Here is a 288,358-nt window from a genome sequence, read left to right on the forward strand (position 1 = left end):
AGGCGCCTTCTCACTGTAAGTCCTGGAATCTGGGCAGAAAAAGTTATATTTCTGACCCTTTTCTGGTCCATTTTTGAGAACTTCCTACTCCATTTTGAGGGAGATGGTCACAGAAGGGGATATTTGTAAAATTATGAATGAAAAACTTAACCAAAAGGCAGCAGGTACCAGGTCATGAGAGCTCACTGCTGCCTGGGCTCTGTCTCTCTGGCTGACTGCAAGCAGATCTCTTGCCCCCACGAAGTTTCCTTTTCCATGTCACCAAAAGGAGGCACTGATCTTTTGGCTCTGTCACTCTGAGGTTCTGAAAGGAAGGAGAGGAGAAGAGAAAATGTAAGAGTTCCACGGGGATATCTATCAAGAACGATAGCAAACATCTGCTGAGTACCTGACCCAGCTTAGATGGTTTGTTTCAATTCTTTTTTCTCCATGAACTGGGAGGAGCAGGACCAGCCATCTGGACACAGGATGGAAGGAACTGTCCTCTGCTAAGGACTGGCCAGCTTCCTGCTGAAGGTGCAGCTTCAACACACATACCTCACCCCGTGAGAACCTTCATGAGCTCTAGATCCTTGTTTTCGTTTGTTTCTGCTTCCCCAAGGACAAGGAAAGTACCATTCTCTAGAACTGCACAATCCAATAGGCAGCCACTAGCCACACACAGCTGTTTAAATGTAAGTGAATTTAAGTTACATTAAATTTTCAGCTCATCAATTGCACTAACCCCATTTCAAGTGTTCAATAGCCACATGTAACTTGTGGCTACTATATTGGATAGCATAGATGTAGAACATTCTGTCATTGCAGAAAAGGCTACAACATAGGGCTGCTCTAATGAGAGCTCTGGGATCAGAAAGCCTGAACTCCAGGGCATCCTTAAGGGGCAGAAGTAAAAGGCCTTCCTCAACCATCATGCCCCACTGTGGTCTCCTCTGCCTCCAAGTGGCCTCTTCTTCCTCATCCCCAATGGAAAGACACCCCACCTGCTGTTCACCATGCACCCATTCCTCTCCCATACCCAGAGCAAAAGCATTTGGTTACCCTGTGACATTACATGCACTTTGGGCATTTCTCTGTAAAATGGAAGCCCCTCCCGCAACAGACACCACAAATCCTGGGGTTCTGAACAGACTTCTTTGGGATACATGTATTTGCACACATGAGAGCATTGGTCCAAATACATATGTGCAGGCACAGGCACACAAATAATGAATATATTAAATAAAAATATATGAATATATTAAAAGCCTGATTCCACAAATGTCTGTAATTAAGCCACAAAGCAAAACCTGATGAAGTTGCTCCCTTCAACATGGACATTCATTCTGCCATGCTCTGGCAGCAGGGCAACAAAAAATGAAAGATTTGCTTGACTCTGCAGACAGAGGTAAATGAAGAGGCCACACAGCAATTCACTAACCAACTCAAGCAGAAGCCAGATGTCCTTCCTGCCAGCCCACAGCTCTGTTCTGTCCATTCATTTGGTATTGTGTTTATTCATTCATTCAACAAACGTATGTGAGAACCTACTGTGTGTATGCTCTGTGCTGGGCCACATGGAGATTACACAGTCAATGTGACATGAATCCAGCCTCCTATGGTCTAGGAGGTAGGACATGTCAGTTGGCAACTATAGACACAGGGAGATCATAGTCATACAGCCGGGGCAGGCTCAGAGAAAACCTGGAGAGGTTGCTTCAGGTCTGAGTCCCATGCCAAGCACTGGGTTGCTCTGCACTTCACCCAGCTCTACTTTTCCGACCCTTCATTCCTTTTCTATCTTCAAGCTGGCAAAGAATAAGCTATTCTTTGTTTATTCTGGGCAGCCAATTAATATTAATACCAGAGTTAACAGATCTATTTCTCCCATACACCATCCTGTCTGCTGTCTGCTTCTCCACCTAAAATTGCTCTAAGTCCTTAAAAATCCTTCTTCTCATGGGCAGGTCACAGTGCTACTGTATCCCACTGAAGAGAGACAAACCACCAGAGTTGGTCATATTCATAGCTGAATCGTAACTCCCTGCAGTGAGACTGTAGGGGTGTTGAGAAGGCCCCCAGGGAAGATTCTGGAGCCTTGACTTTTGTGCACCCAGAATGCTTTCCTGTCCCCTTCGTCTAGGAATACTATCTCTGTTCTTTTAGATAACTTCATCCATCTCCGTGTGGTCTAGTGGACCTGCCAATCACAGGGTCCCTCCTGTCTCAATTATGAAAACATTCAATTGTAATGAACAGAAAACCCATTGAAGGGTAGCTTTAAGGAATAGAAATCAAGGTTTATTTCATTACCATAACCAGCACTCTGGAGCAGGTGGTCCAGGGCTAGCCTAGTCAGTGATGCCATCAGTAAAGCTGGCTCCTCCTTCCCGCTCTTCCATCTTTTCCATGTTGGCTTGCCACCCCAGGTGCCAGATGGTAACTACCCCTCCAAGGCTCACTTCCATGTTACTAGTAGCAAGAAGCAGCAGGGAGAAGGTCAAAAATGTTCTCTCCCAACAGGACTTTTCCTAGGCCTCCCTAGGACTTTCTGCTGCAACTCATTGACCAGAAGAGAGTCACATGATTGTCACCACCTATAAGGCAGATAGAGAGACAGTGTTGTGCTTTCAGTCCTCTGTATAAGAGGACAGCAAGGGTGAGAGGACTGGGATGGGCGTGAAGTGAGAATGCCTACAGTTCCTGCTGCCTCCTCGCCAAGGCTGGATTAATCACGGTTCCACATTCTCAGCGATACAGCCATTGACCTAAAGGAGGGTGCATGCCTCAGGTCGGGGGTAGGGAAAAGTCTCCTGGCCTTACACAAATTGGAGATGGTGGAGTAGCCCTTTCTTGTCTTGGTTTATAAATTAGGCGTGGGGGCATGACTCAGGGTCAAGTTAATGCAATAGATGGATTTAAGCAGAAAAAGACGTATCATTGGCGATCAACTCCAACCTGACCACCTAGCTCGCTGACACTGACAACCTGACTGGGTGACAGAATCCTGACTCCAGCACGTCATGCCACAGTCCTCAGGCAGGGTCTTATGTGCTAAGAAGAGACACCTGGACACCACAATCCTGCGCCAGGTACCATCTGCCCACAGCAGGCCACCTCCAGCCAGCTACGGCTGATACAACTGACGTGTTGGCAGCCAGCCGACATTACTCAAAGATTGTGCTTTCCTGCTCTGGGCCAGAGAATTCGCAATCTGTTAGTTTTTAAAAGACCTACCCTATTTCTCCTCCCCCACCTCATCCTGAACAGCCTTCCAAGACCCTGTCCTGAATCAGGTTTCTTGTTTGGCAATAAAACTTTTTCACTCAGTTCTCAATGTTCAGGCTCTAATGGGCTTTATTTTCTCTTTAGCTTGTATTGTTAAATGCACCCCTCGCCCCTCCACCCAGGAAGCCTGGAAAAACTCTAGGTTGAGCTCTGGGATTCAATCTCAGGAGAGACACACCCACAGAACCAGGTCACTGAGGGGGTTGCTATCTCTCTGATCAAGAAATAGCCTTTTTCAGATGCCACCACATGAAGAAATCACTCCAGGAAAAGTAGAACCCCTCACCTGCCAGCAAAAAAAAAAAAAAAAAAAAAAAAAAAAAAAAAAAAAAAGCAGCAAAAGCATGGCCTCCTCCTCCAATCTGCCTTTTAAAATCTTGCTAAACTGCATCTAAGGTGTAGAATCTAAATCTCATCCAGACTGATAGCTGCAAGAGAGGCTGGAAAATATTGTTTCCAGTCTTTTCGCCTCAACAGTACAGGATAGCCCTCTAGAAGGAGGATAGAAGAGATGCTGAGTGCCTGTCTATCATATCCTCCCTGCTGGGGCTGCCAATCAGCTGCTGTCCTCTGCCACAGGGAGCATCTGCCTACTTGAAAGGAGAAGGAGACTGCTGTGCCCAGGGAAGCAGAGGCAGGGCAGGCTCCTGGACCCGAGCCCCAGCTGTGTTCCCTGCAGCCAGGCATCTGCAGTTCTTCCTCCAAGTATAGGACCTTCCTCAGCTTTCTTCCCACCAGTTCAAACCAGCAATTTCCCTCTGTGCCTACTGGCTGAGTTAGGTTTCCTTGCAACTGAAAAAAATTTGGGCTAACTGCCCCTTTACCCAAAATGATCTCCTTTCTCAATCCCTGGGGGCTGAACTGCCTTTCACAGAGACAGCAATTTTCACAGAAAAGTTCAGTCTTGGAATGCAGACACCTCCAGGGAGAGCATACAATAACATATTCACACCAAAGTGTAAATGATGTACAGGGAGCCTTGCCTAAGACTGGCTTCTGCTGTAGCAGAGGGAGGGGAAAGTCTTGGCTCCTGGGAGTTGGAGAAGGGAGATGAAGGTCCCAGAAAGGGCAATGCCATGGATTGACCTTGCTAACTTTTGCCTTCAGAGGATAGAGCCTGAAAATAAGCCCTAACTTAAAAACTTTCAAGCTTTCCCTTAAAAAACAAGTTTTCTGCCATTCCCGCTTACATTTCTAACAAATGCTCAGTCTCCAATGTTGACTTAAACATGTTTATGTGACAGGGTCTCTGCCAGCCCAACTTCTAATATTATTCACTAAACACCCCAACATTCACAGCAGTCCCTCAATCTGTCTCCCTCTTCTGGGTTCCAACTCCCTTGATTCTCTTCTAAGCGCCCAGAGCTTGGGGCAATCTCTTGGGAGGGAGGCTTCTACCGGCTAGAGAGCCTGAGAGAGTCGCTGTTTCAGAAACTTGGAATGCTTGCTTCTCCCCACCCCACCTATTCTCATCCTCACCCTCCCTAATAAGGGATTTTCCTTCCCATTGGCTAAAAAATCAAAACAATAAAAAGGAAAAAAAATCTTATTCTGACAACGTTTTAATCCTACACGAGTTAACAGAAAGGAAGCAAAAGCACGGAGGCTGGCTGGGCAGAGGCTCATGCCTATACCCCAGCACTTCAGGAGGCTGCAGTGGGAGGATCGCTTGGGCCCAGGAGTTCAAGACCAGCCTGGGCAACATAGCCAGACCTCACCTCTATAAACAACTTTAAAATTAGCCAGGGATGGTAGTACATGCCTGTGGGCCCAGGTACTTGGGAGGCTGAGGCAGGAGAATTGCTTAAACCTGGGAGGTGGAGGCTGCAGTGAGCCATGATCATCACACCACTACACTCCAGCCTGAGGGACAGGGCAAGACCTGGTATCCTTTTTTTTTTTTTTTTTTTTTGGAAGGGCGGGGTCAGAGTCAGGTTCTGTTACCCAGGTTGGTGTGCAATGGTGCAATCTTGGCTCACTGCAACCTCCACCTCCCAGGTTTAAGTGATTCTCCTGCCTCAGCATCCTGAGTAGCTGGGACTACAAGCATCTGCCACTACGCCTGGCTAATTTTTATGTTTTTAGTAGAGACAGGTTTCACAATGTTGTCCAGGCTGGTCTTGAACTCCTAGCTTCATATGATCCACCCACCTCAGCCTCCCAAAGTGTACTGTGCCCAGCTACAAGACCCAGTCTTTAAAAAAAAAAAAAGAAAAGAAAAGAAATAAAAAAGCACTAGAGGTAGAATTAAGCTTCTGGTCCCAAGAATTCTAGGGTCTAGTTGTCTCCTGGGCGTTCTTTGACACCTTTCCTTGAAGGCATTAAGGCCATCTCCCCACTCCCCACCCCTACCTCTCTCCTCCTGAAGTCTGCAGGCAGTGAGCTTTCCCTGCTCCTCTCTGTACCGTGCCTATGGGTGCAGCAGGCCTGGCTGTTCCTGCACTGAAGTGCTCTAGGTGCTTCTGCTGGAAAACTCCAGAGACCTTTGCCTCTGCCCCCCAAAGGCAGTGGTAAAACAAGCCAGCTGGTCACAGAAGGTGCAAACCAGCTCCATCGGCATCTCCTCCCCACTCTAGTTCACTCACTGCACACAAGGGAGGCTTTTTCTATGGGAAAAGCCTGGATTAGAAGCAGATTTGCTGGGACCACAGCAAAAAGTCAGACTGCTTGACTTTTTCCATCACACCAAGTCATAGCCATGGAAAGCATTGCCTTGACCCCTAACCCCAAAAGGGCGCTGTACTCCCACTGCTTGTGAGTTCCTTCTCTTCTAACATTTCCTCTCCATTACCCATTTGAAGGCCCAACACCAGCCTACCTGGAGAGTCCCACAGACAGTTGCCTAGGGAGTCATCCCGATCCACACTATATTTGTATAAAGAAGAAATAAACCTCCTTAATGTTCACCCACTGAGATCTGGGGATTGTTTATTACTGCAGCTGAGCCTTGCCTATCCTGACTGATACACACCTGTTCACCTGCTGCTCTATAGCTGTTCTCATCATGGCTCCTGAAGGCGTATGGTTTCCCCTGGGAGCACAAAACCTCCTGAGGAACAAGGGCCACCGTGTCTTCCCTTGGACAAATCATCACCTTGTTGAGGATTGCTTTTCTCACTATAAATGGAGCTTAAAATGTCAGCACATATTTCATAAAGGTTTTGTGAGACTCTAAAGAGACAGATCATGGAAACAGCTCAATTTCTTAAAGTTTTAAATCCCTTTACTCCCCACTTCATCATCAACCTCTACCCCTGTGCTTTCCAGTGTCCATGTTAGGGCTAGGCCACAAGCAGCTGAGAATAAAGTGACCAGGACATCACCTATCTCAAAGACTTGTATCCAGGGGGTATTTGAGGAAAAACCCTCAGGTGAATCAAAGGCTGACTGTAACATGAGATTTCAAGGCATCTTACCCCCACTTCATCTCCCTCCCCAATTTCACTTTTAAACAAACCCACTCCCCACCAGCTTCTTGATGCTGAAAGTTGGTAAGACAGCGTGCTGTAGGACCTTTGAAACAAGAGGTTCAGGTCCAGATATCTTTCGTTGGGGGTCCCCAAGACCACCTGGGATTCAATGATTCCCTAGAAAGACTCACAGAACTCAGAAAAGCTATTCTGCTCACAGTTGTAGATTATTACAATGAAACAATACAGATTAAAATTAACAAGGGAAAAAGGTGCACAGAGCAGAATCCAGGAGAAGCCAGGTGCAAGCTTCCAGTTATCCTCTTCCAGTGGATTCACATGGACAGTGCTTAATTCTCCCAGTAATCATATAACACATGTCAACAAAGTACAGATCTTCCTCCACTTATGATGGGTTATGTCCCAGTAAACGCATTGTAAAGTGTAAACCATTGTAAGTTAGGACTGGCTGTATTGCCTCTTGAGCCTCGATGTTCAGGGTTTTTATTCATGGTTGGTCACATAGGCCTGGAGCACCTGCATGACTGCAGCACCTGCTGACTAATCTAAGCTTCTCATTCTCTGTTGCTCTAGGGGTCAAACTGATACAGTTTGGCCCAGGGCCCTGAGGAACAAAGACAAGCATTCATCACAAATCCCATTGTAAGCATACATTTTCTAGAGTGGTTCTAAGTTCAGCATTCAAAGATACTCTTTGAATACAAAGCAGGGTATTCCAAGGGCTTAGAGATTATTTCTGAGGCTCAGGCTAAGGGCCAGTCTTTTCTTCAGAATGTGCAGGGTGTGAGTTCCTCAAGTCGGCTGAGCTAACCCTTTACTGCATACACTTGTACTCCACCCAGTTCCTCATCTGTGGGTAGCCTCTGCCTCCCTAGTTCATGCCAACAGAGGCCAGGAACCAAAGTGGACAAGAACAGTGGAAGCCACAGCTGGTTTTGACTCCCTGCCCCTCCCAGCAGAACAAGCACCAAAGATCCCAGACCCGAAGACCCAACCTCCTTTCTCTTTGGGGTACTTAAGAGGCTGATGTGCTCTCCAGGCGGCTTGCTGTACCCATGAAAACCTCATTGTGCCCCATCCCTTCTGCTTCATGAGTCTCCCTAGTGAGTGGGCGTGGCCCCGACATACACCTCTATAACCACACTGTTGATGACATTCCACTTTCACCCTCTCCATGTATGTGGCAGTTGGGGCAATTCTCTCCCCACCAATGCTACAGCCCCTAATAGTGTTCCAAAGAGTGGGCCTGGCTTTCTTTCTTTCCTGTAGCCCTCGTGCTCAAGAATCCAGGGCCAAACTGGGTCCAATGGCACTCAGGTGGCACTATACAGTATCATACCCAAGACTTGCAAGCTCACAGGAAGTTTCTTCTCCACCTTGTCAACTCCCTGGTGTATGGGAAGGGGCGATCTCAGCCCTCCGTGTTAGGTATGAGTTCCAGGACCCAAGCACCCACTCCAAGGACCCTCCAAGGGTTCTTGCACAACCATACACCAGACTGCCTGGGCCTTCCAGAGCCTGTCAAGAAGTAAGCGATCCTCCCACAGGGAAGCAAGTGAAGCAGGGTTATACGAATCCATCCTCAGAAGATGACATATGTGAAAAAATCATGTCAACGATTGAAAGCCATACAAATAGAAATGAGGAGGATTCCTGAGATTTTTGCTGACAGAAATTTTCTCTCCACAATATGACTTGAAGTATAAATAACTGGGGAGGAAGGCGATTCTGTGGTTTCCACTTATACTACAATGCAAATGACTGGTAACAGAATTCTTGCAGAGGGCTGCTTATGGCCAGGCTGAGGCAGAAATAGGCCTCACTGGTACCTTGAGGCCCTGGGGAGGAGGGCTCCTGGTGAGAGGCGGGCAGATAGTGCACAAAGGATCACTCTCATTGTGGCTTGTCAGAAGCCCCACCTCGGAGAGGACAGAGTGGTTAGAGTGGCTTGTTCCATCAGGAAGGGGATGACCAACAGGGTCCTCACCTCCCAAGTCACTTAGATAAGCCTTTTGTGAGAGAAAGGCCTGCAGCCCAGAGCTGACTGGCTTTGGGAACCAGGATGCTGCCAGCAAAGCCGACCACAATCGTGCTGGGAATTCGGCTTCCAAAACGGAATCACAGTGTGGGCTTCTGAACTCCTGGGCCCGCTTACTCCCCAGACCCATCTCCTCTGATAGTGGCCTCAGCTTGAAGCCAAGCCTGGTAAATGTGGCTCCTGGGAGCCCCGAGCTCCCACAGTGAGGCCTCTTCTCTTCCCTCCTCTAAAGCCTGCCCACCTCTCAACCCCCAGGTAGCTCTTGCTCTCAGCTCTTGCACTCTAGAATAAGCATTGAGAAGGGTGTCATCTGCAGCCTGTGGGAGAGGCAAGGCTGGAAGACATGGGAGGGAAGAAGGCCACAACAGACAGGGCCAGATGGCCTTGGCCTAGGCCCTACCTGCACCAACACACGGCGTTTTGGAAGAGTTTTTCTGGGGGTTCAACCACAACTGTCCTCAAACTCCTCTCCAATTAAGGAGGGGAACGGGCTTTGGTGGCTGACAGTTGAGTCACCCAGGGCTTGGGGAGGCCAGCTCTTTCCTCGGCTCCTCCTGCAGATGCTCAGTCATGGTCGGGCCTGTCCCACTTTAATCCTGCATACACATGCTTTCTGACTCAATGTTTCTGGGAAACAACAGCACAAAAATCAATGCTTTAGTGTCTACTTGGTGCTAGGCTGACTTCAAGCGTCTGGTAGGTCTTTCCATTCAGACTGATCTAGATGAGAGTCCCATTAATCAAATTCCTTAACTTCTCTGAGAATCAGTTTCAATAACTTGAAATGGGAAAACAAGCAATCTACCTTATTGTACTGTTGTGAGGATTGACTAATGTGGTTATGAAGTGCCAGACATAGTGTCTAGCACAGATATTCAGTGAATTTCACTTCCTCTTTTTGCCTCCGCTCCCACAAGTTCAACTTTTCTTGTGCGAACTTGACTACCAGGGCCCGTCCATCTATTCACCCACTCATCCATCCAACCATCCGTCCATCCATCCACCCATTTATCCATCCACCCATCCATCCATCAGTCCACACATCCATCCATCCATTTATCCATCCTTCCATCCATCTATCCATCCATTTATCAATCCATCCATCCACTCTTCCACCCATCCACTCATCTGCCCATCTATCTGTCCATCCACTCATTCATCCATTCACTCACCTATCCATCCATTCAGCAATTCATTCATGTATTTATATCATTTATAATATAGCCATTAAGAGCAGCTGACCTTGAGGTCAAAGAATATATACAGAAAATAAAATGACAATTCCCTGAAAGGAAAAGGGACAATATACTATCAGTCTATAAAAAATTTAAAGATCACAGATACCATCAATCACTTCTATGATAGGGAATACACACTACGCACAAACTGCTGAAGTTGTCTGCAGAAGTAGATATGGAAATATATAATCTAGAAGCAAAAATTAACTATCAAAGCTATGATATAAATAACTTGATAAAAAGTGAAAAGTGTCAAAAAGAGGTACAGGAAAAATGTCAGGAGATTAAACACCCTGGGCCACTCTTCAAGTCTCAATTGAAGCCAACTGCCAGGATTACTCTTTATTTGAAAAAACATTTCTCTCTCCCTGATAAAGACCACCAGGACGTTTGTTACCTTTTATACAGGAAGGTGACTCAAATTCTAATTATCCTAACCCAGGCAATGACTTTGTCTTGCCTTTCATTTTACTGTGTTCAGCTCTTAGTTGCTCCACTGAGGACAATCTACAGAGCCCAGGTTTCTTCCAAGATTTTAATTGGACCTTCCATGAGGGATTCTGAAACCCACAAAATGAGCTAAATGAAGAGATAATAGATACATTACAGGAAGACTCCTTGGGCCAGACATTCCCTACACAGCCATGTGCAGGTGAGTCAATCGGCTCAGGGCTCTGCAGTGTCTGCAGCCCATCTCCACCCCTTCAAAGATCTCTCTCTCTCCACCTCCTGGATCCTGCCCACATTTCAAGTCACCCTAGGAAGAATCAGGGGGAAAAGATCTCCCAATGAAAGTTTCTGACCAACAGTGTAGTTTGTAGGTGAGGAAAGACAAAAATCTCACATCTTTCGTTCCCACAGTGAAAAACAAGGATCCATCCCTATGTTGAAACAGTCCACTCACAGAACTCTCTGCAGGCTGCCACTCATCGCTGCAGGAGGATCTGACCATGAGTTTCCTGCAAAGACATTGCTGAGAAAACACTGCCAGCTGAGTTGTTTGGTGTGGTGAATTTAGAGACAGAAGACCCAACTCTGCCACTTACCAGCTGTGTGAGTTTGAGTGAGGCCCTTTAGCTCTCTAAATCTCTGTGTAGGCAGGGCACAGTGGCCCACACCTATACTCCCAGCAATTTGGGAGGCCAATGTAGGAAGATTGCTTGAGCCCAGGAGTTCAAGACCAGCCTGGCCAACATGGCAAAACCCCACCTCTACTAAAAATACAAAAATTAGCCAGGCATGTTGGCACATGCCTGCAGTCCCAGCTATTCAAGAGGCTGAGGCAGGAGAATTGCACGAACCCAGGAGGCAGATGTGGCAGTGAGCCGAGATCGTGCCATTGCACTCCAACCTGGGTGACACAGCAAGACTCCATCTAAAAAAAAAAAAAAAAAAAAAAACAGAAAAATAGATCAGGCATGGTGGCTCACGCCTGTAATCCCAGCACTTTGGTAGGCCAAGGTGGGCAGATTGCTTGAGGTCAGGAATCTGAGACCAGTCTGGCTAACATGATAAAACCCCATCTCTACTAAAAATACAAAAATTAGCCAGGCGTGGAGGTGCACGCCTGTAGTCCCAGCTACTTGGGAGGCTGAGGCAGGAGAATTGCTTGAACCCAGGAGGTAGAGGTTGCAGTGAGCCAAGATCACGCCATTGCACCCCAGCCTGGGCAAGAAAGCAAGGCTGTCTCCAAAAAAAAAATTAAAAATTGAAAAATAAAAAATTAGTTGGATGTGGTGGTGCATGCCTTTAGTCCAAGCTACTTGAGGGGCTGATGTGGGAGGATCACTTGAGCCTGAGAGGTTGAGGCTGCAGTGAGCCATGATCGCACCACTGCATTCCAGCCTGGGTGACAGAGGAGACTCTGTCTCAAAATAAATAAATACATGCATACATCTCTGTGTATTATCTTACTTGGCTGTAAGTGGGGACTTCACATACCTTGCCTACACAACCAGCTTGTCTGAGTGCCAGAGTGACAATGATCGTGACTGTTCTCTCTGTGAGCCACTCTCAGAAGGTGAGGAGGCACAGTGGAAGCCAATCCTCCTTCCTTCCATCCACTCAGTGTGCTTGAGTGAATAACTTTCCTTTGCTGAGCCTCCTTGTTCTTATCTGTGAGCATTACAGGTTGTGTACAGATGAAATTAGATCATCTATGCAGAGTGTGGAGCACAAACCAAGTGTACAATAGATTTTAGTTCCCTTCCGAGAGAGCTTGCTGTCCCCACTCAGCAGAGCCTCCCTCAGCCAAGTTCAGGAGGCGAAGGATTTGCCTGGATCCCCAAGCTCGAACCAACAGAATATTGTTAGGGGCCCACCTCCTCTGTTGCCTGGGGCTGATTCTGTTACTGAAGCACCTGTGGTTCCGTCCTGCTGCTCACCACACAGAAAGTGGATCTCTGAGACAAGGAACACGGCCGGGGAAGAAGTGTTCCTTGGGTGCTGCAGCTGAGGAGATGGGAGATCAGTCTCAAATCCATCTCCTGGACCAGCTGAATTTAGTTTATATAGCAGGGAAGAATTGTAACTACATGTGGGAAAACAGGAATTAGGGAGAGGTAAGGAAAAAGATTTGGTCAAACAACAGATGGTTGCTTAGGCAATTATGATGCATGAGGGATCTGGCGTCTCATTGTCCAGATGTGGTGATCTGGTAAGTTTCAGTTCCTAATACCATCTGCCAGGCCTGAGGGTCAGTTTCCTGAGGAAGAAACTCAAATAAGACAAATGTAAATTTCAACCTTTCAGAGCAGGAGGGTCCATTTCTGTGTTTATCCAAAAAACACAGTAAACATCAGTTCTACAGGATAATTGGGCCAGTTTCAGTTTTCACTTAGAAAGCAATCCAGGCTCAGCAACTTCTGGATCCTCGGAAATGATTTTCAAACCCCTTCTCATTTCACTACACCACCAGCTGCAAATTGTGCTCCAATTCAGCAGTCTGTTACAAGACATTAAAATCATTCCCCCACCTCTCACCTCTGGTAAGCAAAGAGGCCTTAGCTCTTCATACCTCAGTACAAGGAGATCCTCTTTTCCCCGAGACCGTTGAGAGCTCCTGCAGTGCCTTAGCATAAAGTAGAATAAGGCTCCCCTCTGAGCAGACAAACCATATACACCCCGGCATGCAGTAGCTTTCAGGCTGGAGTGCAACTGGGCATTACGCTGGCTGCCCTCACCAAAGCACAGGGCACACTACATGCTGGCTCCCCGTCCCACTTCCCCTCCTCATCACCACTGCTGTCATCAATGTGGCAGCAGCTGACATTGATTGAGGATTTGCTGGGAGTCAGACACTGTGCTCTGCTTTCCTCGTGCCTTCTCTCCTGGAATCCTCACAAGTCTCCTATAAAGAAATGTGCAGCTGACTGCACGCAAACAACTGCACTGCTCACACCTGTAATTCTAGCACTATAGGAGGCCGAGGCGGGCAGATCACTTGAGGTCAGGAGTTCGAGACCAGCCTGGCCAACATGGTGAAACCCTGTCTCTACTAAAGATACAAAAATTATCCAGGCATGGTGGCATGTGCCAGTAGTCCCAGCTACTCAGGAGGCTGAGGCAAGGGAATCACTTGAACCAGGAGGTGGACGTTACAGTGAGCTGAGATCACGCCACTACACTTCAGCCTGGGCAACAGAGTGAGACTCCACTTAAAAAAAAAAAAAAAAATGCGCTGACATGAGCTGTTTTCCTTAGACTGGCAACCCTTCACTTTATTGGAGAGGGATATTTTATTTTATTGTTTTTGTTTATTTGTTTTGAGACAGGGTCTCACTCTGTCACCCAGGCTGGAATGCAGTGGCATGATCACAGCTCATTGCAGTCTGAAACTTCTGACTGCAAGTGATCCTCCTACCTCAGCCTCCTGAGTAGCTAGGACTACAGGTACACGCCACCATACCCCATTAATTTTTGCATTTTTTTGTAGAGGGTCTCACTATGTTGCCCAGGCTGATCTTCCTGCCTCAGTCTCCCAAAGTGCTGGTATTACAGGTGTGAGCCACTGTGCCCAGCCTGGAGGGGGGTATTGTTAAAGAAAAAATTATTCATGATATTTGTTATGGATAGTAAGGCAAACTACACAAGGAGGACCATGGCCAGAGGAACGAGGAGCACTGCAGTGGGGTCTTGCAGTTGTGGGGAGAGATTGCACTCAGTTCTGACTATAGCATAGGCAAGTGGGGATTTACAGCCACAGAGCAGGGATACTCAGGATGACAGAGGGAGTGAGGGAGGATGAGGCCACGTGTCCCCCTCTAGTTTCAGAACCCAGCCGGGCCTGGAATCAGGACCACTAACCCCAGATAGTTCTTAGGGCATAAGGTGGTATGGGTTGAATTTCTTTCACCTGAAAGCAAAAGAGTTCTGATTATTAGGAGATAGATAGGTAAATTACATAGATTTGATGGTTACCCTCCTTCTACAAATCGATGAGGGGTTAAGGGTCTGAAGTCGATTGTTACCCTTTTTCTAAAGAAAATGACGTTAAGGGTCCGCGGTGCAGAGGCAGAGCGGGGACCCTTGTGTTAATTTATTTCGTTCTGCTTGAGCACCCATGCTGGACACTCTGTACACATAAAACAGCATAGAAGTGGTTATTCTCTTTGAAGCAACAACCTATGAAAGAGGCATAGTCACCTGCTACTGATAGAACCTCACTTGAGGCAGTCCCAAGATGGCCGTTTAGCAGCAGCTCAGGATTGCAGCTCGCAGTGAAGGCGCAGGGAGTGAGTGGACACCAGACTTCCAGACGAATTTTTGTTGCCCACGGACTAGGAGATTCCCAGCGGAGGAGCCCCACGGGTGGCCAGCGGGACTCTTCTGGCCGGCGCGGCTGTTTTGGCTGGCGTCCCGGCATGGCGGTTCTCAGTGCGGAGTATACGGGACTGGGTGCCCTTTGGTTGGCGTTTAGAGCTCCGGAAAGGCAGAGTCACCCATTCAGCTGGTTGAAGAGGGGACTGAAGCAGGGAGCCAGACTGGGAGATACCCGGGCAGAAAAACGCCTCATGTATCAGTGCTGCTGTTTCAGCCGGCGGCATGGTGGCCTCCTGGGAAATTGCATAGATCCTGGCGCCTTATTGGCGGGCGACTGGGGCACCTGGGAGAGAATCCACTGTTCAATTGGGAAAAGAGAAAAGGGCACTCCAAGGCGGGGAGCCAGGTGATCGGGCTCGGCTGGTCCCACCCCCACAAAAAAAACAGCAATTGGAAGTGCTGACGGTTAAGAGTTTCACAGCAAGCACAGCTGATCCCAGGAAGGTCTAGCTGTGTGGGAGAGGAGCATCCACCGAAGGAAAACAAACAGAATAACATCACCAACAAGGTGGACGTCCACTCAGAGACCCAATCTGAAAGTCAGCAATTACAAAGACGACAGGTGGATAAATCCACAAAGATGGGAAGAAACCAGCACCAAAAGGCTGAAAACATCCGAAATCAGAATGCCTCTCCTCCTTCAGGAGATCGCAGCTCCTCATCAGCCAGGGAACAAAGCCTGATGGAGAATGAATGTGATGAATTTTCAGAATCAGGCTTCAGAAGATGGATAATAAGAAACTTCTGTGAGCTAAAAGAACATGTTCTAACCCAATGCAAAGAAACTAAGAACCTTGAAAAAAGGTTTGACAAAATGCTAACGAGAATAGACAATTTAGACAGGAATATAAGTGAATTAATGGAGCTGAAAAACACCATACAAGAACTTCGCGAAATGTACAAGTTTTAACAGCCGAATTGACCAAGCAGAAGAAAGGATATCAGAGGTTGAAGACCAACTCAATGAAATAAAACGAGAAGACAAGATTAGAGAAAAAAGGGTAAAAAGGAATGAGCAAAATCTCCAAGAAATATGGGACTATGTGAAAAGACCTAATCTACGTTTGATAGGTGTACCTGAATGTGACAAAGAGAATGAATCCAAGCTGGAAAATATTCTTCAGAATATTTTCAGGAAAACTTTCCCAACTTAGCAAGGCAGGACAATATTCAACTCTAGGAAATACAGAGAACACCACAAAGATATTCCTCAAGAAGAGCAACTCCAAGGCACATAATCATCAGATTCACCATGGTTGAAATGAAGGAGAAAATGCTAAGGGCAGCCAGAGAGAAAGGTCAGGTTACCCACAAAGGGAAGCCCATCAGACTCACAGCAGATCTCTCAGCAGAAACCCTACAAGCCAGAAGAGAGTTGGGGGCCAATATTCAACATCCTTAAAGAAAAGAACTTTCAACCCAGAATTTCATATCCAGCCAAACAAAGCTTCATAAGTGAAGGAAAAATAAAATCTTTTGTGAACAAGCAAGTACTCAGATTTCATCACCACCAGGCCTGCTTTACAAGAGCTTCTGAAAGAACTATTACACGTAGAAAGGAACAACTAGTATCAGCCATTCCAAAAATATACCAAAACGTAAAGAGCATCAACATAATGAAGAATCTACATCAACTAAAGGGCAAAACAGACACCTAGCATTAAATGGCAGTATTAAATTCACATATATTAATATTAATCCTAAATTTAAATCACCTAAATGCCCCAATCAAAAGACACAGACAGGCAAATTGGATAAAAAGCCAAAACCCATCCCTATACTGCATCTAGACCCATCTCACATGCAAGGATACACAAAGACTCAACGCAAAGGGATGGAGGAAGATTTACCAACCAAATGCATCACATTGTCAAATTAGACAGATCAATGAGACAAAAAATTAACAAGGATATCCAGGATTTGAACTCAGACCTGGAACAAGTAAACCTAATAAATATTTACAGAACTCTCCACCCCACAGCCACAAAACATACATTCTTCTCAGTACCACATCACACCTACTCTAAAAGTGACTACATAATTGGAAGTAAATCACTCTTCAGTAATTGCATAGCATTTCACAGGTTTAAATGAAATATTGGTTGGCTGCTTGTTATTTTCCTCCCTTACTCCTTCCTGTCTCCATTGTTAAGCACAATTATCGGCATAAAAGGAGGTTTTTAATACCCATCTTTAGACTGCATTCTAGCCTGGGCAATAAAGCAAGACTCCCGTTCTCTCTCTTTCTTTCTCTTTAATTCTTTTTTTTTTCTTTCTTTCTCTCCCCCCCCCCAAAAAAAAGAAGAAAAGAAAGAAAGAAAGAAAAGACAAAAAGAACCTCACTTCAATCAAATCCACGTGTGCAAATCTACATTTATGGTCTGCATGAGGCCACTAAACAATTAGAGTTGTCTTCAACAGTGGCAGCTTTGATGCATTTAGATTCTAAGTAGTTCACAGAACATCAGGCCCATTAGGAGTTTTTTATCATGGGTTTTTATTCTGGCCCAGTCAGTGCCTGAACCATCCAGGGACCCTTTGGTCACAAGCAACAGAAACTGCACTCAGAATACTTCTAACATAATACAAAATTTATTTGGTGTTTGTCTCCATTTCCTAGCACAGAGCTCCTAAAACCCTGAGAATTTCCTGAATGATGGAAGTGTTTTTTGTTATTTATAAAGAGCCCCTTTCAACTGTACTTGAGTTTATGCTAATGAGGTGACCCTAGACAGCATCAAGACAAGGCTTGGTAGCCAAAGGAACCAACCCTGTGTGTAGAGCAGGCGTCCCCAAACTTTTTACACAGGGGGCCAGTTCACTGTCCCTCAGACCGTTGGAGGGCCGCCACATACTGTGCTCCTCTCACTGAGCACCAATGAAAGAGGTGCCCCTTCCTGAAGTGCGGCGGGGGGCGGGGGGGGGCAGATAAATGGCCTCAGGGGGCTGCATGCGGCCTGTGGGCCATAGTTTGGGGACACCTGGTGCAGAGGGTTGGAACTGTCAGCCCCACCCCCAATCTCAAGAGCGAGAAGAGAAGCTGGAGTGTTTTTTTGTTTTGTTTTTGTTTTTGAGACAGGGTCTCACTCTGTCACCCAGGCTGGAGTGCAGTGGCACAGTCAGAGCTCACTGCAGCCTCAACCTCCTGGGCTCCTCCCACCTCAGCCTCCCAGGTAGCTGAGACCACAGGTATGCATCACCATGCCTGGTTAATTTTTTTTTCTTTTTTGTCAAGATTGGGTCTTGTTATTTTGGCTAGGCTGATCTCAAACAATCCTCCTGACAGCCTCCCAAAGTTCTGGGATTACACGCATGAGCCACCACACCTAGCCTGGGGACTGAGTTCAATCACCAATGGCCAGTGATTTCCTCAATCATGCCTGCTTAATGGAATTGTCACACACACACACACACACACACACACACACACACAAATCCTAAACGAAGGGATTCAAGGGGTTCAGGGAGCCTACAGGTTGCTGAGTATGTTAAGGTGCTGGGAGGGTGATGTATCCTAAGAAGGCTTGGTAGCTCTGAGCCACCCCTACTCCCACTCCCATACCTTGCCCTATGCAACTCTTCCATTTGGCTGTTTCTGAGTTTTAGCCTTTATAATAAACTCATAATACTAAGTAAAGTGCTTTCCTGAGCTTTCTAGCAAATTATCAAACATGAGGAGGGTGGGTGGGAACCCTCAAATTTATAGTCAATTGGGCAGAAATGTAGGCAGCCTAGGTACCTTCTTTGCAGCTGATGTCTGAAGTGTGGACAGGCTTGCGGGACCAAGCGCTTAACCTCTGCAGTCCGGACTGTTATTGTCAGTATTGGGTTGCACTGTTGGATAACCAGTTGGTCTAGGTCTATAGGAGAATAAGAGAACAGCTTAAGCCAAAAGGGAATTGATTGCCTTGGTGACCTAGAGACTACCTGACCTAGCCCAGGGACTCCAATAATGTGCTCAGCTCACTTGTGCTCTGCACTGTATCTTTCCCCATCAACATGGAGTAGTTCTTCTATGTCGATCTCATTCTTTCCCACTGCTGATAGGTTCCTCGGATGGCTAGGTGGAGTACAGGAGATGACAAGAGGTGGAGGTGGGGTATGCTCACAAACGGCCACAGCAGCATACAAGCTCATTAATCATGGGGGAAGGAGAGCATCTCGTTCCCAGAATCCAAAGCTTGGCCCACTTCTGTGGCCAGGACAATGGGTCATGTGACTGGTAGTAGCAGCAACAAGCAAAGACAGTGAGAGGATGGTTTAAAAACAGGCATCTGGTATCTCCTCACTGTCAAAGCAGATCTGAGTTTGTGGAAGGCTAAGTGGTGGTCATCCAGTCCAGCTGCCACAGACACTCAGGGATGGGGCACACAATTGCTCGCCCCTCCTCTCCTGGCAATGGCCACCTCACCCCACCTGTGTGGCCTTGGGTTGGTGGTTTCCTCACATTTAAATCAAGGGTTTGAACTTGATACAGTTGTTTGAAGCCCCTTCCAGCCCGGATCATCCAAGCACTGTCACAGCTACATGAGATGAAGACAGCTCAGGAAAGGGCCCTGCCACAGCTTGAGCCTCAACCTGTGCAGGAGCTGGTGCTCTGGCTGTTGAAGCCGGGCTGGCCAGCGGCAGGCAGGGGGAAAGGCTGAAGCCAGGACAAGAGGAGAGCAGGACAAACAGAGCTACCGGTCAGGATGCAGCTGGGCAGGGGTATAACTGGAAGATCAAATTGCTGTGGTGAGTGGCCCCAGCCAGAAAGAACTGATGTCAGCATATTGCAAGTAGTGAGGGTGCTGTCACAGAACTCGGACCTCGGGCTGCCTGGATCACTGTGGGGAATATGGGAATAGGGCGGCTGAGATCTGGAAGTCGCCAGGGAGAGGAAGACCTGCATGTGGAATGGAAGCAACTCAGCTTCAGACCAGGAGAGGCTGTGCCTCTCTTCACTTAGCTACTGGGCTTCCAGGACCCAGGTAGGATATACAAGAGAATTATTATTATTTTTTTTTTGAGGCAGAGTTTCACTCTCCACCAGGCTGGAGAGCAATGGTGTGATCTCAGCTCACTGCAACCTCTGCCTCCTGGATTCAAGTGATTCTCCTGCCTCAGCCTCCCGAGTAGCTGGGATTACAGGCATATGCCACCACACCTGGCTAATTTGGTAGAGATGGAGTGTCTCCATGTTGGTCAGGCTGGTCTCAAACTCCCGACCTCAGGTGATCTGCCCGCCTCGACCTCCCAAAGTGCTGGGATTATAGGGGTGAGCCACTGCACCCAGCCCAAGAGAATGTCTTAAAGCCAATGAATGGCCAAGTCCCCAAGGCTCCCAGGAAATGGTGCCCTCTCTGAACAATCACCTGAAACCTCTGGTGACCACAGAATCTGGGCAGGAGTCACCATGGGACTAGCTGCAGAGGAGATTGTGATGCTGGGCAGACCAAGAAACCATGCAGGTAGAGTTGCTCATGAACCCTGGAGAGACTTCAAGGAAGGGCTGCGTTTGAACCCCGGGAGAGGCCAGTTGAGGACAAACAAGGGTCTCCTTCACAAAAGGAGGAACCCAGAGACAGATGTGGATGGAGTCCAAGCAGGTCAGAGAGAGAATGTCATTAAAAGACCCACAGATGTCTACTCTACTGAGGCAAGTCAGAATAAAGAGGTACTGGCCTCAGAAAGCCCCATGAGATGACCCTGGGACCTCTGTCAACAAGATTCTTGGAAGGAAGGAGTTTGGCCAGTGACTGTCCATGGAAGCCCTGAGCCGGCCATTCTTTCCCTGGCGTTGCTCTCAGTGAGGGGTCCTTGAACCACAATTTCTTCTCTGAAGGGAGCAGAGTACTTACAGCCTTGCCCTTTAGAAATATGACATAACTCCTAGAAAAAAAGAAAGGGCTCTCTCCTCCAGCTCATTTATGTTCTGGCTTGTCTGTTCTCATGCCAAGGGAGAAACTGGTGGGAGTGCAGGAGAGAAAACGATTCTCTTAGTAGGTATTACAGTCTTCCTGAAGTCTTTAAACAAGGTACCAACTCAGTAATTACCACTTAGAGCTGGTGCTCAAAAAAATCAGTTCAGGTTCATTACTTCCGGCTAAGTTAATCAACCCCAAGAGGAGGGGAGGAGAGAAACAATTTCTGCATACATAAAAATTTATTATCCATTCCTATTTTACTTAATAACATTGTGTGATGAGGCTCTGCCTGGAAATCAGTGTTTGACTGGGAAGCTCCGGGTGAGAGGAGATGCCTGAGGGTCAGGAGGCCGGGCTCCAGGCCAGCTCTGCCTCCAGCCAGCTGGGAGACTGCCCTGCACTCTGACTCTACCCCTCTGTCCTTGGGAGGAGCGTTTTGTTCCAGCCATGCCAACATTCGAGCACTCCACTACCATTCATTACACAGAGGAGGAAAGCATGCACATTTGGCTGCTCAAGGGTGTTCATAATCTCCATCCCCCAAGGAGCCCACACTTGGCATGAGTGTTTCCTGAGAGCCTAGCAGTGTGCCTAGCACTGTGAATGAGACAGACAAGATACTGAGTGTTTAGTTGGATTCAGTGGAAACAGTGATTACAGAATAGAGTGGAGTCCAAAAAAAGTATGAGAGAAAGAGAAGGAAGAACCAAATGATGCTTTGAGCAGAAATAAATATGAAAGGCTAGGTGAGGCTGTGAAGATGATGGGCAGAAGAAACATCATCATCCCAAAGCATTTACCAAGCACCAAACTGGAAACTCCTTGCCATTTGCAAAATGTGAATGCTTTTCAGAATGAGTTTTGGAAGTGAAGACTCCATTTCCTAGGCTCCAACAGTGTAGACATGTGACTCACTTCTCCCATGGAAGATGCAAGTGGAAACACTGAATTTGTGTTTCTTTACAGGTGGGACAAGCATCCTTGCACTCTCATCCTTCCTCCTGCTTAAAATGTGGATGCATTGGTTGGAGCCCTGGCAGTCATCTTGGGCCATGAAGTGACCTTGAAAGAAGCCATGCGCAGTGGAGAAACCAACTCAAATGTTCCAGGGTCTCTGCTGTATAATCGTGGAGCCACCTTACCAGCCCTAGACAGCCTACCTCCAGACTTCTTTTACATGAAAGAAAGTTAATTTCTTTTTTTTTTTTTTTTTAATGTTTTTATTGAGACGGAGTGTCGCTCTTGTTACCCAGGCTGGAGTGCAATGGCGCGATCTCGGCTCACCGCAACCTCCGCCTCCTGGGTTCAGGCAATTCTCCTGCCTCAGCCTCCTGAGTAGCTGGGATTACAGGCACGCGCCACTACGCCCAGCTAGTTTTTTGTATTTTTAGTAGAGACGGGGTTTCACCATGTTGACCAGGATGGTCTCGATCTCTCGACCTCGTGATCCACCCGCCTCGGCCTCCCAAAGTGCTGGGATTACAGGCTTGAGCCACCGAGCCCGGCTGAAAGTTAATTTCTAATCTATTCATGTCTGATTGTCTTAAGAAAGTCGCTTAGCTCCTCTGTACTCTGGTTTCTTGTATAAAATGGGATAATAGTATCCACCTTAGAGACTGTTGAATGTTGGCTATTATTACATTTTGTTTAGGCTATTATTTTTTAAACAGCTTTACTGGGATATAATTTGTATGCCACAATAGTTTGCTCACTTAAATGTGCAATTCAGTGGTTTCTAACATATTTATAGTTTTGTAATTATCACAACTTAATTTTAGAACATTTTTATCATCCCTCAAAGAAACCTTAATAGTTACTCTCCATTTTCCCTCTGCTGTTCCCCAGACCTAGGCATAGATCTATTTCTTTTTTTTTTTTTTTTTTTTTTGAGATGGAGTTTCTCTCTTGTTACCCAGGCTGGAGTGCAATGGTGCGATCTCGGCTCACCACAACCTCCGCCTCCTGGGTTCAGGCAATTCTCCTGCCTCAGCCTCCTGAGTAGCTGGGATTACAGGCACACGCCACCATGCCAGCTAATTTTTTGTATTTTTAGTAGAGACGGGGTTTCACCATGTTGACCAGGATGGTCTCGATCTCTCGACCTCGTGATCCGCCCGCCTCGGCCTCCCAAAGTGCTGGGATTACAAGCTTGAGCCACCGCGCCCAGCCAGATCTATTTCTTAAACGTTAAATTATTATTATTATTTTTTTTTTTTTGAGACGGAGTTTCGCTTTTGTTACCCAGGCTGGAGTGCAATGGCGCGGTCTCGGCTCACCGCAACCTCCACCTCCTGGGTTCAGGCAATTCTCCTGCCTCGGCCTCCTGAGTGGCTGAGATTACAGGCACGCACCACCATGCCCAGCTAAATTTTTGTATTTTTAGTAGAGACGGGGTTTTACCATGTTGACCAGGATGGTCTCGATCTCTTAACCTCGTGATCCACCCGCCTCGGCCTCCCAAAGTGCTGGGGTTACAGGCATGAGCCACCTCGCCGGGCCTAAATTATCTTTAATCACAATTTAAAGGGTGCCTGAAGGTACTTTGTGATCATAAGTACTCCTTAAGACAGGTTTTTCCTGTCAGTTTAGATGCTTCCCAAGAGAATCACCTTACATTACAATGCAATTTATTTGGGGTAAGAGTATGACATTGCGTTGGATTTTTCTTAAGATGTCAATGTGCAAAGTGAATGTCACTGTTTAAATATACTTTTAGACAGTTTTTTCTACTGTATTCACTTTCAGTATTGATTTTTATGAACACAAATCTTTAAAAAAATCAAATAAGATCATCACGAGGCTTGTGATGAAAAATGGCAGCTCCCTCCTCATTGCTGCCCTGTTCAGTGTCCCAGAGGTAGCTACTTTTGGAATCCTCTATCACTTACCTCTATATTTTTAAATAACACACTTATACCACAATTTATTTTCCAATTTTAGACATCATCTTACAGAAAGAGCAACAGATTTATACCCTTCCCTTATTCCAATATAATTTTTATTTTTTAGAGACAGGGTCTTGCTGTCACCCAGGCTGGAGTGCAGTCATCATAGCTCACTGTAGCCTTAACCCTTGGGCTCAAGCGAGCCTCCCTACCTGAGCCTCCCAAGTAGCTGCAACTACAGGTGTGCATCACCATGCCCAATTTTTTTATTATTTTTTTTTTTTTTAGAGATGGGGGGGCATGGTCTTGCTATGTTGCCTAGGCTGGTCTCGAACTCCTGGTCTCAGCAATCCTCTCACCTCAGCCTCCTGAATAGCTGGGATTACAGGCATGAGCCACCACACCTGGGTACAGTTATTTTATTATTTTTCTTAAATCACTTGTTGGTGTTTAATATGAGTAAATGAGTAAAATTTACAATTGGCCAGGTGCAGTGGCTCACACCTGTAATCCCAGCACTTTGGGAGGCTGAGGTGGGCGGATCATGAAGTGAGGAGTTCAAGATCAGCATGGCTAACATAGTGAATCCCCTTCTCTACTAAAAATACAAAAAATTAGCCAGGTGTGGTGGCAGGTGCCTATCTATAATCCCAGCTACTCAGGCAGCTGAGGAAGGAGCATTGCTTGAACCCAGAAGGTGGAGGTTGCAGTGAGCTAGGATCATGCCATTGTACTCCAGCCTGGGTAACAGTGTGAAACTCCATCTTAAATAAAATAAAATAAAATTTACAATTGAGATGGGCGGTATACTACCACGACATTTACTCTTTTAAAAAAAAAAAAAAGTTGATATTACTAGACCTAATAGTCCCCCCACCCTTTCTTCCCAATTGCTATGTAGATGTTTTATAGTTATTATTAATTCAACCCCAAACTCCTCTCAGTACCCTCAAACACAGCAGTCCATTCATTTCAGTTTTTTCCTTGCATACCTCCTTCCTGGTGGTCCTGTCGTCCAGCTGGCTGGTCTCTAGACTTGCTTCAAGCTACTATTATTCAATCTTGAAAGTTACTTGGGGCCAGGCACAGTGGCTCTCACGCCTGTAATCCCAGCACTTTGGGAGGCCAATATGGGCGGATCACTTGAGGTCTGGAGTTCCAGACCAGCCTGGCCAACATGGTAAAACTCCGTCTGAAACTACAAAAATTAGCCGGGTGTGGTGGTAGGCGCCTGTAATCCCAGCTACATTGGGAGGCTGAGGCAGGATAATTGCTTGAACCTGGGAGATGGAGGTTGCAGTGAGTTGAGATCACACCACTGCACTCCAACCTGGGCAACAGGGCAAGACTCTGTCTCAAAAAAAAAAAAAAAAAAAAAAAAATTACTCTGAAAGATGCAGCCTACTTTGTTTACTCTAAGATAGACTCTCCCCAAAACCTAGACTTACATTCATTAAGCTGGAAGTGTTGCTTTCATCCAGCTGCCTTGCCTTTTCTTTCTCAGGCAACCACATGTTGCTCAATGGCTCCTCCCCAACTCTGTCGGCTTGGTATTCACAGGTTCTTTTTCTTCAATTCTGATCCTAGTTTAGCGGTCACAAAACGAGCTTCAGGGAAAAACATCATTGATGAATATTTCTAAGACTTAGCATACTTGGGCTGCTAAGATCACAGCTAACGATAAAAAGTAAAGTAGCAAAGTGCTTCACTGCTGATTAGAGAATTATGAGCTACATTATTAACATGGGACTTAAAGAGGGAGGGAAGAGGTGGAGACCAACATGGGGTAGCTATTTGGATGCGGACAGACTGATTGCAGCAGAGGTGTGAGCTCCTTTATAGATGTATGGAAAAATTTCTTATCATCATGAAAATATTAGAGAGCACCCCAAAGGGCACAAACTTGTGACCCTTGGCCAAATTCAGATTTAAAGACATATTTGTTTGGTCTGTGATGTTTTTAAATTTGTCAATGATTTTACATTGAGGTGTTCACCTTAATCTACTATTCTCTGCATCCTGCACCTGCCTGGCCTTGAAGGTATGGCATTTGAGAACTCTAATAATCTAACCCCCTTAAGTTACAGAAGGGAGGCAGGAGGAAGAATAGTGACATTTAAAGCCACACAGCTAGGTGGGGAAGCAAAGATTAGAACCCGAGCCAAGCAGTCTTCCCAATACACCACGTTGCTGCTCACTTGAACTCAATTGCACATTCAGGCCTATAAGCCTTAGTCATCCGAAGTTTATTCCATCAACACATATTTAAGATCACGGTAACAAAGAGACTCTCCAGGGTTATTCCCCAGAGCTTTGATAAAACATTCCTGGCCCCTGATGGAACATATACATCCTCCAAGTGACTGGATTTCAGGGCACCAGCCCTTAGCAACCTGCTTCAAACACTGCTGACGTTTTATTCTAACTCCTCATTTGCTACACTTCTGGCTGATCATCTCTCTTTTCATTTGAACACAATCTTTCATCCAAACAGGGTACAATGCAATCACTTGGTTGGATGCCAGCATTTGGTGACTAGTCAACTTCCAAAAAGATGCAGCTTTCTAGCTGCTCACTCTTCTTTGTGTGAACAAGCCCCGAGAGAGCAGCCTTGGCAGCAGTCAACCAGGTGGGCGGCAGGGCCCCAGGTGGATGCCTCTGGCTGTGTCTATGGCAAGCCTTCCATGGGAGTGCCAGTGTCCACAACAGAGTTAGAAATATTTTACATCTGTACCACACTCTGTTTTTCTTAACTCCTGGTGTATTGCCCACAACACTTGCTTTGACACTTAAAAATTTATTGAGAGAGATTAAATTTATCACATGTACACCCAGATTCATTGGAGATAGGGTACTGGGGTTCAAATCCCAGCTCTGCAACTTACTGGCTGTGTGACATGGGCAAGTTACTAAATCTCTGTACCTAGGTTTCCCCAATGTAGATAATAAAACACCTGCCTTTCAGGATTAAGAGAAGGAGCCTTCGGGGAGTCAAGCACAGTATTCTGCACTTTTCAGATAATGACAAATTATTTAATGTTGTCAAATTGTTAATCCACATTGTGATGTTAAAGATTCAACATGGATCATTTTCATGATTGATTTGACTAAGCCTGATGTTTAGTGATGAAACACATTAGAATTGAAAATAAATATTAAGTCTTAAGCATTCTGTGAAAAAATGAACAAAACATATTTTGCTGGATGGACAAGGCATATTAAAATTGCAGGTCAGGCCGGGCACGGTGGCTCACGCCTGTAATCCCAGCACTTTGGAAGGCTGAGGCAGGTGGATCACTTGAAGTCAGGAGTTCAAGACCAGCCTGGCCAACATGGTGAAACCCTGTCTCTACTAAAACTACAAAAATTAGCCAGGTGTGGTGGCATGCACCTGTAGTCTCAGCTACTAGGGAAGCTGAGGCGGGAGAATCACTTAAACCAGGGAGGTGGAGGTTGCAGTGAGCCGAGATCCTGCCACTGCACTCCAGCTTGGGCAACAGAGTGACTCTATTTCCAAAATAAATAAATAAATAAAATTGCAGGTCAGTGGGTGAACCTAAAACAGTTGCATTGTCTTAGATTTAATTATACTTAATTTGGCTTTAACATAGCTCTATTTATAAAATTTATTATTCATAACATTTATCGGACTAATTATAACTTTGTCAGCAAAATTCCAGAAAATAAACAATCATGATAGTGATAGGTCAATTGCTAAGGTTGTTTACTGGTTGATTCTGAACATGAAGGATTTCACTGCTGTTTTTTTGTTAGATGTTAATAAGTTGCCCACTCACAGAACTGTTTCTAAATTTAACCATTTAAGTTTCTAATTTTTCTTTCCCTCTTTGAGGTGAACCCAGGTCAGCAAGCAACAGTGTGATCTTCTCACCATGTCCAGAAATAAGACCAGGGCAGTCCAGTCAGGGCTGCCCATCACCTGCCATCTCCATATGGTTCACCTCACTTCTGAATTCCCCACATGGCTGGACCAGAGACCTGGCACTTTGGTTTGGACAACCACAAACCAAAGCAAATGCACACTGACACACATTGAATTTGAGCATGTTCTGAATGCCACCTGACACCATGAAATACTGTTCTTCCAAGGAGGTTGAGGAAACGGCTGTGGTAAATGGAAGGCAAGGGTTTCCCGTCATCTTTCTCAGAGAAAACAAGAGGCACTAATGACTCCTAGCAACAAGACACTGTCTACAAGGAATTATTTCCTCTGTGATATCCTAGCACTGCACCAGAGAGGTAAGTGCTGAAGCAGAATAAGAGGAAGCTGTAGCTCTATCAATCAAGGTAAGTGGTGTGGGTGTGAAGAGAGGGCAGCATCAGGCAGAAAACTATTAAACTGGGCTTGCACTTTTGGTATAAAAATACGTGTAACATTCTGGACATTTTCATCATTTTCTCCAGCAGCACCACATCTCCTTAACCCAAACACATCGAGTCCAGAAAGACAATAATAGAGATTTCCTTTGCGTATGAAAATTCTTTTTACTCATTTGTTCTTCCCCATAAGCTAATTAACATTGTTTATTTCAGACCAGGGACTGGTTTTTCCTGACTATTCTGCACACCATTTTAATCAGCAGAATGTAACCAACAAGCTTAAAGAGCCACTCAATACTGAATCAGCAGCTCATACCATATGCTGAGGGTAAAAACATACTTCCCAAAAAAGCTAAATGCAGAAAGACCAAGGATAGAAGATGTATTTAATACTCAAGAAGTCTAACAGGATGTGGAATATTGAGATTTTAAGGGGGAAAAGTTATTCTTTAAATACATCTACCCTAGTCACCGGGCTAGCTTAGTCAATAGAGTATGAGACAAGACTTAAATATATCTACCCTAAAACATCTTCCTTATACCAGTTTTTTTTTTTTACAACTTTTAACTCCAAAACAGTATTTTAAGAAAAAAAAAATCCTATTACAAGAACAACTACCTCTTAGCTTCTTAGTGCTAATTTTTTTAAAGATGAAAAAAATCGTATATTTTCTCAGAAACATGGTTGTGTGGTCAACAGATTTCTTAACAGTAGAGTTCTAAATCTTGGATAATAGTTGTATATTCAGCTTTATTCTGGTATTACCCAAATTCATGTTTGAGTGGGAAAGAAAAAACAAACCACATTATAAATTAAAATTTTAAGGAAAACCTTTGACAGGTCAGAAATGATATATATATTTTTAAAGACGGGGTTTCACCATGTTGATCAGGCTGTTCTTGAACTCCCGACCTCAGGTGATCCACCCGCCTTGGCCTCCAAAGTGCTTGTATTACAGGCATGAGTCACCATGCCCAGCCCAGAAATTATATTTTCTTTACATACACCATTCTAAAAGGAAGGAAACGCTAATTGAAGGTCTGGTTTTTCATTAGCATATTCGTGTAATAAGCACAGATTAAGTCTTAAACTTCTTAGGCAGATCTATTTTGTATTTTCTCATTTTCAAAAACATCTTAGAACACTGTCCCTTTTAGAGAAATGAAAGCAGCCTGATAGACTACATATTTTCTTGGAATCAACAGTCTCCCCCAATTTCTTGTAACCCTTACAACTAAAATCATGAGCTGATTTCCATGTTAAACATGCTTCTGTGCAGCAATCTAAAAGCACGCTTTCACAACTAACCATGGGATGAAATATTTCATTGGAATTTAAATTTTGCTTTTTGAATTATATGAAAGCTTTTCACGTATAAGTGATTAAACGACTTGTAAACCAATATATTTCCACATTTAAAATCTTGCTCTGTAAGTCTGCCTTTTTCCTAAGCTTTTGGTAGCCAGAAAAGAAAAACGGATGTAACCCACTCTAAATTAACAATGAGGAAAAAGAACTTGGCAAACTGAGTATGTGAAAGGACTCACTGGCCATACATTTGTTCTCATATCAAACTTTAACTGCATTAAAAAAAAAAAAAAAATCGCAGCTAACTATAAAGCAAGCAGCTACAAAACCACTACTCAGGTCAAAAACCCAGAATTGTGGCCCTCCAGAAGCCCTAATGTGCCCCGTCCCCATCAGCACCCCCTTTCCCCAAAGACAATCACTCTCCTGATTGAGACAATCACTTTCTTTTCTTTACAGTTGCCATCCCCATGACTGCATCCCTAAACCATATCACCTATTCTTAAACTTCACATAAATGGAAAAAAACTCATATTTTTTGTATCAAATAATCCATGTTATTTTGTGTAGCTGTAGTTGATTTTCACTGCAGAGTTGTTTCCAATGTGAGGGTATTAGAAACATTCTCGTATACATCTCGCAGCACAATGTGCGAAAGCATCTCTAGAGTATGCACCCAAGAGCAGAATTGCTGGGTTGTACATGTATTTTCAATTTCACCAGATAATCTTAACACCCCCAGCAGTGTTATTCCACATCCTCACCAACAGCTGGAACTGCCACACTTGAAATACTTGTCACTGTGGTGTTGGGAGGTGGAGAGGTTGGGGGTGGCCTGTTACGGTTTTCATTTTCATTTTTTTGACTGGTGATTCAATATCTTTTCATGTTTATGGACCACTTAGATTTCCTTTTGGGTGAAGTGTTTGAATTTTTAAAAATAGCTGTATTAAAATATAATCCCCATACAATTCATCCATTTAATGTGTACAGTTCAATGGCTTTTAGTATATTCAGACATGTATAAACATCACCAATTTTGTAACTTCCATCTCCCAAAGAACCACCGTATCCTTTAGCTTTCATCCCACCCACCCCCACTCCCTGGCACCAACCCTAAACAACTGCTACTTTCTGTCTACTGCTTTCTCTATTCTGAACTTTCACATGAATGAAATCTTATGTGGATTCTTGTAACCAGCTTCTTTCATTTAGCACAGTGTTTTCAAGGTTCATCTAAGCTGCACCATGTACCAGTACTTCATTCCTTTCATGGCTGAATAATATATTCCATTGTATGGATAGTCCACATTTTGTTTATGCAGTTATCTGCTGATGGACATTCGGGCTGTTTCCACCTTTTGGTTATTATGAATTAATCCTGCTATAAACATTTGTGTCCAAGTTTTGTGGGGACATATGTTTTGACTCCACTTGGATATACACGTTGGAGTAGAATTGTTTCTCTCAGGAACTGCCAGCTTGTTTTCCAAAGCAGCTGCACCATTTTACATTCCCACCAGCAGTGCATGAGAGTTCCAATTTCTCCACTTCCTTGCCAGTACTTACCATCTGACTTTTTGATTTTAAATGTCATAGTCAGTGTGAAGTTGCAGTTCATTGTGGTTTGGACTTGCATTTCCCTGATCTGCAACTTTTGATGTGCTTACTGTCCATTTGCATATCTTCCTTGGAAAAACATTCTTTTTGTTATTCAGACTCTTAAGTGACCCCTTTTCTTAGTCATTTTATATAGGAGTTATTTATTCCAGGTATTAAAAAGAAGAAATGCCATCTCGCTATATTGCCCAGGCTGGACTTGAACTGCTGAGCTCAAGTGATCCTCCTGCCTCAGCCTCCTGCGTAGCTGGGACTACAAGCATGAGCCACTGTGCCCAGCTCTTTGATATTTTATATGGTACCAGTATGTCCTTCCATTGTAAATTATGTCTTTTCACTTTGTGGTCCCTTTTAATAGAAGTTAATTTCAATTAGCTAAGTAAGTCAAACATTATGGATGTTGTTTTACTGTGACTTAAATTCTTCTCAAAGTCAAGGATATAAAAATATTTTCCTGTTATCTTCTACAGAACTATAAAACATTAAAAACTTGATAGTGTTACCTTGTAAATTTGGTCTTAAAAAAAAATCAGCAGATTGGGAGGCCGAGGCGGGTGGATCACGAGGTCGAGAGATCAAGACCATCCTGGTCAACATGGTGAAACCCCATCTCTACTAAAAATACAAAAAATTAGCTGGGCATGGTGGCGCGTGCCTGTAATCCCAGCTACTCAGGAGGCTGAGGCAGGAGAATTGCCTGAACCCAGGAGGCGGAGGTTGCGGTGAGCCAAGACCGCACCATTGCACTCGAGCCTGGGTAACAAGAGCGAAACTCCATTTCAAAAAAAAAAAAAAAAAAAAAGCAGAGGTGATTTTTTGTTTTGAAGAGTCTCACTGTATTGCCCAGGATGGAGTGTAGCGGCATCATCACAGCTCATTGCAACCTCAACCTCTCCTGGCTCAGGTGATCCTCCCACCTCAGCCTCCTGAGTAGCTGGGACTACAGGCACGCACCACTATGCCCGGCTAATTTTTATATTTTTTTGTAGAGACGGGGTTTCATTATGTTGTCCAGGTTGGTCTTGAACTCCTGAGCTCAAGTGACTGGCTACCTCCACTCCCAAAGTGGAGGTGATTTTTATATATAACATGGAGTAGGGGTCCAATTTCATTTTTTCCTATACAGATACCCCAGCAGCCCACTGCATTTTTTAAAAAGACTGTCCTTTTTTCCTCACATTGTGTAGGATTAGCTGCTAATTCTTAAACCCTTCATCTCTTTACTGTAAAACAGAAGTAGACTAAATCAGGGTTCCCAACCTGAAAGGTTTTATTTAAACCCAGATTTCTATGTTTCATCACAGACCAGGGATGGGAGAATGGCAGACGGGACGGAGGCTCATGGTAGGACTCAGGATGTATAATAAGCTCCTTGGCTAATGCATATGCAGCCAACCTGGCTTTTGCCAACAGATGGACACTCTGGGGAGTCACTGGCAATCATCTCCATGGAGCCCTCCAGTATAAGATCTTTTACAAGGAATCTGGGCTACCTGTTTCTTGCAAAATATCTGGGAACAAATGTGTATAGACGTCACACTACAAAGAACGACAATGCATCTTAAATTCCACAAACTACATGATTTTATTTATAAAATGCAGCACATCACTTATTATTGCCTATGCCGATTTAAACAGTCTTCAGTTACAGCTCTCATTTTTCAAAATAAAGATCTTTGAAAATGTCCTCAGAGCAAAATATTACTAAATATCTTATGAAGTTGATAACCCATAGGCACTGACAGTTAACACTATGGAAAAAGGGTTAATACAAAACAATATAAAAGTATTACAGACAACAGCTTATCAATATTACCTTCATTCCAATACTGGGATTTTTTACGCAGTAACTTTTATTCGTGAAATGATTTCATTTACAAAGCTATTATTCTTTGCTATTACCTCGGCTTTTAGCTGTTTTAACTTTATTGTGATGTTTTCTTCTGACATTTCAGTAAAGGGCATTTGTTTCACCTTGGACAGGAACTCCTGAATAATTTTTTCACCTTGCTGAAAAACATTTGAATGTCCCATTAGTAATTAAAATGTCTTTTCTAAAAGTCATGTTAGAAAGCGACAAATTGTTTCATTTTCATCTAAACACATCAACCTTTTTTTTTCCAATTTTTTTTTTTTTTTTTTTAAGAGACGAGGGTCTCACTATGTTGCTCAGGCTGGGCTTGAACTCCTCCCACGTTAGCCCATCCAATATTTGAAGAACATATTTATGATTTATGTGTGCACTGTCTAGTTCCTAAATTCCTCCACTTTTATAATTGATACATAAACTTAATCCTCTGTGAAAAAAAGAATTCAAGGTCTACAAAGAATACTGGAAGGCATAAACAGTCACTGAAAAGTTAACACATACAGAAGATGCTTCATTTTTGTTTTATTGCCAAGTTATTGATGTTTCAGAGAGCATGATTATTACTTGCTATGTGACTCTTGGGCAAATTCCTTAACACACTTTCCTCATTCATAAAGTGGAAATAATGTTACCAGCCTCACAGGGCTCAAAATACACTATAATTAATGTTATTTAAAGTACATGACTTCTATTCTATTTGGAAACAAGGGATTACATAAAAGAGTCTGCCTAATAATCCTGGATCACTGAAAGCTATGATTTTTGACACATTAAAGTGCTAATACAAAAGACCACTTTATATTTGGGATGGCAGCCTGCCATACCTATTATTAACAAGTTATATTTCTCCTGCTTGTATAGGTACAACAGATAAAACTATATTTTTTAGGCTCAAAAGCCATACACATTTTCTATTATTATTGTAGCAACTATCTATCCTTCAAATAAGAGCAATGATAAGAAATTCACAGGTAAAAGATAAAAACATGATGACTAAAAAGTCGTCACAATGGGCCAGGCGAGGTGGCTCATGCCTGTAATCCCAACACTTTGGGAGGACAAGGCAGGTCAGGAGATCAAGACCTTCCCGGCTAACATGGTGAAACCCCGTCTCTACTAAAAATACAAAAAATTAGCCAGGCATGGTAGCATGCGCCTGTAGTCCCAGCTACTCAGGAGGCTGAGGCAGGAGAATTGTTTGAGGAGGCAGAGGTTACAGTAAGCAGAGGTTGTACCACTGCACTCCAGCCTGGGCAACAGAATGAGACTCCATCTCAAACAAACAAACAAACAAAAAGTTGTCACAATGCATACTGCAGTAAATGTTGCCAGGACCAGGCAGTGAAATAAGACTTTCTTTTTTATTATTGAAGAGAACTAGTAAGCCACTAATTTAAAAAAAAAAAAAAAAAAAAAAAAGGCATGTACTTGGGTCTTTCTATGTGAACATCCAAATATGACCTACTACTCAAAGAAAAGCCAGCATAAAATCCACTTCTCCCATGAGAACTGAAACAACCTGTCCACAAATGGCTTTCTTAAATAAATATGGTCATGTGCCATTCTCTGTGTCACATTCATTATTCTTATCTCCCCAACTAAATTCTAAACAGAGAGGACAGAAATTATGAATGATGCTTTTTTATTTATTTGTCCTTTTCTTACCTAATATGTAATGTAATAGCTGAACTTGATATATTGATTTATGAACAAAGATGTACCTAGACATCTATAGTCCATAATAACTAATTTTAGTGAAATGACTAATTTTAAACCTAGGTTAGCTAATATTTCTTTACTCCTACTTTTGTACTTGAAATCATATCTTGATCATGCAGATGTATGTACTGCAGAAATCAAAATGACACAGAGATGGATTCTTTGCCATCAAATAAATTATTTAAAAAATAAACATTAGAACACAAAAAGAAAAAAAAACCCTCATCTTAGTGTCCTGGTTTATGTAATAATACAGAAGCTAAGGTAAACTATGAAAACAAACTGACAAACCTCTCTTTCCAGATAGCACCTCTTTGTTGCTGGTTCCATGTTATCATATCCTTGCGATTCTCCAATATATTGAAACTCCTCAAGTTCCAAGGCTTTCTGTTTAGCACACTCTATTACATGCTTAGGGAAATTAGCAAGCTCTGCAACATGAATCCCAAAACTTTGATCGCAGACACCTATAAAAAATTTGGGGAAGCGTGAGGGGACAGCATGAGAAGAGACAACAATTTATATAAATGGAATTTATCCTTCTCACCTTGTCATTAGAAAACTTAATTTTGGATTACTTCAAATACATTAGCCAAATGAATCAGAGTAACAAATAAAGGAATTTTAATTAAGTCTCAAATGAAAAGTAATTATGACTTGGCACACAGTGCTGTATTTTATCCTTGACAAACATAGTAGGAAAAATAAAAATAGCAGGCAAAAAAGCTTAGTAGATAATCCTCAAAGGCTTAGACAAATACATCTTAATCTGAAGAAAAATTAATCAAGTCAGTATCTCTGAGGTTTTCTCATTTCATGAGGGAGAAACTAAAGAGGGAGAGAAGGAGGGAGGGAGGGAGGAAGGAAGGGAAGGAGGGAGGGAGGGAGGAAGGGAAGAAGGGAAGAAGGGGAGGGGTGGAGGGAGGAAGGGAAGGGAGGCGGGGAGCTAAGAGAGGGAGGTGTGTCACTAATTTCAAGTAGCATTTAATTAAAAATACTGATTTATGGCCGGGCGCAGTGGCTCAAGCCTGTAATCCCAGCACTCTGGGAGGCTGAGGAGGGTGGATCACGAGGTCAAGAGATCAAGACCATCCTGGTCAACATGGTGAAACCCCGTCTCTACTAAAAATACAAAAAATTAGCTGGGCATGGTGGTGCGTGCCTGTAATCCCAGCTACTCAGGAGGCTGAGGCAGGAGAATTGCCTGAACCCAGGAGGCGGAGGTTGCAGTGAGCTGAGATCACGCCACTGCACTCCAGCCTGGGTAACAAGACCAAAAACTCCATCTCAAAAAAAAAAACAAAAACAAAAAACAAAAAAAAACTATTTATTATTTGCAGGAAGTAGTTAAAACTGAGTTAAGACTTTTTAAATCATTTAATCAAATGATGCTTGCAAAGTCATAGAGATGTTTTGCCACAATTATTTATCAACTGTAAAAAATTTTTTGGCTTCATCATATATCCCATACATTCTAGAACTGGATACTTCGCACAACTAAAGGAAGCAAACAAAGATAAAGTAGAAGCAAATGTTTGTTAAACATCCACAGTAAAGGATGAATTTTTTTCTATCTTCACTTCATCTGACCTTTTAAAAAATATTCTGGGCCGGGCGCGGTGGCTCAAGCCTGTAATCCCAGCACTTTGGGAGGCCGAGGTGGGTGGATCACAAGGTCGAGAGATCGAGACCATCCTGGTCAACATGGTGAAACCCCGTCTCTACTAAAAATACAAAAAGTTAGCTGGGCGTGGTGGTGCATGCCTGTAATCCCAGCTACTCAGGAGGCTGAGGCAGGAGAATTGCCTGAACCCAGGAGGCGGAGGTTGCGGTGAGCCGAGATTGTGCCATTGCACTCCAGGCTGGGTAACAAGAGCGAAACTCCGTCTCAAAAAAAAAAAAAAAAAAAAAAAAAAAAATATTCTGAACCCATTTCTATAGCATACAAAACACATGATTTAAAAGCAAAATTTCTTTCATTCTGAATTGTGGTTCCCATAATCTCCACGTGTTGTGGGAGGGACCTGGTGGGAGGTAATTTAATCATGGGGGCAGTTACCCCCATGCTGGTCTCATGATAGTGAGTTCTCATGAGATTTGATGGTTTTATAAGGGTTTTTGTCCCCTTTGTTCGGCATTTCTCCTTCCTGCTGCCATGTGAAGAAGGCCATGTTTGCATCCCCTTCTGCCATGATTGTAAATTTCTTGAAGCTTCCCCAGCCCAGCAAAACTATGAGTAAATTAAACCACTTTTCTTTAGAACTTAAAATAAATAAATGAAATAAAATAAATAAAAGCAAAATTTCATGCTAACTGCCAGATCTAAAAGTTCCTGAATTCTACAGCAATAATAATAATGATGCAAACACAGTAATAACTCAAAAGGATTCCCAATGAAGTATAAGTAACAAAAGATAAAGAACCAAGATTATTTCATTCATGTGCAACCAACTGATGCAGAAAAACGTGTTAGTGGAAAATCAGAGAGCCATCTGAAAAAGTTATTCTGGTGACTAATAAAATCAATCCTTATAGTATGATTTTTAAAACCTTTGAAAGCCTTATGTTAATCTCATCAACACACGGATCTGACTAGATGCCAACCCCATGAATGACAAACTTTCCTGCAAGGACGAAATGACAATGGATAAGTCATTCTGCATGTGGTAACTTATTTCAAGGTTTCTAGAACCCTCAGCTTTAAATGGACCTGTTTCTATAACACACTCTTAAACATAAAATAAGCCAATTACAATGAAGGTTTTATTAAACAGTAACAGCTAGAACTCTAGAACTTGAAAGTATATTGTTTGTTATCATAATCCAACAAGAAAACATACTGCCATGAGAGGTAGCAGAAAATCCCTCAGTGAGATGTTCAAGAGTACAGATTATTTGGACAGGCATGGTGGCTCACGCCTGTAATCCAAGCACTTTGGAGGCCAAGGCGGGTGGATCACCTCAGGTCAGGAGTTCAAGACCAGCCTGATCAACATGGTGAAACCCCGTCTTAAAAAATAATAATAAAAAAATAAAAGAGTACAGATTATTCTTTCTATGAATGCTTTAGAATGAGTGGTCCTAGTATGATATAGAAATACAATATACCAGGCCGGGTGCGGTGGCTCAAGCCTGTAATCCCAGCACTCTGGGAGGCCGAGGCGGGTGGATCACGAGGTCGAGAGATCGAGACCATCCTAGTCAACATGGTGAAACCCCATCTCTACTAAAAATACAAAAAATTAGCTGGGCATGGTGGCTCGTGCCTGTAATCCCAGCTACTCAGGAGGCTGAGGCAGAAGAATTGCCTGAACCCAGGAGGCAGAGGTTGCGGTGAGCCGAGATCGTGCCATTGCACTCCAGCCTGGGTAACAAGAGCGAAACTCCATCTAAAAAAAAAAAAAAAAAAAATACAATATACCATGTTCCTGGCCCCAGACTGTGCATTAAGGGTTAAATGGGTTCTATTAAAACATCAACAATTTACACTAACTTAGAATAAAGCAATTATTAATGATTTCAAGGGTACTGTTTCCCATTATCACATTCTGAATTTACAGTACACTAACAGTACATACCTTTCTTCACTTGATAAAGCATAGTTAAGGTCTCTTCAGTGGTGAGTGCTGTGACATGTAGATTATTAACAGTTGGTATCTGATTGGCCAAGGCAGTAAGTTCATGAAAATGGGTTGCAAACATGCAAAAAGCACCGATCTTCGTTGCAATATATTCTGATATAGCCCATGCTAACCCAAATCCATCATAGGTAGAAGTTCCTCTTCCCAATTCATCTATTATTATTAATGAATCTTTGGTTGCAGACCTGAAAGCACATAATTACATGAAATTTGCCATGATGTAAAATGTGGTAACATACACATATGAAAACAAAACTAAGGCAATACACTGGGAAGGATATGCCATAACATAACAGATTAATTATCTTAATATATAAACAACATCAATAAAAAGCATTAAAACTTCAATAGAAAAATAGGCATGGGGCAGGCATGGTAGCTCATGTCTGTTATCCCAGTCCTTTGAAACACCAAGGTGAGAGGATCACTTGAGCCCAGGAGTTCAAGACCAGTCTGAGCAACATAGTGAGACCTTGCCTCTTAAAAAAAAACAAAAACAAAATTTAAAAACTAGCCAAACCAGCCAGGTATGGTAGCACACACCTGAATTTTCAGCTACTCAGGAGACTGGGGCAGGAGGGTTGCTTGACCCCTGGAGGTTGAAGCTGCAGTGAGCCAGTGAGCTGTGATCCTGCCACTGCACTCCAGCCTAGGTGATAAAGCAAGATCTTATCTCAAAAAAAAAAAAAAAAAAAAAAAAAAAAAGAAAGAAAGAAAAGGAAGGGGGAAAAAGGCATGAACGTGATGGAAGGGAAAACAGATTCTGAATAAATATTGTTTTACATTATCAAGCACACTAGTAGTAATCAAATAAATTCTAAATAAGGCAGCTATCATTCATTTCATGCCAATCTAATCAGCCAAAATCTAAAAAAAATTAAATAAAACCGAATGAAGATGAGACCAGGGTGTGGTGACATGGATACTTGCATACACTTTTGGTGGTCATGTAAATTGTGTGCCTGCCCTAGTACTACCAATACCAGCTATTACCATTCTTTTCTCAAAAATTTTTTAACCAAATGAATGTAAAGGGGTGAAACTTACCTTTGCCAATTTCTTATGTGGTCGTGTGTTCACTGGTAATTTAATTCTTTTTCTGTGAATTGCCAGCTAGCATGTTTTGCTTATTTCTTTAATCTTTTAAGTCATGAGTAGTAACCTGTTGCTTAATTATTATATGAACATTTGTATTGCTTTTATAATTCTTCACAAACAACAGAACCTCACAGAAGTTAACACATAATTTACTAAGCACCTACTATATTCAATGTACTGTAGAAGATACTAAAGAGGATCGCAGTGGTTCATGCCTGTAATCCTAGCACTTTGGGAAGCCATGGCAGGAAGACCGCCTGCGCCCAGGAGTTTGAGACCAGCGTTGGCAACACAGTGAGACTCTGTGTCTCTATAAAAAACTTAGAAAAAAGAAAGAAAGAAAAAGAAGATACCAAGAAACAGAAGGTATAGTTCCTACCTTCAAGGAAGCTCCTAAAAAGTGAAAAAAAAAAGACAAAACATTTCAATAATGTCTAAAATAAAAATGTAGTAAGTTACAGGCATGTCAAAGAGTAGTTCAGAGATAAACACCCATGACCTTAGGTCATGTGACCAAAAAAGTCACTACAGAAGTAGAATTGCCATCCTTCAGGACTTAAAGATTAAGGGAGTTGGATAAAGGGCAAGAAGGACGATTCCAGGAAGTGTGAACATTGCAATGAAAAACATGGTAGTCAAGATTTATAAGGTGAGCTACTACCAGATACCTTAAAGAGACAATTTTAAAAATCAAAGTTTTCCATAGTTACCATCAATCACTCTTTTAAGGTAATACAAAGTACATAAAGTGTGCAGGAAAACAACTATTAAACTAAGACAAATATTCTCAGATGATTTTACATGAGAATCTACAAATATACTTCTCCTTCTCACAAGACAGAGACATACATTTCTATCTTCAAGGGACTACGAGACGCACTTACCTGAGGATAGAAGCAGTTTCCAACATTTCAGCCATGAATGTAGAGACTCCTTTCAATTGACTGTCACCAGCCCCTACTCGGGCCAAGATGCAGTCCACAATGGACACTTCCGCTGACTCACATGGCACAAAGCACCCAATTTGGGCCATAAGTACTATCACCCCAGTTTGTCGAATATATGTTGATTTACCTCCCATATTGGGGCCTACGAAACAAATTGTATCAGAAAGCAAGATTTGAAATTTCTACCAATAAATGGATTGTTAGTCCTAAACTGTAGACTGATGATTAATCATGTAGGTTACACTGACATGGCATACTAAAAGCAGAACCACAGGATGTCCAAAGATGTGGACAGAGTTACTGCTCATTTTACCCCCAAAAGCAATGCTATTACTTCTTCAGACAAACCCATACTGGGCCTTTCATCAAAAGAAGCCATGAAAAATACATCTGTAATTTGACTGTGGCCTAGAAAGACCATATACACATTTTCCCATGACTCACAGAGTTGCCCGTGGGATAATTTATTAACTTCCAGAAAGGTAGTGCAGACCTAACTGATTAACTCAGAACTGTTGCTTAATAGTAAATTAGGTTACTAGTGAAGGTATCAGTATGGTCAAATCTTTCGAATCCCTTAAAGCCCACACAAAAACCTAAAGACATAATCCTTCTTTTGAAAAACAGCCAATTTAATTTTTGGGGTTAGATTATATGAACAACTTGAAAATCCATTTGGGAAAAGAAAATACAATCAACTGTTTCCCAAACATATTTGCCCCAAAACTCCTACTTTTTTGTTTTCTAGAATCTAGTTAAGCTCTCACAAACATCTCAGCTGAGATATGATACATGAGTCTACATGAAAGGCTAGTTTTTTTGAGTTTCACATGAATATAGTGCCATGTTTTAAAATAATTCCTACCCTAACCTGAGGTCCTCCCACAGCCAATTCTGCTTGACTTTCAAAGACCTCACTATTGGAGTACTGGCTTAAAGGTAAGCTTTGAGTGTGAAGGGATGTTCCTTTCTAAATGCTGTGAACCTGCGGAACAAAAGTTTCACATGAATACACTATTCTCTCATAAGCTTTTATCTCACCTTCTAAATTTTCCCTCTAACCCAAATGTGAATATACGATTAACTGGCAAGAATAGTATGTTCTCTTTCTAATGTTAAGAACTGGAAATTTTCTCCATGAATTTTAAATATATTTCTACTTCAAATGTAAGAAAAAAAAAGTTATCCCCACAAAAGCCCATAAACCTGTTTTTTTGTTTTGTTTTGTTTTGTTTTTTTACCAGTAATGATGTGGAACATCTGTTTATTTTTTTCAAAGTATACATCATTAGGAATAAATGCAACTTCATCCTGAACTTCAACACAAGCATGCCTGGATGCTTTCAAAATGATTCTTCCTTGTCCTTTCTCCAAAATGACTGGTCGTACATATGGAACAGGTGCTCCATTTGACACATGAGCAAAACTGACAACGGCATCTAGCTGAGCTAACACATCATTGAGTGTTTGCATTGGTTCTACATAGCCTGTATAAAAATAAAAGCAGAAAATGTACACATGAATACTGAATAATAAACAGATGTAAACTACAAGAATACATTTAATCCCCGTTAGGGAATTCAAAATCCATTTCCTAATTTATACATCTTTTTAAAAACTAACAAAAGTTAACCTTAACAAAATTTGAAAGGAACCCAACACAGGGTTGAAATGTGTTGCTACATCCTTCCCCATTGTGAACAACTATCAAAAATAGAGTAGCTTAATTATGGCTCACCTCCGCCTTGATCTCCTGGGTTCACAAGTGATTCTCTCACCTCTGCCTCCTGCATGCACCACCATACCCAGCTAATTTTTTAAAACTTTTTTTTGTAGAGATGGGGCCCCCCATGTTGGCTAGGCTGGTCTCAAACTATCCTACTGCCACGGCCTCCCAAACTGCCGGGATTACAGGTGTGAAACACCATGTCCAACCTCCATTACATTTCTAATTAAAATTGTTTATAATACATAATATCAGACCAAGAAGTTTCATTTAAATTCAAGTTGACTTCTAATATAAAACCTTCAATTTAAATGTTAAAATCTAGAAACTTTACCCTGCTAGGTGCCTAATAAACATTATTTTTAAAGGAAGATCCACAGTTCAAATAAATAGAATTTACAGGGTTCTTTAAAATGCAATCTAGCCTAAGAAACATAATTCAGCTACGAGATTATTATGCCACAGTTATACCACCAACCAAGCAAACATGTAATCTTTACGAATCAATTCCATCCATTTCAATAATACATAAAGTACATTAAAATAAAAACTTTTGAGTTTTATGTTTCCTTCTGATTTACTATAATTCACAATAGCAACAATTTACAGAATTATTCATGTATATAACCTGTTTAAAAATAAAATACCCTTAAATAATTTAGCATGCATATCCTGAGAACAAGGACATTTTCCTACTTATTTAACACTGCTATTTCACATAAGAAATCTGACACTATACCATAATGTCTCCTATTAAACTTTCTCAATTTGTCCCAATAGTGTCCTCTATAGCTATTCCCTAACTCGAACCTCTAAATTGGGATCTAATCAACAACTGTCTACTGCATTTGTTTGCCCTGTCTCTTTAAGACCTGTTTTCCCGGGCGAGGTGGCTCACGCCTGTAATCCCAGCACTTTGGGAGGGTGAGGCAGGTGGATCACGAGGTCAAGAGATTGAGACCATCCTGGTCAACATGGTGAAACCCCATCTCTACTAAAAATACAAAAAATTAGCTGGGCGCGGTGGCTCAAGCCTGTAATCCCAGCACTATGGGAGGCCGAGGCGGGTGGATCACGAGGTCAAGAGATCGAGACCATCCTGGTCAACATGGTGAAACCCCGTCTCTACTAAAAATACTAAAAATTAGCTGGGCATGGCGGCGCGTGCCTGTAATCCCAGCTACTCAGGAGGCTGAGGCAGGAGAATTGCTTGAATCCAGGAGGCGGAGGCTGCGGTGAGCCGAGGTCGCGCCATTGCACTCCAGCCTGGGTAACAAGAGCGAAACTCCGCCTCAAAAAAAAAAAAAAAAAATTAGCTGGGCATGGTGGCACGTGCCTGTAATCCCAGCTACTCAGGAGGCTGAGGCAGGAGAATTGCTTGAACCCAGGAGGTGGAGGTTGCGGTGAGCCGAGATCGTGCCATTGCACTCCAGCCTGGGTAAAAAGAGCAAAACTCAGCCTAAAAAATAAAAAAAATTAAAAAAAAAAAGACCTGTTTTTATTTTATTTTTTGCTGCTGTGACATGGACATTTATTAATGTTCAGGCCTTGAATGCACCACAATCTAAATTTATTGGAATTTTTTTTTCTTGTTTAAAATCAGGTTAAATATTCTTGTCAAGACTACTATATAGGTGATACTCTCCCCTTCCTTCTATATCACACCAGCAAGTATGCATCATTTTTCCCACAATTGGTAATGTTTAATTATTTGGTTAAGGTAGCTCTTAAGTATATTTTTTAAAGGTACAATAAATGTTCCAGTCAACATACACACGATGATCAGCAAAGCCTTCCAACTTAATGTATCACCAACTACCTTGTGGTAAACATACATTCATTCCAGTCTAAGGCAATAACATAGTGGAAGATTGCTCTGTTCCTTTAATTACAAGAAAATGATCTCAAATGGTACCACTATAATTAACTCAAAATCTACAAAATGACACCTAGAACTCAAAAAGGCTTGCCTTGTGATTAATATTTGATTTTCAGTGGTATTTATTTCCATAACCCAGAGCATGAGTCCATAGATGACCCAAGATACCAGTATGTTGCAGGCCCTAGCGTTCCCTTTCCTTGTTACAACTATAGTAAGTTTTGTGATTCTCTGCCATTTTTTTTCTCTACGTACAAGAGTAATTTCCAGTTACGTTTCCTACTATAACATATCATGCCTTATCTTATATAGGAAACCTAATGTATTAAATAGTCAACTATAATGGCTTTAAAAAATACACAAAACACACTTCAAATGTGATTTTTTTTCTATTACCAAAAGCCAGGTGACATTCAGAACATTGTTAGTTCCATTAAATTTACCTGAAGAAATATTGACAATTTCTTTAACAATGGCATCCTGGGCTTCTTCATATTCTGTTTTATTTTTGGTATATTCTTCATTTAAAGAAGTCAATTTGCTGCAAATCAAGATAGCAGTTTTATTAAAAATATTAAAATGTGTACTAGAAGCAATGTGCACTACATGAAACATATCCAAAGTATCTATCCTATGAAATATCAAAACAACAATTAAAATAGAAATACAAGTGGAAAATGGACAACTCCTTAGGGACAAATGTGGTTAGAATTCAATTTATTAATGTTCTTTTATGCTGTTTGAAATACTGCACGGGCACAATTTCTGCAACAACAATTATATTCCCTTGAGTAAAACTGTGGTCTGTGCCCTTTAACAAAATATTTAAATGGAATCCTTATGTAAGATTGAAGTCATTACCCCTTTTAAAACACAACACAGGCCGGGCGCGGTGGCTCATGCCTGTAATCTCAGAACTTTGGGAGGTTGAGGTGGGCAGATCACCTGAGATAGGGAGTTCGAGAACAGCCTGACCAACATGGAGAAACCCTGTCTCTACTAAAAATACAAAATTAGCCGGGCGTGGTGGTGCATGCCTGTAATCTCAGCTACTCAGGAGACTGAGGCAGAAGAATCACTAGAATCCAGGAGGCAGAGGTTGCAGTGAGCCAAGGTGACGCCACTGCATTCTAGTCTGGGCAACAGGAGTGAAACTTTGTCTCAACAAACAAACCAAAAACACAAACACACACATGATATTTCTAAATACTATAACATAAATATCTTTTAATACTAGAAGTTTTCAAAGTAAGAAAAATGAGGCTGGGCACACTGACTCAAGCCCAGCACTTTGGGAGGTCAAGGTGGGTGGATCATGAGGTCAGCAGTTTGAGACCAGCCTGACCAGACTGGTGAAACCCTCCATATTTACTAAAAATACGGAGGGGGCGGTGGGGGGGAAGAAAAGAAAAGAAAAAAACTTTAGCTGGGCATGGTGGTGCACACCTATAAACCCAGCCACTCAGGAGGCTGACGCAAGAGAATTCATTGAACCTGGGAAGCTGAGGTTGCAGTGAGCTGACATGGCACCAGTGCACCCCAGCCTGGGTGACAGAGCCGTTGGACAGGACAGGACAAGACAAGACAGAAAAATTGTTTCATTTGTTTGTTTTTTTGAGAGAGTCTCACTCGGTTGCTCAGGATGGAGTGAAGTGGCGTAATCTTGGCTCACTGCAACCTCCGCTTCCATGGTTCAAGTGATTTTGGTGCCTCAGTCTCCACAGTAGCTAAGATTACAGGCACGCACCAACATGCCCAACTAATTTTTGTATTTTTAGTAGAGACAGGATTTTGCCACGTTGGCTGGGCTGGTCTCAAACTCTTGACCTCAAGTAATCCACCCACCTCCGCCTCCCAAAATGCTGGGATTATAGGCATAAGCTCCATGCCTGGCCAGGAAAATGTTTGAAAACTAAATCTTATCAAGCAATTTGAAGAGAAAATTAAAATTAGAGGTTAGGCCAGGCATAGCATCACACCTGCAATCCCAGCACTTCGGGAGGCCAAGGCAGGTAGGCTGTTTGAGCCCAAGAGTTCAAGACCAGCCTGGGCAACATAGGGAAACCCCATCTCTACTAAAAATACAAAGTACTGGGGCACACCTGTAGTCCCAGCTACTTGGGAGGCTGAGGTGGGAAGATGGCTTGAGCCCAGGAGGTGGAGGCTGCAGTAAGCCGAAACTGGTCCACTGCATTCCAGCCTGGGCAACAGAGCCAAACCATGTCTCCAAAAAAAGAAGTTAAAATAAAAAATACTAAGATGAGAATAAGAAAAAATATTCACTGGCATCAAGGAAGGGATTGAAATTAAGAACAAAAAGAGGTGATGTAAAGGAGAAAAAAAAGAGAGAAGTAATTATCAGTAGTGGGAGAAAATCAGTTCATCAAGATGATAACTGTGGCCTTAATGGAATCACTCAATGGCACAGCAGACATGTATAGCTCAAAAAGAGTACACAGACAAGCAGCAGCACAAACAGACTACTATGAAACAGGCAAAAAGAATTAAAGAAATGCAAAAGGCAAAGACATTATAAAAGTGAGACCACTTTTATAAAAGACCACTTTTATAAAAAAGCTGAGACAGGCCGGAACCAGAGTCTGCAGGTCATAATCAGTGAACGACTTTTTCACTTTTGGCATCATGTGGCCATTCAGTCCAATTTCTTTTATATATGTTATAACTAACCCACGAAAAACTTGAAGATGATTAGAACACCCTGAAATTTCTATCTTATCCAAGCTGAAATATATCCATTTCTTGAACCAGGAGGATTCTAGTGTGCTGGAAAAACAACCCATCTAGATTTGGCAACAGAAGATCTAAGTTTAGGCACCCTAGCAGTCTACTTCTTCACCTATGAAATGAGAAATATACATACCCTCTTTACTGAGAGTTGTTATAAGGAACAAACCTATTATTAGGGTGTCTGAACACCTAGAATGTCTGCATATAATAAAAGTACTTGTTAAATAAACAGATGATAGGGGATCATATATATAAAAGCTACCTGTGAAGTTCTGCAAAAACTCAGGAGGGGAGGCAGTAGGGCAGGACATAGGTTTCAGAATGATACAGAAGGAGAAAGGCTTTAGCCTCCCCCTACCGTAAGTCACAGAAGATTTTAACTTAAAAAATTTAAAATAAATTTTAAAGTAATTCCTTTACTTATCAATAATTTGTTTCAGGGACTTCCTGAGATTAGCCAGAAAAATGGAAGGAAAAAACTGTTAAGATTTGTTTCAACATGAAACATGATTTTTTTTTTTTTTTTTTTTTTTTTTTTGAGACGGAGTTTCGCTCTTGTTACCCAGGCTGGAGTGCAATGGCGCGATCTCGGCTCACCGCAACCTCCGCCTCCTGGGTTCAGGCAATTCTCCTGCCTCAGCCTCCTGAGTAGCTGGGATTACAGGCACGCGCCACCATGCCCAGCTAATTTTTGGTATTTTTAGTAGAGACGGGGTTTCACCCTGTTGACCAGGTTGGTCTCGATCTCTCGACCTCGTGATCCACCCGCCTCGGCCTCCCAAAGTGCTGGGATTACAGGCTTGAGCCACCGCGCCCGGCCTTGAAACATGATTTTTAAAAAGCTGTAATCTAGTAAATGACCTCATATTTCCCTAAACTAATTTAAACATCCAACTGAAATGCCAGAACAATTTTTTAACTTGATAAATGATAGTAAAGTTTTTTTAGAAAAATAAAACATGTCAGGCACGGTAGCTCACACCTTTAATCTCAGCACTTTGGGAGGCTGAGGCAGGTGGATCACTTGAGGCCAGCAGTTCAAGACCAGCCTGTCCAACATGGTGAAAACCTATCTCTACTGAAAATACAAAAATGAGCCAGACATGGTGGTACATGCCTATAATTCCAGCTACTCAGGAGGCTGAAGCATGAGAGTCCCTTGAATCCAGGAGGTGGAGGTTGCAGTGAGCCAAGACTGCACCACTGCACTCCAGCCTGGGCGATACGGCAGGACTCTGTCTCAGGAAAAAAAAAAAACAAAAAAAAAAGAAGAAAGAAAGAAAAGATAAAATATGTGAAAATAACTAAAGCAGAGACATGAGGGGGACCTAGCTCTAATAGATATGGTTACATAGAAAAAGCGATACAACATACTTTGTGCAGACAAAAAAAAAAGGGTCTTTAAAATAGACCCAAAGTACCACTTCAATCAATGGGGAACAGAAGATTATTTAACAAATGATGTTGGGACAGCTGACTACTACTTGGAAGAAAAGAAAGCTTAACTCTTACCTGATGACTTCATTAGCAAAACTTCCTTACCATAGAACATTCACATCATGTTAGAGCATTCACGGAATTAAAATAAAGGGTTAAATATGTAATAACGACTTGCAAACCTGTTGGTAAATTTAACACCATTCTTCTGGATATCTACAGTAGTAAAGTTTTTATTGTTACGAAGGACTTTTTCTTCCTTACAGGTTACACGAAAGTAATATCCGAACTGTGCACTGGAATCCAGTTTAATCTGTTTGCCAGGGTCCAAGCCTTGATGATCAAGAAGAAAAGAAAAAGTATTCTATAAACACCTAAAGACATTTTTCAAAGTAACTCTAAAATTACTAAAATAGTGAAAAGCATATTGTTATTATATGAGAACATACTTGCAATTATTATTATCTAACCATAAAAGACTCAACTACTACTTACTTGAAAACTACATCAATTACAGATATTTATCTATAAAATCTTCAACTCCCTTATGAATGTTTCTGATTTGAAAGCTGCTTTCTGGGTAAACCCATCCAAGGCTGCAGAGCACCAGCACTGGCCAACACATTGCCCCAGTTGTTGTGAACACATGAGGATGGATTCAGGTGTAACCCCACCCCGAGGATTTATGCATGAGAATTATTTTCTTAGCCAAAGTTATTTCTTTGAAACTTTATAGAGTATAATTAACGTGACTAAATACAATTTCCAAACAAAATCTTGAGACTCTGACAATGACACTCTAGGAAAACTAGTGCACATATTTTCTGTTAAGTGTAGGAAACTTCACAAAGCAAACGATCTGACTGATCACATGAACAGAAAATAAATCTTGGGACCCCAAAATCAGTAAGTTGAGGGAAAAGTCAAGCTGGGAACTATGCCAGACAACCCCCTGCCTCTCATCTTATTCCTAAGTAAGAGAGCTACTAAGATAAAAAAGCTACATACCTTCCTCACAATTTGCCCATAAGGAAATTCCTTGTGGGGCTCCAGATGTTCACTCTCAAACAATTCTGCTGAATTTCACCCTGGCAATATAAACTAATAGCTTATCTTCACAGGTGTGGGACAGAAAGTCATCCCTCTGCTCACCAAATGCATTTCTGATTGCTTTCTCTGTCCTATTGTTTATGTAAAAGTGCAGATTCACTGAGCCAGACTAAGTTGTTTATTCAGTGAAAGGCTGATCAAGGACTCAAAAGAATGTAACCTTTTGTCTCTCTTGTACTTACTACCTGAAAGCCCCTTGCTTCAAGTTGTCCTGCCCTTCCGGACAGAATCAATGTACATGTTACACGTTGATTGATATCTCATGACTCCCTAAAATGTATACAGGCAGTGCTTGACTAATGACCACAGTCGGGACCGCAGAACAGTCGTAACACGATTTGGTCCTGAGTACAGTATTCGTACAGTTGAAATGGTGCACGCGGAGATGGTAGTGCTGCCAGAAGCTGGTCCGCACTGTCGTACGCCTAGCTGGGCAACATTTGCGCTGCCAGACGCGGAGCAGTCGTGGCTAGTGATTGTGGTCCTAAAGTCGAATGGTCGTAGTTGCATAGGTTGTAAGTCGATCAATACCTGTAAAAGCAAGCTGTGCCCAGACCACCTTGGGCACCTGTAGTCAGGACCTCCTGAGGCTGTGTCATGGATGCGTCCTTAATCTTGGCAAAATAAACTTTTTAAATTAGTTGAGACCTGTCTCGGATATTTTGGGTTCACAATCAGCTAGACTTTCTACACCAAGAATTTTGAGTTTTTATAAATACGTACTCTCTTAATAATTTCATTCATCTATACGATCTCTAGACCACAAACTAAGAGAAAGAGTATCTACAAATTTATTTGATGAAGCGTGGCTAACAAATGTTAGTAGCAGCAAACAACTAAAGATGGATCTCACTTGACTATCAAGGAAAGGGAAAGTAGAGACCCATCCAGAAATAAAATCAGACTGAACAAAGGAAGCTCTCAAAACATTCAAAGGGAAAGAGTAGTTCCACAATGAAGACTGTAATCAATCAGTGATTAACGTTTTCAAAACAAAAAACCATGTTCATGAGTGTGTAATGTAGTTTGGTGCTTATATATGCAATTCACTGCAGAGTTAACAGCAACATCACTAAACATGAAAGACAATGGTATTCATAGAATACTGTTTATTTAACACATGCAAACCTAGGCTGCCATGAGGATCACAATTTATTTTAAATGGGGCTCATATCCTCAACAGTATTTCTGATGACATGGAGGTCTAAGAATCAAAGCAATGAATCCAACATGTTAATGCTACAGAAGAATGTGCTGAAAACCAGGGAAATTGAATGATTTTGTAAAGAGCTTCAGGAAAAAGTTTCCACATTGAAACTAGAACTCATGTTTCCCAATTCCCATCCTAATGCTTCTTATACTACCATTACAGTGTTTCTGTCTGAATTTGAGTGCTATTTATGTTGCGTTCAACATACTTTTTAATAAAACAAACTTACTTGACTCTAAAATGAAATTAAACTTACACTGTAAAAAATGGGGTTGCCATTAACTTTCTCATTAGCACTCAACAAAATATATCAACAGGCAATAATTTAATGTATACTATGATTTATTTTTTTTTTTTAATTTAAAAGACAAGGTGTCACTCTCACTCTGTCCCCCAGGCTGGATGGAGTGCAGTGGTGCTATCATGGCTCACTGCAGCCTCAACTTCCCAAGGTAAAACAATCCTTTCACCTCAGCCTCCCAAGTAGTTGGGACCATAGGTATGCATCACCACACCTGGCAAATTTTTTTTCTTTTAATTTTTCGTAGAAATGTGGTCTATGTTGCATAAGCTAGTCTTGAACTCCTGAGCACAAGTGATCCTCCTAAAGTGTTGAGATTATAGGCATGAGCCACTGTGCCTGGCCAATGATGCATTCTTTTTTCTTATTTTGAAACAGAATTTCACTCTGTCATCCAGGCTGGCATGCAGTGGTACAATTATGGCTCATTGCATCCTCAACTTCTCTGGCTCAAGTAATCCTCCCACCTCAGCCTCCTGAGTAGCTGGAACTACAGGTGAGTGTCACCATGCCTGGCTAATTTTTGTATTTTTTGTACAGGCAGGGTTTCATCGTGTTGCCCAGGCTGGTCTCAAACTCCTAGACTCAAGCAGTTTGCCCACCTTGGCTGCTCAAAGTGCTAGGATTACTACAGGTGTGAGCCACCATGCCTAGCCCAATGATGCAGTCTTAACAGGATTCTTCCTTCACAAAACCCATTATCAGCAGAAAAATTTCCAGCCAACCAAGTTAACATATGGTGAAACACAGAAAACTGTAGGTACTTTAACTTTCTAGTAAGTCAAAAATTATTAAGAAAACACATAATTGGGGCCGGGCGCGGTGGCTCAAGCCTGTAATCCCAGCACTATGGGAGGCCGAGGCGGGTGGATCACGAGGTCAAGAGATCGAGACCATCCTGATCAACATGGTGAAACCCCGTCTCTACTAAAAGTACAAAAAATTAGCTGGGCATGGCGGCGCGTGCCTGTAATCCCAGCTACTCAGGAGGCTGAGGCAGAAGAATTGCCTGAACCCAGGAGGAGGAGGTTGCAGTGAGCTGAGATCGCGCCATTGCACTCCAGCCTAAGTAACAAGAGCGAAGCTCCATCTCTAAAAAAAAAAGAAAAGAAAAAAAAACACATAATAACTTTTAACTCCAGACACATAAACTCTCTGAGCCTCAGTCTCCTTAGCTATGAAATGAGGAAGGTGGACTTTAATGCTAAGGTTCTTATAATCAGGGATCTAGCCCATGTTTGGACTCTCTACAGAAACTATTTGCAATTTTAAAATATATGTAGGTATGGGTCTATTTCTGGGGAAGAGGATCCATAACTTTCATCAGGAAGTTTAATTATTACTGCTTAAATACACTGTTTTGTTCTGGATTTCTTTTTTTTTTTTTTTGAGACAAAGTCTTGCTCTGTCATCCAGGCTGGAGTGCAGTGGGGCAATCTCAGCTCCCAGGTTCAAGCAATTTCTCCTGCCTCCACCTCCCAGGTTCAAGCAATTCTCCTGCCTCAGCCTCCCAGGTAGCTGGGAATACAAGCACACGCCGCCACGCCTTGCTAATTTTTTGTACTTTAGTAGAGATGGGGTTTCACTGTGTCGCCCAGGCTGATCTTGAACTCCTGAGCTCAGGCAATCTGCCTGCCTCAGCCTCCCAAAGTGCTGGGATTACAGGGGTGAGCCACTGCGCCTGGCCCTCATTCTGGATTTCTAAACTTCTTTGTACTGAGCACTTTACACATGTTTGTTGAAAATCCAGGGGGGAAAAAAAGTGTGAACCCATAGGGAATTAATAAGCTGGTATGGAAGATAGTCTTTTTCAAAAAATTGACATAAATGAAGTGCTTGAAAACCCCAAAGCCAAATTAATGCAGACTCCTAGGATTATCGGGTTTGGTGATTCTCCTAGGAATATCCTGTTATTAGTGGAGGTGACATTTAAATAGGGCTTGTTTAAATGACACCATACAAGGACTTGTTGGGTGGTTTCTGCCTGACAGGAATGTGGAATCATCACCTTGGGGACAGGGAGCTTATAAAATAATTCTGGCACCAGTACAGACAGACACTGCATAGACAAAAGAATTATTCCAACCTCCAGTGACCCATTCTTACCAAGATCTCTGGCTGCACTTATTAATGTTGACTGCATCTTCTTTTCCAAGTCATTCATTATTTCTCTTAATTCACTGAGATTAGGATCAAATGAAGGTTTTACAAGGAATTCATGGTTTTCCACCTGGAAAACAGAACAAAGTAACAAAATTCTATAAATAATGGGTAAAGATAGAAATCATAAAGCAAATATTTCCTACCGTTTAAATTTTATTATTTTCAGTTAAATAATTTGCTATCCATAAGTTATTCAGTCACAACTATTAACGAGTTTCTAGTTACTGAGATGTAAAATTCTGTTCATTAGGACTTTAGAGTTCTATATGTACTCTATATAGTGCTGATGATATATATGTCCCTAACAATATTCTATATTTTATTTATATTTTTCCTAAACATTTAAAATGTTCTCCCTAAACATTACTAAATAATGTTCAATGTGCAAAACCTGTGATAGTTGTATGATGTTGCCTAAACCAAGGACCCACCTTAGGAATCTCAAAAAGTTAGTTCTAAGAAACTAAAAAATTGTATTTCTTAAAACTAAAAGTTCATCAAAATCTCATAATTTAAAAACATCCTCTTAAGTACTTTGTTTCACTAAATTCTTACCAGTAACAAACAGCAAGAAATCATAATGAAAAACAGATCTCATTTACATTAGCAAAAACATACACAAAATATTTAGAAATGAAGTCTTGATTACATAGGACCTTTATAAAGGTAATTGCCTACTGGAACACTTAAGAATTTGAAAGTTAAATTCAGCCGATTAAAAAACTACAAGAATTGGGTCACTGTGGTGGCTCATGCCTGTAATCCCAGAATTTTGGGAGGCAGAGGTAGGTGGATCACTTGAGGTTAGGAATTCTAGACCAGCCTGGCCAACATGGTGAAACTCCATCTCTACCAAAAATACAAAATTAGCCAGGCGTAGTAGAGTGTGCCGGTAGTCCCAGCTACTTGGAAGGCTGAACCAGGAAAATTGCTTGGACCCGGGAGGCAGAGGTTGCAGTGAGCCAAGATCCTGTCACTGCACTCCAGCCTGGGTAACAGAGCAAGACTCAGTCTCATAAATCAATCAATCAATCAAACAAACAAACAAACAAACAAGGAGTAAACTATGAAAAGAGAAAACTAGATCTAATATCAATAGCAATTTATTCCTCAAGACTGTTCAATAGGAATTCTTTTATAAAACAAAACAACTAAAATTTAAATGAAATTGTGAAAGAACATCTAAAAAAAAGAATGAAGTGTATCCTTACTAGGCATTACAAATAATTAAGCAGACAATTATACACAGAAGTTTAATATAACAGAATGAGTTCATTCTTTTGATTTAAAGCATTCAATGAGGTTGAGATAAACTGTATCCACTGAGAGAGCACACTTTCACATACCAAAAGCAAACTATGCAAGGAATAAGGAATTAAAATCAAATTGCAGAAAGTTAGCAAAAAGAAGAATATTTATAAAATAACTTTCTCAATTTAAACCAACCAAAAGAAATTCAATATATTAAACTTTAAAATTTTGAATAAACCTCATTTTTAAAAGATGAAACATCTGTTTAAGAAAAGCTTCACAAAATGTAAAAAGATAAAGGTTAATATTTTCTTTTATAAAAGTATTTGCTTCCATGTATAAGAAAACATCAAGGTCATCAAGTGGGCATGTGTAAGCACCTACAACTCACAGATGAAAACAAAGTAGTGAACTAATCCCTAGGAAATGCTATAAGAATAAAAGATATTTTGTAAGAATAAAATAATACGTAAGCAACTTTAAGATTATCCTACAGCTTTTTTTCTTAAGAAAAAGAAACTAGCATCAACTACTACTGAAGCTACAGTAAAATTAGTACACTCATTCAATTCTAGAGAGACTCTAAGTTGATATAACCTTAAAAATGGAAAAAAAAAGCAATATGAAACAAGGCTCAGAGATATTTGTTACACTCTTTAACGTAGCAATTGCACTCCTAGAAATTCAATCTAAGAAATAATGCAACAGAAGCAAAATAATACAGTTGAAAAAAAATCTCTGCAGATTTATGTTATAGAAAAACTAAAAAACAATAAAAGATCATCATTGCACAATAGTATATCACTAACATAGAATACTGTGCAGTAATTAAAACAGATAATGAAGATTATCTGGAAGTAAGGACTAAGACTTATAATAATTCAGGAAAAAAAAATACTATAATGGTGGGCTGAAACTATGCTACTGAACTTGCCTGTTGCTATGAATCTGAGAGGTGAGCCAGGCCAAGTTCCTACCCTCACTCTCCATCTTCGAGAAACCTATTTGGTAAGTCAACAAAACTCTTGCAAACTTTTAAAAATAATCCCAGATCTGGAGAGAAGAAAACTTAATGGGTGTCCTTACATTTTCCTTTCTCGGATGAGGGAATACTGTTTTGAAAGGGTTGCTGAGGAGTCCCGAGTTAAACAAGAGAAAAGTGAACGCATAAGCCTCTAACTTACTAAAATAAATACTCTAAGAGCCACACATGAAACTGGGCATTTTTCAGTAATCCATCACATCCCCCAAACAATCTGGGATAATAAAATATATCACCCAATTAGGTATTCTTATCTAGAACTGGGATATTCTAAAAACATGGTATCTGACTTTTACCATCTACTAGCTGAACAGTATCATCCTACCTACAGTATAACCTACCAAGGCATCAGAACCACACACAGTCATTGCATCAGGCTACACAAAAGGAGACTGGAAGGAAAGAAAAAAAAAACTCAAAAATGGGATGATGAAACAAAGAAACAAGATGAAAAGAATGAGGAAGGAAAGTTAGGCCTTTGCCGGGTATGGTGGCTCATGCCTGCCTCCCAGCACTTAGGGAGGCCGAGGCAGGTGGATCACCTGAGGTCAGGAGTTTGAGACCAGCTTGGCCAACATGGTAAAACCCTGTCTCTACTAAAAATACAAAAAATTAGCTGGGTGTGGTGGTGGGCACCCATAATCCCAGTTACTCGGAAGGCTGAGGCAGGAGAATCACTTGAACCCAGGAGGCAGAGGCTACAGTGAGCCAAGATCCCACCATTGCACTATAGCCTGGGCAACAAGAGCAAAACTCTGTCTCAAACAAACAAACTGTATACCTAGAAAAATTATCATTCAAGAACAAGGGTGAAATACAGACATTTTCAAACAACCTAACAGACCTCTAAATTAAAAAACTTTTTAAAAATACACAGGAAGGAATGAATAGCAAAGAAACTAGTGTGGATATGGACAAATCTAAACACTGACCCACAGAATGGAAATCTGAGAGGTAAAAATGATACAACTATATAATACTAGACAATAGTAAAGAAATGTGCCGGGCGCGGTGGCTCAAGCCTGTAATCCCAGCACTTTGGGAGGCTGAGGCAGGTGGATCACGAGGTCAAGAGATCGAGACCATCCTGGTCAACATGGTGAAACCCTGTCTCTACTAAAGATACAAAAAAATTAGCTGGGCATGGTGGCACGTGCCTGTAATCCCAGCTACTCAGGAGGCTGAGGCAGGAGAATTGCTTGAACCCAGGAGGCAGAGGTTGCAGTGAGCCAAGATCGCGCCATTGCACTCCAGCCTGGGTAACAAGAGCGAAACTCCATCTCAAAAAAAAAGAAAAGAAAAGAAATGTAACCTGATTTTAGGTGTCTTTAGGTCCTAGTATTTTATGGGATAACTGAGAAGATACTGATAGGCTTTTGACTTTGATGTGACAAGTAAACACATTTTTAAAAAAAAGTGGCTAACTTCCATACTACTGTGTGTGATGAGATAGGATTGGGGGTGGGGGGGAGGCAAAAGGAGAAGATAAAATGGAATTTTAGAATCCCAAGCAACATAAAAGTAAAACAGAACGGGCAAGGTGGGGCCAGGCATGGTGGCTCACACCTGCAATCCCAGCACTTTGGGAGGACATGGCAGGAGAATAACTTGAGCCCAGGTGTTTCAGACCAGTCTGAACAACATGGTGAGACACCATCTCTATTCTAAGGTTTTTTTTAATGTGTAAGTGAAACCAGGAAGAGGAATCAGCAAATAATTAGGCAGAAATAAATCCAAAGATACTAGTAACTGTGCTCGCTTTGACAGCACATACACTAAAATTGGAACAATACAGAGAAGGTTAGCATGGCCCCTGCACAAGGATGACACACAAATTTGTGAAGCATTCTGTATTTTTTTTAAAGTTAAAAATTAAAAAAAAATAAAGATACTAGTAACTACAACAAACATAACAGACTAAAACTGCTACTAAAATAAATTGAATTAAATTTAAAAGTAAATGAAATCCAATTATAAGCTTTTTTGCTTACATTTATGGTTAAAAAACCTCACAAAAATAAAAAAACATATACCATATTAAAAAGTTTTTTTTTTAAAAAGCACTCTGGGGCCGGGCGTGATGGCTCAAGCCTGTAATCCCAGTACTTTGGGAGGCCGAGGCGGGTAGATCACAAGGTCAAGAGATCGAGACCATCCTGGTCAACATGGTGAAACCCCGTCTCTACTAAAAATACTAAAAATTAGCTGGGCATGGTGGTGTGTGCTTGTAATCCCAGCTACTCAGGAGGCTGAGACAGGAGAATTGCCTGAACCCAGGAGGCGGAGGTTGTGGTGAGCCGAGATCGCACCATTGCACTCCAGCCTGGGCAACAAGAGTGAAACTCCATCTCGAAAAAAAAAAAAAAAAAGTACTCTGACATAGCTCTCTTACGAGACAAAATATAATGCAAAAAGCATTATTATTATTATTTCATGTATTTTTTTTTTCGAGACAGAGTCTCGCTCCGTCGCCAGGTGCCAGGCTGGAGTGCAGTGGCGCGATCTCAGCTCATTGCAACCTCCGCCTCCCAGGTTCAAGCAATTCTCCTGCCTCAGCCTCCTGAGTAGCTGGGACTACAGGCACGCACCACCATTTTTGTACTTTTAGTAGAGACGGGGTTTCACCATGTTGGCCAGGATGCTCTCGATCTCTTGACCTCGTGATCCACCCACCTCGGTCTCCCAAAGTGCTGGGACTACAGGCGTGAGCCCCCATGCCCAGCCACAAAAAAGCATTATTAAGTATAATTATAAAGATTGATGAAGATTCAATTCACCACAAAGAAACAACAGCTCTGTGCCTAACATATTAACCAAAAATAGAATTAGACGGAGAAACCCACATTTTTCTCAGTAACCCAGCGGATCAAAACTTAGCAAGCATATATAGACAGACAGTGAAAAAACAACTCCAAAATTAGGGTACACGTCCAATTTTCAAACACATGTGTGTGAAACTGACACACACCAAGCTTGGAAATTTTAAAATATACTTCTAAATAATTAACAAACCAAAGAACAAATGATAATAGAAATAAAATACTTAGAGTCGAGTAAGAAATCATATGTCTCTAAACTCACACTTGTAATCCTACAACTTTGGAAGGCCAAGGCAGTAGGACTGCTTGAGCCCAGGAGTTCAAGGCCAGTCTGGGCAACATAGCAAAAACCCTGTCTCTGCTAAAAAACAACAAAAAAAATTAACCAGGTGTGGTGGCACACACCTATAATCCCAGCTACTCAGGAGGCTGAGGTGGGAAGATCACTGGAGCCCAGGAATTCAAGGCCTACAGTGAGCTATGATGGCACCACTGCACTCCAGCCTGGGCAAGAGAAGGATCCTGTCAATCAGTCAATAAACCAATAATTAATGTGGTATATCCATGTAAGGGAATACTATTCAGCTACACAAAGTGATATGCTCTGGATATGTGTCCCCACTCAAATGTCATGTTGAATTGGAATTGGAATCTTCAGTGTTGGAGGTGGAGCCTGGTAAGAGGTGACTGGATCATGAGGGTGTTTTCCCCTGGGTGCTGTTCTCATGATAGTGACTGACTTGTCCTGAGATCTAGTTGTTTAAAAGTGTGTAGCACCTCCCCCTTCTCTCTCTCTTGCTCCTGCTCCACCATGTAAGACGCCTCACTTCCTGTTCTGCCACAATTTTAAATTTCCTGAAGCCACCCAGATGCTGAGCAAGTACCATCATCATGCTTCCTGTACAGGCTGCAGAACTATGAGCCAATTAAATCTCTTTTCTTGGCTGGGCACACAGTGGCTTATGCCTGTAATCCCAGCACTTTGGGAGGACAAGGCGGGTGGATCATGAGAACAGGAGTTCGAGATCAGCCTGGCCAACATAGTGAAACCTCATCCCTACTAAAAATACAAAAATTTGCTGAGCACAGTCGGGGGTGCCTATAATCCCAGGTACTTGGGAGGCTGAGACAGAAGAACTGCTTGAACCCAGGAGGCAGAGGTTGCAGTGAGCCGAGATCATGCCACTGCACTCTAGCCTGGGCAACAGAGCAAGACTCCATCTCAAAAACAAAAACAACTTCTTTTCTTTATAAATTACCCAGTCTCAACAGTTATTTCTTTACAGCAGTGCAAGAATGGACCAATACACAAGGAAATGAAGTACTGACACATGCTACAATGTGGATGACCCTCTAAGTGAAAGAGGCAAATCATAAAGGTCATATGATTCCATTTATATAAAATGTCCAGAACTGACAAGTCCACAGAGACAAAAAGTATATTAATGGTTGCAGTGTCTGGGAAAACAGGAGAGACTGCTAAGAGATACGAGGTTTTCTTCTGGTGGTGATGAAATGTTTTCAAACTAGATAGTGGTGGTCATTTTACAACACTATGAATATACTAAATGCTAGTGAATATACACTTTAAAATTGTGGCTTTTTGGGTGGAGGGATTAACCATGCAGTCAACTACACATGCCTAATCTCTACCCAGTAAAAGGTAGCCATAGAAATTTTCAAGACCTGTCGTCAAAACCCTCAATAATGCCTAGACTTGAGAACAGACTTAATGTTAACAGTGGTTATTTCTGAGTAGTAGATGCAGGAGATATTTTTAACTTTCTTCTTATAATATATGAAGGGTCTTCAAAAAGTTCATGGAAAATGTGTTGTGAAAAAACTATGCATGGATTCAAAATTTCTGGCACCACAATAAACTTGTACTAATTTGCTATACCACGTCTGAACAGGATCTAGTCAGAGGCACTACGAAGGATAAGACATCAGTTTAAAAAAAGCCCCTATCAGAGCAACATGAGTTCTGCTAAAATTGAAGACAAAACATCAAATTTATAATGAAGCCCAGGATAGAAGAATAATGAAATAACTGATGCTTTATGAAAACTTTATGGGGTCAATGTTCCTAGGAAATCAGCAGTTTACAAATGGATAACTTGTTCTAACAAGGGATGAGATCATGCAGAAGATGAAGCCTATAGCAGCAGACCATCCACATCAATTTTTCAGGAAAAATTAATCTTTCTTTCCCTAATTGAAGAGAACTAATGATTAACAGCAGAAACAATAGTCAACACCACAGGCATCTCAACAATTGGTCCAGTTTACACAATTCTAACTGTAAATTAAAGTCAAATTAACTTTTCACTTGATGGGTGACAAAACTGTTGCACCCTTATTAGCTGCAGACAAGAGTACAGCTATCAGTAGAAATTTAAATGAGGGATCAACTAAAGCATTTCCTTCAAAGAACTGTAATGGGAGCCCAAACATGGCTTTATCAATATCATCCTGAAGATAAAGCACTATCAAAGCAATGGTTACCAAAAGCAAAAGTGGACCAGTCAAGAGCAAAGGTCATGGTAACAGTTTTCTGGGCTGTTCTAGGCATTTTGCTTGCTGATGTTTTGTAGGGGCTAAACAATACAAGTTCTGCTTATTATTTGAGGAAGTTATCCCAAGTTTTTGCAGAAAAATGCCAGGGAAAGCATTATCAAAGTCATTTCCTACCATGGTTTCTGTTCACTCCTCATCAAACAAGGCCAATTTTGTAAGGTTCTATGGGAAGTCATTAGGTATCCACTATACAGTCCTCATTTGGCTTCTTCTGACTTCTGTTTTCTAATCGTAAAAGATCTTTAAAAAGCACCTATTTTTCTTTAGTTAATAATGTAAAAGAGACTGAATTGACATGGCAAAATTTCTAGTACCCTCAGTTCTTTAGGGATGAACTAAACAGCAGAGATCATCATTTATAAAAGTGTCTTGAACCTGATGAGGAGCTTATGTTGGGAAATAAATTTAAAATGTATTCTTAAATTTTATCTTTAAATTCCATTTTTTCACAAACTTTTTGAAATCCTCATGTACGTTTACCTGTTTTACAACAGTGCTCTGCTGCTTTTACAAAGGATTACTATAAACAAAGATGTCAACATGCTGAGAGGGGTAATTCTAAGTGGAGAGAATATGAATACTCCTCTTTGTTATATTTTTCATTTCTAAAAATAAAAATTGCAAAGCATTTACATATACTATTTTTATACCTCATGTATATTCAAATAATAATAATATAGTTGTATCAGGATTGTGCAATTCTGGCTTCTTTTTTTTTTTTTTTTGAGACGGAGTTTCGCTCTTGTTACCCAGGCTGGAGTGCAATGGCGCGATCTCGGCTCACCGCAACCTCCGCCTCCTGGGCTCAGGCAATTCTCCTGCCTCAGCCTCCTGAGTAGCTGGGATTACAGGCACACGCCACCATGCCCAGCTAATTTTTTGCACCTTTAGTAGAGACGGGGTTTCACCATGTTGACCAGGATGGTCTCGATCTCTCGACCTCGTGATCCACCCGCCTCGGCCTCCCAAAGTGCTGGGATTACAGGCTTGAGCCACCGCGCCCGGCCTCTGGCTTCTTTTTTTTAAGAGACGGAGTTTCGCTCTTATCGCCCAGGCTGGAGTGCAATGGTATGAGCTCGGCTCACTGCAACCTCCGCCCCCCAGGTTCAAGTGATTCTCTGCCTCAGCCTCCTGAGTAGCTGGGATTATAGACATGTGCCACCACGTCCAACTAATTTTGTATTTTCTTAGTAGAGATGGTGTTTCTCTGTCTTGGTCAGACTGGTCTCAAACTCCTGACCTCAGGTGATCCACCCGCCTCGGCCTCCCAAAGTGCTAGGATTACAGGCATGAGCCACTATACTTGGCCAGTTGTGGCTTCTTTAAAACTATTTCATTTTTTTCTGTTAGCATTTTCAACAAAAATTTATTTAAAGTTACTATTTTGACAAAGATAAATGAAATAACAATGTACATCTGAAAACTAGCATCAAAAAATAGCCAAAATGCAGTGTAGAAATGTTTACAATTAATAGGTTATCAGTGAAAGCCCCAATCTAAATTATTTACTTTTTTGTGAAAAATTGTATTTTATTGAATCCTCTTGGGGTGGTTTTAATCCACGTTTACTTCAAGGATATATTTCTAGATGATTTGCCTAAAGCAGCCACAAAAACACTGTAAGCATGATACGCAGTGCTAAGCCTAGGAGGGAAAAAAATTAACCAAACCACTCATGGAAATACTGTTCCCTTCATCACATGAATTAAGTGCACACCTGGAAAACAGTGAAGCTTTCAGAAATTATAAATGAAACAACTGATATTCCCTGGAGATTTCCTCAAAGTGGTTCTGAATCGTGTAATTTAAATCCCTAAATATATGACAAATATCTACATTGACAGTGAACAACTGAATTCACCTTATAACCTCAGACAAGTTTAAAAGTTTGTAACTGAGGAAAAAGAAGATACTATACGAGGTCAACCCCATAGAAAATCTAGAACAGGTCTTTAACTGGGAATCTGATTCATTTAAAAGACACTATTATACTATAAAACATAGACACTTATGGTTACAGATGGTATCTTAGAAGACACTGCTAATGATTTACACAACAGTTATTCCGCTCCTTCCCTGTTCCCAGGAGTGCTCGGACTTTGTGTATCTCTTCCTACAGGGAAGCTGACTCCATACCCAACCCTGGTTACCTTAGGCCAATCATCCTACTCTGTCCTTTGCCACAATAACTGTTTAAATGGTCCCATCACTGCAAACTGCGGGACTCTTGCTTGGAATGTAGCCCCAACTGATGACTGGTCTTAAGGCCAAAAAGGGAACCAACCTTGGTTGAAATTAAAATTACAAAAGGTAGAATAGATTAAGAAATTAGGTTCCCTGATCTACAGGATCAAGCAACTCTAAATAAAGCCTACTCTCTCTCCATACTTTCAACTACATAACCTAGATTATGTTGAGTTTTCAGTTACTTGCACAACAAGTCCTGATATAAATAACTTCAAATAGTCTACTCGGAGAAAAAGAAAGAAATGCACAACTTACATCTTGCTGGCATAATACTTAACTGTGGCTTAAGAGAGTGAGTGTGTTTGTGTGCATGTGTCGAAATCATTTGAGAATAGGCTTTTTTTGTGAACTCCCTTAATCTGTTTAAAAGAAGAGCCTCTCAAAAGGACCCAATTGTCATAAATCTCCCAGAAGTTTCTAGCAATTAGAAGACTGACTCTCATCACAGGAAGAGAAGTAACCACCTAAACAGACACTGTCATAAAACCTTCATATTTCTCATCTATTAAGTGTTCATTTATCTTTTCTGAAAGTCATTTGATTTCTCTTAAGTGCCCTTCATCCCCCTTTACCTCCCCTATTATGATGGTAAATAAAGTCCAAATTCTTACAGCCTTTCTCTCACTTATCTATCTTTTATTAATTTAATTTGCCCCAACCACTAAACATAAGGTAGAGAAAAAGTTTTCTTCCCTGACGTCATGACCTGCTACATGTTCTACTTTAAGAAACAAGCACGTGGCCGGGCGCGGTGGCTCAAGCCTATAATCCCAGCACTTTGGGAGTCCGAGGCAGGTGGATCATGAGGTCAAGAGATCAAGACCATCCTGGTCAACATGGTGAAACCCCGTCTCTACTAAAAATACAAAAAAGTAGCTGGGCATGGTGGCGCATGTCTATAATCCCAGCTACTCAGGAGGCTGAGGCAGGAGAATTGCCTGAACCCAGGAGGCGGAGGTTGCGGTGAGCCGAGATCACGCCATTGCACTCCAGCCTGGGTAACAAAAGTGAAACTCCGTCTCAAAAAAAAAAAAATAAATAAAATAAAAAGAGATTGAGACCATCCCGGCCAACACGGTGAAATTCTGTCTCTACTAAAAAAAATACAAAAATTAGCTAGGCATGGTGGCACAAGCCTGTAGTCCCAGCTACTTGGGAGGCTGAGGCAGTAGAATTGCTTGAACCCAGGAGGTAGAGGTTGCAGTGAGCCAAGAAGATTGTGCCACTGCACTCCAGCCTGGTGCCTGGCAACAGAGCAAGACTCTGTCTCAAAAAAAAAAAAAAGAAGCATGTCATAGGAACAGCAATGAAATGAGAACAAATGACTTCTTCTAGTCTAAATCCACCTACCTGCACTGCTTACCTTCCTCAAATGCAGATTCTTCCCAGACATTTATATTAAAATCCTTTAATCCCGTAGCACCATTAAAGATTTAACACTGACCAGGATTTTACAGTCAGAATACATCTAGTATAACAGGTATGTTTCAGATATTTCTGATCAAAGTGAAAATCTTTAACCCACAATATAGAGTTAGTATAATGGAATTGGGGGAAGCATACCAGGATGTTAACATTGTTTACCTGGAGAGAAGGAAGGAAAAATATCAAGGATTTCACTGAAGAGGATCAGAATGTTGCCCTAAATCAGGCCACTTTGGTATAAGTATTCTTTTGAGAGGAAGGTAATGAAGAAACAGTATACACAGTAACTCTCTACCTCCTCCGTTTCTGTATACATTTTCCTTTGTGAAGGTGGTTCTCTCCCACCCTTCTCCTACCAAGGAGAGAACTACCCTTGATCACCAGAGACTCTTAAATTACTAGAGATGGCACCTTTGATCTGGGTCTGCATAAACAAATCTTACTAAAACAACCCTTATCTTCCATTAGTTTGCCCCATATATTTACCTTCCTGCAATTTACCACCCCTTGAAGCCCAAACCTCTTTTCTTTAGTCTTGTCGCCTCTCCACTATTTATTACCTGATATGGTTTGGCTGTCACCCCACCCAAATCTCATCTTGAATTGCAGCTCCCATAATCCCCATGTGTCATGGGATAGACCCAGTGGGAGGTAACTGAATCACTGGGGCAGGATTTTCCCATACTGTTCTCGTGATGGTGAATAAGTCTCTTGAGATCTGATGGTTTTACAGGGGGCAGCTCCCCTGGACACACTCTCTTGCCTGCCACCATGTAATGCAGGCCTTTGCTCCTCCTTTGCCTTCTGCCATGACTGTGAGGCCTCCCCAGCCATGTGGAATAGTAAGTCCATTAAACCTCTTTTCTTTATAAAATACTCAGTCTTGGGTATGTCTTTATTAGCAGCATGAGAACATACTAACACATTACCCTTTATTAAAATGGCATATGAACTCTCAAGTCTGTTTCCTTAGGTTTTCACTTCTTTTCTATGAAGCTCTCATGTGTACTTGAAATAAATCTTTTCTCCTGTAAATCTATCTTGTGTCAGTTGAATTCCCAAGCTCCAACAATTAACCTAAGAGGCTAGAGGAAGTATTTTTCCCCATCTCTACCTCCTTTCCCACTATACTTCTTTGTATCATTTTGTTCACTTGTTGTAATACTATATATTACATTTAAAAGTAGAAACACTTCAAAGAAAAATATATATAAGTATTTTGAGACAGAATCTTGCTCTGTTGCCCAGGCTGGAGTTCAGTGAGCAATCTCAGCTCACTACAACCTCCTCAGCTCACTGCAACCTCCACCTCCCAGGTTCAAGCGATTCACCTGCTGTAACCTCCTAAGGAGCTGGGACTATAGACATGCGCCACCATGCCCAGCGAATTTTTGTATTCTTAGTAGAAATGGGGTTTCTCCCTGTTAGCCAGGCTAGTCTTGAACTCCTTATCTCAAGCGATCTGCCCAGTTCAGCCTCCCAAAGTGCTTGAATTACAGGTGTGAGCCACCATGCCTGGCCTAAATAAAAATAAAAATTATTCATATCTTGATTTTTAAATGTCATTTTGAAAAATTACCCACAAGCACTCTAAATAAAAACAACAGGAAGTCATAAAATCATAAATGGCACATCATCTTTTGTTAGGGAACGTTTGACTTATTTGCTATCAAACAGAAATATGTTCCAAGGGTTGGCCTCAGTCAAAATAATGACTTTTTAAAAAAGATAATAGGCTGGGCGAGGTGGCACATACCTATAATCCCAGCACTTTGAGAGGCTGAGGTGGGTGGATCACAAGGTCAAGAGACTGAAACCATCCTGGCCAACATGGTGAAACCTGTTCCTACTAAAAATACAAAAATTAGCGGGTTGTGGTGGGGTACGCCTATAGTCCCAGCTACTTGGGACGCTGAGGCAGGAGAATCACTTGAACCCAGAAGGCGGAGGTTGCAGTGAGCCAAGATTGTGCCACTGTACTCCAGCCTAGGCAACAGAGCAAGACCCCGTCTCATAAAAACGAAACAACAAAAGACATTGTTAGAAATAAATCACATCAGACGTTTAGACAAGTGCAGACCCCTGACAAACAGCATCAACAAACTTGGGTATGTGTCAGAAATGCAAATTCCCCAGCCCAACTCCAGATCTGAATAATCTAATTCTGGGCTTGGAGCCACAGCAATTTGTTCCCTTGGGCATTCTGATACCTGCTTAAATTTGAGACCCATAATATGAAGGCAAGATTATAGCAATTTAGAAGAATAAAGCTGATGGAAAATGGCAAAATTAACTGCAGCATTTCAGCAGAGCTTTTTAAAATTTTTATATTTTGAAACGGAGTCTTGCTCCGTGGCCCATGCTGGAACACAGTGGCATGATCTTGGCTCACTGCAACCTCCGCCTCCCAGGTTCAAGCTATTCTTTTGCCTCAGCCTCCCAAGTAGCTGGGATTACAGACATGCACCACCACACCCAGCTAATTTTTGTATTTTTTATAGAGAACGGGTTTCACTGTGTTGGCCAGGCTGGTCTTAAAACTCCTGACCCTCAGGTGATCTGCCAGCCTCTGCCTCCTGAAGTGACAGGATTATAAGCATGAGCCACCACACCCAGCCTCAGCAGAGCTTTGCCTGGGCTCTGGGTCCCTTCAAGGAGTACAGGTAGGTGACACTGAAAAGTTCAATACTGGTTCCACACCAGCTCAAATACTGGTCCCTAATAGGGATTAGATTCTATTATATTCATAGGTTTTGTTAACCATCAGTAACACCTTTACATGTTTCTATTTAAAGGAATTTTTACAAATAACTCTGCCCTACCAAAGGCAAGGCCACATCCTCAGATAGGAAGGTATAAAATACATCCAGCTTTCAGATGTCTCAACCATATTTCTTTCTCTCATTGATCAAAAGTTGAGCACCTAAAATCATTGCACTAATGGCAGCACTACAGAGAAAACAATAGCCAAAATGCAACTTTTCCCCAACAGGGGATGACACAAGTTTTTTTGGTCCTTAACCTATAAGTAAATGGAAAAGACCACTCTTAAGACTGCTCTATCACTGAGATAGAATATACTAGAACATAAGAACATTTATACATACACGCATGCACATTCATGCACTTTTAAAATCCAGGGGGCACAGAGCTAATGGGAATTAACTTCTTTAAGCCTCGGTTAATGATCCAGTAAAATACATCAACATCACATAGGGCAAGTATTAACTCAAACCACAGATATTAAGAAAAATCAAGCCAGGGCTGGGCGTACACCTGTAATCCCAGCACTTTGGGAGGTCGAGGCAGGTAGATCACCTGAGGTCATGAGTTTGAGACCAGCCTGGCTAACATGGTGAAACCCCATCTCTACTAAAAATACAAAAATTAGCTGGGTGTGGTGGCGCATGCCTGTAATCCCAGTTACTTGGGAGGCTGTGGCAGAAGAATGGCTTGAACCTGGGAAGCAGAGGTTGCAGTGAGCTGAGATTGAGCTATTGCACTCCAGCCTGGGAGACAAGAGTGAAATTCCATCTCAAAAAAAAGAAAAAAGAAGAAGAAAAGAAAAACGTAGCCAGGAGCAGTGGCTCACGTCTATAACCTCAGCAGTTTGGGAAGCTGAGGCAGGAGCACTGCTTGAGCCCAGAAGTTTGAGACCAGCCTAGACAACAAGCAATACCTCATCTCTACAAATAATTTAAAAATTAGTTGGCTGTGGTGGTACAAATCTATGGTTCCAATTACTTGGGAAGCTGAAGTGGGAAAATCACTTGAGCCCAGATTCAAGTCTGCAGTGAGCCATGATCACACGACCACACTCCAGCCTGGGAGACAGGATAAAACAGTCTCATTAAAAAAAAAAAAAAAAGCAAAGAATCTAACAATTGGCAAACCAAACTGTTATCTTAATATAAATAGCGAGCATACATTCTCTGCAGGGAATTAAACTTAGAAAAATTTCAAAATATGATTTTTAAAGTCTTGCAACTTAAAAGCGCTATATTCAATGAGCTCACCACAGTAAACGTGTTCATATAAACAAATTTTTAACAGACATAAAACAAAACATTACCATTTCATCAACTGTGCTTTAAAATTCACTTTCATGTAAGGATATTTCAATGATTTCAGAAACGATTCTCACTTTATATATAAATTATCACTCAAAATTGTTAAAGACATGAGCTACAGATCACTTAAATCCTAAATGTTCTCAATTAACAAGAACTTTTAGAAATAAACAGTAGACGCCGGGCGCGGTGGCTCAAGCCTGTAATCCCAGCACTTTGGGAGGCCGAGGCGGGTGGATCACGAGGTCGAGAGATCGAGACCATCCTGGTCAACATGGTGAAACCCCGTCTCTACTAAAGATACAAAAAATTAGCTGGGCATGGTGGCACGTGCCTGTAATCCCAGCTACTCAGGAGGCTGAGGCAGGAGAATTGCTTGAACCCAGGAGGCGGAGGTTGCAGTGAGCCGAGATCGCGCCATTGCACTCCAGCCTGGGTAACAACAGCGAAACTCCGTCTCAAAAAAAAAAAAAAAAAAAAAAAAAAAAAAAAAAAAAAAAAAAAAAAAGAAATAAACAGTAGAGCTGGGTGCAGTGGTTCACACCTGTAATCCCAGCACTTTGGGAGGCCGAGGCAGGTGGATCACGAGGTCAAGAGATCGAGACCATCCTGGTCAACATGGTGAAACCCCACCTCTACTAAAAATACAAAAAATTAGCTGGGCATGGTGGCGTGTACCTGTAATCCCAGCTACTCAGGAGGCTGAGGCAGGAGAATTGCCTGAACCCAGGAGGCGGAGGTTGCGGTGAGCCGAGATTGCGCCATTGAACTCCAGCCTGGGTAACAAGCGCGAAACTTCATCTCAAAAAAAAAAAAAAAAAAAGTAGCCGGGCGCGGTGGCTTAAGCCTGTAATCCCAGCACTTTGGGAGGCAGAGGCGGGTGGATCACGAGGTCAAGAGATCGAGACCATCCTGGTCAACATAGTGAAACCCCGTCTCTACTAAAAAAAAAAATACAAAAAATTAGCTGGGCATAGTGGCGCATGCCTGTAATCCCAGCTACTCAGGAGGCTGAGGCAGGAGAATTGCCTGAGCCCAGGAGGCAGAGGTTGCGGTGAGCCGAGATCGCGCCATTGCACTCCAGCCTGGGTAACAAGAGCAAAACTCCGTCTCAAAAAAAAAAAAAAAAAAAAAGAAGAAGAAGAAGAAGAAGAAGAAGAAGAAGAAGAAGAAGAAGAAGAAGTAGTGAACAGTAGAGTCCTCTTAACTTTTTAGTTATATTCGATAACTATTTAGGAGATGCACACATATTCTAACCTCCTCCTGCAAAGAACTCTCTACATGGAAAAGAAATAAAAGTGGCCCAGAATGGTGGCTTGTATCTGAAATCCCAGCATTTTGGAAGGCCAAGACTGAGGCCAGAGTTGTGAGACCAGCCTGGGCAACATGATGAGAGCTTATCTCAACAAAATTTTTTTTAAAAAATTAGCCAGGTGTGATAACCTGTATTTACAGCTACTGAGGCTAAGGCAGGAGGATTACTTGAATCCAGGAGTTTGAAGGGCTAGTGAACTATGATAGCGTCACTGCACTTAAGCCTGGGCAACAGAAGGAGACCTTGTCTCAAAAGAAAAGCAAGAAACAAAATGAAAGTTTTCTTGTGTGTCCTATGTTTACTTCTAACTTCTCTTTCCTTTTCCAGTGACTATAATTTCCCTTCTCTTTAAAAGTAAAACAGGTACATTTATGAAACTGTTCATTTATGAGACTGTCTTTAACCAGGACAATTATGCACAATATTCATTTCCTCTGCTAATCTTTATTTCATGTGCTGAAATATTTTTTTTAAATCCTTTTTCCAAAAAAAAAAAAAACAAAAAACAAAAAAAAAAAAAACAAAAATGGACCAAGCATGGTGGGACGTGCCTGTAGTCCCAGTTACTTGGGAGGCTGAGACAGGAGAATCGCAGGAGGCGGAGGTTGCAGTGAGCCAAGATTGGCCACTGCACTCCAGCATAGGCAACAGAGACTCCATCTCAAAAAAAAGAAATTAAGGGGAGTGTTCCTGCCATCCTAAAGCACTTCGGGATTTTTCCTTAGATTGTGTGTGGATTTGCTTTGATTTATTCATACATTATTATTGTTATTTGAGATGGAGTCTCTCCTCTCTGTCACCCAGGCTGGAGTGCAGTGGCATGATCTCTGCTTCTCAGGTTCAAGTGATTCTTCTGCTTTAGCCTCCCGAGTAGCTGGGACTACAGGTGTGTGCCACCATGTCTGGCTAATTTTTTGTATTTTTATTAGAGATGGGGTTTCACCATATGGCCAGGCTGATCTTGCATTCCTGGCATCAAGTGATCCGCCCACCTTGGCCTCTCAAAGGGCTAGGATTTACACATTACCTAGTCTCTCATATGCCCATTTAACACATATTTTCAAGATTTCAACTCAGCATTAATTTAAGGCTATCTGGTCTGGGGAAATAATTTTAATGTTCATCTAAGTTTAAAATGAATTATACCTCAATAATTCAAAATGATGTAATCCAATCCTATGAAATTATTTTAAGTTACAATATTTACTGATAAACTTTTTTTAAACCCCTCCCCACAAAAAAATCCTTTTTCCATCTGTCACTTAATCTTACATCCACTGTTTACAAAGATGCTACACTTACAGATACTAAAAAGAAAACTCTAAAAACTTTCTTACTGTAGCCTTTGCTTTTCAAAAATACTCTATAGCTTAAATTAAAAAGTATATTACATACCTGATCCATATCTAAAGTTGTTTCAATCATTTCCTGAAACTTGGAGAAATCAGAACGAAGATCAGTAAGAGGAGTCACAAAAACTGCCAACAACAATTTCTGGTGTTTTCCTAAAAGAAAGTAGTAAAACAAATAAAAAGACCTCAGTTTTAAAAATACAAATCATGAAAACCTGACTGAGATAAACAAGCATCATTTGATCCAAAATATACAAATAGTACAGGTCTCCAAAATTACTCAGGTAAAATTGTTTAGTACTCAATTTATTTTACAGAAAGGGAGATGATCTAGCACTCAAAGCTTCCCATGAATAATACATTACCCCCTTGCTTGTCTATAAACCCAACAAGTAATACAGATGTAGAAACATGACATTAATTATGACTAAATGAATTTTATTTCTTATAGATTTAATAACCCAAAGTCAAAGTCATTAAAATAATACCTCCGGCCAGGCATGGTGGCTCAAGCCTGTAATCCCAGCACTTTGGGAGGCCAAGGCGGGTGGATCACGAGGTCAAGAGATCAAGACCATCCTGGTCAACATGGTGAAACCCCGTCTCTACTAAAAATACAAAAAATTAGCTGGGCATGGTGGCGCGTGCCTGTAATCCCAGCTACTCAGGAGGCTGAGGCGGGAGAATTGCCTCAACCCAGGAGGCAGAGCTTGCGGTGAGCCGAGATCGCGCCATTGCACTTCAGCCTGGGTAACAAGAGTGAAACTCTGTCTCAAAAAAAAATAAAAATAAAAATAAAAATAAAATAATACCTCTAGGCTGGGTGTAATGGCTCATGCCTGTAATCCAGCACTTTGGGAGGCTGAGGCAGGCAGATTGCCTGAGCTCAGGAGTTTGCCACCAGGCTGGGCAACACGGTGAAACCCTCCCTCTACCAAAATACAAAATAAATTAGCCGGGCATAGTGGCAAGCGCCTGTAGTCCCAGCTACTCGGGAGGCTGAGGCAGGAGAACTGCTTGAATCCAGGAGGTCAAGGTTGCAGTGAGCCAACATCATGCCACTGCACTCCATCCTGGGCAACAGAGTGAGACTCCATCTCAAAATAAATAAATAAAAATAAAACCTCTCACTTACCTCATATTCCTAATTTCCATTAATGACAGTATTCCAATTAACAGGTTAAATCAAGCCAAGTTTTATACAATGGAACTGTGCTTAACGGCATTTAAGGGTACATGCTGGGGAGGCGAGGCACAGTGGCTGATGCCTATAATCCCAGCACTTTGGGAGGCTGAGGTGGGCAGATCACTTGAGGTCAGAAGTTTGAGACCACCCTGGCCAACAAGGTGAAACCTCATCTCTGCTAAAAATTTGAAAATTAGCCAGGTGTGGTAGCAGGCACTTGTAATCGCAGCTACTCGGAAGGCTGAGGCAGGAGAATCGCTTTAACTCAGAAGGTGTAGGTTGCAGTGAGCCAAGATCATACCACTGCCCTCCAGCCTGGGAAACAGAGCAAGACTCAATCTCGGGGAATAAAAAAAAAAAAAAGAGTACATGTTGGAGAATCATGTTGAAGGGGTAAATGAAGCAACAGAGTACATAGTGTGAAAAAGCAAGCAGGATTAGAGACCTGGGTAGCAATCCCAGCTCTGCTACCTATTGGCTCTGTTATCTGGAGCATGTTACTTTGAGCCTCCTTTTCCCTTTTTGTACAATGAAATAATAAAAATAGCTACCAGAAAATAAGAAATGAAATAATTATACACAATACTTGTATAGTTCTTAACACTTAACAGACGCTCAACAACAGTTACTCTGTATTTCTATGGGTATAACGCAAGGATTTTTTTTCTTTGTAATCACCAATAAATTCCCTTCGAAGAATTCTGCAAGTGATCTCTAATACCCACTGCATTTCATTCTAAAACAACTGTTCCCAAACTTCTCTAGAAATTTTAGTAGCTACTCAGAAAACAATGAAAAGCTACTATAAAGTCAGTAAAAATTGTTTCAAGAATTCATGTTTTATTATTAATCACATCATCTACACATATTTAGAAAATAGTAATACGTGTGAAGCACTACTTAGACAGAATATAAACAACACTTTGCCCACATAATGTCTGTTGTGCTACAATGCCTGGTTCTTTATTCCAAATTAGCTCATGTGCTATTGGTAAACAGATGAATTGTGGCAGCAAAATTCAGAGGTGGCATTAATTTATGAATGATTTTTTTCCCCAGCCCATTGTTTTAAAGGGATCAAGATTAAGCTCTTATACAATTAAAAGAATAAGCCTTAAGAATGAAGACCTCAGAGTCACTTAAAGCCACTGTGCTTTCGACTCATTATGTTAAGATACACGGGAAAGCTCAAGGATACAAAACATTTGCCAGCATTTTTGAAAAAGAAAAAAAACTGATTGAATTCCATACCCTGGTTCAAAGTTTTAATTTTGATAAAACTAGCCTCTATTAGAAGCAAATTCCCACAAGGATCCACATCTCAAAGGAGAAAACAAGAGCCACGGATCTAAGGCTTCAAAAAGTCAGCTGATGCTGGTGCTTGGGAGCAAATGCCAGGAAGGTCACAGTTTTTATTACACTCTGTTATGCTTTTGTTAGCAGTGTTGTACCAGAGTGAGTATAGAAAATCAACACCAAGACAAAAGTATGTCAAATTGCAGAGTCTTTATTGCTGGCAGCCACGGAGTACTCATGTCTCTCCAACCCGTGGCCCCGAAAGAAGCATGTCAAGACCTTTTATGCCCATAAACCACCTCCTGGGCGGGGATGAGGATGAGGGGCTTCAGACATTCCGAGGGCCAGGAGACTTTGGACATTCCGACGGTTACTTAAGTGGTTTACAGAAGTCAAGATAAGCGTTAGTTTATACATTGTTTGGATAGGGTGGAAATCACAAGCCTTAGTTACTTATTACAAGTCACAGGGCCCATGATGGCGTGGGTTTGGACTGCTTGCCTGTCATACTAGGTTTACAAAGAGCAGTTTCAACAGAAAGCCAAGGTGTGGTCGAGGTACGCAGTTTATGGGGCTTTTACCAGGTCACAGTAGTGGTTTTTAAAAATTCATTTATTTTCAGGTCTGCCTCAACCCAGTTTTTTCCATAAGTTGTTATTTTTCTAGCACATGACTGAAGGTTTTCCAAGAATACGTACTGCATAAATATCTGTACAAACTTCATAGCCTATGTCACCCTCAACATGTCCTCTAGCTCCTCAAGCACATGAGCCCACTTTGCTGCAGTCCTTCTCAGTTTACAAACTTGCTTCTAAGTTCACCTGCTCCCTTATCCTGCAAGCTTTCACTAGCATCTTAAATTCCTTCCCTTCCTTGTAACTTGTACTGAAGCTCAGTTGCCAATTTCCAACCAGATTTTGAAAAGCTACATTCTCCACTAGTGATCACAGGCTAGAAAGCCCTATACAAGCTATCCTGAGGTCTTAACAAAAGGACTCCTGGAATTCGTAGTAGTACATAAACACAGAAGCAAATTCCAGTTTTATTTTCTCTAGCCTCTAGCTGAAATTTAGCATTTGCTTTCCTTATGAATATAAGCAACAAGCCATGGCAGTATTACCAGTACTTGTGTCTTGTTACCAATTAAAACAACAGTTATATCTTCACATCAAGATAATCAAGATATCTTTTTTTTTTCTTTTCTGAGTTTTCTTTTCTTTTCTTTTTTTTAGAGACAGAGTCTTGCTCTGTTGCCCAGGCTGGAGTACAGTGGCGCTATCTCAGCTCACTGCAACCTCCACCTCCCCAGTTCAAGCAATTCTCTGCCTCAGCCTCCCGAGTAGCTGGAATTACAAGTGGCCACCACTATGCCTGGCTAATTTTTTTGTATTTTTAGTAGAGATGGGGTTTCATCATCCTGCCCAGGCTGGTCTTGAACTCCTGACCTTGTCAATCCACCCACTTCAGCATCCCAAAGTAATGAAATTACAGGCATGAGCCACCGCCCCGGGCCAGTTTTGAGATAAAGCATCATTTAATCTCACTCTTACTTCGGAATTAAAATAGGCTGTCAGGTATTTTTCAATGCATTAACAAAAAGGACATTCTCACATCAAGCATTTGTTTCATATTTTGATAAATATATTTCAATAGAATTGGTTTCCTTTGTAACTCTATGTGCTTTATTTTATGTATTTAAAAACACTATTCTAAGGGGTTCATGGACTTCATCAGAAGCCAAGAAGGTCCACAGCACAAGAAGAAGTTAAAAATCTCAGACAGGCCTCTGGCCTCAACTCCTACCAACCTGTTGTAATTCTCTACCTCTATGCTTGACCACTTAAGCTTTCCTTCACCCTTTCAACAAGGTAAGCCCACATCGGCCTTATGTCCTTGCACTGCTGGCTGATCCCACTAGCCTCCCCTTCTCCCTCATTCTTTTTTTATTTTTAAGATGAGGTCTCACTCTGACACCCCACATAGAGTGCAGTGGCATAATCACGGCTCACTACAGCCTCAACCTCGCAGGCTCAGGCAATCCTCCAACCTCAGCATCCTCAGTAGCTGGACTACAAAAGCATTTCACCATACCTGGCTAATTTTTGTATTTTTTGTAGAGACAAAGATTTTGCCATGTTGCCCAAGTTGGTATCAAACTCCTGATCTCAAGTGATCCACCCGCCTCAGCCTCCCAAAGTGCTGGGATTATAAGCGTGAGCCACCACGCCCGGCTTCCCCTCCAGTTCTTAACAGCTGGCTCTGTTTTATGGTTCAAGTCTCACCTTAGACAGTAATTCCTTAAAGAGGCCTTCTTTGACCACAGGATCTACTGTCTCCCTGGATCCTTGCCAAATCACTCAATCATACCAATACATTATGCTTTCTTTATTGTACCTAATGCTATTTTAAATTCTTGTCCATTTATTTCCCTATTGTCTCCCTCCCTCTACTCTTTCACTATTATGGAACCTCCACAAAACAGGGACTTCCTCTATCATATCTACCCTTACAACTTGTAAAAAATGTTTGGCACAAAGTAGCCAGTTGATAAGTTATTTGTTGAATGAATGACTTTATGAAGGAAGGGAACAAGGGACTAATAAGGTAATCAATCATCGGTCATTAGCTTTGATACATACAACATTTATTTCATAAAAATCTCAAAGGTCACACAGGGAAATAATTTGTTAGCTTCTTAAATGCATCAAAATGAGAAATGTCCAAATAATCAAGTCATTAAATAACTTTTGTTAGGAACTCCTGATTGTCAACATGATTTACTTAAAACTTCCTGAAGATTTCATCTTCAAGAACGTTAACTGTGCACCTCATGAACTACTGCAGTGCTTAAGTCAGTAAGTCTAAGTATTGGCCACGCAAGGTGACTCACACCTACAGTCCCAGCACTTTAGGAGGCTGAGGTAAGCAGATTATCTGAGGTCAGGAGTTTGACACCAGCCTGGCAAACTAAAAATACAAAATTAGCTGGGCATGGTAGCGCATGCCTGTAATTCCAGCTACTCGGGAGGCTGAGGCAGGAGGATTGCTTGAACCTGGGGGTCAGAGGCTGCTGTGAGACCAGATCATGCCACTACACTCCAGCCTGAGCGACAGTGAGACTCTGTCTCAAAAAAATAAATAACCGTTAAGTATTAACAATTCTATAACAACCTTAAATATAAGCTAATCACTATTAAATCATCACTTACTATAAAATGTAAAAAATATCAGGATAAATTGAAAGCCCATCAAAAATAAGTGGTTTAGGCTGGGCGTCATGGCTCACACCTGTAATCCCAGCACTTTGGGAGGCCCAGGCAGGTGGATTGCTTGAGGTGAGGAGTTTGAGACCAGGCTGAACAATATAGTGAAACCCCATCTGTACTAAAAATACAAAAATTTAGCCAGGCATGGTGACGCATGCCTGTAATCTCAGCTACTCAAGAGGCTGAGGGAGAAGAATCACTTGAACCCAGGAGGTAGAAGTTGCAGTGAACTGAGACCGTGCCACTACACTCCACCCTGGGTGACAGAGCGAGACTCTATCAAAAAAAATGCAGTCTAGGGCACAGTGTGGTGGCTCATGCCTATAATCCCAACACTTTGGGAAGCCAAGGTGGGGGGAATCCCTTGAGGTCAGCAGTTTCAGACAAGCCTGGCTAAGATAATAAAACCCCATCTTTATGAAAGATACAAAAACTGGCTGGGCGGGGTGGTTCATGCCTATAATCTCAGCACGTAGGAAGACCAAGGCGGACAAATCATCTGAGGTCAGGAGTTTGAGACCAGCCTGACCAACATGGGGAAACTCTGTCTCTACTAAAAATATAAAATTAGCTGGGCATGGTGGTGCATGCCTATAATCCCAGCTCCTCAGGAGGCTGAGGCAGGAGAATCACTTGATCCAGGAGGCGGAGGTTGTGGAGCCGAGATCACACCACTACACTTCAGCCTGGGCAATTAAGGGTGAGACTCCGATCCCCCCACTTCAAAAAACACACACACAACACAAAACAAAAACCCATAATCAGCCAAGCATGGGAGTGGGCACCTGTAATCCCAGCTACTCAGGAGGCTGAGGTAGGAGAATCACTTGAACCCAGGAGGCAGAGGTTGCAGTGAGCCAAAATTGCACCACTGCACTCCAGCCTGGGCAACAGAGCCAGACTCTCATTTAAGAAAAAAAAAAAAAAAAAGCCGATTGCGGTGACTCATGTCTGTAATCCCAGCACTTTGTGAGGCTGAGGTATGTGGCTTACAAGGTCAGGAGTTCAAGATCAGCCTGGCCAAGATGGTGAAATACTGTCTCCACTAAAAATACAAAAATTAGCCGGGCGTGGTGGCATATGCCTGTAATCCCAGCTACTTGGAAGGCAGAGAACTGCATAAACCTGAAAGGCAGAGATCACAGTGAGTTGAGAACATACTACTGCACTCCAGACTGGGTGACAGAGCGAGACTCTGTCTCAAAAAAAAAAAAAAAAAAAGAAAAGAGTAAGTGGTTTAGGCCAGGCATGGTAACTCACGTCTGTAATCCTAGCACTTTGGGAGGCCAAGGCAGGAGGATCACCTGAGCCCTGGAGTTTAAGACCAGCCTGGACCACATGGCAAGACCCCATCTCAGGGGGAAGAAAAAAAAAAGAGAGTAAATGGTTCACTAACATACACACCTGGAGAACTTGCCCTGTGGAGGAAAAAAAGAGAGAGATAGAGAAACTTCTGGCCAGGTACCACGACTCATGCCTATAATCCCAGCACTCTGGGAATCCTAGGCGAGTGTATCAATTGAGGTCGAGTTTGAGGCCAGCCTGGCCAACATGGCAAAACCCTGTCTCTACTAAAAATACAAAAAAATTAGCCAGGTGTGGTGGCACACACCTCTAATCCCAGCTACTCAGGTATCTGAGGCACAAAAATCACTTGAACCTGGCAGGCAGAGGCTGCAGTGAGCTGAGATTATGCCACTGCACTCCAGCCTCGGCAACAGAGCAAGACCCTGTCTCAACAACAACAACAAAAGAGATAAACTTCTTCCCAGGACAGCTTCTAAAGCTAAACCTTAACTGGTGTGCCAACTATAATTTTGGGACTTCATTTTCTTCACCTTGCCTATGTCCATGCTATTTATTCACAGAAAGAAATACTAAGGACACCATCTTTAGTGAATGTAGAAAGCTTAACTTGGCCAGATATGGTGGCTCACACCTGTTAATCCAAGCACTTTGGACAGATCACTTGAGGCCAGGAGTTTGAGATCAGCCTGGCCAACATGGTGAAACCCTGTCTCTACTAAAAATACAAAAAAAATTAGCCAGGTGTGATGGCACACCCTTATAGTCCCAGCTACTTGAGAGCTAAGGCAGGAGGGTCACTTAAGCCCGTAAGGCAGAGGTTGTAGTCAGCCAAGACCACACCACTGCACTTCAGGCTGTGCGACAGAGAACATTTCTCAAAAAAAAAAAAAAAAAAGCTTAACTTCTTGTTGGCAAATACCAATGAAAACTACTTTAGCATATGCATTACCAAAAAAACTAAAGTAATGCACTTTCTTAATATACCACCACAGAATCTATTAATATCAAAGCTACATTTTAATTTGTGTGATTACTTATCTATATGTCTGTTTCCCTTACATTCTTCAAGGGCAGGGCCGAGACTTTGCTTGCTATCATGCTGTCACACCCTCAGCAACTAGCCATGTTTGGGACATGGTTGAGTATACCACGTGTTTATCGAACCTCTTCTGCTTCTGCTTCTCCTATTTTCTATAACAACCTATAGATAATAGTCCTTTGTTATGATGTAAGCAATGAATTAATTTTTGCTAATATACCTATGCCAGTACAGAAACTAAAGTAAACTAAGGAACACTGCAAGCTTTCAGGAGTTCTAAAATAACAATGGCAAGGCAAAGCTTCCGGAATTCCTGGCACAACCATCATCTTTAACTAAGTAGTTTGCCATTCTTTTATTACTTAATTTTCAGTTTCCTCTCTAGCATGTTCACTCATACTCTCTCCTACATTAAGCAGTATCTTCTTATTCTGCCAAAATAAGTTATTAAGTGCCTACACTGTTATACATGCCAGAAATTGGCCTAGAATATTCATTTCTCAATGCACAGGCTGCTACTCTTGGGGTAAGGAGTGGAGTCAAAGGAGAAGAGACAAAGCCATTAAATAATTATAAAGGATGTCAAGTATGATGACAGGAAAATAATGTTTTGGAAACACATGACCAACGAAAGAGTTTACCCAAATCTAAGGACATAGTAGGCTTACTCAAAGAAATGACTTTTAAGGTGAAATCTAAAGATGAGTACAAAACCAGACAAGAGAGAAGGGACAGATGTCTGAGTCTAAAGGAACAGCACATACAAAGGCCTGACGATGAAAGTGTGTGATATGTGTGAGAGCTGGGGGATGCTGTTTAAGTTCACTTAGACTGATGCACAGAACAGTGCTTTTTCAAATTGTGGGCTTTCATCCACCATGGGTCAAAAAATAAATTTAGTATGGCGCTATTAGAATTTTTCAGTGAAATAAAATAGAAGATGTTTACTATTTCAATTTTATACAATTTATTATATGATTATTTCAGTTCATATATATATAGTGTGCATGTTACACCCATATACCCATAGGTATGCACTAAGTCGCAATGAAAATATATTTCTTATTGTGGAGTGGGGTCAAAAAAGCAAGAAACACTGGCAATGAGTACTAGGAAGGAAAGAATAGAGAAGTGGGCAGAGGCAACAATTCATGAGGCCTTTTAAACCAGTTGAGTCGCCAGGCGCGGCGGCTCAAGCCTGTAATCCCAGCACTTTGGGAGGCCGAGGCCGGTGGATCACGAGGTCAACAGATCAAGACCATCCTGGTCAACATGGTGAAACCCCGTCTCTACTAAAAATCTAAAAAATTAGCTGGGCATGGTGGTGCGTGCCTGTAATCCCAGCTACTCAGGAGGCTGAAGCAGGAGAATTGCCTGAACCCAGGAGGCGGAGGTTGCTGTGAGCCGAGATCGCGCCATTGCACTCCAGCCTGGGTAACGAGCAAAACTCCGTCTCAAAAAAAAAAAAAAAACACAGTTGAGTCTTTAATCCTAAAGGCAGTGAAAACCCTTTGCAGGGTTTTCAACAGGCTAGTGACACATTTGTATTTATGTTTAAGAAACACAGTTGGCTAAGGCAAGGAGAATGGATTCGAGGGAGACAAGACAAGGGGAAACAAGAGCATCAGAATGTGGACAGTAGTTCCAAGTAAGAAATGACTATATAGCAGGGTATGGTGTCAAGTGGCTATTGTCCTAGCTACTTGGGAGGCTGAGGTGGGAGAATCTCAATCACTTGAAATATTGCTCCAGGACTTTGAGGCTGCAGTAAGCTATGATCATGCCACTGCACTCCAGCCCGGGTGAAAGAGTGAGACCCTATTGAAAAGCAAACAAACAAACAAATTATTTTAGCCTAGACCAGAGTGCCAGGCATTGGGATTTAGAAAGGTGTGTGTGTGTATGTGTATATATATATATATATATATATATATATATATATATTTTTTTTTAAATTTATTTTTGAGACTGAGTTCCGCTCTTGTTACCCAGGCTGGAGTGCAATGGCAAGATCTTGGCTCACCGCAACCTCCGCCTCCTGGGTTCAGGCAATTCTCCTGCCTCAGCCTCCTGAGAAGCTGGGATTACAGGCATGCGCCACCATGGCCCGGCTAATTTTTTTTCTATTTTTAGTAGAGACGGGGTTTTTTGTATTTTTAGTAGAGATGGGGTTTCACCATGTTGACCAGGATGGTCTCGATCTCTTGACCTCATGATCCACCCGCCTCGGCCTCCCAAAGTGCTGGGATTACAGGCTTGAGCCACCACGCCCGGCAGAAAGGTGTATTTTTTATTTTATTTTATTAATTTTTGAGACAAGAGTCTCTAAACAATGGGTACACATGGACATAGTGAGAATTAACAGATACTGGGAACTCCAAAAGGGCAGAGGGGGAGAGAGGGATAAGGATTGAAAAATTACCACCTAGCCGGGCGCGGTGGCTCAAGCCTGTAATCCCAGCACTTTGGGAGGCCGAGGCGGGAGGATCACAAGGTCAAGAGATTGAGACAATCCTGGTCAACATGGTGAAATCCCGTCTCTACTAAAGGTGCAAAAAATTAGCTGGACATGGTGGCGCGTGCCTGTAATCCCAGCTACTCAGGAGGCTGAGGCAGGAGAATTGCCTGAACCCAGGAGGCAGAGGTTGCGGTGAGCCGAGATCGCGCCATTGCACTCCAGCCTGGGTAACAAGAGCAAAACTCCGTCTCAAAAAAAAAAAAAAGAAAAATTACCACCTATTGGGTACAATGTTCATGGACACAATAGAAGCCCAAACCTCACCATTACACAATATATCCATGTGACAAACCTGCACATGTACCCCCGTCTATAAAATAAAATAATAAATAGCCTGGCCTAGAAACCAGTTTTATAAAATTACTCACAGAAAAAGAAAAAGAAAAAAATCAAAACACCAGAGAAGTACATAGACCTTTAGAGCTTCTGCATAATAATTTCCTGGAATGTTAAAATAACAACAGATGTTAGCTAAATATCAATTATAATAGGTAACTGTTACTACTTAAAATATCAAAAAATGTCAAACATACTTAGGAAGCTGAGGCAAGAGGACTGCTTCAGCCCAGGAGTTCAAGACCAGCCTAGGTAATACAGCAAGTCCCATCTCAAAAAAAAAAAAGTAAAAAGTCAAACAATATTAAATTATGGCAACTGACAATTAGTACTATATATACTATTACCCTATCAATATTTTGTTAGACTTTTGCTTACAGCCAGTTCTACTATAAAATGCAACATATGTATTCCTAAAAATCAGAACACTATGCAGTAAAAACCGGAGCTGGCCACGTGTGGTGGTGCACGCCTGTAATCTCAGCACTTTGGGAGGCCAAGGTGGGCTAACTACTTGAGCTCAGGAGTTCCAAACCAGCCTGGGAAACATGGAAAAACCATCTCTACAACAAATATAACTAAAACTTAGCTAGGCATGATGGCTCACGCCTGCAGTCCCAGCTACTTGGAAGGCTGAGGTGGAGGATAGCTTAAACTGGGAGGCCAAGGCTGCAGTGAGCCGAGACCACATGACTGCACTCCAGCCTGGGTAACACAGTGAGACCATTTTAAAAAAACAAACAGTGCTTATGAGAAAACTGGAGTTCAAGCCACAACTCTCAGAAACTTCATCAGTGACACATTAGTAAAGACAGGAACCTCATAAAAGTAGTAGCACAGTTTTACACATGTGAAACAGTTAATACATAACTATTACAATAAATAAGGCACCTTTCAAAAGGTCTTTGGTTTGCTTGCGGAGTGGACTTCTAAAGGGCTGCAGCTCCTGAGTTACTATGAAATGGTCGAGGGAATACCGTCTCAAATAGGTGGCAAAGTTTTAACACATACAGGAAAATGAGGGAGACATTTGAAGAGGATGTGTATGTGTCTGTGTATTTTTGTATATTTCTACACTGCTCATTTCAGCTGGATGCATTTTTCTGCATTCACCTAGTGTTTCCTAGGAATCTGTGCATAAGCAAACTCAAAATTCACATTATGCTCAAGTTGTTCCCTAATATACCAACCACACTGGAACAAATCTGTTTTCAAAACAAGTGTTACCGCCTAACTGACCATGTATAATTTTGTTTAAAGACTGAAACCATAGGCCGGGCGCGGTGGCTCAAGCCCGTAATCCTAGCACTTTGGGAGGCCGAGGCGGGTGGATCACAAGGTCAAGAGATTGAGACCATCCCGGTCAACATGGTGAAACCCCGTCTCTACTAAAAATACAAAAAATTAGCTGGGCGTGGTGGCGCGTGCCTGTAATCCCAGCTACTCAGGAGGCTGAGGCAGGAGAATTGCCTGAACCCAGGAGGCGGAGGTTGCGGTGAGCCAAGATCGCGCCATTGCACTCCAGCCTGGGTAACAAGAGCGAAACTCCGTCTCAAAAAAAAAAAAAAAAAAAAAAAGACTGAAACAATATATATCAAAACAATAATGACTACATCTGGATGGCATGATAATGATCTACAAGAGACTTATATTGCTTTAATAAACTGATGAAGATGAGATTTAAAGAACATTTCCAACATACAAAACCCAACCAAACCTTAAATAGTAACTAAAGTTTTTTTAAAAAGGCTAGATAATACAGATTCCTTTTAGCATCCTCCTTTCCAAAAAAGCCAAATAAATCACTTTTATGTTCCTATTTTCCATTTAGAAGGAAATCACACAATCAGGTAAAAAATGTGATTATACTAATGTACTGTTTAGGAAAAGGTAATGGAGATAAGCACTTCTACTCTGCATGAGAGGAACAGAGAAACTCACAGGAAAAGTGACATTGGAGTTCAATCTTGGAAAAATTTGGACAAGGTAGTAAAGGACATTAAAGACAGGAAAACATGTATAACAGCATGGCATGTCTGGAGACGGGCAGTACTATACTGAGAAAGAGGGTATAAGTGAGGGAGTGTGGGAGAGGCTGAACAGGAAGCAATGGCCAAGCCACATAAGAGATGGGGCCTTGCCTACAGATTATGGGAAGCAATTAATGTGTTCTGAACTGAAGAGGTAACATGTTCTGAATTGATGACACGATCAGATGAGCTAGCAAAGACTACGGAGCTCAATGAGGAAGATGCATAGACCATGGGAGGGAAAACAACAAATGTGAGGTACTTAAGGTGTATTAAACAGAAACAGATGATTAACTGGGTATCAGGAAAGGGAAAGGTTATGCATGTCAGTATGATAGCTGTTATATTAAAATTCACCAATTAAAAAATCTGAGGCTGGGAACAGTGGCTCACACCTATAACCTAGCACTTCAGGAGGCTTAGATGGGCAGATTGCTTGAGTCCAGGAGTTCAACACCAGCCTGGCAACATGACGAGACCCCCACCTTTACAAACAATTTTTAAAATTAGTTGGGCATTATCACCCATGCCTGTAGTCCCAGCTACTTGGGAGACCGAGGTGAGAGGATCACTTGAGCCTAACCCAGGAAGTAGAAGCTCCAGCACTCCAGCCTGGGTGATAGAGTGAACCCTGTCTTCAAAAAAAAAAAGTAGTGCCGGGCGCGGTGGCTCAAGCCTGTAATCCCAGCACTTTGGGAGGCCGAGGCGGGTGGATCACGAGGTCAAGAGATCGAGACCATCCTGGTCAACATGGTGAAACCCCGTCTCTACTAAAAATACAAAAAACTAGCTGGGCATGGTGGCACGTGCCTGTAATCCCAGCTACTCAGGAGGCTGAGGCAGGAGAATTGCTTGAACCCAGGAGGCAGAGGTTGCGGTGAGCCGAGATCGAGCCATTGCACTCCAGCCTGGATAACAAGAGCGAAACTCCGTCTCAAAAAAAAAAAAAAAAAAAAAAAAGTAGTTACCTGAGTAAATTGTGTTTTAAGCACTAACAGAAGTTTGTCCTGAGAGTAGAATATTGTTATTTTAAGTTTTGCCCCAGCATTTTCAGTTTCAAGAGACATAAGGAATATGGGAGGCCAAGTATACCTTTTCAGAAATTAGATATTTTCTAGTGGAGAAAAGGTTTAAAAAGAGCTGTAATCACTCAACGCAAATCTACTTTCTAAACTGCTGCTGCCCTCTACTGTCTCTGAATTCACTTTATTTTTTTTCTTCAGGGATAACATTAAACTAACATTAACTTTATCAGCTAATCAAAAACCGCTGGGCATAGTGGCTCACGCCTGTAATCCCAGCACTTTGGGAGACTGAGGCGGGTGGATCATGAAGCCAAGAGATCAAGACCATCCTGGCCAACATGGTGAAACCCCATCTCTACTAAAAATACAAAAATTAGCTGGGCATGGGGGCAAGCACCTGTAATCCCAGCTACTCGGGAGGCTGAGGCAGGAGAACTGCTTGAACATGGGAGGCGGAGGTTGCAGTGAGCTGAGACTGCACCACTGCACTCCAGCCTGGCATCTGGTGACAGAGCGAGACTCTATCTCTAAAAAAAAAAAAAAAAAAAAAAAGTTAATCAAAAACCAAAAAAATCACAAGATAGTAGTTGAGGATACTCAATTTCTAGCAATATATGAATAGATTAAAAAAAACTTTTAAGCCATGATTCTGCTTTTAAACATAGTACATTTGGTTTATTTTCTTTATAAATTAGTCTCACTTATTACTTTTTCCTTGTAGTCAGTATGCTAAAGAGCTATCCTGAGCTCTGAAACATGCCACTGTTTTCCTCAAAAAAAAAAAAAAAAAAACAAAAAAAACTGGGCCGGGCTCAATAGCTCATGTCTATAGTGTGAGCTAGGCTCAGTAGCTCAACACTTTTGGAGTCTGAGGCGGGCAGATCACTTGAGGTCAAGAGTTTGAGATCATCCTGGCCAAAATGGTGAAACCTTGTCTCTAAATACAAAAATTAGCCGGCTGAGGTGGTATGAGGAGAACTGCTTGAACCCAGGAGGCGGAGGTTGCAGTGAGCTGAGATTGCGCCACTGCACTCCAGCCTGGGCGACAAAACAAAAAAAAACCTCACAGAGGTTCTTTTGGTTTTCAGTGACCAGAAGACACCTAAAATCTCAAACATTTTGTGTAAAAGAAGACAGTATAGCTCTGAACACAACACATGGAAAACAGATTTTCTCCATAACATTTTCCAGGCAGAGCCACTTCAATTACCTGAACTGCACATTAGCTGCAAGATCTATAACGTGAAGCATTTATTTTAGATAATGTTATGATCACTAACAAGTCTATATAACTTAAATCTAATACCATAAAAGTAGGAAATTATTGACTTGCTGTAAACTTCACCAAGTATATTAGACTATGTCTATATAACAAGGCTGAGAAAGGAAGCCAAGCTACCTTCCTCAACTAATTCCTAACTGCCATAATTATCCCAGGGAGTGAGAAAGATCACCCAAGGAATGTGTAGAGCAGTACTTCTTACCTTTTGTGGGGGAAAGGATAGTATTTACATGTGTTTTTAGTTTCTTCCCTCTCTACCAGGGAAGACTTATATGCCTTAAAATATCTGATAAAGTTACAAATCCCCAGCCTAGCCAACATAACGAAACCCGTCTCTACTAAAAATACAAAAATGAGTCAGGTGTGGTGGCACAAGTCTGTAATCCCAGGTACTCAGGAGGCTAAGGGAGGAGAATTTCTTTTTTTTTTTGAGACGGAGTTTCACTTTTGTTACCCAGGCTGGAGTGCAATGGCACAATCTCGGGTCACCGCAACCTCCACTTCCTGGATTCAGGCAATTCTCCTGCCTCAGCCTCCTGAGTAGCTGGCATTACAGGCACGCGCCACCATGCCTGGTTAATGTTTTGTATTTTTAGTAGAGATGGGGTTTCCCATGTTGACCAGGATGGTCTCGATCTCTTGACCTCGTGATCCACCCACCTCGGCCTCCCAGAGTGCTAGGATTACAGGCTTGAGCCACCGTGCCCAGCCTGGGAGGAAAATTTCTTGAAACAGCAGGCAAAGGTTTCAGTGAGCCGAGATCATACCAGTACACTCTACCCTGGACCACAGAGTAAGACTCCATCTCAAAAAAAAATGAAAGTTACAAATACTTTCATTTCAGGAAGCCTCTAAGAGCTTATCCGGGCACAGTGGCTCAAGCTGGTAATCCCAGCACTTTGGAAGGCCCAGGCAGGCAGATCATCTGAGGTCAGGAGTTCCACATCAGCCTGGCTAACATGGTAAAAACTCTATCTCTACTAAAAACACAAAAATTAGCCGAGTGTGGTGGCACACACCTATAGCCCCAGCTGCGTGAGAGGCTGAGGCACAAGAATCGCTTGAACCCAGAAGGCAGAGGTTGCAGTGAGACAAGACTGCACCAATGCACTCCAGCCTGGGCAACAAAGAGAGGCTCCGCCTCAAAAAAAAAAAAAAAGTCTATGGCCATACCACCCTGAACGTGCTACTGATCTTGAAAGCTAAGCAGGGTTGGGCCTCATTAGTACTTGGATAGGAGACCTCCTAGGAATACCGGGTGCTGTAGGCTTGGCTGGGCATGGTGGCTCATGCCTGTGATCCTAGCACTTTGCGAAGCTGAGGTGGGCAAATCACCTGAGGCTGGGAGTTTGAGACCAGCCTGGCCAACATGGAAAAACCCTGTCTCTACTAAAAATACAAACTTAACCGGGCATGGTGGCACATGCCTGTAATCCTAGCTGCTTGGGAGGCTGAGGTAGAACTGCTTGAACCCAGGAGGCGGAGGTTTCAGTGAGCTGGAATCAAGCCATTGCACTCCAACCTGGGTGACAAGAATGAGACTCCGTCTCAAAAAAGAACTATACCGCATTCACTGAATTTAGAAAAAAATAAAGGTCACCCAGCAAATTCCATTTCAGTACTGTGGTCAGGGATGGAAGCCAAATAAATGAATGGAAGATGGAAAGTACAGGCTTTCAGAAACCCAGCTGGGAATGGAAAGAGGGAGAGAGATATATTAATAGATGGTATTGGAAGAGGACCCAGGAACAAGGGTGCTTTTTTTTTTTAAACAGATGTGTGCATCTAAAAATATGTAGTGGTAAAGAGCCAGTAGAGAATAAAAGGAAGTAAGGAAGTAGGAAGTAAAGAGTAAGGAGTAGGGGTGGGAGGCTGGGCGTGGTGGTTCATGCCTGTAATCCCAGCACTTTGGGAGGTTGAGGTGGGCGGATCACCTGAGACTGGGAGTTTGAGACCAGCCTGGCCAACACGATGAAACTAAAAGTACAAAAATTAGCCGGGAATGGTGGCGCACACCTGTAATCCCAGCTACTCAGGAGGCAGAGGCAGGAGAATTGCTTGAACCTGGGAGGCAGAGGTTACAGTATGCTGAGATTGCGCCACTGTACTCCAGCCTGGGCAACAGAATGAGACTCCATCTCAAAAACAAAAAAAGAAAGAAATCTGAATGTATTCTAAGAGTAAATCACCACTACCAACTTTGTAAGAACAGCACACAGCCAAGTATGAGTTGAAGGAAAACAAAAAATGAAATCATCTGTTACCTTCATATTTTTCCAGAGCCTGTATAACATTAGGGAGTTGATTTATACCCTGATAGAGTCGGTAACAATCTTGTAAGTTTGCTGCTTGTCTTTGAAACTTCTTGGCAAGTCGGTTAAGATCTGGGAATCGACGAAGTAAATCTTCTTGTAAAGTCTGCCTCAATTCTGCATCTTCTACAAAAGCTTCCACTAAATTCAATCTGAAATAAATTAACTAGAATTAACCTTAAATAGTTTCGTATAAAATTAAAATTTGTCAACTAAGCACCTAAGTCTCAAGTAAATGAGCTCAAAATTCCATTTAAGAAGCTTGAATCTAGGCCAGGCTCAGTGACTCATGCCTATAATCCCAGCGATTTGAGAGGCCAAGGCAGGTGGATCACAATGCAGGAGTTTGAGACCAGCCTGGTCAGCATGGTGAAACCCTGTCTCTACTAAAAATACAAAAAGGTTGGGTACAGTGGCTCACGCCTGTAATCCCAGAACTTTGGGAGGCTAAGGTGAGTAGATCACGAGATCAGGAGTTCCAGACCAGTCTGGCCAATATGGTGAAACCCCATCTCAACTAAAAATACAAATATCAGGGCCGGGTGCGGTGGCTCAAGCCTGTAATCCCAGCACTTTGGGAGGCCAAGGCGGGTGGATCACGAGGTCAAGAGATCAAGACCATCCTGGTCAACATGGTGAAACCCCGTCTCTACTGAAAGTACAAAAAATTAGCTGGGCATGGTGGCGCGTGCCTGTAATCCCAGCTACTCAGGAGGCTGAGGCAGGAGAATTGCCTGAACCCAGGAGGCGGAGGTTGCGGTGAGCCGAGATCGCGCCATTGCACTCCAGCCTGGGTAACGAGAGCGAAACTCCGTCTCAAAAAAAAGAAAAAAAAAAAGAAAAAAAATACAAATATCAGCCAGGTGTGGTAGTGTGTGCCTGTAGTCCCAGCTACTCAGGAGGCTGAGGCAGAAGAATTGCTTGAACTCGGAAAGTGGAGGTTGCAGTGAGCCAAGACTGCCCCACTGTACTCCAGCCTGGGCAACAGAGCAAGACTCCGTTAAAATAAACAAACAAACAAAAACAAAAAAAGAAGCAGCTTAAATCTATTCTGAAACATCAGCTTTTTTAGAAGGTAGAAAGCTCTGTTAAGACTGAGAGGCAGCCAGGTGCAGTGGCTCACACCTGTAATCCCAGCACTTTGGGAGGCCGAGGCGGGTGGATCACGAGGTCAAGAGATCCAGACCATCCTGGTCAACATAGTGAAAAACCCCACCTCTACTAAAAATACAAAAAATTAGCTGAGCATGGTGGCGTGTGCCTGTAATCCCAGCTACTCAGGAGGCTGAGGCAGGAGAATTGCCTGAATCCAGGAAGTGGAGGTTGCGGTGAGCCGAGATCTTACCATTGCACTCCAGCCTGGGTAACAAGAGCGAAACTCCGTCTCAAAAAAAAAAAAAAGACTGTGAGGCAAGCATTTCCTGATTAGCTAAGAGTCAGATTAAGATTTAGTTAAGCAGTATCATAAGACACTGATTATATAACCAATTTTGTTTGACTTTCATCGAATGGACATGCCTTAAAGAGGAGAAAGAATTTCATTACTGGGGCATTGTTGTTACTGACACACTGTGGCACACATAAATAGTGATATTTAATGAAACAATTACATTTCAAGAATGCCGCCAAATCCAATACTTAGGCTATTTCTTATTCATTTTTAGAATGCTTTCTAAAATTAGCTCTTGACAGTATAAATTCAAAAAATATTTTAATTTTATTGCTTCCCAAAGTCAATAAAATATCAGTTTGTTTCAAGAATGATAAAACATGTAGTTCATAATGCTTCTGTAAGTAATTGGAAATCAGTTACTTTCCATTTTTTTCAGTGTAACCACAGCAAGAAATGTCTTTACATTACAATCCAGCACATGCATACACAGATATATGATTAAAAGAGGTTTCACAAATCAATACTTATTCTCATTATGTGATACACTATTTTCTATTGTATTTAACTTAAAAATGCTCTTTGTCACCTACTGATTTAACAACCCACTACTGGGTCACACCTTGCAGTTTGAAAAACAATATTGGAGATGTTACTGAATTAATAGCTGAAAGGTAAATTGCTGAAGCCGAAAGGTAAATTAACAGTTTACCTGAAGGTGGGAAAATATTCCTACATATTTTACACAGAAAACCTTCTCTAAAACTTCACCCTGCTTTCAGAAGGCGAAGTTTTAGAGAAGCTTTTCTGAAGGCCATAGGCATTACAGATGATTCAAGGTTCAGAATGCTAACAGATGAGCAACCATCTTCCTTACATTCGCAAAGGATGTGACAATAAACTAAACCTCAACGTACACAGGGATAGAAAGCATACAAATCCGCTTTCTCAATTTCTTAACTATTTACTGACATCACCAGCATTTACCATTCCTGTATTATCAAAATGTTTATCAAGCATGTTATATGAAGAAAAACATATTATCTCCAGAGTAAACACATAATGGCCATACATAAAAACACATTTAAAGTACAATTTCTCCATCCTGGCAACACTGCCATTTCAAGCTAAGTAATTATTTGCTGTAAGGGGTTGTTCCATGCTTGCTTAACAGCATCCCCAGATTCTACCCACTATATACTCTCTTCCTCAATATGACAACCAGAAATATCTCTAGACACTGATGAATGTCCACTGGAGAGAAAAACTGCCATAGGTTGAGACTGCTGGCTCAAAGAAACTTGAATTAAAACTCACTTTTTAAGGGAAAATTAACTTAAACCACGTCCAGCTAATGTCTAGGCCAGGCGTCCCCAAACTACGGCCCGCGGGCCGAATGCGGCCCCCTGAGGCCATTTATCCGGCCCCCCGCCACACTTCAGGAAGGGGCACCTCTTTCATTGGTGGTCAGCATTCATTGGTGGAGAGGAGCACAGTATGTGGCGGCCCTCCAACGGTCTGAGGGACAGTGAACTGGCCCCCTGTGTAAAAAGTTTGGGGATGCCTGGTCTAGGCAGCTAGCAACAGATACATGTTTTTTACTGAAAACGCCAAATTAGTAGGAAAACAATTTGCTGCCAAATTTGTATTATGAACCCATCAATGGGGCTATAAACAAACACCGAGATTAAGTAGGAAACCTAATGCTCCAGAAAAGAGGTCTGTGGCATATATTCTAAATTTGAAAAAAGAAAGAGTGGATGCAGTCAAATTAAACAATCCAATAAAGCAAATTTTGGGGGTTTTCCTAGCTAAGCCTCTGGATCTAATTGGGCTTCACAGAGTCTGGTCCAAGGATCACTGGCATCAAAATCACTTGGTGGTAGATAATATAAATCCCTGGGAGTGGGGCCCAGCTACGAAATCTCATGCGATTATTATGCACACAGCTCGACTCTTATGCACACAGAAGTTTGATTCCTAACAATCACAGAAATCTCTTAGTTATCTTAATAAAGCAGGGAAGGAGGTGTAAAGGGGCAAGAAAAGAATGACAAAGTCTAATGCTGGCTGACCTACATCCTCACCTTTCCTTTTCTTTTCTTTCCATAAAACTCCCATATTCTTGTGGGCAATTCTGAGGTCAATGGTAAAAAAACATCACAGATAATATATTTCTGATAAATCTCATGCTTCTTCCTTGTTCCAAGTATTTTATCACTGTTTCCTCTCAAACTGACCAGAAAATAAATCATAATCAACAATGTTGAAGAGCCCACAAGCACACCATCCTTTCCTCACCTCAGTTGAAGAGGTGACTGCATCCCTACCTATGAACTGAAAGGGGTCTGTGCAAAGTCAGCCAATTTTGTGCCTCTGAAAAACTGTTTTACTACTGAATTTTATACTATATGATGTCTCACCTACTCAAGAGAAATATTTAGAAATAAAAAATTTATAAATAAATATATAGTGAAATGGAAACAAACTGTAAATACTGTTGGGAAGGAATACAAATTGTATTTATAATATGACCCCATGTTGTTTTAAAGTGTTATCTATATTTAAATATTTTATATATTGGCCGGGCGTGGTGGCTCATGCCTATAATCCCAGCACTTTGAGAGTCTGAGGTGAGTGGATAACTGAGATGTCGACCACCACCTGCGGAAGTCTGGCCTGCAGACCCTGACTCAACCATGGATGAATGAATGCACACTCACACCATTACAGTGATAAAAGTGGGCTAGGAATACTGTTGGCTGCTTTCAGAGGGCGAAATGCAACGAATGGACCAAGACCCTCTGTCCATTCACACATTTATTCAGTCAAGATTTTACAACAAAGGTTCTAAGTTAACACACTTGTGGATAATTAATATGATTGAAAGAAGAGTTTTACAAATGATAAAAGCTTTAGGTTTGGGGCCTAGAGTAAACACTATTACCATGTAATTCCCCTTTGATAGCCCCCTGAGAGGGTCATCCAGCACAAAGTTTACATGAGTAAACAGAGTAGAGACAAAGGGATGTGGGGTTAACAGACGTAACTGGGAAGACCTTTGATAGTCTCTATCTCTTCCCTGTGCTAATGTTAATGAGGCAGCTGCCTTCAACATGCCTCAATAAAACCTTTAGGCCTTCCAAAAGGTTTGAGACTAAAATCCACAACTTTCTCTAATATTCTCCTTAATATTTTGCTGCCACCCTAAGTGAATCTCAACAGATCCGAGGTCAGGAGTTCGAGACCAGCCTGGTCAACATGGTGACCCTGCCTCTAGTAAAAATACAAAAATCAGCCAGGCATGGTGGTGGGTGCCTGCAAATCCCAGCTACTCGGGACGCTGAGGCAGGAGAATCACTTGAAACTGGAAGACGGAGGTTGCAATGAGTGGAGATCATGCCACTACACTCCAGCCTAGGTGAAAGAGTGAAACTCCATCTCAAAAAAAAGAAAAAAAAAATTATATATCTGTATACATAAAGGGGAAAAAAAAAACCCTAGAAGGGTAAGAACACAACTAAACTGTTAATAGTGATTATCATCATGGAGTAGGACTGGAGGTAAAGTAGAAGTAGGGGTGTTTATCCTCTTATTCGATTTTTTAAAACATGGTCCAGTAGTACTTTTCAAATAAAAAGTTAAATTATTAAAAAAAATTATGAGATATAGCAATGCTAAAACATGAGAAGCCACAAATGCACACTTCTGTTGTGCTCTTACAAATTCTCAGTTTGCCAACAAACTGTAAAACAGCTTTCTCTCAAACAGCAATAGTAACACTTCCTATTTGCTCTTCATATCCCTTTCACAACTTACAAAGGAAAACAAAGAATTAAGCAAACTTGGTATAAGAGAACCAGTGGGGCTTTGTTTTAAAGAACAAACAAGGTGGACAGACGCACTTCTGCTAAGCTCTGTAGAGTAAGAACAGAACACTCTAGAGTTAAAATATCTCTTTCCTTTTTGTCTTATTTCTTCAAAGCCCATGAAGATTGCTGACACCTGTAATTCAGCCTAACTGGTTTTAAAAGACACTCAAGACTGGACACAGTGGCTCATGCCTGTAATCCCAGCACTTTGGGAGGCCGAGGCGGGCAGATCACCTGAGGTCGGGAGTTTGAGACCACGTTGACCAACCTGGAGAAACCCCGCCTCTACAAAAAATACAAAATATTAGCCTGGCATGGTGGCACATGCCTGTAATCCCAGCTACTTGAGAGGCTGAGGTAGGAGAATCACTTGAACCTGGGAGGCAGAGGTTGCAGTGAGCCAAGGTGGCGCCATTGCATTCCAGCCTGGGTGACAACAGCAAAACTCCATCTCAAAAAAAAAAACCAAAAACAAACAAACAAAAAAAACACCCAGAAATAAAGTAGCATTACAAAAGAAGTAAAATGGCAAAGAAATGAAAAGCTTCTTAAAAAACATAGCACACAGCACAGCCCCCTCAGCCTTTGGTCCAGATATCATTAAAAGCCTAATCAATTGCTAAGTTTCACAAGTCTATTCGGCATACTATTTCAGTAATAATTACAGTTTCAGTTACGTTCTGCCTAAAAGAAGCTTAAAGAAAAAAACAACTACTCTGCTGTTTCCATGACAATGCCAATTTAAAATCACAATTATAGAAGTATCACAGTTATTGTTGGCATAACATAGTATACCTATCAATTTTACTCAATAAAATGACTCAGCTGTATGCAATTTTTCCAGTCAACATGCAAATTAATATTGTATTAAATTGCATACAGCGGAGTCATTTTGGAGATCAGTTGACCCTTAAAATTCCCATAGACTTAAATCAAATTTTTTTTTTCTTTTATTTCAAAGACACTCTTGCTCTGTTGAAGTGGTGCAGCCTCGGCTCACTGCAACCTCTGCCCAATGGGTTCTCCTGCCTCAGACTCCGGAGTAACTGGGACTACAGGTGCACGCTGCCACACCAAGCTAATTTTTTGTATTTTAGTACAGTCGAGGTTTTACCGTATTGCCCAGGCTGGTATCAAACTCCTGAGCTCAGGCAATTCACCTGTCTCAGCCTCCCAAAGTGCTAGGATACAGGCATGAGCCACCATGCCCGGCCAAATTCTTGTTATTTTAAAATCAACATTCTGTCCTCTCTTTAACCCTACCATTTCTAAGCTTTCTTTATAAGAGCTGACTGAAACTGGTTGGGCATGGTGGCTCACACCTGTAACCCCAGCGCTTTGGGATGCTGAGGCAGGTGTTATCACTTGAGCCCAGGAGTTCAAGACAAGTCTGAAAAACATAACAAAACACCATCTCTACCAAAAACACAAAACTTAGCCAGTCTCATAATCCAGTCTCAAAATAAATAAATAGGTTTTTTTCAAAAGAGTTGACTGGAATTGCCTAACAATGTATTTTAAAGGCTGACAGCAAATGTGGCTCCTAAAGAACTGTAATTACAAGTATAATTCTTTTCTTCATCTGTCCTGCTTACGAATTAATGCAGTCAGAACCATCTATTTGATACATTGAGTAGCAAACACTGTGCTAGGCCTAAAGATTTAAAAAGAAAAAGAGGGCCGGGCGCGGTGGCTCACGCCTGTAATCTCAGCACTTTGGGAGGCCGAGGCAGGTGGATCATGAGGTCAAGAGATCGAGACCATCCTGGTCAACATGGTGAAACCCTGTCTCTACTAAAAATACAAAAAATTAGCTGGGCGTGGTGGCGCGTGCCTGTAATCCCAGCTACTCAGGAGGCTGAGGCAGGAGAATTGCCTGAGCCCAGGAGGCGGAGGTTGCGGTGAGCCGAGATCGCGCCATTGCACTCCAGCCTGGGTAACAAGAGCGAAACTCCGTCTCAAAAAAAAAAAAAAAAAGAAAAAGAAAAAGAAGTGGGGCTGGGCGCAGTGGCTCAAGCCTGTAATCCCAGCACTTTGGGAGGCCCAGGTGGGTGGATAACGAGGTCAAGAGATCGAGACCATCCTGGTCAACATGGTGAAACCCCATCTCTACTAAAAATACAAAAAAATTAGCTGGGCATGGTGGCACGTGCCTGTAATCCCAGCTACTCAGGAGGCTGAGGCAGGAGAATTGCCTGAATCCAGGAGGCGGAGGTTGCGGTGAGCCGAGATTGTGCCATTGCACTCCAGCCTGGATAACAAGAACGAAACTCCGTCTCAAAAAAAAGAAAAAGAAGTAAATCCCAAGATTCCTTATGTTTGTATATGTACTTGGAGTGCTGCTCTTTATCTTTTTAAGCTTTTTCTTTTGTTCTTTTATAGATTCATCTGAAGCTTTGGTAATTTTTCCTTTTTAATGTTAGAATTCTATAAGGAACATTGAACATATGGTAGTATATAAAATAGTTTATTCTTGTGAAACTGCTGACAAAATAATTTGTATATTAAATTTGGCATTTTTATTGCCTTCTAGTTTCATATTTCTTTCTTATAAGGTTAATGTAGTAATCTTAATTAAAAATATGTCCCAAAGTAAAAATATGGAAAGGTTGGCTTTGAAAAGAAATAAAGTGTTATTTCTTCTGAGAAAGAGCCAGAGAGTAAAAGACTGAAAAAAAACAGATAAATTTTAAGGTTGCAACTCTTAAGAAAGAAATCATCTGCTTAGAAGAAGGAGATAGCTGAAGACTTAAGGGAAAGGAAAAAATTGAGGGTTTGTCACTCTAATGAGTCATACAGTAAAAGTAACATCCAGTTATCACTGAAAGCTATGGGACCTATCAGCATTGCATGACCTTCTCCAGCAAATTTTTTTCTTGTTTGAAGACTGGAGGTAGGGAAGGTTCCCAATATTTTGCCAAGGCTGGACTTGGACCCATGATCGTCCTGCCTCAGCTTCCCAAGTCACTGGGACTACAGGTACAAGCCACCACATCTTGCTTATTAGAATTAATTTCGGCCAGGCATGGTGGCTCATGCCTGTAATCCAAGCACTTCAGGAGGCCAAGGTGAGTGGATCACCTGAGGTCAGGAGTTTGAGACTAGCCTGGTTAACACAGTAAAACCCTGTCTTTAGTAAAAAATATAAAAAATTAGTCAGGCGTGGTGGCACACACCTGTAGTCCCAGCTATTCGGGAGGATGAGACAAGAGAATCGCTTGAACCCGAGAGGTGAAGGTTATAGTGAGCTGAGCTCACACCACTGCACTCCAGCCTGGGCAACAGAGCAAGACTCCATCTCAAAAAATAATGATAATAATAATTTCTAATTCTACTGTTAAATAAAGTACAAAAAGGAACGAATCCCTAGAAACTCATTTCTAGATGGCAATAACATAGTCTCAGAGTTGCAAGTAGGTTTTGGTGAATGGAAAGATGAATAGTACAGAGCAGATACAGTGGCTCATGCCTATATGTAATCCTAGCACTTTGGGAGGCCAAGGAAGGTGGATCACTTGAGCTTGGGAGTTTGAGACCAGCCTGGACAACATGGTGAAACCACATTTCTTTAAAAAAAAAAAAAAAAAAAAGGACAAGAAAAACTTGATCTAATGTGTAACGTGGAAGAAAGATCCATCTGAAATGCTTAGCAAGGGAGGTAACAGATTTCTCCTGAGAACTCCCAAGAAGGCTTAACCTAGAAAGCATGAGGTACCTGCTTTTCTCAAAGCAGATAGCATTGAGAAAAAGGAGTAACAACAGGAAACAGACTGGGCATGGGGATTCATGCCTGTAATCTCAGCACTTTAGGAGGCTGAGGTGGCAGGGGATTGCTTGAGACCAGCCTCAGCAACATAGTGAGATCTTGTCTCCACAAAAAATAAAGAAAAAAGAAGAAAGTGGCCGGGCGAGGTGGGTCATGCCTGTAATCCCAGCACTCTGAGAGGCCAAGACAGGTGGATCACCAGAGATCAGGAGTTCAAAGACCAGCCTAACCAACATGGAGAAATCCCATCTCTACTAAAAATAGAAAAAAAAATTAGCCAGGCATGGTGGCACGGGCCTATAACCCCAGCTACTTGGGAAGCTGAGGCAGGAGAATCACTTGAACTCGGGAGGCAGAGGTTGTAACCCGAGATAGTACCATTACACTCCAGCCTGGGCAACAAGAGCAAAACTTCACCTCAACAACAACAACAAAAAAAAAAATCACAAAAAATAAAAAGTGAAGAAGCTGTGACAAAAAGTTGAATAATCTGCCCAAGATTACACACAATATGAACAAAGGTATACTGGCTCCCAAGTACATGTTCTAAACCATAATATCTCAAATAAAATTTTATTTTATTTTTTTAAATAAAGATGGGGTTTCACCATGTTGATCAGGCTGGTCTTGAGCTCCCGACCTCAGGTGATCCGCCTGCCTTGGCCTCCAAAGTGCTTGGATTACAGGGGTGAGCCACTACGCCCAGACTACTTTTTTTTATAATGAAAAAAACTTACTTAAAAAAAAAAATGAGCTACTTAATCAATCTAAATCATTGCTACTCTATTACTATGTAGCTCTCTGTACAGTTAAATGGTAAGATATACTTGCAAACTGCATATTAGAATAAGTGGTATAATCATATGGAATAACTACAGGTTACATAAAACTAACAAAAGTGTAAACTAATAACATACCTCTCCTCTATTCTGTTCTTATCCATAAGAGGCTGCTTAATCCACTGGTTAACAAGTCTTTGTCCTTGGGGGGTTTTACACTTATTCAGCAAGGCAGCCAGAGACTGAGAGCCAGTGGTATCTTCAACAGAACCCTAGTAAACAAAAAATAAAACACAAGGAATGGCACGCTTGCTGGTGAAAACCTTACTATGCCACGATAACAGAGGAACAATATACATAATATTCTTCAAATATTAAACAAGAAATTTCCACAAAAAGTCCCTCTTCCTAAGCCGTACATTTCTCCTCAAGCCAAAACCACTTTCTAATTACTACAGTATTATCTGTATTGCCCAGGTTGGAGTGCAGTGGTGCCATCCCAGCTCACAGCAAGCCAGAACTCTTGGGGCTCAAGGAGTCCTCCCACTCCAGCCTTTTGAGTAGCTGGGTCTAAGGGTGCATGCCACCAAGTCCAGCTAATTTTTTTTTTTTTTTTTTTTTTTGAGGCGGAGTTTCACTCTTGTTACCCAGGCTGGAGTGCAATGGCGCGATCTCGGCTCACCGCAACCTCCGCCTCCTGGGTTCAGGCAATTCTCCTGCCTCAGCCTCCTGAGTAGCTGGGATTACAGGCACGTGCCACCATGCCCAGCTAATTTTTTGTATTTTTAGTAGAGACGGGGTTTCACCATGTCGATCAGGATGGTCTCGATCTCTTGACCTTGTGATCCACCCGCCTCGGCCTCCCAAAGTGCTGGGATTACAGGCTTGAGCCACCGCGCCCGGCTTACTAATTTTTTCTTCTTTTTTTTTTTTTTTTTTTTTTTTTTGAGACGGAGTTTCGCTCTTGTTACCCAGGCTGGAGTGCAATGGCGCGATCTCGGCTCACCACAACCTCCGCCTCCTGGGTTCAGGCAATTCTCCTGCCTCCGCCTCCTGAGTAGCGGGATTACAGGCACGTGCCACCATGCCCAGCTAATTTTTTGTATTTTTAGTAGAGACGGGGTTTCACCATGTTGACCAGGATGGTCTCGATCTCTTGACCTCGTGATCCACCCGCCTCGGCCTCCCAAAGTGCTGGGATTACAGGCTTGAGCCACCGCGCCCGGCCTTTTTCTTCTTTTTGTAGAGTTGGTCTCACTATGTTGCCCAGGCTGGTCTCAACTCCTGGCCTCAAATGATCCTCCCACCTCAGCCTCCCAAACTGTTGGGATTACCATGGTACCCAGCCACTTACTGCAGTTTTAGACATAAAACTTCTTAGAATGTAATTTTAAAGAATTGCCAGGCCAGGTGCAGTGGCTCACACCTGTAATCCCAGCACTTTGGCACGCCAAGGCAAGTAGATCACCTGAGATCAGGAGTTCAAGACCAGCCTGGCCAACAAGGGGAAACACCATCTCTACTAAAAATACAAAAATTAGCTGGGCGTGGTGGCACATGCCTGTAATCCCAGCTATTCAGGAGGCTCCCAGCTAATCACCTGAACCCAAGAGGCAGAGGTTGCAGTGAGGTGAGATTGCACCATTGCACTCCAGGCTGGGCGACAAGAGTAAGACTCTACCTCAAGAAAAAAAAAAAAAAGAAATTGCTGTTATTAGTATACAAATTATTCATAAAGTGAGGACAAATACTACGTATATACCTTGAAATTAGAAAAAATAAAGTAATTTGAGAGGAAGGCACAGTGAGGCACACCTGTAGTCTCAGCTACTTTGGAAGCTATAGTAGGAGAATCGCTTGAGCCCAGGAGTTTGAAGCTGTAGTACGCTCTGATGGCACTCCCTGTGAATAGCCACTGCACTCCAGCCCAGGGAGCAGAGTGACAACAGTTTCTTTAAAAAAAAAAAAAAAAAAGGCAGGCCAGGCGCCATGGCTCACATCTGTAATCTCAGCACTTAGGGAAGCTGAGGTGAGTGGATTACAATCGGATTACGAGGTCAGGAGTTCGAGAGCAGCCTGGCCAATACAGTGAAACCCCATCTCTACTAAAAATACAAAAATCAGTTGGGTGTAAAGGCACATGCCTGTAGTCCCAGCTACTCAGGAGGCTGAGACAGGAGAATCACCTGAACCCGGGAGGCGGAGGTTGCAGTGAGCCGAGATTGTGCCACTGCACTACAGCCTAGAAGTCAGAGTAAGACATCATCTCAAAAAGAAAAGACTTGAAAAAAAAAAAATTGCAGAACATAGTGGTTCACGCCTGTAATCCCAGCTACTACTCTAGAGGCTGAGGCAGAAGACTCACTTGAGGCCAGGACTGAATGAACAGCTTGGGCGACACTGTGAAACTCTAACTCTGAAACAATTTTTAAATTAGGCAAGCATGGTAGCTTGTGCCTGTAGACCCAGATACTCACCAGGTTTAAACAGGAGGATCACTTGGGCCCAGGAGTTCAATACTGCAGTGAGCAATTATCTGCCACTTCACTCCACCCTGGGCGATAGAGTAAAGCCCAGTCTTTAAAAAAGTACTAAGTAGCCGGGCACGGTGGCTCAAGCCTGTAATCCCAGCACTTTGGGAGGCCGAGGCGGGTGGATCACAAGGTCGAGAGATCGAGACCAACCTGGTCAACATGGTGAAACCCCGTCTCTACTAAAAATACAAAAAAAATTAGCTGGGCATGGTGGCGCGTGCCTATAATACCAGCTACTCAGGAGACTGAGGCAGGAGAATTGCCTGAACTCAGGAGGCGGAGGTTGTGGTGAGCCGAGATCGCGCCATTGCACTCCAGCCTGGGTAACAAGAGCGAAACTCCATCTCAAAAAAAAAAAAAAAAAAAAAAAAGTACTAAGTAGGACAGGAGTGATGGCTCAAGCCTATAATCCCAGCACTTTTGGGAGGCTGAGGTGGGAGGATCACCTGAAGTCAGAAGTTTGAGACCAGCCTGGCCAACATGGTGAAGCCCGTCCCTACTAAAAATATAAAAATTAGCCAAGCAGCTGAATGCAGTGGCTCATGCCTAGAATCTTAGCACTTTGTGAGGCTGAAGTGGGTGGATCACGAGGTCAGGAGTTTGAGACCATCCTGGCCAACATGGTAAAACCCCATCTCTACTAAAAATACAGAAGTTAGCTGGGAATGGTAGCTTGTGCCTATAATCCCAGCTACTCCAGAGGCTGAGGCAAGAGAATCACTTGAACCAGGGAGTCGGAGGTTGCAGTGAGCTGAGATTGCGCCACAGCATCCAGCCTGGGCAACAGAGTGAGACTCCATCTCAAAAAATAATAACAAAAAATAAGTAAATAAACAATTTTTTAAAAATTAGCCAGGCATGGTGGCAGGCAACTGTAATCCAAACTACTAGGGAAGTGGGGGTTGCAGTGGGCCAAGATTGTGCCTCTGCATTCCAGGCTAGGGGACAAGTGAGACTTGGTCTTAAAAAAAAAAAAAAAAAAAAAAAAAAAAAGAAGACCGGGCAAGGTGGCTCAAGCCTATAATCCCAACACTTTGGGAGGCTGAGGTGGGTGGATCACAAGGTCAAGAGATGGAGACCATCCTGGCCAACATGGTTAAACCCTGTCTCTACTAAAATTACAAAAATTAGCTGGGTATGGTGGCGCACACCTATAGTCCCAGCTACTGGGGAGGCTGAGGCAGGATAATCGCTTAAACCCGGGAGGCGGAGGTTGCAGTGAGCTGAGATTGCGCTACTGTACTCCAACCTGGCAACACAGCGAGACTCTGTCTCAAAGAAAAAAAAAAAAAGTAAAGTGGAAGAGGGGAAGAGGAGAGAAGAGAAAATACAGCCATTTGAAGATACTTAACTAATCCAAGTATAGTAGTATTAAAAAATATTTTACCTCCTTAATAAGATTTTTCAGTATACATCAGTGAAAACATTTTTTAACCATTCAATATTTTTAACCCATGTATTTATTTTTTATTTTTTATTTTTACCTGGAAAAGGTTAAGAGCTCTGACTGCTGCAATATCCAATTTCATGTACTGGCTGAAGTCGAAAGTAGTCAGTTCAAACTGTCCAAAATTGGAATCATCTGATAATAGTTCTAAAAACTTGATTACTGCGGACAATGATGAAACTGCAACCTAAAATTAAGAATTTAAAATCAAAGATTTCTATACCACTAGGACCAGTTCTAAAGATTTTAAAAAACAAATGTAAAATGAAAATACATTTTGAACTCTTTATCTTTTTCCTTGGTGTTCCTTCCCAATCCAAACCAAGGAAACCAAAGGTTAATCTCTTCAGATTTGAAAATGGTTTTTAAAAAGTGAAAGTTAACTGTAATTTCAGCATTATTTATAATTGCCAAAAAAGAAAATTACCCAAATGTCCATCAAAAGTAAAATGGAGGCTGGGTGCGGTGGCTCATGCCTATAATCGCAGCACTTTGGGAGGCCAAGGTGGGAAGATGACTTGAGGCTAGGAGTTCGGGCCCAGCCTAGCCAACATAGTGAAATCCTACCTCTATTAAAAATACAAAAATTAGGCCCTTTCCACCTTGTGAAGTTAGAGTGAGAAAATGATTATCTATGAGGAAGTGGGCCCTCACCAGAAAACAGACCAGCCAGTGCCTTAATTTTGAATTTTCCAGCCTCCAGAACTGTGAAATAAAAATACAAAAATTAGTCGGGATGGTGGCACATGCCTGTAACTCCAGCTACTGGGGAGGCTGAGATAGGAGAATCCCATGAGCTGAGGAGGCGGAGGGGGCAGTGAGCTGAGATCGTGCCATTGCAGTCCAGCCTGGGAAACAACTGCAAAACTCTGTCTCAAAAAAGAGAAAAAAGGAAAAAAAAAAGAACCAGGTAAATTAACTATAATCACAGCAGTATTTATAACAGCCAAAAATGAAAATTACCCAAATGTCCATCAAAATTAAAATGCAGGCCAGGCACAGCTGCTCAGACCTGTAATTCCGGCACTTTGGGGGGCTGAGGCAGATGGATCACCTGAGGTCAGGAGTTTGAGACCAGCCTGGCCAACATAGCAAAACCCCTTCTCTACTAAAAATAAAAAAATTAGCCAGGCATGGTGGCGTGCACCTGAACCCAGAGGCAGAGGTTGCAGTGAGCTGAGACCTCACCACAGCACTCCAGCCTGTGTGATAGAGTGAGACTCTAAGACTGAGTCTCAAAAAAACAAAAAAAAAGTAAAATGGGGAAAAGAGTAGGGGTGGTGAGAAGGGAATTAAAATGGATAAATTCTGATACGTTTGTGTTATAAAACATCAACATGAAAATCCACAACTACACGCAAATATATGGATATATCTTATAAATACTGAACGAAGGAAACTAGACACAAGAAATTATATAAATTCATCCATATAAACTATAAAAACAGGCAAAATTAACCTACAACATCACAGGTCAGAACCAGGGTTATCCCTGATGAGGGTAATGACTGTGATGAAGCATGAGAAGGACTCCTAGGGTTCTATTAATATTCTGATTCATGCATGCTGGTTACATACGTTCAGTTTATGAAAATTCTCGCCTGGGTATGGTAGTTCACACTTATAATCTCAGCACTTTAGGAGGCAGAGGCAGGCAGATTGCTTTGAGCTCAGGAGATCAAGACCAGCCTGTGTAAGATGGCAAAACCCCATCTCTACAAAACATACAAAAATTAGCTGGGCATGGTGACAACCGCCTGTGATCCCAGATACTTGGAAAGCTGAGGAGGGAGAATTGCTTGAACCCAGGAGATGGAGGATGCAGTGAGCTGAGATCAGACCACTGCACTCCACCCTGGGAATCAGAGTGAGACTGTCACCAAAAAAAAAAAAATCCTATATGCTTATGGCACATGCACTTTCCCATGTACGTATTTCAAGTAAATTCAAATTATAATTTACATTCTTACTACGTGATTATTATAACAAAAATTAGTCGGGCTTGGTGGCTCATGCCTGTAATCCCACCACTTTGGGAGGCCAAGGAGGGCAGATCACTTAAGGTGAGGAGTTTGTGACTAGCCTGGCCAGCATGGTGAATGCCAGTCTTTATTAAAAAATATAAAAATTAGCTGGGTGTGGTGGTAGGTACCTGTAATCCCAGCTACTCAGGAGGCTGAAGCAAGAGAATTGCCTGAACCCAGGAGGCACAGGTTTCAGTGAGCCAAGATGGTACTACTGCACTCCAGCCTGGGCCATGGAGAGAAAATCCGTCTCAAAAAAAAAAAAAAAGTCAAGACATCAAACTGACAGCTCAGTGACAAATTCTAGTTATTAAAATCTACTTGCTACTGATTCATTGTAAATTTAAATGTTTTTCCTGCTTGGTAACATAATAATCTGCCTGCGCTTGCCATGGTAGTATAAGGCTGTCACAAGAACTTCCTGCTATATCACCCAACAGCAGAGATACAAACTTTCTAGTAGCTTTTCTATAAGCTTCCTCATATTTTCAGCAATAGAGGGATAAGTTTCACAAAGTAAAATATAAACAGATAAATTAGCTTATAAGGATCAAACGATTTACTTGATAAAGCGACTTAAAAATGATAGTTATAAGTCTCAGTTCACTCTAGTTGGAAATCTACTTTGAAAATTACAAGCAACGCCAGGCGCAGTGGCTCAAGCCTGTAATCCCAGCACTTTCGGAGGCCGAGGCGGGTGGATCACGAGGTCAAGAGCTCGAGACCATCCTGGTCAACATGGTGAAACCCCGTCTCTACTAAAAATACAAAAACATTAGCTGGGCATGGTGGCACGTGCCTGTAATCCCAGCTACTCAGGAGGCTGAGGCAGGAGAATTGCTTGAACCCAGGAGGCGGAGGTTGCGGTGAGCCAAGATCGTGCCATTGCACTCCAGCCTGAGTAACAAGAGTGAAACTCCGTCTCAAAAAAAAAAAAAAGAAAAAGAAAAAAAAGAAAATTACAAGCAGTTATAAAACCTTTCTTGTATAAATTTTTTTGTTGTTTTTGTTTTTTAGAGATGGAGCCTTGCTCTGTTGCCCAGACTGCAGTGCAGTGGTGCAATCTCAGCTCACTGCAACCTCTGCCACCCAGATTCAAGCAATTCTCCTGCCTTAGCCTCCAGAGTAGCTGGGATTACAAGTGCATGCCACCACAGCCAAATTATATATATATATATATTGTATTTTTAGTAGAGATGGGGTTTCAGCATCTTGACCAGGCTGGTCTTGAACTCCTGACCTCATGATCCACCTGTCTCAGCCTCCCAAAGTGCTGGAATTACAGGCATGAGCCACAGTGCCATGGAAAAATTTTTGAAAATAGAATTTTTCATTTGATTTATTATGATCCACAAATATGCAGTCATTTCCCCATTATTTTACCACAAAAACACGTCTCTCAAATGACACTGAGCTCTCAGATTTGACCATTAAGATAAACTTCAACTACTGAAAATTCCATAAAAGTTACAGTGTATTCATACTCACATTTGTACCACTAAACATACATGCCAATTTTTGAGCCAAATTGTTTAGATATAACATTTGATACAATTACTACGTGTTGTATATATTTTCAACCTTATTATCTACTAATCTCCATAACAATCCTTTAAGGCAGACATCTTAGGCTTATTTAACAGATAAGGAAACCATCTTTCAGAAAGGTCAAGTAATTTATTAATGACCCCCCCAACACAAATAAAGCTGATACAAGAAACAGGTGCTTTCTCACCTCTTTTTTTAGTAGGTGCTATCTCACCTCTCACCTACTTAAGTACCAGTAATCAGGCTTTCTTCTGCAACAATTAAAACTCTTCCACACTCCAGAAATACGTACAGTGTAAATATTACATTTACGGCTATGTCTAAATTTGTCTAGCCATTTTCTTGAGTTTTTCACAAGCTTCATATGGATAAAGTAAGCTTAATATTGGTCCAGCACTGTGGCTCACATCTGTATCCCTGCACTTTGGGAGGCTGAGGCAGGCAGATCACCTGAGGTCAGGAGTTCAAGACCAGCCTGACCAACAAGATGAAATCCCATCTCTTTGCTTATACTCGTTATTTTTAATAAATAAATAAATAAATAAACTCCACCTCTACAAAAATACCAAAATCAGCCAGGCACAACGGCAGGTGCCTGTAATCCCAGCTACTTGGGAGGGTGAGGCAAGAGAATTGCTTGAATACAGAAGGTGGAAGTTGCAGTGAGCTGAGACTGCACCACTGTACTCCAGCCTGGGTGAGAGAATGAGACTGTCTCCCAAAAAAACAACTATAATAAGCTTATTGATACACAGTTTAGGCTTTGAGATAAATATGACAGAAGTACCCTTCTAAAAATTCATTATAATTTACTATATTATTCACTATAATTTACGTATTATTTATTATATATTTACACTATATATAATTCACATTTATAATCCATATACCTGATTCTCCATTTCTGGCAATACAGCACTATTCATCTGTTCTCCCTTTTTGCCTTTCAACAACCGGTTGAGGTCCTGATAAATGTCTTTTGTGGAAAAGTCAGCTTTTTTTTTTTCTGTGATCAGAATTCCTCCTCTTTGAATAATCTGTTTTAAAAGGAATCATTTCATTATTATGAGAAAAGCAGTAAGAAAAATTATAACATTGACAACTATAAAGTAATAACAGCTTAACAGATTATGAACCTACATTAAATGTTTATACAATGTGCATGACATTGGTAATATTATGCACTGACACATTTCTTTCTTGCTTTTTTTTTTTTTTTTGAGATTTAGACTTGCTCTGTCACCCAGGCTAGACTGCAGTGGTGCAATCTTAGCTCACTGTAACCTCCACCTAGTGGGTTCAAGCAATTCTCCTGCCTCAGCCTCCCAAGTAGCTGAAATTATAGGCGCCCAACACCACACCCGGCTAATTTTTGTATTTTTAATATAGATGGGGTTTCACCTTCTTGGCCAGGCTGGTCTCAAACTCCTCACCTCATGATCCACCTGCCTCAGCCTCCCAAAATGCTAGGATTAATAAGTGTGAAGCACCTCACCCAGCCCTGACACACCTTTTACATCCATAAACTAAATTTTCATCAAAATATAAAATTACATTCACATAAAGCTTTCAAAAAATAGTCCCAAGAGAAACAATTTTTTTTTCTGTTTTTTTTGAGATGGAGTCTCACTGTTGCCCAGGATGCAGTGCAGTGGCACAATTTTGGCTCACTGCTACCTCTACCTCTGCCAGGTGCAGTGGTTCACGCCTATAATCGCGTCACTGCACTCCAGCCCAGATGACAACAGTGAAACTCCATCTCAAAAAATGAAATAAAATAAATAAAAAGAAGCTGGGCGCGGTGGCTCAAGCCTGTAATCCCAGCACTTTGGGAGGCCGAGGCAGGTGGATCACGAGGTCAAGAGATCGAGACCATCCTGGTCAACATATTGAAACCCTGTCTCTACTAAAAATACAAAAAATTAGCTGGGCATGGTGGCACGTGCCTGTAATCCCAGCTACTCAGGAGGCTGAGGCAGGAGAACTGCCTGAACCCAGGAGGCGGAGGTTGTGGTGAGCCGAGATCACGCCATTGCACTCCACCCTGGGTAACTAGAGCGAGACTCCGTCTCAATAAATAAATAAATAAATAAATAAATAAATAAAAAGAGAACAACATTATTTAAAACTTTCTAATTGTACTGTTCATGAGAAATAGAAAAAAGGCATAATTTCGACTCACTGCTACCTCTGCCTCCCAGGTTCAAGTAATTCTCCTGCCTCAACTTCTCAAATAGCTGGGATTACAGGTGCAAGCCACCATGCCTGAGTAATTTTTTTTTTTTTTTTTTTGTATTTTTAGTAGAGACAGGGTTTCACCACATTGGACATGCTGGTCTCGAATCCCTGACCTCAGATGATCTGCCCCCTGACCTCAGGTGATCCGCCTGCCTTGGCTTCCCAAAGTGCTGGGGTTACAGGGGTAAGTCATCACATCCAACAGCCCCAATAGTAACAACCCTTAACAGAATATTACTTGTGGAAAGTTGCTTAGATACTACCTATGCTAAAAATGTCCGTAATACATGTGCTATCTCCAGCAGTGCTTATGGTACTTGAGGACCACAAAAAGTAAGAATCCTTGGGAGATATAAACCTTAAGAAATACCTAAATAGGCTGGGCGCAGTGGCTCATACCTGTAACCCCAGTACTTTGGGAGGTCAAGGTGGATGGATCACCTGAGCTCAGGATTTCAAGACCAGACTACCGACATGGTGAAACTCTATCTCTACTAAAAATACAAAATTAGTCAGAACAGTGGCACACACCTGTAATCCCAGCTACTCAGGAGGCTGAGGCAGGAGAATCACTTGAAATGGGTGGGTAGAGGTTGCAGTGAGCCAAGATCACGCCATTGCACTCCAGCGTGGGCAATAAGAGCAAAACTCTGTCTCGAAATAAAAAAATCTAAATAATAAACCACATACCTATACAAATGCTACAATCAGAATTTAGCTAAAATAAAACAAATACTAAAAGACTAAAGTTCCACTCGAACTATAAAAAAATGCCAAAGAACTGCATCTTATTTGATAAATCTGTAATTACAGTTACTGTAATAATTACTTTTGGAACAAAAGACAGAAAGGAAAAGGGAAAAAAAAGATCTGAGGTAGAATAAGTCTTACACAAGAAACAGCTTGTTCCAATGTCCAATTAAATATACAAGTGTGTCATAGATAAACATCAAGATACTCCTCAAAATAAAACATTATTTTAATTAGACACAAAAAAACTGAGTTTTAAATTATTTTACCATAAATAAAAAGGTATCATGTTAATTACAGAGCCTTTCCTAGGCCTGGAATCTCCTGTATCACTCAACTTGGTTCACTTACCTGCCTCAGTTTCCCCATGTCTCCAGCAGTCTCTCCTCCAGGTAAAACACATTCCTTTGGTCCAATCTGGATCAGGAGAGCCTCAAGATTGGAGAACTGATCATTATCAGGGAATTCACACAGTCCTAGCTTCCTCTGTATGGAATCCACATAGCCAACTCCAACCTGTCTCTGGCCATCAACTGTGGACATTTTAACACCCACAACACCAATGGAAGCTGACGTATCATTGTTACCGAAGAGAACGTCTTCAAACTGAGACAGATTGCCAGGAGAAGCCTAAGTAAAAATGAAATTTTAAAAATTGAATAAACTCTTGAACATACTTTAAAGTTTTACTAGCAAAACAAGAATTATCCAACTTCAATGAATCTTATTAATAAAATGTTTTCTTTTTTTCTTTTTTTGAGACAACTCTCACTCTGTCACCCAGGCTAGAATGCAGTGGCGTGATCTAAGCTTACTGCAACCTCCGCTCAAGCGTTCAAGCAATGCTCCTGCCTCAGCATTCTGAGTAACTGGGATTATAGGCACCCACCACAACGCCCAGATAATTTTTGTATTTTTAATAAAGACGGGGTTTCATCCCGTTGGTCAGGCTGGACTTGAACTCCTGACCTCGTGATCCACCCGCCTCAGCCTCCCAAAGGGCTGGAATACAAGTGTAAGCCACCACGCCTAGCCAATAAAATGATTTCTTTTTTTTTTTTTTTTTTTTGAGACAGAGTCTCGTTCTGTCACCAGGCGCCAGGCTGGAGTGCAGTGGCGCGATCTCAGCTCTCCACAACCTCCGCCTCCCGGGTTCAAGCAATTCTCCTGCCTCAGCCTCCTGAGTAGCTGGGACTACAGGCATACGCCACCATGCCCAGCTAATTTTTTTGTATTTTTAGTAGAGACAGGGTTTCACCACGTTGGCCAGGATGGTCTCGATCTCTTGACCTCATGATCTGCCCACCTCAGCCTCCCAAAGTGCTGGGATTACAGGCCTGAGCCACCGCGCCTGGCCATGATTTCTTATTTAAAAAAAAAAAACACTGTCTGTGGCCAGGCGCAGTGGCTCACGCCTATCATCGCGCTATTACACTCCAGCCTGGATGACAACAGCGAAGCTTCATCTCAAAAAATAAAATAAAATAAAATGAAATAAAATAAAAAGAGAAAGACATTATTTAAAACCTTCTAATTGTACTGTTCATGAGAAATAGAAAAAAAAGAGAAAGAAATAGATATAGGAGAAGGTTGGAGAATTTGCAAGACCACCTATCATGCACAAAGGAGAAAAGAAATGAAATCTAACTACAAGAATGGAGCATTGTCCTCATTACCATATTTGTTTCCTTTCAAGGATAAACTCAGGTTGGGCTCAGTGGCTCACACCTGCTACTCATGAGGCTGAGGCAGATGACTTCACTTGACGCCAGCAGGTGGAGGTTGCAGTGAGCCGAGATAACGCCACTGCCCTCCAGCCTGTGCAACAGAATAAGACCCTGTCTCAAACTAATAATAACAGCCGAGCGTGATGGTTCATGCCTGTAATCCTAGCACTTTGGGAGGATGAGGTGGGTGTATCACCTGAGGTCAGAAGCTCAAGACCAGCCTGGCCATCGTGGTGAAACCCCATCTTTAAAAATAATAATAAACAACTTACCTCCCCAATATTTTAAAGACTGATTTATAGCTGGGTGTAGTGGCTCACTGCTATAATCCCAGCACTTGGGGAGGCCAAGGCAAGCAGATCACCTGAAGTCAGGAGTTTGAGACCAGCCTGACCAACATGGAGGCACCTCATCTCTACTAAAAATACAAAATTAGCCAGGCATGGTGGTGCATGCCTGTAATCCCAGCTACTTAGGAAGCTAAAGCAGGAGAATCACCGGAACATGGGAAGCAAAGGTTGCGGTGAGCTGAGATCGCACCATGGCACTCCAACCTCAGCTACAAGAGTGAAATTCTGTCTCAAAAAAAAAGACTTGCCGGGCGCGGTGGCTCAAGCCTGTAATCCCAGCACTTTGGGAGGCCGAGGCGGGTGGATCACGAGGTTGAGAGATCAAGACCATCCTGGTCAACATGGTGAAACCCCGTCTCTACTAAAAACATAAAAAAATTAGCTGGGCATGGTGGCTCGTGCCTGTAATCCCAGCTACTCAGGAGGCTGAGGCAGGAGAATTGCTTGAACCCAGGAGGCGGAGGTTGCGGTGAGCCGAGATCATGCCATTGCACTCCAGCCTGGGTAACAAGAGCGAAACTCCGTCTCAAAAAAAAAAAAAAAAAAAAAAAAAAGACTGATTTATTCCAGTGTTTCTTGAGAATTTACTTAGTGCAGGTATTGTGTGTGTGAAAAAAACAAAAACATGACCTTACAGACTAGTAAGGAAGTTATAGAAGAGAGTCATTAAATAAACAAAAATAGGCCGGGCGCGGTGGCTCAAGCCTGTAATCCCAGCACTTTGGGAGGCCGAGGCGGGTGGATCACGAGGTCAAGAGATCGAGACCATCTTGGTCAACATGGTGAAACCCCATCTCTACTAAAAATACAAAAAATTAGCTGGGCATGGTGGCACGTGTCTGTAATCCCAGCTACTCAGGAGGCTGAGGCAGGAGAATTGCCTGAACCCAGGAGGCGGAGGTTGCGGTGAGCCGAGATCGCGCCATTGCACTCCAGCCTGGGGAACAAGAGCGAAACTCCGTCTCAAAAAAAGAAAAAAAATAAAAAAATAAAAAAAATAAAAAAATAAAAAAAAAATAAACAAAAATAAAAAGCATGATCATGTCCTTAAAAACATTAGAAGCATGCATATCAGTGTGCCTTCCTAGGCACACCAAGGAGTAGAATCATCATTCATGTGCTTCAGACTTACATAAATTTACAATCTAATGGGAGAAAGGTATATACAATACAAATGTACGACAAATGTCTATACATGAAGTACTTGGAATAATGTAAATGTGTTTGAAATATGTCAAAAATAGTAAAATCAAATCCTTGTTTAATGATAATATTCAACTTTTATGTCCACATTATTATCTACAGTTATATTTTAGGAACAACGACAAAGATCAGTGTACCCAAATTTACATTATATTAAGGATCTACTGAATTTCTAAACAGTATTAAAATGTAACTACCTTATCTCGCTAATCTTTTTTCTTTTTGTTTTTAAAACATCTTGCTCTGTTGCCCAGGCTGGAGTGCAGTGGTGCAATCCTGGCTCACTGCAACCTCTGCCTCCTGGGTTCAAGCGATTCTCCTGCCCTCAGCCTCCCAAGTAGCTGGGATTAACAGGTGCCCGCCACCCTGCCCAGTTAATTTTTATATTTTTGGTAGGAATGGGGTTTCACTATGTTAGCCAGGTTGATCTCAAATTCCTGACCTCAGGTGATCTACCTGCCTTGGCATCCCAAAGTGCTGGGATTACAGGCATGAGCCACCATACCCAGCCTCTATGTATCTGATCTATTCATCTATTTAATCTAGCTATATAATCCGACCCCCCCACCCCAAAAAAAAAGAAACCAAAAACCAGCCATGGACAGTGGCTCACACCTATAATCCCAGCACTTTGGGAGGCCCAGGTGTGCAGATCTCTTGAGCCCAGGAGTTCAAGACCAGCTTGGTCAACCTGGCAAACCCTCGTCTCTACTAAAAATACAAAAATTATCTGGGCATGTTGGTGCACCACTTATAATCCCAGCTATTAGAGTGGCTGAAGCATAAGAAACACTTGAAAGGTTGCAGTGAGCTGAGATCGCACCACTGAATTCCAGCCAAGGTAAAAGGGTGAGACTGTCTCAGGAAAAAAAAAAGAAAAGAAGAGGAAAGAAGCAAAAAGGAAAAAAACACATAAAAAAATTATCTAAGGCCGGGCGCGGTGGCTCAAGCCTGTAATCCCAGCACTTTGGGAGGCCGAGGTGGGTGGATCACGAGGTCAAGAGATCGAGACCATCCTGGTCAACATGGTGAAACCCCGTCTCTACTAAAAATACTAAAAATTAGCTGGGCATGGTGGTGCGTGCCTGTAATCCCAGCTACTCGGGAGGCTGAGGCAGGAGAATTGCCTGAACCCAGGAGGCGGAGGTTGCAGTGAGCCGAGATCGTGCCATTGCACTCCAGCCTGGGTAACGAGCGAAACTCCGTCTCAAAAAAAAAAAAAAAATTATCTGTCTAATCTACCTCTCTATGGAGCTGTGATCTCCCTCCATTGCCCAGGGTGGTCTCAAACTCCTGGGCTCAAGCAATTCTCCTGCTTTGGCCTCCCAAAGTTAAACTTTGGGAGGTTGCTCACTGCAACCTCAACCTCCTGGACTGAAGCAATTCTCCCATCTCAGCCTCTTGATTAGCTGGGACCACAAGTATGTGCCAATATCCCCAGCTAATTTTTTTTTATCTTTAGTAGATACGGGGTTTCACATTGGCCAGGCTGGTCTTGAACTCCCGGGCTCAGGCAATCCACTTGCCTTAGAGTCCCAAAATGCTGGGATTACAAGCATGAGCCACTGCACCCAGCAAACTGTAACTTTTTTTTTTTTTTTTTTTTTTGAGACGGAGTTTCGCCCTTGTTACCCAGGCTGGAGTGCAATGGCGCGATCTCGGCTCACCACAACCTCCGCCTCCTGGGTTCAGGCAATTCTCCTGCCTCAGCCTCCCGAGTAGCTGGGATTACAAGCACGTGCCACCAAGCCCAGCTAATTTTTTGCACTTTTAGTAGAGACGGGGTTTCACCATGTTGACCAGGATGGTCTCGATCTCTCGACCTCGTGATCCACCCGCCTCGGCCTCCCAAAGTGCTGGGATTACAGGCTTGAGCCACCGCGCCCGGCAACTTTTTAAAAAACCACATGCTAAATGCTATTTAAGTGTCTCAAACCATTCTACTATCACAATCTGCTTAAAATATTAAAACAATTAAATTATTCACATTTTCATTTTTCTACTTGTAAAAATAAAAGCAAATTTAAAAGGAAGATAATTACCTTAAATGCCAAATACCAATCATTCTCCTTGGATGCCTTATTTCCAGCTCTATTTTTATAAACTTCAACTCTATACTGACGAACCAGAAGAAGATCTTTTACAAAAGATTCAAAATTCATTTTACTAAGCACAACACTCTGTAGATTCTTTGCTCCTTAAAAATAAAATAAAATATATGTTATAGATTTGAGGTATTAAGCATTCAAGTCCTGTATTAGTTGGATTTCACGCCGCTGATAAAGACATACCCGAGACTGGGAAGAAAAACAGGTTTACTGGACTTACAGTTCCACATGGCTGGGGAGGACTCACAATCATGGCAGAAGGCAAAGAGGAACAAGCCACATCTTACGCGAATGGCAGCAGGCAAAGAGAAAGAGCTAGTAGGCCAGGCGCTGTGGCTCACGCCTGTAATCCCAGCACTTTGGGAGGCCGAGGCGGGTGGATCACGAGGTCAGGAGATCGAGACCATCCTGGTCAACGTGGTGAAACCCCCGTCTCTACTAAAAATACAAAAAAATTAGCTGGGCATGGTGGCGCGTGCCTGTAATCCCAGCTACTCAGGAGGCTGAGGCAGGAGAACTGCTTGAACCCAGGAGGCGGAAGTTGCGGTGAGCCGAGATCACGCCATTGCACTCCACCCTAGGTAACAAAAGCAAAACTCCATCTCAAATAAAATAAAAAATAAAAAATAAACCCAGGAGGTGGAGGTTGCAGTTAGTCTAGACTGCGCCACTGCACTCCAGCCTGGGCAACAAGAGCGAAACTCCATTTCAAACAACAATGAACATTTTAAAACATGCAAAAAAAAAAAAAAATTCCATTTTCTAAGGAGAAATTCAAGTTAGCTGCATAAATTTGTATAAATAATGAGGAGTCCAATGTTAATCCTCAAGACAATGGGAAAAATGTCTCCAGGGCATGTCAGAAGTCTTCATGGCTTCCCCTCTCATCATAGGCCCAGAGGCCTAGGATGAAAAAGCAGTTTCATGGGCCAGCCCAGGGTCCCCATGCTGTGTGCAGCCTAGGGACTTGGTGCCCTGCATCCCAGCAGGCTCAATACCACCTGAAGCCATGGCCCGAGATCTATGTTGGCCCCTTTCAGCCATGACTGGAGCCACTGGGACTCATATTTCTTGTATACAGTGTTGTTCATGATCATTGCTATAGCATATTCTTTGAATAAACCACAATTTACTTATGCATTCTACTGCTGGTTGGCATTTGGATAGTTTCCAACTTAGGCCTATGTGTAATCCTGTATATGTCTTTTGGGGAACATATATGTACACATTTCTGCTGGGCGTATACTCCAGAGTATTCCACTGCTAAAGAGAACTGCTGGGTCAGCTGGGTGTGGTGATGCATGCCTATAGTTACAGCTACTCAAGGCAGGAGGATGGCTTGAGCCCAGGAGTTCAAGGCTGCAGTGAGCTATATCATGCCACTGTAGTACAGCTCTGCTGATAAAGCGAGAACCAATGTTTTAAAAAGAAGGGGGAAATGCACTTGAGTATTCTTTTCAAAAGTTAAATAGAGAAATGAAACTTTAAAAAACCACTGGGTCATGGGATATGTGTATGTTCAATTTTTCTTTTTTTTTTTTTTTTTTGAGACAAGGTCTCCCATTTAGTATGTATCATATCCCTAGAAAAAGAATCCCAGGATTGGCCCAGGTGTGGTGGCTTATGCCTGTAACCCCAGCACTTTGGGAGATTGGCAGAACACCAGAGATCAGGAATTCAAGACCAACCTGGCCAACACGGTGAAACCCAGTCTCTGCTAAAAGTACAAAAACTAGCCGGGCATGATGGTGGGTGCCTGTAATACCAGCTACTCAGGAGGCCAAGGCAGGAGAATCACTTGAACCTGGGAAGCAGAGGTACAGTTAGCAGAGATCATGCCATTGCACTCCAGGCTGAGCAACAAGAGCAAAACTCCATCTCAAGAAAAAAAATAATCCCAGGATTTTCCCATTCTATGTGTTTTCATCTTTGCTTCTTCCTGGTCTATGATGCCAGCTGAGGTTGTCAGTACTATGAAACCAAAGTGGGTGCAGTGGTTTACACCTATAATCTCATCACTTTGGGAGGCTGAGGCAGGAGGATCTTTGAGCCCAGGAGTTTAAGACCAGCCTGGGCAACATGGCAAGACTTCATTTCTGCCAAAAAAAAAACTATGAAAATAAATACATTATTCTTAAAAGCTGGCTGGATGGGATCAGACTGTTGTGCCACTTTTCTAGATCTTTGAGTTGCACATCAAATCTGGGCCTGATCATTCCATACTTGTTATACTGCCAAAGAGGTTCACAGCCTTGTGATCATCAGTGATTTCAAATTCACCAATGTAACCATGCTTCATCAACAATTAGAGACTGGACAATGACTCTGAAGCAGTCTTTTCAGCATTGCCGATGCAGCCAGGACATTCATGTGCACCATTACGGTGGCACAGAAAGCTGTGTGTTCAACTTTAATAGATACTGCCCAAAAGTTTGCCAAGGTGGTTGTACTGATTTATACTCCCACCAGCTAAGTATGGGTGCTGCAGGTGTTCCACATCCTGCCAACTCCTGGCATTTTCCACCATTTTTGCATTTTAGTGATGCTAGTGGTAACGCAGTGGTATCACACTCTAGTTTTAATTTGCATTTCCCTGATGACTAACAAAGTTAAGGCCCTTTTAATTTTAATACATTTATTGAACATTTAAATATCTTTTTTTGCTGGCACTTTCTTTACACTGAATTGTAGGAATTCTTTATATATTTATGAAGATTTTTATGAATATACTATCAAATTGCTTTCTAGAAAATCGGTACCTCTTCCAGTAGTATACAATATTACTTCACTATACTCTTGCTAACATTACAATTTTATAATCTGAGACTATGTTAAGATTAAAAGCCAGAATAAGAATGGTTTCCAGGCCGGTGCAGTGGCTCACACCCGTATTCCCAGCACTTTGGGAGGCTTAGGCAGGCAAATGCCCTGAGGTCAAGAGTTTGACACCAGCCTGATCAACACGGAGAAACCCGTCTCTACTAAAAATACAAAATTAGCAGGGCATGGTGGCTACTCAGAAGGCTGAGACAGAAGAATTGCTTAAACCCAAGAGGTGGAGGTTGCGGTGGGCCAAGATCACGCCATTGTACTCCAGCCTGGGCAACAAGAGCCAAACTCCATCTCGAAAAAAAGAATGGGTTTCAGGCACTTCATTTCACAAACCAGTCAGCCAGCAATACTTCACAGACAAAAACCAAAAGTTGGGTACCAACTCAGGACTGCCAAGATTTTCATTTACCAGGTAAGGAAATTCAATAAAACCATCTATATATAATATAACCATAATTTCACATTTTTTTTTTTTTTGAGACAGGGTTTCACTCTGTCACCCAGGCTAGAATGCATCACCACTCACTACAGCCTTGATCTCCTGGGCTCAAGCAACTCTCCCACCTCGGCCTCCCAAAGTCCTGGGCGTGAGCAACCTCACCCAGCCAAAATGATTATTTTAACACCAAAAAACTAGTAAGTGCAAGCTGGGTGTGGTGGCTCATGCCTGTAATCCTAGCACTTTGGGACGCTGAGGCGGGTGGATCACAAAGTCAAGAGATCGAGACCATCCTTATCAACATGGTGAAACCCCGTCTCTACTGAAAATGCAAAAATTAGCTGAATGTGGTGGCACGCGCCTGTAGTCCCAGCTACTCAGGAGGCGCGAGAATTGAACCCAGGAAGCAGAAGCTGCAGTGAGCCAGTTGCACTCCAGCCTGGCAACAGAGAGAAATTCCATCTCAAAAAAAATAAAAAACAAAAAACAAAACAAAACAAAAAGAGCAAGTATACACAATGTCCACTAGCTTCCATTAGGCATTCAGACTCAGATCACCATACATGTGGCCATCAATCTACTCAGAAATAACTTGCCAGATGGGCAGCATCGCACATTCCTCTTAGCATACAGCCACTGTCCAGTTAGCATCCACAAAGCCCTTCTGCCCAGGACAGCTCAGGCACAAGGAGCAGAATTCATGTTAGTGGTGCCAAGTGGCTACCTTAGCTTAGAAGGCTCATGCTCCTAGGAGCCAGTACCTTCTGCACCATGCCATAGGCAGAGTTTCCAAGGACCCATAGGGAACATACCCATTATTTATTTATTTATATTATTATTATTATTTGAGACAGAAACTCACTGTCGCCAGGCTGGAGTGCAGTGGTGCAATCTCGGCTCACTGTAACCTCTGACTCCCTGGTTCAAATGATTCTCCTACTTCAGCCTCCCAAGTAGCTGGGATTAGGCACACACCACCACGCCCAGCTAATACTTGTATTTTTAGTAGAGACGGGGTTTCACCATGTTGGCCAGAATGGTCTTGATCTCCTGACCTCGTGACCTGCCTGCCTTGGCCTCCCAAAGTGCAGGGATTACAGACATGAGCCACAGCACCCAGCCCATATCCATTATTAAAGATACTACATTTAGAGAGTTCAAACTAGGGCATCCTCATCTGGTGTATATAGTTCAATCTGGAGTCATTTTTATAAGCAATGTTGCCTTATCAGGTTTCCAGGGGAATAGGGCAGCAAAGGAAAGTTTTGTTAATCCTTTACCCACATGGCATATTTAAAAGAAAAATTCCAGCCAGGCATGGTGGCTCAAGTAATTCTAGCACTTTGGGAGGCCGAGGCAGGTAGATTACCTGAACTCAGGAGTTCAAGACCAGCCTGGGCAATGTGGTGAAACCCCGTCTCTACTAAAATATAAAAAATTAGCTGGGGTGGCAACATGCATCTGTAATCCCAGCTACTCAGGAGGTTGAGGCAGAAGAACAGCTTGAACCTAGGAGGCAGAGGTTGCAGTGAGCCAAGATGACACCACTGTACTCCAGCCTGGGCAACAGAGCAAGACTCCATCTCCAGAAAATAAAAAAAAAGAAAAGAAAAATTCCTTCTAAGAAGTACTGGCAAAGTTACATCAACATTTATTATTAAAAATCCTTGGTTATATTCACCTTAAACAGTTCATTTAAAAAAAAAAAGGCCGGGCGCGGTGGCTCAAGCCTGTAATCCCAGCACTTTGGGAGGCCGAGGTGGGTGGATCACAAGGTCAAGAGATCGAGACCATCCTGGTCAACATGGTGGAACCCTGTCTCTACTAAAAATACAAAAAATTAGCTGGGCATGGTGGCACATGCCTGTATTCCCAGCTACTCAGGAGGCTGAGACAGGAGAATTGCCTGAACCCAGGAGGCGGAGGTTGCGGTGAGCCAAGATCACGCCATTGCACTCCAGCCTGGGTAACAAGAATGAAACTCCGTCTCCAAAAAAAAAAAAAAAAAAAAAAAAAAAATGCCGGGTGTGGTGGCTCACGCCTGTAATCCAAGCACTTTGGAGGCCAAGGCGGGTGGATCACCTGAGGTCGGAAGTTCAAGACCAGCCTGACCAACATGGTGAAACCTCGTCTTTAAAAAGAATTTTAAAAAAATTAAAAAAAAACAGTTCCTCAGCTTTTGGGAACCACGGTACATTTTTTGGTTTTGAGACCCTCTCTTTCTTACTTTGCTCAATTTCTAGAAACAAATTACCAAACGTTTTATAACTATCATTAATAAGGAGATAAATATTAGGACAATCTTTACTAAAAATGTGCCCTTGGCATAAGGCTGTAATGTAAAAAATAGATCCGCTTTTTGCCTATGGATGCTGCCAAGGGAGCATCACTAAAATCTCTCTTCTCCCTGCCAATATCTAAGTCAGAGTCTCCTCAAGAGCCTGAACAGCTGAAGAAGCTCTTCATTGCAGGGCTGAGCTTTGAAAGAAACAATAAGGGCCTGAAGAGCCATTCTGAGCAATGGGAAACACTCACAGACTGTGTGGTAAAGAGAGATCCAAACACCAAATGCTCCCAGGGTTTGGGGTTTGTCACCTATGCCACTGTGGAGGAAGTGGATGCAGCCATGAATGCAATGCCACACAAGCTGGATGGAAGAGTTGTAGAACCAGAGAGCTGTCTCAAGAAAAGATTCTCAAAGACCAGGTGCCCATTTAACTGTGAAAAAGATATTTGTTGGTGGCATTAAAGAAGATACACTGAAGGCCAGGCGCAACTATAATCCCAGCACTGTGGGAGGCTGAGGCGGGTGAATCACCAGAGGTCTGGAGTTAGAGACCAGCCTGGCCATCATGGTGAAACCCCATCTCTACCAAAATTACAAAAAATATATATATTTGCTGTGCATGGTGGCGCATGCCTTTAGTGCCAGCTACTCAGGAGGTTGAGGCAGGAGAATCACTTGAACCTGGGAGGTGGAGGTTACAGTGAGGCGAGATCGAACCACGGCACTCTAGCCTGATGACAGAGCAACACTCCGTCTCAAAAAACAGAAAAAAAAAAAAAAAAAAAAAAAATTTCATACCATGAATGGCTGCAATTGTGAAGTTAGGAAAGTCCTGTCAAAGCAAAGATTGCTAATGATGGCCAGGCACAGTGGCTCATGCCTGTAATCCCAGACTTTGGGAGGCTGAGGTGGGTGAACTGTCTGAGGTCAGGAGTTCGAGACTAACCTGGCTAACATGGTGAAACCCCATCTCTACTAAAAATACAAAAATTAGCTGGGCATGGTGACACATGCCTATAGTTACAGCTATTTGGGAGGCAGGAGAATCATTTGAACCCAGGAGTGGAGTTTGCAACAAGCTAAGATCACGACACTGCACTCCAGCCTGGGCAACAGAGCAAGACTCCGTCTCCAAAAAAATAAAAATAAGAGAGAGAGAGATGGCTAGAGCTTCATTCAGCCAAAGCGGCCAAAGTTGTTCAGGAAACTTTGGTGGTGGTCATGGAGATGGTTTCAGTGAAAATGACAACTTTTGTCACGGAGGAAACTTCAGTGGCTGTGGTAGCTTTGGTGGCAGCCATGGAGGTGGTGGATATGGTAGCAATGGGATGGCTATAATGGATTTGGTAATGATGGAAGCAATTTTGGAGGTCATGGAAGCTACAATGATTTTGGCAGTTACAACAATCAAGTCTTCAAATTTTGGACCCATAAAGGGAGGAAACTTTGGAGGCAGAAGCTCTGGTCCCTATGGTGGTGTAGGCCAATACTCTGTCAAGCCATGAAACCAAGGTGGCTATGACAGTGGCAGAAGATTTTAATTAGGAAACAAAGCTTAGCAGGAGAGAGCCAGAGAAGTGACAGGGAAGCTACAGGTTACAACAGATTTGTGAACTCAGCCAAGCACAGCGGTGGCAGGACCTAGCTGCTACAAAGAAGACATGGTTTAGAAAAATACTTATGTGTACGGACAAAAAACTCTAGGACTATATTTGTGACTAACTGTATAACAGGTCATTTTAGTTTTTCTATGAAAAGTGTAAAGCATTCCAACGAAGGGTTTTAACGTAAATTTTTTGGGTTTTTTTGCACCCATGCTGTTGATTGCTAAATATTAATAGTCTGATCATGATGCTGAATAAATGTCTTTAAAAAAAATAGATCCTTGGGAATAACAAACATTTCCTTACTAATTTCTTTGACAAGTTTAACTCATCTTTAAAAACTTTCGGCCGGGCGCGGTGGCTCAAGCCTGTAATCCCAGCACTTTGGGAGGCTGAGGCGGGTGGATCATGAGGTCAAGAGATCGAGACCATCCTGGTCAACATGGTGAAACCCCATCTCTACTAAAAATACAAAAAAAAAAAAAACTTTCAACATGAGGCCGGACTTGATGGCTCACACCTGTAATCCCAGCACTTTGTAAAGCCGAGGCGGGTGGATCACAGCGTCAGGAGTTCAAAACCATCCTGACCAACATGGTGAAACGCCATCTCTACTAAAAACACAAAAATTAGGCTGGCTGTGGTGGCTCATGCCTGTAATCCAAGCACTTTGGAGGCCAAGGCGGATCACCTGAGGTCGGGAGTTCAAGACTGGCCTGACCAACATGGTGAAATCTCGTCTAAAAAAAATAATGAAATTTAAAAAAAAATTTTTTTTTTTTAATTAGCTGGGTGTGGTGGTGCATGCCTGTAATCCCAGCTACTCAGGAGGCTGAGGCAGGAGAATTGCTTGAACCTGGGAGGCAGAGGTTGCAGTAAGCCAAGATCACAACACTGCACTCCAGCCTGGGGGACAGAGTGGGACTCCATCTCAAAAAAAAATAAAAAATAAAATTAAAATAAATAAAAACTTTCAACATGAATAAGATGAGGTGACTGTCTAAACTGTCATTTTCTTAGAAATGTCCCTGGTAAACATCCACATTTCAACCTTCAAGGATAACAAAGGAAGCATTATGTTTTTAAAAATCTATGCTACACTATTTAAAAAAAAAAAAAAAAAGGCTAGGTGTGGTGGCTCACACCTGTAACCTCAACATTTTGGGAGGCTGAGGTGGGTGGACCACAAGGTCAGGAGATTAAGACCATCCTGGCCAACATGCTGAAACCCCGTCTCTATTTAAATTAAAAAAAAAAAAAAAACTGGGCCAGGCACGGTGGCTCAAGCCTGTAATCCCAGCACTTTGGGAGGCCAAGGCAGGTGGATCACGAGGTCAAGAGATCCAGACCATCCTGGTTAACAAGGTGAAACCCCGTCTCTACTAAAAATACAAAAAATTAGCTGGGCATGGTGGCGTGTACTTGTAATCCCAGCTACTCGGGAGGCTGAGGCAGGAGAATTGCCTGAGCCCAGGAGGTGGAGGTTGCGGTGAGCCAACATCACGCCATTGCACTCCAGCCTGGGTAACAAGAGCGAAACTCCGTCTCAAAAAAAAAGAAAAAAAAAAAAAAAAAGACCAGCATGGGCAATATGGCAAAATCCAGTCTCTACAAAAAATACAATAATCAGCCAGGCATAGTGGTGCACATCTGTAGTCCCAGCTACTCAAAGCCTGAGACAGGAGGACCAGTTGAGCCCAGGAGGCGGAGGCAGCAGTGAGACAAGATCATACCACTACACTCCAACCTGGGAGACAGAGTGAGAGCCTGTGATTTTTTTTTTGGAGGGAAAAAAAAAAAAAAAAATCTATGCACCAATATAAAAGATTCCTGGAGGTTCATATAAATTTTCTTCCCAATAAACAGATACAATACTCAGTATCCATTAATCTTTTCACTATCTAAATTAAATTAGAAAATAAAAGTAGGCCGGGCGCGGTGGCTCAAGCCTGTAATCCCAGCACTTTGGGAGGCCAAGGTGGTGGATCATGAGATCGAGAGATCGAGACCATCCTGGTCAACATGGTGAAACCCCGTCTCTACTAAAAGTACAAAAAAATTAGCTGGGCATGGTGGCACGTGCCTGTAATCCCAGCTACTCAGGAGGCTGAGGCAGGAGAACTGCCTGAACCCGGGAGGCGGAGGTTGCGGTGAGCCGAGATCGCGCCATTGCACTCCAGCCTGGGTAACAAGAGCGAAACTCCGTCTCAAAAAAAAAAAAAAAAAAGAAAGAAAAAGAAAAGAAGGCCGGGCGCGGTGGCTCAAGCCTGTAATCCCAGCACTTTGGGAGGCCGAGGCGGGTGGATCACAAGGTCAAGAGATCGAGACCAACCTGGTCAACATGGTGAAACCCCGTCTCTACTAAAAATACAAAAAATTAGCTGGGCATGGTGGCGTGTACTTGTAATCCCAGCTACTCGGGAGGCTGAGGCAGGAGAATTGCCTGAGCCCAGGAGGTGGAGGTTGCGGTGAGCCAACATCACGCCATTGCACTCCAGCCTGGGTAACAAGAGCGAAACTCCGTCTCAAAAAAAAAGAAAAAAAAAAAAAAAAAGACCAGCATGGGCAATATGGCAAAATCCAGTCTCTACAAAAAATACAATAATCAGCCAGGCATAGTGGTGCACATCTGTAGTCCCAGCTACTCAAAGCCTGAGACAGGAGGACCAGTTGAGCCCAGGAGGCGGAGGCAGCAGTGAGACAAGATCATACCACTACACTCCAACCTGGGAGACAGAGTGAGAGCCTGTGATTTTTTTTTTGGAGGGAAAAAAAAAAAAAAAAAATCTATGCACCAATATAAAAGATTCCTGGAGGTTCATATAAATTTTCTTCCCAATAAACAGATACAATACTCAGTATCCATTAATCTTTTCACTATCTAAATTAAATTAGAAAATAAAAGTAGGCCGGGCGCGGTGGCTCAAGCCTGTAATCCCAGCACTTTGGGAGGCCAAGGTGGTGGATCATGAGATCGAGAGATCGAGACCATCCTGGTCAACATGGTGAAACCCCGTCTCTACTAAAAGTACAAAAAAATTAGCTGGGCATGGTGGCACGTGCCTGTAATCCCAGCTACTCAGGAGGCTGAGGCAGGAGAACTGCCTGAACCCGGGAGGCGGAGGTTGCGGTGAGCCGAGATCGCGCCATTGCACTCCAGCCTGGGTAACAAGAGCGAAACTCCGTCTCAAAAAAAAAAAAAAAAAAGAAAGAAAAAGAAAAGAAGGCCGGGCGCGGTGGCTCAAGCCTGTAATCCCAGCACTTTGGGAGGCCGAGGCGGGTGGATCACAAGGTCAAGAGATCGAGACCAACCTGGTCAACATGGTGAAACCCCGTCTCTACTAAAAATACAAAAAAATTAGCTGGGCATGGTGGCGCGTGCCTATAATCCCAGCTACTCAGGAGGCTGAGGCAGGAGAATTGCCTGAACCCAGGAGGCGGAGGTTGCGGTGAGCCGAGATTGCGCCATTGCACTCCAGCCTGGGTAACAAGAGCGAAACTCTGTCTCACAAAAAAAAAAAAAGAAAAGAAAAAAAAAAGAAAAGTATTCGAACTATTAGGCTGGTCCTAGTGGCTCCCACCTGTAATCCCAGCGCTTTGGGAGACAAAGACACAAGGATTACTTGAGGCCAGGATTCAAGAATGCCCTGGGTAAAACAGTGAGACCCCATCTCTTAACAAAAAAAAAAAAAAAAAAAAAAAAAGCTAGAAAAATCAGTGATGCAAATTACACAAATATATACAGTAGCTTATAACTTTTTACAACACTTTAGGCCGGGGGTGGTGGCTCATACCTGTAATCCCAGCACTTTGGGAAGCCGAGATGGGTGGATCACAAAGTCAGAAATTCGAGACCAGCCTGGTCAATATGGTGAAACCCTGTCTCTACCAAAGATACAAAAAACTAGCTGGGCATGGTGGAGTGCACCTGTAATCTCAGCTACTCAGGAGGCTGAGGCAGGAGAATTGCTTGAACCCAGGAGGCAGAGAGGTTTCAGTGAGCGAGATAGCACGGTTGCACTCCAGCCTGAGAGACGACAGCGTGAGACTCCGTCTCAAAAAAAAAAAAAATTTTTTTTTACATCACTTTAAATATTAAGACTATCTAAACTGAATACAAAAATAAGAAAGCCATGTGTACTAGCCTTGAGTAGCCTAATTCATACAACTTTAAATTAGAAAGCAACTTACACCATCATAATTAAGCGACCTGTAACTATTGCTAGCTTGTCTTTTCTTTCCTTTTCTTTTTTTTTTTTTTTGAGATGGAGTCTCTCTCTGTCACCAGCCTGGAATGCAGTGGTGGGACCTCAACTCACTGCAACCTCTGCCTCCTTCGTTCAAGCAATTCTCTGCCTCAGCCTCCCGAGTAGCTAGGATTACAAGTTCCTGCTACCACGCCCAGACAATTTTTGCATTTTTAGTAGAGACGGGGTTTCACTATCTTGGCCAGGCTCTTCTTTTAACTCCTGACCTCCTGATCCACCTACCTCGGCCTCCCACCAAGTGCTAGGATTACAGGTGTAAGCCACAGCGCCCAGCCTGCTGGCTTGTCTTAGCTGGTCCTAACACCTCTACTCTTTCCCTCTTCTAAGCCAGCCTCTACACTACAGCTAAAATGACCCCACACACCGCTGGATGCTTACTTAAAAATCTTCAGACTTTTCACTGCCTACAGCATAAAATTCCAACAGCTCAACACAACCAGAAGAGTCTTTTGTTACCTAACCCCACCCACCTGGGCCAGTCTCCTCACCTTCCTTTTTTACACCAGTGACGCCAGTCTACCTCTTTTCAAGCCCTCTCCCTAACAAACTCCTAGTCCCTCAAGACTCAACGTAGACTTTGGTGTCTCATAATGCCCTCTCCGACGTCTCCAGTCTTTGGCGGTCCTTCCTTGGCGCCTCTTGCAACTTCTTACAAGCTCACCTCCATAAGCCACCAACTTGAATTGTAATTATTTCTGCCTTGCTTTGCAATAGTGATCTCTATGAAAGTAAAGGTATTTCTTTTTCATCTAGTGTCCATAACCCTGCCTGACACGTTTCTATCTAACGAATGAAACATTTTTCATCAGGAGCATCGCATTTGTACTAGTCCTCTAGTCAGGACTAGAACCCACAACTCTACTCCTCCTAGGATGCTCTTTTCATTAGCATAACTACTTAGCGGCAAGAAAGCTCAAAGAAAACAGGGAGAAGAGGTCAACTAGGCCTATCCAGAACATTTGGCCTACATAGGGTGAGACATTTGTAACTTTCCAGGGAGAGATGATGCTGGATAGATGGGGCCACACGTTAATGAGCGAGGGGCAGCGACTTAATCCCAAGAAGCCCAGCTCGAGTCCGCTGGTCCTGACCACTTCATTATACTGCACCTCAAGAGCGCTCCATTATCAGCCTCTTAGCCGGACCAGCGGCATAAATGGGAGTGCCGTGGGGACAGAATTACGTGGGTGGCATAAAAGGGTCTCCCAAACCCCCCTCCATTTTAAATATCACTCCTGGCTGCCGTTTGTAGTAAGAGACTCTGGCCATGTATGTAATGAGCACTACAGGACTAAGACGAGGTATGCGACGGCTTGAAAATGAACTCTAACAGTGCATTAAAACGCCTGGCACGACGTAAACACTCCATGATCTCAAGTTCAGATCCGGGGCAGCTGGAGAGGCACGGGGTTCGGGGCTGAGGGGGCGTCCCTCCGAGACCAGGCAGAGGCTGGGGAAGGCGGAATCCCCACGAGCGCCGGGGCACCAACGTCCCGCCCCCATGCTGGAGAGGCTGTTCGCCGCCCACTTTCCGAGGCGGGAATGGAGTCGCGCCACAAGCCCCGGGTCCCTCCCCAGCACTCGCCGTCCCGGTCCTCACCTGCCGGCCCCATGTACTTGATCACCCCCTGGGTCTTGAACACTTCCCGGGCCGCCAGCAGCGCGTCCTCGCCGTGCACCGTATAGAAGTCGCCCCGGTCGAAAAGGCGCACCGTAGTGGTCGGCTTTTCCGGCATGCCTTGAAAGAAGCGCACGAAGCCGACCTCGGCCGCGCTCTCCAGCTGCAGCGTCTCCTTCGGCTGCACCGCCATGTCGGAACCTCCTCGCTGCCTGGCTGAAGGAACCGCGCGACCCCGCACCCACTAAGCTGTTTCCCGCCTCCCCTCCCTCGTCCCCCGAGCGGCGTCCGGCCTCGGCGACCACACCCAATCAGCATCCTGCGCTGTGTTTCGGTGGGCGGGAGTCCGCCAAGGCAGCCAATCATAAGCGGACGCGGCCCAGCTTCCCGCGCACGCTGAGGACTCTAGCCACTGCGCATGCTTGCGCCTCGCGCGCAGACCCGCGGACGCGGATCCTTAGCAGAGATCAGTTTTCCGAGTTTTATCAGCGGCAAGGTTTGGAGCCCCCGAATGGGTGGTTGCAAGGGTGGATGCAGCCACCAGGTGAGAGATTTCTGGCAGGTATTGAGCTAGTGATGTGCCCGGAAGCATGGGAGTAACAGCGGAAGGAAACTTGAAAACAAAAGACTAGCCTTCCTCCTCCCAGTATTTTGTTCAAACGTGTGCCCTCTCCAGCTGCCTTCCTTTTTGTTTTTAAGCAGACTGCCAACATCGGGATTCCGGGTTTATTCTACACAGCCTCCTTACTGCTGCCTATTAGCCATATTAACGTTTCATCCACTCGTTGATGATTCACTCATTAAAAAACATTTATATGGCCCGCTATGTCTCAGACTGTTCTTGGCTCTGAGGATCGCCAGTGAAAAGAAAAATCACTGTCTTTGTTCTGCTTATATTCTAATATGAGAAGATTCAGATAATGAATATAGCAATTAAATGAAATGGTGCGTTAGAAGATAAGCGTTTATGGCCGGGCGCGGTAGCTCACGCCTGTAATCCCAGCACTTTGCGAAGCCGAGGTGGGGGGGATCACTTGAGCCCGGAAGATCGACACCACCCTGGGCAATATCGTGAAACCCACGCCTGTGATCCCAGATACTGGCGGGGCTGAGGCGAGAGGATCACCTGAGCCAGGGAGGTCGACGCTACGGTGAGCGATAAATTGTGCCACTGCACTCCAGCCTGGGCGACAGCGTAAGGACCCTTTCCGGAAAAATACAAAATAAAATAAATAAAAGACAAGCGTTTGACTCTGGGCGTGGTGGCACATGCCATAATCCCAGTACTTTGGGAGCCCGAAGCCGGAGGATTGAGCCCAGGAGATCGAGTCTGCAGGCAGCTATGTTCACGCCAGCGCACTGCAGCTGGGGCGACAGAGTGAGAGACCCGGTCTTGGGGGAGGGGGACGAGATCAGTTAAGGAAGAGGAAAGTTGAAATTTTAAAATGTTAGCAAACGCCAGTCGCGGTTGCTCACGCCTGTAATTCCAACACATTGGGAGGCCAAGGAGGGTGGATCACCTGAGGTCAGGAGCTGGAAACCAGCCTGGCCAACATGACGAAACCCCGGCTCTACTAAAGATAACGAAAATTTGCCGGGAATGGTGGTGCATGCCTGTAATCACAGCTACTCAAGAGGCTGAGGCAGGAGAATCGCTCGAACCCAGGAGGTGGAGGTAGCAGGCAGTGAGCCAAGATCGTACCATTGCACTCCATCATAGATGACAGAGGGAGACTCTTCTCTACACAATAAATAAATAAAATGTTAGCAAACACCTGAAGGAGCTCAGGATCCATCCTGCAAAATCAACTCTTAGAAAAGGTTTTTGCATTCTCCAGTTTAATTTACCCTTCCCCGCTGGAAGTAGCTCCAAAACCTAATTTCAGCAGCAGAATCACCGTGAAGCAGCCGCGCAGGGTGGGAAGCGGGGAGTGATATTCCTGTGGCACACCCACACACAAGTGGGTCTTAATTTCTGGAGTCAGGGCCTCGGAATCTTTTTTCATTTTTTCCTGGCTCTGTCACCAGGCTGAAGTGCAGTGGCACGATCTCGGCCCATTGCAACCTGCACCTCTCAGATTCAGGCAATTCTCCTGCCTCAGCCTCACAAGTAGCTAGGATTACAGGCACACATCAGAACACCTAGCAAACTTTTGTGTTTTCAGTAGAGACAGGATTTCACCATGTTGGCCAGTATGGTCTTGATCTCTTGACCCTTGTGATCCGCCCATCTCGGCTTCCCAAAGTGCTGGGATTATAGGCATGAGCCACCAAGCCCAGCCTGGAATCATTTTTGAAAGCTCCCTATATGTTCCTGACAATCAGCTCAATTTAGAAATCTCTGGCCTACCGGTTAAAATTCAAATACCCGGCCGGGCACCAGATCACAGAGACATTAAGTGATACATCTAGAGTCCAGTTTTCCTCCAGATTCTGTATGCTTAACTGTCTGTGTGCTTACAGAATCTGGAGCAAAGCTGTATTCTGAGAAAGAAGTTATATTTCCAACTTGAGTTATTTTATTTTATTTTATTTTGAGACACAGTCTCACTTTGTCTCCCAGGCTGGAGTGCAGTTGCACAATCTTGGCTGACTGCAGTTTCTGCCCCCGTCCCCTCCCCGTCCCAGGTTCAAGCAGTTCTCCTACCTCAGCCTCTCAAATAGCTGGGACTACAGGTGCACACCACTACACCCAGCTAATTCTTGTAATTTTAGTAGAGATGGGGTTTCACCATGTTGGCCAGGATGGTCACGATCTCCTGACCTCGTGATCTGCCAGCCTCAGCCTCCCAAAGTACTGGGATTACAGAAGTGAGCCACCAAGCCCAGCTGATAAATTCTTTTTTTTTTTTTTTTTTTTTGTGAGACGGAGTTTCGCTCTTGTTACCCAGGCTGGAGTGCAATGGCGCGATCTCGGCTCACCACAACCTCCGCCTACTGGGTTCAGGCAATTCTCCTGCCTCAGCCTCCTGAGTAGCTGGGATTACAGGCACGCGCCACCATGCCCAGCTAATTTTTTGTATTTTTGGTAGAGACGGGGTTTCACCATGTTGACCAGGATGGTCTCGATCTCTTGACCTCGTGATCCACCCGCCTTGGCCTCCCAAAGTGCTGGGATTACAGGCTTGAGCCACCGCGCCCGGCCTGATAAATTCTTATTTAAAGTATATCAGGCTGAGACTGGGGGCAGTGGCTCACCTCTGTAATCCAAGCATTTTAGGAGGCCAAGGCGGGTGGATCCCTTGAGGTCAGGAGTTCAAGATGAACCTGGCCAACATGGTGAAACCCCATTTCTACTGAAAATACAAAAATTAGGCCAGGTGCAGTGGCTCACACCTATAATCTCAGCACTTTGGGAGGCCAACGTGGCTGGATCGTGAGGTCAGGAGTTCAAGACCAGCCTGGCCAAAATGGTGAAACCTGTCTCTACTGAAAATACAAAAATTAGCTGGACACAGTGGCAGGCGCCTGTAATCCTAGTAGGAGGCTGAGGCAGGAGAATTGCTTAAACCTGAGCAGCAGAGGTTGCAGTGAACCAAGATTGTGGCACTGCACTCCAGTCTGGGTAACAGAGTGAGACTCTGTCTCAAAAAAAAAAAAAAAAAAAAAAAAGAAAATTAACTGGCATGGTGGTGCATGCTTGTAATCCCAACTACTTGGGAGGCTGAGGCAAGAGAATCACTTTAACTGAGGAAGCAGAGGTTGCAGTGAGCTGAGATCATGCCACTGCACTCCAGGCAGGGTGAAGGAGCAAGACTCTGTCTCAAAAATAAATAAATAAATAATTTTTTTTTTTTGAGATAAAGTTTCACTATTGTTGCCCAGGCTGGAGTGCAGTGTTGAGATATCAGTTGACTGCAACCCCCACCTCCCAGGTTCAAGCGATTCCCTGCCTCAGCCTCCCGACTAACTGGGACTACAGGCAGGCACCACCATGCCCAGCTAATTTTTTGTTTTTGTTTTTGAGACAGAGTTTCGATCTTATTGCCCAGGCTTGCGTGCAATGGCTCGATCTCGGCCCACCACAACCTCCGCCTCCCGGGTTCAAGCAATTCTGCCTCAGCCTCCCTAGTGGCTGGGATTACAGGCATGCACTACTACGTCATTTTTAATAGAGTTGGGGTGTCTCCATGTTGGTCAGGCTAGTCTCAAACTCCCAACCGCAGGTGATCCACCTCAGCCTCCCAAAGTGCTGGAATTATAGGCATGCTGCTGTCCCCAGCCTAATTTTTGTATTTTTAGTAGAGACAGGGTTTCACCATGTTGGCCAGGAAGATCTCAATCTCTTGCCCTGGTGATCCACCTGCCTTGCCTTCCAAAGTGCTGGGATTACAGGCGTGAGCCATCACACCCAGCTATTTATGGGTTTCTTTAACCAAGCGGTGGAATATTCATGAAAATTTCTAGAAAAAGGTGAAGATTTGGTGGAACTGTGGTGCCACCCATTTTTACACCAAATATACTTGGAACTGTCATGGGGCCAAAGGGGTGTGACTATGTTAATGAGAGAATAATGAGGTCCCAGGTGAAACCCAGGTTGAATCCAGTGCCACGTTGGGTCCAGTAAATCCTAACCAGCTTGGCACATATCCTGGTTCTCAGGGACTAATCAGCCTCTGGTTTACGCAGCTATTTCAAGTTTCCTTTTTGCTAGTCATGTGAAACATCTGCCTAGAATTTTCTTTTTTGTTTTTGAGAAAAAGTCTCGCTGTTTCCCATGCTGGAGCACAGGGGCTCGATTTCGGCTCACTGCAACTTCCACCCACCGGGTTCAAGCAATTATCCTGCCTCAGCCTCCTGAGTAGCTGGGATTATAGGTCTGTGCCACGACGCCTGGCTAATTTTTGTATTCTCAGTAAAGATGGGGTTTCATCTCAAACCCCATCTGGCTGATCTCAAACTCCTGACCTCAGGTGATCCTCCTGCCTGGGCCTCCCACAGAGCTGGGATTACAGGTGTGAGCCACCATGCCCTGCTTCCTGCCTGAAATTTTCTATTCTCCCACAACCACCCTGTATTATTCATGCCTCAGTTGTCTTACAGAAATTTTATATACTTTCTGGTTCCACATGGGAAACTGAATTTCTGAAAATAAGAGGAATTTTGCAAAAATATAACTGGAAGACATAGTATCCTTGATAGAATCCAATAAAATTATCACCCAAACATGGCTCTTTTAAATATTCTCCTGTGTTTTCCAGGTTCACTATAATGATTTTTTTTTTTTCTTTTCGAGACAGTCTCGCTCTGTCACCCAGGCTGGAGTATAGTGGTGTCATCTCAGCTCATTCCAACCTATACTTCCTGGGTTCAAGTAATTCTCCTACCTCAGCCTCCCAAGTAGCTGGGACTACAGGCCTACGTCACTGTGCCCATCTAATTTTGGTATTTTTTGTAGAGACAAGGTCCCTATGTTGTCCAGGATGGCCTCAAACTCGTGAGCTCAAGCCATGCACCCACCTCAGCCTTCCAAAGTGCTGGGATTATGCGTGTAAGCCACCACACCCAGCTATAATTATTATTATTGAGACTTAATTTTGCTCTTATTGCCCTGGTTGGAGTGCAGTGGCACAATCTTGGCTCACCACAACCTCCACCTCCCTGGTTCAAGCAATTCTCCTGCCTCAGCCTCCTGAGTAGCTGGGATTACAGGCATGTGCCACCACACCTGGGTAATTTTGTATTTTTAATAGAGACGGGGTTTCTCCATGTTGGTAAGGCAGAGTCTCAAACTCCCGACCGCAGGTGATCCACCTACCTAGGCCTCCCAAAGTGTTGGGATTACAGGCGTGAGCCACCTCCCTCAGCCCAATGATTATTTTTTATACTCAAAATAAGTATTGGGCAAAACAGCAAATGTACCTGACAAAGAGGCTCTTCATAATTAATGATAATATTTTAAATCAGGGTGTCCAATATTTTGTCTTTCCTGGGCTGCAATAGCTGATGAGCTTGAAGAATAAAAAGAACAGCTCACTTCAGTAATCCCAGCGCTTTGGGAGGCAGAGGTGGGCAGATCACCTGAGGTCAGGAGTTCAATATCAGCCAGTTCAGGTCAACTTGGCGAAATACTGTCTCTACTAAAAATACAAAAATTACCTGAATGCAGTGGTGGGCACCTGTAATCCTGGCTACTCAGGAGGCTGAGGCAGGAAGAATTGCTTGAACCCCGGAGTCTCTACTAAAACTACAAAAATCAGTAAGCCTCGGTGACAGGTGCCTCTATTCCCAGCTACTGGGGAGGCTGAGGCAGGAGAATCGCTTGAACCTGGGTGGCAGAGGTTGCAGTGAGCCGAGATCACACCACTGCACTCCAGTCTGAGCAACAAAGTAAGACTCTGTCTCAAAAATAATATTTCACTGTACTGTTGTATCACATTTTATCTCTTTATCAGTTGGTAGGCATTTGTTATTTCTATTCTTTGACCATTATGAATAATGCTGCTGTGAACATTTGTGTACAAGTTTTTATGTGGACATATGTTTTTATTGACCTTAGATATACACCTAGAAGTGGAATTGCTGGTTCATATTATATATATATATATATATAATATGATATATATACATATACATATATATATATATGTATATATATAATTTTTTTTTTTTTTAATAGAGACGAAGTTTCACTATGTTGGCAAGGCTGTCTGGTCTTGAACTTCTGATCTCAGGTGATCCGCCCACCCACCTCAGCCTCCCGAAGTGCTGGGATTACAGGCATGAGCCACCACACCCTGCCTTTTTAATATATTTTTAACTGTAATACTTATGTTAAACTACAACCCATATAAGTATGTTTAACATTTTGAGTAACTGCCAAAATATTTTCCAAAATGATTGCAATATTTTACTTTCTCATCAGCAATGTATGAATGTTCCAAGTTTTCTGCTGTCTCACCAATGCTTGTTATTGTCTGTGTTCTTGATTATTGCTATCCTAGTGTGTGGAAAATAGTATCTTATATGTTTTGATTTGCATTTCCCTAATGACTAATAATGTTGAGTATCTTTTCATGTTATCGGTATCTTCTTGGAGAAATTATTTTCATTCATTCCTGCCCTCCCCCAACACTACCCGGTGTTTAAACTGATTTACTGATTTATTTACTTACCAGATAATTTTTTTTTTTTTTTTTTTGAGACAGAGTCTCGCTCTGTCACACAGGCTAGCATGCAGTGGCAAGATCTTGGCTTACTGCAACCTCTGCCTCCTGGGTTCAAGCTATTCTTCTACCTCAGCCTCCTGAGTAGTTAGGATTACAGGTGGCACCACCACGCCCAGCTAATGTTTGTATTTTAGTAGAGACAGAGTTTCACCATGTTAGCCAGGTTGGCCTCCAACTCCTGACCTCAAGTGATCTGCCTGCCTTGGCCTCCCAAAGTGCTGGGATTAGAGGCATGAGCCACCGCACCTAGCCAAGAAATTATTTTCAAAACTTATACCTGATAGTAGACTTGTGTATCTAGAATATACACATCTTACATCTTAATACTAGAAAGAGAAAGAACCCAATTTAAAAATGGACAAAGCAGCCGCCTCTTCCACCTCCTGGATTCAAGTGATTCTTGAGCCTAAGCCTCCTGAGTAACTGGGATTACAAGCGCTCGCCACCACATTGAGCTAATTTTTTGTATTTTTATTAGAAATGGGGTTTCACCATGTTGGTCAGGCTGAAATTTTTTAATTTTTTTTGTAGAGACAGTGTCTTACTGTGTTGCCCAGGCCAGTCTCAAACTCCTGGACACAAGCAATCCTCCTACATTGGGAGGAGGCAATACCAAAGTGCTGGGATTACAGGCGTGAGCCACTGTGCCTGGCCCCTCTGTCCTTTTATACTTTTACTTGGGTTCTATCCCACCTTTGCTTATGTTCTTTCTTAGGCTTGGGAAACCTTCAACTTAGTCAGGTCCTAGCAGATCTTTTACAAATCCTTTCACCACTTTAACCTCATCTTTTTTTTTTTTTTTTTTTTTTTTTTTGAGAAGGCGTTTCGCTCTTGTTACCCAGGCTGGAGTGCAATGGTACGATCTCGGCTCACCGCAACCTCCGCCTCCTGGGTTCAGGCAATTCTCCTGCCTCAGCCTCCTGAGTAGCTCGGATTACAGGCACGTGCCACCATGCCCAGCTAATTTTTTGTATTTTTAGTAGAGACGGGATTTCACCATGTTGACCAGGATGGTCTTGATCTCTTCACCTTGTGATCCACCCGCCTTGGCCTCCCAAAGTGCTGGGATTACAGGCTTGAGCCACCGCGCCCGGCCTCATCTCTTTCTATTTTCAACACTCACAGCAATTTTGGTAGATATAATTTCACAATTCCTTCCTATTATCCTAAGACATTCCCCTTCTCTCACTGAAAATTCCCACTAAAGGCCGGGTGTGGCAGCTCGAGTCTGTAATCTCAGCACAGAGGCTGAGGCTGGAGGATTGCTTAAGGCCAGGAGTTCAAGACCAGCCTGAGCAACATAACAAGATGCCCCATCTCTAAAAAAATAAAAATTCCCACTGATCTTAGCCTTCTAACATGTCCCATTCCCATCTCTCTTTTCCCTTCTTAACAAACTTGATTATTTTTGAAATGGGATCTCACTCTGTCACCCGGACTGGAGTGCAGTGGTGCAATCTTGGCTCACCTCAACCACCTGAGATGGGATAATTCCCTTGACCCGCTTTGTGGGCAGGAACTGGAGTGGCTTTCAGCTCACTGCTGGCCACTCCTTGCAAGAGGGAATGTGTGAGCCAGCAAGTGCAGGAACCAGAGCAAACAAATGCTGGAACCGATCTGTCAATCCTCTGGCAAGAGCAGGCTCGGTACAGCCCCTGCAGCAGCATCCAAGCCCCTGCCCACCCGGGTCCTTGCTTGGCATCCAGGAAGAATCAGGTCACATGAATGGATTGAAGGGTAGTGTATGCGGATGATTTTATTAGGTGATGGAAGTGGGATAAACTCTCCTCTCTGGGAGTTTTACCATGTTGTTCAGGCTGGACTCAAACTCCTAACCTCAGGAGTCAACATGGTGAAAGCCCATCTCTACTAAAAGTACAAAAATTAGCCAGGTGTGGTGGTGCATGCCTGTAATCCCAGCTAGTCAGGAGGCTGAGGCAAGAGAATTGTTTGAACCCAGGAGGCAGAGGTTTCAGTGAGCCGAGATTGCACCATTGCACTTCAGCCTGAGCAAGAATGAAACTCCGTCTCAAAAAAAAAAAAAACTAGTTATGTGAAACACAAATAGTTTACTCTAGATCTCAGGAAAAAGGACAGAAATGGAGATGGTGCTTCTGTTCTCATTGAGCCTCACAGACAGTAACAAATGCAAGAGAATGGATGAAATGCTCCAGGAAGAAAAAGGAAGGAAAAATAGAAGGACAAATCCTGAGGACATCAGAATTGCAGAATCAGTAGACGAGGGAATAAAAATCAGGAGAGATTCATACCAGTGAAGCCAAAGAAAAAAAATAGGCAACACACTGGGGTAGAGAATGGGAAAGTCATCATGGTGATAGGCTACAGAGAAAGCAAATGATTCAACACAGGTGGAATAGAGTCACTGGCAATAAGCAGGTCAGTGTTGACCTTAGCAAAAGTAGCTTTGGAAGAGACAGGACAGAGTCTAGAAGGCAGTGTGTTGAAGAGTATGCCAGTAAGTGTGTCTCTTAGTTTCAAATTCAGGCCGAGTGGGGTGGCTCATGCCTGCAATTCCACCACTTTGAGAGGCCGAAACAGGCGGATCACCTAAGGTCAGGAGTTGGAGACCAGCCTGGCCAACATGGTGAAATCCTGTCTCTACTAAAAATAGAAAAAAATTTTAGCCAGGTGTAGTGGTAGGCACCTGTAATCCTAGCTACTTAGGAGGCTGAGGCAGGAGAATCACTTGAACCTGGGAGGTGGAGGTGCAGTGAGCTGAGATTGCACCATTGCACTCCAGCCTGGACAAAAGTGAAATTCCATCTGAAAAAACAACACACACAGGCCAGGCTTGGTGGCTCATGCCCATAATCCAAGCACTTTGGAGGCCAAGGCGGGTGGATCACCTGAGGTCCACCTGAGTTCAAGACCAGCCTGACCAATATGGTGAAACCCCGTCTTTAAAAAAATTAAAAAAAATAGCCTGGCACAGTGGCTCAAGCCTGTAATCCCAGCACTTCGGGAGGCCGAGGCGGGTGGATCATGAGGTCAAGAGATCGAGACCATCCTGGTCAACATGGTGAAACCCCGTCTCTATTAAAAATACAAAAAATTAGCTGGGAGCTGGGCATGGCGGCGCGTGCCTGTAATCCCAGCTACTCAGGAGGCTGAGACAGGAGAATTGCCTGAACCCAGGAGGCGGAGGTTGCGGTGAGTCGAGATCGTGCCATTGCACTCCAGCCCTGGGTAATAAGAGCGAAACTTGGCCGGGCGCGGTAGCTCAAGCCTGTAATCCCAGGACTTTGGGAGGCCGAGGCGGGTGGATCACGAGGTCAAGAGATCGAGACCATCCTGGTCAATATGGTGAAACCCCGTCTCTACTAAAAATACAAAAAAAAAGTAGCTGGGCATGGTAGCACATGCCTGTAATCCGAGCTACTCAGGAGGCTGAGGCAGGAGAATTGTCTGAACCCAGGAGGCGGAGGTTGTGGTGAGCCGAGATTGCGCCATTGCACTCCAGCCTGGGTAACAAGAGCGAAACTCCATCCCAAAAAAAAAAAAAAAAAAAAGAGCGAAACTCTGTCTCAAAAAAATAAACAAATAAAAATAAAAAATAAAAAATAAAAAAAAACACACACCAAAAAACAAATTCACACTTTGCACTTTTCTGTGAAAATGGACCTGAAGCTCTGTCAGCAGAGGGTGCTGGAGAGGCACTTGAAAAGGAAGGTTTTGTTTCCTAGCTCTGGTGTCCTGGCCTGAAAGGCTCCTGCAGCAGCCAGGGCTGCTCCATCATCTGGCTCTTGCAGCATGGGTGGCTTCTCCAGCACGCTTCTGGGCCTGTAGTGGACAGCAGCCAGCAACCTACCTGAACATCTGTCCCATGCCCACCTGCTGGGGCAATTTTATAGGCTGCTTTTGGTGTCTGCTGAGACACCTGCCTATGAACAGCTTTCCCCCTGCATCCTAGAGCAGGGGCCAGCAAACATTTCCAATAAACATTTTATACTCTGGGGTCATTGGGTCTGTCACAACTACAACTGACCCTTGAACATAGGTTTGAATTGTGCAGGTCCATTTACACAGATTTTTTTTTAAATAAAAGTTCTGTGGTTACTGGCCTCCCTACCACCTCCTCCACCTCTTCTGCCTCTGCCACCTGAAGACAGCAAGACCAACCCTTCCTCTTCCTCCTCCTCCTCCTCAGCCTATTCAGGGTGAAAACTATGGGGATCAAGACCTTCGTGATGATCCACTTCCACTTAATAAAGAATAAATAGGGCCGGGCACAGTGGCTCACCCTGTAATCCCAGCACTCTGGGAGGCTAAGGTGGGTGGATCACCTGAGGTCAGGAGTTTGAGATCAGCCTAGCCAACATGGTGAAATCTCGTCTCTACTACAAATACAAAAATAAGCTGGGCACGGTGGTGCACATCTGTGGTCCCAGCTACTCAGGAGGCTGAGGCAGGGAGAACTGCTTTAACCCGGGAGGCAGAGTTGCAATCAACTGAGATCACACCATTGAACTCCAGCCTGGGGGACAGAACAAGACTCTGTCTCAAAAAAAAAAAAGAAAGAAAGAAAGAAAGAAAAAGAAAAGAGAAAAGAAAAACAGAAAAACTCTGCCTACTAAAAATACAAAAATTAGTGGAGCGTGGTGGTGTACACCTGCAATCCCAGCTACTCGGGAGGCTGAGGCAGGAGAATCGCTTGAACCCAAGAGACAGAGGTTGCAGTGAGCTGAGATGGCACCACTGCACTCAAGCCTAGGCTACAGAGCGAGACCCTGTTTCAAAAAAAAAAAAAGACCGGGCGCAGTGCTTCATCATGCCTGCAATCCCAGCACTTTGAGAGGCTGAAGCAGATATATCACGAGGCACAAGGTCAGGAGTTCGAGACCAGCCTGGACAATCTGGTGAAACCCCCATCTCTACTAAAAATACAAAAGTTAGTCGGGTGTGGTGGTGGGTGCCTGTAATCCCAGTTACTTGGGAGGCTGAGGCAGAAGAATCGCTTGAACCTGGGAGGCAGAGGTTGCAGTGAGCTGAGATCACGCCACTGCCCTCCAGCCTAGGCAACAGAGCAAGACTCCGTCTCAAAAAAAAAGAAAAAAAGAATTTGAAATGTCATTCAAACAAAGTTAAGATATTCAGTTTAAAATGTTTTATTTCATAGCTCATAAAAAAGTTTGTATGTACAAGACTCAAGTAAATAGAAAGTCAGCTTTCAATCATAAATCAGATAGTAGTCTTTCAAACTCTACTGTAGAAGCATATTTAATGCACACATTTGAATGTTATGCATAAATAATTTTAACTATGGAGTCCAAGTTCTGGGTTTTACATTAGATTTGCATATATAAGACACTTGCGGTCAAATTTCAAGATTGGTAAAGCCAATTTCAAGCTGCTTATATTTTGAGTACAGGTTTCACTATTACAAATATATGATGTTTAACTAACAAATCAGTGACCTTCGAAGATGTCTTCGTCCCATGCATATACATTTGAAATCCGAGTCCATTTGATATTTCCCTTCTTCTATAATCTTCAAATTATAGTTGTTATGCATTGAGTTCTCTATTCATCTCACCCATCTCCTTTACCTGAAACAGGAAAAAGTAGAGAAAAAAATTTTTTAAATAATTTTTCACTTTTTCCCTGCCGCCGCCGAGTCGTGCGGAGGCGGAGGCTTGGGTGCGTTCAAGATTCCGCTTCACCTGTAACCCACCGCCATGGCCGAGGAAGGCATTGCTGCTTGAGGTGTAATGGACGTTAATACTGCTTTACAAGAGGTGCTGAAGACCGCCGTCATCCACGATGGCCTAGCACGTGGAATTCGCGAAGCTGCCAAAGCCTTAGACAAGCGCCAAGCCCATCTTTGTGTGCTTGCATCCAACTGTGATGAGCCTATGTATGTCAAGTTGGTGGAGGCCCTTTGTGCTGAACACCAGATCAACCTAATTAAGGTTGATGACAACAAGAAACTAGGGGAATGGGTAGGCCTCTGTAAAATTGACAGAGAGGGGAAGCCCCGGAAAGTGGTTGGTTGCAGTTGTGTAGTAGTTAAGGACTATGGGAAGGAGTCTCAGGCCAAGAATGTCATTGAAGAGTACTTCAAATGCAAGAAATAAAGAAATAAATTATTTGGCTCACACACACACAAAAAAAATAATAATAATAATAATAATTTTTCAATCTTTTGTTCATTCTGAAAATAGCATTAAATAAAAACTATTAGGAACACAAGATGATTTTTTATTTTTTTCCACATTTATAACATTTGAATAAAAAAAGAAAAAGCTATATTGCAAGTAAACACCTGTTTGAGTGTGTTCAAGCTGCTATTTAGAGAAGATCGCGAAAGTGAGTAGGGTAAGTCACAGTTAAGCTAGATCTTTAAGAATAAGATTTTTATTGAGTGCATACTATTTTTTTTTTTTTTTTTTTTTTGAGACGGAGTTTCGCTCTTGTTACCCAGGCTGGAGTGCAATGGCGCGATCTCGGCTCACCGCAACCTCCGCCTCCTGGGTTCAGGCAATTCTCCTGCCTCAGCCTCCTGAGTAGCTGGGATTACAGGCATGCGCCACCATGCCCAGCTAATTTTTTGTATTTTTAGTAGAGACGGGGTTTCACCATGTTGACCAGGATGGTCTCGATCTCTCGAACTCGTGATCCACCCGCCTCGGCCTCCCAAAGTGCTGGGATTACAAGCTTGAGCCACCGCGCCCGGCCTGAGTGCATACTATTTTTAAGGCTAGAAGAAATCGATTCACTTTCGATTATCAATCTTTCTTTTTTTTTTTTTTTTTTTGAGACAGAGTTTCGCTCTTGTTACCCAGGCTGGAGTGCAATGGCGCGATCTCGGCTCACCGCAACCTCCGCCTCCTGGGTTCAGGCAATTCTCCTGCCTCAGCCTCCCGAGTAGCTGGGATTACAGGCACGTGCCACTATGCCCAGCTAATTTTTTGTATTTTTAGTAGAGACGGGGTTTCACTATGTTGACCGGGATGTTCTCGATCTCTCGACCTCGTGATCCACCCGCCTCGGCCTCCCAAAGTGCTGGGATTACAGGCTTGAGCCACCGCGCCCGGCCTCAATCTTTCATTTTATATGTGGGGAAACTGAAGTTCAAAATTAGTATTTGTCTCAGATCACACAATTAGTTACAGGCAAACTGAAATGACGATAATGACTACCACTACTCCGCTGACAAATATGTTCTTATGTGGCAAGCATGGGACTAACACTTTACATCAATTATGTTTAATCTTTGCAACAGGTCCATACTATCTATTTTCCCCATTTTACAGATAAACATGGAGGCTTAAAGAAGTTACATAACTTGCCCAGGCCAAACCGAGGTCTGTACTGCTCTGCCCTACGCCACATTGTCATTCTTCCAGTCTGTAACAGTTCAATTCAGGGTTAGTCTTCTAGACTTATGGTTACCAAATCAAGTAAGCCAGATGATCTACTACAGAATGGGAAAAAAATGCTAGAAGTTTCTGGTTCTATTAGATTTTTTCCAATATTCCTTTATGTTTCTATTTTTATTACTTGCTACAATATTAGTAAGTGGCACATATACAATTACAAATTTAACATTACAAAGATACACAAAAATTGATAGTATATGAAAAATGTTACTGATAGGGTTCAAGGATAAGTGTGTTCATGTTCAATTCCAAGGGACTAAAACACACTAAGAATCTGACACTTTGACTGCATACTAATATAGATGACTAGTTAGTACACAATAGATTTATTGTGACAAATTAAGTTCATATTAAATGATTATTTTGCCAGGTGCGGTGGCTCAAGCCTGTAATCCCAGCACTTTGGGAGGCCAAGGCAGGTGGATCACGAGGTCAGGAGATCGAGACCATCCTGGTCAACATGGTGAAACCCTGCCTCTACTAAAAATACAAAAAATTAGCTGGGCAAGGTGGTGCATGCCTGTAATCCCAGCTACCCAGGAGGCTGAGGCAGGAGAACTGCCTGAAACCAGGAGGCGGAGGTTGCAGTGAGCCAAGATCGTGCCATTGCACTCCAGCCTGGGTAACAAGAGCGAAACTCCGTCTCAAAAAAAAAAAAAAAAAAAAAAAAAGATTATTTCACTGGTTTAGAGATAATAAATCAAATCATTAGTCAAAATGAGTTTCTCCAATATGAATCCACTGGAGTATGCCTTTAGAAGATTCTGTTAGATGTTGATGCTTTGTAAAATAAAAACCATAGGCTTCCCATTTCACTCCATGAGGCAGAAATCAATAGGTGGTGATCTGCTGTAGAATTCATGCAAGATTTAGGTAAGAGCATATTCTAAGACTGTCCCTAAGACTCTAAAGACAACAGTATAAAGTATAAAGGGACTCCAGTATAACTGAGATGCATCAGTGTGTAGGAAGGTAGAGTGATTAGGAGTAAGAGATTCAACAGGGCTTTTCTATTTAGCTAAGTAACCCATTTACCTCAGCCTTCTGATACTTTGCCATTCTCTTCTTTCTGGAAACAACCTGAGTGGAAGAAAGATAATTATTTAGAACTGCTACTCAAAGGTTAACCAAACTGACATATATCCTTTTAATGGACATAATTTTGTTCTGAAAAAATTAATTTTAACATCTATCCATAAACGTTTATTGTTTCTTAAATTAAAAATTTCACACCAGTGCAGTGGCTCACATCTATAACCCCAGCACTTTGGGAAGCCAAGGCAGGAGGATCATCTGAGGTCAGGAGCTTTAGACTAGCCTGGCCAATAGAGATGGAAAACCCCATCTCTATTAAAAATATAAAAATTAGTCAGGCGTAGTGGCACACACCTGTGGTCCCACCTACTCAGGAGGCTGAGGCACCAGAATCTCCTGAACGCAGGAGGCAGAGGTTGCGGTGAGTGGAGACTGCACCACTGCACTCCAGCCTGGGTGACAGAGTGAGACTCTGGTTCAATAAAATAAAATAGGCTAAATGCGGTGGCTCACGCCTATAATTCTACCACTTTACGGGGCCGAAGTAGGTGGATCACTTGAGGGCAGGAGTTCAAGACCAGCCTGGCCAACATGGTGAAACTCCATCTCTACTAAAAATACAAAAATTAGCCAGGCATGGTGGCATGTGCCTATAATCCCAGCTACTCAGGAGGCTGAGGCAGGAGAACAGTTTGAACCTGGAAGGGGGAGATTGCAATGAGCCAAGATCGTGTGCCACTGCACTCCAGGCTGGGCAAGAGAAGGAGACTGTCTCAAAAATAAATAAATAAATAAAACAAAATAAAATTTTCACTACTAAACAAACAAACAAAGGCCGGGCGTGGTGGCTCACACCTGTAATACCAGCACTTTGGGAGGCTGAGGTGGGTGGATCATGAGGTCAGGAGTTCAAGATCAGCCTGGCCAACATGGTGGAACCCCATCTCTACGAAAAACTACAAAAAAAGCAGTCAGTTGCAGTGGCTCACACCTGTAATCTCAGCACTTTGGGAGGCCAAGGTGGGCAGATCATGAGGTCAGGAGTTCAATACCAGCCTGGCCAACATGGTGAAACCCTGTTTCTACTAAAATTACAAAAATTAGTGGGGTATGGTGGCAGGAGCCTGTAATCCCAGCTACTCGAGAAACTGAGGCAGGAGAATCGCTTGAACCTGGGCAGCAGAGGTTGCAGTGAGCCAAGATTGCACAACTGCACTCCAGCCTGGGCAACAGAATGAGACTTTGTCTCAAAAAAACAAAAACAAAAACAAAAAAAAAAGATGCACTGCCCAACTGTTTTCCTACTGCTATGCTTTGGACATGCCACCCTCTCACACAGCTAGGCAATATGGCCAGTGCTGGTGGAGTGAAATAGGAATTCAACTTTTGTTTTCTTCCAGATAGATAGCCAAACATGGTTGATTGAACTGGAAATGTAAGTTCCCAAATACCCTCAAACCTATTTCTGACAACAGATTTTCTTTCTTTTTTTTTTTTTTTTTGAGACAGAGTCTCACTCTGTTGCCCAGGCTGAAGTGCAGTGGCACGATCTTGGCTCACTCCATCCTCTGTCTCCTGGGTTCAAGTGATTCTCCTGCCTCAGTCTTCTGAGTAGCTGGGACTACAGGCACTTGCCACTGCCCCTGGCTAATTTTTTTGGGATTTTTAGTAGAGGCGGGGGTTTCACCATGTTGGTCAGGCTGGTCTCGAACTCCTGACCTCGTGATCAGCCCACCTTAGCCTCCCAAAGTGCTGAGATTACAGGCATGAGCCACCAAGCCCAGCCTTTTTTTTTTCTTTTCTTTTTAAATTCTTTTTATTTTTTTATTTTTTTTAAGACGGAGTTTCGCTCTTGTTACCCAGGCTGGAGTGCAGTGGCGCGATCTTGGCTCACCGCAACCTCTGCCTCCTGGGTTCAGGCAATTCTCCTGCCTCAGCCTCCTGAGTAGCTGGGATTACAGGCATGCGCCACCACGCCCAGCTATTTTTTTGTATTTTTAGTAGAGACGGGGTTTCACCATGTTGACCAGGATGGTCTCGATCTCTCGACCTCGTGATCCACCCGCCTCGGCCTCCCAAAGTGCTGGGATTACAGGCTTGAGCCACCGCGCCCGGCTTAAATTCTTTTTTCTGAGACAGAGTCTTGCTCTGTCACCCAGGCTGTATTGCAGTGGCAAGATCTTGGCTCACTGTAAACTCCACCTCCCAGTTTTAAGCAATTTTCCTGCCTCAGCCTCCTGAGCAGCTGGGCTGGGATTACAGGTATATGCCATCATGCCCAGATGATTTTTGTGTTTAGTGGAGACAGGGTTTCACCATGTTGGCCAGGCTGGTCTCCAACTCCTGACCTCAAGTGAACTGCCCCACCTAGGCCTCCCAAAATGTTGGGATTACAGGTATGAGCCATCATGCCTGTAATTAGTAAGATTTCTTGATCCTTACATTCCTAAAATAAACCTTTAATTTCTTCAAGTGATACATTCTTTTGCCGAAGCACTGCTAAACTTAATTTGCTCGTCTTTACTTGGAAGATTGATTCACATGTCACTTTTAACTCTTTTCTATGGCGAACATTAATTTTGTGTCTGTTGTTCCACCTCATTGAGTGGTTTGGGGGTTCAGGTATTTTGCATTAGGTGTTGAATTATTTGCAGTGAGAACTGAAAGATTCTTGCTGCTTGATGGCAATATAACTGGCACGTGAGGTGCACAGCCGCAAGCTTTTTACGGATTAGTATCCTTTCTTGCTTTGTAAAATGACTTGTAAAAATAGACCAGAAATACAATAGATTTATGCACTATAGAAAATTATTTAAAAATGAAGATTTTTTTCCTTTAGTATGTTTTAGAATACGGATGTTACTTTTTCGTATTATTACCTTTTTCCTTTTTTTTTTTTTTTTTTGAGACAGGGTCCTGCTCTGTTGTCCAGGAGGGAGTGTGGTGGTGTGATCATGGCTCACTGCAGCCTTGACCTCCTGGGCTCAATTGACCCCTCCCACATAGCCTCACTAGTAGATGGGACCACAGGTGCAAGCCATCATGTCTGGCTAATATTTGAATTTTTAGTACAGATGGGGTTTCACCATGTTGCTTAGTCTGGTCTCAAACTCCTGGTATCAAGTGATCCATCTGTCTCAGCTTCCCAAAGTGTGAGTCACCACACCCAGCCATGATTTTTTTTTTCTTGAAAAAAATACAACCTTAAATAAAATTTTACTTGTTCTGTACTCACCAGCACAACAATTCCAGCAACAATTGCTATCACTACAACCACAATAACAGCAATAACACCAGCTTTTAGACCCTGCATTGAGAATTCAGGTGCTTTTTCATCAACATAATAAATTAAAGTTTGACCAGGATCCAGATCCAGCTGTTCCCCATTTACTCTCAGGTCCATTTTCTTAGAAGAATGAAACAAGGATTCACCTTTAACCTGAATTGAAAAAGACAAAAGGAATTAAAAATATTTAAGAAAGCCATGCATAGCCACATATAATTACATACCGATTGTATGCCAAAAGAACTGTTGCCAAGAATCTTTACGATTTTAGAGATAAAAAATCTAATCTATTGAAACTTTAAAAAAAAAAAGCTGGCTGGGCGAGGTGGCTCATGCCTGTAATCCCAGCACTTTGGGAGGCTGAGGCGGGCAGATCACCTGAGGTCAGGAGCTCAAGTCCAGCCTGACCAACACAGAGAACCCCATCTCTACTAAAGATACAAAATTAACCTGGTGCTAAGAATCACCTTGAACCCAGGAGGCGGAGGTTGCGGTAAGCAGAGATCACACCATTGCACTCCAGCCTGGGCAACAAGAGTAAAACTCCGTCTCAAAAAAAAAAAAACCTGTTTTTTCCAGGAACCTTTCAACATACATGAAAGTTGAAAGAGTAGTGCAATGACGCCTTGCACTCATCACCCTGATGCAATGACATCAAAACATGGCCTCTTACTTCATCTTTTCTTCCTTTTATCCCTTCACCCCTGCCCAGATTACTTTGAAGAAATCTCATATTTCAGCAGAAAATACCTCACTATAATAAAGTGTAAACGAAATATTTTAATCATACCAGTTACATAGTCTTTTAAATAAATCCTTATTTGTGTAAATTATAAATATTATAGGGGAGCATATATGCACAAACTAACTACCAAGTAGATAATAAATAATAATAAATAGAATTATAAGAAAGGGGAGATATTTTAGGCAGAACAATTTGATAAGAGGTGTAAATATACAAATAAGCAGGATGCATGTAAGTGACAGGAAGGACAAAATTAATGGCAGCAGAAAAACCACTTGGTTGATCTATAAGTGGAGAAAAAGGTGATGAAATTTTTTTTTTTTTTTTTGAGGCAGAGTTTCGCTCTTGTTACCCAGGCTGGAGTGCAATGGCGTGACCTCGGCTCACCACAACCTCCGCCTCCTGGGTTCAGGCAATTCTCCTGCCTCAGCCTCCTGAGTAGCTGGGATTACAGGCACACGCCACCATGCCCAGCTAATTTTTAGTATTTTTAGTAGAGACGGGGTTTCACCATGTTGACCAGGATGGTCTCGATCTCTTGACCTCATGATCCACCCGCCTCAGCCTCCCAAAGTGCTGGGATTACAGGCTTGAGCCACCGCGCCCGGCCTGATGAAATATTTTTAATTTGGCCGGGTGCAGTGGCTCATGCCTGTAATCCCAGCACTTTGGCAGGCCAAGGATGGATCACTTGAGGTCAGGAGTTTGAAACCAGCCTGGCCAACATGGTGAAACCCCATCTCCACTAAAAATATGAAACAACTAGCTGGGCGTGGTGATGCATGCCTGCAATTTCAGCTACTTGGGAGGCTGAGGCAGGAGAACTGCTTAAACCTGGAAGGTGGAGGCTGCAATAAGCCGAGATCACGCCACTGTACTCTAGCCTGGGCGACACAGCAGGACTTTGTCTCAAAAAAAAAAATTTTTTTTGATTCACTGAAGCACGGTAGACTACATTTCTGAACACAGGAACAGTATAAAGAAGATTATACTCACATCTTTTTCAAAATAGTAAGCCACATCAGCTATGTCCACATCATTCTGAGTTTTTTGAGAAGAATTTTGAACCAGATCAATAGTAATAACATTATTCTCATACTGGGGGAAAAAATGGAATACAAATTAATTCTAACATCAAACACATATGAAAATAACATTATTTGAGAATCAGAATATTCAGTGCTTGATTTTCTGTAATCTACTTGCATCACTGTTCCTTTCCATTAGTGGATAATTAAGTTTAGAACTAATCAAGAAATCTTTGGGAGGTCTCTAACTCTATCAAAGGGAAATAAAACAGCCATGGAACCAAACACCATTACAATGCAAAATTTTTCCTAAGATAATTTTATCTTGAAAAGATTTTAAAACAAGCTATCAAAGTATTTTATTTGAATTAGAACTACTTTAAAACTAAAATACTAAAGAAATGCAATCTAAAACGCAGTATGCATTTACCATGTTGTTTTTAAAGAGCAAAAAAAGTATATTCTTTTTAAAGAGTCTTGAATAAATTCATACTGCCTTCAAAGAGTTCCATCACACTATTCAAGCTTCTTTTTATTTTTTAAACCAGAGTTGAAAGAGTTAAGTAGGGGCTAACTGGTTAAGGATTAGTTCCTTAAAGCAGAGACAATGGGAGCTCCAGTAACATCCTAAAGTAAATATGTACCAAAAGCATTACTTACCAAAAGTAATTTTGGTGCCTATTTACTTTAGGATGTTACTAGAGCTCCTCCACAGGGACAGCTTCTCCAGGGTAAGAAAATGCAAATGTGTGTCTCAGTACAGTGGCTCATGCCTATAATCCCAGCACTTTGGGAGGCTGAGATGGGTGGATGAAGAGGTCAGGAGTTCAAGACCAACCTGGCCAAGATGGTGAAACCCCATCTCTTAAAAAAAAAAAGAAAAAAAAAAAAAAGCAAATGTTTCAGGGATAGTAAGAGATACATTTTCTTTACGGTTAAAACTAGGCTTTTTTTTTTTTTTTTTGAGACAGTCTCACTCTGTCACCCAGGCTAGAGTGCAGTGGCATGATCATCTTGGCTCACTGCAACCTCCGCCTCCCAGGTTCAAGTGGTTCTCCTGCCTCAGCCTCCTGAGTAGCTGGGACTATAGGTGCGTGCCACCACACCTGGCTAATTTTTTGTATTTTTAGTAGAGACAGGGTTTCACTGTGTTAGTCAGGCTGGTCTTGATCTCCTGACCTCATGATCTACCTCAGCCTCCCAAAGTACTGGGGTTACAGCTGTGAGCCACCACACCTGGCCAAAACTAGGCTTTTCAAAGGCTATAGAAGGAAAACAACTATAACAATGGGCTAGGTGTGGTGGCTCACACCTGTAATCCCAACACTTTGGGAGGCTGAAGCAGGCAGATCACTTGAGGTCAGGAGTTTGAGACCAGCCTGGCCAACATAAGCAAAACCCTGACTATACTAAAAATACAAAAATTAGCTGGGCATGGTGGCATGTGCCTGTAGTCCCAGCTTCTAGGGAGGCTGAGGCATGAGAATCGCTTGAACCTGGGAGGCAGAGGTTACAGTGAACTGCAATCTTGCCAGGCTCCTGAGTAGCTGGGACTAGAGGTACATGCCACCACACCCAGCTATTTTTTTTTTTATATTTTTTAGTAGACATGGGGTTTCACCATGTTGGCCAGGATGGTCTCAATCTCTTTGACTTCGTGATCTGCCAGCCTCGGCCTCCCAAAGTGCTGGGATTATAGGCATGAGGCACGGCGCCTGGCCAAGACTGTCTTAAACAAACAAACAAACAAAAAACAGTAACAGGAAATTCACATTAAGTACCCAGGATTTGAAACTGTTGCTCCAGTAAGTGCCTTTAACCACCACTAAAAGCACTGGCTGTCCTTTATATTCATATCATACTGTCCCACCAAGTTTCTGCTAAAGCTTGAAACTTATTTAAAAAATCATACCATAACATTTGTGATAAATTTTTCATCCAGGTGATAACGTGTTGTGATTGCCTCCCGAAGCGCACTGTAAATAATTTAAAATCTGTGTTTAAAAAAAGTTTGTACCACACAACAATAAGAAGCACTACTCTTTAAGCAGATAGCTCACAGTCTAGAATTGTCATTAAAGTTAAAATCATTATGCCATTTTGCAACTATCATAATTGATTCAGGCTAGAACCATCCATTGATATTAAAACTGATGGGTGCCAGTTTAATTAGAAAAATAGCATTTACTAAGTATTCAAGTATCTGCCCATAGATTATTTATGAATTACAAAGGGAGATTGGTAACTTCACAGTGGAAAAACCTGGTGGATACCACTTTACCCAAAGTTTACATTACTAGTAAAGGGACAAGCTGACATCATGGAACTCCTGGTGTCAAGTACTACATAGGACACAAGATTGCTTCAGTAGTTTTTCTATCAAGATGCATAACCTGTCCTTAGTTAAGAAGAAACATCAGACTAAATCAAAATTTGACGGACATTATATATAACAACTTGCCCATGCTCTTCAAAAATATCAAGTTCATGGAAGACAAAGAAAGGTCAAGAAACTGTTTCACATTAAAAGAGACTGAAGAAGAGTCATGACAACTAAATATGACACATGATCTTGGATTGGGTCCTGAATCAGAGGGGAAAAATTACTACAAAGGACAATATTGGGAAAACAGGCACAATGTGATACCATGTTAAATTTCCTAAATTTGATCATTGTATAGTGGTTTATTTAAGATAATGTCTTTTGTTCTTAGGAAAGATACACTAAAGTACTTAGAGGTAAAAGGGCCTGGTGTTTACAGCTTGCTCTCATGTGCTTCTGGGAAAAATATTTACACACGCACAGATACACTGATATAAAGTACACACGCGTATTCATCCATCCATACATATAAAAAAGCAAATGTGGCAAAATGGGAATGGTGAATCTGAGTGAAGTATATTACTGGAATCTCTGCTATTCTTGCGACTCTGTTTCAAGTAACTTTATTTTTCAGAAATATGAAAAAGCATTTAGGCTTGGTTTTTCTAATGGTATAGGATGGAAGATTTGAGCTACCAATTGTGCAAGAATAATATGACATATTTAATTGTACTTACGCCTGCAAACTTTGAACATCGTAAGGTTTTTCTCTTGCTTTGTGTTTTAGTTCAATGATGATCCAGCTATAAATATAAAGTAAAAAGACAATGTCAGTTGACTATAACTCAGTGTTTTATACTATTTTCCCAATAAGCTAATACTAAAATTCTCAAGTACAGAATTGTAGAAAATAACAGAAAAATAATTTATGCAGTAGATACTCCAGTGATTTCTTCCCTTACACATCGATGCTTCATAAAGGACACACCCAGGAGGGAACACCCTTTCTAATACTGACCCTCTGTTCTCTGGACACATACATAAGGTCACATGAAGTCAAGGTTTAGCTGGCAGTGTTGTGCCCTGTTCAATTTTAAAGATGAAAAGCCATGAAGAGGATGGGTTCGGTGGCTCACACCTGTAACCCCAGCACCCAAGGGAGTATCAAGGCGGGTAGATTGCCTGAGGTCAGGAGTTCGAGACCAGCCTGGCCAACATGGTGAAACCCTATCTCTACCAAAATACAAATATTATTCGGGTGTGGTGGCATACCACTGTAGTCCCAGCTACTTTGGAGGCTAAGACAGGAGAGTCACTTGAACCCAGGAGGCAGAGGTTGCAGTGAGCTGAGATTGTGCCACTGCACTCCAGCCTGGGTGACAAGAGTGAAACTCTGTCTCAAAAAAAAAAAAAAAAAGGCACGAAGAGAAAATTGACAATGAGGCTCCAGAAGACCAAACAGAAAGTGCCCACTTTGGTCCTGACATCCTTCCCAGTTTCTAGTCCCTTCCAATGAAATCTTCTTTTGTTTAAACTAGCCCGAGTGGGTTTCTGATCCTCTTCATTAAACAATCCCTAAAACAAGCATCTCTCACTTTTAAAACACAATCAATGAGCAAATACATAGGTTAAATTACAAACATTTAATACTAAGGCAACTATGAAATACTGAACAATGTCAAGTAAAGATATAAAAGAAAAATTATACCTCATATGCTACCATTTATGTAAAAATAAGAAAAAAAACAGATATATCGGCCGGGCGCGGTGGCTCACGCCTGTAATACCAGCACTTTGGGAGGCCGAGGCGGGTGGATCACGAGGTCGAGAGATCGAGACCATCCTGGTCAACACGGTGAAACCCCGTCTCTACTAAAAATACAAAAAATTAGCTGGGCATGGTGGTGCTTGCCTGTAATCCCAGCTACTCAGGAGGCTGAGGCAGGAGAATTGCCTGAACCCAGGAGGCGGAGGTTGCGGTGAGCCGAGATCGCGCCATTGCACTCCAGCCTGGGTAACAAGAGCGAAACTCCGTCTCAAAAAAAAAAAAAAAAACAGATATATAACAAATTCATCAACTATCTCTAGAAGGTTATAGACTAATCGATGACATCAATTCCATGGAGATCTACTGGGTAGCCAGGGGGACTGGAATGAGAGGGAAGCCTTTCAATAGACACTCTTCTCTTCTGAATTCTAACCCATGAAATCATATTACATAATCAAAAAAATTTAATTAAATGAATCTGAACGGCATGAAAACAAGTAGTATAGGGAGCCCCACTCACAAGGTTCTCACTCGCTCGGAGCAGGTTATTTCAGTGTCCTTGTCTGTTCTTCTGACCCCAGCAGTGTTCACACACCAGCACGTGGAGGTGCCATTGCACTGCTTGGCTTTAAAGAGCCCGCTCTCATCACAGTCGGGGTCATAAAGCCCATCATTGTTCTGGAGGGCCCCTTCAGGTTTTGCTCTTCTCCCATGTTTTGAGTTAGTAATTTCCGCCTTCATCACCAAACATTTGGAAGCCACTGAAAAAGAAACCTTAATGCCAAACTGAAAAATAACTGGTTTCATGATTACAGGGGAAAAAAATATTTAACTCTAAAGCTCCAGGGCCAAAGATTCTTTGAAACTTATGTGTTCCCACACTTTATAACATAATTCAGATTTGAGCCAATAAAACTCGTTCCAACGCAAGGCACATCAATTAAAAAAGTATTATGTCAAAATAAAGGCAATAAGGGTATTTTACTCACACTTTGAGCAAATGATGGTATTTTGTGAACCAACTGAAGTACACTGGCATTGACCGTTGCTATGCATAACGCAGTTTACAGCCAGCTTGTAGTTTTCGCAGTGACATTCTAGAAAATTTAAAAAAAAAAAAAAAATCTACTTTAAAATGTGGATCTATTAACTCTCACGTCCCAGCTAAGTTATATTCTAATAATAATGCCTCAAGTTACAGGGACACAAAACCTTAAAAAGTGGTCCTGAGTATTATATTATATTTTTCAGCTATAGAGTGCTTCCTAAGTGCCTGGCACTTGCTAAAACTTTATACGGACACATAGTTTAATCTGCATGCATTCCTGTTTCAAATCTTTTTTCAAATAGGGTCTCACTCTGTGGCCCAGGCTGGAATGCAGTGGCATAACCTTGGCTTACTGTGTAGCCTGGACCTACTGGGCTCAAGTGATCCTCCCATCTCAGCTTCCCAAGTAGCTGTGACTACAGGCACGCACCACCATGCCTAGCTAATTTTGTACTTTTTGTAGAGACAGGGGTTTCCCCATGTTGCCCAGGCTGGTTTCAAACTCCTGGCCTCAAGCAATCCTCCTGCCTCAGCCTCCCAAATCACTGGGATTATAGGCATTAGCCACCATGCCCGGCCTCCTGTTACAATTTTTTTTTGAGACAGAGTCTCACCTTGTTACCCAGGATGGAGTGCAATGGCGTGATCTCAGCTCACTGCAACCTCTGCCTCCTGGGTTTAAGCGATTCTCTTGCCTCAGTCTCCTGAGTAGCTGGTATTACAGGCATGCACCACCACGCTCAGCTAATTTTTGTATTTTTAGGAGAGATGGGGTTTCACCATGTTGGCCAGGCTGGTCTTGAACTCCTGACCTCATGATCCATGCACCTTGGCCTCCCAAAGTGCTGGGATTACAGGTGTAAGCCACTGCGCCTGGCCTGTTACAATTTTTAAAAATAAGAACACGGCTCTTCAAACATCATTTCTAGCTTTGTCTTTGTGAAACTCCCCATCTTAGTTCCTTCCCCGCTTCTGTCCTGCTAAGTAACATCCCTGTCAGTCACTGCCTTTTTTTTTTTTGAGATGAAGTCTCTCTCTGTTGCCCAGCCTGGAATGCACTGGTGCAATCTCTGCTCACTGCAACGTCTGCCTCCTGATTCTCCTGCTTCAGCTTCCCGAGTAGCTGGGACTACAGGCATCTACCACCATGCCTAGAGAGAGAGGGGAGAGAGAGAGGGGGGAGAGGGGAGAGGGGAGAGAGGGGAGAGGGGGAGAGAGGGGAGAGAGAGGAGAGAGAGAGGGGAGAGAGAGCGGGGAGAGAGGGGAGAGAGAGGGGAGGGAGAGGAGAGAGAGAGGGGAGAGAGAGAGAGGGGAGAGGGGAGAGAGGGGAGAGGGGGAGAGAGGGGAGAGAGAGGAGAGAGAGAGGGGAGAGAGAGCGGGGAGAGAGGGGAGAGAGAGCGGGGAGAGAGGGGAGAGAGAGGGGGGAGAGAGGGGGGAGAGAGGGGGAGAGAGGGGGGAGAGAGGGGGGAGAGAGGGGGGAGAGAGGGGGGAGAGAGAGGGGGGAGAGAGGGGGAGAGAGAGGGGAGAGAGAGGGGGGAGAGAGGGGGAGAGAGGGGGGAGAGAGGGGGAGAGAGGGGGGAGAGAGAGGGGGGAGAGAGGGGGAGAGAGGGGGGAGAGAGGGGAGAGAGGGGGGGAGAGGGGGGGAAAGAGGGAAGAGAGAGAGGGGAGGGGAGGGAGAGGGGAGAGAGGGGAGGGAGAGGGGAGAGAGAGGGGAGAGAGAGGGGGGAGAGAGGGGGAGAGAGGGGGGAGAGAGGGGAGAGAGGGGGGGAGAGAGGGGGAGAGAGGGGGAGAGAGGGGGGAGAGAGAGGGGGAGAGAGGGGGAGAGAGGGGGGAGAGAAGGGGGAGAGAGGGGGGAAGAGGGAAGAGAGAGAGGGGAGGGGAGGGAGAGGGGAGAGAGAGAGGGGAGGGAGAGGGGAGAGAGAGAGGGGAGGGAGAGGGGAGAGAGAGAGGGGAGAGAGGGGAGAGAGGAGAGAGAGAGGGGAGAGAGGGGAGAGAGAGGAGAGAGAAAGGACAGAGAGAGAAAGAGAGGGAGGAGTGGTGGGGGGAGGAAAGGGAGAGAGTTGGGGATGGGGAGAGCGAGAGAGGGAGGGAGGGAGAGAGAGAGACAGAGAGTTGGGGGGTGGGGAGAGCAAGAGAGAGAGAGTAGGCGTCTGTAATCCAAGCTACTCCTGTAATCCAAGCTACTCCTGTAATCCAAGCTACTCCTGTAATCCAAGCTACTCCGGAGGATGAGACAGAGAATTGCTTGAACCTGGGAGGCAGAGGTTACAGTGAGCCGAGATTGTTCCACTGCACTCAGCCTGGGCAACAGAGCCTCACTCCGTCTCAAAAATCAATAAATAAATGAAAATACAAAGACAAAAATTATCAGGGTGTGGTAGTAGGCGTCAGTGATCCCAGCTACTTGGGAGGCTCGCACCTGTAATCCGGGCACTTTGGAAGGCCAAGGCGGGTGGATCACCTGAGGTCAGGAGTTTGAGACCAGCCTGGTCAACGTGGCGACACTGTCTCTGCTAAAAATACAAATTACTCGAGCATGGTGGTGGGTGTGCTTGTAGGCCCAGCTACTCAGGAGGCTGAGGCAGGGGAATTGCCTGAACCCTGGAGTCAGAGGTTGCAGTGAGCTGGGATCATGCCGTTGCATTCCAGCCTGGGAGCCAAGAACAAAACTCGGTCTCTAAGAATAATAATAAAATAAATAAATACAAAGATTAGCCGGGCGTAAAGGCTAAGGCAGGAGAATAGTCTGAGCCGGGAAGGTAGCGGTTACAGTTCAAGATTGTGACACTGCACTCCAGCCTGGGCGACAGAGCAAGGATGTCTCAAATAAGAAAAGAAAATAAATAAAGACAGATATATCTAGTTATTAATTACGGGATTCTCAAAATGGTGGAGGCCGGGCGCGGTGGCTCACGCCTGTAATCCCAGCACTTTGGGAGGCCGAGGTGGGTGGATCACAAGGTCGAGAGATCGAGACCAACCTGGTCAACATGGTGAAACCCCGTCTCTACTAAAAATACAAAAAATTAGCTGGGCATGGTGGCGTGTGCCTGTAATCCCAGCAACTCAGGAGGCTGAGGCAGGAGAATTGCTTGAACCCAGGAGACGGAGGTTGCGGTGAGCCGAGATCGCGCCATTGCACTCCAGCCTGGGTAACAAGAGCGAAACTCCGTCTCAAAAAAAAAAAAAAAAAAAAAAAAAAAATGGTGGGATCATAGGTTTTTACACTTCACGGTTATTGTTGTTTCTCAGTTCCCTACAATAAGTTCCGCATTACTCAGACGATCCTTAGAAAAGGGAAAATGGAGCCGGGCGCGGTGGCTCACGCCTGTAATCCCAGCACTTTGGGAGGCTGAGGCGGGTGGATCACGAGGTCAAGAGATCGAGACCATCCTAGTCAACATGGTGAAACCCCGTCTCTACTAAGAATACAAAAAATTAGCTGGGCATGGTGGCGCGTGCCTGTAATCCCAGCTACTCAGGAGGCTGAGGCAGGAGAATCGCCTGAACCCAGGAGGCGGAGGTTACGGTGAGCCGAGATCGCGCCATTGCACTCCAGCCTGGGTAGTAAGAGAGAAACTCCATCTCAAAAAAAAAAAAAAAAAAAAAAGAAAGAAAGAAAGAAAAGGGAAAACACCCACACGCCCTGTGTAATCCAGGCCCGCAGGCTGCGCGCAGGTGCATAGCAGTCCTGGAGGCCTCTCTGTGTGCGGGCACCTGTCCCCTCCTGAGACCACATCCGGGGCCCGCCGTAGGTGACAAGGACAAGGGCGGGCCAGCTGGTCCCTATCGCAGAGACTCAGCCACCGGCTCGGGCTGTTATGGAACCCCAAATCCGCCCCGGCCTGAGGAGGTGGGTGCGCCAGGGCGCGAGGCATTGGTTCGGTGGCCGCAGGATTCCTGGACGTGACCACTCAGTTCCTCGCCTGTCCCCCGCCTCCGCCCCAGTCCATTTCCCTACCGCGGCGAGCAAAGCTGCAAAGTGAGGCTGTTCCCCCGGCCGGCGCGAGTGAGCGCCTCCTTGCCGCTTCCTACCGCGCCGAGGGCCGGGGCCGGGGCCGGGGCACCGCCGCGCCGTCTGGTCTCCAGGCTGGAAAGCGCGGCCTCTCGGTGCCCTCACCATTATCCCCGCCTCGGGGGCCGCAGGCCGGGGCCCTCAAGCCCGGCCCAGCCCAACTCCACAACTCCTGCTCCAAGTCCGCGCCTCACCTTCCTGAGCCGCGGCCAAAGTCGCTGTCGCCGCCGCGAGCAGGAGCCCGAACGCAAGGACCTGCGGGGGCGCCATGCTGTCCGCGCGCCGGGAAGAGGGGCGCGGGAAGGGCCGGGGACTCGCGGGAGAGCGTGCGCCGGGAGCGAAGCACGAGAAGCCGGCCCGGCGGCGAGAAGCCTGGGGCGCGCGGGTCCGCGTCGGGAGGACCGCGACGAGGGGGTCCTCGGACCGCGCCGAAGGTGGTTGCTCGCCGAAGGACTTGCGCTCAGTGCGCGCGGCGGGGAAAAGCGCAGACCTACTCGACCTGGCGGCCCCGCCTCTCGGCCCCAGCCCGGATCGGCTCACCTCCGGCAGCCGGTGCTAGGTGATGAGTCACCGCCCGGGGGCGGGGAGTGAGTAGCTCCCCTCCCCCAGCCCCGGTGCAATTGTTGGGGCGCCGCCCCCTCCGCAGGTGTGCGCCCGCGCGCCCCGCCCCGCCCCAGGTGCTTTCTATCCCTGGCAGCGGCAGGGACCCTTAGTGGCCTCCGAGAAGGTTTGAAGATTCTGTGCTGAGACTTCCTTTTTCCTGGAGCAGCGCTACTCTGAAACCTTGAAGAACCGGGGTTGGGGGAAAGGGTGCGGCGACTGGATAGAGGAAAGTGGAGGCTAAAGGGAATATAAAGACAAAGCACTATAAAAAAGACGACCTTTGAGCTTTACCTGGCAGTTTAATTTTACTCCTTTGACATTAGAAAAAAAAAAAAAAAAAAAAAGAGGCCGGGTGCGGTGGCTCACGCTTGTAATCCCAGAACTTTGGGAGGCCGAGGCGGCCGGATCACGAGGTCGGGAGTTCGTTGACCAGCCTGACCAACCCAGTGAAACCACGTCTCTACTAAAAATACAAATATTAGCTGGGCCTGGTGGCGCGTGCCTGTAATGCCAGCTACTCAGGAGGCTGAGGCAGGAGAATCGCTTGAACCTGGGAGTCGGAGGTTGTAGTGGGCCGAGATGGTGCCCCTGCACTCCAGCGTGGTGACGACACGACATCTCAAAAAAAAAAAAAAAAAAAAAAAAAAAAGCCGGGCATGCTGGTGTGTGCCTGTAATCCCAGCTACTCCGGAGGCTGAGGCGGGAGAATCGCTTGAACCAGGGAGTTGGAAGTTGCGGTGAGCCAAGATCCTGCCACTGCACTCCAGCCTGGGGACAGCGAGACTCCGTCTCAAAAAAAAAGAAAGAAAGGTAAAAAAGCAATTTTAAGATTCAACTGTTTGATTAATTTCTACGAGAATATATATCAAATCAAAGCTTATGCTTATATTAAACAATCATTTCTATGTTATATTTTGTTGAAGTGCAGGCAAGTTGATCAATGTAAATAGTCATGTTGTTACAGTACTTCTACAATTTGTTTTGTAGAATTTAAATTTTACTTGGTATATGAAATAAGCTATATAGGCCAGGCATGGTAGCTCATGCCTGTAATTCAAGCACTTTGGGAGGCTGAGGAACACAAATCACCTAATGTCAGGGGTTCGAGACCAGCCTGGTTAACATAGTGAAACACTGTCTCTACTAAAAATACAGAAAAAATTAGCCGGATGTGGTGGCACATATCTGTAGTCCCAGCTACTTGTGAGGCTGAGGCATGAGAATCACTTGAACCTGGGAGGTGGAGGTTGCAGTGAGCCAAGATTCTGCCATTGGACTCCAGCCCTCGAAACTAAAGTGAAATTCCATCTCAAAAAAAAAAAAAGATATCTATCTATCTAAATAGATTAGATAGATAGATAGTACTAACAAATCAGGAACAAGTTAACCACAATTTTTGTTGTCTGCTGCATTTTGGATGTTTTCAGGAAGTTTGTCTTTCTCCAAATTACGTGTACTTTTCCCAAGAATAATCTCACTGGTTATTGTGGTTTTATTGGCAAAATGTTCCATTCTGAGGTCTAAATCTGTTTACCTAATCTGGAGAACTTCATCTTCTTATAACTGGACACCTATTTATTGTTCATTGCAATAAAATGAATTGAGTAAGTGTAATTATTAAATAAATAACAAAATACCACACTAATCTCTGACTCATTGTATCTAAGTATACATCCAGGGTAATTTCTCCCCACCTGAGATGGAGTCTTGCTCCATCACACAGGCTGGAGTGTCATGGCGAGATCTGGGCTCACTGCACTCTGCCTCCTGGGATCAAACAATACTCCTGCCTCAGACTCCTGAGTAGCTGGGATTACAGGTGCCTGCCATCACACCCGGCTGATTTTTGTGTTTTTAATAGTTTTACCATGTTGGCCAGGTTGTTCTCCAACCCCTGACCTCGTGATCTGCCGCCTTGGCCTCCCAAAGTTCTGGGATTACAAGTGTGAGCCACCACTCCCTGGTTTTTTTTTTTTTTTTTTTTTGAGACGGAGTTTCGCCCTTGTTACCCAGGCTGGAGTGCAATGGCACGATCTCGGCTCACCGCAACCTCCACCTCCTGGGCTCAGGTAATTCTTCTGCCTCAGCCTCCTGAGTAGCTGGGATTACAGGCACGTGCCACCATGCCCAGCTAATTTTTTTTGCACTTTTAGTAGAGACGGGGTTTCACCATGTTGACCAGGATGGTCTCGATCTCTCGACCTCGTGATCCACCCGCCTCGGCCTCCCAAAGTGCTGGGATTACAGGCTTGAGCCACCGCGCCCGGCTTTTTTTTTTTTTTTTTTTTTTTTTTTTTTTTTTTTGAGATGGAGTCTCTCTGTGTCACCCAGGCTGGAGTGCAATGGCTCTATCTCTGCTCACTGCAACCTCCACCTTCCAGGTTCAAGCAATTCTCCTGCCTCAGCCTCCCAAGTAGCTGGGATTACAGGTGCCTGCCACCACACCCAGCTAATTTTTGTATTTTTAGTCAAGATGGGTTTTCACCATGTTAGCCAGGCTGGTCTTGAACTCCCGACCACAGGTGATCCTCCTGCGTCAGCCTCCCAAAGTGCTGAGCCACTCCCATAGGGATGAGCCACCACGCCGGCTGGTATTGTTTATTTTAATAGCTCTTTAATGCCTTCTCAATTTGTCATTCACTGGTCAAAATTACTGATTTTATGTTTTAATTGTGAATCTTCTGTAGTTCTAGTGCCATATTTAAGAGCATTTATGGCTGGGTACAGTGGCTTACGCCTGCAATCCAAGCACTTTGGAGGCCAAGGCGGGCGGATTACCTGAGGATGGGAGTTCAAGACCAGCCTGACCAACATGGTGAAACCCTGTCTTTAAAAAAAAAAAAAAGAACATTTATTAATATTTTCAGGCTGGGCATGGTGGCTCATGCCAGTAATCCCAGCACTTTGGGAGGCCAAGGGTGGTGGATCACTTGAGGTCAGGAGTTTGAGACCAGCCTGGGCAACATGGTGAAAACCCATCTCTACTAAAAATACAAAAGTTAGCTGGGCATGGTGGTGGTGCATGCATTTAATTCCAGCTACTTGGGAGGCTGAGGCAGGAGAATTGCTTGAACCCTGGAGGCAGAGGTTGCAACGAACTGAGATCATGCCATTGTACTCCAGTCTGAGTGACAGAGTGATACTGTCTCAAAAAAAGAAAATAATAATACCAGTAACCCCTTCCACAAGCATAGTCCTTTCATCTTTTAATTCCAATTTTAGTATATGTGCTGCCCAAGTGAGCACGCCCTTTCACCTTTTCAAAGGGCTTCCACATCTGTTGATTTACTCAATTCTTGCACCCACCCTGACTGTGTGCAAATATATTGTCTCACAATATCTGACTAAGAAAGAAATATGACAAGACTAAAAACCATAGGTAGGCCGGGCGTGGTGACTCATGCCTGTAATCCCAGCATTTTGGGAGGCCAAGGCAGGTGGATCACCTGAGGTCCGGAGTTTAAGACCAGCCTGGCTAAAATGGTGAAACGCCGTCTCTATTAAAAATACAAAATTAGCCGGGTGTGGTGGTGTGCACCTGTAATCCCAGCTACTTGGGAGGCTGAGGCAGAAAAATCACTTGAACCCAGGAGGTGGAGGTTGCAGTGAGCCAAGATCATGCCACTGCACTCCAGCCTGAGCAACAGAGTGAGACTCCTCCAACAACAACAGCAAAAAAAAAAAAACCGTAGCTAAACTTGTCTAGCCATCAACTAAGAACCCAGTTAAAAAGCTAACAACAGGGCCGGGCGCAGTGGCTCAAGCCTGTAATCTCAGCACTTTGGGAGGCCGAGGCGGGTGGATCACAAGGTCAAGAGATGGAGACCATCCTGGTCAACATGGTGAAACCCCGTCTCTACTAAAAAATACAAAAAATTAGCTGGGCATGGTGGGGCATGCCTGTAATCCCAGCTACTTGGGAGGCTGAGGCAGGAGAATTGCCTGAACTCAAGAGGCAGGGGTTGTGGTGAACCGAGATCGCGCCATTGCACTCCAGCCTGGGTAACAAGAGCGAAACTCCGTCTCAAAAAAAAAAAAGAAAGAAAGAAAGAAAGCTAACAACAGGCCAGGCGTGGTGGCCCATGCCTGTAATCCCAGCACCTTGGGAGGCCGAGGCAAGTGGATCGCCTGAGGTCAGGAGTTCGAGACCAGCCTGACCAATATAGTGAAACCTTGTCTCTACTAAAAATACAAAAAAATTAGCTGGGCGTGATGGCGGATGGGTACCTGTATAATCCCAGCTACTCAGGAGGCTGGAGCAGGAGAATCACTTGAACCTGGAAGGCAGAGGTTGTGATGAGCCAAGATCTTGCCATTGCACTCCAGCCTGGACAACAAGAGCGAGACTCCCTCTCCAAAAAGAGAAAAAGCCAGTGACAAAACCAAAGTGTGGATGGAAAAGGAGAAAGTGGTTATGACTGTTTTTTCTCATGAATGTTGCAATGTTTCTAAATAAAAAAAAATTATACGTTAAATGTAAATGGTATTGGAAAAAGATATGTTCTTTAAAAAGAAAAATAATGCTATGTAAGAAAATTACTGTAGTTAATATCCTATAGTTTACTTGTTTTCACATAGATTTGAAAATGTGTGTGTGTAATGTGTAGAATTTAAAGAAGTTTTAAATAGGATGAATTTTATTATTGCAGATGGTTTAACAAGTGTATAATGTGTAAACATTTATTGTAATTCGACTAGGGGCTGGGCATGGTGGCTTCCGCCTGTAATCCAGCACTTTGGGAGGCCAAAACAGGTGGATCACCTGAGGTCAGGAGTTCGAGACCAGCCTGGCCAACATGGTGAAACCCTATGTCTACTAAAAATACAAAAACTTAGCTAGGTGTGGTGGCGGGCACCTGTAATACCAGCTACTTGGGAGACTGAGGCAGGAGAATCACTTGAACCCGGGAGGCAGAGGTTGCAGTGAGCTGAGCTCATGCCATTGCATTCCAGCCTAGGTGACAGTAAGACTCTGTCTCAAAAAAAAAAATAAATAAATAATAGCCTACCTTGATTTCAGGAACACATTTGTGTTTTTTTTTTTTTTTTTTTTTTTTTTTTTACCGGGGCGTTCCTGAGTTTATTCGGGGCACACCCGGACGAGGGTCCCACACCTAGAAGAAGGTGTTGCGCCTCTTGGTGGTGAAGCGTGGCTTGTGCTGACGGCGCAGGACGCGGTGGGGCAGCGGGAACTTGATCTTGGAGTCGTGGAACTGCTTGACGGCCGGGCGGCGGCACTTGCTGGCTGCGATCTCCTCCACTTTCATGATCTGGATGGAGTGGGCCCGGGCGCGGTGCCGGGCGCCCATGTCTCGGTCTGTGGAGAGGAGGGGCTGAGTGACGGCGCTGCCTGGGCTCTACCGCTCAGCAAACCTCCTACTGAGTGCCTGCCCAATGACCTGGCACGCCTGGTGGGTCACAGCAACTGCTTGAGGGCTTGGGGCTCACGGTGGGGGGGGGGGGGGGTGGACACAGGACACGCGAGAGTTGTAGAACCTCCAAATTCACTCTGAGGGGCACTGCAATAGCCCCCCACAGGCGACGAGATTCGCTTGCTGTTTGCACCTCTGTTTAAACCACCGCTATAAGAAACAGTGATTCTTGGGTTTAGGTGCAAGTAGGGAGGTGTGGAGGCTTCACAGGCCCTGGCGGGTGAGCCAGGGAAAAGGTGTCAGCAAGGCGGAGACCCAAAAAGGAAGTTTCTGGATGCAATGGGATTCACACGGACCCTGGCCAGGCTCTCAGAAAAGCACACCTGGGGCATCCTCTTGATTTCCTGTGCCTCACCACCACTGAGACTCTCCTGCCCGGGAGCCTCTGGCATTTGCCCTGCCTCAGGGTGAGGGCATCAGGGAGTCTCTAAAAGGGGAGGCAGGACGGGAGCTTACAGCACTGGGTGACAGCGCCCGCGGTGGTCAAGTCCCGGTATTCCCGGTACATGTTGTGGGTGCCGCTCCGGGAGTCATAGCGCAGCCAGATACCGAAGTTCTTCACCCGAAGGGGGGACTTCTCGAACACCTGCCCACAGTAGACAATCTCCCCTGAAGACTTCTTCATCTTCTTCAACTGAGACACGAAGTACCAGAAGCGGGACTTGGCGACGACGTGATTAGGTGCAAAGATTCGCATGCGATAGAGGGGCGGTGTGTGGCATTTGGGGGTGGGCAGGCAGCGACCCACCACCTTGTACTCTCGTAGTGTGCCCGAAGCCTTCATGACGTTCTCTCCGCGCTCGCCACCACCCGCAAAAGCCAGGAACACATTTGACCTAAATGTCTCATCTTGCTATTGATTGGTTAGATAAGGTATGCTGGAAGAACAGAAAGGAGGTCAATGAGGCTGGAGTTTGGTGATTGAGAGAGGAGATTTGGTGATTGAGAGAGGGCAAATGTGAGCTCATACAATGCCTTAAGCAATGGTTAGGAGTTTGAATGTTATTCCAGACAGACAGATAGATAGATAGATAGATAGACAGACAGACAGACAGACAGACAGACAGACAGACAGACAGATAGATAGATAGATAGATAGATAGATAGATAGATACACGATAGATAGATGAGTGTCTTGCCATCTTGCCCTGGTTGGTCTTGAACTCCTGGGCTCAAGCAATCCTCCTGCCTCTGCCTCCCAAAGTGCTGGGATTACAGGTGTGAGCCACAGCACCTGGCCAACTCGGCATATATATATATATTTTTTTCAGATGTAGTCTCACTCTGTTGCCAGGGTGGAGTACAATGGCACAATCCAGCTCACTGCAACCTCTTACTCCCCGGTTCAAGCGATTGTCCTGCCTCAGCCTCCCAAGTAGCTGGGATTATAGGCATGTATCACCATGCCCAGCTAAACTTTTTTTGGTGTTTTTAGTAGGGACGGGGTTTCACTATGTTGACTAGGGTGGTCTTGATCTCCTAACCTCGTGATCCTCCAGCCTCAGCCTCCCAAAGTGCTGGGATTACAGGCGTGAGCCACTGTGCCTGGCCAACTTGGCATGTTTGTAAGGTTTATGTCAATTAGTATAGAACACTGATAGAATATAGCAATAATTATAACTGCCACTCATGGAGCACATATTAAGTGCCAGGCATTGGGGACGAAGCATTGTTGACAGGTGCTTTATTTTCACCAGGTTTTGAGTACATTATTAAACTTTTTGGTAAATATTAAGCACCTACTATGTGCTTCTACCAAGTGCTTACGAACAAGTGTGCAGTGCCTATTCTGTGCCACCTTTTTGCCTTTTGCCTGCATTTTTTTTATTATTATTTTTTGAGACGCAGTTTTACTCTTGTTGCCCAGGCTGGAGTGCAATGGCACGATCTCAGCTCACCGCAACCTCCGCCTCCTGGGTTCAAGCAATTCTCCTGTCTTAGCCTCCTGAATAACTGGGTTTACAGGCACCCACCACCACAACCAGCTAATTTTGTATTTTTTAAGTGGAGACAGGTTTTCACCATGTTGGTCAGGCTGGTCTGGAACTCCTGACCTCAGGTGATCAACCCATCTTGGCCTCCCAAAGTGCTGGGATTACAGGCGTGAGCCGCGTCTGCCTGCATCTTATTTAAATGTAAAAGCAAGGGGTTAATCTTCATGCTCCAACCTGGTGGAGGTGCAGGCCCTAGCAAGGAGTGCACACCTGAGTAGGGATGGTACTCAGGTAGGGCATCCTCTTAGTGCACTGCGACTCCAAATAACCAGGGGGAGAAGGAGTGGATGGAGCGGGGCTCAGGCTAAGGACAAGATGGAGTGAAGGGGCGAGGTGGAGGACAGGCCACCTGAGTGCTGGAGTTCGCTGAATGGTCTGGATGTTCCTTCTCCATCTCCTTCTCCTTCTCTCTTTCTTTTTTTTTTTTTTTTTTTTTTTGAGACAGAGTCTGACTCTATTGCCCAGGCTGGAGTGTAGTGGCACCATCTCAGCTAACTGCAACCTCCACCTCTCGGATTCAAGGGATTATCCTGCCTCTGCCTCCCAGGTGACTGGGATTACAGGCATGTGCCACCACACCTAGCTAATTTTTGTATTTTTAGTAGAGATGGGGTTTCGCCATGTTGGCCAGGCTGGTCTTGAACTCCTGACCTCAGATGATCTGCCCTTCTCGGCCTCCCAAAGTGCTGGGATTACAGGCGTGAGCCACCTTGCCATGCTAATAAATAATTTTTTTTTTGAGACAGAGTTTTGCTCTTGTTACCCAGGCTGGAGTGCAATGGCATGATCTTGGCTCACTGCAACCTCCACTTCCTGGATTCAGGCAATTCTCCTGCCTCAGCCTCCTGAGTAGCTGGGATTACAAGCGCCCACCACTACAACCAGCTAAATTTTTGTATTTTTAGTAAAAATGGGGTTTCACCATGTTGGCCAGGCTGTTCTTGAACTCCTGACCTCATGATCCGCCTTGGCCTCCCAAAATGCTTGGATTACAGTCGTGAGCCACTGCACAGGGCCACTAATAAATAATTTTTAAAGTGACTATTGTAGAGTGAGACTCTGTCTAGAAAAAAACAAATAAAATATGATAGAAGAGAGAAGGGTAAGATTGTTGTGGACAGTATTTGCAAATGTGGAATAAAAATGCTGGGCCATGGAACTTAAGTGGGGTTGGGATGTGAAGACAAGAGAAGAGAGAGAAATGATATCAGACACAGTTGAAGAACTAAGATAGTGGGAGTTCTTGAGTAAGTGAACTGGAAGGATAGGAGTCATCAGAGACGCTTCAAAGGAGCTGGTGTCTGAAGGAGGAGAGGCAAGCAACAGTTTGGAAATGGCAGGTAGGAAACCTACTACACCCGCTGGTTCTTAGGAGCCTGAGATGTCAGGAAAAGCTAAGCAGCTTCTCCCTCAGAGGGCTGCTCAGGAGACGGGGTGCTCAGGGACAGCCAGGTTCATTTACTGCCAGGAGGTGAAGGGAACATTCAAAGAAGAGGATGAGGCTACAAAGACATTTGATGGTGACAGATCAGGAGTTGCAAAGGCACAGTGGAAGAATTTGGGAAGGGGGAGGAAAAGGGGCCCTGATCAGCTTAGGAGTGGACTCACAGGTACTGGGATAGTATTTAGTGTTGATGATCTATCCATGCTGGATGATCTAGAAGGCTTGTTCTTCTGGCAGTGACTGAGGCACATGGGAATATAAAGCACGATGAGAAATCAGCCTATACTGAATAGTGAATAGTTAGTCCAAAGGTTAGGGATGGCTAACCTTCAGGATGACTGTTGTCCTCTACAAAGTAGTGGTGGTGGCAGCCATCTTAGGGAGGGCCAGAAGTGCTCTCTCTGGGAGTATACGGTATGGCAGGGCTATGGGGTGACCGGTCTTAGCTTAATATCAACCTGAATGGTTGAGTCATGATCACAAGTCATAAGTATTTATTGGGCATTTACTTTGTGTAAGACTTAACCACCCAACACTATAAAAAGCATACAGCCGGGCGCGGTGGCTCAAGCCTGTAATCCCAGCACTTTGGGAGGCCGAGGCAGGTGGATCACGAGGTCAAGAGATCGAGACCATCCTGGTCAACATGGTGAAACTCCGTCTCTACTAAAAATACAAAAAATTAGCTGGGCATGGTGGCACGTGCCTGTAATCCCAGTTACTCAGGAGGCTGAGACAGGAGAATCGCCTGAACCCAGGAGGTGGAGGTTGCGGTGAGCCGAGATCGCGCCATTGCACTCCAGCCTGGGTAACAAGAGTGAAACTTCGTCTCAAAAAAAAAAAAAAAAAAGCATGCAACCTGTAATCCCAGCACTCTGAGAGGCCAAGGTGGGTGGATCACCTGAGGTCAGGAGTTCGAGACCAGCCTGGTCAACATAGCAAAACCCTGTCTCTATTAAAAATACAAAAATTAGCCTGGCATGGTGGCGTATGCCTGTAATACCAGCTATTCGGGAGGCTGAGGCAGGAGAATAGCTTGAACCTTTGAGGCTGCAGTGAGCCAAGATCATGCCACTGCACTCCAGCCTGGGCAACACAGTAAGACCCTGTCTCAAAAAAAAAAAAAAAAAACAAAAAAAAAAACCATAAAAGCATTCATACAGCCAGCTGAGAGAGGAAATAGTTGGTTCCAGATATTATGTTCTGGCCTAGCTAGAAGGAAATAGAGTGTGGCAAACAGAATGGACCTTAACCTTTGCCTTACCTATCAGAGAGGGGTGAGGTCTTTATGATGGTCATTTAAAGGGTGTGCAACAGCCCCGGTGAACCTGGGAGTTTTCTTCTTCTTCTTCTTTTTTTTTTTTTTTTTTGAGATGGAGTCTCACTCTGTCACCAGGCTGGAGTGCAGTGGCGGGATCTCTGCTCACTGTAACCTCTGCCTCCTGGGTTCAAGTGATTCTCCTGTTTCAGCCGCCTGAGTAGCTAGGATTACAGGCACGCATCACTACATCCATCTAATTTTTGTATTTTTAGTAGAGATGGGATTTCACCATGTTGGCCAGGATGGTCTCGATCTCTTGACCTCATGATCCGCTCGCCTCAGCCTCCCAACGTGCTAGGGTTACAGGCATGAGCCACTGCACCCAGTGAGAGCTTTTTTCAGACATGGTAGTTCTCATGTTTAAGGATACCTGTGAACCAACCAGGTACATATAAACAATTATAAGGAACTTCCCTCTTCTGATAACCAGACTGGGTCAAACGAGGCTATCTCTGTGGGCTCTCATGGAGCTGGTTGAGAACTCATGCACTGGCTTCTTACAAGGCATAGTAAGGAAACAAAAAAGGCAAAACACACAGATTCCTCTCTTTTCTGGAGTTATCTGTATGTTTCAACTTCTAAAATGTTCCTGGAAAGTCAAGTGTAGTAAGAATGAACTAAATGTCACAAACTTAATTTTATTTGCACTCCTACTCAGGTTGAAGGAGTTATCAAGTGTCGTAATCTGGCTGAGCCACTCATAACACCCATCATCACTGTACACAAAACTGACTCAGAATACCCTGCTTGATAAGGTTACTGGGAGTCCTGGTTGTCCCCATCCTGTAACACTAAGGATCAGCAGTCATCGAGGACTGAGTGAGTAAGAGAGAATGATTGCAGTGAATTAGAAGAAAGTGGATGTTGGCCGGGCGCGGTGGCTCAAGCCTGTAATCCCAGCACTTTGGGAGGCCGAGGTGGGTGGATCACAAGGTCGAGAGATCGAGACCAACCTGGTCAACATGGTGAAACCCTGTCTCTACTAAAAATACAAAAAATTAGCTGGGCATGGTGGCGTGTGCCTATAATCCCAGCTACTCAGGAGGCTGAGGCAGGAGAATTGCCTGAACCCAGGAGGCGGAGGTTGCGGTGAGCCGAGATCGTGCCATTGCACTCCAGCCTGGGTAACAAGAGCGAAACTCCATCTCAAAAAAAAAAAAAAAAAAGAAGGAAGTGGATATGAGGGCGATCTAGCTACAATATCTGTCACCCTATTGATGGCCAAGGTTGATCCGGCTGATTTGGCTGCCTAGGCGGGTGTCCCCTTCCTCCCTCACTGCTCCACGTGCATCCCTTCCGAAGCTGTGTGCTAGGTCAAAGAGGATGACCATCCCCGATAGAGGAGGACTGGACTTTGGTCAAGGGTATACAAGTAGCGATGCTCCCCTGCTAGAAACTTCAAACAAGCTCTCAAGTTCCAGAAGGAAGTGAAAAAAGAAAACCAAAGTGTGGATAGAGTAGTGGGGGAGGGAGGATATAGCATGTCTGCTGGTTGGTTTCCTGTTTATAGAAAGAAGAACTCCAGGAGTCTGTAGGGAAGTGTTGTGAACAGATAAAGTAATAACCACATTTATTTTTTTTTTGAGATGGAGTCTGCTCTGTCACCAGGCTGGAGTGGAGTGGCATGATCGTGGCTCACTGTAACCTCTGCCTTCCGGGTTCAAGAGATTCTCCAGCCTCAGCCTCCCGAGTAGCTGGGATTGCAGGTGCCCACCACCACACCTGGCTAATTTTTGTATTTTTAGTAGAAACAGGGTTTTACTACGTTGGCCAGGCTGGTCTCAAATTTCTTTTTTTTTCTTTTCTGAACAGAGTCTTGCTCTGTCACCCAGGCTGGAGTGCAGTGGCACGATCTCGGCTCACTGTAACCTCCACACCTCCCAGGTTCAAGCAGTTCTCCTGCCTCAGCCTCCCCAGTAGCTGGGATTACAGGCTCCTGCCACCACACCTGGCTAATTTTTGTATTTTTAGTAGAGACGAACCTCCATCTCAAAAAAAAAAAGAAAAGAAAAAGAAAGCAAATCTACAGGGCGCTGCGTGATAGCTTACAACTGAAATCCCAGCACTTTGAGAGGCTGAGGTCAAAGGATTGCTTGAGTTCAGGAGTTGAGATCAGCCTGGGAACATACTGAGATCCCTGTCTCCACACACACACACACACACACACACACACACACACACAAATTAATTAGCCAGGCCTGGTGGTACATATCTGTAGTACCAGCTACTTGAGAGGCTGAGGTGGGATGATGGTTTGAGCCCGTAAGTTTGAGTCTTCAACAAATCATGATTATGCCACTACACTCTAGGCTGGGCAAAGGAGCAAGACCCTGTCTCTAAAAACAAACACATTTTAAAAAAGAGAAAAAGCAAATCTACAGTTAGCATCCCCATGACTCCCCATCCCACTCCTTTCTCATCTCCATCAACAACTCACAGAACTGGCTGGAATGCAGCCAAGTTGAATCACACAGTTGGAACACTGTTAAGAACTAAGTTTCCGGCCGGGCGCGGTGGCTCAAGCCTGTAATCCCAGCACTTTGGGAGGCCGAGGTGGGTGGATCACGAGGTCGAGAGATCGAGACCATCCTGGTCAACATGGTGAAACCCCGCCTCTACTAAAAATACAAAAAATTAGCTGGGCATGGTGGCACATGCCTGTAATCCCAGCTAGTCAGGAGGCTGAGGCAGGAGAATTGCTTGAACCCAGGAGGCGGAGGTTGCGGTGAGCCGAGATCGCGCCATTGCACTCCAGCCTGGGTAACAAGAGCGAAACTCCGTCTCAAAAAAAAAAAAAGAAAAAAAAAAAAAAAAAAAAGAACTAAGTTTCCATCTCCTCTTTGGTCAAAAAGTCAGCCCAGGAAAATTAGCTATAAAGAGCTTCAAGAAAATCTCAGAGTGGTGAAAGGTTAGTAAGCATCATGGCAGAGAGGACATGGCACTTTGTTTCTATCCTTAAGTACAAAATGCATTGTAGGAGACAGCAGGGGGCCCATGGAATGGAAATCACTAACCAGTGGAATTATGCATTTATAGACAAGGACACAGGCATAGTTTGGCTTGTCTGTTGCACAAGCTGGCTCATTCTCATAAGAATATTCTGTCTGAAAGCATAGGTAACCACTGATACATGTTTTTGAACATAAAATGTGGGCAAAATGTGAGAGCTGCCTTGTCAGTAAGCCTTTAAGGGATCCAAAATTACCTAAAGAGGCCAGGTGTGGTGGTTCATGCCTGTAATCCTAGCACTTTGGGAGGCTGAAGTGATCGGATCTTTTGAGACCAGGAGTTCAAGACCACCCTGCCCAATGTGGCGAAACCTCGTCTGTACCAAAAATACAAAAATTAGCCAAGCATGATGGTACATGCCTGTAATCCCCGCTACTTGGTTGGCTGAGGGAGAATCACTTGAACCCGGGAGGTGGAGGTTGCAGTGAGCCGAGATGGTGCCACTGCACTCCAGCCTGGGTGACAGAGTGAGACTGTCTCAAACAAACAAACCAATAAATAAAAAACCAAAATTTCACAAAGAGAATGGTATTTCAGAAGCAGCTAGTGGGAAGGGGATATAAAATGATTCTGTTTTAATGAATAATCAAAATTATAAGGCTCTATGTAGTGGTTCATGGTCAACAAGGTGAATTCTCCATCCTCACACATTCCCTAGAAGAGTTTCTAGATATCCACATAGACAACTCTAGTACACAGAATTAATAGAATTAGCATTGGCCTGGCCACTACCAGTTCTGCATAATTATACATTTTCTTTTTTTTTCTTTTTCTTTTTTTTTTTTCTGAGACGGAGTTTCGCTCTTGTTACCCAGGCTGGAGTGCAATGGCGCGATCTCGGCTCACCGCAACCTCCGCCTCCTGGGTTCAGGCAATTCTCCTGCCTCAGCCTCCTGAGTAGCTGGGAGTACAGGCGTGCACCACCATTCCCAGCTAATTTTTTGTATTTTTAGTGGAGACAAGGTTTCACCATGTTGACCAGGATGGTCTCGATCTCTTGACCTTGTGATCCACCCGCCTTGGCCTCCCAAAGTGCTGGGATTACAGGCTTGAGCCATGGCGCCCGGCCTATAATTACACATTTTCATGAAACATACTGCTTTCTTTCTTCTTCTTTTCTTTTTTTTTTTTTTAGATTCTTCCTAGTCTTAAAGATTTTCAGAATCTTATCTGGCTACTGACCAGAAATCTTCCTTAGTAGGGTGGGGTATGGTGGCTCACGCCTGTAATCCCAACACTTTAGGAATCTGAGGCAGGTGGATCACTTGAGGTCAGAAGTTCGAGACCAGCCTGGCCAACATGGCAAAACCCAATCTCTACTAAAAATACAAAAATTAGGCTGGGTGCAGTGGCTCACGCCTGTAATCCCAGCACTTTGGGAGGCAGAGGCGGGTGGATCACGAGGTCAAGAGATCGAGACCATCCTGGTCAACATGGTGAAACCTCGTCTCCACTAAAAATACAAAAAGTTAGCTGGGCATGGTGGCACGTGCCTGTAATACCAGCTACTCAGGAGGCTGAGGCAGGAGAATTGCCTGAACCTAGGAGGCGGAGGTTGTGGTGAGCTGAGATCGCGCCATTGCACTCCAGCCTGGGTAACAAGAGCGAAACTCCACCTCAGAAAAATAAATAAATAAATAAAAATAAAAAATAAATACAAAAATTAGGTGTGATGGTGCCCATCTGTAGTCCCAGCTGCTTGGGAGGCTGAGGCAGGGGATTCGCTTCAACCCAGGAGGAGAAGGTTGCAGTGAGCCAAGACTGCACCACTGTACTCCAGCCTGGGTGACACACCAAGATCTTGTCTTAAAAATAATAATAATAATAATAATAATAAGTGGTTTAGCCCAGCATGGTGACTTACCCCTGTAATCCCAGCACTGTGGGAGACTGATGTGAAAGGAACACTTGAGCCCAGATGTTTTTTATTTTATTTATTTATTTATTTATTAAGATGGAGTCTCATTCTTTCACCTAGGCTGGAAGTCACTAGAGCAATCTCGGCTCACTGCAACCTCTGCCTGCCAGGTCAAGTGATTCTCCTGCCTCATCTGCCCTAGTAGCTGGGATTACAGGCATGCACCACCATGCCCAGCTATTTTTGTATTTTTAGTAGAAATGGGGTTTCTCCATGTTGGCCAGGCTGGTCTAGAACGCCTGACCTCAGGTTATCCTCCTGCCTCGACCTCCCAAAGTGATGGGATTACAGGCATGAGCTACCATGCCCGGCCTAATTTTTGTATTTTTAGTAGAGACAAGGTTTCACTATATTGGCCAGGCTGGTCTTGAACTCCTGATCTCATGATCCACCTGCCTTGGCCTCCCAAAGTGCTGAGATTGCAGGTGTGAGCCACAACTCCCAGCTTTATATTTTCATTTTTAATTTTTTACCTTATCCCAAATGTGATGGGAGAGCCCAGGAGTTGGAGGCCAGCCTGGGCAACACAGTGAGACCCTGTTACTAAAAATCTCGTTACTAAAAATAAAAAAAAAAATTAGCTAGGCATGGTGGTTCATGCCTGTGATCCCAGCTACGTGAGAGACTGAGGTGAGAGGATTGATTGCACCTGGGAGGTGAAAGTCAAGCCTGTAGTGAGCCGTGATCATGTCACTGCACTCCAGCCTGGGCGACAGAGCAAGACCCTGTCTCAAAAGGAAAAAAAAAAAAAAGAGAGAGAGAGAGATCTTCCATAGTAGCTTGTTAATTCAGCGTACCATACATATAAAGGAAGAGAAAAGAACGGGTAACATTTGGTAAGTACAGTGTGCGTTCTTTCATATTATCTCACTTAATCCTCACAGACACTATGAGCTAGGTATCACTTATTTTCATTTTACAAATGAGAAAACTAGTTAACCAAAATTAAGTAAAACCCGATATCCTATTGTTGGTGTTGGTGAATGGTGGCCAGAAAGCTTGATCCCAGGTCTCTCGGACTCTAAAACCTACACCCTTTTACTACACCACACAACTCTGGTGCTGTCAACCTTGAAGTTTACCTCTCAGTAGCCAAAACTTAGAGAAATATTTATTTGTTTATTAGATAAGCCTTGGTACTTAATAACTTGCAGTTGATTCCAAAAGGAGCTTGTAGTTGGCTGCTTATCCTTCCAGAGGGCATTCATTTTTCGAAACGGGTGGCAGACTTCCTCTTCGAATGGCTCTAAAATATTTCATACTTTGCTTATGTCTTATAAAACACGCCCATTAGAATGAAAGTAATAAATAAGCCAAGCCCTGTAACTAACAGGGAACCTTCTCTGTCTGCTTCCTGTTAGAGGTTGCTGAAGGACAGAGACCTCTGACTCATGGCCATGACCTCTCCACTCAATTTGGGTTCCTGGTGACTTCTGAATCCCACCCATCATGCTACCAAGCGATTTCTAGGAAAGCATGCTGCAGTTATGTACATAAGGCCCTTGCCGTGTGACCCAGGCAGAGGCATATTTGTGTACAGATCCACTCAGAATTCAGAAGCTCTGTCAGTTGTGAATCCAGGGCCACACCACTGCAACCCATTCCCCCAGGATTCTTTTTTTTTTTTTTTTTTTTTTGAGACGGAGTTTCGCTCTTGTTACCCAGGCTGGAGTGCAATGGCGCGATCTCGGCTCACCGCAACCTTGGCCTCCTGGGTTCAGGCAATTCTCCTGCCTCAGCCTCTTGAGTAGCTGGGATTACAGGCACGCGCCACCATGCCCAGTTAACTTTTTGTATTTTTAGTAGAAATGGGGTTTCACCTTGTTGACCAGGATGGTCTCGATCTCTTGACCTCGTGATCCACCCACCTCGGCCTCCCAAAGTGCTGGGATTACAGGCTTGAGCCACCGCGCCTGGCCTCCCCCAGGATTCTTGAGGGCAATTCTAGATGAGAACTTGAGTTAATAAAGCCATCTAGTTACCCCAGAAATTGTTTCTCTCTGTTCCCCTGCTTTGGTTCTCATTGCAACTGCAATTAGATAATTGAGATCTGCAAGTATTTCTGAGAGTAGAGCAGTCAGTTGAGCGCACTGGCTTCGAGTTGTTGTTCAGACAGCGCTGTGAGTGAAGCCTTGAATGAGTCATTTGTCCCTCAAAGCCAGATGAGAATTCATTCTCATGCTTGTTTCTGGCTTGAGTTCTGGCTCGGTTTGTGACGGCTACGCAACAGATCAACTCTGGTTGTGTTGAGATGCCCTTTGCCGGGCGCCGTGGCTCATGCCTGTAATCCTAGCACTTTGGGAGGCTGAGGTGGGTGGATCACCTGAGGTCAGGAGTTCAAGACCAGCCTGGCCATCATGGTGAAACCCCCATCTTTAAAAAATAATAATAAATAAAGAAAAAAAAAAGAGAGGCCCTTTAACCTAGCTAGGTGTTTCCCTGCCCCACCTCACAGGTGCCCAGCCCAGTGGACTCACTGTTCACTGGCCTCACTGGGGTGTCTACCTCATCAGCATCCCCACATCGGGGCCTCAGTTTCTCTAGCTCTGTCACTGGATACAGTCCTAGACCTGAACTGTCGGCTAGGAGACTGTTAGAGAGACAAAGTGCCAGTGAGTTACACCTTGAAGATTAGGTATTTCCTTTTTTTTTTTTTTTTGAGATGGAGTCTCTCCACCATGCCCAGCTAATTTTTTTTCTTTCTTACTTTCTTTTGGTTTTTTTTTTTTTTTTTTGAGACTGTCTCACTCTGTCACGGGGCTATAGTGCAGTGGCCTGATCTTGGCCCACCGCAACCTCCGCCTCTCAGGTTCAAGCGATTCTCCTGCTTCAGCCTCCTAAGTAAGTACCTGGGATTATAGGCATGCACCACCATGCCCAGCAAATTTTCGTATTTTTAGTAAAAACAGGGTTTCACCATGTTGGCCAGAATGATCTCGATCTGCTGACCTCGTGATCTGCCCACCTCAGCCTCCCAAAGTGCTGGGATTACAGGTGTGAGTCACCGAACCCAGCCAGGTATTTAGATTCTAATAGAGTCCTTCTGGAGACAAAGTTTGTGTTTTTTTGGTTTTGTTTTGTTTTCTTCTTCTTTTTTTTTTTTGAGACAAGGTTTTGCTTCATCACCCGGGCTGGAGTACATTGGTGAGATCTTAGCTCACTGCAACCTCTGCCTATTGGGTTCAAGTGATTCTCGTGCCTCAGCCTCCCAAGTAGCTGGGACTACAGGCAAGCACCACTATACCTGGCTGAGTTTTGTATTTTTAGTAGAGATGGAATTTTGCCATGTTGACCAGGCTGGTCTTGAACTCCTGGCCTCAAGTGATCTGCCTGTCTCAGCCTCTCAAAGTGCTGGGATTACAAACGTGGGCCACTGTGTCCGGCCATGTTTGTTTTTGAGACAGAGTCTCACTCTGTTGCCAAGGCTGGAGTGCAGTGGTGCACTCACAGTTCACTGCAGCTTCAAACTCTTGGCCTCAAGCAATCCTCCCACTTCAGCCTCCCAAGTAGCTGATGGGAAACACCATGCCTTGCTAATTTTTTATTTTTTATTTTTGTAGAAACAGAGGTCTCACTATGTTGCCCAGGCTGGTCTCAAACTCCTAGGCTCAAGTGATCCTCCTGCCTTGACCTCTCAAAATGCTGGAATTACACGTGTGAGCCACCACATCTGGCCTGGAAACAATGTTTTATCTAAAAAAAGCAAGTGAAGTCGGCTTGGCACGGTGGCTCACGCCTGTAATTCCAGCACTTTGGGAGGCTGAGATGGGTGGATCACGAGGCTAGGAGATCAAGACCATCCTGGCCAACATGGTGAAACCCCATCTCTACCAAAAATACAAAAATTAGCTGGGTATGGTGGTGTGTGCCTATAATCCCAGCTACTCAGGAGGCTGAGGCAGGAGAATCGCTTGATCCTGGGAGGCAGAGGTTATAGTGAGCTGAGATCTCGCCATTGCATTCCAGCCTACCACAGAGTGAGACTCAGTCTCAAAAAAAGAAAAGAAAAAAAAATCCAGTAAAGCTCGTGGACAACATGGTGGAACCCCATCACTACAAAAAATACAAAAATCATCTGGGCGTGGTGGCTAATGTGGTGACACCTGTGGTCCCAGCTACTCAGGAGGCTGAGGCAGGAGGACCGTTTGAGTCTAAGAGATTGAAACTGCTGTGAGGTGTGATCACACCACTGCCCTTCAGCCTGGGCAACAGAGCAAGACCCGGTCTGAAAAAAATTAATACATAAATAAAAATCAAAGAAGTAAGCAATAGTGGGGAATCTAAGGCACAGACACATGGGTTTTTTTATTTTTTTTTGAGACGGAGTCTTGCTCTGGAGACGGAGCGCCAGGCTGGAGTGCAGTGGCACGATCTCGGCTCACTGCAACCTCTGCCTCCCTGGTTCAAGCGATTCTCCTGCATCAGCCTCCTGAGTAGCTGGGATTATAGGCACACGCCACCACACCCAGCTAATTTTTGTATTTTTAGTAGACACGGGGTTTCACCATGTTGGCCAGGATGGTCTCGATCTCTTGACCTGGTAATCTAGCCATCTCAGCCTCCCAAAGTGCTGGGATCACAGACGTGAGCCACTGCACCCAGCCTAGAAGCATGTCTTTAAGGGGCATATTTCAGGACATTTCTTTTTCATTTATTTTATTTTATTTTTTGAGACAGAGTCTTTCTCTGTCGCCCAGGCTGGAGTGCAGTGGCACGATCTCGGCTCACTTCAACCTACGCCTCCCGGGTTCAAGTGATTCTCCTGCCTCAGCCTCCTAAGTAGCTGGAACAACAGGCACCTGCCACCACGTCTGGCTAATTTTTTGTATTTTTAGTAGAGATGGGGTTTCATTGTGTTAGCCAGGATGGTCTTGATCTCCTGACCTCGTGATCTGCCCTTGTCAGCCTCACAAAGTGCTGGGATTTCAGGTGTAAAGCCATTGTGCCTGGCCTAGGACCTTTCTAATATTCTACTGAGACTCAGGGCTGGCATGGTATTAATTTGTAACTTATTTACTTTTTTTTTTTTAAATCAGGTTCATGCTCTGTTGCCCAGGCTGGAAGTGCAATGGCACAGTCATGGCTCACTGCAGCCTCAACCTCCCAGGCTTTTTTTTTTTTTTTTTTTGAGGCGGAGTTTTGCTCTTGTTACCCAGGCTGGAGTGCAATGGCGCAATCTCAGTTCACTGCAACCTCCGCCTCCTGGGTTCAAGCAATTCTCCTGCCTCAGCCTCCTGAGTAGTTGGGATTATAGGCACGTGCCACCATGCCCAGCTAATTTTTTGTATAACCTCCCAGGCTTAACTGATCCTCCCACCTCAGCCTCCTGAGTAGCTGGGACTACAGGCAAGTGCCACCACACCCAGCTAATTTTTGTATTTTTTTTGTGGAGATGTGGTTCCATCATGTTGCCCAGGCTGATTTCAAACTTCTGAGCACAAGCAATCCTCCTGCCTCAGCCTCCCAGAGTGCTGGGATGACAGGTGTGAGCCACTGTGCCAAGCCAGATCCTGTTCTTGGGGTGCTTCCATCCCAGTTGGGAGAGATCAGACAAACACATAAAATTAAAACAGAAATAACTACATACTAATATCAGGCAATAGTACCAGAGTGGAGCACTGAGCTTTTCAGAAGAAAGAGACATCACAGTGCCCAAAGACATCATGAGGGGACTGTGGAGGCCCATGGGGTTGAGGGAGACCATAAAAACATCCAAAAGTGTTGCAGGAAAGTTCATTGCTTTCCTTTCAGAGCTCCCAAAGTTAAGTCTGGATACTGATCTTTTCCTGAACACCAAAAAGATTGATGATGATGACGATTATTATTATTGAGATGGAGTCTTGCTCTGTCATCCAGGCTGGAGTGCAGTGATGCAATCTTAGCTCACCGCAACCTCTGCCTTCCAGGTTCAAGCAATTCTCCTGCCTCAGCCTCCCAAGTAGCTGGGACTACAGGCGTGCACCACCACGCCCGGCTAATTTTTGTATTTTTAGTAGAGACGGGGTTTCACCATATTGGCCAGGCTGGTCTCCAGCTGCTGACCTCATGATCCACCCACCTCGGCCTCCCAAAGTGCTGGGATTACAGGTGTGAGCCACCGCGCCCAGCCAATGATTATTATTTGAAAGCATTCATGGCAGACCAATGAGTAAGCATTTCAGCTAAGAGAGCACTTTGGCTCATTATTAAGCATCATTTGTACTATACTTTAGATTCCCACCAAGCCAATTTTAGCAACTTATAATAATGGGCATTAAGCTACAACATTTCACTAATTTCTGAAGTAATAGCTAACATATATGCATTAACTCAATCGTCTTGCCAACCCTAAAGTTTATGTCTCAGTATTCAAAACTTTAAATGTTTATTTCTGCATCAAACTATACCACTTAATAATTTCTGATTGGCCGGGCACGGTGGCTCAAGCCTGTAATCCCAGCACTTTGGGAGGCCGAGGCGGGTGGATAACGAGGTCAAGAGATCGAGACCATCCTGGTGAACATGGTGAAACTCCGTCTCTACTAAAAATATAAAAAATTAGCTGGGCATGGTGGCACGTGCCTGTAAGCCCAGCTACTCAGGAGGCTGAGGCAGGAGAATTGCCTGAACCCAGGAGGTGGAGGTTGTGGTGAGCCGAGATCACGCGATTGCACTCCAGCCTGGGTAACAAGAGCGAAACTCCGTCTCAAAAATAATAATAATAATAATAATTTCTGATTAATTCCAAAATGAGTTTATAATTGAGGGCTCTTAGGGGCTCCTGACGAGAGAGATCCAAGATGGCTGATCACTAGCAGCTCGGGATTGTAGCTCCCAGTGAAAGTGCAAAGAATGAGAGGATGCCACACCTTCACATGAATTCTTGTTGCTCACGCACCAGGAGATTCCCAGCAGAGGAGCCCCACGGGTCGCCACTGCGACTCTTGTGACCGGCGAGGCAGTTTTGCCGGCGCCTTGGAGCGACGGTTCTTGGTGCAGAGTCAGAAAAGCACCATCAATCTTAACGCCGCTGATTTGGTCGGTGCAGTGGGTTGCTCAGATTTCGGCGCTGAGAATCAGGAAGTTGGACGTCCACTCAGAAACCTAATTACAAAGACGGTGAATACAAAGACCACAGATGGATAAATTTATAACGAAGGGAGGAAAACGGCCAAAAAAGGCTGAGAATGCCCAAGATCAGAACGCCTCTCCCTCAGCGGGGGATCACAGTTCCTCATCAGCAACGGAACAAGGCTTGATGGAGAACGAGTGTGTTCCAATTACAGAAGCAGGCTTCAAAATGTGGATAATGAGAAACTTCTGTGAATTAAAAGAACTGGTTTTAACCCAATCTAAAGTAACTAAGAACTTTGAAAAAAGATTTGACAAAATGTTAACAAGAATACACAATTTAGAGAGGAATATAAGTGAATTGATGGAGCTGAAAAACACAATAGGAGAACTTCGTGAAGTATGCACAAGTTTTTTTTTTTTTTTTTTTTTTGAGACGGAGTTTCGCTCTTGTTACCCAGGCTGGAGTGCAATGGCGTGATCTCGGCTCATCGTAACCTCCGCCTCCTGGGTTCAGGCAATTCTCCTGCCTCAGCCTCCTGAGTAGCTGGGATTATAGGCACGCGCCACCATGCCCAGCTAATTTTTTGTATTTTTAGTAGAGACGGGGTTTCACCATGTTGACCAGGTTGGTCTCGATCTCTCGACCTTGTGATCCACCTGCCTCGGCCTCCCAAAGTGCTGGGATTACAGGCTTGAGCCACCGCGCCCGGCCGTATGCACAAGTTTTAACAGCCGAATTGATCAAGCAGAAGAAAGGATATCAGAGGTCGAAGACCAACTAAATGAAATAAAACAAGAAGACAAGATTAGAGAAAAAAGGATAAAAAGAAACGAGCAAAGTCTCCAAGAAATATGGGACTATGTGAAAAGACCTGATCTACGCTTGATAGGTGTACCTGAATGTGACGAAGAGAATGAATCCAAGCTGGAAAATATGCTTCAGGACATTATTCAGGAAAATTTTCCCAGCCTAGTAAGGCAGGATAATATTCAACTCCAGGTAACACAGAGAACACCACAGAGATATTCCTCAAGAAGAGCAACTCCAAGGCACATAATCGTCAGATTCACCAGGGTTGAAATGAAGGAGAAAATACTAAGGGCAGCCAGAGAGAAAGGTCAGGTTACCCACAAAGGGAAGCCTATCCGACTTACAGCAGATCTCTCAGCAGAAACCCTGCAAGCCAGAAGAGAGTGGGGACCAATATTCAACATCCTTAAAGAAAAGAACTTTCAACCCAGAATTTCACATCCAGCCAAACTAAGCTTCACAAGTGAAGGAAAAATAAAGTTTTTTGTGAATAAGCAAGCACTCAGAGATTTCATCACCACCAGGCCTGCTTTACAAGAGCTTCTGAAAGAAGCACTACACATAGAAAGGAACAAACAGTATCAGCCTTTCTAAAAAAATTATCAAAAAGAGCATCAATATAATGAAGAATTTACATCAACTAATGGACAAAATAGCCAGCTAATATTAAATGGCAGTATTAAACTCACATATATATATATATGTATATATATATTTTTTTGAGACGGAGTTTCACTCTTGTTACCCAGGCTGGAGTGCAATGGCTCGATCTTGGCTCACCACAACCTCCGCCTCCTGGGTTCAGGCAATTCTCCTGCCTCAGCCTCCTGAGTAGCTGGGATTACAGGCACGTGCCACCATGCCCAGCTGATTTTTTGTATTTTTAGTAGAGACGGGGTTTCACCATGTGACCAGGATGGTCTCGATCTCTTGACCTCGTGATCCACCCACCTCTGCCTCCCAAAGTGCTGGGATTACAGGCGTGAGCCACCGCGCCCGGCCTAAACTCACATATATTATTATTAATTCTAAATTTAAATTGACTAAATCCCCAATCCAAAGACAGGCAATTTGAATAAAAAACTAAAACCCATCAGTATGCTGCATCCAGACCCATCTCACATTCAAGGATACACAAAGACTCAAAACAAGGGATGAAGAAGGATTTACCAACCAAACAGAGAGCTAAAATAAATAAATAAAAAGCAGAAGTTACAATTAAGCAACAAAGATCAAAAGAAGCAAAGAAGGACATTATATAATGATAAAAGGATCAATGCAACAACAAGAAGAGCTAAAGATCCTAAATATATACGCACCCAATACAGGAATACGCAGACATACAAGACTTATAAAGAGACTTAGACTCCCACATAATAATAGTGGGAGACTTCAACATTAATATTAGACAGATCAATGAGACAGAAAATTAACAACGATATTCAGGACTTGAACTCAGATCTGGAACAAGTAAATGTAATTAACATTTATAGAACTCTCCACTTTAAATATACAAAATATACACTCTTATCAGTACCACAGTACCACATCATATCAACTTAGAAGTTTAAAAGAACTCTTGGTTGGCTCCTTGTTTGTTATTCTCTTCCTTCATTTTCTTTTATATCTCCATTATTAAGGACAATTATAGGCATACCCATATTTAGATTGCATTCTAGCCTGGGCAATAAAGCAATACCCCCATCCTCTCTCCCTCTTCCTCTTTCTCTTCCTCTTCTTTATTCTTTTTCTTATAAAAAAAAAAAAAAAAGAAAAGAAAAGAAAAAAAAATAATTGAGGGCTTTTTTTTTTTTTTTTTTATGACACAGAGTCTCTCTCTGCCCCTAGGCTGGAGTGCAGTGGCACTATCTTGGCCGACTGCAATCTCTGCCTCCTGGTTTCAAGTGATTCTAGTGCTTCAGCCTCTGGAGTAGCTGGGACTACAGATGCATGCCACTATGCCTGACTACTTTTTACATTTTTAGTAAAGATGGGTTCCCACCATGTTGGCGAGGATGGTCTTGAACTCCTGGCCTCAAGTGATCCACCCGCCTTGGCCTCCCAAAGTGCTGGGATTAGAGGCCTGAGCTGAGAACTCATATTCACAGGGGAATTCCCCTGGAAAGAGTTGGATAATTAATTCAATGGTATTGAAAAAATTGGTTATTTAAAAAATGCATTAAAGTTCCGATCCCATGCTGTGCCCTGAGATTAAGTTCCTACCAATTGAAGAATTACTGCAAATAATAAAATTATTTAAAAATCTAGATGGGGGCCGGGCGCGGTGGCTCAAGCCTGTAATCCCAGCACTTTGGGAGGCCAAGGTGGGTGGATCATGAGGTCAAGATATCGAGACCATCCAGGTCAACATGGTGAAACCCCGTCTCTACTAAAAATACAAAAAAAAAAAAAAAAAAAAAAAAAATTAGCTGGGCATGGTGGTGCATACCTGTAATCCCAGCTACTCAGGAGGCTGAGGCAGGAGAATTGCCTGAACCCAGGAGACAGAGGTTGCGGTGAGCTGAGATCACGCCATTGCACTCCAGCATGGGTAACAAGAGCGAAACTCCACCTCAAAAAATAAAAAATAAAAATAAATAAATAAATAAAAATCTAGGCCGGGCGCAGTGGCTCAAGCCTGTAATCCCAGCACTTTGGGAGGCCGAGGCGGGTGGATCACGAGGTCGAGAGATCGAGACCATCCTGGTCAACAAGGTGAAACCCTGTCTCTACTAAAAATACAAAAAGTTAGCTGGGCATGGTGGTGCGTGCCTGTAATCCCAGCTACTTAGGAGGCTGAGGCAGGAGAATTGCCTGAGCCCAGGAGGCGGAGGTTGCGGTGAGCCGAGATCGCGCCATTGCACTCCAGCCTGGGTAACAAGAGCAAAACTCCGTCTCAAAAAAAAAAAAAAAAAATCTAGATGGGGCCAGACACAGTGGTTCACAGCTATAATCCCAGAATTTTGGGAGGCTGAGGTGGGAGGCCGTGGAGGATTGCTTAAGTTGAGGAGTTCGAGAGCAGCCTGGCCAACATGGTGAGACCTTGTCTCTACAAAAATAAAAAATAAAATTAAAAAAACTAGATGCAGCCGGGCGCAGTGGCTCAAGCCTGTAATCCCAGCACTTTGGGAGGCCGAGGCGGGTGGATCACGAGGTCAAGAGATCGAGACCATCCTGGTCAACATGGTGAAACCCCGTCTCTACTAAAAATACTAAAAATTAGCTGGGCATGGTGGCACGTGCCTGTAATTCCAGCTACTCAGGAGGCTGAGGCAGGAGAATTGCCTGAACCCAGGAGGTGGAGGTTGCGGTGAGCCGAGATCACGCCATTGCACTCCAGCCTGGGTAACAAGAGCGAAACTCCGTCTCAAAAAAAAAAAAAAAAAAACTAGATGCGTGTGGTGGCACACACCTGTAGCCTCAGCTACTTGGGAGGCTGAGGTGGGAAGATCACTTTAGCTTGGGATATCAAGGCTGCAATGTGCCATGATTGTGCCATTGTACTTCAGCCTGGGTGACAGAGTGAGACTCTGCCTCAAAAAAACAAAAATCAATTTAAAAAATCACTAAGATGGCGAGGTTCAGAGGCTTATGCCTGTAATTCCAGCACTTTGGGAGGCCGAGGCTAGCAGATCATTTGAAGTCAGGAGTTTGAGACCAGACTGGGCAACATAGTGAAACACTGTCTCTACTAAAAGTACAAAAGTGGCCGGGCGCAGTGGCTCAAGCCTGTAATCCCAGCACTTTGGGAGGCCGAGGCGGGTGGATCACGAGGTCGAGAGATCGAGACCATCCTGGTCAACATGGTGAAACCCCGTCTCTACTAAAAATACAAAAAACTAGCTGGGCGTGGTGGTGCGTGCCTGTAATCCCAGCTACTCAGGAGGCTGAGGCAGGAGAATTGCCTGAACCAAGGAGGCAGAGGTTGCGGTGAGCCGAGATCGCGCCATTGCACTCCAGCCTGGGTAACAAGAGAGAAACTCCGTCTCAAAAAAAAAAAAAAAAAAAAGTACAAAAGTTAGCCGGGTGTGGTGGTGGGCGCCTGTAATCCCAGCTTCTCAGGAGACTGAGGCGAGAGAATTGCTTAGGCCCGGGAGGTGGAGGTTGCAGTGAGCCGAGATCACACCACGGCGTTCCAGCCTGGGCGACAGAGTGGGACTCCATCTTTAAAAAAAAAAAAAAAAAAAAAGGCCAGGTGCGGTGGCTCAAGCCTGTAATGCCAGCACTTTGGGAGGCCAAGGCGGGTGGATCACGAGGTCAAGAGATCGAGACCATCCCGGTCAACATAGTGAAACCCCGTCTCTACTAAATATACAAAAAAATTAGCTGGGCATGGTGGTGCGTGCCTGTAATCCCAGCTACTCAGGAGGCTGAGGCAGGAGAATTGCCTGAACCCGGGAGGCGGAGGTTTCGGTGAGCCGAGATCGTGCCATTGCACTCCAGCCTGGGTAATGAGCAAAACTGTCTCAAAAAAAAAAAAAAAAAAAAAAAAAAAAGACTAAGATTTCAATGGAAATCTTGTCATTAAGTTCTGGTCTTGGACTAATGACATTTTATTAATTTGCATTCATTTCTACATAGCTCTAACGGTCCCTTTTTATTTTTATGTATAGATTCATCTCATGTATCCAATAGTAAATTTCCTGACTAAACAGGCTTTTTTTGTGCTTAATCATCTGCCTTTCCAATCGATGTTTATTAGATTAGGCAGTGGACATCTTTTTATTTTTATTTATTTGTTTATTTATTTTGAGACGGAGTCTCACTCAGTTGCCCAGCCTGGAGTGCAATGGTGCTAGCTCTGCTCACTGCAACCTCTGCCTCTTGGGTTCAAGCGATCCTCCTACCTCAGTCTCCTGAGTAGCTGGGACTACAGATGTGCGGCATTACACCCAACTAATTTTTGTATTGTTTGGTAGAAACAGGGTTTCACCACGTTGGCCAGCCTGGTCTTGAATTCCTAACCTCAAGTGATCCACCCACCTCAGCCTCCCAAAGTGCTGGGATTACAGGCATAAGTCACCATGCCCGACCTGGGCATCTCAAGATGAATAAGACGGTCACTCTCTCAAGTTCACAGTACAGAAGTCAGGCAGTGGATGATAAGTGGTAAGATACAGAAATGTCAACATGCTATGAGAGCACAGAGAAGACAAAAGAATGCTGTATACAGCAAAGGATGCTCCAGTTGTCCTGAAGATACACAGGAATTTACCAGGCCAACAAGTGAAGAAAGGGCATTTAAACAGCGGGAACAGTTTATGCAAAGGTATAAAGATGGGTTTATGTGTGATGAGTTTGGGAAGCTAACAGTAGTTGCATATGGCTAGATTATAGGTTGCATCCAGGAATGAGGAGCAATAAGGCTGAAAGTGAAGGCCAGATGATAGGAGAGTTTGGATGTTATCTAAGTGATGATTAATCCTGGGAGTGATATGATGTAATTCCGTGTCTGGAAACAACCCCTTTCTAGTGGGATAGAGGACTGCTTGGAGGGGCAGACAGCTAAAGCTGGGAGGCTATATGAAAGGATGAGCAAACAAGGGCCTGAGCTAGACATTGGTGATGGGCGGGTCATGAAGAAGAGGACACAGACCCAAGAGGCAACTGGGAGATGATAGAGTCAACAGGTGTATGAGATTTGAAAAAGAGCAATTTAGGATGACTCCAGTGTCCTACATTTGGTGACAGGGTAAATGGTTGCACCATTTACACAGATGGAGTGGAGGAGGCAGCAGGTTTGGTGATAGATTCACTACCTTCACTGGCCTGAAGGTAGTTATTTCAATTGATTGTGCACAGTCAGTTACAGATCAACTTCTCAAACTCCTTGTTCTACTCTTACCCTCTTCTCACTACCGCACTGACTAGTCTTTTTTTTTTTTTTGAGACAGAGTCTCACTCTGTCACCCAGACTGGAGTGCAATGGTGCCATCTCGGCTCACTGCAACCTCCGCCTCCCAGGTTCAAGCGATTCTCCTGACTCAGCCTCCTGAGTAGCTGGGATTACAGGCATGTGCCACCACGCCCAGCTAATTTTTATGTTTTTAGTAAAGATGGGGTTTCGACATTTTGGCCAGGTTGGTCACGAACTGACTAGTCTTAAAACAAACAAAGAGGGCCGGGCACCGTGGCTTATGCCTATAATCCTAGCACTTTGGGAGGCCGAAGTGGGTGGATTGTTTGAGGTCAGGAGTTTGAGACCAGCCTGGCCAACATAATGAAACCCTGTCTCTACTAAAAATACAAACATTAGCCAGGCATGGAGGCAGGCTCCTGTAATCCCAGCTGCTTGGGAGGCTGAGGCAGGAGAATCACTTCAACCCGGGAGGTGTAGGTTGCAGTGGGTCGAGATTGTGCAACTTTACTCCAGCCTGGGTGACAAAGTGAGAGTCTCAAAAAAAAACCCCAAAAAACAAACCCTCCCCCCCCAAAAAAAACCAAACAAATAAGCAAAAAGAGAATCAGTTCATATCTCAGTTTGAGGCGTTCATGATGCATCTAGGGACAGATGGTTTATTCATTCCTAATTCCATCCCATCCTGTGTTGAAAACACGTATCTGGCGCTACGAAGAAAGTTTTAGGATGGATGTATGGATAGATATCAGAGTCATCAGTATCTAAAGTCATAGTTGAAATTATAAGTGTATATCAATTAATTAAAGGATGAGAAGAAAAGCAAAACTGAGACTTTGGCCCTCCTTGGGCTCCCAAAGTGCTGGGATTACAGGCGTAAGCTACCATCCCAGCCAAAAATTATTTTCTTTTCTTTTTTTTTTTTTTTTTTGAGTCTCACTCTGTTGCCTAGGCTGGAGTGCAGCGGTGCAATCTCGGCTCACTGAAACCTCTGCCTCCGGAGTTCAAGCAATTCTTCTGCCTCAGCCTCCTGAGTAGCTGGGATTACAGGCATGTGCCACCACGCCCAGCTAATTTTTATGTATTTTTAGTAGAGATGGCGTTTTTTGCCATGTTAGTCAGTCTGGTCTCGAACTCCTGACCTTGTGATCCACCCACCTTGGCCCCCCAGAGTGTTGGGATTCCAGGCATGAGCCACTGTACCTGGCCCCATTTTTAATCTGTTGTACCCTATTTTTTACTGCACCTTTTCTGTTTAAATATGTTTAGATACACAAATACTGTTTTGCCACAACTGCCTACAGTACTTAGTACAGTAACATGTTATACAAGTTATCGCCTAGGAGCAATAAGCTATACCATATAGCCTAGGTATGTAGCAGGTTACATTGTCCAAGTTTGGGTAAGTACACTCTATGATGTTTGCACAACCACAAAGTCACCAAACAACACATTTCTCAGAATATATCCCCACTATGAAGTGATCCATGACTGTACATTTAGGGACTACAATGAAATAGGTGAGGCTTTGGCCTAAAAACCCAGGGTTCTAGGAGGATTTATTCTTCTAAACAATTAAATAATCCTTAAGTAAGCCCGTAAACCACTTTAAACGACTTTGAAAGGACATAGAGTCATCCTCTTGTCTTGTTTCCAAGTTTTGGATAAGTTTTCTTTTTCTGAGACAGAGTTTCACTCTGGTCACCCAGACTGCAGTGCAATGGCATGATCTCTGCTCACTGTGACCTCCGCATCCTGGGTTCAAGCTATTCTCCTCCCTCAGCCTCCCGAGTAGCTAGGATTACAGGCACCTGCCACTATGCCCAGCTGATTTTTTGTACTTTTAGTGGAGACAGTTTCATCATGTTGGCTAGGCTGGTCTCAAGCTCCTGACCTCAGGTGATCCACCCACCTCGACCTCCCAAAGTGCAGGAATTACAGGCATGAGCCACTGTGCCTGGCTGATAATTTTTCTTAATAGCACCGAAGCTGCTGGCAAGCAAATGGGCAAGGTGGTATTCAGTGAGGTATAGATTGGAGAGGAGGTACAGGGAAGCCAGAGGAGGCTGAGGGACTGAGACAAAAAGGAGAAGCCAAGAGCGGGAATTATAGATGAGGTCCCAGGGCAGGTAAGTGAGAGAAAGGGAGTAAGAAGATGGGAAGAACCCAAAATTTGTGCAGGGAGATGGAGAGGTGGAGCAGTTCCAAGGGTTCTTAGTGTTCAGCATGTAGCCACAGCAGAGGACCGCAGAAGTGGACAGCAGGCAAGCACGAATGGGTTCCAAATCTAAGCAGCCAGGAGGCCAGGTTGGTTTGGCTGGATGTGTTGTCCACATGGATGCTGACGTCTTGTCTCTCCTGAATCAGTCAGGATTTGATCAGAGAAGCAGAACCATTAGGAAGGATAGAGAATAAAGGACTTGTTACAGGGATGATAAACAATCACACAATTGTGGGAGCTGGTAGAAAACAGCAAGACTACTGCCTCTCTATCTAGTGTTTAGCCTAAAGTCTCTAGAGGTAGCCTCACTGACGTCAGAAAAGAAAGCTGGACTTGAATGAGAGTGAGGACACATGGAAACTCACAAGGACAACTGGAACCCAGGTCTGCTTCTCCCCACTTTAAACCTACATGCTAGGAGTGCTGACGAAGTTCTGAAGGGGCCAGAGGAGCTGTGGTCCAGGTATAGCCTCACGTCAGTGAATTAAGCATCACATGAGTGAATGGAAGCTGCCTCAGTGCCTGCTGCCCGCACTTTACCTTCAGAGCAGTAAAAAAGAAAAAAGAGGCTGGGTGCGGTGGCTCACGCCTGTGATACCACCACTTTGGGAGGCTGAGGCGGGTGCATCTTGAGGTCAGGAGTTCAAGACCAGCTTGGCCAAGATGGTGAAACTCCATCTCTACTAAAAATACAAAAAATTAGCCGGGCATGGTGGTGGGCACCTGGAATCCCAGCTACTCAGGAGGCTGAGGCAGAGAATTGCTTAAACCGAGGAGGCAGAGGTTGCAGTGAGCCAAGATTGTGCCACTGCACTCCAACCCGGGCAACAGTACACAACTCCGTCTCAAAAAAGAAAAAAGACTGCTGTTTCCTACACCTTCCAAACACTGTAAATTTCTCTTGTAGCCAACGCTAACCCAGAATATACAGGGGCAGGAATTCTGGGAGATGCTGTTCCAGCTCAGCTAAGTTGATACAGAAGAAAGCCACCGTACTCCTTGAACACCAAGCACAGTGCCTATGAGCAGACCCTATACAGAGAGCACTTAATAAATTGTGGGGGTTTTCTATCAAAGGGACCTTTGTTTTGAAGGTCAAAACAAACTATGAATATTTGTTTGTTCCTCCTGCAACAACCTGGAGGAACCTCAGAGCATTATGCGAAGCAATAAAAGCCAGATACGAAAGAGTACATACTGTATGGGTCCATTGACACAGAATTCTAAAACAAGCAAAGCTAATCTACAGTAAAAGAAATCAGAACAAAGCTGCCTGGGACAGGGATGAGGTTGGAAGTCCCCTCCTTGGGGGAAAGGTCGTGAGGAAACCTTTAGGAGGTGATGGAAATGTTCTATATTTTGACAGAGGTGTGGGCTGTACATGTGTATGCATTTGTCAACACTCTGCATGTCTAAGAGCTGTGCATTTTATTGTATGTAAAGTATTATTATTTTTATTTGAGACTTGGGTTTCATTGTGTTTCCCAGGCTGGACTCAAATTCCTGGTTTCAAGCTCTTCTCCAGCCTGGCCTCCCAAAATGCTAGGATTACAGGAGTGAGCCACTGTGCTAAGCCTATTGTAGGTAAATATCTCCATTACAAAATAAAACAAAACAAAAATAACCAAAAATTAAAGAAAAATGATGCCCTTGGAGCTAATTACACATTAATTAAACAACCAAGAAAAGCCTTAGCTGGCCATTTTTAAGACTGGCCTCATAATGAGTATTTTTGCTCTACAATTGGAAAAGCATCCACTGGGAGTCTCGGAAGAGCCTGTAATACCAAGATTCCTCTCCATCAGCCACAAGAGAAATCGGAGAGGAACAGAAGCAGGTAGGAAACAAAGCCAAAACTAATGTAAAGACAAGGCAAATAAACTCAACATTGAACTATAGAATTAGAATTTTTATTTCTTTTTTCAAAAATTTAAATTAACAGTCGGTTCAACAGAGATTTGATTTCTAAACTGCATCTAGCTCTCACTGTACCCATGTGTGTGACAGAAAGAGAGAGTCACAAACATTCCAAATAATGGAAATCATCATAAATGGGAAGCTAGGGGAAGTAGTTTCACTGTAACTGGAAGAAATGGATTTCACAGCCTAGCGGGGACCTGAATCTCTGTCCAGCTTTCACCTTGTCTCTAGACTGGCCTCATTATCATGACATTTGCATTTTTTTTTAAACAACATCATAGAACAAAAGCTGTCTCCCTTCTCGCCATTGGCTGTTAGCTGATACCCGTTTGTCAGAGAGCATAGTTTTCTATAATGAATTTATTTCAGCAAGGGACAGCAACTTAAGACATAAATGCTAAGATGAAGGCGGAAAGGAAAGAGGTTCGCCCAGAGATCCGAAGGAGGGGTGGGAGCGGAGACTCTGAAAGGCGGGAAAGAGCCCTAAAAGGAGGGGCTGGGGCCTCAAGGGGGTTGCGAAAGCCTTTCCCCTTTACGCTTTGCCCTCAGTGTGGCGGGCAGACTGGATGAGCAGGTACCCTTAGAGAGCCTCACAGGCACGTTTGCTTACTTAGTCATTTACATCTTGGATTAATTTTTAACTTCCTTTCGGAAAGATTAAAAAACAAAGGCAGAAACTCAGACCAAGGTAGCAGGGTTACCCGGGGCTAGACTCTACAGCTCCTGCTCTTTGTCCCCAAGTCTCCTCCCCTCTCCTTTGTCTCCAGGCCCCGGGAAAGGCTGGAGAATGATCACGTGGCTAGGATGGGGCTGTATTCCTGGCAGTCCCCTGGGCTTCCTGCAGGGACCCAGATTCCTAGTATTTCAAGTCTTTATTCATTTCTCTTTTGTTTTTGTTATTGATGTGACCGTGTGTCCATAACCCTGGGATTCCCTCGCCCTCAAACTCCAGAATCCACATTTCTTGGATTTCAGTGTTTTTAAGGTCAGTGGAAACTTTTTTAAACAGCAACATTAAGCTAATGTAGTCTTACTGCAGAAAAGGAGCTTTGTTCTATTTCTCTCTAAAACTGATGCTCGCTAGTAGTTCTCAGATGTGGAAATATATTTGTACTATTTATTTATAGGCAATCTATTAGATCGAGGTGCTTGGGAAAACAACCCATCACGAAGAATCCTTCCCTTCTTTTTCTCCATTGATACCACCTTTATAAAGATTCACTCCGGTACCACCCCAAATAACCGAAGTGCAGATAATTATTTCCTAGAATCTTATTTTTACACTGGTGAAATTCCATGGCAAACATTTTATTTACACTCCTCTCCCTTTCCTGCCTGAGGTATTAAAACTTGGAGTCAGCCTGGGTAATATTATTTAGGAAAATGCTCTTCATCACTGTATACCTGTGCTTACCATGGTACCTGGGGTATCTAGCAGGGCCAGCCCTGGGCTGAGAATGCCACTGCCACCCTGGTCTGAGTTTCTGCCTTTGTTTTTTAATCTTTTTAAATCAAGATGGAGTATTCCTCTGTCTCCAAGGCTGGAGTGCAGTGGTGCGATCTCGACTCACTGTAATTTCCGCCTCCTCCCGGGTTCAAGCAGTTCTCCTGCCTTAGCCTCCCAAATAGCTGGGATTATAGGTGAGCACCACCATGCCCAGCTAATTTTTGTATTTTTTAGTAGAGATAGGGTTTCACCAAGGAAGCCAGGCTGGTCTTGAACTCCTAACCTCAGGCAGTTTGTCCACCTTGCCCTCCCAAAGTGCTGGGATTACAGGTGTGAGTCACCACACCCAGCCACAGATAAATATTTACTGAGAGAATTAATGAAGAAGAGTAATGAGAAAAGAAAAAAGTAGAGATTTCTGAAGTGGAAGAATTTCCCCTAGAATCATCAAGAACTGACTGTGTAATGAAAGTATACCTTTTCCTTCTTTGCTTAGCTAAGTATTGGGGAAACACTTAACATTATTAAAAATTGAGGGATCTTCGGGAGCCTGAAGTCTTTAGACTCCAAAACTGCTGGGATCCTAGGTCTTAAGATTCCAAAGAAGAGATGCTCTTAAACTTGATCCTGCCTGCTCATAGGCTCAGAGTAGACGTGGCTCTTGGCTTATCTTATGTCTAGAAGAATTAAGTGATTGCAGCACGCTCAGCTTAAAAAGTTGTCATGAGGTGGGTAGAGGGGGTTGGTGTTTAGAACATCCTGACTACCCCTTTCTGCTCTGATTTAGAAGGAGGCCAGAAACATTTCATAAAATGTTGTCCAAAGTATCCCTCCAAGAATCCTGGCTGCTCCAGGGAGGCAGTGCTGGCTGCTCAGCTGAGCATGGCCCCTGGGTTCACACACACCTAAGTCCAAATTCTGTGTCCTGAGTTGTATAGCCTGATAAAGAAAAGTAGGCTGGGTTCCCAGTGGCTCACTCCTGTAATCCCCACACTTTGGGAGGCTGAGGTGGGCAGATCACAAGGTCAAGAGATCGAGACCATCCTGACCAACATGGTGAAACCCCATCTCTACTAAAAATACAAAAATTAGCTGGGCGTAGTGGCATGTGCCTGTAGTCTCAGCTACTTGGGAGGCTGAGGCAGGAGAACTGCTTGAACCCGGGAGGCAGAAGTTGCAGTGAGCCAAGATTGCACCATTACACTCTAGCCTGGGCAACAAGAGTGAAACTCCATCCCTCTCCAAAAAAAGAGAAAGAAAAGTAGGCACCATGAGGCCTGGTAAGTTTTAAGCTGCAAGGAAAACTGAGATAATTGACGTAAGCACAGGGGAGTTGGTTGAATGGGGAGTTGCCCCAGCGAAGACCAAAGGTGAGAGATGGTTGGTGAGAAGGGTGGGAAAGTTGCACAAGGAAAAGGGATGGACAGTTTAGGCTGGTGGGTCTTAGGGAGCTTGGCACAGCCAATTGATGGGCCCCAAGTCTATTTGTTGAGGCTGATAGTACAGTCCCAAGTTCACCATTAGTTATTTTTCTGCGATTCTCATCTACTTTTCTGGAAACAGCCACTCAGTCATTCTTTAGGAGCCCTGGCTGCTTACGATCTTACATCTTCCAGGCCCAGCATCCTGCAGCAAACAAGCCAAAAGCATGTGCTCACGGTACTAAAAATGTTTTTCTCAAACCTCAGCACTACTGATATTTGGGGCCAAATCATTGTTTCTGATTTTTATTTTATTTATTTATTTGTTTATTTTTTGAAATGGAGTCCAGCTCTGTCACCCAGGCTGGAGTGCAGTGGTGTAATCTCAGCTCACTGCAACCTCAGTATCCTGGGGTCAAGTGATTCTCCTACCTCAGCCTCCTGAATAGCTGGAATTACAGGTGCGCACTACAAGGCCTGGCTAATTTTTGCATTTTTAGTAGGGACAGGGTTTCACCATGCTGTCCAGGCTGGTCTCAAACTCCTTACATCATGATCCGCCCTCCTTGGCCTCCCAAAGTGCTGGGATTACAGGCGTGAGCCATTATACCTGGCCTTTTTTTTTTTTTTTTTTTTTTTTTGAGACTGAGTCTTGCTCTGTCGCCCAGGCTAGAGTGCAGTGGCACCATCTCAGCTCTCTGCAACCTCCACCTTACCATTCAAGCAATTCTCCTGCCTCAGCTTCCTGAGTAGCTGGGATTACAGGTGCACAGCACCACACCTGGCTAATTTTTTTGTATATTTAGTAGAGACAGGGTTTCACCATGTTGGCCAGGCTAGTTCTGAACTCCTGACCTCAAGTGATCTACCTGCCTCAGCCTCCCAACGTGCTGGGATTACAGGCGTGAGCCACCATGCCCAGCCAAAATCATTGTTTCTTATGGGGTACTATCCTGTAGGGCAACATTGTAGGACATTTTGCAACATCCCTGGCCTCTACCCACCAGATGCCTTGCAGTATCCTCCAGTTGTGACAACACAAAACGCCTGTAGACATCCCGAATGTCACTGTATGCCAAATTTCCCCCAGTTGCAAACCACTACATCATGCAAGTTTCTCCCCATGAAATGCTTCACACAGGGCTTCCATGATGGTTGGAATTCATTAGTCCAGTTCCAGAACAAAACCAAGAAACTCAGTATCACTTTATGTTGAGTTTATAACAGTGCTTCCCAATTCTACCTTCGACATGGGTAAGCAGGTTCCTCCTCAGGGCCCCAGACCTTACAGAGTTCTGCTCTAGGCTATTTCATCCATGTCCTTTGCCATGAAAGAGGCAGCCAATAGGGCTAAGAGAATATGTCCACTGGAGCCTGTTCTCTCTCTCCTAGACCATTCTGGGTGCTCGCAGGACGTCAAAATTTCTTGCTCGGAAGGGTCAAGTCTACCTTCAGGGCATCCGTAGCTTTTTTGCAGGTTCACTTCTCCAGACTGGCCATGACACTGGGGTGGCCCATGTGGGGTCATGGAGTGTCAATGTAGATGGAGCTTAGACATGTGGGCTATACTGTTTTAGGCAACATAAATGGAGCTTAGATATGGGGCTATTGCCCCAGATCCTGCAAATGCAACACAAGGGCCTTTTCTCTCCTCTAGCCACCAGCTCTCTTACAAGATGTCACTGAGATCACTAGCAGCTCCAAAGCCTCTATGTACCATCTCCACTTTCCTCAATCTCTGCAGAAGGTGGTGATAAGCACTCACCCCAAGTGGAGAACCAGAAGGGAAGAGAAGGGGTTCCGAGAGCCCAGAGAATCCCCCCTCAGTGCGAGCAGGGCCTAGACTGCTTTGCACCTCTCCACTGAGCAAAGAGCACCGATCAGTGAAACTCTCCAGAAAAACACCAGCTCTCCTGGTAGATTTGTTTTCCCTTTGCTTGTCTCCAATTGATGTACAATACCTTCTTTGGGCTGTGAACTCTACAGTCAGATATTTATTAGTGAGACCTCACCACCGCCTCCTCCTCCTCAGTGAAGCGGTCTGGTTGATGCTCCTCCAGGGGAAATGAATCACTCTCTCGATTTTGAACTTGCACAGCCTGTTACTCACACCTTGACTAGTGACTGACCTGTTCCATTACACCTGGCGCAAAAGTAAATCCTATGAACTCCCCCAAGGCAGTGGCACCTGACACCTGGCTTCCCCGGGGACCTAGCACAGGCCTCACACATGGTGCATCTGCTCAAGTGTTCCTCCCTGAATCGATTAACTTTAAATCCACCTGGTTGGGATCAAAGTCATTGAGATTTATGAGAAAACCAGTCCAACCAGTCCCCACTTCCTGCTTTTCCCCTGTGGCTATTAGATCCTGAAGCTGGTTTATTTTGTCAACTTAATGTCCTGCTATCAACACTCACTTCATGCTGGGCCCATGCATGGGTAGAGGCAAAACTTCTTTACCTTGTAAAGACTGGAATCATCAGAAAGGAAGCTTTAGAGATTATATGAGTTCCCTAGGGCTTCTGTAACAAAATGCCACAGACAAGGTAGCTTAAAACAACAGCCGCCCGAGTGGCTGGGACTACAGGCATGCGCCACCACTCCCTGTTAAATATTAAGTTAGGAATATTGATGAATACTGAGTGTATGATAGAATATATTAATCTATTGCTTGCTGGGGAGAATGATGGCAAGGAAAACCCAGCCCCCCCACCCCCCTCCCCACACCAAGAGGAAAACCACCTGGGGCATTCCAAAGTGGAAGAACAATGCATAATATCATACATCGGTTAAAATAATTCTTGGAGATATCTGACCCTGTTCCCCCGACACACCCCAACTCCCTCCACCCCACCCCACCCCACCCCCGCCCCCTGCACAAAGTGGAAAACCACCTGGGGCATTCTAAAAGTGGAAGAACAATGTAAAAACATGTGCCCATGAGGCCGGGCGCGCGGTGGCTCACACCTGTAATCCCAGCACTTTGGGAGGCCGAGGCGGGTGGACCACGAGGTCAAGAGGTCGAGACCATCCTGGTCAACATGGTGAAACCCCGTCTCTACTAAAAATACAAAACATTAGCTGGGCGTGGTGGCGCGTGCCTGTAATCCCAGCTACTCAGGAGGCTGAGGCAGGAGAATTGCCTGAACCCAGTAGGCGGAGGTTGCGGTGAGCCGAGATCGCGCCATTGCACTCCAGCCTGGGTAACAAGAGCGAAACTCCGTCTCAAAAAAAAAAAAAAAAAAATTAGCTGGGCATGGTGGCACGTGCCTATAATCCCAGCTACTCAGGAGGCTGAGGCAGGAGAATTGCCTGAACCCAGGAGGCGGAGGTTGCGGTGAGCCAAGATTGCGCCATTGCACTCCAGCCTGGGTAACAAGAGTGAAACTCCGTCTCAAAAAAAAAAAAAAAAAAAAAAATGGCCCCGTGGCTCCTTCATGGAGAGTACCTTTTAGCTTGGTTGTAATCAGTGGTAAGCAGGTAACAGCTGCCTGCTTGGTATATTTTTCAGTTATGAGAAAATACAAAACACCTGTTTGTTAATAATTAGCACCTGGGAGAATAAATACATGGATCAGAATGTGCTCAGGGCCTTCAGCCTGGAATGCCATCAGCCCCCGAGACTCTCAGTTTGGAAGGCTGCTGCCCCCGGCCCCACCATAGACCCACTTTGCTGTTCTATTTGGGTGTCTGCCTCTCATTTCCTTCAGCGCTGCCTAAGTTGGGGGGTCTCTCTGACCCAGCTGGTACTAGGTATTAGGCCCAGCTAATTTTTCACCGTGGTGGCCAGGCTGTCTCGAACTCCTTACCTCAGGAGATCCACCAGCCTTGGCCTCCCCAAGTGCTGGGATTGCAGGCATGAGCCACCGTACCGGGTCCCCACCCCCCTTTTTTTTAAGGACACCAATCATTGGGTTAGGTTTCACCCTAACTCAGTACGACTTGATTACATCTGCAAATAACCTATTTCCAAGGAAGCTGACACTCACGGGTATGAAAGTTAGGATTTGAACGGGTCTTTTGAGGGGGTACAATTCCACCCACAACAGAGATGAAAGCACTTACTTCCCACAGCCTTTGGGAAAACTGTCTTGTGGCGTGTGTGAGCCTAACCTCACATCTCATGTCCCCACAGGAAGCTTTGAATCTGGAAAGCTTAATTTGGATCCCAGCTCCATCATATCTGCCACCTTGGATAAACTGCTTAACCCAGAATACCTTCAAATGTTATTATGCCCTCCACACAAAATCAAAAAGCTTTGTAACAGTTTATTTTAATTTATTCTCTTCTATCCTTTGGGCTATTGGTTTTTTTCTTTTTCTTTTTTCCTCCCGGCCCCTTTTTTTTTAAATTTAGGGACAGAGTCTCACTATCTTGTCCAGGCTGGAGTGCAGCGGCCATTCACAGGCACGATCATTGTACATCACAGCCTTGAACTCCTGGGCTCAGGCAGTCCTCCCACCCAGCCTCCTGACGGGCTAATATGATTATTCATTTTACTTCTACATATGTGATAAACCTCTTAAGACCTTGTTGTTATTTTTTGCTTTAAACAGTATCAATTTCAGAAAATTTTTGGCTGTTTTTTCAGCCTTCTCTAATTTTGGAGGGGCTCTAATTATGTTAGACCACTTGAGGCCACAAGGCAGAAACAACACTTGAGCCCAAGTGTTTGAGCTTGGTACTATCCCACAGCTTACTGAGGTGGTGTTCATTTTATTTTAATTTTCATTTAAAAAATCTATTTTTGTTCTGACTGGGCACACTGGCTCACACCTGTAATCCCAGCACTTTGGGAGGCTGAGGCAGGTGAATCACCTGAGGTCAGGATTTCAAGACCAGCCTGGCCAACGTGGTGAAACCCTGTCTCTACTAAAAATACAAAAATTAGCCAGGTATGGTGGCATGTGCCTGTAATCCCAGACACTTGGGAGGCTGAGGCAGGAGAATAGCTTGAACCCTGGAGGTGGAAGTTGCAGTGAGCTGAGACTGCACCGCTGCATTCCAGCTTGGGCAACAAAGCAAGACTCCATCTCAAAAAAATATATATACATATATAATTTTCATTTTCATTTTATTTTTTTAGAGATGGGGTCTCACTTTGTTGCCCAGGCTGGTCTCAAACTCTTGTTTTCACCTTCTGGCTTCCCAAAATGCTGGGATTACAGGTGTGAGCCACCATGCCCAGTCTTGTTCTTTTTTCGTTTGAGATGGAGTATCACTCTGCTGCCCAGGCTGGAGTGCAATGTTGTGATCTTGGCTCACTGCAACCTCCACCTCCTGCCACAGCCTCCCAAGCAGCTGGGATTATAGTAGTGTGCACCACACCTGGCTAATTTTTTAATTTTTAGTAGAGATAGGATTGCACTATGTTGGCATAGTGAAATCCTGTCTCTATTAAAAATACAAAAATTAGGCTGGTCTCACACTCCTGACCTCAGGTGATCTGCCTGCCTCGGCCTCCCAAAGTGCTGGGATTATAGGTGTAAGCCACCTCACCCCGTCTTTTTTTTTTTTTTTTTTCTGTTTTTACTTGACTGGTTTCTATTGCTGTATCTCAAGTTCAGTATTCTTTTCTTTCCGTATCTAGTTTACTGTTAATCCTATCTCTGGAAGTTCCTCTGTTTCTTTTTTATATCTTCTCTCTCTCTCTTCTCATTGTGGTCATGTTTATTTAGTTATAACAGCTTCACATTGGCTGATTTTTTTCTCCCGGTTATGAATCACGCTTACTGTTTCTTTGTGTGTGTGCTGATTTTTTATCCTATGCCGGAAGATGTTACCTTTGCATTGCTAAATGCTAGGTTTTGTTGTTTGTCTTTTTTTTTTTTTTTGGAGACAGAATTTCACTCTTGTTACCCAGGCTGGAGTACAATGGCGCAATCTCGGCTCACTGCAACCTCCGCTTCCTGGGTTCAAGCAATTCTCCTGCCTCAGCCTCCTGAGTAGCTGGGATTACAGGCACGTGCCACCATGCCCAGCTAATTTTTTGTATTTTTAGTAGAGATGGGGTTTCACCATGTTGACCAGGTTGGTCTCGATCTCTTGACCTCGTGATCCACCCTCCTCGGCCTCCCAAAGTGCTGGGATTACAGGCTTGAGCCACTGCACCCGGCCTCTATTATTTGTCTTTAAAGAATGCTAGGCTGTTTTCTGGTAAGCAGTTAATTTACTTTCAGTTCAGTTTGGTCCTTCTATGAAGCCTGTTTTTAATTTTTTTTTTGAGACAGAGTCTCACTCTGTTGCCCAGGTTGGAGTACAGTGGTGTGATCTCGGCTCACTGCAACTTCTGCCTCCTGGGCTCCTGCCTCAGCCTCTCGAGTAGCTGGGATTACAGGCATGTGCCACCATACCAGGCTAATTTTTGTATTTTCAGTAGAGACAGGGTTTCGCCATATTGGCCAGGCTGGTTTTGAACCCCTAACCTCAAGTGATCTGCCTGCCTCAGGCTCCCAAAATGTTGTGATTTTACAGGTGTGAGCCACTGCACCCGGCCTTAAATTTCTTTTTAGAGTAGCCTTTATGCTAGTGGACCAGTTAGCTCTACTATAAAGGCATGGTCCTCCTGGGATTTCTACTGAGTGCCTCAAGTAATCAATTAGGTCTCTTTACTCTGGCTAGCCAGAACTATTGAATTCTCAAAAATTCTGATGTTCACACTGCAAAGGAATAGGTACATTATTCAGTCCTTTGCTTGAATTTGCAACAAAGAATACCCAAAAGGAGTGTCTCCCTGAACTTGGGGAGTGAGATGGGTTTCATAGGGGAAAGAGTTAAAAAGCACCAGCTTTAAGTTTGGTGGGCTTTGATTAGCAGGTGTTGCAGCCTTGCAGAAATAAGTTGTTTTTCTGGCCGGATACAGTGGTTCACACCTGTAATCCCAGCACTTTTGGGAGGTCGAGGCAGGCAGATAACTTCAGGTCAGGAGTTCAAGACCAGCTGGGTCAATATAGCGAAACCCCATCTTTACTAAAAATTAAAAAATTAGTTGGGCATGGTGGTGGGCACCTATAATCCCAGCTACTTAGAAGGCTGAGGCAGAAGAATCACTTGAACCCAGGAGGTGAAGTTGCAGTGAGTTGAGATTGGATCACTGCACTCCAGGCCTAGTGACAGACAGAGATTCTGTCTCAAAAAAAAAAAAAAAAAAAAAATACAGTTAAAAAAGAAAGGAGTTGGCCGGGCGCGGTGGCTCAAGCCTGTAATCCCAGCACTTTGGGAGGCTGAGGAGGGTGGATCACGAGGTCAAGAGATCGAGACCATCCTGGTCAGCAAGGTGAAACCCCGTCTCTACTAAAAATACAAAAAGTTAGCTGGGCATAGTGGCGTGTGCCTGTAATCCCAGCTACTCAGGAGGCTGAGGCAGGAGAATTGCCTGAACCCAGGAGGTGGAGGTTGCGGTGAGCCGAGATTGCGCCATTGCACTCTAGCCTGGGTAACAAGAGCGAAACTTCGTCTCAAAAAAAAAAAAAAAAAGAAAGGAGTTGTTTTTCTTCGTGATTTGGTCCATCTCAGCCCGCAACACCGCTTTTTCTTTTTTCTTTTCTTTCTTTTTTTTTTTTTTTTTTTGAGACAGAGTCTCACTCTGTTGCCAGGTGCTAGGCTGGAGTGCAATGGCGCGATCTCGGCTCACTGCAACCTCCGCCTCCTGGGTTCGAGCAATTCTTCTGCCTCAGCTTCCTGAGTAGTTGGGACTACAGGCGCGCACCACCACGCCCAGCTAATTTTTGTATTTTAAGTAGAGACGGGGTTTTACCATGTTGGCCAGGATGGTCTTGATCTCTTGACCTTGTGATCCGCCTGCCTCAGCCTCCCAAAGTGCTGGGATTACAGGCTTGAGCCACTGGGCCCGGCCCACAACACCCTGTTTTCAGAACTGTTTACTCAAAGAAGCTTAGGGAGAGTGGGCTGGCCTCTACTCCTAGAGAGCAGAGTAGTCATCAGTGTAAGTTAAAAGCAGAAAAGTTCGCAGTTATCCTCAGAACAGACAGCTCTCATCCCAAGTGAACTTTGGGAACCACTGTGCTCATGGCTTCGTGGTTGCTCTTTCTTTTATTTATCTATTTCTTTAGAGATGGAGTCTTGTTCTGTCACCCAGGCTGGAGTGCTGTGGTACAATCTTGGCTCACTGCAACCTCCATCTCCCAGGTTCAAGCAATTCTCCTGCCTCAGCCTCCGGAGTAGCTGAGGGATTACAGGTGCTCACCACCATGCCTGGTTAATTTTTTTTTTTTTATTTTTTATTTTTAGTAGAGATGGGGTTTCACCATGTTGGCCAGGCTTGTTCTTGAACTCCTGACCTCAAGTGATCTGCCTACCTCAGCCTCCCAAAGTGCTGGGATTACCAGCATGAACCACCGCACCCAGCCCATGGTTGCTCTTTACTAACCCTCATAGAGTTTCACTCTATCCATGTATGCCTTACTATGCAGGATGGATTCAAGGAGACTCCCAAGCTTTCTCTCTTTTGTAATGCTGGCTTCTCGGGGATTCTGCCCTACACATTCTAGCTATTCTCCACCCCTGTCCCTGAACCCTGATCTCTCACTTTTCAACTCAGCAAGGCCACTGGGCTCTCCCTGTGCCGTGGTCTAGAACGAGCTTGTCCAACCCAAGGCTTTGAATACGGCCCAACACAAATTTGTAAACAGTCTTCAAACATTCTGAGTGTTGGGTTAGGGTCCGCCCAAACTCAGTGTGACTCGATTACTGTCTCTACTAATAATACAAAAATTAGCCGGGCATAGTGGTGCACACCTGTAATCCCAGTTAGTTGAGAGGCTGAGGTAGGAGAATGTCTTGAACCCAGGAGGTGGAGGTTGCAGGGAGCCAAGATAGCATCATTGCACTCTAGCCTGGGCTACAAGAGTGAAACCTGGTCTCAAAAAAATAAATAAATAAATAAAAAAGAATAAAATAGAAATGGCCCATTCAAAATTCATGACAAAAACATGGAGAGGGAAGGTGGCTCCTGGAGGGAGTGCTGTGGAGCCAGTAGCTAAAGGAATCCAGTTTCGGGAAATCATCTGTACCATAAAGGTGAAGTGTCATGAACCCCTTGCTCCGCAAAGCTTGTGGAAATAGAGAACCATGAATCAGAGACAGAGGTAAGCTTTGTGAGGAATCATGGGTCCTTTATTTTCCTTTTCTTTTTTTGTGAGACAGAGTCTCACTGTTGCACAGGCTGGAGTGCAGTGGTGTGATTTTGGCTCATTGCAACCTTTGTCTCCCAGGCTCACCTGCCTCAGCTTCCTACAGACAGGTGCAAGCCACCATGCATGGCTAATTTGCTTTATGTTTTGTAGACACAAGGTCTCGAGAGGTCTCACTATGTTGCCCAGGCTGATCTTGGACTCCTGGGCTCTAGCGGTCCTCTTGCCTTGGCCTCCCAAAAGTGCTGGGATTACAGACATGAGTTGCCCTGCCTGGGGACATGGGTTCTTTAACTGTACCCTCTTCAAAGCTTAGCCCAGTGTGGGATATAAAGGAGCTTCTCAGGAGAGATTGACTGTCATTCGCAAAGATAATCAGAAGTGAGTTTGTGCTTGGAACAGATACCAGAAAATCCAGCCTCTGAGATGAGATCATCTAGGCCTGTGAAAGAAACAGTGTTTGGCAGAGGTGGTTACTTATCAAAGGTGGCTGGGTGTGTTTCAGCCCTGTGTTATCTGTTTAGAGTCAAGGCTGCCTCAGTGAGGGACAAAGAGCTGCTAATGAGTGGCCTAGCCTCCTGCACTCAAATATATCTCCCCTAAAACTAAGAGTCCCTTTAGAATTCACTTCCCTTCTGTTATTTCTGCCTTGTTCAAATGTGAACACCTTGTCCTGAATGGTAAATGAATTTTTTTCTTCTCTGTTAGGGCTTCTAGTTGAAAACCACACCTAGCAGATGAAAGCAGAAGTGAAATCTGTGGAAAGCGGTCTGGGTGGAAACCCTCCTCTAGATCCCATCTGAGATCTCAAAGGACACTGGTTCTCAGAAGAGCCTAGAAGACAGAGGGGTCTCACAGCTGCCCAACACCAGCCAGCACGTAATTTGGGCCAAGATTTGGCTAATCGTGGATTGGGACAAGGTGAAAGAAAGGCAGTCTTCTGGCCCCCATAAGGCAAATGTATGCTGAGCTCAGTTACAGACATGGGTAGGAGCAAGTGTGGAAGCCACAGTTGTCATGATCAGGGAGAGCTGGGGCCACAGCTAGGAGGCAGGACCTCTAGTCAGAGCTGCTGGTGCTTCAGGGACCAGACTCAGATGCTACAGGCTTGACCAGCCTTCAAGGTATGACTGATAGCAGGTATACTGAGAAGTTTCCCTGCCTCCTGGAATGTTTTCCCTAGCCTTGCATTAAAGAGCAAAAGAGCAAGCTTAAAATGGCTGTGGGAGGAGAATCTCAAATCTGAGAAAGAGAGCAAGAGGGGGAGAATGGGGTGTGTGTGTGTGTCTGTCTGTCTGTCCAGGATGGTATAATTTTGCTCAAGGCCATCTGAATAAGAAAATTTGGAGGCCAGGAGCGGTGGCTCATGCCTGTAATCCCAACACTTTGAAAGGCCGAGATGGGCAGATCACTTGAGGTCAGGAATTTGAGACCAGCCTGGCCAACATGGTGAAACCCCATCTCTATTAAAAATACAGGCTGGGTGCGGTGGCTCACGCCTATAATCCCAGCACTTTGGGAGGCCGAGGCGGGTGGATCACGAGGTCAAGAGATCGAGACCATCCTGGTCAACACGGTGAAACCCCGTCTCTACTAAACATACAAAAAAATTAGCCGAGCACGGTGGCGCCCTTGTAGTCCCAGCTACTCGGGAGGCTGAGGCAGGAGAATTGCTTGAACCCAGGAGGCAGAGGTTGCGGTGAGCCGAGATTGCGCCATTGCACTCCAGCCTGGGTAACAAGAGTGGAACTCCGTCTCCAAAAAAAAATTAGCTGGGGTGTGGTGGTACATGCCTGTAGTCCCAGCTACTCGGGAGGCTGAGGCAGGAGAATCACTTGAACCGGGGAGACAGAGGTTACAATGAGCCGAGAGTGAGCCATTACACTCCAGCCTGGGTAACAGAGCTAGACTCCGTCTCAAAAAGAAAGAAAGAAAGAAAAAATGTGGGGTCCTTTTGATGCGGGAAGTGGAAGGGAGAGCATCAGGAAGAATGGCTTAATACCTGGGTGATGGGGTGATCTGTGCAGCTAATCACCATGGCACACGTTTATCTAAGTAACAAACCTGCACATCCTGCACATGTACCCTCGAACTTAAAATATTGACTTAAAAAGTAAAAAGAAGGGCCAGGCGTGGTGGCGCGCGCCTGTAGCCCCAGCTACTCGGAAGGCTGAGGCAGGAGAATTGCTCGAACCCGGGAGGCAGAGGTTGCGGTGAGCCGAGGTCGCGCTACTGCACTCCAGCCTGGCGCCTGGTGACGGAGTAAGACTGTCTCAAAATAAAATAAAATAAAATAAAATAAAATAAAATAAAAAGAAAATTTGCTTTCTCCCCCACATAATAGCAGTAGCAGCAGCATTTCATAATGGCTTTAACTTTTCCCAGCATTAAGAAGAGAGGAAAGCAAGGTCTTTCTTCCAGGCAAGAATATGAAAAGGGGGGGTGGGGGGGGGTTGTTGCTTTGAGGGAAGTTACGCTTATTTTTTTTTTGTCTTTTTGTTTTTTTCCTTTTTGTGGAGAACGGGGTCTCGCTATATTGCCCAGGCAGGTCTCGAACTCCTGGGCTCAAGCTATCCTCCCGCCTCTGCCTCCCTAAGAGCTGGGATTACAGGCGTGAGCCACAGCGCCCGGCCTCATATTCTTGATTTAAATTCTTTGATAGATCTCAAATTGTCGCTCTGAAGTGCAGTACTTCCCTCTGCTGGCCATAGGGTGGTATGGCTCATCAAAAACGAGGATGACTCCGAAGTCCTCTCCGTCATCCAAGACTAAGAAACTGATTGGTTAAAGAGCCTCCACACGTCAGGTGGCAGAGAAATCAAATGCAGGATGATTTTCCAACCCTCACGCGCCCTCAGAAAACACCCGTGAGTGTCTTCTGGCTCTGAATTTAAGCAGGTTTATCTAGCTTCTCCAGCCTGTGCTTAGCCAATTAGGTCACATTGCCGTGAATGTGCAAAGAACAATGACTTGGAGCCCCACCCACCCCATTGCAGGACCTTGCCTCCTCCCAAAGCCTCCCGCAGAGATTCTGAAATACTTTCAGGGGGTGGAGGCTCATGATTTGGAGTTTAGGGCCTCACAGAGAGTCTATCATGTTCTTCTTGCTGGCGTCTGGGTCTACACCATCTCTTGGCTAAAAAGCCCCTTGAACAGGACGCGGTGGCTCACGTCTGTAATCCCAGCACTTTGGGAAGATGAGGTGGGCAGATCACCTGAGATCAGGAGTTCGAGACCAGCCGGACCAACGAGTGAAACCCTGTCTCTACTAAAAATGCAAAAATTAGCTGGGCTTGGTGGCACATGCCTGTAATCCCAGCTACTTGAGAGGCTGAGGCAGGAGAATCACTTGAACCTGGGAGGCGGAGGTCGCGGTGAGTCGAGATTGCGCCACTGCACTCTCGCCTGGGCAACAGAGCAAGACTGGGTTTCAACAACAACAAAAGCCCCTTGAAAGAAATTTCCTGGTACTCAATTGTCCTGCCTGAGCCAGAGTCTGCTAATTCTTGAATCTGCCTCAGTTGCAGTCCTGCTAGTGCCAGTTTCTGTGCAGACACAGGAAAAAAGGGCCCCCCAAGAGAGCTGGAATTTATTCAGATATATTTGTATGACCAAATAGTTACATGCTCTCCATTGCGTGGTGGTATGTTTTGGTTAGAAAGCTACCATATCTCAGCATGGTGGTGGTGATGTGTACCTGTAGCCCCAGCTACTCAGGAGGCTGGAGGAGGAGGACAAATTGAGCTCAGGCGTTTGAGATCAGCCTGGACAACACAGTGAAACCCTCTCTTTAAAAAAAAAAAAAAAAAAAAAAAAAGGCTGGGCGCGGTGGCTCAAGCCTGTAATCCCAGCACTTTGGGAGGCTGAGGTGGGTGGATCACGAGGTTGAGAGATCGAGACCATCCTGGTCAACATGGTGAAACCCCGTCTCTACTAAAAATACAAAAAAAAAAAAAAAAACCTAGCTGGGCGTGGTGGCGCGTGCCTGTAATCCCAGCTACTTAGGAGGCTGAGGCAGGAGAATTGCCTGAGCCCAGGAGGTGGAGGTCGCGGTGAGCCGAGATCGCGCCATTGCACTCCAGCCTGGGTAACAAGAGCGAAACTCCATCTCAAAAAAAACAACAAAAAAAAAAGCTACCGTGCTTAGGGGTCTGTTTTCATTCTTGTGAAACTGAATTTCCACAAACTGATTCTGAAATCAGAGTGAAAACTCTACTAGTATTTTCTGTTTCTTTAAAATGTTTCAATTTATTTATTTATTTATTTATTTATTTATTTATTTTTTGAGACGGAGTTTCGCTCTTGTTACCCAGGCTGGAGTGCAATGGCGCGATCTCGGCTCACCGCAACCTCCGCCTCCTGGGCTCAGGCAATTCTCCTGCCTCAGCCTCCTGAGTAGCTGGGATTACAGGCACGCGCCACCACGCCCAGCTAGTTTTTTGTATTTTTAGTAGAGACGGGGTTTCACCATGTTGACCAGGATGGTCTCGATCTCTCGACCTTGTGATCCACCAGCCTCGGCCTCCTAAAGTGCTGGGATTACAGGCTTGAGCCACCGCGCCCGGCCTATTTATTTATTTTTGAGATGGAGTCTCACTCTGTCACGAGGCTGGAGTATAGTGGTGCAATCTCGGCTCACTGCAACCTCCGACTCCCTGGTTCAAGCGATTCTCCTGCCTCAGCCTCCCGAGTAGCTGGGATTACTGGCATGTGCCACCATGCCTGGCTAATTTTTGTATTTTCAGTAGAGACGTGGTTTCACCATGTTGGCCAGGATGGCCTTGATCTCCTCACCTCCTAATCTGCTTGCTTCAGCCTCCCAAAGTGCTGGGTTTACAGGCGTGAGCCAGCATCCTTGGCCGAGATGTTTTACTAAAATTTTACTTTAATTTTATTGAAGCCCTTCAAAACCTTCCATAATGAAGTGTGGATACATCCCTTAGGATGAGAAATAGAGCCTAATGTTCTCAACATTACTCTCCGGTCATTAGTGGTGGTAAGTACCAGGATCAAACCTCACCTTGGGGAGGAAAAGGGTGTTTATAGGTTTATGGGCTTTTCTCAAAGACATACTGAAAATCATGAAACATGGGTCTCAATGTAGAGGATGAGAAATGGGAACATATCCAGTTGTTAAAAGAGGATAAAATACAAGTTATTGCCGGGCGCGGTGGCTCAAGCCTGTAATCCCAGCACTTAGGAGGCTGAGGCAGGAGAATTGCCTGAGCCCAGGAGGCGGAGGTTGCGGTGAGCCGAGATCGCGCCATTGCACTCCAGCCTGGGTAACAAGAGCGAAACTCCGTCTCAAAAAAAAAAAAAAAAAAAAAAAAAAATGCAAGTTATTACTGGTGACACAAACAAACTGGAACTCCAAGACCCAGAGGTGCTTCCTGGCATCTGGAAGAAGCTGATGCAGTGGCAGTGCTGTGAGTCGGAGGATGCTCAGGAATTACTCCATAGGCCTTCAGTGATGTGTTTAGTGCTGCAGCGGGAAACTTCACCTCTTTTAATGCCAGTCTAAGGCCTCAGCTCAGCTCTGATAGGAGCTCCTGGAAGCAGGTGACTTTGCAGAGGACCTAAACTGTAAGAAGTTGTAGCCAGGCAGGGCACTGTGGCTCATGCCTGTCATCCCAGCCCTTTGGGTGGCCAAGGTGGGCAGATCACAAGGTCAGGAGTTCGAGACCAGCCTGACCAACATGGGGAAACCCCGTCTCTACTAAAAATACAAAAATTAGTGGGACTTGGTGGCATGTGCCTGTAATCCCAGCTACTCAGGAGGTGGAGGCAGGAGAATTGCTTGAACCTAGGAGGCGGAGGTTACAGTAAGCAGAGATCGTGCCATTGCACTCCAGCCTGGGCAACAGAGCTAGATTCCATCTCAAAAAAAAAAAAAAAAAAAAAAAAAATAGTCAAGGCTGGTTTTGCGGGTGTGCATCCAGCATAGACAGGGCCTCATGCTCAGAAGAGCTCCATTCAAAAGGGTCCTGCACTGGAGCGGGGGGCTAATGCTCTATGGTTACTGCCTTAAAATTCTTTTCTGGTTTTTGAGGTGGAGGTCTCACTATGTTTCCCAGGCTGGACTCAAATTCCTGGGCTCAAGTTGATCTCCCACCTCAGTCTCCTGAACAGCTGGGACTAAAGGTGTGTGCCACTGTGCCCACCTTATCTTGGAATTTTTAATAATTTTATCTTTGCATTTACATTTTACAAATGAAGTCCAATGGAGCAACGCAGCATGCGCTGAGGGCTTGGAGTCTCGGCCCATGCGTGGTCTGCCTCTCCCTGCTTCCCTGGAACAATGATCAGCTGCCTCCTCCCTGTCCCCTGGTTCCCCAGGCCCCAGCTGACTTCCCCGTCCTTGCTGACCTCTGCCTGCTGTATGGGCCTAGCTGTGGGCACAGGGAGAATTGGGGTTGAGCCGGTGCACCCTGTGGCATTTTGGGGAAAGGCAGGTGGCAGCCATCCTTGCCCTGGGCTGGCAGTGCCTTTGATGAGTGCCTTTGATGAGCAGCAGCAGGAACCAGCCTCTCACCCATCCCCTGGCCAGGTGCTGAGTCTGCTTTGGAATGCAGATTTAATCCCTTGGGGGTCTCCCAGCAGCCATGGGTTGGGGCAGGAGGCCCATGGGAAGGGAAGATTGATGCCCTCACCTCATCCTTGCTCCTGGGCAGAGATGGCGAGTCAGTCTAGTCAGAGGACTAGTCAGAGGACTCCTGGAGCTGGTGGACTGTGCGTGGATATGCAGTCACGGGCAGCCCACCTCCTGCTCCTCACCCCGCAGTGCCTGGGAGGGTCTGGACTCATCCTGCGAGTAGACCTGCGCCCAAAAAAGCAGATAAGCAAATAGCAAATAAGAAACACCAAGAGAGGGCAAGAGAGAGGCCACAGAAGAAAGGAAAAGTTTGTATTTTACTGCCTCAAATGGCACTTTTTCCGCCTACCCATATTTTCTTTCCTTTTCTTTTTTCTTTCTTTTTTTTTTTGAAACAGGGTCTTGCTTTATTACCCAGGCTGGAGTGCAGTGGCACAATCATGGCTCACTGCTGCAGCCTCAACCTCTTGAGCCCAAGCAATCTTCCCACGTCGGTTACTTAAACTGCTGGGATAACGCTCTTTTATCAAGAACCCGCCGACATGGGCCGCATTCGCACCGAAAGCATGAAGAAGGCAGCCCAGGTCATCAAAGAGAAGTACTACACACTCCTGGACAAAGACTTCCAGGTGAACAAGCGCGTGTGTGAGAAGATGGCCATTATCTTTAACAAGAAGCCGTAACAACATAGCAGGCTGTCTCACCAGTGATGACAGATTCAGAGAGGCCCAGTAAGAGGTATCTCCATCAAGTTGCAGGAGGAGGAGAGAGAGAGACAATTATGTTCCTGAGGTCTCTGGATTGGAGATCACTGAAGTAGATTCTGATACTAAGGAAATGGACTTAGGCAGTCTGTCCAACCTGCAGGTCACTCAGCCTACAGTTGGGATGAATTTCAAAATGCCTTGGGGACCTGTTTGAATCTTTTCTGCAATGTTGTATTATTTTCAATAAATCAGGGACCAAAAAAAAAGTGCTGAGTTAACAGACATGAGCCATCACACCTGACCAGGGCCCCACATTTTCATTTTGTACTAAGACTTGTAAGTTGGGTGGCTGGTCCTAGCTATAGCAGGGTAGAGTCTTTTTCTGGCTCTGCTTTTGTGACATCTCAACTTACTGGGCTCTTATTAAAGGTGATTTAGGTGACTTATCAACTTTTCATGAGTACAGATAAAGCAGGAATGGCTGTGAGAAACAGACCTATCAGACACTGAACTAGGAAGAAAGGGGTGATTTATTTCAGCTGGGAGCAAGGGGGTATAGTTGCTTAGCCAAGCACTTGAGAGCCCTTGGGGGCTCTGGGTATAGGTGAGAGGATCCTGAAGTCTCTCTGTAGAGACTACTCTCGGACCATCCAATCTTCTCTGCCCACTAAAGCTGAGCCTTTTTTTGCCCACTACAGCTTCCCACATGCTGCTTTAATGCTGATATCTGGAAGAGGTTCCAGCGTGGCATGTTGCCTTACAACTGTAATCCCAGCACTCTGGGAGGCCAAGGTGGGAGGACGGCTTGAGCCCAGGAGTTCAGGAACAGCCTAGGCAACCTAGTGACACCCCATCCCTACAAAAAAATTTAAAAAATTAGTTCATTATGGTGGTGTGTCCCTAGTCTCAGTTACTCAGGAGGCTGAGATAGGAGGATCACTCGAGCCCACAGACTGCAGTGAGCCATGATTGTGCCACTGCTTTCCAGCCTGGGTGACGGAGCAAGACCTTGTCTCTCAAAAAAAAAAAAAAAAAGAAAAGAAAAGAAAAAGAAAAAAGAAAGAGAAAATAGAAGAGGTTCCTACTGTACAATAGTACTTTTTTTTTTTTTTTTTTTTTTTTTTGACAGAGTCTCACTCTGTCACCCAGACTGGAGTGCAATGGTGCGGTCTTGGCTCACTGCAACCTCTGCCTCCTGAGTTCAAGTGATTCTTCTGCCTCAGCCTCCCAAGTAGCTGGGATTACAGGCAGGGGCCAGGGGTCAGCTGGCTAATTTTTGTATTTTTAGTAGAGATGGGATTTAACCATATTGGCCAGGCTGGTCTTGAACTCCTAACCTCAAGTGATCCACCCATTTCGGCCTCCCAAAGTGCTAGGATTACAGGTAGGATTACAGGTGTGAGCCACTCCACCCTGCCACAATAGGACCTTTTTTTTTTTTTTGAGATGGGGTTTCACCATCTTGGCCAGGCTAGTCTTGAACTTCTGACCTCCTGATCTACCCATCTTGGCCTCCCAAAGTGCTGGGATTACAGGCATGAGCCACTGCGCCTGCTCCCCCTATCCCCACCCCACCCTTTTTTTTTTTTTGAGACACAGTCTCACTCTGTTGCCCAGGCTGGAGTGCAATGGCACAATCACGGCCCACTGCAACCTCAATCTCCCAGGTTCAAGCGATTCTTTTGCCTCAGCCTCCCGAGTAGCTAGGACTACAAATGGTTTAAGCAATTCTCCTGCCTCAGCCTCCTAAGTAGCTGAGATTATAGCTGGGATTATCCATCATACCCAGCTAATTTTTGTATTTTTAGTAGAGATGGGGTTTCACCTTCTCGAATGCATGACCTCAAGTTATCAGTCTGCCTCAGCATCCCAAAGTGCTGGGATTACAGGCATGAACCACTGCACGTAGCCAGCTTTGTATTTTTTAAATGAGAATAGTACAAATAAAATCAGAGAAATTGTTTTGCCATGAAAGCATGTTTGGGTGTGTGCCATTTGAAACCAGAAGTAAATATCTTTTATATTGAGGTTTTCAACCCATCTACAAAATAGAGTTCACCTCTTCTACATGAAGGAATGTCTGCTGGACAGAGATGAAAAAATAAGTTGGAAAGTCATGACCTTCCAGCACTGGCTTTGCTGGACTGGGAGTCCCAGGGCAGTGTCCTCCTCCCTCTTGCAAAGTCAGCAACCATCCTTACATGGCAGAGCTGTTAAATCTGTGCTCTGTCCAAAAAAGGCTAGTAACAGCTGACTGCTCTCCAGCCATTTGGGGATTTTGTCTGCCCTGCAGTTTTTTATCCTTTTTCTACACTTACAGTGGTGTGCTTGAGCCAGATGGTATCAAATGTTAAATTTTCAGGAATTTAGCAAGCTGACTCTTTAACCACTGAGAGCTTGAAATCAGCTATGGTGGGAGCGTTTACCCCATAGAAATCAGTAATTAGAGCTTTTTCCTTTTTCAATATAGAGAACCAGACTTTTACTGGCACATCATTCTATACAGATTTTTTTAATACAATATTGCTGGGCGCAGTGACTCGTGCCTGTAATCCCAGCACTTTGGGAGGCCAAGGTGGGTGGATCACAAGGTCAGGAGTTCGACATCAGCCTGGCTAAGATGGTGAAACCCTGTCTCTACTAAAAATACAAAAATTAGCCAGGTATGGTGGCAGGCACCTGTAATCCCAGCTACTCATGAGGCTGAGGCAGGAGAATCGCTTGAACCCAGGCTGCTGAAGTTGCAGTGTGTTAAGATTGTGTCACTGCACTCTAGCATGGATGACAGAGCGAGACTCTGTCTCAAAAAGTAAAAATAAAAATAAATAAAATATAGTATTATTTTTGCATTATTTACTGTATTTAGTGGTATCCATATCAGTTGCTTATTGCTGATTAACAAGTTACCCCACAACATACTAACTTAGAATGGCAACAATCATCTATTTTGCTAATGAATCTTCAGTTTGGGCAAGGCTTAGTGAGGACAGCTCATTTCTGCCACTTGCTGTGTCATCTAGGGGAACTTGACTGGGTCTGAAGGAGCCACTTTCTTTTTTTTTTTTTTTTTTTTTTTGAGACGGAGTTTCGCTCTTGTTACCCAGGCTGGAGTGCAATGGCGCGATCTCGGCTCACTGCAACCTCCACCTCCTGGGTTCAGGCAATTCTCCTGCCTCAGCCTCCTGAGTAGCTGGGATTATAGGCACGCACCACCATGCCCAGCTAATTTTTTTTGTATTTTTAGTAGAGACGGGGTTTCACCATGTTGACCAGGATGGTCTCGATCTCTTGACCTCGTGATCCACCCGCCTCGGCCTCACAAAGTGCTGGGATTACAGGCTTGAGCCACCATGCCCGGCAGGAGCCACTTTCAAGATGGCTTACATACATAGCTAACAAGTTGCTGCTGGCTTTTGAGGCAAGGCAGAGGTTGTGGAACAAGGGCCTTATTTCTTTCCCATGTGAGCCTCTCTACAGGCTGTTGGGCTTCCTCACAGCATGGTGGCTGTGTTCCAAGAGCAAGCATCCCTAAAGAACAAGATATAAGTGCATGGTAGATTCATGGTTTGGCCTTGGAAGTCAGTGTCAGTTTCTCGGTAACCTCTTGGTCTACATGGCACAAAGGTTTGCCGTCTTTCAAGGGGAAGGAGCATAGACTTTGCCTCTATGAGGGAGTGGCAAGGTTCTAGGGAGCATGTTGTAGACATTGTAGACATCTTTGGAAGTTAATATTTTTCATAATTACATACTGTAGGTACTTTTAAGAGGTCACGCTTAGTGCCATGGCTAAGGGGAAGCCCTGGGTAAGCAGGCTTCTAGATGAATTATTCTGCCTTGAAGAGTCCAGGGACATTAAAAACTAAGCCCTCAGTTAGCATGAGGCCACTCTGAGCACTGGACACCCTCTGTGCCCCAGAGCATCATCAGATGTGCTCTCTGAGGAGGGGTGGCCGTCACTGCCTCACTGGACCTGAGCTTCTGGTTGTGCTGGGAGTTTGTGAGAGGGCAAATCAGTCATCCCACCCCATGTGCAGGTGTGCTACATGAAACAGGGTTTCAGGAATAAAGGATTTGTTGAGCAGGCACATGTGAAGGACACAGGCGTCTGGGATACAGACTCGGCTTGGAATCTCAGCTCCACCCACTACTAGCTAGGTGACTTTAAGTAAGACCTCACATCTTGGCCTTCATTTTTCAATCTGAAAAATGGGAAAGACAAAAGCAATTTCATGCAACTGTGGTGAGTATCCCTTTAAAAACCCATTGTTTCCCATAGGTTATCTGTATCCCCGGTGTTTACCAAATAAGATATGGGGTAGACTACCCCATAGGCAAACAGTTTGTTGCTGTTGTTGTTGTTTTAATGTTTAAGTGTTTTCTTAACATATTAGAACATTGCTTGGTTTTTTTTCATAGTAAAAGATGTGAGTTGATTTAGAGGGAGGTATTAGACACTACCATTTTAGGTATCAGCGCGGAAACCACGAAGGTTTGGGAATCACCAGGGTAGCCCTTGCTGCCTGACCCCCACGAGCCCCCAGCTGCAGCCCCTGAGGTTAGGGACTCCATCTAGGCCATTCTCATTCAGTCCCTGCATGCAGTCCTGAGGTTGGCAGGAGCCAAACACCATCTCCTGAGGTAACTGATCAACAGGGCATGCCATGAAGTGGCGCTCAGCCAATGTGAGGGCACCTTCCTATCTCTGTCCACTGGGATCTCCTGGGAGGCCCCAAAGTTTCTCCAAGCCTATCCCTGGCCACATTCCCTCTCCGGAGGTGGATTTCTTGCCGTGGTCGGGAGGGTCTGGCTCCCCACTCTGAAGAGCACCTGCACATTTAGCCTGCTTTCAGCCTCCTCTCAGCCACAAGCCTTTTGGGAAAATGTAAAACGTGAAAACTAAAAAAACTTGAAGACAACTTGGTTAGCAGGATTGATGAGGTTAGGAAGTTAACCAGGGCTAAACAACTTGTTAGAAGCCTAGTAACGGAAATGGCTGATAATCACACAGCCTTTTTGAAAATGGTCTCCTCTGCGACATGGACCCTTCCTGTCTAATCTTCACCCTTCACAAAAAGATCCTGGAGTGGGCATCTTCACCGCTGATTTTTTGTTTGTTTTCTTTTCTTTTTTTGTGTGTTTTTTTTGTTTGTTTGGGTTTTTTTGTTTTTGGTTTTAGGGGTGTGTGTGTGTGTGTGTGTGTGTGTGTGTTTTGGTTTTTTTTTGACACAAGGTCTGGCCCTGTCACCAGGCATGAGTTGCTGCACCAGCCACCTCCATTCTGTAGATGGAAAACACACACACACACACACACACACACACACACACCGAAAACAAAAACGAAAGACAGCCTCAGCTGGGAGTGGTGGCTCATGCCAGTAATCCCAGCACTTTGGGAGGCCAAGGCAGACTGATCACCTGAGGTCAGGTGTTTGAGACCAGCCTGACCAACATAGAGAAACCCCGCCTTTACTAAAAACGTAAAATTAACCGGACTTGGTGCCTGGTGGCCCATGTCCGTAATCCCAGTTACTCGGAAGGCTGGCACAGGAGAATCACTTGAACCCGGGAGGTGGAGGTTGCAGTAAGCCGAGATCGCACCATTGCACTCCAGCCTGGGCAACAACAGAGAAACTCCGTCTCAAAAAAATAAACAAATAAATAAATATAAAAATATAAAAATTAGCTGGGTGTGGTGGTACGCAATTATAAGCCCAAGTACTTGGGAGGCTGAGAATTCTTTGAACCCGGGAGGCAGAAGTGCAGTGAGCCGAGATCGCACCATTGCACTCCACCCTCCCAGCCCGGGCGATAGAGCAAGACTCTGCCTCAAAAACAAAAACAAAACAAACAAAAAAGCCTCAGAAAGGCTGACGCTACCTGCTCCGGGGTGTCAGGCCTCTTTGTGCAAGCCCAGACCCAGAAAGTCTAAAGTCCTGCGGGCCTCAGCTGATTACCCCCACCCCTCTCCTACGTTGGCCACTATCCCTGATCGCGCTGATCGACCTTCCTCCGGACAGAAGCTTCCCCTCACCCGACCCAGCCATCTTAACTGTTATTATGATAATGTGAATACTCCTCACCCCATCCTATCATCTTTACTACCCTTATCCCACCGACCATTGTAACTGAACTTATGGTAATGTATACTCCTTGCCCCTACCCCCACCACTGTAACTGATCTTACGCTGTAACTTTCCACTGCCCACCGCAAACCCATAAAACCAACTCCTATCCCGCCGCCCTTCGCTAACGCCCTTTTCGGCCTTAGCCCACCTGCACCCCGTGAATAAACATCCATGTTGCTCACACAAAGCCTGTTTGGGGGTGAGGTGTCTCTTCATTCAAAGCGCGCGTTTTTAACACGGGGCATTAAGTTATTCTGCCCTGCCCCCGCCTTTTTAAAGGACTCTAGCCCCCTCACCCTTTTTCTAGGGAATCCTCGGGATCCTCCCCACACAGAGTATCGCAAAAGTGACCAGTGTCTCCAAACCCAAATCCAAAACCTGGTCCCTGCCACCAGCCTGGAAACCGCAGGCCCCACAGTCAAAGCAGAACGCCTCGCGCTGGCTCCCCTGGAGGCTTTAATGACAAGGCGCAGCAGGTGTGGCGGGGGGTCCTTGCGCTCGGCGGGGGTGGCCCGGGACGTGCGGAGGCTCCCTGGTCCACGCAGAGGGTGCGGTGCTTGCGCCAGCGCCAGCGCAAGGGGGAGGAGGCGGGCGCGCTGGGCTGGCGCAGGCGGCCCGGGGAGGTTTGTCCGTCGCCACCGGAAGGCAGAGCCCAGCGCGGGCGGCTCCGGGACCTCGCGCGGAGCCTGGGCGCAGCGTGGCGTCTCGATCTGCCTCCCCCGCTGCCACCAAGGCTGGCGGGGTCCCGGGGACTGAAATTGCCATCCCCACAAACGGACACAAGGTCCTTCAAGAACCAAGAATAGGTTGTTTTATTTGTTAATTTTTGTGTTTGTCCATGAGGTGGCTCTGAATTTCTCGCCACGAGAAAACCAAGCATTGAACCGAAAGTGTCTGAACTTTGCCTTGAAATCCAATGGGCGCAGGCTGTGATTTCAAGGCAAAGTTCCCCCGCCCCCAACGCCCGCCAGTCCCCACCTCCCCAAACCCCGCTCCCACCGCGCCAGCTCTTCTGCTCTCCCCACCTCCCCGCGCCCCAGTCCTGCCGCGGGTGTCTGCGGCCGTGACCTTCCGCTGATTCTCCCGAGGCCTCTGTGTCGGATGCCAGGTTCTGAAATCGGATTTCAATTTCCCTGTCCCCTTTATCTGCCCTCCCCGGCCCCTCGGGGTCCTGTCCTTTCCACCCTCCCGTGGCTCCCCATACCCCTCCCACGTGGTCTTCTTCCTCTGCCTTTCTGAGCTTCTCCCTAAGATTTTCTTCCTGTGGGGGCCCCAGAAGGTGCTTCATAGATACTGGTCTGAACCTGCTTGCCTCAACCGAGGGACTGAACCCCTCCTGCGTAACCACATCTCACCACACATCACTCAAAAACTTTACCTGGCCTCAGTTTCCACATCCCTAAAATGGGAATGACACGCAGCTGGGGTGTTGTGTGAGTCAAGTACATAACAGGGCACGGGGCGCGGGACATGGACTACATTTTAGTTCTTATATGAACTTCAGCTGCTGTTACAGCCGCAAAGCCACTCCTCCCCTCCCTGCATCTACCCTCCTCTCTGTGAATTCTTATAATGACTGTACTTATACATGAAGTACACATTTAGAGTGATGATGTTATGCCACTTATTCGTAAGGTGTAAGCTTTTTTATCTGTGCCTTCATCTGACATATTTATGGGGCCAACCTCGGTGGCCCTATATAGTCACAGACAGTTGGACAGGGGAGGCAACTTCCAGGGCTGTGTGGGGGCCCAAGCAGAAAGGTCAGCCAAGTGGGGACCAAGATTTCACAAAAGGCTTATTAGAGAGGGTGATGCCTGAAATGAATCTTGCAGAGGTCGTGACTTCGCAGATGGAAGAGAGAAATGTTTTTTTTTTTTTTTTTTTTTTTTGAGATGGAGTTTTGCTCTTGTTACCCAGGCTGGAGTACAATGGCGCGATCTCAGCTCACCACAACCCCTGCCTCCTGGGTTCAGGCAATTCTCCTGCCTCAGCCTCCTGAGTAGCTGGGATTGCAGGCACACACCACCATGCCCAGCTAATTGTATTTTTAGTAGAGATGGGGTTTCACCATGTTAACCAGGATGGTCTGGATCTCTTGACCTCGTGATCCACCCGCGTCAGCCTCCCAAAGTGCTGGGATTACAGGCTTGAGCCACCGCACCCGGCGTGAGAGAAAATTTTTTAAGTGCTTGAGGGGTCCCCAAAGCGTTGAGAGCTGGTGGAACCCTGCTTGAGGTGTGAGGTCAGGGCTCACGGATTTATCATGTGTGCCTGAAGCAAACACGATGGACAGGCAATATTTATTTTCTCCTCAGTAATCCAATCCAATCCAATAAAATAAAGTTTAAAATAGGTAAATGAAGAAAATGAGACAAATAAAATAAATGAAAAAGATAAGTCAGGAGCAATGTGGGTTCACAAAACGCTGGCTGGGTGTCTTGTGCACTTGCTGGCGGCCACAAGCGAGGCTGTGGGCGTTGTAGCAGCCAATTAAAAGATAAGACCGGACCCAGGCATGGTGTCTCATACCTGTAATCCCAGCACTTTGGAAGGCTGAAGAGGGCAGATTACAACGTCAGGAGTTCGAGACCAGCCTGGCCAATATGGTGAAACCCCTTCTCTACTAAAAATACAAAAATTAGCTGGGCATGGTGCTGGACACCTGTAATCCCAGCTACTAGGGATGCTGAGGCAGGAAGCACTTGAACCCCAGGAGGCAGAGGTTGCAGTGAGCTGATCACACCACTGCACTCCAGCCTGGACGAAAGAGCAAGACTCTCTCAGAAGAAGGAAGGAAGGAAGGAAGGAAGGAAGGAAGGAAGGAAGGAAGGAAGGAAGGAAGAAAGAAAGAAAGAAAGAAAGGAAGGAAGGAAAAGATAAGACCTCCACTGGGCAGGTGGCTCATGCCTGTAATTCCTACACTTTGGGAGATCAAGGCAGGTGGATCACCTGAGGTCAGGAGATCAGCCTGGCCAACATGGTGAAACCCAGTCTCTATTATAATTTTAAAAAAGAAAAAAATGCCGGGCGCGGTGGCTCAAGCCTGTAATCCCAGCACTTTGGGAGGCCGAGACGGGTGGATCACAAGGTCAAGAGATCGAGACCATCCTGGTCAACAAGGTGAAACCCCGTCTCTACTAAAAATACAAAAAATTAGCTGGGCATGGTGGCACGTGCCTGTAATCCCAGCTACTCAGGAGGCTGAGGCAGGAGAATTGCCTGAACCCAGGAGGCGGAGGTTGCAGTGAGCCGAGATCGCGCCATTGCACTCCAGCCTGGGTAACGAGAGCAAAACTCTGTCTCAAAAAAAAAAAAAAAAAGAAAGAAAAAGAAAAAAATTAGGCCAGGCACGATGACTCACGCCTGTAATCCAGCACTTTAGGAGGCTGAGGCAGATCACCTTAGGTCAGGAGTTCCAGACCAGCCTGGCCAACATGGTGAAACCTGGTCTCTACCAAAATTTTTTTTTTTTTTTTTTTTTTGGAGATGGAGTTTCACTCTTGTTACTCAGGCTGGAGTGCAATGGCGCGATCTCGGCTCACCGCAACCTCCGCCTCCTGGGTTCAAGCAATTCTCCTGCCTCAGCCTCCTGAGCAGCTGGGATTACAGGCACACACCACCATTCCCAGCTAATTTTTTGTATTTTTAGTAGAGACGGGGTTTCACCATGTTGACCAGGATGGTCTCGATCTCTCGACCTCGTGATCCACCCCCCTCGGCCTCCCAAAGTGCTGGGATTACAGGCTTGAGCCACCGCACCCGGCCCCAAAATTTTTAAAAAATTAACCGGACGCAGTGGCACATGCATGTAGTCCCAGCTAATTGGGAGACTGAGGCTGGAGAATCGCTTGAACCAGAGGTGGAGGTTGCAGTGAGCCGAGATCACGCCACTGCACTCCAGCCTGGGAGAAAGAGCAAGACTCTGTCTCCAAAAAAAAAAAAAAAAAAGAAGAAGAAGAAAATAAGACCTCAGTTTTGTAACTTGCAATATAAAAATATAAAGCTCAAAGCAGCACTGAGAAAAAGTGCCCTTCCTAGCACCATAAAGAGTGACTTTTCTCCAGAGACTCCTCAGCACGAAGACTGACAGAATGAGGTGACAGAGGTCCTGAACGTGGTCCTGGCTAAAAATACCACTGCTTTCCACAGAGCCCCAGGTCAGCAGGACATTAGAAGGAAATGCCAGCGCACAGGGAGGGAGTTCATCTCTCCACTAATGAAAGTCCATGGCACCACACCAAAGTGCAATTTGGATAAGGTGGTTATTGATACCCAAGCATGACGGGTTTCTCCCTGGTCCAAGCCATCGCAACCAGGCACTAGCTCCTTCTCTTCCATCCCCTCCACTTTCTGGCATCAAGGCCCTTACCCTGTAGAGTAAATGTGGAGCTCATGGGAATCCAGGAGTATACTAGGAAGCCAAGAGGTCTCTGGGCTCAGGTGGGAGGGCCTCCTCCTGCAAGTGAGGAAACACCAAGAGCGAGGGGAGGGCTAAGTCACCTCTGTGTTCACTGTCATCCTCCTATCAGGGATGTGCTCCCACGGGAGCAGGGGCTTTGGTCTGTTCTGTCACTGCAGAATCCCCAGTATCTAGAGCATAGCCTGGCACAGGGTGGCCACTCAGCAAGTACTTATGGAGGGAGCCCATGAGTGAGCGGGCACTGCCACCAAGGTGCCAGCAGTCTCTGATCACCCTGTTCTTCCTCCTCACTCGACTCAGGTTGGCCTCACCCCCACCAAGGGGAGGCCTAACACTGTTTCCGGTTACCCCAGTCCAAAAACCCCTTTGGGGGTCGAGTCCCCAGACCCAGTTACCCCTGGCCTGGCATACCTCTATGCCCTCCCTCCTTTTGGAGTCTTGGAAGTAAAGACCACACATTTCCCCTTCTGTTGTCTTTGTAGTCTTGCCACAAAGTCCTGATTTCCCTGGTGGCAGGCTGGCTTCCTGAAGCTTCTGGGAGGAAGGGTGCAAATGCTGGCAAGAAAACTGGCAGACTGTGTCCAACAAGAAAAGGATTGAAGGAAGTGAAGGACCTCTTCAAGAACCACTGCTCAAGGAAATCAGAGAGGACACAACAAATGGAATAACATTCCATGCTCATGGATAGGAAGAATCCATATCATAAAAATGACCATACTGCCCAAAGTAATATATAGATGCAATGCTATTCCCAATAAACTAACATTGACGTTCTTCACAGAATTAGAAACATGTATTTTAAGATTCACATGGAATTTAAAAGGAGCCTGAAAAGCCAAGACAATCTTAAGCAAAAAGAACAAAGCTGGAGGCGTCATGCTACCTGATTTCAAACTATACTACAAGGCTATAGTAACCAAACAGCATGGTGCTGGTACAAAAACAGACACATAGACCAATGGAATGAAATAGAGAACTCAGAAATAAGACCACACACCTACAACCATCTGATCTTTGGCAAACCTGACAAAAACAAGCAATGGCGAAAGGATACCCTAGTTAATAAATGTTGCTGGGAGAACTGGTTAGCCTATGCAGAAAATTGAAACTGGTCCCCTTTATTAAACCTTAGACAAAAATTAACACAGATGTATTAAAGACTTAAATGTAAAACCCAAAACTATAAAAACCCTAGAAGAAAACCTAGGCAATACCATTCAGGACACAGACATGGGTAATGATTTCATTATGAAAACTCCAAAAGCAATTGCAACAAAAGCAAAAATTGACAAATGGGATCTAATTAAACGAAAGAGCTTCTGCACAGCAAAAGAAACTATCAGCAGAGTGAGCAGACAACTTACAGAATGAGAGAAAAGTTTTGCAGTCTATCTATCTGACAAAGGTCTAATATCCAGAGTCTACAGAGAACTTAAACAAATTTACAGGAAAAAAAAAAAATTAAAAAGTAGACAAAAGGCCAGGCGCAGTGGCTTATGCTTGTAATCCCAGCACTTTGGAAGGCAGAGGTGGGCAAATCACCTGAGGTCAAGAGTTCAAGACCAGCCTGACCAACATAGAGAAAACTTCTCTCTGCTAAAAAAAAAAAAAAAAAAATACAAAATTAGCTGGGAGTGGTGGCACATGCCTGTAATCCCAGCTACTCAGGGGGCTGAGGCAGGAGAATCGCTTGAACTCGAGAGGTAGAAGTTGTAGTGAGCCAAGATCGTACCACTGCACTCCAGCCTGGGCAACAGAGTGAGACTTCGTCTCAAAAAATAATACTAATAGGCCAGGCGCGGTGGGTCAAGCCTGTAATCCCAGCACTTTGGGAGGCCGAGGAGGGTGGATCACGAGGTCAAGAGATCAAGACCATCCTGGTCAACATGGTGAAACCCCGTCTCTACTAAAAATACAAAAAATTAGCTGGGCATGGTGGCACATGTCTGTAATCCCAGCTACTCAGGAGGCTGAGGCAGGATAATTGCCTGAACCCAGGAGGCGGAGGTTGCGGTGAGCCGAGATCACACCATTGCACTCCAACCTGGGTAACAAGAGCAAAACTCTGTCTCAAACAAACAAACAAACAAACAAAAAATAATAATACTAATAATAAAAGAAGAAGAAGAGAGAAGGATCGATGGGGAATGTTCTGACTTTGGGAACAGTATGGAGATGGGAGAGGGTTTTACAAACACCTGAGAAGCCATGGACCCTCCCTTCCAGCTATGAACATGTTACACTGAGCCGGAGCAGTTCCGGGCTCTGCCTCTTTCCATGTCTGGCACAGGGCCAGCAGATCTTGGTGTAGATTAACTCCTCTATGAAAGGAGAGGTGTCCTGTAAGCAGGATCAAGATGCTCTTCAACAACTTCTCTGGGCTTTGCTCCAGGACGGTGGCAAACAAGTCCGCAGGGCCCTAGGACCTGCTGCCAGCAGCATGGCTGCAAACTTCTCAGCTCAGCCAACTCTAAAATCAGTTTTAACTTGGATGGCCTCTTAGCCTGCCATCCTTCTCTCCACCCTAGTCTACACACACACACACACACACACACACACACACACACACACACACGCCTCACTGAAGCCTGATGATCATATGACTTCGAGCAATAGGACTTCCTTGTTTCCCACAGAAGTGAATGTGTTACCTAAATGCCTAAATGAGCCAACTGGCTGCACGGGATTCTTGAGGCCAAGTGGGCTCCGTGGAGACCACCTAGAGCCCACCTAGAGAGGAGTGGCCCATGGGCAGGCTGGAGGGAATTAGGGCAGGGCAGGGCAGCTGTTCATTCAGGAGACCCCAAGCTGTAGGGACACCTTGCCAGCTGCACCCATGGGGCTACGGTGTTCCCTCTGACTGGTGGACACTAGCAGGCATCCAGCATCTAGGGCTGAAGATGACATATTCATATATAAAATAAAATACCGAAAGAAATCGAAAAGTTAAAAAGTGGCAGATTGACATTTGCGAGGAAAACACAGAATTGGGAGACCAAAACAGCCACCACCTCTCCTGACGGCCTCATCCTGGTTCTGCCTCTAGCTGTGCAGCCTTGGAAATCAGTGCTGTTTTTTTTTTTTTTTTTTTTTTTAATCTCTGGGCCTTAAATGGACTAGTAAAAGGCACCACTGAGCAAATTCCAGCACCACAATTCTGATTCTGTCTCTGCTCTGATACCTGCCTGCTGAGGCAGCCCCGATCTCATTATTTTTTATGCATGCCCAGCGGGTTTCTGCACAGGCTTGGCTTTTATGAGTCTGCCACTTTGGAAACAAATCACACAGCCCGTGTTCCATCAGCCTGTGGCGCAGCATGGAATTTCTGGTATAACAGCATTTAGCTGCGGAGAAAACATGTCTGGCTTTGCCTCCTTAGGAGAGGGTGCAAAGGAAGAAAGCTGCAGCGTGTACAAAAAAGAACGTTTGTGTTTCTGAGAGAGGTTTTTAATGTCCTTTTAAATACTAACCAGTATCTTCTCAGAAGTCTTCATAAAGGAGCTTGTAGTAATGACATGAATTAATGTGTCTGGCAGTTCCAAAAATGCAGTTGCCCATCTTGTTTTAGGGCAGCTGGCATCCTGATCGTAGCAGCACATTCTGTGTGATCTTAGTGATGCTGCTCAAGCCCTCTTGGTGGCATCTGTGCCTTGACTTGTGAGTGAGCAAGGCTGCTGAGCCTGGTGAGGAGAGGCCTCGCTAGAAAAGTGCCCACATCTGGCATTGTGCTAGAAGGGCCGCCCTCCCCTGGGTCTGGGCCAGTAACAATCGGGAGAGGGAGAGCTTTTGCCAGAGAGCAGTGCCCTGCTGTGAGATCCCAGCCTGAGGGGGTGCCCAGATCTTCTGGGGACAAGAGCAAATCAGGCAACTTTGGCAACTTACATCTTTGGAGTTATTTACACATGTGAAAACTAAGGAGATTGGACGAAATGACGGATTCAGTCCCGTCGGAACTGTAAACAATGACAGCATTATTTAGTGCTTGGATCCCTGCCTCCAGAATTTACATTTAGCATGCCAACTTCTTACAGACCTGCACTTCAGTAGGGGAACTGTATTATCTCACTGCCAAGTTACAGTGATTCTCAGCCCACCATGGTGCATAAGAATCACCTCTAGGGCTTTTAAAAGACCCAGATACCCAGGTCTTACCTGTGAACATGATTGAGTTTCAATTTGTCTGGGATGAAGCCCACACATTGCCATTTTTTTTTAAAGCTCCTCAGGTGATTCTAATATGTGGCCATGATTAAGAACCACTGATAGGTTGCAATTGCTGCTATAGTGGCTGTCACAGTGATGCTGTGTTGCTGAAGAGACTGTGTGTGTGTGTGTGTGTGTGTGTGTGTGTGTGTGTGTATGTGTGTTAAGATGAATAAAGATTGACCGGACATGGTGGCTCATGCCTATAATCCTAGCACTTTGGAGGCCAAGGAGGGCGGATCACCTGAGGTTGGGAGTTCAAAGCCAGCCTGACCAACGTGGTGAAACCCTGTCTTTAAAAAAAAAAAAAAATTAATAAAGATTAATATGTGTATGTGGGTATATATAAATATCAGAATGTCACACGTGAGCTTCGAGGTGTGTGGGAGGAGGTTCAGTATTTCATACTGGTCTCCCCATCACATGTTCTATGGCAAAAGTTTCTGAAGCCAGTAGAAATGTCAAATGAAATTTATGTCAACCACAAAAAGCAGCTGAATTTAGCTAGTCAAAACTGACTGGTGAGTAAGGGCAGTGATGCTCCAGAATCCAGCCAGGTGCAGCCAATCACAAGTCCTCGGTAGAACAGCAGTTTCCAGAGGCTCACTTCCTCCTGTTACTCCCAGCTTGAGACTTGACATCAAATTTTGATCTACATAAATGTTGGTCAAGGAAGAGAAACAAATGAATTTTTGCTTAAAGAATAATCATCACTGTGGCCAAGCCTTGAAATTCATGATGACCAGTGGAATTGCCTTGGTCAATGCTTCTGAAAAGGTCTTCCAAGGAGATCCTTTGTTGTTCTAAGGTATCTATGGACTCCCTCAAGCCCTTGCAATTTTTTAAACAGCTTTATTAAGATATAATTCACATACAGTACAATTCACCCACTCAGGCATGTAATTAAATTGTTTTTAAGTTAAGGGGTTGATGTGGCAACCATCATCACCTCAAAAAGAAACCTGCTACTTGTTAGCTGTCACTCTTGTACCTTGATCCCTCTCTCCACTCCCATTCCCAGCGCTGAGCAACTATGAATCTACTCTATAGATTTGCCTATTCTGGACTTTTGTGTAAATGGAATCCTATAGGCCAGGCAAGGTGACTCACGCCTGTAATCCCAGCACTTTGGGAAGCTGAGGTGGGCGTATCATGAGGTCAGGAGATTGAGACCATCTAGCCAACATAGTGAAACCCCATCTCTACTAAAAATTCAAAAATTAGCAGGGCATGGTGGCTCATGTCTGTAGTCTCAGCTACTCAGAAGGCTGAGGCAGGAAAATTGCTTGAACCCCGGAGGCAGAGATTATAGTGAGCCAAGATTGTGCCACTGTACTCCAGCCCAGCAAAAGAGCAAGACTCCATCTCAAAAAAAAAAAAAAAAAAAAAAAAAAAAAAGGAATCCTACAATATATGATCTCTTGTGACTGGCTTCTTTCATTTTGCATGTTTCTAAGTTCATCCATGTTGTAGCATGTATTAGTACTTTGATCCTTTTCATGGTTGAGTAATACTCCATCGTATGGATATACCACATTTTTTAATCCATTCATCAGATAATGAACATTTAGGTTATTTCCATTTATTGGCTATTATGAAAAATGCTACTATAAACATTTGTATACAAATTTTTATGTCATCCTGTGCTTTTATGTCTCTTGGGTACATAGCCTCAGAGGAGAAGTGCTGGGCCAGATGCTAACTCTACATTTAATTATTTGAGGAACCACCGGACTGTCTTCCAAAGTAGCTGTATCATTTTACATTTCCACCAGCAATGTGTGAGGGTTCCAGTTTCTCTACATTCCTGACAACACCTATTATTTTCCACATTTTAAAATTACAGCCATTCTAGCAGATACACTAACAGTATGTCATTGTGGTTTTCATTTGCATTTTCCCAATGACTAATGATGTCAAGAATCTTTGTATGTGTTTGTTGGCCATTTGTATATCTTGGGAAAATGTCAGTTCAAATCTTTTGTTTATTTTTAATTAGATTATTTGTCTTTTGAAGGTTGGTTTGAAGAGTTCTTTTTGTATTCTGGATAAAAGTCTTTTATTAGATATATTATTTGACATATTTTCTCCCATTTTGTGGGTTGTCTTTTCACTTTCTTGATGGCATCCTTTGAAGTACAAAGGATTATTTTTTAATTTTCTTTTTTTTTTTTTTTTGAGACGCAGTTTCGCTCTTGTTACCCAGGCTGGAGTGCAGTGGCACGATCTCGGCTCACCGCAACCTCCGCCTCCTGGGTTCAGGCAATTCTCCTGCCTCAGCCTCCTGAGTAGCTGGGATTACAGGCACACGCCACCATGCCCAGCTAATTTTTTGTATTTTTAGTAGAGACGGGGTTTCACCATGTTGACCAGGATGGTCTCGATCTCTTGACCTCGTGATCCACCCGCCTCGGCCTCCCAAAGTGCTGGGATTACAGGCTTGAGCCACCACGCCTGGCCTATTTTTTAATTTTTAAGAAATTCAACTTGTCTATTTGGTGGGAGAAAGGGTAATGCTTTTGGTATCATATCTAAGAATCTTTTGCCAAATCCAAGGTTGTAAAATCATACCTAGGCCGGGCGCGGTGGCTCACGCCTGTAATCCCAGCACTTTGGGAGGCCGAGGCGGGTGGATCACGAGTTCAGGAGATCGAGGCCATCCTGGCTAACACCCATCCTGGCTAACATGGTGAAACTCTGTCTCGAAAAATAATAAAATTAAAAAAAAAAAAAGAAAGAAAGAAAAAGAAAAAAAAAAGTCATACCTAAGGACAGGTCATATCTAAAATTTCTTTGCCAAATCCAAGTTAATTTTTTTTTTTTTTTTTTTTTTGAGACAGGGTTTTACTCTGTCACCCAGGCTGGAGTGCAGTGGCGTGATCTTGGCTCACTGCAACCTCTGATTCCGGGATTCCAGCAATTTTCCAACTTTGGCTTCTGAGTAGCTGGAACTGCAGACCCAAGCCACCAAAAACACCCAGCTAGTTTTGGACTTTATGTATAGACACAAGGTTTCACAATGTTACCCAGGCTGATCTTGAACTCCTGAGCTAAAAGCCATCCACCCACCTCAGCATCCCAAAGTGCTGAGATTTCAGTCGTGAACCACCTTGCCCAGATCCAAGGTAATTTCTTTTAAGAGTTCTCTTGTTTCATCAGGCATGGTGGCTCACGCCTATAATCCCAGACTTTAGGAAGCTGAGGCAGATGAATCACCTGAGGTCAGGAGTTCAAGACCATCCTGACTAACATGGAGAAACCCTGTCTCTACTAACAATACAAAGTTAGCCAGGCGTCTTGGCACATGCCTGTAATCCCAGCTACTTGAGAGGCTGAGGCAAGAGAATCGCTTGAACCTGGGAGGCAGAGGTTGGGGTAAACCGAGATCACACCATTGCACTCCAGCCTGGGCAATAAAAGTGAAACTCCATCTCAAAAAAAAAAAGTTTTCTTGTTTCACTTCTAACATTTAGGTCTTTGATTCCTTTTGAATGGATTTTTGTTTCTAGTGTGAGCTAAGTGTCCAACTCTATTGTTGAAAAGACTATTTTTGTCTCACTGAATGATGGTCTCAGCACACTTCTTGAAAAATCAATTGATCACAGCTGCATGGGTTTATTTCTAGACTGTTGATTCTATTTCATGTGTTTATAGGTCTATTTTGGGGTAAGTACCACAATGTCTTGATTATTGTTGCTTTGTGGTGAATTTTGAAATCAAGAAGTATGAGTCCTCCAACATTAGTTTTCACTTTTAAGATTGTTTGGATTTTCTGGATCCCTTTAAATTCCATGTGAAATTTAGAATAAGCATGTCAGTTTCTACAAAGAAGCCAGCTGAGATTCCGACAAAGATTGCATTAAATCTATAGAGAGATTTGTGAAGTATGGCCGTCTTAACAATGTTAAGTCTTCTGATCTATGAACATAAGATGTTTTTCCTTTTCTTTTGATCTTTTTAAATTTCTTTCAGCTTTGCAGTTCTCAAAGTATAAGTTTTGCTTCTTTTGTTAAATTTATGTTTAGGTATTTTACTCCTTTTAATGTTACTGTAAATGGAACTGGTATTTTTTTTTTTTTCTTTTTTTTTTTTTTTTTTTGAGACGGAGTTTCGCTCTTGTTACCCAGGCTGGAGTGCAATGGCGCGATCTCGGCTCACCACAACCTCCGCCTCCTGGGCTCAGGCAATTCTCCTGTCCCAGCCTCCTAAGTCGCTGGGATTACAGGCACGCGCCACCACGCCCAGCTAGTTTTTTGTATTTTTAGTGGAGACGGGGTTTCACCATGTTGACCAGGATGGTCTCGATCTCTCGACCTCGTGATCCACCCGCCTCGGCCTCCCAAAGTGCTGGGATTACAGGCTTGAGCCACCACGCCCGGCCTTTTTTTTTCTTGAGACAAAGTTTTGCTCTGTTGCCCGGGCTGGAGTGCAGTGGCTCTATCTTGGCTCATTGCAACCTCTGCCTCCCAGGTTTAAATAATTTTCACACCTCAGTTTCCTGAGAAGCTGGGCCTACAGGCGCCTGCTACCACACCTAACCTTTGTATTTTAAGTAGAGATAGGGTTTTGCTATGTTGGCCAAGCTGGTCTTGAACTCCTGGCCTCAATTGATCAACCTACCTCAGCCTCCCAAAGTGCTGGGATTACAGGTGTGAGCCACTGTGCCTGGTCTAGGAACTGTTTTTTTCTTTTCTTTTCTTTTTTCTTGTTGCCCAGGCTGGAGTGCAATGGCATGATCTCGGCTCAATGCAACCTCCACCTCCAGAGTTCAAGCTATTCTCCTCCTCAGACTCCCAGGTAGATGGGATTCCAGGCACCCGCCACCACGCCCAGCTGATTTTTTTGTAGTTTTAGTAGAGACTGGGTTTCACCATGTTGGCTAGGCTGGTCTCGAACTCCTGACCTCAGGTGTTCTGCCTGCCTCAGCCTTCCAAAGTGCTAGGATTACAGGCGTGAGCCATAACGCCCAGCTGGAACAGTTTTTTCTTTTTTTTTTCTTTGAGATGCTGTTTTGCTCTTGTTGCCCAGGCTGGAATACAATGGTGCAATCTCTGCTCACTGCAACCTCTGCCTCTCAGGTTCAAGTGATTCTCCTGCCTCAGCCTCCTGAGTAGCTGGGATTACATAGGTCTGCCACCTTGCCTAGCAAATTTTTGTATTTGTAGTAGAGACAGGGTTTCACAACATGGGCCAGGCTGGTCTCAAACTCCTGACCTCAAGTGATACACCCACCTCAGCATCCCAAAGTGCTGGGATTACAGGCATGAGCCACTACAAGCGGCGGAACTGTTTTTCGTTTTGTTTTCTTTTTTAGATTGTTGTTTGCAAGCATATTGAAATACATTTGATTTTTATATATTGATTTTCTATCCTGCAGCCTTGCTGAACTCATTTATTTGTCCAAATAATTTTTTAATGAATTTCTTAGGTTTTTCTGGTTTATAAGATTATGTCATCTGTGAATAGCGACAAATTTTATTTCTTCCTTTTTCACTGGGATGCCTTTTACTTCTTTTACTTGTCTAGTGTGAAAGGAAAATAAAACTTCGGACCTCAATTCACTCTGTCAAAAGAAAAAAAGTAAGCTGAAAGCTGAGTCCTACAAGAAGCTGCCTTTCCTTTTGTTCCTAAGCAAATAGCTGCAGATAAAAAGTTAAATATCTCTACAGATAGCTCGTCTATGTTCATCTTATGTAAAGAGCTGCTTAAGCTGGGCGCTGTGGCTCACGCCTGTAATTCCAACACTTTGGGAGGCCGAAGTGGGCAGATTGCTTGAGTCCAGGAGTTTGACATCAACCTAAGCAACATAGCAAAACTCTGTCTCTACTAAAAATGCAAAAACTTAGCTGGTCGTGCTGGTATATGACTACCCTAGTCCCAGCTACTCGGGAGGTTGAGGTAGGAGAATCACGTGAGCCCAGGAGGTGGAGGCTGCAGTGAGCAGAGATTGCACCACTGCACTTCAGCCTGGGCGACTAGAGTGAGATCCTGTCTAAAAAAATAAAATAAGGCCAGGCACAGTGGCTCACACCTGTAATCCTAGCACTGTAGGAGGCCGAAGTGGATAGATCACGAGGTCAAGAGTTTGAGACCAGCCTGGCCAAGATGGTGAAACCCCATCTCTACGAAAAATACAACAATTAGCCAGGCGCAGTGGCAGGTGCTGGTAATCCCAGCTACTTGGGAGGTTGAGGCAGGAGAATTGCTTAAACCCAGGAGGCGGAGGTTGCAGTGAGCTGAGATGGCACCACTGCACTCTAGCATGGGCAACAGAGCAAGACTCTGCCTCAAAACAAACAAATAAATAAAATTTTTAAAAATAATAAAATAAAATAGATAAGTAAATAAAATTTAAAAACAATTAAGTTCTGATTTACTGAGTGCCAGACAAATATATAATTGACTATTCCCCTACCTGCTCCTTTTCTCTGGCAACATGTGGCTTCAATAAACTGAACCTCTTCTTCCTCCAGCTCACTTTTCCCCTTTAAATGTTGAAGCCCTCAAAATTATCTTTGGGGAAAGGTGTACCTTTCTCTGGGGCGTGTCCTTAACTTTGGCAAAATGAACTTCTAAATTGATTGAGACCTGTCTCAGATACATTTTGGTTTATACTACTTGCCCTGGTTAGAAACTCTAGGACAAGGGGCCGGGCGCGGTGGCTCAAGCCTGTAATCCCAGCACTTTGGGAGGCCGAGGCGGGTGGATCACGAGGTCGAGAGATCGAGACCATCCTGGTCAACATGGTGAAACCCCGTCTCTACTAAAAATACAAAAAATTAGCTGGGCATGGTGGCTCGTGCCTGTAATCCCAGCTACTCAGGAGGCTGAGGCAGGAGAATTGCCTGAACCCAGGAGGCGGAGGTTGCAGTGAGCCGACATCACATCATTGCACTCCAGCCTGGGTAACAAGAGCAAAACTCTGTCTCAAAAAAAAAAAAAAAGAAACTCTAGGACAATGTTAAATCGAAGTGGCAAGAAGGGGTATGTTTATGTTGTTTGTGATTATGATATTGTGATTTATAATAAATATATATATTTGGTCTTCCTCCCTGTTTCCTGGCACATAGCTCAAATGGCTGGGGCCCCTGGACAGCCTCAGGATGGGGGCTGGCTGTCAGGTGAACGAATCAGGTAATTAGAGGATCGGAATGTTCATTTCTGATACTGATCCTCTAGGGAAGGAGGAAGAGCTGAAGATTGAGCTGATCCCCAGTGGCCAGTGGTCTAATCAATCATGCCTGTGTAATGAACCCTACATAAAAATCCAAAGAATAGAATTCAGAGAGCTTCTGAGTTGCTGAACATGTGGAGGTACCGGGAGAGTGGCTCCCGGGAGAGGGCATGGAAGCTCCGGGCCCTTTCCCCACACCTTGCCCGGTGTACCTCTTCATTGGGCTGTTCTTGTATCCTTTGTAATGTCCTTTACAATAAACCAGTGAGCCTAAGTGTCTCCCTGAGTTCTGTGAGCCACTTTGGCAAATTAATCGAACCTGAAAAGGAGGCCAAGCTTGGTGGGAGCAATTCAGGAGTTTGAGGCAAGCAGACTGCTTGAAGCCAGGAGTTTGAGACTAGCCTGGACAACTTGATGAAACCCAGTCTCTACAAAAAGTACTACAGGCTGGGCATGGTGGCTCATGCCTGTAACCCCAGCACTTTGGGAGGCCAAGGTGAGTGGAACACCTGAAGTCGGGAGTTCGAGACCAGCCTGACCAACATGGTGAAACCGCATCTCTACTAAAAATACAATTAGCTGGGTATAGTGTCATATGCTTGTAATCCCAGCTACTTGGGAGGCTGAGGCAGGAGAATTGCTTGAACCTGGGAGATGGAGGTTGCAGTGAGCCAAGATCATACCATTGCACTCCAGAATGGGCAACAGGAGCAAAACTCTATCCACCCCCGCAAAAAAGTTACTATGGGATTTACAATAAAATAAAATTTAAAAATAGTCCAAGCCAGCTGGGCACAGTGGCACACACCTGTATACCTAGCACTTTGGGAGGCCGAGACAGGCAGATCACAAGGTCAGGAGTTGGAGACGAGTCTGGCCAATATGGTGAAACCCTGTCTATACTAAAAATACAAAAAATAGCTGGGCGTGGTGGCAGTCGAATGTAGTCCCAGCTGCTTGGGAGGTTGAGGCAGGAAAATCACTTGAACCCGGGAGGTGGAGGTTGCAGTGAACCGAGATCATGCCATTGTACTCCAGCCTGGGTGACAGAGCGAGAATCCATCTCAAATTAATTAATTAATTAATTTAATTAAATTAAAATAGACCAAGCCCAGGCGTGGTGGCTCATGCCTGTAATCCCAGCACTTTAGGAGGTCAAGGCAGGCAAATTACCTGAGGTCAGGAGTTCAAGACCAGCCTGGCCAACTGGTGAAATGCTGTCTCTACTAAAAACATATTTTTTTAATTAGCCACGCATGATGGTAGCCTCCTGTAATCCCACCTACTCAGAAGGCTGAGGCAGGAGAATCTCTTGAACCTGGGAGACAGAGGTTGCAGTGAGCTGGGACTGTGCCATTGCACTCCAGCCTGGGCAACAAGAGCAAAACTCTGGCTCAAAAAATTAAAAAAAAAAAAATTTAAATTGGCCAAGTGAGGAGGCTCATATCTGTAATCCTAGTGCTTTAGGAGGCCAAGGTGGGTAGATCTCCTGAGGTCAGGAGTTGGAGATCAGCCTGGCCAACATGATGAAACCCTGTCTCTACTAAAAATACAATAATTTTAATTCCAAGCTCTCTAAAAATAAATAAATAAATAAATACAATACAATACAATAATTAGCCAGGTGGTGGTGGCACACACCTGTAACTCAACTACTCGAAAGATGAGGCAGGAGATTTGCTTGAACCTGAGAGGCAGAGGTTACAGTGATACACTCTCTCAGCCACTGCAGTCCAGCCTGAGTAATACAGTAAGACTTTGTCTCAAAAAATAAAATAAAGGCCAGGCATAGTGGCTCACGCCTGTAATCCCGGCACTTTGGGAGCCTGAGGCAGGCAGATCATGAGGTCCAGAAGATCAAGACCATTCTAGCCAACATGGTGAAACCTTGTCTCTACTAAAAATACTAAAATTACTGGGACATGGTAGCACACGCCTGTAGTCCCAGCTATGCGGAAGGCTGAGGCAGGAGAATCACTTGAACCCAGGAGGCAGAAGTTGAGGTGAGCTGAGATCATGCCACTGCACTCCAGCCTGGCAACAGAGCGAGACTGTGTCTCAAAACAATAAAATAAAATAAAAACTTAAGAAAAGAGAAAAAGAGGCCAGGCATGGTGATTCACGTCTGTAATCCCAGCACTTTGGGAGGCCGAGGTGGGTGGATCTCCTGAGGTCGGAAGTTCGAGACCAGCCTGACCAGTATGGTAAAACCCCATCTCTACTTAAAAAAAAAAAAAATACAAAAATTAGCTAGGCATGGTGGCGTGCACCTGCAGTCCCAGCTATTCGGGAGGCTGAGGCAGGAGAATTGCTTGAACCTGAGGGGCGGAGGTTACAGTGAGCCGAGATGGCGCCACTGCACTCCAGGTTGGGCAACAGAGCGACACTCCATCTCCAGAAAAAACAGAAAAGAGAAAAAGAAGAAAAGTGCACACAAAAATTAGCCAGGTGTAATGGCACATGCCTATAGTTCCAGCTATTCAAATGCCTGAGGTGGAAGGATCACTTGAGCCCCAGAGGTTGAAGCTACAGTTAGCTGGGTTCATGCCACTGTACTCTAGCCTGGGTGACAGAGCAAGACCCTATGTCAAAAAGAAAAAAGAAAAAAGAACTTCCATGTAGTTGTGGGTTACCTACTACTTGTGATGGGCATCTGAAGTGGGGGCAGTCCTGTGGGCCTGAGCCCTTAACCTATGGGATTTGGCACCAACTCCAGGTAGATAGTGTCAGAACTGAGTTAAACTGTTTGACACCCAGCTGGCGTCCCCTGGAGAATTGTTGTATGGGGAAAATGCACACATCTAGTGTCAGAAATATCATGTTGAGTATGAGACTAGCAAAAACAGAGCGATCTTAGGAGGAAGCTTTTGATCAATCAATCATTTATTGAAAGCTTTCAGTCTTGATGTTTGCTGTGGGCTTTTTGCAGATGCCCTTTATCGGACTGAAGAAGTTATCTTCCATTCCTAGCTGTTGAGTGTTCTTATCCTGATCTCATGGACTCTCTGGGCACAAGGATCAGGGACCCCAGCAGGTCAAGAACCCCAAGACCACTACCACTGCTGCAGAGCTTGTCCCTAACATTCTCCTCACAGTTTACCAAACACAAATTCATGGTCTCAAACTGATTTCCAACCCAATGAAGTGGATGCTGTTATGCCCAGTTTCCAGCTGAAGAAGCTAGAGCACTGAGAGCCTGTGTGGGTTTCCTTGTTGCTCAGCTCAGAGGCACTTTCTGGAGCTCAAACTCAGCCCTTGCTGGCCCCTCTGGTCCATCTGCCCCTTCGTGGCTTCTACCTCCTAATCAAGGCTGTCCTTTGTGGGGGATGAAGTGATCACTGCATTTAAACTTCAGGGAGCTTTTCTCAAACTTCAGTGGCCCTAAGCCTCACCAGGAAAGCGTATTAATGATGCAGAATGCTGAACCTGTCCTGGAGACTCCTAACTGGGTGGGACTCAGAATTTGCAGTTCAGCACCTCCCCTCCCCCGAGTGTGTTTGCACCATGCTTCCAGAAACCCTGGTCTGGAGGAAAAACGGTCTGAATGTGAAATGTCAGGTGGCAAGTTCAAGGGGAAGGGGGTTTCAAGAGACCCAGATGGAAGAAGGCTGCGGAAGTTTAAAGCAGGGTTGGGCTGGCCCGCCCCTAGGCGTACCCTCAAATTGGATGTTTTTCATATTCCATCAAGCAGAAGCTTTCTCCGTGTCTCAGGTGCCACCCACCCACGAACGGCCATGCAGGGGAGCGAAGCAGAGCCCACTCTCCCTCTGGCGCACAGCATAGGGCTCATGAGACTTGCTTTAGGGGCCCATGAATAGGATTTTCATTTTCATTTCTTTTAAAATCAGAAGAAAAATGAGGAAATATGATAATAATGGGTATATAATCATGAATCAGCCTGGATTAGATTTGCCTTTATGCCAATGTCATCATAAAATATAATTTTTTATAGGGGAAGGGCCCCAGGAAGGCAAAAATGTCCAGGACCCATGAAAGTTCTACATGGCCCTGAGGGTAAGGGCACAGGACACATAGGCCCTGGAGAGGGCAAGGTTCTGGTGTTGGCCTGGGAATGAGTGGCCAGAGTTAGGCAGGGCCGGCAGGATCCATCTGACCACTGACTCTGGTTTTCGCCATTCTAGGACTGTCATTTAGGCAGCCCTTAGCCCACTGGGGAAGAGATTTCTAGGAGGGCTCGGTGTTTTTGTTTGTTGGTTGATTTGTTTTTGAGACAGAATCTCGTTCTGTTGCTCAGGCTGGAAAACAATGGTGCAGTGTTGGCTCACTGCAATCTCTGCCTCCCAGGTTCAAGCGGTTCTCCTGCCTCAGCCTCCCAAGTAACTGGGATTACAGGCACTCACCACCATGCCAGGCTAATTTTTTGGGTTTTTTTTTTTGTTTGTTCGTTTGTTTGTTTTAGTACAGACAGGGTTTCACCATGTTGGTCAGGCTGGTCTTGAACTCTTGACCTCAAATAATCTACCCACCTCAGCCTCCCAAAGTGCTGGGATTACAGGTGTGAGACCCTGCACCTGGCCTTTGGCCAGGTAGGGTATGGAATCTTTCATTTGAGGAGGAAAGAAAAATCCAGTAGTCAGTAGTGATTTGTTCAGAGCCAAAATAGATGCAAATCATCCTCTTCCCAAACTCTGAACCAGCTAATCGAATCAGCCCCAATTACAGGGAAGGATCCAGGCAGGACGCACTTCAGTGTAGACTCTGGGCCTGAGGAACATGGCCTAGTGGTGGGAGGGAGGGCAGGGAGAAGCAGCAGCAGCCAAGACTGCAGGCAGCCCTTAAGGGCATGCACCGAAGTGGGCTCAACAGGTGATAAACACATAACGAACACTTTCAGGTGCTAAGTGCCATGCAGAAGAGAAAACAGACCCAGACGGCCTGGCTAGGTGACTCACACCTGTAATCCCAGCACTTTGGGAGGCCAAGGTGGGTGGATCAGCTGAGGTCGGGAGTTTGAGACCAGCCTGACCAACATGGATAAATCCCATCTCTACTAAAAATACAAAAATTAGCCAGGTGTGGTGGCACATGCCTGTAATCCCAGCTACTTGGGAGCCTGAGGCAGAAGACTCACTTGAACCGGAAGGCAGAGGTTATGGTGAGCTGAGATCACACCACTGCACTCCAGCCTGGGCAACAAGAGCGAAACTCCAATTTAAAAAAAGAAAATAGACTAAGGCAAAGCGGGTGCTTCACCCTGAGTCTGGAAGGCACACCTGTGGTTGTGTGATCTGAGCAAGGAGGAAGCAGGCTGAGGGGTCTCCAGGACAGCATTTCAGGCCGAGGCCAGGACAGGCTGGTGCGTAGCTTGTTGGAGGGCAGGGCAGGCCAGTGAAACTTCCTCGGACTTCGGCATAGCCAGTGGGTATCAAAGCATAGAAGGAGAGGGCACAGAGATATGGTAAGCCTGTCCTGCAGGCCTCAGAACTATGTAGGCAAGGATGTGGGGGTTTATCAAGGGTGAAAGCTACTGGAGGTCTGTGAAGCAAGAAGTGGCTTATTTGACTTTGTAAGACTCTCCTGGCTGCTGTGCAGAGAAGCTGTGGGGGCAAGGGCAGCTGTGGGCTGCTAGTGAGGAGCCACTGCAGGGTCTCAGGGGAGGGACAGGGTGGTCTGCTCTGTCCCACCCCTGGCAATGGTCGGAATGGTTGGATGTAAGGGGTTTGGAAACGGTGACAAGATTTATAGGGTGTGAGAAGAAGTGGGCTCAAGAAGGACAGAGAGAATGCTGGCCTGAGTTACTACAGTTGCGGGGGTGACTGAAGTTCTTGCTCGGCCGTGTCTAGGTTTTGCTGTCTTTCAGATGTCCGTGAGGAGATATCAGGTCCCCAGGGGCAGATAGGAAGCTGGAACTCAGAAAACCTATGCAAATATGTCACCAGCTTACAGACAGCATTTGAAGCCCTGGGACTGGACGTGGGCAGGCAGAGAGAGGGCATAGGGAGGAAGCCTCTCAGTGCAGGGTACAGGCACCTCAACCCGAGAGAATGTCCCATAAACTGACTACCTTGCCGCCTTAGCAGAGCAGAATCCCCTTCCTTTTATGAACACATCTTGCTGTCTCAGGAATCATCTTCTGTCCTACTTTCCATGCCAAGGCTGCTGCTTCAACACAGCTAAAGGCCCCAGGGGGCTCAGCCCATCCTTCCCCAGGTCTCCTCTCACCCCTCTCTAGCTCTCTGCTTCCCATGCTCTGCTGGCTTTGTCCTGACTCCAGGCTTTCTGCTGATGGTAGTTGACGGTAGGACTCATCAGATGGACCTGGAAGGGTCTCCAAAGCCACAGCTGCCAGGACCTTGCAGGCCAGGGTCTGGACACATGGCCACTGGTTCTGACTTCCTTGAGACTTTGGCACCTCACAGAGGTGAGCCCTCAGCCCCAGTTTGTGCCAACACCAGGCTTGGCACAGGCATACTCCAAATTTCGTTTTAAAGCCACAATTTCATACAAATTCATGTCAGAAGTAAGCAATGGGAGCCAGAATCCACATACAACTGATGGATAGAGTAAATCACTTTTTTTTTTTTTTTTTTTTTTTTTTTTTTTTGAGACAGAGTCTTGCTCTAGAGTGCAGTGGCCCGATCTCGGCTTACTACAACCTCCGCCTCCTGGGCTCAAGCAATTCTTCTGTCTCAGCCTCCTGAGTAGCTGGGATTATAGGCATGCACTACCATACCCAGCTAATTTTGTATTTTGAGTAGAGACAGGGTTTCACCATGTAGGTCAGGCTGGACTTGAACTCTGGAACTCAGGTGATCTGCCCTCCTCAGCCTCCCATAGTCCTAGTGTGAGCCACCGTGCCCCAACAAGTAAATCTCTTCTAAAATTATTTTGTTTCTCTAATTTACCCACTCTTATTATACAAGTATTTGTTTTAAATATGATCAAAGACCTTCCCTCCATATGTAAATGATAATATGCTAGAGCTGATGGCTTTTATGAGCACTTCCCTTCTGGAAGGCACAGTGCCAAGGGTGTTACCTGCATTATCTTGTTTCATCTTTACAACCCTACAGGGTAGGTGCTATGATTATTTCCACTCTCTAGATAAGGAATCCCAGCTCAGCCAGGCTCAGTGGTCTGTCTAGAGTGACAGAGTAAGGAGCAGCAGGATTGCAAACCCCAGCCACTGGCTATCGCAGTGGGACTTCAAACCTTATACTACAGGATGGCAGTGCCAGCTGGCTTCCCAGAAGCAGGCAGCAAAGCAGAAGTTTTGTTTTGTTATTTTTATTTTTTGTTTTTTTAAATGGTATTTATTTATTTTGAGATGGAGTCTTGATCTGTCGCCCAGGCTAGAATGCAATGGTACGGATCTCGGCTTACTGCAACCTCCGCCTACCAGGTTCAAGCAATTCTCCTGTCTCAACCTCCCAAGTAGCTGGGATTACAGTTGTCCACCACCACTTCCAGCTTATTTTTGTATTTTTAGTAGAGACTGGGTTTCACCATGTTGGCTAGGCTGGTCTCAAACTCCTGACCTCAGGTGATCCACCCACCTCAGCCTCCCAAAGTGCTGGGATTACAGGCATGAGCCACCACACCTGGCTTTGTTTTGGTATTTTTTAATTTAATTAATTTATTATTTTTTTTTTATTTTTATTTTATTTTATTTTATTGCATTTTAGGTTTGGGGGTACATGTGAAGAACATGCAAGATTGTTGCATAGGTACATAATTTATTTGTTTTGAGACAGAGTCTCACTCTGTTGCTCAGGCTGGAGTACAGTGGCACAATCTTGGCTCACTGCAACCTTTGCCTTTCAGGCTCACTGCAACCTTGAGCCTCCCAAATAGCTGGGACTAGAGGTGTTACCATGCTCAGCTAATTGTTTTTATTTTTTGTAAAGATGGGGTTTCACCATGTTGCCCAGGCTGCTCTCGAACTCGTAGACTCAAGCGATCCGCAGCCTGCCTCTGCCTTCCATATTGCAGGGATTATATATGTGAGCCACCACACTCGGCCTTGTTTTGTTTTGTTTTGTTTTGTTTTGTTTTTTTAGAGACAGGATCTTACTCTATTGCCCAGGCTAGAGTGGAGTGGTGAGATCATAGCTCACTGCAGCCTCAACCTCCCGGGCTCAAGTGGCTGGGACTACAGATATGTGCCTCCAGAATTAGCTAGGACTACATGCGTGTGCCACCATGCCCAGCTAAAGTTTTTTTCATTTTTTTCATCTAAAAACATTTTAAATTTTTGTAGAGATGGGGTTTTGCCATGTTACCCAGGTTGGTCTCAAACTCCTGGGCTCAAGTGATGCTCTCATCTCAGCCTCCCATTGTGTTTGGATTACAGGCATGAGCTACTGGGCCTGACCTGGGGTCTTGCTTTGGAGGTACAAAGGAAAACCTCAGAACTGACGCCAAGTAGGTTTCTCTAAGCCCAGACCAATGTTTCCTCAGCAAAGAATGGCACTTGAACTGCTGTGGTGCTGTTACCTGTGGTCCAGGCCACACCTTCATCTGGGTGGGCAGCTCTATGCCACTTTCCACAGGGTAGGCTTTGGGCCCTGCAATGCAGCCAGGGAGAGCTTATCTGAGCAGTTCAAACAAGAAGCTCTGCATTGCTTTATTTAAATTTGAACATTTAGGTACTTATTCAACACTTTAAAGTGGTGTGGTTGACAGAGAAAAATAAGTGTAAGACTAAAGAGTTCTGAACATTGGAAGAAAAGGGGGGTTAAATGGGCAGAGGGCTATTCCAAATATTTAGCAACCAGCCCGCAATGGGCGCTGACCAGTCAAAACAGGCAGATGTGGGCCTAAGAGCCATCCCTGCTGGGCCCTGTTCTCCCTGCAGTGACTGGCTCACAGGATGATAGGGAGGGCAGGGTGGGTAGAAGAGGAATCTGGAGGGCTCAGAAGCCACAGAGAGATACCTTCGAATACAGAATTGTGTCTGTATTTTTATAATTCATTTGGCCACATGGGTATTTACAGCTGAATGTCAGCCTGGCTAAGGGTATAATCAGCGTAGATTGCTTTCCAACAGGCCCATAATCTTAGCATTGCCTCCCCTGGGTTTCTTTAGGATGAGTTGGGGAACGAATGGTGTCGCGTCAAATCTAAGTGGAAGCAGATGTCAGTCATAGAAGATAGAAGGCAAAAAAAAACAAACAAAAAACAAAAAAAAAAAAACCATAAAACGGTTGGGTTCTTTTTGTCAGCAATTGTGCTCCAGTCTCTAAACACTTTGAAGTGTGAATTTAACCTTAAGAAAGCACTCCAAAACATATCATTGGTTAGAGAAAACATCAATTTCCTGCGAGGGGTTTCTAGGCAGTAAATCTAGAGTTAAAATGTGTTTATATAAACAAATTATGGATTATTTTCTCAAAAAAGTAGAATTTGTTAAACATTAAAATCCCAGCAATTCAGAATAAAAGAGAATAAGATGTAATGTCTCCTTTGGTCCCTCCAGCTCTCTTTTTCCTGGTAGTTGTACTGTGAGCAGCTGGTGGGTTTTCCTCTCCAGCTCAACATCTGTGACAGTGTGACACGGCCCTGGTGGCACACCTCCCACAGTGGAGCTGAACCTGGGCACCTCTAGGGGACTCTTTTTCAGTGCAGGGCCAGGCTTCCTACTGTAGAAAGTGAGGGGCAGCCCCTTGGTCGCCCCATCTTTGTGAAGAACCCCTAGGTGCTCCATCCTCGTATCAAAAGTAACCTCACAGCCATTGCTCATTCATTCATCCACTCATCAGACAAATACTTACTGAGTGCCTACTGTGTGCCAAGCCTCATTTCTAGTGCTCAGAATCCCTCAGTGGACAAAAGAATGACCTTTGCCTTCATAAGTCAAAGAAGTGGGGGACAGATAATGCCCGTAATAAATAACAGAATTATATGGGCTATCAGAGGGAAGTGGTCCCATAGGGGAGGGCAGAGCAGGTTGCAGGGGGCTGGAGGCCTTGGGGAGGGCAGAGGTCAGGACAGGCCTTGGCGAAAAGACTTGAACCAAGTGTTTTTTTTTTGAGACGGAGTTTCACTCTTGCTACCCAGGCTGGAGTGCAATGGCACGATCTCAGCTCACCGCAACCTCCGCCTCCTGGGTTCAGGCAACTCTCCTGCCTCAGCCTCCCAAGTAGCCAGGACTACAGGTGCGTGCCACCATGCCCAGCTAATTTTTGTATTTTTAGTAGAGACAGGGTTTCACCATGTTGACCAGGATGGTCTCGATCTCTTGACCTCATGATCCACCTGCCACGGCCTCCCAAAGTGCCGGGACTATAGGCTAGGCATGAACCACTACAGCCAGCTTTTTTTTTTTTTTTTTTTTTTTTGAGATGAAGTCTCACTCTGTCTCCCAGCCTGCAGCACAGTGGCACGATCTTGGCTCACTGCAACCCCCGCCTCCCAAGTTCAGGCAATTCTCCTGCCTCAGCCTCCTGAGTAGCTGGGATTACAGGAGTGTGACACCACGCCCAGCTAATTTTTGTATTTTTAGTAGAGACGAGGTTTCACCATGTTGGTCAGGCTGGTCTCGAACTCCTGACCTCATGATCCACCCACCTCGGCCTCCCAAAGTGCTGGGATTACAGGCGTGAGCCACTGCGTGCGGCCTTGAACCGAGCTTAAAGGAGGGAAAGGTGTAGCCACAAGGACTTTTGAGCAAAGGGTATCTTGGGCAGAGGGAATGACCAATGCAGAGGCCCTAGGGCAGGGCTGAGCCTGGCCTCTCCAAGGACCAGCAGGGCCAGAGGGCTGCAGTGGAAGCAGCACTGGAGAAGTCACGTGGCCTTCCTTCACTTCCTTCCTGATAAGACTTTGGCTCCACATCTGCTTGAAATGGGCAGCAATGCTGGTGTGAGGAGAGGGTGACATGGCCTAATTTACATCACACAAGGAGCTCCTGGTCTGCTGCTCTGAGAATAGATAGGGGAGGGGGCCGGGGGAAGGGCAGAGGCAGAAGAGCCTCCGGCCTAGCCCGGGTGAGAGGTGCCAGCAGCTCCCACCAGGTGTTGGTCATGAGAAGTGGCTGAATTTCGGATGTACTTGGAAGAATACTCTAATAGATGGGGTGTGAATCTAAGAGGAACCCAGATGACACCAAGCTGGTCACTGGTTTGTCTCTTGAGCAACTAGGGGTACTATTACCTGCCCCATCTCTGGTAAAGGTACAGGTGGAAACTGTTATTTTCTTTGAGGGGCTGAGATCAGGATTTCCACTTTAGAAGTTTGGATTTGAAATGTGCATTAGATAACCATTTCCTAAAACCTGGGTTGGCAGAGCTGTGGAGGAGGTGACTCCATTCTTGTAAGAGTCCGAGACTTCCCTGGGGACTGAGGCCTGAACTCCCACCCCCAAGTTCCTATTTGGGAGTCGGATAGACTGAACCAGAAAGGCTCTGCCTGAGGCCCAGGGATGGGTCTGCCTGAGGCCTGGCTCTGGAGTGGCTCCACACAATGTCCTGGGGCTCAGGCCAGCCACAGAGCTTGAGCTGGATGGAATCTCATCCAGGGACAGAACCCGAGCCAGCTTCAGCGCCACCCTGAAAGGTAGGTAGCAAGAAAGCCACCCGGAAGCCCCACACTATCTGCGTCTAACTAAGCATCTTCCTGCCTATCCACCCACCTTCACTGTATATATTTCATTTTGTTTTTAATTTGCCAATATCATTGGCCAAATAATGATTTCTCATTGTTTCATTTTGTAATCCCTAAAGGGGTTTGAGCATCCTGTACCATTCTGACTTATACTGAATTGCTGCTGCTTCTCTTGTTGAGTCTTGATGCCCTTTATACATATCTACTTTAATTTTTTTTAATTTTGAGACAAAGTTTCATTCTTGCCACCCAAGCTGGGGTATATCGATCTCTGCTCACTGCAACCTCCGCATCCCTGGTTCAAACAATTCGCCTGCCTCAGCCTCCCAAGCAGCTGGGATTACAGGCATGTGCCACCACACCCGGCTAATTTTGTATTTTTAGTAGAAACAGAGTTTATCCATGTTGATCAGGCTGGTCTGAAACTCCCAACCTCAGGTGATCCACCCACCTTGGCCTGCCTCCCAAAGTGCTGGAATTACTAGTGTGAGCCACGGACCCCGGTGCTACTTTTTTTTTTTTTTTTTTGAGACAGGGTCTCTTTTTTTTTTTTTTTTTGAGACAGAGTTTTGCTCTTGTTACCCAGGCTGGAGTGCAATGGCGCGATCTCGGCTCACCGCAACCTCCGCCTCCTGGGTTCAGGCAATTCTCCTGCCTCAGCCTCCTGAGGAGCTGGGATTACAGGCACACGCCACCATGCCCAGCTGATTTTTTTGTATTTTTAGTAGAGACGGGGTTTCACAATGTCGACCAGGATGGTCTCGAACTCTCGACCTCGTGATCCACCCGCCTCGGCCTCCCAAAGTGCTGGGATTACAGGCTTGAGCCACCGCGCCCGGCAGTCTCTTTCTTGAGACAGAGTCTCTCTGTTGCCCATGAGTGCAGTGGTGTGATCATAGCTCACTGCAGCCTCAACTTCCCGGACTCAAGCGATCCTCTCAATTCAGCCTTCCCAAGTAGTCGGGTCCACAAGTACGTGCCACCACGCTTAGCTAAGGTTTTCTAAATTTCTTGTAGAGATGGGGTTTTGCCGTGTTACCCAGGCTGGTCTCAAACTCCTGGGCTCAAGTGATCCTTTCACCTCAGCCTCCCCGTGTTGGGATTACAGGCGTGAGCTATCATGCTTGGCCCATGCTTTTTATTCTTTTCTTTCTAGAACAGTTGTCTGTGCTGTGCAAAGCTCAGCAGGGTCCGGGGGGCAGGTACAGCTGCCGAGCGGTTTCTGCTCAAAGCTCACTAAAAAGAGGTTTCTGAGCCCACTTCTAGATGTGGGGGAGGGATCATCTGGCTGACCTGACGGATCAAATTTCAACCCCAGGGCCAATAAACTCCAGCCAGAGGGGTCAGTTAATTTGACCCACCACCCTCAGCCTAGGTAGTGTCCCACAGTGGGAGAAGTGATTGGCAGCTCCAGTCCATTTTACAGTGTTGCTATTCATGGTGTCCACCAGTTCTCAATGACAAGAGCTGATTTACGTGGTTTGGACCTAATCAACAGGTAATTGGCAACCTCCATTTTTGGGCAGAGGGAGGACGTTTGCAAGGTGGTGTTTTAGGAATACAATTCTGACAGTATGTGTTAGATAAAAGGAGGAAGGCTCAGCTGGAAAAACAAACTACAAGGTGAAGTACAATTAAAATACAGAAAACAGGCCTGTGCAGTAGCTCCTAGCACTTTGGGAGGCCAAGGTGGGCGGATCACTTGAGGTCAGGAGTTTGAGACCAGCCTGGCCAACATGGTGAAACCTCATCTCCACTAAAATAGAAACATTATTGTAGCCTTGTAGTATAGTTTGAAGTCAGGTAGCATGATGCCTCCAGCTTTGTTCTTTTTGTTTAGAATTGACTTGGCTATGCGGGCTCTCTGTTGGTTCCATATGAAGTGTAAGGTGGTTTTTTCCAGTTCTATGAAGAAGGTCATTGGTAGCTTGATGGGGATAGCGTTGAATCTGTAAATTACTTTGGGCAGTATGGCCATTTTCACGATATTGATTCTTCCCAACCATGAGCATGGACTATTTCTCCATCTGTTTGTGTCCTCTCTTATTTCGTTGAGCAGTGCTTTGTAGTTCTCCTTGAAGAGGTCCTTTACATCCTTTGTAAGTTGTATTCCTAGGTATTTTATTCTCTTTGTAGCAATTGTGAATGGCAATTCATTCTTGATTTGGCTCTCTTTTAAGTCTGTTATTGGTATATAGGAACGCTTGTGATTTTTGCACATTGATTTTGTATCCCGAGACTTTGCTGAAGTTGCTTATCAGTTTAAGGAGATTTTGGGCTGAGATGATAGGGTCTTCTAAATGTACCATCATGTCATCTGTAAATAGAGACAGTTTGACTTCCTCCTTTCCTAATTGAATATCCTTTATTTCTTTTTCTTGCCTGATTGCTCTGGCTAGAACTTCCCATACTATATTGAATAGGAGTGGTGAGAGAGGGCATCCTTGTCTAGTGCCAGATTTCAAAGGGAATGCTTCCAGGTTTTGACCATTCAGTATGATATTGGCTGTGGGTTTGTCATAAATAGCTTTTATTATTTTGAGATATGTTCCATTGATACGTAGTTGATTGAGAGATTTTAGCATAAAGAGCTGTTGAATTTTGTCAAAGGCCTTCTCTGCATCTATTGAGATAATCATATGGTTTTTGTCTTTGGTTCTGTTTATGTGGTGAACTATGTTTATAGACTTGCGTATGTACTATAAGGCTATAGTAATCAAAATAGCCTGGTACCAAAACAGAGATATAGACCAATGGAACAGAAGCCTCGGAGGCAGTGCCACACATCTACAACCATCTGATCTTTGACAAACCTGACAAAAACAAGCAACGGGGAAAGGTTTAATAAATGGTGTCGGGAAAACTGGCTAGCCATGTGCAGAAAGCAGAAACTGGACCCCTTCCTGACACCTTACACTAAAATTAGCTCCAGAAGTATTAAAGACTTAAACATAAGACCTAACACCATAAAAACCTTAGAAAAAAACCTAGGCAAAACTATTCAGGACATAGGCATAGGCAAGGACTTCATGACTAAAACACCAAAAGCATTGGCAAAAAAAGCCAAAATAGACAAATGGGACCTAATTAAACTCCAGAGCTTCTGCATAGCAAAAGAAACAATCATTAGAGTGAACCGGCAACCAACAGAATGGGAAAAAAATTTTGCAATCTACCCATCTGACAAAGGACTTATATCCAAAATCTACAAAGAACTAAAACAGATTTACAAGAAAAAAACAAACAAACCCATTCAAAAGTGGGCAAAAGATATGAACAGACAGTTTTGAAAAGAAGACATACATGAGGCCAACAAACATGAAAAAATGCTCATCATCACTGATCATCAGAGAAATGCAAATCAAAACTACATTGAGATACCATCTCATGCTAGTTAGAATGGCAATCATTAAAAAATCTGGAGACAACAGATGCTGGAGAGGATGTGGAGAAATAGGAACACTTTTACACTGTTGGTGGGAATGTAAATTAGTTCAACCATTGTGGAAGACAGTGTGGCAATTCCTCAAGGAGCTAGAAATTGAAATTCCATTTGACCCAGCAATCCCGTTACTGGGTATATATCCAAAGGATTATAAATCGTTCTATTATAAGGGCACATGCACACGAATGTTCATTGCAGCACTGTTTACAATAGCAAAGACTTGGAACCAACCCAAATGCCCATCGATGATAGACTGGACAGGGAAAATGTGGCACATATACACCATGGAATACTAAGCAGCCATAAAAAACGATGAGTTCGTGTCCTTTGTAGGGGCATGGATGAACCTGGAAACTATCATTCTCAGCAAACTGACACAGGAACAGAGAATCAAGCACTGCATGTTCTCACTCATAGTGAACAATGTGAACACATGGACACAGGGAGGGGAGCATCACACACTGGGGTCTGTTGTTGGGGGACTAAGGGAGGGAGAGTGGGGGATAGGGAGTAGGGAAGGGATAACATAGGGAGAAATGCCAGATATAGGTGATGGGGATGGAGGCAGCAAACCACCTTGCCGTGTATGTACCTATGCAACAATCCTGCATGTTCTTTACATGTACCCCAGAATCTAAAATGCAATTTTATATATATATATATATAAATACAAAAATTCGTTGGGCATGGTGATGTGCACCTGTAATCCCAGCTACTTGACATTCTGAGGCAGGAGAATCACTTGAACCCAGGAGGCAGAGGTTGCAATGAGCCGAGATCCTGCCACTTCACTCCAGCCTGGGTGACAGAGCAAGATTCCATCTAAAAAAAATAAAATAAAATAAGATACTGGAAGGCCAGGTGTGGTGGCTCAAGCCCATAATCCCAGAACTTTGTGAGGCCAAGAAGGGTGTATTGTCTGAGCTCAGGAGTTTGAAACCAGCCTGGGAAACACAGCGAAACCCGGTCTCTACCAAAATACAAAACAATAAAATAGGCCGGGCGCGGTGGCTCACGCCTGTAATCCCAGCACTTTGGGAGGCTGAGGCGGGTGGGTCACGAGGTCAAGAGATCGAGACCATCCTGGTCAACATGGTGAAACCCCGTCTCTACTAAAAATACAAAAAATTAGCTGGGCATGGTGGCGTGTGCCTGTGATCCCAGCTACTCAGGAGGCTGAGGCAGGAGAATTGCCTGAACCCAGGAGGCAGAGGTTGCGGTGAACCGAGATCGTGCCATTGCACTCCAGCCTGGGTAACGAGCAAAACTCCGTCTCAAAACAACAACAACAACAATAAAATAAAATACAGGAAATAAAAACCTGTTTTTTAAATGTATGCAGTGTCTGACTGAAAGTGAACATACCATGTTAGGCAACAGACATGGCTCCACAGACGCAGTGCTATTTGGTTAGAGTTGCACACCACAGCTCCGTGGCAGAATGTGATATCAAATGCTTACAACTGAAAGCTCAGTGATTACTAACATCAGCCGGCAAATCTCAGCATTTGGTAAATGCCGGGGAGCTCAGCAGTTTCCGTCTGGCCAACTATTTTAACATTTGAATCTTAATTAGTGCCAATGTTGTTTGGTTAATACGTATTTATTTTTCCTATTACTTTAGCTCTCAAGTGGTTTTTTTGTTAATCCTGAAACCCTATAACTCAAAGTGACATATCTTTCTGAACATTCCTCTCCTAGTCCTACCCCCAAATCTGACTGTCCTTGCTTGTTATTTTTGTGATGTAACTATCATGCTATTCTGAGGTTAGGCTGTAGGGTATGGGTGGGGATTCAGAGAGACATACTCATGTTTGAGCAGAGGTCTGGGAATGAATAGGTTATCATCACCTAAGCAGCCCCACCTCTGTTTCCAGGGAAAACCTAGATAGCTATGACACAGTTGTAATTAAAAAAAAAAAAAAAAAAAAAAAGACTGATTCAGCAGGCCCTGGGGGCCACTGGAGGAAGGGGCAGGGTCAGCCCAGAGGCAGAGGGAGCAGGAAAGAGGCTGGGTAAGAAGGTTTGGGATTGGTCGGTTTGGACCATTTCTGGGGGCTCTGGGCACAGGGGCTGGTTGTCTGATATCTAGTCCTGGAGTGGTTAGGCAGATGGGTAGTGACCTGAAGGGAGGGCCTGACACTGGAGGTGATTGAGGGTATGGGCCCTGGATTGGTTGGTTTGCAGATTTACTATCTCTAGAAATGAGGGAGCCCTGGGAGGGGCTCAGCCCTCTGAGGCCAGCAAGGCCCCAGGATGTCAAGCATCAAAATACAGAATGAGAAAGACAAGTGGAAGACACTGTCACTGCCTCACAGGAGCCACTGCCCTGCCTGGCCCTGGTCGGCCTCCTTTCCTTGTTAACTAACCCTTGCTTCCTCTGTGCGGGCCACCCTGCATGCCAGGCCTCAGTGCCCCGTGAGCTGCAGGGTTTGCTCCCTCCATGCCTTCTCAGTGGTCACTCTGTCCACCCCCAGTGGAGCCGGCAAGGGTCACGCCCCACCCTCTGCCTGCAGCCCCAGCCAGTTGCTGTGCCTCTGTTTTCATCCTTAGCATTTACTACCTTCTGACAAGCCACATAATTATGTATTTTTTAGGTTTGCTGGAAACCCACGTTTGACTTAGGGAAAGGAGAAATGGCACCAGGCCACAGCGGGGAGAGTGGGCCTCCCTCCCTCAGGTTTCCTCTCTTTCTCCCACACGGCCTCAGCTTCCAGCTGAGCCAAAACCAAACAAAAACCCAGGGACCTTCCTAACAAGGAGAGAAGCAGACGGCCTGTCAGCTTGGATGTTGTTTCTCTCAGCTCTGCTCTCACATTTGTTTTTTTTTGAGATATAATTCGCATACTATAAAAACCACCCCCTAAGGTAAACAACTCAGTGGTTCAGAGTCTATTCTCAGAGTTGTGCATCTGCCACCACCATGACCACTTTAGAACACTTCATTACCCCAAGGAGATCTGCCGCCCCTCTGCTGTAACCCCAGCACCCTTCCTAAGGTACCCAGCCTGGGGCAACCCCTTCTCTGCCTTCTGTTTTGTGTGTTTGCCTATCATGGACAGTTGCCCTAAATGGAACCAGGCAACATGGGGCCTTTTGTGTCTGCCTTCTTTCTGCTGCCACATTTTATCCACTCCTTATTCAGAACACAAAAACCTAAAATGTGCAAGGGATGGATTTGGATTTGATAGGCAGAAATGGAAAACGGATGGCAAACTTTCCGCCTAAAGTTGGAGGTGGAAACAGGGCTGCATGTGTCCAGGGCCTCCACAGAGGCTTCTGTTTTACTCTACAGATTTGTGCGCTGGTTGCTTGTCCCTCTCTATCCCCTCCTTACCCCTTCTGGGGACAGGTGGGGGCAGGTGGGGGCAGAAGGAGCCAGAGCTTGCAACCCAGGAGATCACCTGAGGTACCCCCAAGTCCCATTTCCAGAGGGCCGGTGGAGCTCTGAAATCTGTTCCAGACCTAGCCTGGCCCCTGAGGCGAAGTTGCCCTAGCCAAGTGCAGGGTAGTTCTGGGCGTTCCTGCTTGGATCCAGCTCAGAGCAGAGCCCTGGGAACAAGCCTGAGTGAGCTCAGAGACGAGCCCCACCAGGCCCAGGTCCACGCAGCCTTATGCCTGGCAGCAATGACTGATCACCGACCTGTGGTTCTGTTCAATGTCCCCACGTTTAGACTGAGACCACTACTGCTAATGTGATATCCGCTAGAAATCTGCCATCTAAGGGAAATTTCTCTCCCAATAATCCACAGCTGATGGGGCCTGGTTGTTACTTGAACATCAGTGCATTTTTCCATTTTTCTTTAAGCACACTTGCTAGGCTTCTGGCAAGGGCTATTGTAAACACTTCCCATCATTCCCACGTATTTTCAGCCCAGAGTTCTGTAGTGCCAAGAGAGACCTAAGATCTGTACTCTGTCATTTGTGAAGAATCTGCCTTGCAGTAGGCCAGAGCTGATTGCTCTGGTGTTTATGGTTGAACATTGTCAAACCTGTAGAACTGGCTGTCCCCAACCTAGGAGGTGCCCCATGGGTGGCATGAGAAATAGAAAACACAGCCAGGACTAGGCTGAGAAGAGAATCACAAGGTCAATGTCCAGAACTCCCTGGTTACTGAGTGTACAAGGAAGAAGGTGGGGCAAAGGGAAAAAACAAAATCAGGAAGGGGTAGGCTGAGGCTTAGCAGAGTTCTTTCCCACCCCTCACTCGATTCCCACACCCAAGGTGGTTCTCAGGAGCTTGCTGATGGTGAACTCCTAGAAGGCAAGCCTGGCTCAGTCCCTCCCTCACTATGTGGCCTTAAGCAACTTGCGCAGTTTCAACAGACTCTGGGATTCCTCTGCCCCCGAGTGGCCACCTTTGTCACACATGACAGGAGAATGCTAAGAATTTAATTAATAATAATACTGTGAAAGGAAAATAAATCTTGGGGCCCCAAAATCACTAAAGCTAAATGGAAAAGTCAAGCTAGAAACAGCTTAGGGCAAACCTGCCTCCCATTCTATTCAAAGTCATCCTTCTCCTCACTGGGATAAAAGCACATCGGATTGCCTCAGTTAGAAAGGCTAATCAGAAACGCAGAAGAATTCAACCATTTGTCTCTTACCTACCTATGACTTGGAAGCCCTCCCCAGACTTCCAGTTGTTCCATCTTTGGGAGTTGTCCCGCCTTTCCAGACCGAACCAATGTCTCCAATGTCTCATGTCTCCCTAAAATGCATAATGTTTGGTGTTCAGTTATCACTCTTTTGGGGAAAAACATTTTGTTGTTCAGAGATACTTGGCAATGGCATAACTCTTATAAAAGAGCAGCGTTTCTGAGTTCAGTGTAGATAATCTAACCCATATGGATGAAATTTCCCTTTAAGTGCTTGACTATGCTTTTAGAAATTGAGCAGAGACGATCAGGGAAGGGAGGAAGACAGCATTTGGCAGAAGGAATTTTTAGAGTTTGCTGAACCAGAATGTAGCAGGGAAGAAAATCTCAGTCGAAGGCCTGGCTGGATTTTGTCATTGCTAATGAGAAGCAGGTATTGAAAATATGCTATAGCTCCTTACACATCTCACTGGGAATTGTTGCCTGCTCACCTCTCTGCTCTTCTATGCCTGCTGACCCCCAGATGCTAGCACAAGATAAAGGTGCGGAGTTTACATGTAAATTCTACCCTGTCCTCAATGGATTTGAAAAACGAAGTTAGAACTCAGGCTGCAAAGGTTCATCTAGGAGACCTAAGGAATGTCACGTGTTCTCCAACCCATGTGCACCTATTTGGCAAGCTTGCCCTTTCTCTGCTGCCCAGACATGCTGTCTGGATCTTTCCAAAAGCCTGTCTACAGCTCCCGGGGCTGTTCCTAACTACTCCCTACCAGATTCTCAGGTGGAGGTAACAGGTTCCTAGAAAATGTCTTCCAGGCCATGTGCAGTGGCTCACACTTGTAATCCCAGTGCTTTGGGAGGCCCAGGAGGCTGGATCACTTGAGGTCAGGAGTTCAAGACCAGCCTGGCCAACGTGGTGAAACCTCGTCTTTACTAAAAATACAAAAATTAGCTGGACCTGGTCTCAGGTGCATGTCATCCCAGCTACTCAGGAGGCCGAGGCAGGAGAATTGCTCAAACCTGGGAGGCAGAGGTTGCAGCGAGCCAAGATAACACCATTGCACTCCAGCCTGGGCAACAAGAACAAAACTTTGAAGAAAGAGAGAGAGAGAGAGAGAGAGAGAGAGAAGGAAGGGAGAAAGGGAAGAAGAAAGGAGAAAATGTCAGCCAGGAAAGGAAGCTATGGACAGTGTTGAGGAAGAGGAAACAATTTTACATTTATTCTAAAGGAAAAGTAGGGCTCCAGCTGGATCTTTTTTCAGCTCACAGGAAGCTTCCCCTGTCAGGGGACTGCAGGGATCATGCTCCTGAGAATGTGCCCAGGAAGGACAAATGTTCACTGGAGAGCCTTCACAGAGCCAAAGCCATCAGAGGGTTCCTCTGAGGAACAAGGCCCAGTCTATACAGCAGCTTGTCCCAAGGAGGGGTTGCCAAGGCCTGGACCCCGAGATCTCATCTACAGGGCACCATGGGCCTCAGGAGGGCCTTTCCTGCTGTTGCCACAAGAAATAGGCAACACTCACGCCTATAACCCCAGCACTTTGGGAGGCAAAGGTGGGCAGATCACCTGAGGTCAGGAGTTCGAGACCAGTCTGACCAATATAGACAAACCTCATCTCTACCAAAAATACAAAATTAGCCGAGTGTGGTGGTGCATTCCTGTAATCCCAGCTACTTGGGAGGCTGAGGCAGGAGAATCTCTTGAACCCAGGAGGTGGAGTTTGAGGTGAGCCAAGATCGCGCCATTGCACTCCAGCCTGGGCAACAAGAGAGAAACTCCATCTCAAAAAAAAAAAAAAAAAAAAAAAAATAGGCAACTCTGTGACTCCTCAAGACTGAAAACCAGACAGAACGCTACACTCTGACACGATGGATCACAGACACAAATGTGGAGCAGTTTCCCAGTCAGACACTGCTGGTCCCAAGACCTTGTAGAGTCATTTTCCTTCTGTCTTACCACCCTTCCCCACCCAGGCTTTTTCTATCACTATTTTTTCTGTTTTCTGATTCATTCATGTTGTCATTAAAATCTCCTGAACTCAGCCTGGGCAACATGGTGAAAACTCCATCTCTGTTAAAAATACAGAAAAATTAACTGGACATGGTGACACATGTCTGTAGTCCCAGCTACTCAGGAATCTGAGGTAGAAGAATCACCGGAGCCTGGTAAGTCTGAGGCTGCAGAGAGCCATGATTGCACCACTGCACTCTGTCCTGGGCAACAGAGTCAGCCCCTGTTTCCAAAAAAAAAAAATCTCCTGACCTAAGGAACTTTGGAAGGCAGTTCTGTGGCTGGATCCCATCAGGCCAGGACCATAAGAATGGCACACAGAAAATACAGAAAAAGAAAAAAAAAAAAAAGAATGGCATGCAGATGCTACAGTGCAGGGGTGTATTTTCTTCTCACAGGGGCAGGTATCCACTCCGGTTGAAGACAGTAAATGTACTGTGGATGAAGAGAGACAGGTTTCTCACAGCTGGAGAAATAATTTACAAATGAGGCTAGGATGAACTTGCAGTGCGAGATCAGCCTCGCAAGTGTGGATATGAATTCATGGGGTTTATCTATTTATTTATTTATTATTTATTTATTTTTGAGACAGTCTCGCTCTGTTGCCCAGTCTGGAGTGCAGTGTTGCGATTTCGGCCCACCGCAACCTCCACCTCCAGGGTTCAAATAATCAACCTGCCTCGGCCTCCTGAGTAGCTGGGATTACAGGTGCACACCACCTCACCTGGCTAATTTTTGTATCTTTAGTAGAGACAGGGTTTCACCGTGTTGACCAGGATGGTTGCGATCTCCTGACCTCGTAATCCTCCGACCTCAGCCTCCCAAAGTGCTGGAATTACAGGTCTGAGCTTGGCTTATGGGGTTTTAAATAGATACACAAGGGGGCCAGGCACAGTGGCTCGTGCCTGTCCTCCCAGCACTTTGGGAGGCCAAGGTGGGCAAATCACAAGGTCAGGAGTGGGAGACCAGCCTGGCCAATATGATAAAACCCCGTCTCTACTAAAGATACAAAAAATTAGCCAAGTGTGGTGGTGGATGCCTATAATCCCAGCTACTCTGGAGGCTGAGTCTGGAGAATTGCTTCAACCTGGAAGGCAGAGGTTGCAGTGAGCTGAGATCGTGCCACTGTACTCCAGCCCTGGTGATAGAGTGAGACTCTATCTCAAAAAAAAAAAAAAAATAGATACACACAGGCAAGGTGAGGTGACTCATACCTGTAATCTCAGCACTTTGGAAGGTCAAAGTGGGAGGATTGCTTGAGGCCAGGAGTTCAAAACCAGCCTGGATGACATAGGCTAGGAGTTCAAAACCAGCCTGGATGACATAGCAAGACCCTGTCTCTCTCTCTCTCTCTCTTTTTTTTTTTCCTGAGACAGAGTCTTGCTCTGTCACCCAGGCTGGAATGCAGCGGCACTATTGGCTCACTGCAACCTCCACCTCCTGGGTTCAAGTGATTCTCCTGCCTCAGCCTCCTGAGTAGCTGGGACTACAGGCATTTACCACCATACCCAGCTAATTTTTTGTATTTGTAATAGAGATGGGGTTTCACTGTGTTAACCAGAATGGTCTCAATCTCCTGACCTCGTGATCCATCTGCCTTGGCCTCCCAAAGTGCTGGAATTATAGGCGTGAGCCGCCGTGCCCAGTCATATTAATCTTAAAAACAGACCTACAGGCTGGGCATGGCGACTCATGCCTGTAATCACAGCACTTTGGGAGGCCAAGGAGAGCTGAGGCAGGAGAATCGCTTGAACCCAGGAGGTGGAGGTTGCAGTGAGCCGAGATTGTGCCACTGCACTCCAGCCTGGGTGAGAGAGCAAGACTTGATTTGAGCTGGGGAAACAAGCTCAAATCATGTTTTTAAGTAAATTGATTTTAGTACTTTATTTTTTTTCTTGCTGTTTTTTTGAGACAGAGTCTCACTCTATTATCCAGGCTGGAGTGCAGTGACATGATCTTGGCTCACAGTAACCTCCACCTTCCTGCCTCAAGTGATCCTCCTATCTCAGCCTCCTGAGTAGCTGGGACCAGAGGCACATTCCACCATGCCCGGATAACTTTTTGTATTTTTTGTAGAGACGGAGTTTCACCATGTTGCCCAGGCTGGTCTTGAACTCCCGAGCTCAAGCAATCTGCCTCCCAAAAAGCTAGGATTACAGGAGTGAGCCACTGAGCCTGGCCAGTTTCAGTATTTAAATTTAAACCCATTATAGATGTGATAAATGCACATAAAGTTGTTTTCATTTCTAATCCTAAACTTGCTGGTTTGAACAGGAAAAAGCTTACATATTAAATATGCCTATGTAAATAAAATAATGCCCATAGTCCCATAAATGTTTAATAAAATATTTGTCCTTTAAATTCAGCCTCCTCTTTCACATAGAGAATATTTGATTTTTTTCACTCAGAAAGATTTTCTTTTTGTAGCTGCCATGAGCCTACACATCCAGGTCTGTGTGCCTTGCTGGGCACTTATAGGGCTCAATGCACTCAATTAAGTGACTCTTTCAGTTATTTATTTAGATCAACAAAGACTTTGGGGGTTATAATTCAGAATGTCATGAGCTTCTGCATGCTGAGCCCTGTGTCTTTTTCGTAGTCCCCATTTTATTTTTATTTTTATTTTTATTTTTAATTTTGAGGCAGAGTCTCACTCTGTCACCGAGGCTGGAATGCAGTAACGTGATCTCCACTCACTACAACCTCCACCTCCTGGTTCAAGTGATTCTCCTGCCTCAGCCTCCTGACCACCTGGGACTACCGGAGCACACCACCACAGCCAGATAATTTTTGTATTTTTGGTAGAGATGGGGTTTCACCATGTTAGCCAGGCTGGTTTTGAACCCTTGATCCCAGGTGATCTGCCCACCTCAGCCTCCCAAAGCGCTGGGATTACAGGTGTGAGCCACTGCACCCGGCTCCCCATTTGATTTTTAAGCACTTCTTATATTTTGGCACCATAAGATGTTCAGGGTCATCTTGTATTTTCCCTGCCCCATCCAAAGAACCAAATCCTCTCTGAGGAGCCCTGGTTTATCAAGGGTGTCCAGTCTCCTATAGAACTTCCAGTGCCCACTGGCTCAAAGCTTAACTTGCTTCAACAAGAATCCAGGGACCTTGCACCTTTCTCCCAGCTCCCTACAACACTGCCGGTGGTCCCCAAGATACCAATGTCTAATCACCATGTGACTGAGCAAAAAGGGCGAAACCACCCCAAAACTAAAAATAAAAAGATATTGAGATAAGAAAGCCAGAGGCTGGGAGACAAGGAAATTCTAAAACTTATGAAATTAACTACAAGCCCCTCTAAAAATAACTGTTCTGTGAAATTTTCCAGGCATTTTTATTTATTTATTTATTTTTTATTTTTTGAGACAGAGTTTTGCTCTTGTTAGCAGGCTGGAGTGCAATGGTGCGATCTCGGCTCACCGCAACCTCCGCCTCCTGGGTTCAGGCAATTCTCCTGCCTCAGCCTCCTGAGTAGCTGGAATTACAGGCACGCCCCACCATGCCCAGCTGATTTTTTGTATTTTTAGTAGAGACGGGGTTTCACCATGTTGACCAGAATGGTCTCAATCTCTTTACCTCATGATCCACCCACCTCGGCCTCCCAAAGTGCTGGGATTACAGGCGTGAGCCACCGCGCCCGGCCTATTCCAGGCATTTTTAAACAACCAAATCTTCCCTCATGGTTTAGATTTTATATTTGGATTTTTTATCCAAAACTTTCTCTCTTCTCCCTGTGTTCTGTGCTCTTCCCACTCTCCAGCACCTGATGGCTCCAGAAACCCTTCCTCTACTCTACCCTTGTCCTTATTCTGTCCCTGTCCCTCCCTTGCCCTCTGAACTATTTCCTCCTTTGTTTTGTGACTTTCGTATAACCCTTTCCACAAACTGATAGACATTTAAAATAAACCAGAACCACAGGAAACCAAAAACCACAATCCACACACCCTCAGTGAACCTCACTGACTTGAACATGGCTGCTGATCTCATGGGGCTGCTCTGCCCAGCAGGGGAGGTCCTCCAGGTCACCCAGGGGCAAGGACTGTTCCCTATCACAGCCCCCACATGCTCCCAGCACCCAGCAGAATGCTGTGCACAGGATGAGTGTTGAGCAAACAGCTTTTGCCGCAAGATCAAAACACATGCTAGCTTGCTGAGGGTGTGAGAAGTATGACACTTCATATATTGTTTGTGAGTATGTAAATTGGTACAACCTCTACAAAGGCAATTTGACAATGTCAAAATTTGAAATATATATATGTACCCTTAGATTCAGGGATTCTATTCTTCCTTAATTAACCTAGATATACTAGTTTAAGTGAAAACCTAGGTACTCATGAGCATATTCATTGGGACGTTGTTTGGCCCACATGTTCAATAGTGGCCTGGCTAAATGATCACAATGCACATCTGCACAATGGAATAGTATGCAGCTATTTAAAAAGAAAGAGGGCTGAGTGTAGTGGCTCATACCTTTAATCTCAACACTTTGAGAGAGTTTGAGACCAGCCTGGCCAACATGACGAACCCCGTCCCCGTTGCTACTAAAAATACAAAAATTAGCCTGGAGTGGTGGCACACACCTGTAGTCCCAGCTACTTGGGACGCTAAGGCACAAGAATCATTTGAACTTGGGAAGTGGAGGTTGCAGTGAGTCAAGATCTTGCCACTGCACTCCAGCCTAGGCAACAGACGGAGTCTTTCTCCAAAGAAAATAAAGAAAGAGGCTGGGCAGGGTAATCCCAGCACTTTGAGAGGCCAAGGTGGGCAGATCATGAGGTCAAGAGATCAAGACCATCCTGGCCACCATGACGAAACCCAGTCTATACTAAAAATACAAAAATTAGCTGTGTGTGGTAGCATGTGCCTGTAGACCCAGCTACTCAGGAGGCTGAGGCAGGAGAATCCCTTGAACCCGGGAAGCGGAGGTTGCAGTGAGCCAAGATTGCACCACTGCACTCCAGCCTGGCGACAGAGTGAGACTCTGCCTCAAAAAAAAGAAAAGAAAGAAAAAGAAAAAGGCAGGACTATGTATACTGATACAGACGATGCCACAAGATATAATGTGAGTGACAAAAGCAACATGTAGTGAATATAGCATATTACCATTTAGGTGAAAAAATATGTATATTCATGAACATTCACAAGTACGTAGGATATTTCTCAAAGGATACCCAAGAAACCTAGGAGTGATTGCATTGGGGTGACTGGATGAAATGAAAGGAGAGAGGAAGCCGGGCGCGGTGACTCAAGCCTGTAATCCCAGCACTTTGGGAGGCTGAGGCGGGTGGATCACGAGGTCAAGAGATCGAGACCATCCTGGTCAACATGGTGAAACCCCATCTCTACTAAAAATACAAAAATTAGCTGGGCATGGTGGCACGTGCCTATAATCCTAGCTACTCAGGAGGCTGAGACAGGAGAATTGCTTGAACCCAGGAGGCGGAGGTTGCGGCGAGCCGAGATCGCGCCATTGCACTCCAGCCTGGATAGCAAGAGCAAAACTCCGTCTCAAAAAAAAAAAAAAATTATTTATTATTATTATTTTTAGAGACGGGATTTCACCATGTTGGCCAGGACAGTCTTGATCTCTTGACCTTGTGATCCACCTGCCTCAGCCTCCCAAAGTGCTGGGATTACAGGTGTGAGCCACCATGCCCAGCCTGGAGAGAGGAAAATTTACTTTTCCATTTGGACCTTTAGAAGTTTGTTCATGTGTATATTTACCGTTTTTTTTTTTTTGGAGATGGAGTCTTGCTCTGTCACCCAGGCTGGAATGCAGTGGCGCAATCTCGGTTCACTGGAACCTCCACCTCTTGGGTTCAAGCGATTCTCCTGCCTCAGCCTCCTGAGTATCTGGGATCACAGGGGCCCACTGCCATGCCTGGCTAATTTCTGTACTTTTAGTAGAGACAGGGTTTCACCATATTGGCCAGGCTGGTCTTGACCTACTGACCTTGTGTTCCGTCTGCCCTGGCCTTTCAAAGTGCTGGGATTACAGAAGTTCAAAAGGTCAGGAGTTCAAGACCAGTCTGACTGATATGGTGAAACTCCATCTTTACAAAAATACAAAAATTAGTTGGGAATGATGGCAGGTGCCTGTAATCCTAGCTACTTGGAGGGTAAGGCAGGGGAATCGCTTGAACCCGGGAGGTGGAGGTTGCAGTGAGCTGAGATCACGCCACTGCACTCCTGCCTGCCTGCCTCCAAAGTCCTGAGACTCTGTCTCAAAAATAAATAAATAAGTTAAAAAATACATTAAAAATATATAAAGGCTGGGTACCGTGGTTCATGCCTGTAATCCCAGCACTTTGGGAGGCCAAGACAGGCAGAACATTTGAGGTCAAGAGTTTGAGACCAGCATTGCCAACATGGTGAAAACCCATCTCTACGAAAAATACAAAAATTAGCTGGGTGGTAGTGGTGCGGGCCTGTAATCCCAGGTACTGGGGAGACTGAGGCAGGAGAATCACTTGAGCCTGGGAGGCAGAGGTTACAGGGAGCCGAGATCGTGCCAGTGTAATCCAGTCTGGACGAGAGACTGAGACTCTGTCTAAAAAAACAAAACAAATACACACACACATACACACACACGCACATATACATACATATATATGTTTTTGCTTCTAATAACATTTGGGGGAAATGAAAAGCGTTATTAAATTTTAAACCACATGAAAGAATAATATGAAATAGTCTCCACTCAGAGTAACAATGATGAATAACTGTTGGCAGACAATACCAGTAAAGACACAGTAAACTGGCAAAAATGGATTCCCAGGCGACAGTGCCCTGAGGAGGCACTTAGAGTGGAGAGTGCAGGGTCTGGGCAGGAGGTTCCTGGGAGTGGTTTGGGCAAAGGGTCCTGCAAAGTCAGCCAGACAGTGAGCGCGCTTTGGGGAGACCGCGAGTTCGGCGCTCGGTGGAGCAGCACTGCGCTCTGGGCGGAGGGTCACTGACCCGAGGAGCCCAGGCCCACAGCCAACAGGAACGCGGGAAGTGACTGGCCCATTTACTGGTAGTCGTATTTACTCTGTGTCCGTCACACCGCGTCAGCCGTCACCTCACGACTCTGCCGCGGCCGCCTTTGATTGGAGGAAGGGCGTTGCCAGAGCCGCATCGTCAAGTACACAGGTCTGCCCACGTCGGGACGCGTGAGTCCGTGTCTGCGCGTTCCTGTCGCTACCGGGTTTTCTGGACTTTCGGAGACCTTCCACACCCTGGTCACACTCCCTGACCCAGCTCGCTCCAGGCGGCTCAAGCTGGGCGCTCGGGGTCACCTTTCTGCACCCCGGCCTGCCCCGCCCCAGCAAGCCACGCCCACCTACCGACCCCGACCCCAGCGGATCCACCCCCGGCCAGTCCTGCCCCATCCAACCGCGCGCACTCGACGGCCTCGCCTGGGGCAAAGGCCCTCCACACCAGCTGGGGTCCTGCTTCTCCATCAGGCTTTCCCGTCTCGCTCCTCAACCCCACCTAATGGTTTATTACTAGCATTATACAGCTTTAGCTTTAATTACCTTCCAATCTCATTACGCACTTCAGGTTTCTTTCCCTACCATGTTATAAGCATTTGAGAGCTCATCCAGCGCCTGTGGGATCCTTTCAATGTCCCTTGAACAACTGAATGACGTAACTGCCCCCTCCCAATCCTGACTACCCCAAAGACGGGGCCAGCTGTCCTCACTGAGGCCAGGGGACTATCAGGAATGTGAGTCCCGCTAACACTTAAAGGGACACTTACAGAGCAAGAGTAGGAACAGTGAGAAGAGGGCGGGGTGTCCCCGTCACAGCGCTCAGCACAAGTCCGTGCAGGAAAGGGAGGTGGCTCCCAACCCTGCCGGCTGCGACACAAGCCCGCATCTCCACCGCCACGGCTGTGCTCTCAGAGGTCGGCGAAAACTTCCCTGGCACCGCTCGGGACCTGGGCCCCTCTGCAAGCACTGCGTTGCGGTGACCATGGTTTTTCCTATCCCTGAGGTTCCCACGTGTGTCTCTCTCACCCTCAGTCTCTGCAGCCACACAAACCCCTCGCAGCCTTTAGTCTCTGCGAGTTGGGGAGCAGAGCCCGTCTCCTTTCCTGGGTGGGGAGACCTCAATGCACACAGCGCACACCCAAGTCTGTTGGGGATCCACCGGCACAGACTCACCTGTGGTCTGCCTTCCCTCCCTATCCTGGGAAACCTGTACTTTTATCTATTGCAAATCAAAGTGCAATGCGGCTACCTCCCCATAACACACACAACATACACCACACACTAGCTCCTTTTGCTGATGAGGAAGTAAGACCACTTATGTATGAGGAAATGTGGTCATTTTTAGCCAGATGCCAGGTGCACCCCTGGTCCTAGGTAGAAACTGAGTTCCTTCCAGCCCAAGGGGCTTTTGTGAACCGCCCACATACTTGCACAGCTGGCGTTGCCCTGCCCTGGCAGACAGAGGGACCTTGCCCTCCTTCTCCTAAAGCCATCCTTGCCCAGCTCTGGCTGGAAGGGGCTCTGAGGCAGCATCTGTGTTCCTTCGCATATCCCAATGCGACAACAGAGGCTCTCAACCACATGCCAGCTTTTAAAATCCCCAGTGCATTTCTAAAAAGAAAACCAACTGCTTTTCTTTACTCTCACACAAAACTGCTGATGCCAAATGCATATTTTCCCCCTCACATTAAGCAATTCTGACACTAAATACCTGGGGTTACTGCAGACCCCACAAGCTAAGGGCTCAGTCCCACAAGACTGTCCTCACTTCAGATGCCAGTCACAATCCTAGGAGCCACCCACAATCCTAACCGACTATCAATCACAATCCTCTCCTGGGTTCCATAATTTGCTAGGACAACTTACAGAACTCAAGAAATCACTTTATTTACTGCTGGTGGTTTATTACAAGGACTACAACTCATCTCTTCCCGCTGAATGGAGGAGATGGATGAGACAAGGGTGAGGGTGGGCACTGCAGAGCTTGCATGCCCTCTCTGGGTACAGCAACCTTCCACCTCCTCAAGGTGGTCATCAACCTGGAAACTCTCAAACACCCTTTGTTTGCAGTTTCTGCGGCTTAATTGCTTAGCAATGATTGATTAGATCATTGACCACAGGTGATTAAGTCAGCCTCCAATCCTCCTCCCCTCACTGGAGGACCAGGGGATAGGGCTGAAAGTTCCCACTTGTTAGGTGCCCCAAAGATGGCAGCACTGTTGTCAAGCCATTATGAATTCTGTAACCCGCACATATGCCTCCATATGGCTCCCTGGAGCCTGAAAGTCTGAAACAGTATGAAGACCACAAAGAAGGACAACAGGTTCCTGTTTCAGCCAACTGTTCAACCCACTGAGTCAACAACAACCAACCCTGAGCTGTAACTTTCCACTTGTTGCCCCAGCCTACAAAACCTCCTCTGCCCCCTTCCTTAATGATGACTTCCTTTTCAGACTCAGCCCGCTAGCACCTGGGTGAATAAACAGTCTTGTTGTTCACACAAAGCCTGTTTAGGCGGTCTCTTCAATTGGATGCATGCTTACACCACCCTCTCATCACAAGCGAGATGTGGGCAGGATAAGGGGCAACCTGTCGTGGACCGTCCGGGACGGGTAGGCACGTCTGCCCGGGGTCTCTCGACCTGCAAGAGGGTCCCAATACCTGGAAGAGGGAGTGCGCCTGGAAAATTAATAAAGACAGAGAGAGAGAAAGCGAGGCGTCTGGAGGGCTGATAGGCTGTACCTAAACAGCAAATTTTATTTTTCAAAGGCCAGGAATAAATACACTTTCTTGGCTCTGGTTTACATCACAGTAAGAGGAAATGCAAATGTATGCCTCACATGGCCTATACAATAGAGAAGTCAGATATGCGATCAATGGTTGTAAAAAGTAACAAAATTTTCTACAATCACAAAGTTTGTTTCCAAACATTATTCACAAAGCTTGTTTATATCCAAACATTATTCCTCCTGGCTGCAGGTATCTCTGGTTTGACCTTGTTTTAGAACTGAGATGTGAAAAGGTTTTTTGGTTTTGCTCATCAGAATATCTTTTAACCAGATTCTCCTTTGTCTACTCCTGACTCAACTTAACTCAACTTCCCCATTCAGGGGTTTCTGAGTCAGAAATCAAAGCCATCCCTTATGGTGGCATTTTGCTTTGCAAATATCGACAGTTAAACCATTATCTAGGGTACAAGGCAGTTAGGTAAGTAAAGGTTAAAACTTATTCTTTTTTTTTTTTTTTTTTGAGACAGAGTTTCGCTCTTGTGACCCAGGCTGGAGTGCAATGGCGCGATCTCGGCTCACCGCAACCTCCGCCTCCTGGGTTCAAGCAATTCTCCTGCCTCAACCTCCTGAGTAGCTGGAATTACAGGCATGCGCCACCATGCCCAGCTAATTTCTTGTATTTTTAGTAGAGACGGGGTTTCACCATGTTGACCAGGATGGTCTCGATCTCTTGACCTCGTGATCCACCCGCCTCGGCCTCCCAAAGTGCTGGGATTACAGGCTTGAGCCACCGTGCCCGGCCCAAAACTTATTCTTAAAGTCATAAAAAGGTTAAAAGCAGGAACTGGTTACCGGCAGGGGGTCACTCCGTCTAGCAGCAACGCATAATTTTAGGCCCAAAGGATATTGTGGTTGATATTAGAAACTGATCATTCATCTTTCAGTTCCTATATTTCCGGATAGCTCGACTGCCTCCAGTAGGAAACTGTGTTTGGGATCAAACTCACCGTATAGTGAGACTCACGCCTTTTAGGGGTCTCACACGGGAATGTTCCCCACAGCAACCAGCCTTTATCCTCCAAGAGTCAGCTCATTAACAGTAGCTCCAGATGTTTGAAAGAGGCTTATTATGAATTATAAAAAATATTCCTCTAACTGGCAAGGTGCAGTGGCTCACACCTGTAATCCTAGCACTTTGGGAGATCAGGAGTGCAAGACCAGCCTAGCTAACACAGAGAAACACTGTCTCTAATAAAAATACAAAAAATTAGCTGGGTGTGGTAGCAGTGCCTGTATTCCCAGCTACTTGGGAGGCTGAAGCAGGAGAATCGCTTGAACCCAGGAGGTGGAGGTTGCTGTGGGTCCAGATCGTGCCACTGCACTCCAGCCCAGGCGACAGTGTGAGACTCCATCTCAAAACAAAACAAAACAAAAAGATAAAGAAAAGATATTCCTCTAACCTTTATCACTCAAGAAATTCCATTCCAAGGGTTTTAGCTCTGTTCCTGGAAATGGGGACAAAGACCAAGTACATATTTCTTATTATATCACAATATCAACCTTTTATTCACCCAATATCAATTAAATCAGAATTTCTGAATGTGGAACCCAGAAATCAGCAGTTGTTTTATTTATTTACTTACTTACTTACCGAGCCAAGCAGGTCCTATTTGTAGCCAAATTTGGGAGTCAGCATTGGAGTAACTGGCTGTGTTCATTTACGATGCTTTCCAGTGGAAGAAACGGAAAACCTCAGGTCAACAGTTTAAACAAGAATTTCCTTGCGTTCTATAACAAATAGTCCAGCGATGGAGCAGTTGCAGGGGTTGATTACCTCCAGGATTTGATGGCGTCCCTGAAGATTCAGGCTGCCCCCATCTCTGCCAAGGCATCCTCCCATCACTGGTGCTTCCTTAGGCTGTATCTGCAGCTCCTGGTATCACATCTTTGCACAGCCAGGTCCCCAGGAAGAAAAGGCATCCCCTGGTGCACAAAGCTGGGCTCTCAGAGCAAGAGGCCAGAACAGTGACTGCCATACCGCCCCAGGCCTCCTTACCACCTTCTGGGAGTCTCTTTTGGTACTCCTCACCTCGCCTAGCTCTTTTCAGTGATATCATTAGCTTGTCTGAAACTCATTTCTAGATTGATTCTTCTCGCCTCAGATTATTCTAAGATTAATAGAAAGACTCACTGAGCTCCTTAAAGACTGACCTACAAACTGAGATGGCATTAAACAATGGGATTCATGAGGAAGCTAGTGAGTTGGAAGAAAGGCATGGTTTTTTTTTATTATATCCTTTTTATTCTTTTTGAGATGGAGACTAGCTCTGTCACCCAGGCTAGAATGCAGTGGCCCAATCTCAGCTCATTGCAACCTCCACCTCCCAGGTTCAAACAATTCTCCTGCCTCAGCCTCCCACATAGCTGGGATTACAAACATGCACCACCGTGCCCAGCTAATTTTGTATTCTTAGTAGAGACGGGGTTTCTCCATGTTGGTCAGGTTGGTCTTAAACTCCCAGTCTCAGGTGATCTGCCCACCTTGGCCTCCCAAAGTGCTGAGATTACAGGTATGAGCCACCATGCTTGGTCTTTTTTTGATATATACTTATTTATACTATTATAAACAGAGGAAGCTCCTGCTGCTGTCTGCATATAGCCCTTTTGATTTCAATAACCAAGCTGAACTAGCTCCCGCCCAGCACTGCTGTGGTACGAGTTGTGAGTTGGGGAGTCTGCTTACCTCTTGGTGCCCCTTCCTGGTTATCCTTTTATCTGGCATTCCTCAGCCTTGGCTGCACACCAGAATTACATGTGCTTGAAAAGTATTTATGCCCAGGCCCCACCTCCAGAGTTTCTAATTTAATTGGTCTATGATGGAGCTTGGACATTGTTTTTCACTGAAGGTGTTCACCCCAAATTCATAAGTTGAACTCCTGACCCCTACTACCTCCAGATGTGACTGTACTTGGAGATAGATCAGGTGTTCAGTGAGGTAACTGAGGTAAAATGAAGTTATTAGGGTGGGTGCTGATCCAAGAAGAGAAGAAAGACACACACAGGTACCGAGTGGAGACCACGTGAAGATACAGCAAGAAGATGGCCTTCTGCAAGCCAGGGAGAGGGGCCTTAGAGGAAGCCAACCCAATGGACACCTTGAGCTTGGAATTCTAGTTCCTAGAACTGTGAGAGAATCAGGAATATGGTTTAACACAAGGCTGGGTGAGAGCCTGCTCAGGCTCTGGTTTGAAAGTCAGGTTCTCGAAAAGACAGTGTCTGGGCCCCACCCCCAAGGATTCACACCTATTTGACCAGGTGTGACAATAGGTCATCAGTATTTTTGGAGCTATGCTTTGAGGACAAAGCCTCTAGACCTCACCAAGCCTTCCGGCACAGTCAGCGACACACACGCCCCAGCAAGGAGAGAGGTGGCCACACATTCCTGAAATTCTTCCCTTGCCTTTGTGATCTAGCAGTTTGTCTGGAAAAGCTTTTCTAAAATGAGAACCCCTGGGAGGGTAGGGAGGGATGACAGTGGGTTATTTGCAGTTTACAGCTTGGCTTAGATTCCTTGGATTCCTTTCAGTAGAATTACTTTCCTCTTCGTACACAGGAGAATTGATTACCCTGAAAATTAGGAATTTTGGTTGAGAGAGGAAGAGAGTCGTAAAGTATATAGTAAAAAGAAAAAAAAACATGCTTTTCTTCTACCCCACTAGGTCTCTCCAAAGGTAACCAGCCGCTAAGAATAATTTCTTATGTGTCCTTTCAGAAAAAAGGGGTTTTATATATACCAGCATATGAACAGTTTATATGTTTATACAAATGGAAATATATATGTGTCATGTATTTCCGTATATTTTGTTGTTGTTGTTGTTGTTTTTTGTTTGTTTGTTTTTTGAGACGGAGTTTCACTCTTGTTACCCAGGCTGGAGTGCAATGGCGCGATCTCGGCTCACCGCAACCTCTGCCTCCTGGGTTCAGGCAATTCTCCTGCCTCAGCCTCCTGAGTAGCTGGAATTACAGGCACGTGCCACCATGCCCAGCTAATTTTTTGTATTTTTAGTAGAGACGGGGTTTCACCATGTTGACCAGGATGGTCTCGATCTCTCGACCTCGTGATCCACCCGCCTCGGCCTCCCAAAGTGCTGGGATTACAGGCTTGAGCCACCGCGCCCAGCCTCGTATATTTTTTAATTATTTATTTTTAATTTAGTTTTTTTTTTTTTTAATTGAGACAGAGTCTGGCTCTGTCGCCCAGGCTGGAGTGCAGTGGCAGAATCTCAGCTCACTGCAACCTCTGCCACCCTGCTTCAAGCAATTCTCCTGCCCCAGCCTCCTGAGCAGCTGGAATTACAGGTGCTCACCACCAGGCCTGGCTAATTTTTGTATTTTTAGTAGAAATGGGGTCTCACCACGTTGGTCAGGCTGGTCTCAAACTCCTGACCTCATGATCTGCCCTCCTTAGCCTCCCAAAGTGCTGGCATTACAGGCATGAGCCACTGTGCCCGGCCATATCTCTCTATTTTTAACTTAATAACACATTGCATTAAATTCTTCCCTTTGGCTTTTACGTATTCAAGCCTGTCCCAATCCACCACCTTATTTTTCTACTTGCCTTGCAAGCACGCTCCCCTTTCAAGAGTTCTCTATACCAGCGGGGTGCAGTGGCTCGTGCCTGTAATCCCAGCACTTTGGGATGCCTAGACAGGTGGATCACCTGAGATCAGGAGTTCGAGACCAGCCTGATCAACATGGAGAAACCTCATCTCTACTAAAAATACAAAATTAGCCAGGCATGGTGGTGCATGCCTGTAATCCTAGCTACTTAGAAGGCTGAGACAGAAGCATTGCTTGAACCTGGGAAGCAGAGGTTATGGTGAGCAGAGATCGTGCTGTTGCATCCCAACCTGGGCACATGGGCAACAAGAGGAAAACTCCGCCTCAAAAAATAAAAAAGAGAATTCTCTATATCTGCGGTTGCATTTCTCACCTGGCACTTTCTGCTGAGTTCTCTCCAATCTGGCATCTGTTCCCACTGGCACAGCCATTGCCAAGCTTCTCAGTTCATCCTCCTCTAGCTTGACTCTGGCGTCTCCGGTCCTGGCCTCCTTCCCGAACTCTCCTTCCCCTCTCTCGGGTCTCCGCCTTCCCATGGCCTCTCTACCTCCACAGGGCATCCTTGTCTACTTGCTCTTTGCATTTGAGGCTCCTCAGGTTGTGATGAGGCCCTCTTCTGTCTGCTACCTAGCATGGTGCCTGGAACAAGGCTATCAGTCAATGGATATATGAAGAAACAGATCCTGGGACATCTTTCCATGTCAGTATATACTGACCTAGCTCCTTCTTTGTCATGGCTGTATGGAATTCGTTTTTACAAATAAACTGCAGACTATTTAACAGTCCCTCATTGGAACACGTTTATGTTTATGGCTTCCGGCTTTTTACCATCACCCCCAGTGCTGCAGTAAATTTCCTTCACAAATATTTTGGGTTGTACTTCCCAGTGAATTCCCCTACAGGGGAATTGCTGAGTCAAAGCGGGCGTGTATGTTTTGTAGATATGACCAAATTGCCCTCCAAAAAGTGTGTTCCCATTGTCCCTCTCCCCACAGCAGCGCATGGGAACGCCTGTCTTCCACACCTCCACCACTATCGCAGGCTGGCACTCTGGAAGATGCTTGTCAACCTGAGATGTGAAAAACATCTCAGCTTTTATTTGCATTTTCTTCACTGTGATCCTGGTGATAACAATGTCTTAAAACAAGAACAAGCAGCTTTAAATTGCTGCCTCAGGTCAGGGCATAGTGAGGGTGGATGAAGAATGAACCCATTTCCTGTAAAAGCAGAGAGAGGCATAGCAGGTGGCCTGCCCTAGTGGAACTCATCAGATGCTTTTTTTTTTTTTTTTTTTTTTTTGAGACAGGGTCTCACTCTGTGGCCCAGGCTGGAGTGTAGGGGCTGAGTCATGGTTCACTGCAGCCTCTACCTCTGGGGCTCAAGCAATCCTCCCACCTCAGCCTCCCAGGGTGCTAAGATCACAGGTGTAAGCCACCACCTGGGCAACATCTTTTGATGGAGCCTCGTTTAGACCCTCAGCATGAGGAAGGCCTGACTTAGGCTGGAATGCCTGTCCCAGGTGACCAGAAAGGTGGGACACGCACTCAGGGACAGGCCTCATTCTCCGAGAAGCGTTGTAGACCTCCCGCCTCTGTCTGGGACTGATGTCCTCTCTGTGGTCTTGTCAAATTCTAACTGGCCCACCTCCACCCCAAGGTGGAGTCGGTGGGTCTAGCAGCCCTTGCTGGAGTGCACAGGTCCCTGATGTGAACAGTCACTGAACAGCTCCAGGTAGTCGAGCAGGGTAGATCCCAGGTTCAGAAGATTGGAGGCAGGGAGCCAACCTGAGTTGCACCTTCCACTGGGGGAGAGGAGGTAGGGGCGGATTTGAGTCCCTAAGGGAAATTCTGGACACATCTCCTTTCACCTCCCCCATCTCTGATCTTGAGCCCCACAAAGCAGGCCAGCTCACCATCACACACCAAAAGTCCCCTAGGCAGATGCGGGGGCACAGAGTGGGCACACAGTAGATCTTTGTTGAATATATTAATGAACTTAGGGTTGGGGACAGGGTCCATTCACAGGCCTCATCCCCAAGTTAAGAGCCCTGCACTGAAGAAATCACTCTTCTCCCCGAGGTGGCAGCCAGGCTGGTGGCCTCCCCAGGTGCACAGGACCAGACTGCCTGGGAAGAGTCCGGTTCTTCCATTTCACTTCTCTACGTGCCCCCATGTCCAAAATCTTTTTTTTTTTTTTTTGAGACGGAGTTTCGCTCTTGTTACCCAGGCTGGAGTGCAATGGTGCGATCTCGGCTCACCGCAACCTCCGCCTCCTGGGTTCAAGCAATTCTCCTGCCTCAGCCTCCTGAGTAGCTGGGATTACAGGCACGTGCCACCATGCCCAGCTAATTTTTTGTATTTTTAGTAGAGACGGGGTTTCACCATGTTGACCAGGATGGTCTCGATCTGTCGACCTCGTGATCCACCCGCCTCGGCCTCCCAAAGTGCTGGGATTACAGGCTTGAGCCACCGCACCTGGCTAAAATCTTTTAAACGAGGTTAAGGATGCTATCTGCATCCCAGTTTAGTGTAGGGGTAAATGTGCTAGTGTGAAGTACTTAAGATCGTTTCTCACTCTATTGATAGTCAGTAAAGATTCCTATCATCATCCTGGCCTCCTGACATTCTACCTCAGACCTCCTTCCCAAACTGCCCATGGCCATTGCAGCCAGCAAGCTTCCTCTTCACCCTGAGAAGGTTCACTGAAAAATCAACTCACAAAAAGGCAGATTAATAAGAGAAAAGGCATGCCAATGTATCACCACTATGCACACTGGAAAATTACAGTGACAGGCTAACATTCTAGTGGGTTCAGATGCTTAGACACCCTACTTCTAGACTGGGTCCAGTGGCTCATACCTGTAATCCCAGCATTTTGGGAGGCCGAGGCAGGCAGGCCACCTGAGGTCAGGTGTTTGAGACCAGCTTGGCAAACATAGTGAAACCCCATCTCTACTAAAAATACAAAAATTATCTGGGCTTGGTGGACAACACCAAGCCCTACTCTCAAGTAGCTACACCAGCTACTCAGGAGGCTGAGGCAGGATAATTGCTTGAATTCAGGGGGCAGAGATTGCAGTGAGCCGACATCATGCCACTGCACTCCAGCCTGGGCGAGAGAGCAAGATTCTGTCTCCAAAAAAAAGAAAAGTATACACCCTACTCCTTAGGGGAAAGGGAGATGGGGAAGTATGAATGATTTGGGGGTTGGTAAATGATTTTTAAGGGAATTCAGTGGGTTTGAGGAACATACAATGGTCTGTGACAAAGTTTGGCCCATGGAGTGGACAGTGCTTTGTGACAAAATGTCCAGGCTTTTAGACAGTCTTTAGTCTGCCTTCCTGTGATATGAGTTGGGTTTTTTCATATATATACATAAATAATAGAGATGAACCTGCTATGTTGCCCAGCTAGGACTGGAAATCCTGGCTTCAAGCAGTCTTCGTGCCTCGACCTATGAAACAGTTGGGGTTACAGATGTGAGTGATCATGCCTTACTATGAGCTCAGTTAATGAAACAAAAGGGCTGGGCGAGGTAGCTCACACCTGTAATCCCAGCACTTTGGGAGGCCAAGGCAGGAAGATCACGAGGTCAAGAGATCGAGACCATTCTGGCCAACATGGTGAAACCCTGCCTCTACTAAAAATACAAAAATTAGCTGGGCATAGTGGTGCATGCCTGCAGTCCCAGCTACTCAGGGGGCTGAGGCAGGAGAATTGCTTGGACCTGGGAAGCAGAGGTTGCAGTGAGCCAAGATTTTACCACTGTACTCCAGCCTGGCGACAGAGCGAGAGTCCGTCTAAAAAAAAAACATAAAGGAGCGGGGCCCTCAGAGAACAATTTTTCTCTTTGGCAGGTCTGTCTTGTCTTCATATAGGTAGGAAAAAAGTGTCTTCCAGCATCTGCTGATGCCTAGAGGCCTTTAATCCTATACCAGGGAGCCGTATTTTGGGTGAAGTTCCCTGTGCCCCTTCACCACTCACAGGCAGCTGGAGCAAGTTCCCAGAGCCTCCTCAGCCCTTCCTGGACAGGCAGCCCCAGCTAGCAAATACAAATACAGAGTACCCAGCTACATCTGAATTTCAGATAGACAGGAAATTTAGTATATTGCACCTTGTCCAATATTTAGGAGATATATATATATATATATATTTTTTTTTAGATGGAGTCTTACTCTGTAGCTCAGGCTGGAGTGCAGTGGTGCGATCTCAGCTCACTGCAACCTCTGCCTCCCAGAACCCAGTTCAAGCAATTATCCTGCCTCGGCCCTCCTGAATAGCTAGGATTACAGGTGCATGCCACCATGCCCAGCTAATTTTTGTATTTTTAGTACAGACAGGGTTTCACCTGGTTGGCTAGGCTGGTCTCTAACTCCTGAACTCATGACCTGCCTTCCTTGGCCTCCCAAAGTGCTGGGATTATAGGGTGAGCCATGGCGCCCGGCTAGAAGATACTTATACTAAAACATTATTCATTATGTATCTGAGATTCACATTTAAGTGGGCATCCTGTGTTTCTATCTAACAACTTTACTGCCAAGCTCACTGTCAGGGTCCCTCCCACTTCTCCCTTTTCCCACCAAGAAATTGTATTTTGAACAATATCTTGGATTATTTTCAAAACATTATCTGACTATATTTTGGGTGAAGTTCCCTGTGCCCCTTCACCACTCACAGGCAGCTGGAGCAAGTTCCCAAAGCCTCCTCAGCCCTTCCTGGACAGGCAGCCCCAGCTAGCAAATACCAATACAGAGTACCCAGCTGTGTCTGAACAAGAAATTTACTATATTGCATTTTGTGCAATATTTAGGAGATACTTATACTAAAACATTATTCATTGTGCATCTGAGATTTACATTTAACTGGGTATCCTGTGTTTGTCTAGCAACTTTACTGCCAGGCTCACTGTCAGGGTCCCTCCCCCTTTTCCTTTTTCCCCAACAGGAAATTACATTTTAACAATATCTTGGATTATTTTCAAAACATTATCTCACTATTTACAGTAATGTGTTCATTCTTTTCAAAAGAACATCCCCTTGTACAAGCGCACTCTTTTCTCAACTAGTCTGGTTGGCAGAAGAGCCTGGGGTCCTGGACCCCACCGCAGACCAACCAGATCAGAACCTCCAGGTAACAGGCTTGGGAACCCGTGTTTACAGCAAGTTCCTGGGTGATGCCATCACACAGGCAAGTCTGGGAAATACTGGAAGAGAAGCCACCTCTCTGCTCCAGAGAACAGAGTAGAGCAGTCCACGGGAGGTTTGGTCTCCGCTGGGTGGGAGGAGTCTCTTGGCCAATGGTAAGTTCTCCAGGAACCTCTGTGGGCTGAATGCTGGCCAAGAGCACACGCATAGCTCAGGCTGTGGGGACATGTTGGGGCCTGTTGCCCTCTGAGGGGATGCCAGGACCCCACAAATGACCTCTAGGGGCCTTACTGCTGTCTCCTGAGACCACCCAGGGCCCTGCCTCCCACTTATGCTTCTCCAGTCTCAGTGTTGTGGGACTCGTCGCCACTTTTCTTTGAATTCTTGGGTTTCTGTGCTTAGTCTTTCACCCCCACCCCCGAGACGGAGTCTCGCACTGTTGCCCAGGCTGTAGTGCAGTGGCGCGATCTCGGCTCACTGCACTCTGTCTCCTGGGTTCAAGCAATTCTCCTGCCTCAGCTTCTTGAGTAGCTGGGACTACAGGCATGCGCCACCATACCCAGCTCATTTTTTTGTAATTTCAGTAGAGATAGCGTTTCACCATGTTGCCCAGAATGGTCTCGATCTCCTGACCTCGTGATCCGCCCACCTCGGCTTCCCAAAGTGCTGGAATTACAGGTGTGAGCCACCGTGCCCCGCCTCCTCCTCTTTTTTTAATGCTACTTTACTGTTCTCCATCTTAAACATCTATCCCCACTGCCAACCAAAGACATTTTCATAATCCTTTCTTTCTTTTTTTTTTTTTTTTTTTTTGAGACGGAGTTTCGCTCTTGTTAACCCAGGCTGGAGTGCAATGGCACGATCTTGGCTCACCGCAACCTCCGCCTCCTGGGTTCAGGCAATTCTCCTGCCTCAGCCTCCTGAGTAGCTGGGATTACAGGCACACGCCACCATGCCCAGCTAATTTTTTGTATTTTTAGTAGAGACGGGGTTTCACCATGTTGACCAGGCTGGTCTCGATCTCTTGACCTCGTGATCCACCCGCCTCGGCCTCCCAAAGTGCTGGGATTACAGGCTTGAGCCACCGCGCCCGGCCCTCTTTTTTTTTTTTTTTTTTTTTTTTTTTTTAAAGATGAGGTTTCACCATGATGGCCAGGCTGGTCTTGAACTCCTGACCTCAGGTGATCCACCCACCTCAGCCTCCCAAAGTGCTAGGATTACAGGCATGAGCCACTGCGCCCGGCTGCCTTTGTTTTTTTAATGTGAACTTTTACTGAAATATAATATAAATTTAGCAAAGTGCTTGAATAAGTGTAGATATAAAAAGAATTTTCACAAGGTATAGACGTGTGTGTAAGCAGCTCACTGCTGAGCACAACCTGGAAGCCCTCAGTGCCCCCTTTCTAGTCTCCAGTGCCCCTTCTGAGAGACCCTCCTCTGGAGTCCTAACTTCATACATTAGTAGTTTTACCTCTTTTTGAATTTCACATAAATTGAACCACCCAGTATACATTCTTAAGTGCCTGTCTCCTCCCACCTACCCTTGCATTCATGGAATTCCTCCGCATGGTGAAGACTGCAGTTTGTCCACGCGAGCTGCTTGCTGTCCCCCATTGCGGGGATATAAGTTCTGCTGTTGATGGACACTTAGTTTGCTTCTAGTTTTTTATTCTTTTTTTTTTTTTTTTTTTTTTTTTTTTTTTTGAGAAGGAGTTTCCCTCTTGTTACCCAGGCTGGAGTGCAATGGCGCGATCTCGGCTCACCGCAACCTCCGCCTCCTGGGTTCAGGCAATTCTCCTGCCTCAGCCTCCTGAGGAGCTGGGATTACAGGCACGTGCCACCATGCCCAGCTAATTTTTTGTATTTTTAGTAGAGACGGGGTTTCACCATGTTGACCAGGTTGGTCTCGATCTCTCGACCTTGTGATCCACCCGCCTCGGCCTCCCAAAGTGCTGGGATTACAGGCTTGAGCCACCGCGCCCGGCCTAGTTTTTTATTCTTACAAGTCATATTCTTGTACATGTCTTTTGGTGAATGTATCTATGAATTTAGGAGAATTGCTGGTTCACAGTGTGTGTGAATATTTAACTTTCATAGACAGTGTCAAAATATTTGACAAAGTGAAATTTCTGTTTCCAACAGCAAGCCTCAAAATCCCACTCGCTCTGCAGCCTTGCCAATACTGGTTGCTGTCATTTTTATAGCAGCCACCCAGGTGGGTGCACAGTCCTACTTTTCTATTAAATACAATTTTTTTGCAAAGTAATCATTTGAAAAAGAAACATCCAGGCCGGGCGCGGTGGCTCAAGCCTGTAATCCCAGCACTTTGGGAGACCGAGGCGGGTGGATCACGAGGTCAAGAGATCGAGAGCATCCTGGTCAACATGGTGAAACCCCGTTTCTACTAAAAATACAAAAAATTAGCTGGGCGTGGTGGCGCATGCCTGTAATCCCAGCTACTCAGGAGGCTGAGGCAGGAGAATTGCCTGAACCCAGGAGGCGGAGGTTGTGGTGAGCCGAGATCGCGCCATTGCACTCCAGCCTGGCTGGGTAACAAGAGCGAAACTCCGTCTCAAAAAAAAAAAAAAAAAAAAAAAAAAAAAAAAAAAGAAACATCCAGACTGAAACAGGAAAAGTCTGAAAGAAGGTGAGATTCTGGTGGCTGAGAAAGTGAGCATGAGGAAAGAGCATGCCCCCGGGGGTCAGCTCAGGTCCAGGGGACAACAAGTAATGGTGATAAGAAAAAGTGGTTGTTAACTGTTCCTACATAGGATGTGCTGTTCAACACACATTTTTAACATTTTTTACAACCTTAAGAGATAACTGTGGCCGGGTGCAGTGGCTCATGCCTGTAATCCCAGCATTTCGGAGGCCAAGACAGGCAGATCACCTGAGGTTGGGAGTTTGAGACCAGCCTGACCATCATGGAGAAACCCGTCTCTATAAAAGTACAAAACATTAGCTGGGCGTGGTGGCGCATGCCTGTAATCCCAGCTACTCAGGAGACTGAGGTAGGAGAATCACTTGAACCTGGGAGGCAGAGGTTGCGGTGATCCGAGATTGTGCCATTGCACTCCAGCCTGGGCAATAAGAGCGAGACTCCATCCCCCTCAAAAAAAGGAGAGGTAACTACTATTACTTTCACTTTACACATGAGACGAGACACAGACACATTATATAACCTTCCCTGGATTCCCAGCTTAATTTTTTTCCCTCTCATTAAGCACACACAGTTCTTTTATTTTATTTATTTTTTCTCTGTAGGTTACCCAGATTTAAATGGAACTGCCCAGGGTCTTTCACAAAGCATACAACAATTTTGACTGATTTTATCTGCTCGCAAGAGGGGTGGGGTGGTCCAGACTGGTGATTTGCCTCTTGTCCCAAGGTCAAACAGTGTCAGCCGCTGATCTCTCCAGCTGGCTGGGAACCTATTCACAGTGATTCTCAAACTTGAATTGTGACCTTTGTAAACTGTGTTAAGTACACATTCACATTCCAAAGCTCCAGCCCTTCCTCCCTTGGATTCTGTTTCAGTAATCAGAAATGGAGTTAGGAGCCATTTGTTACAAGGTCTCCTGGGAATTGCTATATAAGCAAAGATGGTCTTGTTGAGGCAGTGTGGATTTGGAAATTTCTACTCTAAGGAGACTTGAAGCCAAGTAACCAGAGATTGCTGCAGGCAGCTGGAAGAGGAAGCACTGAAGAGGGGAGCTTCATCCATCCTGGATCTGGTGGGTGCAAATGAATTTAAGTTTTACTTTTTAAATACATACATATGCACAGAAATGTATGTGTATACATGTACATATGTATGTTCAACTTTCATAGACAATGCCATATACATATACACACACATGCATACATACATATAGTCGATCCACATTAGTCACAGATTCTACATTTGCAAAGTCACCTACTCTCCAAAATGCATTTGTGACCTCAAAACTGAGTCCTCGTGGTGCTTCTGTGGTCATTGGCAGACATGTGCAAAGCCGTGAAAAAGGTGAGTTGCCTGACAAGCAGTTCCCTGCCAAGGTCAAACAAGGCAAGGCTCTTTCTCTTGTTCCAGCTTGCACACTACACATATGGTCTTTTCTTGGTTCATTTAGTGCCACAGTGTTTGCATTTTGTGCTTTTGGCTGATAATTTTGCGTTTAACATGGCCCCAGGCATAGTGCTAAAGTGCTGTCTAATTGCTCCTAAGTGCGGGAAGGCTGTGATGTGCCTTTCAGAGGAAACTTGTTAGAGAACCTTCATTCAAGCATGAGCGACAGTGTTGTCCAGTGTTGGAGGTGCCTTTATAGGACACAGCTACTGCCACTCAACGTGTGGGCAGCACCTCCTTCCTGCATTCATATCTCCAGGTCTGTTCAGCTTCAGTGGAACCTGCTGAGCCCTGCTCTCAGCAGGCTGAGCTTCCAAGGGCTCTATGTCCACATGGGCCTTTTCTGTACCCAAAGAGACTAGCAGGGAGCTCTTCTTCAGCCAGTCGTGCACTTTAATCCATGTGTGCCTTTTTCAGAGCAAATTTTTCAAGGAACTTAAGTTCATATGAAAGGGTTTTGAGTTACAGATGGGCAATGAATATGAATGTTCTTTCTGGGCTAAGCTGGTTAGAGAAATGTAAGCCACATGGAGAGAGCACCTCTGTCCTAGGGGACCAGCTGGGCTTTGCCATCCCTGGCAGGGCCAAGCTAGCATGCAGGAGGGGTGCGGGGAGCACCCCAGGCCCACTGGATAGCTGGCTACAGCTAAGTGAAGGGTCCCTGCAGGGAGCAGAAGGCAGGCTGTGAACTCTTGGCAATCCTCTCAATGTCCCTCTGATACACAGCTAACCTGCCAACAAAGTAGTTCTTGGTGTGAATATCAGGGATCCTCCATATTTTTTGCTCTTGTGATCCTTTAAAAGATTACATACTCTGAGCTGAGACAGAAAGATCTTTCCTCTTTTTAGTTGAAATAGTTCAAAAGACTCTTGTTGTAAGAACTGTTTGGTGCTGTCCATTCTGAGTGATGGAGCAGTGGGGAGGTGTTGCTAAGCAACACTGCACACCCTTCCGAAGCCCATCATCTCCTAGCAACAGGCTGCTGAGTGCAACCCCCTGCTGCGGGAGCCACTGCAGTTGTGCTGCCTGATGCCTGTTTCACTCCCCTCTGTCACAGGCATTCACTCTTGTGACAGCTGAAGTTCTTGAGTGCCTAAAAATCCCCTCACCAGGAACCAGGGATACAGAAATCCAAAGATGATGCCTCTGCCTTCAGTGGGAGTCCAGCCTGGTTTAGAGCGAGATATAGAAACAAGCAAAAAACTGTTATCATCTCAACAGTTGACCTCAGAGTTCTTCATCAGGAGGGCACTGGCTTTATGTAGGAAAGATCTTGATAAACTTCTGGAGCACGACGATTTTGTTCATGAGGGCATGGACGTTGTCAGAGGCAGGGATTGGTGGTTGGAGTTCCTGAAAGAGAAGGCAAGAGAAGGCAGGACCTGCAAAGGTGGCCCAGCTGTGAGAAAGCCTGGCTGGAGGACCGCTTTGAAGAATGATATGGATTTTTAAGTGCTTTGCTTTTAAAAGTACCTCTAGTGACCCATAAAGCTTCAGTAAATTTTGTGGCTCCCAGCAGAATTCTGTTCACTGTTACCACAGAAGGGGTGATCAAAGACAAAGGGCTCTGTTGGGTGCACGTCAGGGCAGAGGTCAAGGAAAAGCCATGGACAGGGACAAAAAACAGCTTGAACAAGGCTGAAAACTGGCACAAAGACGACCTTGAGAACACAAGCCCCGTGCCCCCCAAATTCAGAGAAGTGTGGGGCAGGCCACTGACTCCAGTCTGAGAAGCTAGGTTGTGGGATCTGAATGGGTCCTATCCAGGTCTGACGGGTGGGGAGCCCCCACAGACTCCTGTTTGTCTGGTGACAAAAGTGAGGGGGGGAGCTTCCAGTTCTGCTTGGGAGGCAGGGAAAGGTGCACAGCGGAGGTGATGCCAAGCAAACCCCCGTAGGAGGAGATGGGAGGAGGTGCTGATGAGAGGGCTCCAGCCAAGCAAAGGGAGCAAAGGCCTGTCTGCCCATCGGTGTCAAACCACTGAACACAGTTGTCATTTAGTGAGGTGTGGGGCAAAGGTAGAAAACCTCCGACATGACACCCCAGCTCGGAAAAAGACGACTACATTTTTTTCTCAAATTCAAATCTCACACCAGGATGGCCCTGTCTTCCTTCAAAAATGGTGCTGTATCCAGAAATAGAAGATGGATGGATGGATGGATGGACAGACACCAAAGAGAAACCCATTACTCTCTCTCAAGAAGATTGTCTAAGAGCAGAGCAGCCTCTGATGCTGGGCAAGGCACCGCTCACCAAAAGACTAAACTTTTCAAAATTCACACTGTGCTATCTGGCCTGCTGAGTCCGTTTGCAAAGCACTTGCATTGCTAGTTATCTGGCTTGCCTCTTTATTTCAGGGAGAAAAACACCTGCTTCTTGTCCCTGTCAGTGCACAACCCCTCCTTCAGCAAGTTTCCCCGGCCTGTGGTGGCTGCCCCGAGGCGGCCTAGCAGCTTCCTTGTGTCTGCCCTGCTTCAGTTATCTCAGGTGCAGGCAAAGCCAACCCTTCTACCTGGCAGTGCTGAAAGTTTGCTTAACAACACTGAGCAGCCTGCCCCGGGGATGGGTGCTTTCAATGTGTCTGCACTTGTCAGATACATCTGGCTCTGCATTCAGGACAATTACCGGGTACTCTACAAAATCACTTACTGAGTCAGAGGGCCTGAGAGCACTTCCGTTGTGACAGTGGAGGCGGGTGTTGGGAAAGGCTGCCCTTTAAAGGGCGATGGAGGTGCTAATGGAGAGCCCGGCTCCCAGGCTCACCCACACCTTCCAAGGCATGTGGGTGGATGTGGAAGTCAGCAAAAAATCAAGGGCTTTTCCAGAGCATGGGCTCTGGTCCTACCAGCTGTTTGGAAAAGGCTTCTCTTCTTCTTCTTCTTTTTTTTTTTTTGAGGCGGAGTTTCACTCTTGTTACCCAGGCTGGAGTGCAATGGTGCGATCTCAGCTCACCGTAACCTCCGCCTCCTGGGTTCAGGCAATTCTCCTGCCTCAGCCTCCTGAGTAGCTGGGATCACAGGCACGCGCCACCATGCCCAGCTAATTTTTTGTATTTTTAGTAGAGACGGGGTTTCACCATGTTGACCAGGATGGTCTCGATCTCTTGACCTTGTGATCCACCCACCTCGGCCTCCCAAAGTGCTGGGATTACAGGCTTGAGCCACCGCGCCCGGCCTTCTTTTTTTTTTTTTAAAGACAGGGTTTCACCATGTTGGCCAGGCTGGTCTTGAACTCCTGACCTCAGGTGATCCACCTGCCTCGGCCGCCCAAAGTGCTGCGATTACAGGCGTGAGCCACCACGCCCAGCCTGGAAAAGACTTCTCATGAGCACTTCACACACAAAGCAAGACTGACAGATGTTACGAGGAACCACCTTGCATTCTGTTGAAGGAATGAATGTGTGGACAGCGCGGGTGCATAGATCTCACTGATCCACATGCCTCTCTGTTCTTATAGTGTTGGATACAGTGCTCTCCAAGTTCCTCTTCAAAGAATCAGTATGTTAGTGTGTTCAGCTCTCTTATTCTTTAATTCTGTTTTAAAGTTTAACTTTCTTATAGTTCTGTAGTTCCAGTAAACAACCTTCTCCACAAGTTCTAATCAGTAGTTCACATCTATTCCCTCTCCCGGAGGCTCATCCCAGTCACCTGCTTCATTCACCTGCTCCAGTCACCTGCTTCGGTCACCTTCTTTGACCAAGGTCACCCCTGGCTACCTGCTCTGAACCGCCCGCCCGTAAGCATCCTTCCCCCCAAACCACCCGCCCTGCCTGCCACTCCAGCTCAGACTCCTGCTCTCTTTAAAATAGCCAATCAGCATTAGACTAGCTTGTGCGGTATAATCCTAGCCAACAGGGGAACAACACAGCGGGACCTCCATCAGGCATAAGTACTCCTTTCCATCCTTGTCCAGGTTTGCAGCCACCATGGCTTCATCCATAAGTTGCACTCTTCTATAGAATTAAACTGCCTTGTTGAGAGGATTTATCTTCGAGTGCTATTTCTTTTGCAGCAACGAAATTTTACTTATAGGAACCGAACAGTCCATTTCAAGGTGGAACCTCACAACAGCTCTCCGGGCCTTCCCAGACGTACCCCAGGGTGGGGACAGGAGTGTGCTCTAGGGCCAGGGCCGCCTGGCGTTGTTCTGCTCCATAGTTGTTAAACAGACCCATCCTCAGCAGAGCAGCAGGGTGAGGAAGGCAAAGGAAAGAAGGAGGCCTGGGCTACAACTGAGGTTGCCATGGTTTTTGTCTGCTCAGGGTCTGGCCTCTGCCTCTGCGGATTCGATTCAGGAAGTGGTGCTGTTAGAACACCAAGAAGAAAGGTGTCTGTGGGCAATTAATTCGCACTCATGGGACTTGTATGCCAGAAGGCTGGCTTCCTTGTTCATGGTGGGAGGCATAAAGATGACCTTGCCTGTGAGCCCAGCCTGAGAATTTTGCCAAGCTGTCCTTCAAGTATGAAGGTGACAGACAAGCATTCTCCAAGATCAGAGGGAGACAGCACCCCAATGCCCTTTAAAAATGTAGTTGAATGTCATGAGATTCTGTTTCCACAAAAAGTAAAAATAAAAAATTAGCTGGGTGTGGTGGCAAATACCTGTGGTCTCAGCTGACTGGGAGGCTAACGTGGGAGGATCCTGTGAGCCCAGGAGTTCAGAATCACAAGGAGCTATGATTGCACCACTGCACTCCAGCCTGGGCAACAGAGAGACACCCTGGCTCTAACAAAAAAAAAAAAAAAGGAGTTGAAAATGAAGTCTGGCCAACCAAGAGATGATGCAAAATAAGAAATGAAGTGAGGGAGAAGCCATGGGGAAGACTGGTGAGAGAGATGACTCCATGTAAGCAAACAGTTAAAGCTAGACTATGGAAGAAATTGGGGTTTCAGAATAACATGTAAATCTTGACAGTAGAAAGCTAGCAAACTCAGGGGGCTGAGGAGAGGAGGGAAAATGAAATGTAAGAGTGTTAATTTTCTTATTCATAACAAGGACTTAATAGATACCATCTGTAATTAAAACACATTTTAGATGGGGCATGGTGGCTCACGCCTGTAATCCTAGCACTTTGTGAGGCCAAGGCAGGCAGATCACCTGAGGCCAGGAGTTCAAGACCAGCCTAACCAACATGGAGAAACCCCATCTCTATTAAAAATACAAAATTAGCTGGGCATGGTGGTGCATGCCTGTAATCCCAGCTACTCGGAGGCTGAGGCAGGAGAATTGTTTGAACCCAGGAGCAGAGGTGGCAGTGAGCCGAGACCAGGCCATTGTACTCCAGCCTGGGCAACAAGAGCAAAACTCTACCTCAAAAAAAAAAAAAAGAAACGACATTAGAGGAGTTCAGGGGAAAGCCAATAGGATGTGAAAGGTATTTGCAACATAATCCTAACAAACCAGTGAGGAAAAGGCAAACCTACCCAGTAGAAATAAATTGGGTAAAAGACTTGAACAGGCACTTCACGAAACAGTATATCAATCAGCCAATAAATACAAGGAAAGGTGCTCAATCTCATTAGTCTTCAGAGAAATGCAAATTAAAACCACAAGAAGCTATGTCATCACACTTAGACTAGCCAAAATAAGGGGGGAAAATCTAACAATATCAAGTATAGACAATAGAGAACCCTGGAACTCTCATGCATTGTTAGTAACAGGGTAAATGGGTACAGCTCTCTGGGAAAACTGTTTGGCCCTTCCTCCTCCCTCCATCCCATCCTTCCTTCTTTTTTTCCTTCCTTCCTTCCTTCCTCCCTTCCCTTCCTCCCTCCCTTCTTCTCTCTCTTTCTTCATTTCCTTCCTTCCTTCCTTCCTTCCCTCCCTCCCTCCCTCCCTCCCTCCCTCCCTTCCTTCCCTCCTTCCTTTCTTCTTCGGGGACTCACAATGTTGCCCAGGCTAATCCAGGCTCGAGTGATCCTCTTGCCTCAGCCTCCCAAGTGACTGGGACTAGAGGCATACAGCATTACACCAGGCTGTTTGGCCTTTTCTGATTAAAGTTGAGTGTATACATTCTTTATGTCCCAAAAATTCTATTCCTGGGTAACAATTCTATTAGGCTAATACCTAACAAATGTATACATATGTATACCAAAACATAGACAGGAATATGCATAGCAGCATAATTTAGAAAAGCCCCAAACTGAAAGAATCCAAATACTCAATGGAGTTAAATGCAAAAATTGTAGCTAAAATGGAGCACTACATAGCAACAAAAATGAACAAATATGTGCAATATTTTTGATAATTCTCACAAGGACAATTTTGAGCCAAAGAAGCCAGACCAAAAAATACTTAATTCCTTTTAAAAAATTTTTTATTGTTTTATTATTTTATTTTTATAGAGATGGGATTTCACCATGTTGGCCAGGATGGTCTTGATCTCCCGACCTCATGATTCACCCACCTTGGCCTCCCAAAGTACTGGGATTGCAGGCATGAGCCACCGCACCCAGTCACTTAATTTCTTTTATGAAAAGTGAAAATGAAAATATGAAAGTGGCTGGGCATGGTGGCTCATGCCTGTAATCCCAGCACTTTGGGAGGCCGAGGCAGGAGTATCATGACGTCAGAAGTTTGAGACCAGCCTGGCCAATATGGTGAAACCCTGTGTCTACCAAAAATACAAAAATTAGCCCTGCATGGTGGTACGTGAGTGTAATCCCAGTTACTCAGGAGGCTGAGGCAGGAGAATCGCTTGAACCTGGGAGGCAGAGGTTGCAGTGAGCTGAGATCATGCCACTGCACTCCAGCCTGGGCAACACAGCAAGTCTCCGTCTCAGGGGAAAAAAAAAAAAGAAGATGAAGTCTGAACATTGATAATTGATACTTCTGGGAAGAAGGAGGGAATCATGATTAGGAGGACTTTTGCTTTGTCAGGGAGAGAAGGGGAGTTTTTGGGATGCAGGCAATGTTTTTTACACAGAGTCTCTCTCTGTCTCCCAGGCTGGAGTGCGATAGCGTGATCTTGGCACACTGCAACCTCCACCTCCCAGGTTCAAACAATTCTCCTGCCTCAGCCTCTTGAGTAGCTGGGATTACAGGTATGCACCATGCCTGGCTAATTTTTTTATTTTTAGTAGAGATGGGGTTTCACCATGTTGCCAGGCTGATCTTGAACTCCTGACCTCAGGTAATCCACCCGCCTAGGCCTCTCAAAGTGCTGAGATAACAGCAATGAGCCACCGTGCCCGGTCTTTTTTAGGTTTTTACTATTTATTTATTTATTTTTTTGAGACGGAGTTTTGCTCTTATTACCCAGGCTGGAGTGCAATGGCGCAATCTCGGCTCACCACAACCTCTGCCTCCTGGGTTCAGGCAATTCTCCCACCTCAGCCTCCTGAGTAGCTGGGATTACAGGCATGCGCCACCATGCCCAGCTAATTTTTTGTATTTTTAGTAGAGATGGGGTTTCACCGTGTTGACCAGGATGGTCTCGATCTCCTGACCTCGTGATCCACCCGCCTCAGCCTCCCAAAGTGCTGGGATTACAGGCTTGAGCCACCGCGCCCGGCAGGTTTTTACTATTTATTACAAATGATTCTCTCCGGTCAAAAGTTATTTAATACAATCTGTTGGCCTTGGCCAGTCGAAGAATGAAGTCATGTGACACCCATCCGGTGAATGGCCACACAGATAGCATAGATTTAAAGTGGCTGTTAAACCTGCCTGCGACCAGGCTGGGCTCGGTGGCTCACACCTGTAATCCCAGCACTTTGGGATGCTGAGGCAGGCAGATCAGCTGAGGTCAGGAATTCAAGACCAGCCTAACCAACATGGAGAAATCTCGTCTTTACTAAAAATACAAGATTAGCCGGGTGTGGTGTCACATGCCTATAAACCCAGCTACTCAGGAGGCTCAGGCAGGAGAATCACTTAAACCCGGGAGACAGAGGTTGCAGTGAGGTGAGATCACACCATTGCACTCCAGCCTGGGCAACAAGAGTGAAACTCTGTCAAAAAACAGCAACAACAACAAAAACAAACAACAACAACAAAAAAACACCTGTCTGCGACCTCATCAACCTAGGCCTCGTCCATCTGGATCCATTGGTGGTCCTTGGCATCAATGATGCAGTTGCGATTGGACCATTTCCACGGCACGTACAGGTCGACGAACTCACCAGCGTCATTCTGCATCTCTAAGCTGCACCTGCTGCCACCACTCTGCAAGAGCAGAGAAAGTCATTTTGTGATAATTATTGCATTTTCTATTTTAATTTGTGCCAAAGCTGGTAGCATGTATGTAGGCTGTACTTCCATAAAAATTTTTTGATAATAAAGTTAAAATTTTAAAGCAGAACTGTGATATCTCATTTTGGTATAATTATTTTTCTCTATGTATAGGTAAGCATTTTTTTTTTTTTTTTTTTTTTTTTGTTTGAGACGGAGTTTCACTCTTCTTACCCAGGCTGCAGTGCAATGGCACGATCTTGGCTCACCACAACCTCTGCCTCCTGGGTTCAGGCAATTCTCCTGCCTCAGCCTCCTGAGTAGCTGGGATTACAGGCGTGCACCACCATGCCCAGCTAATTTTTTGTATTTTTACTAGAGACCATGTTTACCAGGATGGTCTCGATCTCTTGACCTCATGATCCACCCGCCTCAGCCTCCCAAAGTGCTGGGATTACAGGCGTGAGCCACCGCGCCCAGCCAGCATATATATATATTTAATATGGAGTTTCCCTCTTGTTGCCCAAGCTGGAGTGCAATGGCATGATCTCACCTCGCTACAACCTCTGTCTCCCAGGTTCAAGCAATTCTCCTGCTTCAGCCTCCCAAGTAGTTGAAATTACAGGTGTCTGCCATCATACCAGTTAATTTTTGTGTTTCAGGGAAGGGGTTTCACCATGTTAGCCACGCTGGTCCAGAACTCCTGACCTCAGGTGATTCACCTGCTTTGGCCTCCCAAAGTGCTGGGATTATAGGAGTGAGCCACTGTGCCCTCATTGAGAGATTTTTATGAGGATCTTTGCTAAATATTCATATGTTTTATGAATTTAAGGTGAAGTTTTTTTATTTAAGGTGAGTTAAAATTCATATTATTGCCGGGCACGGTGGCTCAAGCCTGTAATCCCAGCACTTTGGGAGGCCGAGGCGGGTGGATCACGAGGTCAAGAGATCGAGACCATCCTGGTCAACATGGTGAAACCCCGTCTCTACTAAAAATACAAAAAAATTAGCTGGGCATGGTGGCACGTGCCTGTAATCCCAGCTACTCAGGAGGCTGAGGCAGGAGAATTGCCTGAACCCAGGAGGCAGAGGTTGTGGTGAGCCGAGATCGCGCCATTGCACTCCAGCCTGGGTAACAAGAGCGAACTCCGTCTCAAACAAAACAAAACAAAACAAAACAAATTCATATTATTGTTTGAATTTCTATAATGTATGCATTATATCTACAGAAATTGAGCAATGGCATTTTGCTACAAAGTAAAAAGACCTTGTTCAATGGAAGGATGGGTGAAAACTAAGAGGTATTAGAAGAGGAATAAATGTAATTAGGGCTGCCCAGCAACAGAACAGAGCAGTCTGCTTTACAAGGGAGTGATCTGCTTGCTTTGGAAGTACCCCGACAGAAGAGAATGAAGGGCTGTCTCTGCAGAGATTTCACCCTGTGCCTCCAGCCCTGAGTCTACGTGTCTGATGCCATGACTGTGCTGCAGCTGGCCACAGTCCAGCGGCATTTGGGAGGCACTGGTTTCATTAGAGGCTTTCACTCAAAGCCAACTGGACGAGGAGTTATTTCTGGAAATGATTCCTAGACACGTCTGTTCTCTTTGCTGACATGTAGATTCTTGCTAGCCTCAAACACAGAGGCTGTTCCCTTTAATTTGGATGTTCTATCAACCTTCCCACCTTTTGCCTCAAGTGTTCCTGGCCTTAATTCAGGCTAAATTAACTTCTGTTTATATAGTTCTTCTGCAATTTCTGCAGGCATTCCATCTATAATTCCATTTTATCTTCCTACTATAGTTGTGAGTTTCAGCATTGCCATGAGCTCTGTGTATGATCAGTAGGGGGATTTAAAATGATGATCTCCTTTTCAGCTATTTAGCAAACTATGAGGCACTTGCTCTATGCAAGAGCACAGCTCAACATTGGGTATACACTAGAAAGAAGCCTATAGGAGTAGGAACTTTAATCTGTTTTATTGATCTATTTTTAGCACCCAGGACAAGAAGCAGGGCACAGTGGGTGCTCAACCATCAATTGCTGAAATTAATGCATGCATGAATGAAACACCTTCCTTGCTTTTGAGGATCCCCAGCTAGCGGAGGAGATAGACATGCACTTAAATAGAGATATACAAGGAACAGAGTACGTGCAAAGTGCTGTGAGAGCCCACAAGAGGGAGGAAAAAGGTTTTTGAGGATTAAGGAGGATTTTGAGTTGGGCTCTAATGAATGAATATGAATAGGATTTTCACAGAATGAGAAATTGGTGGAAGTATTTCAGGTAGAGGGAGTACCCCCAAATCAGAACATATACCTTCAGGGGAAAGCTAGTTGTCGAAGTGTGGGAGAGGGAAGGACGTTGGGTGGGGGTAAGGCAGAGGAGAGATTGTGAAGGTTGAATTGAATGATGTTCTAAGAAACTTAGGTGGGGTCTATAGATGGCAGGTGGGAGCAATGAAAGGCTTTTGATCAGCCAAGTGTTAATATCTATTTTGGAAATGGAGCACTGTGGCAGTACAGATGCTCTACTTGAGAACCAGATTGGAGGGCAAGGGATCATTAGGGAGCCATGGCAATCAACAAGGGAGAAGGCGGTGGGAACAGAAAAGAGGACAACTTTGAAAACTGCTTTAGTGCAGATCCTCTGAGAAGCAGATACCAATGAGGAATTAGGTTTAAATATAAGAGATTTATTGAGGGAAACACTTGTGAAATATAGAGGGTGAGGCCCGGCATAGTGGCTCATGCCTGTAATCCCAGCACTTTGGGAGGCCAAGGTGGGTGGATCACCTGAGGTCAGGGGTTCAAGACCAGCCTAGCCAAAATGACGAAACCCCCATCTCTACTAAAAATACAAAAACTATCCAGGCTTGGTGGCAGGCACCTGTAATCCCAGCTATTCAGGAGGCTGAGTCAGGAGAATCCCTTGAGCCCGGGAGGCAGAGGTTGTAGCGAGCTGAGATCGCACCATTGCACTCCAGCCTAGGCGACAAGAGCAAAACTCTGTCTCAAAAAAAAAAAAAGAAAAAAAAGAAAGAAATATAGAGGGTGAACCAAAGAAGGTGGGAAGAGCTTTCAGACTGCAAGGCAGATCTGACCTTGGTGAAGGAGAGAAAAGGAAGGAAAGAGGACAAAGGAAAGGCTCAGACTC

At 44.8% G+C, this 288,358-nt stretch overlaps 3 protein-coding genes, 2 non-coding genes and 2 pseudogenes across 5 annotated transcripts; 3 read left to right on the forward strand and 4 right to left on the reverse strand.

Moving 5' to 3' along the window:
* Positions 1-32,422: 32,422 nt before the first annotated feature.
* On the reverse strand, positions 32,423-127,456 carry MSH2 (mutS homolog 2). The gene is made up of 16 exons (XM_039478500.2): positions 127,168-127,456; positions 114,072-114,226; positions 109,101-109,379; positions 106,652-106,798; positions 102,227-102,376; positions 98,347-98,480; positions 88,354-88,553; positions 70,847-70,956; positions 52,649-52,772; positions 48,104-48,254; positions 44,180-44,277; positions 41,373-41,618; positions 40,069-40,273; positions 38,024-38,271; positions 34,737-34,912; positions 32,423-32,866 (listed from the first exon to the last, which is right to left on the reverse strand). The coding sequence occupies exons 1-16, from the start codon at positions 127,376-127,378 to the stop codon at positions 32,696-32,698; spliced, it is 2,805 nt and encodes a 934-aa protein (XP_039334434.1). The 5' UTR covers positions 127,379-127,456; the 3' UTR covers positions 32,423-32,695.
* On the forward strand, positions 56,750-56,856 carry LOC120361927 (U6 spliceosomal RNA). The gene has a single exon (XR_005577962.1). It is a non-coding gene; the product is annotated as a U6 spliceosomal RNA (small nuclear RNA).
* A 12,008-nt stretch (positions 127,457-139,464) lies between the features above and the next one.
* On the reverse strand, positions 139,465-157,589 carry EPCAM (epithelial cell adhesion molecule). The gene is made up of 9 exons (XM_039462604.2): positions 157,197-157,589; positions 152,929-153,036; positions 152,460-152,700; positions 150,909-150,974; positions 149,761-149,824; positions 147,817-147,918; positions 146,025-146,228; positions 142,790-142,834; positions 139,465-139,921 (listed from the first exon to the last, which is right to left on the reverse strand). The coding sequence occupies exons 1-9, from the start codon at positions 157,270-157,272 to the stop codon at positions 139,880-139,882; spliced, it is 948 nt and encodes a 315-aa protein (XP_039318538.1). The 5' UTR covers positions 157,273-157,589; the 3' UTR covers positions 139,465-139,879.
* On the forward strand, positions 140,036-140,484 carry LOC120361132 (small ribosomal subunit protein eS12-like; annotated as a pseudogene).
* Positions 157,590-162,672: 5,083 nt separating the features above from the next.
* Positions 162,673-163,853, reverse strand: LOC120361130 (large ribosomal subunit protein eL20-like). The gene is made up of 2 exons (XM_039462602.2): positions 163,494-163,853; positions 162,673-162,922 (listed from the first exon to the last, which is right to left on the reverse strand). Exons 1-2 carry the CDS (start codon positions 163,819-163,821, stop codon positions 162,720-162,722), a joined length of 531 nt encoding a protein of 176 aa, XP_039318536.1. The 5' UTR covers positions 163,822-163,853; the 3' UTR covers positions 162,673-162,719.
* Positions 163,091-163,223, reverse strand: LOC120362223 (small nucleolar RNA SNORA68). The gene has a single exon (XR_005578182.1). It is a non-coding gene; the product is annotated as a small nucleolar RNA SNORA68 (small nucleolar RNA).
* Positions 163,854-191,391: 27,538 nt separating the features above from the next.
* Positions 191,392-210,439, forward strand: LOC141584759 (small ribosomal subunit protein eS17 pseudogene; annotated as a pseudogene).
* The last annotated feature ends 77,919 nt before the right edge of the window (positions 210,440-288,358 follow it).

This window comes from Saimiri boliviensis, chromosome 1 (genome assembly GCF_048565385.1).
Source record: "Saimiri boliviensis isolate mSaiBol1 chromosome 1, mSaiBol1.pri, whole genome shotgun sequence".
NCBI lineage: Eukaryota > Metazoa > Chordata > Mammalia > Primates > Cebidae > Saimiri > Saimiri boliviensis.

What these genes read in the sequence shown, in the direction of transcription:
- MSH2 (XM_039478500.2), bottom strand. Translation starts at nt 127,378, where the DNA reads ATGGCGGTGCAGCCGAAGGAGACGCTGCAGCTGGAGAGCGCGGCCGAG. An exon ending in GGCTCTGGAAAAATATGAAG is followed by an intron (nt 70,957 to 88,353) that starts GTAACAGATGAT and finishes ACTTTCTTTTAG; the next exon opens with GAAAACACCAGAAATTGTTG. An exon ending in GAAACTGCTTCTATCCTCAG is followed by an intron (nt 38,272 to 40,068) that starts GTAAGTGCGTCT and finishes ATGTGCTTTCAG; the next exon opens with GTCTGCAACCAAAGATTCAT.
- EPCAM (XM_039462604.2), bottom strand. Translation starts at nt 157,272, where the DNA reads ATGGCGCCCCCGCAGGTCCTTGCGTTCGGGCTCCTGCTCGCGGCGGCG. An exon ending in TTTGGCCGCGGCTCAGGAAG is followed by an intron (nt 153,037 to 157,196) that starts GTGAGGCGCGGA and finishes TAAATTTTCTAG; the next exon opens with AATGTCACTGCGAAAACTAC. An exon ending in AATTTATCACAAATGTTATG is followed by an intron (nt 147,919 to 149,760) that starts GTATGATTTTTT and finishes TTTTTCCCCCAG; the next exon opens with TATGAGAATAATGTTATTAC.
- LOC120361130 (XM_039462602.2), bottom strand. Translation starts at nt 163,821, where the DNA reads ATGAAGGCTTCGGGCACACTACGAGAGTACAAGGTGGTGGGTCGCTGC. An exon ending in GGGCGCTGTCACCCAGTGCT is followed by an intron (nt 162,923 to 163,493) that starts GTAAGCTCCCGT and finishes TCCTCTCCACAG; the next exon opens with ACCGAGACATGGGCGCCCGG.